Raw genomic sequence first — 283,898 nt, forward strand, 5'->3', positions numbered from 1 at the left:
TAAAAGAATAGGGATCCCTGGGTGGCGCAGCGGTTTGGCGCCTGCCTTTGGCCCAGGGCGCGATCCTGGAGACCCGGGATCGAATCCCACGTCGGGCTCCCGGTGCATGGAGCCTGCTTCTCCCTCTGCCTGTGTCTCTGGCTCTGTCTCTGCCTGTGTCTCTGCCTCTCTCTCTCTCTCTCTGACTATCATAAATAAATAAAAAAAAAATTAAAAAAAATTAAAAATTAAAAATAAATAAATAAATAAATAAATAAATAAATAAATAAAAGAATAAAAGCTGATGCCTGAGTGTCTGGCTCCCAGTCAGCCTGCATCTAGGTACTCAGATCTTCCCATCTGAGACATTGACAGGTCTTGACACACCTTCACTAACTACTGGGGTCCACTAAAAAATAACGTAGGTGGCCTGGATAATGACAGAAGTTTGAGAGATAACTGAGAGCTAGGGCAGAGTTAAATGATTAGGTTTGTCTCCTACAAGAGACCACTCCTCAATACCAGAAGAGGTGTCTGTTTATGAACAGAAACTGACATAGAGGGTCAAGGAAAATGAAGAAACAGGGATGCCTGGGTGGCTCAGCAGTTGGGTGGCTGCCTTCGACTCAGGTTACAATCCTGGGGTCTGGGATCGAGTCCCACATCGGGCTCCTGCAAAGATCCTGCTTCTCCCTCTGCCTATGTCTGTCTGTCTGTCTGTCTCTCTCTCATGAATAAATAAATAAATAAATCTTTAAAAAAAAGAAAATGAAGAAACAGAGAAATATGTTTCAAATAAAATAAAACTGAAACAGATCTTAATGAAATAGAAGATTTACCTGATAGAGAATTCAAATAAAAGTTATAAAGATGCTCACCAAGCTCAGGAGAAGAGTGAATGAAAAAAAGTAAAAATTTCAACAGAGAAGATAAAAGAAAGTACCAAATTGAAGTCATAAGGTTAAAAAAATAAACTTTAAAAAATGCAGTTGAGGGGTTAAACAATAGAGTAGATGAAGCAAAAGAAAGGATCAGTGAATTTGAAAACAGAGCAGTAGAACCAATCTAATAGGAGCAGCAAAAAGAAAATGAATGCAAAAGAGTGAAGATACCATAAGGGACATATTTAACAATATTGGACCAACAGTGGCATTATAGTGGTCCCAGGAAGAGAAGAAAGGGAGAAAAGGGCAGAAAACTTATTTGAAGAGATTACAGCTGAATATCTCCCTACTTTGCAAAAAAAAGAGCAAAGATATCCAAAGGGGTTTATATGACAATATTAAGCTAGCTATCATTTGCATTTGTCTGAGAAAGAGAAAATAGAGAGAACTCAAAAATTTATGGCAGAAACCCTTCCTTTTTTTTTTTTTTTAATTTGTAACATTTTAATTCTGGTCATTTTCTTTCTTTTTTTAATTTATTTTTAATAAATTAATTTTTTATTGGTGTTCAATTTACCAACATACAGAATAACACCCAGTGTTCATCCCGTCAAGTGCCCCCCTCAGGGCCCGTCACCCATTCACCCCCACCCCCCACTCTCCTCCCCTTCCATCACCCCTAGTTCGTTTCCCAGAGTTAGGAGTCTTTATGTTCTGTCTCCCTTCCTGATATTTCCCACACATTTCTTCTCCCTTCCCTTATATTCCCTTTCACTATTATTTATATTCCCCAAATGAATGAGAACATACACTGTTTGTCCTTCTCCGATTGACTTACTGCACTCAGCATAATACCCTCCAGTTCCATCCACGTTGAAGCAAATGGTGGGTATTTGTCGTTTCTAATGGCTGAGTCATATTCCATTGTATACATAAACCACATCTTCTTTATCCATCATCCTTCGATGGACACCGAGGCTCCTTCCACAGTTTGGCTATTGTGGACATTGCTACTAGAAACATCGGGGTGCAGGTGTCCCGGCGTTTCATTGCATCTGAATCTTTGGGGTAAATCCCCAGCAGTGCAATTGCTGGGTTGTAGGGCAGGTTTATTTTTAACTCTTTGAGGAACCTCCACACAGTTTTCCAGAGTGGCTGCACCAGTTCACATTCCCACCAACAGTGTAAGAGGGTTCCCTTTTCTCCGCATCCTCTCCAACATTTGTTGTTTCCTGCCTTGTTAATTTTCACCATTCTCACTGGTGTGAGGTGGTATCTCATTGTGGTTTTGATTTGTATTTCCCTGATGGCAAGTGATGCAGAGCATTTTCTCACGTGCATGTTGGCCATGTCCATGTCTTCCTCTGTGAGATTTCTCTTCATGTCTTTTGCCCATTTCATGATTGGATTGTTTGTTGGCAGAAACCCTTCCTATAATGAAGAAGGAAACAAACATCCAGATCAAGGAATCTTAGAAAATACCAAAGAAGATAAACCCCAATAGATCTCTACCAAGACACATTATAATTAAAAGATCAGAAGTTGGGATCCCTGGGTAGTGCAACAGTTTGGTGTCTGCCTTTGGCCCAGGGCATGATCCTGGAGACCCAGGATCGAGTCCCATATCGGGCTCCCTGCATGGAGCCTGCTTCTCCCTCTGCCTGGGTCTCTGTCTCTCTCTCTCTCTCCCTGTGTTTCTCATGAATAAATAAATAAAATCTTAAAAAAAAAAAAAGATCAGAAGTTAAAAAAGAAAAAGAGAATTAAAAAGTAGCAAGAGAAAAACTAGTTACATACAAGGGAATAACCATAAGACTATCAGGAGATTATTTGCAAAAACTCTGTAGGCCAGAAGGCAGTGGCATGATATACTCACAATGCTGAAAGAAAAAAAATATTTCAGCAAAGTTGTTCTTCAAAATTGAAAGAGGGATAAAGAGTTTTCCAGATAAGTGAAAGCTAAAGGAGTTCATCACCACTAAATGGGCTTTATAGGGTAAGGGTTTAAAGGGCTTCTTGAAGCTGACACAAAAGTGCACTAATGGGTAAAGGGAAAATATATAAAAGTATATATTTCACTCCTAAAGGTAAATACATAGCAAAATACATAATAATCTAATGCTGTAAATGTGGTAGGTTAATTACTTACAAACCAGCATGAAGGTTAAATAAAAAGTAGTAAAAATAACTAAAATGACAACAACCTGTTAAGGAATGGACAGATAGAAAGATGTGAGTTATGACATCAAAAACATAAAATGTAGAGGGGGAGAGTAAAAATTCAAAGCTTTAGAACGCATTCAAACTTGAGTTATTATCAAATAAGTTATCATTAACATATCTTGTTTTATGTAAGCTTCATGGCAACTACAAAGCAAAATCCTATAGTAGGGACAAAGATAAAGAGGAATCTAAGCAAAACATTACAGAAAATCATCAAATCAGAAAATAACAAAAGAGGGGCACCTGAGTGGCTCAGTGGTTGAGTGTTTGCCTTCAGCTCAGGGTGTGATCCTGGGGTCCTGAGATCAAGTCCCCACAGGAATCCTGCTTCTCCCTTGCCTGGGTCTCTGACTCTCTCTGTGTGTCTCTCAGGAATAAATAAATAAAATTTTTAAGAAAAAGAAAAGAACAAAAAAAGAAATCACAAAACAGCCAGAAAACAATTAACAAAATGATAAGTCCATACTTATTTATAATTCTTTTACATGCAAACGAATTAAATTCTCCAAACAAAAGACAGAGTGACTGAATGGATTTTAAAAATAAGATCCAGGGGCACCAGGGTGGCTCAGTATGTCAAGCAACCGACTCTTGATTTGGGCTCAGGTCATGACCTCAGGGTGATGAGATAGATCCCTGTATCCATTTCCATACTGGGCATGGAACCTGCTTAAGATTCTCTCTCTCCCTCTGCCCTTCTATCCCCCCACTGTCTATAAAACAAAAACACCCCAAGATTAATTTATTATTTTATTAATTCCAGTATAGTTAGCGTACAGTGCTATATTCATTTCAGATGGGCATAGAGGGATTCAACAATTCCATAACCTTCCAGCACTCTCCATAACATGTGCATGCCTTAATCCCCATCACTTACTTCACCCACCACCCTCTTTCCTCTGGTTAGTAACCATCAGTTTGTTCTCTATATTTAACACTGTATCTTGGTTCCTCTCTCTCTCTCCTTTGCTCATTTGTTTCTTAAATTCCACAGAAGACTGAAATCATATGGTATTTGTCTTCCTCTGACTGACTTATTTTACTTAGCATTGTACTCTGTATCTCCATCCATGTCATTGCAAATAATAATATTTCATTCTTTTTATGGCAGAATACTATTCCATTGCATATATATACCACTTCTTTATCCATTCATCTATTAGTGGATACCTAGGATGCTTCCATAATTTGGCTATTGTAAAAATGCTGCTATAAACATTGGGGTGCATGTACCCCTTTATATATGTATTTTTATATCCTTTGGGTAAATAGCCAGTAGTGCAATTGCTGGGTCAGAGGGTAGCTCTATTTTTAACTTTTTGAGGAACCTCCATACTGTTTTCCAGAGTGAATGCACCAGTTCACATTCCCACCAACAGTGCAAGAAGGTTCCCCGTTCTCCACATCCTCTCCAACAACTGTTGTTTCTTATGTTAATTTTAGCCATTCTGACAGGTATGAGGTGATATCTCATTATGATTTTGATTTGTATAAGCATGTTTAGATAACTGTTAATATATTGCTATATATATATATATATAGCTTTCACAGAGCAAAAACTCATCATTTTGATGAAGCCTAATTTATCAATTTTTCCTTTTACGGATTTCACTTTTGGTGTTAAGTCTAAGAATTTTTTGCCTAGACCTACATCCTGAAATATTTCTTCTATATTTCTTACCAAAAGTTTTATAGTTTTATGTTTAACATTTAAGTCAGTAATTCATTTTGAGTCTGGCATCCTGCCCAAGTGTATCCCAAACTTTTACACTGTCCCTACTGTCTCAGAACAGAAAGTCAATTCAAACTAGATGTTTTAGTGTTTGCATTTTATATTTTGATATCTCTCTTAAAAATTTTAATATTAGTATTAATAATAATCAGTATTATCAGTACTGATTATTATATTAATATTTGCATTGGTATTAATTTTTATATATTAACATTGATTTTATATATTATTTTATTTTATTTTTATTATTTTATATCAATCAGTATTATGACTACCTTGTGGGGTGAAAATTTATTATTTTGAAGTCTGGAATATGGACAAATATTTACCAATTTTGTCTTACTTGGTATCTCAATTGTCAACTGAGACAAGATTCAAGTTTTCTGAAAAGGAAATAAGCATACTAATTTGACCAAACAAGAATATTAAATGTTTAACCAAATATGAATATTGATTTAACCAAAAATCATGGTATAACTGTACTGGGAAGATAAGTAGACAGAAAGACTATGTGAATGAGTAGAAGGAGTGCAGGAGCCAAAAATTCTAATATTTTATATCAAGAAATAATAAATTAACTCAAAATTAAAAATCAATGCATAGGAATTTAAGGATGTTACTTAGAAACCTGGAGATAGTAACTGGAAGAAATAGGTGAAAGTTTTGAAAATGACTCTGTAGAACAGTGGAGAGAGATGGGGAAGAGGCTACAGTTTTCATTAAAAGCTTTGTGAAGTTATTTGACTTATATTATTATTTACCCATGTAACTTTGATAACGTACTTGAGGAAAAAAAAAAGGAACAAGTCACCAAAAGCAACTGCACCATGTCGTGCTATTTTCTGATATTGGACCATTGATGTTAAGAACAGTGGCTACTTGAGTTTTTTCTACGGGCAATGGACTAGAAAATAAAAGTGATCCGCAGACCAAAGAACGCCGCAAGCTCCCATGCTTCAGTGGGCCCACCTGCAGGCATGCATGTGTGGAAAAGATAACAGCGATCTTCTGGTGAATTCGGACGCCCCTTCCTAGTTAGAGCCTACGCGCCCAGGAATGTGTGGAAACTGATACCGGGAGCTCCCCCACAAGTGGGGGTATGTCAGTTTACGTGTGGCATAGGGTGACCCACCGGAGAATCAGCAGCGCTGGAAAAGAACGGGCCACGGGTAGATCTGGTTTACCCATAGAGAATTCTACCACAAGACCTTAAAACAACCGGCATCCATTTTTATGGGGAAAAGGACTCAGTTATCTCTGAGGTTGACATGCTAACACTTGAGGAAACAGAATGCTTGTTTCAAGGCAGAGAAGGAGGTTCTGAGAGGCTGCAGGGTTGGAGGCAGCTCTCGTTGGGTTGTTAGCTCCCATTCAGAAAGGTCAGGCACCACAGACAGGTCGCAGGGGGCAGGTGAGGGCACAGGAGGCCTCAACTCCAGGAAGGCTTCACTGGGGCCTGGGGCCTTCCCTCCTGCAAGCCCCCAGAAGAGGTCCCCTTTAAAGTGGCTCTGGGCGGACCTCGGCCAGCCGCGCTCCCCGCGGGTGGCACGTGCCACCTCGGGCCTGAGGGCTCTGACCCCAGCCCAAGGAGTTAATCCTTAGTGATGGCAAGTGATGCAGTAAGTGCTTTGAGGCCAAGAACCACATTTTAGGCATTTCTGTATCCCTGAATTCTCTCCCCATGCCAGGACAAGTGCATGCATTTCCTTTATCCAGCACTTATCCAACAAATAAACAAGTGTTGCTTTCAGCTGAACATGCAAGTGTTATCAGGACACTGGTTTGTATGTCACAGAAAATACTCGATCGCCTACCAACTTTTCCCATCCCAGGAAAATAACTGCTGGTAATGAAGTAATTGTTCAGTCAGCAGGGTCCTGTACAAAAATCCTTGTCTTTTAATCAAAACTTCAAACTTGAGTTCTATTAATTTCCCAAGTTACTAAATTTGTCAAATTCCTAACAGTAAAGAAGATGCCTATTATAATAGTTCACATTTGTTATGGGAAGATTTTTTAAGTTGCTGTTTCTAAGAATTAATCAAATCTAATGGAAAAATTAACACAAATATCAAAGATTGAGTTTTTTAAAAATTAAAATAAAAACCAACTTGTGGGACCCAATCCGGACCTAGTTTAGTGCCCTGGATAGATTGTATTCAATAACGGAGTGCTCACTATGTAAGAAGACTTAATATCTCAAAAGAAAGAAAAAGAGAGAATGCAGATAAGAAAGGGAATTCAAGGGGCACCTGGGTGGCTCAGCGGTTGAGCGTCTGCCTTTGGCTCAGAGCATGACCCCGGGGTCCTGGGATCGAGTCCCATACTGGGCTCCCCACAGGGAGCCTGCTTCTCCTTCTGCCTGTGTCTCTGCCTCTCTCTGTGTGTCTCTCATGAATAAATAAATAAAATCGTTTTTTTTTTTAAATAATTCTAAAAATGTTCATCGGGAAGGGCTTTAGAAACCCTAGCCACTCAGTAATTTCTTCACTTCATGCTATTTAAAAAAAAAAAAAAAAACAATATTTTAAATTTCACAGTTTTAGGTTCACATCAAAATTGTGAGGAAGGTACAGAGATTTCCTATACACTCTCTGTGCCCTCCAGTGTTAACATCCACCAGCAGCAGAGTACATTTGTCACAAATGATAAACCAAACGGACACAACACCATCGCTCAGAGTCCATGGTTTGCATTAGGGTTCACTCTTGGTGTTGTACATGCTGTGGGTCTGCAGAAGTATATAATGACATGTTTCCATCATTACACTATCATATAGAGTATTTTCAACTGCCCTCAAAATCCCCTCGGCTCCACCCAACTGTCCCTCTCTCCCACTCCCCAACCCCTGGCAACCACTGATCTTTTTACTGTCTCCATAATTTTGTCCTTTTAAGAACGTCATATAGTTGAAGTCATACACTATGGAGGCTTTTCAGATTGGTTTCTTTGACCTAGTAATATGCATATCAGTTTCTTCCATGTCTTTTCATGGCTTGATAGCTCCTTGCCACCTCATGCTTTGTAAAAGAAAAATCTATGTATTTAAGTCATAAGTATATATATGCATATGAACATTTGGAGCATATGAACAAGTTTATTTGCTAGACCATCCAGATGGAAATATGTGGTAAATGGATGGAAACAATGTTTGTAAACTTAGGAGAGAGGTAGGAATTTTTAGACCAGTTTAGGTTTAGATATTCACCAGACTGAACTATTTTTTAGCATTTAAAATAAAACTTGTGTTAAATTGGTTTCACAGGTAGAATTTAGCGATTCACCAAATGCATATCACACCCAGTGCTCATTACATCAAGAGCCCTCCTTAATGCCCATCACTCAATTACCCCATCTCCTCACCCACCTCCCCTCCAGTGACCCTGTTTGTTTCCTAGAGTTCATTATCTCTTATGGTTTGCCTCCCTCTCAATTTTCTTTTTTTTTTTTTTTAATTTTTTTTATTTTATTTTTATTTATGATAGACAGAGAGAGAGAGAGGCAGAGACACAGGCAGAGGGAGAAGCAGGCTCCACGCACCGGGAGCCCGACGTGGGATTCGATCCCGGGTCTCCAGGATCGCGCCCTGGGCCAAAGGCAGGCGCCAAACCGCTGCACCACCCCAGGGATCCCTCAATTTTCATCCTATTTTATTTTTCCTTCCCTTCTCCTATGTTCACCTGTTTTGTTTATTAAATTTCGCATGAGTAAAATCATATGGTATTTGTCTTTCTCTGACTTATTTCATTTAGCATAATACCCTCTAGTTCCATCCATGTCATTGCAAATGGCAAGATTTCATTCTTTCTGATGGCTGAGTAATATTCCATTATATATATATACATATATACTGGGACACTGGGATGCATGTGTCCCTTCGAATCACTATGTTTGTATCCTTTGGATAAATACCTAGTAGTACAATTGCTAGATTGCGGAGCATCTCTATTTTTGACTTCTTTTTTTTTTTTTTTTTTTTATGATAGTCACAGAGACTGAGAGAGAGAGAGAGAGAGAGGCAGAGACACAGGCAGAGGGAGAAGCAGGCTCCATGCACCAGGAGCCCGATGTGGGATTCGATCCCGGGTCTCCAGGATCGTGCCCTGGGCCAAAGGCAGGCGCTAAACCGCTGCACCACCCAGGGATCCCCTCTATTTTTGACTTCTTGAGGAACCTCCATACTGTTTCCCAGAGTGGCTGTACCAGTTTGCATTCCCCCAACAGTGTAGGAGGGTTCCCCTTTCTCCACATCCTCACCAATGTCTATTGTTTCCTGAGATGTTAATTTTAGCCATCTAACCAGTGTCAAGTGGTAAAAAATATAACTTTTTTTTTACCACAGTAAACAAAACAATGTATTAAAACTGACTTCCAGAGATGCCCAAATTATTTTTTAAACATGATTTAATTTTTCCCCTTTTCTTTAAATGTTGAGTTTTCTTTTTTTGTTTCTTTAATTTAATTTAATTTAATTTAATTTAATTTAATTTTTTTAATAAATTAATTTTTATTGGTGTTCAATTTTGTAGAGTTTTCTTTAACAAATTTATACAAAGTGTTAAATTTTCACTTTAGAATTTAGTTTATAGTTATATGACAGAGTGCCCTAAACTGTTTTTCATCAAGATATCTTTTTCTAAGTCCTAATGGTTTCTATCTTCCTTTTAAAATGTATTAAGTATCTTATAAGTTGTCATTCTCAAAAATATTCTGGAGGAAAAATTTTTGAATTAAGTACCCATAAATTCTTCATTTCTGGGATCCCTGGGTGGCGCAGCGGTTTTTGGTGCCTGCCTTTGGCCCAGGGCGCGATCCTGGAGAACCGGGATCGAGTCCCACATCGGGCTCCCGGTACATGGAGCCTGCTTCTCCCTCTGCCTATGTCTCTGCCTCTCTCTCTCTCTCTCTCTCTCTCTCTCTCTCTCTCTCTCTCTGTGACTATCCTAAATAAATAAAAATTAAAAAAATTAAAAAAAAATTCTTCATTTCTGTTATAATATAGCAATTTATCATCTAACCCACAGTGGTCTATCAACGGAGTCAGGCTGAGTTTTTCGTTCTCCTTAGACATAACCGGCTGCAATTTATAAAGCAACAGCAGGCTCCAGAATCTCCACTTTATGAACAACTGTAACTGAGACAGGTCATTCATTGAGCTATACATTTTGACCAGTTTTCATCTCTGAAGAAGGTCTTCTTTCTTCTGAATCTGCTTCACTAGTTTTGCTTTTTCTTCACTAAATCCTTGTTTGGGAAGATCCTCATTCTCAGAGTCACTTGGGAGATCATTTCGTGACCAGTATCAACAGATTTAGGTTCATATACTGATATTATTGAAGGTATTTTCCAAATATGCATTTTCTTCAAATTCACTGTCAATGTGCTTAAAATTTTCTTAAAATTCCAGTTTTCTGGAGATCCCTGGATGGCTCAGAGGTTTAGCGCCTGCCTTCGGCCCAGGGTGTGGTCCTGGAGGCCCGGGATTGAGTCCCATGCCAGGCTCCCTGTGTGGAGCCTGCTTCTCCCTCTGCCTGTGTCCCTGCCTCTCTCTCTTTCTCTCTCTGTGTCTCTCATGAATAAATAAATAAAATCTTCAAAAAAATAAAAAATAAAATAAAATTCCAGTTTTCTTCTGTCGAAAATGCTGGGGTTTTTTTTCTGAAAAAGTCTAACCAGCTTCTTCATTTTCTACTTTAAGATGTTTTACTACACTGTAACAGAAATTAAAGGAAGATCTAGTTTTCCTTAATCATCCTCTAAGTGTTGCAGTCATAGGCTAGAAATATCGAATAGTTCCACTGGAAGAACTAAGATATTTCTCCTTGTTTTCTTAAACTGCTCGGATGGAGAATGCAGAGATGGTGGGTTGGCACAGGCCTGTGGTGCACTAGTAAAATCAGAGCTGAGTCAGATAGACTTTCTACCTTGAAAATTAAATCTTGGTTGGGATGTCCCAGTGGCTCAGTGGTTGAGCATCTGCCTTCGGCCCAGGGCGTGACCCCAGGGTCCTGGGATCGAGTTCCACATGGGGGTCCTGTGAGGAGCCTGCTTCTCCCTCTGCCTGGGTCTCTGCCTCTCTCTCTCTATGTGTGTCTCTCATGAATAAATAAATAAAATCTTTAAAAAAATGAAATCTTGAGTTCTTCCTAAATAAAACTGTTGGTCCAAAGCTGACTACTAGTTTTTTCAGGACAAATTAACTAGCTAACATCTTATATAAACAAGACTTCTGTTTTTCTCTATCAAAATATCCTCAGATCTGTGGAGAATAACAATTGTGGAATTCTTCAGGAATTCTTTAATTTCACTACTCCAGGTTTATAATGAAAGGAAATATAACTGAAATCTCCACTCAAAAAAACATAATTATATTTGTCATAGTTCCCTAAACCCTAAAAACGGTGTAGCTAGAATCAATGACCATTCAGACCTGAGGATCAAGGAACACATTTATGTTTCTGCATAAATTTATGCCTGTCTGCATCGTTTAAGTAGCAAACAGACCTTGTAAAGTTTGTTTGTTTCTTCAAACAAAGGTGTCAACTTTACTGGAAAAAATAAAAAAACAGAGAAGGGGTCCTCTCTTCCCTCTCACCACTGCAGAAAATCCACACTAGCCCTTGAGAGACCCCGGGAAGGTAGCATTGAGAGATCTTCTGACTGGGGAAATGAAGCTCTACTCCACTCTACAACCCACCCCCGAAGCCAAAGAAATGTGTGTGTGTGTGTGTGTGTGTGCGTGTGTGTGTGTGTGTGTTTAAATTAATTTTTTAATAGAATTTCTACCCCCAGTGTTGGGCTCATACTCATGACAGAGAGATCAAGTCACATACTTTACTGACTAAGCTAGCCAGGTGCCCCAAAGAAATATACTTTATCTACTCACTTTGCAAATAAAATCTTATCCTCTTGATATCTTGGTTATTCATAGTCTAACTGCAACTTAGGAACAAAGTTTTCTAAATATTTACTTTAACTTAATATTCAGCAGAGTGTTGACAAGTATGAGAAATGCTGTGCATCCACCGCTACTGTTCACTAAGAGAAGGAAGAAGGAATGAAGGAAAGAAGAGAGACGTGACACCAAGGAAAACCAGGAGGACATTGTCCTGCTTTCTGCTTTCTTTTGCTATTTACAACACAAACTGAGAGAATCAAGTTCCTTTAAAGAAGTGAAATATGAAAATAGAGGGAAATTGACTGCTTTTATTCTTCTTTAACACTATTCACACCCTCCTTCTGTTTAATTCTCCACAAAACAACAAACATGATCAAACCATCTCACTCCTTCCCATATGTAAACCCATGTGGGTTTGGATCTAGTAATTTTTATTACTATCATCTTTGATGAGTAAAATTAGTATGCATGATATCCTCAAGGGCAAAGTATCGGTATGAGAAGTGTGTGGCCGATCTGCATTCAATTTCCATATTCTCAGAGCACTGAGAATAAAAACCCGAATGCCCTGCTTTCCCCAAAAGGCTTATCTCTATAGGACCAAGAGCTTATTTGGGCCTAGGTTGAAAACAAACACTACTGGTGATTTGTTTGATAATCACCGTAGTTGGTGGGCTGCTTTCTGGATGACCGGATCTCAATAATTCATATAGACTTTGTCCCTCTCATCCTGAGCCCCTGCCTCCTGGCCATCTCTCCAGTGACTCCCTTTTTCTGATTTCCCTACAGCCACTCAAATCTGTTTTCCTTTCCTCACACACGTTAGTCTCTTGTGACTTGGCGAAAAGTGTGTGCTATCTTCTCAATCTGAACTATTCTCCCTCCCATCCTTCAAGAGGCTACCTTCCCCTGAAGGATTCTGTTCCTAAACTAGCTTCCTCCCTGCATCCCCCACTTTCTCTTTCCCAACCCTTTGTTTCCTCCATAATACTTATCAAACTTTAAGTGATTTTGTCTATTTACTTTTTTTACATCTGTCTCTTGACAACAGGAACAGCATCTGGTCACCTGTTGACGTGGCCCATTATAGACCCTGGCACATCACCTGGCATTTTATAGACCCCCAATTAAGTATCTGTTGAGTGAATACATAATTTAAGAAGCCACTTAATTAAGATGGAGTCCCCCTGAGTCAGGAGAAACAACGTCAGTGACAAAGATGAAGAAAGCTCTGAATAATGTTGGGGAAAGAAGGTACAGTTTGGGGTCACTAAGCAGCCAGGGACTGTCTTTAGTGACTCAAAAAAAAATGCAGTCATTTAGAAGAATAAACTTTGATCTTTGTAAAATGATTCATCTTCCCTTAGGCTAAAGAAGCAGACATGCTTTGCCAGGATTATAATGGAAATTGAATGCAGCTCGGCCACACACTTCTCATACCGATACTTTGCCCTTGAGGATATCATGCATACTAATTTTACTCATCAAAGATGATAGTAATAAAAATTACTAGATCCAAAAGGACTGCATGCTTAGATGCTTCAGAAGATGGGCCCATGTACCTATTTCTGTAGTTTTAGGAAATGCAGAATCTAGAGGCTGAATTGACATAGTTGGATCCTCTGTATCTATAAACCATAACCATCCTAATCTAGAGCTGTCTATAATCGGATGAGGTTGAACGTTGGTTTATAAGAGAATTGCCCAGGAAATCTCATAAAACTGTTCATAGCTAAGAAAAAGTTGATGGCAAAATATAAGTATTACTATTTTTGCCCAGACATCCCTTAAATATTATTTTAAAAAAAAGAAGGCGGCTGAGGTTCAGGTCATATCCCACTGAATCTCCTCAAAAAGGACATTTCCTGGTCAACAGCAGAGAATTTATGGAGGAGCTGAGACTTCATTCTAGCATGGGGTAGTTTGTTTAAGTTGAGAGAAACCCAAGTGGGGTGGGAGGAGAGGAGCGAAAAGTTCTCAGCTGTGAAAATACTACATAGTTAGAAGATCAATGACCCACTAACACACCAGCTGTGTATGAAACACCCCCAAATACTACTGCCATTATTCTTACTGAAAAGGTGTCAGGTTCTCGGTCAGCCAACGCAAGGTGGCCGAAGGGCTGCGTGCCCATCAGCAAGAGATGGGCTACAAATGGCAAGAACAGGTAAGATGAATTGCAGATAATTCTTGGGGAAAATACCTCTGGAATGTAGCTCTTCCTCACAGGAAATATATGCTGGATCTTCCCATCAAGGAGAAAACTGAAGTCCAACCCGTGTCCTCTGTGAGTGAGCAATCCCCTCGCTCGGGCCCAGGGAGGTCTGGGTGATGGGTGGTGACTTGACAGGATGGAAGAGCACAGGTGGGAAGAACTTAGAGCACCAAGCGCAGCTGGGGGGGCGGCCAGCGGGCGGAGGCCCCCCCCCCCACGGCCCCAGGTCCCCTGGAGAAGGTCAAACCATCCCCAACGCCTGTGGGCTGCACCCGGGGTCTAAGGAGAGGCCGGCGGGGCGCTCAGAGAGAAGGGTTTTCACTGCTAGCCACGGAGAAGGCGGGACAAACTAAACAAGAACCCGGGTGGGGGGAGCCTGGGCAGGAGAGCCCCGCCCCAGCCGGGGACTTTACCTGCGCCCCGGATTCCCCGGGGAAGGGCGCTCAGCGGGGAACTGGGCACCGGGAGGGGCGGGGGGGCCTCCAGTCCCCTGGTCACTAGGAGGAGGGGCGCGGGGGCAGCGCATCCCCACGGCGGGGAGCTCGGTGCAGGGCTGGGCCGCGCCGGGGCCTGGGGAGAGGCCGGTGGGGGGAGGGGGGAAAAGGGGGAGGGGGAGGGGGCCGCTCTGCTGCCTTGGGGGCGCCCCGGGAAGGCGAGTCCAGCAGCGCAGGCCCCGGAGCCCAGGGGCGGGGGACACAGCCCCGATCCTAGGTTCCCTGGGTGGGTGGGGGCACACGACTCAGGGATGCTCCTGCCTGAGGGAGTGGGGGAGGGCCCAGGACGGCGGGGATGCTCCTGTGGGGGGGGAGGGGGGAGAGGGGAGGGCCCTCCTGCCTATGGGGGAGGAGGGGAGGGCCCAGGACGGCGGGGAACTCCTGTGGGGGAGGAGGGGAGGGCCCAGGACGGCAGCGGGGAGCTCCGGCGGGGGGAGGGGGGAGGGCCCAGGACCACCGGGATGCTCCTACGGGGGGGAGGGGGAGGGCACAGGATGCGGGGACCCTCCTGCCACGGGTGCCCCGAGCCGTGCAGGTCAGCGCGCCTACCCCCGAGCATCCAGGCCCCTGCGGACCAGGAGCTGCAGTAGTTACTGGGGGAGCTGACCCCAGGGCTGGAGAGCTGGCCGCCGCCAGTGGGGTTGTTCCTCCCGGTGTCACCCTGTGCCTAGGACGGAGCAGGCCTCACAGGGGAAACAGCTCCCACTGAGCCCGGCACCTGGGGGGGGGGGGGCAGCTCCCCAGGTGCACACACCTGAGAATCAGCGCAGCGGCCCCGGCCCCAGAGACCAGCAGGAAGGTCAGGGGAGGAGCAAGTTCTGGACCAAGCAGCGCGGAAAGCTCCAGGGGACACTGAGGGATATACAGTATATAGAACCAGAGGGGACCCCTCCTAACTTTTTTCCTTTGTCCAGTACAACTCGTTTTTATATCAGACTATAAATTTCCAATTTTTTTCTCTTTTCCCATCTTACCTACAATATTTACCGCCTCTTCATTTTTAAGTTTCTTCCTTTCTGACTTTTGTATTTCTACAATTACATGTCTTATATATATTTTCCACTTCTAGATTCCCTTCAACATCTCAACTTATTTTGGGAGATATACAAGATATGGATTTTTGTTTTGTGTTTTTTTTTTCTCTGCCTCATTTTTTTCTACAGTGGTGGAAGTTAATACCTTCTAAAACATGACCAGCATGCACCCAGAACCAAGTGGTGTATCATGCTGGTTCATTCTGTGAGATTCCTCATTCCCATTCTGCCCCCCTCTTTTATCCCGTTTATGTTTTGGTGGTCAGTGTTGGGGCCCTCTACAAGTATTGCTGGTTTATGTAAATTTGGGACTAAGCATCTTCTAACACAGAACTTAATATACTCAGAAACAAGAGGATCACCCTCCAGGACCCCTCAGGTAGATGACATTCTCCCTCCACAACAACTTTGTCACCACCATCATCTCCCAGCCCCCTTTTTTTTCTTCTCCTTTTTTCTTTTTTCTTTTTTCTTTTTTTTCTCTTTACTTTTACTTTTTTCTCTTTTCTTTTTTTTTCTTCTTTGGGATTCTTGCCCCCCCCCTTTTTTTACTACTTTGTTTTAAAATTTTTAAAAAATTGTTTTTTACTTTAGTGGTCCTTTTGTTTTATTTTGTTCTGATCTTTGTTTTCAATTTCTGGTCTCTGACTCTGTCAGAATCATCTAGGGTGAAATTTACTGAGGTCATGGTTGATATTCTTGCTCGGCCTGCTCATACAGCCCCTCTGCACTCAGCAAAATGACTAGAAGGAAGAACTCACCACAAAAGAAAGAATCAGAAACAGTACTCTATGCCACAGAGTTACAGAATTTGGATTACACTTTGATGTCGGAAAGCCAATTCAGAAGCACAATTATAAAGCTACTGGTGGCTCTAGAAAAAAGCATAAAGGATTCAAGAGACTTCATGGCTACAGAACTTAGATCTAATCAGGCCAAAATTAAAAATCAATTAAATGAGATGCAATCCAAACTGGAGGTCCTCAACGATGAGTGTTAATGAGGTGGAAGAAAGAGTGAGTGACATAGAAGACAAGTTGATGGCAAGGAAGGAAGCTGAGGAAAAAAGAGAAAAACAATTAAAAGACCATGAGGAAAGGTTAAGGGAAATAAATGACAGCCTCAGAAGGAGAAATCTATGTTTAATTGGGGTTCCAGAGAGCACTGAGAGGGCCAGAGGGCCAGAAAGCATATTTGAACAAATCATAGCTGAGATCTTCCCTAGTTTGGGGAGGGAAACAGGCACTCAGATCCAGGAGATAGAGAGGTTCCCCCAAACCGAAATCAATAAAAACCATTCAAACACCTCAACATTTAACAGTGAAACTTGCAAATTCCAAAGATAAAGAGAAAATCCTTAAAGCAGCAAGAGACAAGAGATCCCTAACTTATATGGGGAGAAATATTAAATTCACAGCAGACCTCTCCACAGAGACCTGGCAGTCCAGAAAGGGCTGACAGGGTATATTCAGGGTCCTAAATGAGAAGAACATGCAGCCAAGAATACTCTATCCAGCAAGCCTCTCATTCAGAATAGAAGGAGAGATAAAGAGCTTCCAAGATAGGCAGAAACTGAAAGAATATGTGACCACCAAACCAGCTCTGCAAAAAATATTAAGGGGGACTCTGTAAAAGAAAGAGGAAACCCAAAGAAATAATCAACAAAAACAGGGACTGAAGAGGTATTATGATGACACCAAATTCATATCTTCCCATAGTTACTCTGAATGTGAATGGACTAAATGATCCCATCAAAAGATGCAGGGTTTCGAACTGGATAAAAAAGCAAGACCCATCTATTTGCTGTCTACAAGAGACTCATTTTAGACCTAAGGACACCTCTGGCCTGAAAATGAAAGGTTGGAGAACCATTTACCATTCAAATGGTCCTCAAAAGAAAGCTGAAGTAGCAATCTTCATATCAGATAAATTAAAGATTAACCCAAAAACTGTAGTAAGAGATGAAGAGGGACACTATATCATACTTAAAGGATCTATCCAACAAAAAGACCTAACAATCATGAATCATGCCCCTAATGTGGGAGCTGCCAAGTATATCAATCAATTAAGAACCAAAGTAAAGACATACTTAGGTAATAATACACTGGTAGTAGGAGACTTCAACATGGAACTTTCTGCAAATGATAGATATTCTAAGCACAACATCACCAAAGAAACAAGAGCTTTAAATGATACGCTGGACCAGATGGATTTCACAGATATTTACAAAACTTTACATCCAAACGCAACTGAATACACATTCTCTCAAGCGCACATGGAATTATCTCCTGAATAGACCACAAACTGGGTCACAAATCGGTTCTCAACTGATACCAAAAGACTGGGATTGTCCCCTGCATGTTTTCATACCACAATGCTTTGTAACTGGAACTCAATCATAAGAAGAAATTTGGAAGAAACTGAAACACATGGAGGTTAAAGAACATCCTGCTAAAACATGAATGGGGTCAACCAGGAAATTAGAGAAGAATTAAACAGATTCATGGAAACTAATGAAAATGAAGATACAACCATTCAAAATCTTTGGGATACAGCAAAAGCATTCCTAAGAGGGAAATACAAGTCTCCCTCAAAAATTGGAAAAAACTCAAATACACAAGCTAACCTTGCACCTAAAAGAACTGGAGAAAGAACAGCAAATAAGACCCACACCAAGCAGAAGAAGAGAGATAATGAAGACTCAAGCAGAACTCAATGAAATAGAGACTAGAAAAACTGTAGAACAGATTAACAAAACCAGAAGTTGATTCTTTCAAAGAATTAATAAGATAGATAAACCATTAGCCAGCTTTATTAAAAACAAAAGAGAAAAGACTAATTAATAAAATCATGAATGAAAAAGGAGAGGTGACAACCAATACCAAGGAAATACAAATGATTTTAAAAACGTATTATGAGCAGCTAGGTGCCAATAAATTAGGCACTCTAGAAGAAATGGACACATTTCTGGAAAACCACAAACTACCAAAACTGGAACAGGAAGAAATAGAAAACCTGAACAGGCCAATAACCAGGGAGGAAATTGAAACAGTCATCAAAAACCTCCCAAGACACAAAAGTCCAGGGCCAGATGGCTTCCCAGAGGAATTCTATCAGACGTTTAAAGAAGAAACAATACCTATTCATTCTACTAAAGCTGTTCCAAAAGATAGAAAGGGATGAAGTACTTCCAAACTCGTCTATGGGGCCAGCATCACTTTAATTCCAAAACCAGAGAAAGACCCCACCAAAAAGGAGAATTATAGACCAATATCCCTGATGAACATGGATGCAAAAATTCTCAACAAGATACTAGCCAATAGGATCCAACAGTACATTAAGATTATTCACCATGACCAAGTGGGATTTATCCCCAGGATGCAAGGCTGGTTCAACACTCATAAAGCAATCAATGTATTAGATCATATCAACAGAAGAAAAAAACAAGAACTGTATGATCCTCTCAATAGATGCAGAGAAAGCATTTGACAAAATACAGCATCCATTCCTGATCAAAACTCTTCAGAGTGTAGGGATAGAGGGAACATTCATTCCTCAGCATCTTAAAAGCCATCTACAAAAAGCCCACAGCAAATATTCTCAATGGGGAAGCACTGGGAGCCTTTCCCCTAAGATCAGGAACAAGACAGGGATGTCCACTCTCACCACTGCTATTCAACATAGTACTGGAAGTCCTCGCCTCAGCAATCAGACAACAAAAAGACATTAAAGACATTCAAATTGGCAAAGAAGTCAAACTCTCCCTCTTTGCAGATGACATGATACTCTACATAGAAAACCCAAAAGCCTCCACCCCAAGATTGCTAGAACTCATACAGCAATTTGGCAGTGTGGCAGGATGCAAAATCAATTCCCCATGTCAGTGGCATTTCTATACACTAACAATGAGACTGAAGAAAGAGAAATTAAGGAGTCAATCCCATTTACAATTGCACCCAAAAGCATAAGATAACTAGGAATAAACCTAACCAAAGAGGTAAAGGATCTATACCCTAAAAAATACAGAACGCTTCTGAAAGACATTGAGGAAGACACAAAGAAATAGAAACGCATTCCATGTTCATGGATTGGAAGAATTAATATTGTGAAAATGTCAATGCTACACAGAGCAATGTACACATTCAGTGCAATCCCTATCAAAATACCATGGATTTTTTTCACAGAGTTGGAACAAATAATCTTAAGATTTTTGTGGCATCAGAAAAGGCCCCAAATATCCAGGGGAATGTTGAAAAAGAAAACCAAAACCAGGTACATCACAATACCAGATTTCAGGTTGTCCTACAAAGCTGTGGTCATCAAGACAGTGTGGTCCTGGCACAAAAACAGACACATAGATCAATGGAACAGAATAGAGAACCCAGAAATGGGCCCTCAACTCTATGGTCAAATAATATTAGACAAAGCAGGAAAGACTATTCACTGGAAAAAAGACAGTCTCTTCAATAAATGGTGCTGGGAAAATTGGACAGCCACATGTAGAAGAATGAAACTAGACCATTCTCTTACACCATACACAAAGATAAACTCAAAATGGATGAAAGATCTAAATGTGAGACAAGATTCCATCAGAATCCTAGAGGAGAACACAGGCAACACCCTTTCATCAGCAACTTCTTGCAAGATACATCCAGGAAGGCAAGAGAAACAAAAGCAAAAATGAATTATTGGGACTTCATCAAGATGAGAAGCTTCTACACAGAAACAGTCAACAAAAATAAAAGACAACCTACAGAATTGGAGAAGATATTTGTAAATGACTTATCAGATAAAGGGATAGTATCCAAGATCTATAGAGAACTTATTAAACTCAATAGCAGAGAAACAAACAATCCAATCATGAAATGGGCAAAAGACACGAACAGAAATTTCACCAAAGAAGACATACATATGGCCAACAAGCACATGAGAAAATGCTCTGCATCACTTGCCATCAGGGAAATACAAATCAAAACCACAATGAGATACCACCTCACACCAGTGAGAACGGGGAAAATTAACAAGGCAGGAAACCACAAATGTTGGAGAGGATGTGGAGAAAAGGGAACCCTCTTACACTGTTGGTGGGAATGTGAACTGGTGCAGCCACTCTGGAAAACTGTGTGGAGATTCCTCAAAGAGTTAAAAATAGACCTGCCCTACGACCCAGCAATTGCACTGTTGGGGATTTACCCCAAAGATGCAGATGCAATGAAACGCCAGGACACCTGCACCCCGATGTTTCTAGCAGCAATGTCCACAATAGCCAAACTGTGGAAGGAGCCTCGGTGTCCATCGACAGATGATGGATAAAGAAGATGTGGTCTATGTATACAATGGAATATGACTCAGCCATTAGAAACGACAAATACCCACCATTTGCTTCAACGTGGATGGAACGGGAGGGTATTATGCTGAGTGAAATAAGTCAATCGGAAAAGGACAAGCATTATGTGATCTCATTCATTTGGGGAATATAAATAATAGTGAAAGGGAATATAAGGGAAGGGAGAAGAAATGTGTGGGAAATATCAGAAAGGGAGACAGAACATAAAGACTCCTAACTCTGGGAAATGAACTAGGGGTGGTGGAAGGGGAGGAGGGCGGGGGGTAGGGGTGAGTGGGTGACGGGCCCTGAGGGGGGCACTTGACGGGATGAGCACTGGGTGTTATTCTGTATGTTGGTAAATTGAACACCAATAAAAAATAAATTTATTTTAAAAAAATAAAAATAAAATAAAAATAAAAATAGATCTGCCCTACGACCCAGCAACTGCACTGCTGGGGATTTACCCCAAAGATACAGATGCAATGAAACACCAGGAACACTTGCACCCCGATGTTTTTAGCAGCAGTGTCCACAGTAGCCACACTGTGGAAGGAGCCTCGGTGTCCATCGAAAGATGATGGATAAAGAAGCTGTGGTCTCTGTATACAGGGGGATATTCCTCAGCCATTAGAAACGACAGATACTCACCATTTGCTTCGACATGGATGCAACTGGAGGGTATTATGCTGAGTGAAGTAAGTCAATTGGAGAAGGACAAACATTATACAGTTTTGTTCATTCGGGGAATATAAAAAATAGTGAAAGGGATTAAAGGGCAAAGGAGAGAAAATGAGTGGGAAATATTAGTGAGGGAGACAGAATATGAGAGACTCCTAACTCGGAAATGAACAAGGGGGAGTGGAAGGGGAGGTGGGCGGGGGGATGGGGTGACTGGGTGACAGGGACTGGGGGGGGCACTTGACGGGACGAGCACTGGGTGTTATGCTATATGTTGGCAAATCGAACTCCAATAAAAAGTATACAAAAATAAAAAAAGAATAAAAGAATATAATATAAAAAGAAAAAAACAAGTATAGCTGGACTTTAGCTTCAATTCCAAGGATGTTGGTGAGGTCAGATAAGAGAGATAAAGTTGAATGGTCATAAGCTGGCAAGACATTGAACAGAATTTAATGAGAGCAATAGAAGGAGCAAAAGGATGGTGGCTAAGGCCATTTCCACAAATAGAACCAGACATGAAAATCATCAAGTGTCTAGTTGATGGGGCAGGGGTTAGATATTCTTCACATTCTCTTTGACTACCATAAATTCCAACAAGTCTGATAACAATTCCATAAAGTATCCAAAAGGAAAATTTCAACAAGAGAAAATGCCTCTTTTTTTAAACAATGAAAGTAACCAAGCAATCCATCTATAGTTCAGAACAATGCTGATATTGGAGAAAGAGTCGGACACAGTATTATTGGAGAATTGGCAAAACATAAAAGACTAAATAAGACTAAATTGATAGATTTCTACAAATAAGTAACTCAATTACTATATAATTACAGGATTTGGTCAAGGCTCTCTAATGTACTTTGAAAGCAGTTCTCAAAAAAAAAATTAAAGCAGTTCTCTTTGAAAATAATTTGTATTTTTTATAGAAAAAAATCTTCAAAACAAAAAAATAAGAATACAAATGCTTGGTAAATGTATTAAGATATAAGCAATGCCATATTAAATGGTCATCTGAGGTGTCAAAATAATAGTTACCGTGAAAATACAGATAAATAAAAAGCAAAACCTACTGAGAAGTCCTAATTTCTTCTTCCCTCCAGTTTTTATTTAAATTCCAGTTCGTTAATATACAGTGAAATATTAGATGCAGGTGTAGAATTTAGTGATTCAACACTTACATATAGTACCCAGCGCTCATCACAAGTATCCTCCTTAATACCCATCACCTATTTAACCCATCCCCCAATCCAACTTCCCTCTGATAACTATCATTTGTTCTCTAGAGTTAAGAATTTGTTTCCTGGGATCCCTGGGTGGCGCAGCGGTTTGGCGCCTGCCTTTGGCCCAGGGCGCGATCCTGGAGACCCGGGATCAAATCCCAGGTCGGGCTCCCGGTGCATGGAGCCTGCTTCTCCCTCTGCCTGTGTCTCTGCCTCTCTCTCTCTCTGTGTGACTATCATAAGTAAATAAAAATTTTTAAAAAAATCTGTTTCTTGGCTTGTGTCTCTTTTTCCCCTCTATATTCATTTGTTTCATGTCTTAAATTCCACATATGAGTCAAGTCATATGGTATTTGTCTTTCTCTGACTTACTTCACTTAGCATAATACTCTCTAACTCCATCCACATCGTGGCAAATGGAAAGACTTCCTTCTTTTTTATGATTAATATTCCTGTGTGTGTGTGTAGACTGCATCTTCATCTATTCATCAGTAGATGGACATGTGGGCACCTTCCATAATTTATTTGGCTATGGTTGATGCTGCAATAAACACTGAGATACATGTAATCCCTTCAAGTCAGTATTTTTGTATCCTTTGGATAACTACTAGTGCAATTGCTGGATCATAGGCTACTTCCATTTTTAACTTTTTTGGCATTTGTTCAGGAAGTAGAATTTAATGATTCACCGAGTACATATCACACCCAGTGCTCATTACATCAAGAGCCCTCCTTAATGCCCATCACCCAATTACCCCATCCCCTCATCCACCTCCCCTCTAGTGACCCTGTTTGTTTCTTAGAGTTCATTATCTCTTATGGTTTGCCTCCCTCTCATTTTCATCTTATTTTATTTTTCCTTCCCTTCTATGTTCACCTGTTTTCTTAAATTTCATGAGTAAAATCATATGGTATTTGTCTTTCTCTAACTAACTTATTTCACTTAGCATAATACCCTCTAGTTCCATCCATGTCATTGCAAACGGCAAGATTTCATTCTTTCTGATGGCTAATATTCCATTGTGTGTGTGTGTGTGTATATATATATATATATATATATATATATATATATACACACACACACATTGCTTGCTTTGGAAGGCTATCCAAGATGTATACACACTACTTTAGGAAGGGAATTGCTTAAAAACAACAAGACACTGCGAAAGGGATTGGGAAGAATTGGAATCAGGAGTGACCAGGCTGGATGACTCAAGTATAAATGACTGAGGAATTCTTTTTTTTTTTAAATTGATGTTTCCCTTTTATTTTTTTTATTTATGATAGTCACACAGAGAGAGAGAGAGGCAGAGACATAGGCAGAGGGAGAAGCAGGCTCCATGCACCGGGAGCCCGATGTGGGATTCGATCCCGGGTCTCCAGGATCGTGCCCTGGGCCAAAGGCAGGCGCCAAACCACTGCGCCACCCAGGGATCCCTGACTGAGGAATTCTTGATGAAGTATTAGTCTTTGTCATCAAGTGATGTAATATAGGAAATGCATAAAAGGGAATAACTTTCTGACACTGATCTGTTAGAGAGGTACTTCAGAGACTCCTGGACTTTTGCGTATTTAAAGTTCCTAAGATACGGCTTTTTCCTCCTTTTGGCTGTATAGCAAACTGTTTTAATCCACGGTTCTGCCTTATTGTTCCATTTAAATTGTATTCTTTGATCCATCAATAAATACTTGTGGTTAAAAGAAAAAAGAAAAAATGTATGTATGTGTGTGTGTATACACACACACACACACACACACACACACACACACACACTGCCTCTTCTCCAGTCATCTGTTGATGGACATCTGGGCTCTTCCCATAGTTGGGCTATTGTGGACACTGGGATGCATGTGTCCCTTCGAATCACTATGTTTGTATCCTTTGGATAAATACCTAGTAGTGCAATTGCTGGATTGCAGAGCATCTCTATTTTTAACTTCAGGAACCTCCACACTGTTTCCCAGAGTGGCTGCCCCAGTTTGCATCCCCCCAACAGTGTAAGAGGGTTCCCTTTCTCCACATCCTCGCCAATGTCTATTGTTTCTTGAGATGTTAATTTTAGCCATTCTGACAGGTGTGAGGTGGTTTCTCATTGTAGTTTTGATTCATATTTCCTTAATGATGAGTGATGTCAAACCATGTGTCTGTTGACTATTTGTAGGTCTTTGGAAAAAGGTTTATTCATGTCTTCTGCTCATTTTTTTAACTGGATTGTTTTTGGGTGTTGAATTTGATAAATTCTTCATAGATTTTAGATACTAACCCTTTGTCAGATATGTCATTGCAAATATTTTCTCCCATTTCATAGGCTGCCGTTTAGTTTCATTGACTGTTTCCTTTGCTGTGCAGAAGCTTTTTATCTTGATGAAGTCTCAGTAGTTTATTTTTGCTGAGGCTAGGACTTCCAATAGTATGTTAAATAAGAGTCGTGAGAATGGACCTTCCTATCTTGTTCCTGACCATAGAGGGAATAAGTTTTTCCTCATTGAAGATATTAGCTGTGGATCTTTCACAGACGGCCTTTATTATGTTATGTTCCTTCCCTCTAATCCTACCTTTGCTGAGGGTTTCTATCACAAGTGGATAGTTTATCAAATGCTTTTATGCATCTATTGAAAGAATAATATGGTTCTTATCCTTTTATTATCTGATGTATCATGTGGATTGATTTGTGACTATCAAGTCACCTTGCAAGTCCAGGAATAAATCTGACTTGATTGTGGTGAATGATTCTTTTAAGGTACTGTTGGATTCAGTTACCAGTATTTTATTGAGAAGTCCTAATTTTTTTTTTCTTTCTTTCTTTCTTTTTTTTTTTTTTTTTTGAGAAGTCCTAATTTCTAATACTGATTTATCACCTAACTGGATGCCTTTAAGTAAGTCCCTTAATTTCTTTGGGAATTTTTTCCCTAAAATTTAATTAAATTTATTTCTGTTGGTCTAACATATTTTTTTCTCCAATATGCATGAACTTTTCAGGACAATGAGGACACACAAATAAAACATAGCTGCATTTTCTGAGTCTGTCAGGTTGAAACACTACATTACACTGTGATATATATAATGGTGGAAATACATCCAAAACAAAATGTCTGTTTTGTCATTCACTATGGACTGAATATTTATGTCCATCTGAAATTCATATCTTAAAGCCCTGATCCTCACTGTGATGGTATATCTACTAGATGTCACCCCACACTCAGTTTGTGACCAAAAGCCTTTTGGAAATGGAGGCTTTGAGAGGTCATGAGAACAGTGCCTTTATAAGAAGAGACATGAGAGAGATGATCTCTGTCTTCACGATGAGGACACAGCAAGAACGTGGCTGTCTGCAACACAGGCATTGGGTCCTCACCAGACACCGAATCAGCAGCAAGTTGATCTTGGACTTTCCAGCCTCCAGAACTGTGAGAAATAAGTGTTTTTTAAACCACTCAAGCTATGGCATTAGAGCAGACCAAGGAGACTAGGTGAGTCATTCACACAAGAGCATTTTTGTGAACTACTTGGGCTCATGCATTGCTTCAGTCTGCTCTTCTGCAAACCCTGAAACAAATGCTGGTTTTGAATACAGCAAGTCTTCACCACTTTACTGATTGTAAGTTCTGGTTGTAGCTTCATATTAAGTACACTGTTCAAGAAAAGATCTAAGGGCTTATATACACAGAAAATTCTTTCCTTCATAAGTAAAGCAGGTTGGTAGAGCACCAATGAACTGGAGGAAATAGTGGAGAGTCTGTGAAAAGAGGGCAAAGAAAACAGACTTTTAACCCTGAGAGGACTGTAAATACATTCAGGAGAGATGCCAGCTGATTGGAAGTTCTAGCGGAAGTCACGGCATGCAGCACTAACGAAAAGTGTGGACAGTCTGACTCAGTGTGGGCAAACAGGCTTCAGCATGTCCAGCCCGAACCTGTCCCACAAGGGCCACATCCATTCGCACACCTGCCCATTCTGCAGTTCACATGGATGTCTCCCAGCGAGCATTTCAGCCTGTTGAAAGTTTATTCTTATCATCAAACCTGCTTTTCTACTGTTTTGTCATTTCCTCAATTTTCCCATTTCTCCAAGCATGGGAGTCATCCTCTGCTCCTTCCTCAACAACGCTCCACATCTAGTTCATGACCAAGTCTTTTTAGTTTACCTTAGTGGATGCTTGCACTTCTTCCTACTTCCACAGCCACGGTGTGGGCCTCCATCACTTCTCTCCTGTTGACCACAGCAAACTGGTTGTCCTACTTCAGTACATTCCTTCCATCTCTACTAGACAAGCTTTCTGAAAAGCAAATCTTTTAAGGTCCTCTCCATGTTAAAGTCCATCTGTGCTCTTCTTTACCACAAAATAAAATCCAGCTGCTTGGCATACAAGACACTTTATCATTTAATTTGATAATATGGGGGCAGGGAGGGAAGACACTAATCTTTTCAGGGGTGTAGATCTCTGAGGGTTTTGATCTCCACCTGAGGAATGCTCTGGAGCAACAGCGGGCTTCTGAAGGGCCTGAATTGCAGACACAGACCCCCTGGCTTGAAAATTAAAGCCCAGTCCCAAGCACCTGGCCCACCACTGCCCTGTTCACCCCATCTTCCCACTTCCTTGGCTTAAACCCTATGCCATCTCTGCCCTTGCCTAAGCAAGCTTGGTGAAGTGCAGTACAGGAAATAAAGGCCATGCCAGGGCTGCCTGGTATGGGGAAGGCTAGGTCTGCAAAGGATAGGCTAGGTCTGGCAAGCAGAGTCTCTCATCAGGTAGTCAAATTAAAATTTTTAATTTTAAAATAATTATAGATCAACAAGAAGTTGTGAACAAAATGTGTATGGAGGTCCCAGGTACTCCTTAGTCCTCCACACCCAACAGCTGTAGCTTACCAGGAAATTGATATTGGTTCAATCCACGAGGCTTATTCAGATTTCACCAGTTAGGCGCATAAGCACTTGCATGTGTCTGTATGTACAGTTCTATGCAGTTGTATCTCATCTGTGGCTTTGTCTGATTTGGGGGAACCTGATCAAAAAGATGTGACCACCGACTGACCCGAGAGCTGGACCCAGGCACTTGAGAGGCTCCCCTTTTTTTTCTTTTTTTTTTTAAACTTTTAAGATTTAACAGGCTGGTGCAGGGATCCACTTGTCTTGCTGCTGCCCAAGACAAGACTCATATGTAAGTTCCCTCTGCTTATTAAAACTGCAACCTGGGCAGCCCGGGTGGCTCAGTGGTTTAGCGCCACCTTCAGCCCACGGCGCGATCCTAGGGTCCCGGGATTGAGTTCCACGTCAGGCTCCCTGCGTTGGGCCTGCTTCTCCCTCTATCTGTGTCTCTGCCTCTCTCTCGCTCTGTCTCTCTCATGAATAATATATAAAATCTTAAAAAACAAAAAACAAAAAACCCTGCAACCTACTAACCTAGAGTGGCCTGCCTCATTCTTTGGTCTGTCCGAGCCCTATGTAAGGCTGGTTTTAGATTACACCTGGGAAACTCCCAAGAGAGCTAAAAACCAACCTGTGGCCACCACCACCACAATCACCACACAGATCTGCTCCCTCACCACAGGCCTCCCAATGCCCCCATGCTACCCTTTTATAGGCTCTTTTTCTTTCCCTCCCCCTACTTGAATCCCTGACAACCACTATCCTGTTTTTCACCTCTATAATGGCATTATTTCAAGAATGCCATATGAATGGGATCATACAGTACACAATCTTCTGGATTTGCTTTTCACTCACCAAACTTCCCTGGAGGTCCCTCCAAGTTCCTGCTTCCAGTTACCTGATTTTTGATGGCATGTGTTGCCTATTCCTACATAGGATCTGCCAGCAGCTATGATCAGTATCACATTGGTGATGATGGCTTTTGCAGTCTTTCTCTATCTGCTCAAAAAACATGGAGCTCCTACTCTATGCAAGGAATGCACCAAGAGTAAGGAGATGTATCAATGATATTTCTGATAACCTTAAAATCTGGTAGAAGAATCTTATGACCCACTAAGTCTCCACAGACTGGCTTAAAGAAAGAATAGAAACCAGGGATACTTCCAGATTTTCTGTAGAAAGGTCAGAGTAGTGTGAGCAGCTCAGGGCCCTATCTGGGTGAGGGCTGCAGAAGAGAACCAGTGAGCCATCTTGGGGTATGGATCATACATATAGCTCCTGAGGAACCTGTAATGCCCATGTTAAAGTTGGGGAGGGGGAGAACCAAACCAACACTGGGTAGAACTCACTGGAAATAGATCACAGGCTCTGCTTTTCCAGAGCGTGACAGCTCAGCATACCCTCCCTCCTCGGTTGGTGTGAAGACAGCTGGCAACCCCTCATTCTGTTCTGTGGGGTTAAGAACGCCTGACCAGAGACAGCGAGGATTCCTTTGCTTGTGGTGATAGAAGTCAGTATTTCTAGTGTTCCTGCCTGACCCAGGACATCCTGGGCTTTGAATCAAGAAACTGGGTGATGGGGACACTGGGTGGCTCAGTTGGTCTGCCTTCAGCTCAGGTCATGATCTCAGGGTCCTGGGGTTAAGCCCCACATCAGTAGGGATTCTGCTTCTCTCTCCATCATCCCCACTCGTGCTATCTCCCCCCCAAAAAATAAATAAAAATCTTAGAAAGAAAAGGAGGGAGGGAAGGAAGGAACCAACCCAGTGAAAAGACAAGTAGCTAGGAGGAAAAAGTAAAATGACACGAGCACACACTTATCATTACTCTCAGTTACAAATAACAGAGAGAGGGGATCCCTGGGTGGCTCAGCGGTTTGGTGCCTACCTTCAGCCCAGAGTGTGACCCTGGAGTCTCGGGATCGAGTCCCACGTCGGGCTTCCTGCATGAGCCTGCTTCTCCCTCTGCCTGTGTCTCTGCCTCTCTCTGTGAGTCTCTCATGAGTAAATAAATAAAGCCCTTTTTATGGATTCTTTCACTTGATTCACCAGCTATCCTACAAGGCAGGGACCCTTCTTATTCTTCTGTTTAAATATACACATAATCAGAGCAACTAGATTTTCCCCTCAACTGTAAGAATCTTATAATAGGAGATAAAGAGATTATGAAGATAATCCAATTAGAAATCCAACTGGGACTCAGATCATCATGTGAGGGTCACAAAGCTACTTGTGTCCCAGCACACTTCATGAATGTGTGAAACTGAAATTGTTTCGTAATTACTAGCCTTCCAGACCTATAAAGTCCATCCAAGTTAAGTTGTGTTTAGTTATCTGTAGGTATCTCTCACCTAAATCAGCACTTGGCAGAGATCTTCCTAAAGACATGTCTGTTCTGCTCCTTTTGGTTTCATTTATGCAGCAGCCAAATGAACAGTGAGAGAGATTAGCTTGAATTTCCCTACATTCTTGCTACAGGAGTCAAATCCCTTGCTAGGCTACTGGGAAACTGAACTCTGAATAATGAGGGTAACAGTGTGAATTGCATTTGCAATAATTAGCATTTTATCAGTCTCTTATGAGGGACACAAATAATAAGACATTAATAGAACACCTGTTTTTGCTTCAAGTCTGAACAGAAGCCTCAGAAGTTCCAGAAAGCATCCCAATTCCTAGGGAGACCTTCATATTCCATGTTCCACAGCAAACATTCTAAGCATGGATCTTCCCACATCTCCTTTCCTTTCCAAGTTCAGGCTCTAATTGTCTTATACCTTGACTACTTTCAGAACCTACTGACTGGGCATGCCTTATCTTTGTCTTTCCCCACTCATATTCATCCTGCAAAGGCATTCCAGAATATTCTTTTCAATGACTTATCATTTCTTCATTAAAAACCTCCTCTGCCTCTCCACTGCTTATGAAATAAAACCCACACTTTGGTTTTAGTAACTCTCCACCCAGATTCAACTTACATTTTCTTTCCATCCCACGCCAAGCCCAAAGCATAACAAGGCAAAGTTGCAAGAAGCTCTCACACTAATTCTGCACTTTTCCTGCTCCTTCTTCCTTCCTGTCTGAAAATGACTTTCTTGGTTCTCTTTAGATATTCTACATTTTCATAAAAGTTTAATTTGAATTTTTACTGTCTTGATGAATCCCTTCCTACTACCACTTTTGCCAAATCACTCTCTCTCTCTTCTATGGACTTATAATGATAGGTCAGAAAATATCTCAAAGTATGTATCAGGAAGGGTTATAGAAACCTGAATACCATTCCTAGACCACACGCTTCTAAAAAAGAAAACAATGAGAACTCAGAGTCCCATATAATTTCAGCCCTTGATATTTAGGAAGTATACAAGTACAGATATACCCTAAATCACACCTGGAGTAACGTTTCCCAAATACTCATTTTAACATGACTTACATTCACAGGAGTAATACAAAGGAAATGCAACCCACAGAAACCCTCTGCATCTTTAGCTGAGGTTCAGAGCACAGGAAAAAACAGGAGGACATTTTTTCTCCATTTCTCCTTTCTTATACCTTTGCTTTATCATCAGAAAAAAACCCTTAATGGAAGCATCCAGATCCCTGGAAGAGAGATTTAGTGAACCAGAAAAATGCAAACAAATCAAGATGATGTGGATCCAAGAAAGGACTTTGATTTGGTGGTGAATCTTCACTGGTCATCTTTTTGCATCAAAATACAAGGTAGTACATCTTCTTGTGACATTCCCAACTAGGGCAATTCCTCCAGTTCTGCTGAGGACTCTGTCCCGGTCCTAGAGCTGATGCTGCTCCCAACACACACCTTAGAATCCACCTGGAAGAGCTCAGCCCTTCAATCTAATCCATGACTCATATGCAACACAACGGTCCACATGAAAGCTCTCAATACTGATTCAAGTTGTACATTAACCATCATGACCGGACATTAAGTCTACGTGCTACTCCTCAAACAGGCTTCGAGAGATCAGCATCCTCATCACTTCGTTGCTGCCTGCAAGGGGAAGAAAGAATGAAAGATTTAGTTGCAGTAAAGTGCTTGGTAAAGCTTTGCCCAGGGTGCTCCAAGCCTCATTCATGGTAGTACTGGATATAAACTACAATTGTTGCTTTCACCCTGAGAGGGATGGGATTATCACAGACTTCTCTCCAAAGTACAGAATAATGTCAGGAAGTAAGGAATAAGTTTACTCTTTAAAAACATCCCTCCAGGAGAGGGGAAGATGGCTTAGTAGGAAGATGCTGAGCTCACCATAGACACACTAAGGCCACAACTACGTACACCAAAACCCACTCTGAGAACCCAAACTCTAGCAGGACAGCTCTTCTATAGCTAAAGATATAAAGAAAAAGTCACATCGAGAAGGGTAGGTGGGACACAGACTGTTGGGAACCAAACCACGACTCAGTGACCCATAAGCAAGAAGTTTCACAGGTGTGGAGGTCCCTCCTAAGGAGCAAGAGGTTCAAGTCCCACATCAGGCACCCCCTGCCCTGGAGATCTTCACTGGGAAGATGAGCCCTCATATTGTCTGGCTTTGGAAATCAGTGGACCTTAACTCCTGGAGAGCCAGGGAGCTACAGGAAACTGAGACACTACTCTTAATGGGCCCACACAGAGTGACAGTCATTCAGAGCCCACCACAGAGGCAGCAGTTTGAAAAACTCGTGCGTCATACATGAAGGAGGCCTAATGACTAATTTTCAGGTATGTGTCCGAGGGGCAGGGATCTGTAGGAACTTTCTCTGGTAATGGAAGTGTGAGCAAGTGCCATTTTTCTTGTACTCCTAAGCTTAGTCAGCCAGATGCTTTGGGAGCAAGACCTCCTCCACCTACCTGGCTAGCACTGCTTGCCCCACCCTGGCATTCTCCTGCAGACCTGCCTGGCTCAACACACTCAGCTCAGCAGATGTCCCTCCAAGCAGGTACTGCCCACCATGGCTGGCAGGCAACATCACTAGGGGCTGGTGCCTGCCCTCAACCAAAGCCCTTGCCACTCACTAGCACACCCACAAGATGCACAGGGGGGCCTGGCAGCTAGCCACCAGTGTGCCCACAGTAGTCACGGCCCAGACACAACAGCACGAGGGGAGGATCGTACTACTGAGCCCCCAGAATGCCTTCCATCTAAGGCATTAGCTTCAGGACCAGAAGACACAATTGGCTTACCTAATACAGAAAAAACAAAAATGAGGAGACAAGAATATGCTCCAAATGAAAGAACAAGACACCTCAGAAAAAGACCTGAATAAACAGAGATAAGGAGTCTACTTGATAAAGTTTCAAAATAATGGTCATAAAGATGCTCAGGGGCCTTGAGAGAAGAGTGGATGAACTTAATGAAAACTTCAGGAAAGAGATAGAAAACAGAAAAACAAAAGGTTGAAGACTAAAATGAAAAAAATACTCTAAAGGGAATCAACAGATTAGAGGATGCAGAATGGATCAGCAATCTGGAAGACAGGGTAGTATAAAGCAAAGAAGCTGAAGAGCAAAAAGAAAAAAGAATTTAAGGGACCTGTGGGACAACATCAAGAATACTAGCATTTGCACTACTGGGGTCCCACAAGGAGAAGGGAGAAAGAGGCAGAAAACTTATTTGAAAAATAATGGCTAAAAACTTCCTTACTCTGGGGAAGAAAAAAGACATTCAGTTTCTGGAAGCATAGAGAGCTCCAAACAAGTTAAACCAGGGGAGCCAGACCAAAACATAAAATATATATAATAATTAAGATGGTAAAAATAACATATAAAGAGAAATCTTAGGGCAGCCCGGTGGCTCAGCGGTTTAGCGCCACCTTCGGCCCAAGGCGTGATCCTGGAGACCCGGGATCGAGTCCCATGTTGGGCTCCCTGCATGGAGCCTGCTTCTCCCTCTGCCTGTGTCTCTGCCTCTCTTTCCCTCTGTGTCTCTCATGAATAAATAAATAAAACCTTAAAAAAAAAAAGAGAGAGAGAGAGAAATCTTTTTTTTTTTTAAAGATTTATTTATTTATGATATAGAGAGAGAGGCAGAGACACAGGCAGAGGGAGAAGCAGGCTCCATGCCGGGAGCCCGACGTGGGATTCGATCCCGGGACCCCAGGACCGCACCCTGGGCCAAAGGCAGGTGCCAAACCGCTGAGCCACCCAGGGATCCCCAGAGAGAGAGAAATCTTAAAAGCAGCTAGAGAAAAGCAAATAGTTATGTACAAGGGAAAATACCCATTAGGCTATTAGTAGATTTTTCAGTAAAAACTTTGCAGCCAGAAGAAAGTGGCATGATATATTCAAAGTGCTGAAAGGGAAAAAAACAACAACCAAGAATAGTCTATTTGGCAAGCCTATCATTTAGAATGGAAGGAGAGATAAAGAGCTTTCCAGATACGGGTGCCTGGGAAGTTAAGTGTCCAACTCTTGATTTCAGCTCAGATCATGATCTCAAGGTCGTGGGATCGAGCCCCATGCTGGGCTTTGTGCTTGGTACAGAGTCTGCGTCTCCCTCTCCCTCTGCTCCTTCCCCCTGCTCATGTGCTCTCTCTCTCTCTTTCTCTCTCAGTAAATAAAGAAATAAAATCCTAAAAAAAAAAAAGTTTCCCAAACAAAAGTTAATGGAGCTCATCATCACTAAACTGACAAGAAGTTTAAAGGGACTTGTTTAAGTTGAAAAGAAAAGGCAACAACTAGAACTAAATTATGAAAGAAAAAAATTCACTGGTAAAAGCAACATGTAATATAGGTAGTAGATCAATCACTTATAAAGCTAGTGTGAAGGTTAGAAGAAAAAGTAATAAAATCACTTATATCTAAAAAATTAGTCAAGGGGATCATAAAATATCAAATACATAAAACAGGGGGTGCTAAAAATGTACTGCTTTTATAATGTGTTTGAACTTAATCAACCATCACTTAAACCAGGCTGCTATATAATGGGATGCTGTACATGGACTTCATGGTGACTACAAACCAAAAACCTGTTAAGAGATGCACAAAAAATAAAGAGAAAGGAATCGGAGTGTAACATTAAGGTAAGTCATTAGTCACAAGGGAAGACAGCAAGAAAAGAAAAAAGAAACTGAATGAAAACAACCAGACAACAATTAACAAAATGACACTCAATACATATCTATCAATATTACTATTACTTTAAATGTAAATGGACTAAATGCTTCAATCAAAAGACAAAGAGTGTCTGCGTGGATAAAAAAAAAACAAGACCCATCTATATGCTGCCTACAAGAGATTTACTCCAGACCTAAAGACACATACAGACTGAAAGTGAGGGGATGGAAAAAGATATTCTATGCAAAGGTAAAATTTTTACAAAGCTAGGGTAACAATATCGATATCAGGTAAAATAGACCTTATTTTATTTTGTTTTTTTATTTTTTTAAAGATTTTATTTATTTATGAGAGACACAGAAAGAGAGGCAGAGACACAGGCAAAGGGAGGAGGAGCAGGCTCCATGCAGAGAGCCTGATTTGAGACTTGATCCCGGAAATCCGGGATCAGTCCCTGAGCCAAAGGCAGACGCTCAACCACTGAGCCACTCAGGTGTCCCTAAAATAAGACTTTATAAGACTATAACAAAACATAAAGACGGTAATCACATAATGATAAAAGAACCAATCCAACCAGAGGATGTAACAATTATAAATATCTGTATACCCAATGCAATTGCACCTAAATATTTAAAGTAAATACTAACAGACATAAAGGCAGAAATTAACAGTAATACAATAGTGGAAGATTTTAACGCCCCAGTTACATCAATGGACAGATCATCCAGACAGAAACTCAGTACGCAAACAGTGGCTTTGAATGACACGTTAGAACAGACAGGACTTCAGGACTTCACAGATATATGCGGAACATTCCATCCAAAAATGTCAGAATACATATTCTGTTCATGTGCACAAGGGAGTGCACATTCCCTAAGACCACATGCAAGGCCACAAAATGAGTCTCAATACATTTAAAAAGACTGAAATCATATTAAGCATTTTTTTTTCAACTACAATGATATAAAACTTGAAATCAATTACTAGAAAAAAATGGTAGAAAAACATGTGGAGACTAAACAACATGCTATTAAACAACAAATTCATCAAGAGAGAAATCAATAGGAAATTTAAAAATACCAGGAGACAAATGAAAACAGAAAGACAATGTTCCAAAATCTTTGGGACACAGCAAAAGCTGTCTAATAGGCAAGATTATAGTGAAACAACCTTTCTTCAAGAAACAAGAAACATGGGGGCACCTGAGTGGTGCAGTCAGTAGAGTCATGGTTATGAGTGCAAGCCCCACTTTGGGGTTGAGCCTACTTAAAAAAACAAAACAAAACAAGAAAAATTTCAAATATGCAATCTAAGTATGTGTCTAAAAGCATTAGGAAAAAAAAAAGAACTCAGAGTTAGTAGAAGGAAAGAAATAATAAAGGTCCAGAGTGAAATAAATGAAATAGAAACTAAAAAAACAATATAAAAGATCAGTGAAACTCAGAGCCTCTTCTTCTTTTTTTTTTTTAAAAAAGACTGTATTTATTTATTCATGAGAGACACAGGTAGAGGGAGAAGCAGGCTCCACACAGGAAGCCCAATGTGGGACTCGATCCTGAGACCCCGGGGTCACACCCTGGGCTGAAGGCGGCGCTAAACCGCTGAGCCACCAGGGCTGCCCTCAGAGCCTCTTCTTTGGAAAGATATACAACATTGATAAATCTTTAGCCAGACTTATTAAGGAAAAAAAAAAAAAAAGAAAAAGAACTCAAATGAATAAAATCAGAAATGAAAGATAAGTTACAACCCCAGAAACATAAGGATCATAAGAGGCTATCATGAAAAATGATACGTCAACAAATTGGACAACTTAGGAGAAAGAAGCAGATAAATCCCTAGAAACATATAATTTTCCAAGACTGAGTCAGAAAGAAATAGAAAATCTGAACAGATTGATTACTAGTAACAAAATTGAACTGGCAATCAAAAACCTCCCAACAAAGAAAAATCCAGGACTGGACAGCCACACAGCAGGATTCTACCAAACATGTAAAGAAGAGTTAATGTCCTTCCTTCTCTATTTCAACTGTTGAATTATTGTGTTGCCCACCTGAAACCAACATCATATAACAATAATACTTCACATAAAAAACAAAACAAACAAAAAAAGTACCTACAAAAGCCCCAGAGGGGATATTTTGGACTTCCCTATAACAGGAATCCAAAATATTAATTCTGAATGTGGAAACATGAGTGATTTTCTTTTACCTTCCCTATATTTTATAAGCTTTCAACAATAAATATACCAATTTCTTTAGTAATCAGAAAAGTGAATTTTAAAAGAACAAACAAAAACATTTCCCTGAAAGGAGGGGTCAACTTCTTGCTTCATTTATAATTTATAGTGGCTTTTAATGCAAAGAGAAATATGAATACCCACAAGGAATGAGTAATCACACATCTCAAATAAAATCAAATCTAAGATTGCAGGTTTATCCAATAACAAAGTCCACAATGAAATAAAGTGATAAAGACCAGGGCCCCAAATTTTCTGTAAGTGGATAATGGCATGGCCTCAAATAAATGTAGCTGGCTTTTCCCACTTTGTCTTACGAGGTTACAAGGTGAAGCCAGAATAAAGGAGAAGCCTCATGTTGTCAGACAAGCAGGGAAGTACCTCCTAAACCCGTCATCCATAAATGCCGGGTAAGGAGGTAACTGCAGGAGCAATCGGACGAACCTGTGCATCAGTGACTGAGCTCATCGACCTATTTCAGGGACGAGGTCTGCAGAAGAGAGCAGACTCTAACTTTTAGGATTTGCACATGGCATCAGAGCGGTGGGTCTGAGTGGGGTTCCCAGACACGCAGCGGCAGCCTCACCTGAAAACCTGTTAAGAGATGCAAAATTCTGAGGCCTCCCCAAGACCCACGGAGTTAGGACCTCTGGGTGTGAAGCCCAGCAATCCACTTTCACAAGCCCTCCGGGGCATCCTGGCATCTCCCCAGCTTCAAGAATGCTGTGAAAATGCCCACAGGCCTCTCCTGTGCCTGCGTGGGAGCCGCCCCACATTCTGGCACTGAAAGGCACTTCGGCAAGACTTTGCCCCACCTGGCTCTCCTACAAGGTAACCACAGCTGGCTACCGACACCGACACAGGAGTATGTGATTTCAAGACTTTTGCATGTGTGGGGAGTGGAAGAGGCCATGTTCTGAGCTGGATCCCAGCAGCTTACACCTTTTCCAGCCCAATCTTCTGTGATTGCCAAGAAAATGCCCATATGATTTCGTTTACTGAAAAATCCATTAGCAATACTGACAGAAAAATCATCAATTTATAGAGGCTGCTTGTGATCAAATTAGCTCACACTTGCCCTGTTAATTATGGGACAGAGCTTTTCGGATCCCTGAGGACCAAGGACTTGGTAAGGGTTACTGTTGTAGTTTTCAAAATGCTTTCTTGTACATTATCTGAGTTTAAGTGTTCTCTAAAATCTGCAAAGAGAAAGAGCAGAAATGGAGTGATCTGACGGCTTACCCATGGTGACAACGCAGAGCCTCCTGACTCCCAGGTGAGTGCTCTGTACGGCACCCACAGACACTTCCAGAGCAGTGGCAGGAGAAAGAGGGAGGAGGAAGGCAAGAGACAGGGCCTGATGGAACCCTGAGAACCAGTCAGCACGGGACAGACAGGCTGGGGAAAGTGCTAATCCACTAACCATTCTGGAGAACAGCTCTGGCAATTTTTACCTTCTAGTATTTGATGGACTCTGGAGTCCCGCACATACTGCTGAACAGCATAGTCCTTCAGGTAGCCATAGCCTCCATGCATCTGTAAAGCCTGGTTGCAGATCTTCAGGGAGACAGGGATTAGACATCTTTGATTGAGGAAGATTGTGGAAACATGGCTTCTCTTCCTACCCCAGCCCCCAATCTGGCACCTGCTATAATCTAACAGGAGGAAGAACAACCTACAGATGACCAGCCCAAAGGAGGGATCTGTATTCTGCGTGGTTAGATAACAAGGGAACTTTACCTACCAAACTTGTGGGTTCCCACCAGGCAAGCAACTCAGAGAGCTCTGCCCGTCTATTACCTGCAGGGGAGAGGCCGCCCTCAAGCACTCTGGCTGCGATTCTGTGACGCTATGATGCCAACTAGCAGCAATGCAGCCTCATGTGGAAATAGTTTTGCCCCTGATACCGTAAACATAGTGTAGTGCTACATTTGAGCAAGAGGCATTAGGCTGCTCTGAACCTTCTTCCAAGGGTAGTGTCTCATCCAGAACACAACCAAATGGCAGTGACACAGTGGAGTGTGTAAAGGCATGGAGCAGGTCCCAAGCAGGCGTCTCATGAGTGCACGGTATCCTTAAGCCCCAAGGCAATGTCTGCAGCATCCCAGGAGTAGACTAACGGCTCTCAACATCCCTGGACTAGCAGCTGCTCCTTGTCTACCCAAGACAGCCAGAGGGCATCATCACGCACAGCAAAGCATTCATCTGTAGCGAAGAGCTTGGCCATGGAGCACAGGGCCACTGCATCTTCTCGCTCCTCCTGCAGGGCCACTGCTGCATTGCGGATTATCAGCCGGGAGGCCACCAGCCTTGTTGCCATATCAGCCAGTTTGAATTGCAGGTACTGCAGCAACAGGGGAGGAGAGAACCGGACAAGACAGACAGGCTTAGACCAGCACCTGATCTGGGGCCCTCTATAAGACATCTCTCACGAGGTACCTTTTCTAAGTGACCCCAAGCTTCAAAGTCTCTGCCTCTTCTACAGAGAAAATGTACTGCCTTGTGATCTCTAAGCACACTTCCCTTGCCCTGCACTTCGGTATCACCTCCTGAAAAAGATTACTGATAAAATTAGAACACAGGTTCTAAGGTGGGGGCAGAAGTCCAGTGAGAACCCACAGCCTCACCCTCCTAGAGAATGTGGGCCACAGAGCAGGTCTCATGCAGGGGCATCTGGGAAATGACCTGGTTATTGGCCAGAGGCTCTCCAAACTGCTTCCGAACACTGAGGTAGTCTCGCGTGAGGACGACTGAAGCATGAGCAGCTCCTAACGAGCAGGAAGCTGGAAAGGAAGAGTGCCAACATTTCAACAGAGCCAGGCAGTGCTGCTAGCGCCCACCAGCTACCTTCCTGCCTCATCCTGTTGTGTTCTCACCAACATTGATCCTTCCTCCATTCAGTCCTTTCATGGCAATGATGAAACCCTGTCCCTCGTTTCCAATTCTGTTGGCCACAGGCACTGCACAGTCTTCAAAGATCACCGCGCGGGTTGGCTGTGAGTTCCACCCCACCTGGCAAAAATCAGGGACTGTATGGCTGCCCAAACAGCATGGCATTCAGGGCAGTGACTCTCCACTTCAGCCTGCAAGCCCCTGCCTGCCTGTCCAATTCCATCCCACACCATTCTCTTCTTTGCTCACTAACCTTAGGGCCATACTGAATGTTTCTTTGGCTTCCCAAACACGCGATCCACTGTTGTCTCTGCCCGGAATTGGTCTTATGGTTGTTTCTTCTAATACTCTGGATCTCATCTCAAAAGTCATGACCTCTGAGGGTCCAGCCCTATTACAGAAGCTTTCAAGCTCCCTCAGTCAGTGTCCTATCAACCTATTTTATGTCTGTCATAGCACAGAGCACTACCAGAAGGTACCCTGCTTATTCACATGTCCGTTCCCTGTCCCTGCTTGCTGAAAGGTGAATTCCAGGAGGACAGAGCTTGCCTTTGTTCACTGCTCTTCCCCTACTGTTTACAAATGCTTGGCACATACTGGGCACTCATCACCTGCAGAATGAATAGAGATGTCCTTCCAAGTTACCCTCACATTAAAAAATATGTAAGGCAAATCTAATAATTAAATCGAAAAAGGAAGATGTATACACTTAAAAGGGAGAGAAAAGCAAGATCGAAAGGAAGAAAAGATACACTGTTTCTGCAACTTATTTGCAGTTTTTCTGTAGGCGTGAAACTTGACAGCTTCAGCATTCTGTCACAGATACCACAAATACTGAGGTGGACACCACCCCCGCGCGTCACTGTCTTTACAAGCACAAACAAACTGAATCGGTGTAACTCGATCCTGTAAAATTCTATGTCAGGCTGTGTAGGTCAGCCCACGTTGCAGGACCCAATGCAGACATTCCTCGCAGCTGTATATCTTATATATCCCATATACAAGTTACATACCACCTGCACAGTTTGCACACCTTATACAGGTAAGACTGCGTGTGTCTTACCATTCCAGATAAGCTTAGGAGCAACTTTTGTATCCTCCTCCACCCCAGGAGCCAGCATCAGGCTTTGCACATGGTAGCAATTCAGTAAAAACCTACTATACTAAAAAAGAGAAGGGGCACTAAAGCCTCTAACTCTTTGGCAGTTCATAAAGTATCAGGAAAGCTCGTGAGGGAAATAAATACAGAAATCCTCTAGGAGCAATGAACGGAGAAGCATATTTAGGGCTCGTTTTGTTACCGACTTCTCCCCCAATCCTAGCTCTAACAGTACCTATTGGAGGTGGAGGGTGCTTCTGGGCCCTGGCCCTACACATCCGAAGGGGTCTCACCACACCGCCAGCTACAGCTACGCGATCCCAGTTCTATGACTCACCATCTGGCTACGGGATTTCTTAATCCTAAGAATGTGTTTTCAAAGCCCCTACAGAAATACTCTCCCTCTTACATTACTGAAACCCAAGATCATCTCCAGGGAGTTCTATCTTATTTTTACTTAAAGAAGAAAAGTGGCCTATACGCTTTCCCTTCCTGAAATTTCTAGTCACCTAGTCACCCCCGGATCTGTAAGTATTTCCTCCTGGGATAAAAGAGTGTGCCAAAATACGAAGCTGGATAAGAAACAGGTCAGCAGTGGAGTTGGGACAGATGTCAGAGAAATCCCTCGCGATAAAATGACGGGCAGCTTATGAAACCTACTGGTGAACTCTGACATTTTTCCCAGTGGTGAGGTATTCCTTCAGCCACACCCTATTCTATTCCATACGCTCCTGTCGAAATCCTAATAGAAACAATTGCCCCCAAGACAAGTTAGCAAGTACGTAACCTATTCCCCAACAGAACAGAGATTGGTCTGGCAGGTGGCAGACTCTTGAATGGTTTTAACTTGAACTGTTTCGTGTCCAACAGTCACTCACCTTTTTTTCCTTCTTGCCGAAGCTGAGGCCAGGGGTCCCCTTCTCCACAACTACACAGGAGATGCCTTTTGGGCCTGGTCCTCCTGTTCGGCACATGACCACATAGATGTCTGATTCACCCCCACCGCTGATGAAGGCCTAGGGGTTGGAGAGAGGTGCACCGGGATCAGGACACACACCCTGGAGCCTAACACCTGGGAAAACTACCAGAGTCCCCCCGATGGTAGGACATGAAGAGGCATGCTGGCACGGAGAAATGAAGGAGGGGAGAAAGAACCTGTGCTACCTGGGGAATCAGGGATCTGGCTGATGAGACTAAATGAGCAAGATTATCTGGACTCAGAGCAGAAGACAAAGTGAAGGTAAATAAAGGGAAATAGGTCTGAGGTTCTCTACCCAACATGTAAAACTCCTAGGAAATACTAATTCGCAGATAGCAAGGATCTCAGCGATGTCCGCAGGAAGATGGGAACAATCTCCAGATGGTTCTGTAGGGTGGGCATGCTGGTACCTTGGAGCCATTGAGGATATAATGATCTCCTTGTCGTTTTGCTGAGGTCAAAAGGGAGGCAGCATCACTGCCACTTCCTAAGGCAGAGAGGGTGGGACAGGAAGTCAGTGAAGATACAGGAGCCCCAGCACGGTTCCACTTCCAAGGAAATCACTTACAACCAAAAGCTCAGCATTTCATACTTTAAAACGCAGACTGGGGGATCCCTGGGTGGCTCAGTGGTTTGGCGCCTGCCTTTGGCCCAGGACGCGATCCTGGAGTCCCGGGATCGAGTCCCGCATCGGGCTCCCGGCATGGAGCCTGCTTCTCCCTCTGCCTGTGGGTCTCTGCCTCTGCCTCTGTCTCTCTCTCTCTGTGCCTAACATAAATAAATAAATCTTTAAAAAAACAAAACAAAACAAAACAAAACAAAACCACAGACTGCCAGAGGAACTCGGTGTTTGGTGAAAACTGTGGACAGCAATTGGACCACTGTCCATCTCCCAGGCCAGAGACTGCCCTCGAACCCTCATAGGCTAGCTGACTACAGGCTATGGTTGTTACTCCACAACCAGACTTTGTGGTAAACAAGGGTTCTATGTGTCAGGGGGACCAGAGAGTGCGCGGTGATTTCACCTGAGCAGCATCCCCTGCTAGGTCTCACCAGCAGGGTGGCAAACGCACCTGGTTCAGTGAGGCAGTAGGAGGCAAACTTCTCCATGGTACAGAGCGGTGGGCAAAACCTGTGCCTCTGTTCCTCATTTCCGAAGGTATCTATCATCCAGACACACATGCTGACAGGTACACCGAGAAGAAAAGACAATGACAGAGTTAATATGGAGAAAAGGACATCTGAAGGGCAAAGGGACGGGGACGGGAAACACCAGCAGCAAAGCAGAATGAAGCAGGAGAGAGAGTGGGAAGAGAGGAGTTGCCACTGAGAAGATTCGACTTTAAAGGGAAGGCCTCAGTTACATCATATTCCCGGAACAGTACTACCCAGGGCCAGGGTGTTTCTCACTTGGATGTTCACTCTACTTCTAGGTAAGATGAGTTCCCTAAAAATCAAAGACTTATATGTACTTTGACAAATTTCTGGAGGCTTCATCTGTGGGTTGAGGAAGATGGGAACAGGACCATGACTACTCTCCTGGAGAAGTCTGTTTGCTTCTAGCTCAATCTAGGATTTGGGAGAAGGTGGGCACACCTCATTTGCTATGCAACGTATGAAGGCAGATTCAAGTCCAAGAGGCAGCAGCAAACTAGAGTGAACTTTTTTCTTTTTTTGAGAGAGAGAGAGGGAGAGAGAGCACGAGCAAGTGCATGTGCGGGTGAGCGAGGTAGGGAGCAGAGGGACCCAAACAGGGTCCAAGTCCAGTGTGGAGCCCAATGCAGGGCTCAATCCCATAACCCTGAGATCATGACCTGACCTGAAATCAAGAATTGGGTGCTTAACCAACTGAGCCAAGCCACCCAGGCATCCCTCCCCTCCTTTTTTGATAGAGGCTCCTCAATGGCAATCATCTTGAAAAGATGAACTTTTCCCTATTTATTTGAAATTTCCCAGTTAACCTGTACAAGTACTTCACTGTGCTTACCAAGCTTTGGCACTCACTTGTGGATGCTAATATAGGCCGTGGTGCTGGTGCAGCCTGTCGCCAAGGCCTCAAAGATAACAGATGTATCAAGCCGTGACAGGCCAGACCCACCTACATCTGTTCGTACATAGACTCCCCCGAAGCCTAGCTGAGCAGCTTTCCGCATTGCATCCACTGGGAACAACTCCTACGTACAAAAGACAACACGGACGTTAGTTATTCACAGATGGACCTAGCTTTGAAGGGCACAACGAGGGATTAAGATGTTTGCATTTGGGAGAGTGTATATTCTCTTAACTTAATGGGCTATTTATCTACAGTAGCAGTTAGAACGCCGTCTATAAGCACTGGTTTTTCTACCATTAAAGTTTCCTTTTATTATCAAGTGAACTGCCTTGGTTTTAGGAGTGTCTACATCTTCGTATGATTTAAAAGGAAAGACAAACTCAAAACTAGTCTCTACGAGATGAGGAAAGAAATCACAGCACTACTAGAACTCTCATTTGCAGTAAGAGAGTTGCACAAGGAGAATAAATACCAAACAATTAGGACTACATGGGGGATGAAGACAAAGGGTCACGAAGGGAGGCATTTGTTGGAACATCTAGTCACAAGGAAAACGCCCACCTTCTGGTCCCACTCTGCCATATTTGGAGCCATCTCCCGGGCAGCAAAGTCAAAGGCCACTTTCTGAAATTCTTTCTGGTCTTCATTCAGTCCCACGGAAGCTGTGGGTAAAATTGCACATATTCAGTTCCCAGACAGGGTCAGGGAAGACTAGTGCCAAGATCAAGAGACATGAAATTAAAGACAGGGAACATGCCGTAACATTTCTCTTACATGGTATAATCTTTACCATCTATAGAATGGCTTTGCCTACCATTAACGAGTTCTCCTTTTCCCTTCCTCCTTTCCTCCCTAGTGGATTGGCTGACTTCATTTACCTCCTAATTGCTTATTCTTTCAGTATTCTTCTGTATCTCTTCCTCCTCATAAATCCACATTAAAGAAATAGTAAATACATATTGACCCTCAAATCATGGTAAACATTTTTTCCTTTAGGATGTCCTACATTCTGTGTATTGGTATCCTGGGAAAATCTGTCCTATGAATCTCCATAGCTGTTTCAATACATTCATTTTAAAAGATTAATTGAAAAAGAAACATATGTATACTTTGTTCTACCTTTCAAATTAAGAAAATCCTTTAATAAGGCTGTGCCTTTGGCAAATTTCAAACATTCACCAATAACCCTGATGGTAGAAAAAGGTCTTCCAGTTTTGATAACATGGTTAAGGCCTTATTCTATGTTTTTACCCGATGGACTCCAAAATCTCAGGACGTTTTCTATCATAAACTATATCAGTGATGTGACTTTGGGTAATTCCCTCGCTTTTGGGGTTTAAGATACTTAAAAGCTACGGAAGATGAATTGACTGACATCAAGAGGTAGGTAGTGCAGCCTCACTAGAAGTTTCTCTAGAACATTAAACATCTAATAAAAGACTACCCCATAGTAGTACTTAGAGATTTAACCTAAACAGCCCTAGTAAAGCTCCTGGGAAAACAACCTTTTGGGGATAGTGTAGTCAACTTACAAAAGATGGGACCACATATCCTGGGAGCTGACGCATCCCAGGATCAGTAACCTACACAGGGTGCGCCAGACTTACGTTGTTCACATTTATGTCTCTTTTGTTGTCTTTTATTACTGTCATTTTGAAAGGACCACTTGCCTCAGGTGTGTAACAGAAAATGAGTGTATGCCTATACTTTTCCAAGAGAAGCCCTGAGGTAGAGTGGTAGCTATAAAACATGAGGCGGAAAGAAGTGCAGGGCTCTGTATTACCTTCTCAGGTTTCATCCTTTAGTGGTAACTATGTGGTCATGATGGGGTGATGCTAAAGTGCATTAATGTAAGGCTATGGAGACACTTGGCAATAACTTATTTCAGTGCCTAACAGTGATGCACAGTCCTGCCAACAGAGAAGAGGAGCTGATGGTGGAGTTTCTCCAGGGCGGGCATGGGCAGCAAGCAGGAGCCACGAGAAAGCAGTCGGTCTGTATCGGGCAAACTCAGAAAGGATGACTTGTGAGGATTACAGGTAGGCAACTCTGAGAAGCCCAGAGAGGAAACTTAACGTTGGTGGTTACTCACAGTAACACGGGTTAGGGACAAACAATCCGCAGTTCCTGGCTGACAGCTCATGTATTTGCAAAGTCTTGCAGAAATAAAATACAAATAAAAATTCTCCTAAAACTCATGTTTCGCTTATTAAGATATGCAACGAAACAAAGATGTATCTGTTAACCACTCTTGTTAATCTGCTACTTTAATATGTAGAATGACATTGAAAGGGCATTGAAAGGGCAGTTTCCTTTCATTTTACTAACAAAGAGGTACTTTCTCTGAAAGGTGAAAAAAAGTACATCCTTGGCTAAAGCTACACAACCAGCTGCTAAAAATACCCCAGGGGATCCCTGGTGGCTCAGGGGGTTAGCCCCTGCCTTCAGCCCAGGGCGTGATCCTGGAGTCCCGGGATTGAGTCTTGCGTTGGGCTCGGTGCATGGAACCTGCTTCTCCCCCTGCCTGGGTCTCTGCCTCTGTGTCTCTCATGAATAGATAAAATCTTTAAAAAAAAAAAATACCCCTGCATATTTAACCTATATGTCATCTAATGTTATTAACCTATCAAATATTTAATCTATTTGTTGCCAGAACAGCTACTTATCTGCCCTGGGATCGGCAAGGGTAACTGTTTACGACTCTACTTGCTAGAACAGGGTGGCACCTTGTGAAGGAGCTTTAGGACGGCGAGAGGGAAACGGTATTGTAGACTAGTGTACGTGGCAGAGCTGGGTGTCGACCTAAGGGATTCATACCTATCCTGTTGTGAAGAAAAGTGACATATAGTAAAAAGCTGTTCTTTTCCTTTTTCTCCCCCAGAAGGAAAAAACCCGAGGCTGGGCATGCCTCGCTGGCCTCGTGGGCCCGCACCCCTGTTGCTGGCATCACAGCGTGTGCCTGGTGCCTGAAGCCGCTCAGGTCTGCTAACTCTGGGTAGCTGCCCCCGTTTTCAATGACAACTGCGTTTCAACGGGAGTTTCAAGATCACAAGTGTTTCATGACCCTGAGTCATAAATCCTACAATTTACCCCCGCGGCCTGTGTCACCTGAGGAAGCAGCCCGAGCCCTCAGCGCCCCCGCCCTCGCAATCCGTCACCCAGCACCAGGCCAGAGCGCCCCGCGGCCCCCGCGGCCCCCGCAGGGAGGGGAAGAGTCCGCCTGGGGGCTGCGGGGTCAGGAGGCTCCTCCGCGAACGTCCGCTCACGGTAAGGCCCGGGCTTGCCCGCACCGAGCAGGCCCCGCGCCCGGCTTCCCGCCCACCACGGGGGGAGGGGGGGGAGGAGAGGGGAGGGGGAGGGGAGGGGGAAAGGGGGGCAGAGGTCCCGGGACCGAGCAGCTGTCCCCGCGCCAGGCCTCCCGCCCACCACGGGGGGAGGAGAGGGAGGGGGAGGGGAGAGAGGGGAGGGGGAAAGGGGGGCAGAGGCCCCGGGACCGAGCAGCTGTCCCCGCGCCAGGCCTCCCGCCCACCACGGGGGGAGGAGGGGGAGGGGGAGGGGAGAGAGGGGAGGGGGAAAGGGGGGGCAGAGGCCCCGGGACCGAGCAGCTGTCCCCGCGCCAGGCCTCCCGCCCACCACGGGGGAGAGGGCGCGGCAGGGGCGGCAGGTGCGGCGCGGGCGGAGCAGGGCGCTCCCGCCGCGGCACCCCTTCCCCGCCCGGCCCGGCCCGGCCCGCTGCCCGGCGCGGCGAGCCTTACGGTCGATGCAGGAGGCCCAGCCCCGGCGGCCGCCCCGCGCCCGGGCCCGCGCCGCGCCATGGAGCCAGCCTCCCAGCCGCCGGCAGCCGCTCCGCAACATCGTCCCGCTCGCGCTGCGGCCCGGCGGCGCGGCGACCTCGGGCGTGCGCGGGGCGGCCCCGGGGCAGCCTGGGCGCTGTAGTGCGTCCGCGGGCCTGTGCGCCCGGCCCCTTGGGCCCGCGAGCGCCGCGGACTACAACTCCCAGGGAGCGCCGCGGCGTCGGGCCGGGAGCCGGGAGCCGGGCAGGGCCGCGCGGCGGGGCGGCGGGGCGGCGGGACCGCGGAGGGCCGGCGCGGCGCGGTCGGGAAGGTCTGGGGGCGGACGCGGCGCTGGCGGCGGCTGCACGGGGGGCTGCACCGGGGCCTGCACGGCGGGCGGGGGCCGGCCCCGGCAGGACTGCGGCCGTGCGTCTCCCGCTCTGCGCGGTGCTGGGGCCGACAGCACAGTTGCCCCCGCTCCTCTCGGCTGAGTTCAGACCCGGCTCCGAGGCAGCCCCCGCAAGGAAACCATGCCGAACCCCCGGAAGAGGCGCGCTGGGGCTGCCGGGGCTGCCGGGCCAGGTGAGCGGCACTGGGGGGGCGGCTGGACCAGGTGAGGGGCAACTGGGGGCTGCTGGGACTGCTGGGCCGGCTGAGCGGCACCTGGGGGCTGCTGGGGCTGCTGGGCCAGGTGAGTGGTACTTGGGGGTCCTAGGGCTGCTGGGCCAGGTGAGAAGCACCTGGGGGTGCCAGGCCAGTTGAGCAGCGCCTGGGGGCTGCTGGGCCACGTGAGTGGCACTTGGGGGCTGCTGGGCTACATGAGCGGCGCCTAGGGGCTGCTGCGCCAGGTGAGCAGCACCTAAGGGGCTGCTGGGGCTGCCGGCCCAGGTGATCAGCACCTGGGGGCCGCAGAGGCTGCTGGGCCAAATGAAAGGCACTTGGGGGCTCCTGAGTTAGGTGAATGGCACCTGGGGACTGCTGAGGCTGCTGGGCCAAGTGAGCGGTACTGGGGGGGGCCACTGGGGCTGCTGGGCCAGGTAAGCAGCACCTGGGGGCTGCTGGGGCTGCTGGGCCAGGTGAGAGGCACCTGGGGGCTGCTCAGGCTGCTGGGCCAGGTAAGTGGCACTTAGAGGCTGCTGGGCCAGTTGAGCGGCACCAGGCGGCTCCTAAGCCAGGTGAGCGACACCTGGGAGCTGCTGGGGCTGCTGGGCCAGGTGAGTGGTACTTGGGGGCTGCTGGGGCTGCCGGGCTAGGTGAGTTTCATTTGGGGGCTGCTGGACCAGGTGAGTGCTACTTAGGGGCTGCTGGGCCAGGTGAGAGGCACCTAGGGGCTGCTGGGCCAAGTGGCTGGCAGTTGGGAACTGCTGAGCCAGGTGAGCAGCACCTGGCTCTGCTGGGGCTGCTGGGCCAGGTAAGCGGCTCCTTGGGGCTGCTGGGGCTGCAAAAAGGCAGCCGGGTAAAGCTTTCTCTGGGATCTGTTCAGTGCTGCTCACTGCCAGGGCCCCCTGGGTGGCTCAGGGGGTGGAAATACTCAGCGTGGGACTACTCCTGTTTTGGGCTTAGGTCATGATCTTAGGTTGGGGTCAGGCCCCTTTTATCCCCACACTCCGTGGGGCCTGATGCTGCCCTCTGTCTTCCTCTGCCCATATTGAGGCTCTCAAGCTCTCACACTTTCTCTCTCAAATCAATCTGTAAAACCAAGAATTACTGTTCTCTTTCAACTCCCTGCCTAGGAGGAGAGTCCTTTTTGGACTGTTTTCTGTTAATGTTATCCCTACAGCCCCTCCATGGTCTCCTTTCCTCTTCCCGCTGTGCTTGTACCTAGAGCCTCTTCTGTGTGTTCACTGCAGCAGTAGTTTGGCGTAGATAGAGTGGCTCATACAAAGGTCAAGAATATATAGTTCTCTCATGGAGAATGCAGACAGACGCCAGTGAAAGGGTCTAGGAAACCTTGGCTAAGGGTAGGAGAGCAGGGAGGAATCACAGGGAACACCTTGAGAGGGAAGTGGAGCTGGAGTCCAGCCTTAGAGATGGGAAAGCTTTCCACAGGCAAAACGCGGTGCCATTTTTATATTGACAAGGATGAGCGGCAGATGAAGAGCAGGAGCAAAGCAATTGAAGGTAGAGAAAGCGCTTTTGGAATGGCAGAGATTCTAGATTAACTACAACACATTGTGTAATTTAGCAACACAGTGGTGTTCGCAGTCTGCTTCACTCCAAAGGGACCACCTGAAAACTAGGGCAGGGAGGGTCTAAGTACTAGGAATCTATAAATGATACTTAATCAAAGCTGATGGATGAGCTGGGACTTAAGTCAGAGGTGGTGTGTGTGGATTCAGATAGACCAGGGGACAGCTCCTGATCATACCATTTACTGAAATGTGTAATCCAGGGCATTCAGCAGATGAACATCTCACACATTAAGTAGATTAACTGACTTACTGTTAGGGTAACAAATAGAGCTTATATAGTAAGAATTTAACAACCATTAGCTATTGAGTGCCTACTATGTTCCAGGCACATTTTCTTTAATTCTCTGTGGGGGGAAAATAAAAGTCATCTTCGCCATGTGGACTTCGACAAAGTCCAGAATGAGCTGTTTTACACAACCTCTCTTGGCACCTTCAAGGAGCAGGAGGCAGGCCACAGAGCACAGTTAGCAAGTAAAAGAGAACCCTGAGATGGTGATGATAGTAACAGCTAATATTTACTGAGCTAATACTGTAATGCCAGCCATTATTTAAGCGCATTTTTTGCACTATCATATTAAATGTTCAAAACAAGTTGCGGAGGAGCTTCCTTGTTGGGGAGCTTTTGCAAAAGTATAGAAGAGAGTGAGGGAAAGAAAAGAATTTACTTACTAGAAGCCAGGGACTCTGTTGGGACTGTCAGTCTTCACCCACAACCATGTACAGTATTCTTGTCCCACTGAATGGATAACCCAGGAGATAGCTTGTAAAGTGGCCATTCCTGTCCCATTTTTATAGATAAACTGAAGTTCACCAATTCAGCTGCTACTGCCAGTAATTGGATCCAGGTCTGACTCCAGAGCATGTGCTTTCCCACAACGGAGCCTAACTCCTCCGCAGGCATGACCAGTTTCTTCTTCTGTTGCAGACAGTAAAAGGCCAGCAGGAAAACGTACGAAGACTAGGAAACCCACGGGGACATCCGCTAGAGTGGGTGACTCCAGCCCTGAGAAGACTTCAGCCTCTAAAAACTGTGGGAACAATCAAAGCAGTTACTGGCTAATGAAGTCTGAGCCACAAAGCCGAATAGAGAAAGGTGTAGATGTGAAGGTGAGACCAGGTACCTTTCTAATCCCTTCAAGCTGTTTTTTTTTGTTTTTTTGTTTTTTTGTTTTTTTTTTGTTTTTTTTTTAAGATTAGAAGGGAATGTGGGATACCACAGGGTTCCATGGTCAGCTTCTCTGAAGTGTAGGCTTGGGGAAAAGATAGGAATAAAATCAGCAGGATTTATTACCAGCAACTATGTGTTTTGTGAATCCTCTATCTTGGGCAGGAGGTGGCAAACTTTTTCTGCAAAAGGCCGGATAATATTTTAGGTTTTTGTGCCTTACGATGGCTATTTCAGCTCTGCCGTTGTTGTAGGGAAGTGGCTATGGACAACACGTAAACAGATGGTGTGGCTGTGCTCCAATAAAATTTCTAACTAAATCAGGCATGGGCAGATTTGGCCACAAAGCTCTAGTTTGCTAACCCGACCTGGGCAAAATTTCAATTTTCGGTTGCCTTACTCTTGGCCACCTAACTTGCTCCTACGTATCTCTCTGCCAAGTTAGTATGTATTCAGTGAATTAAGAGAAGCCAATTTTAATAACAGCCTGAAAAAAATTGAAATATTATAGGAGAAATATATAATACTTTAATGAGTGAGATACAAATAACCAACAGATTATTGTATCATCTGGATTATCTATTCAATGAGTCCTTTTAATTATCAAAGATAACACGGTAACAAAAGCTTACTCTACATTTGCCCAATAGAGGCAGCTCTGTGGAACTACTTCCCAGTAAACTACATACCTCACTACAGCGAGTAGGGGAAGAAACTGTCTACTTTCCATATAATACCAACTGGCCCCAAGACTGTGTAATGCATGAATTCATTTCCTGTTGCCTAGTTCAGCATTGAGGATCTTAAGGCAGAGCCCAAGCAGACAGCATGCTGGGATGGTGTTCGCAACTACCAGGTAAGAGGGTAAGAGCAGGGCCTACGACCCAGGGTCAGATCAGTAGCTCCTGTCTCCTTCCTGGGACTCATTCAGTAGCAAAATCTCTTGGCCAACATGGTTTTTTTTTTCCCCCGGATCCCACAACTTGAACGTGTGTTCAAAAGTACCTTAATTCCTCTGCATATAATTTACAAGTAGCCTGTGTTCTGGCCAGCGTCTGGATACAAGTCCAGGTGTCTCGGCAAAGGCAAGTATTGAATTGGGGAGAAGCTGCAAAAAAAGAAAAACTCATCTAATAAAAGCAGACTTGACTTCTGTTCACCAGTGTTTTCCAGAGGGTGAGGAGAACACTTGTTTTTTCTCCTGGGACAGGCCCGGAACTTCCTTCGAGCCATGAAGCTGGAGCAAAAAGCCTTCTTCTACCATAGCAACTGCAAGGAGCCAGGCATCGCAGGACTAGTGAAGGTCAGTCGTACTGGCGTTCATCTTAACCCCCTCCCTTCAGGGAGACCTACTCATGTGAACATACAGGAACACAGCTCAGATCAGTAACAAAAGACAAGTACTCTCCTCGCCATCCCTGATGTCACAAGGATATGGAAACCCCACCCTGGCCCCTCCAGCACAGCAGGGACTGTAACAGGGCAGGCCTTCATCTCAGGTCCCACCAGTACAGACTTCTCTTCATCTGTATGCCTTGGTCTTTCACTAAAACAGGCCTGATGATAGCTCTTCCAAAGGAGAAGTTACTAGGATAAAATTATTAACTGCAGGTGGAAAAACAGTGGCACTGATAATAACCCTTAATACTTGGTTGTGTCTTGTTTTTAAGATTTTATTTATGGGGCACCTGGGTGGCTCAGTGGGTTAAGCATCTGCCTTTGGCTCAGGTCATGCTCTCAGGGTGCTGGGATCCAGTCCTGTGTCGTGCTCTCTGCTCAGCAGGGAGCCTGCTTCTCCCCTGCTCTTCCTGCCACTCCTGCTTGTGCTCATGTTCTTTTATTTGACAGAGAGGGAGAGAGCATGCACATGTGCGTGCATGCACGAGTGGGGCAGAGGGAGGGGGGGAAGGAGACACCCCCCCTTAGTAGGGAGTGCAATGCGGGACTCCATCCCAGGACTCTGAGATCATGACCTGAGCCAGAGGCAGACACCTAACCCGCTGAGCCACCCAGGTGCCCCTAATACTTGGTTTTAAAACATACTTTTAAGATTTTTGTTAAAACAGGTTTGATTCCCAATGCTTGCTCTAGATACAGTGGCTATACAGCAAGGTAGGAGAGCTATGTGCAGGGTCAGAAGGGATGGTTGGACTTGAACTAAAAATTGGCCACGGAGGTGACTGTACCGACGTATGATCAGAGACTTGGTTTTGGTTACAGATTGTGAAGGAGGCTTACCCAGACCACACACAGTTTGAGAAAAACAATCCCTATTATGACCCATCCAGCAAAGAAGACAACCCCAAGTGGTCCATGGTAAAGACTTCTGAATTTTTCCTATTTTGTGAGAGGAAAAGGATGGACAGAGAGGGCGGAAGGAGGTGTGAGGTGCTTTTAGGTCAAGCTACAAAGTCCAGCTCTTACCATCACATGAGGTTACCCTGGCTTTGGGCCTCGGAACAGGACACTTGGCAGCCCTGCCCATCAGGACGTCCCACCAGAGGCTAAAACCCGCAGTCGACAGAACCCACCTGAACCTGTCTTTCTGTCACGTAGGTGGATGTACAGTTTGTTCGGCTGATGAAGCGTTACATTACCCTGACTGAGCTCAAAGCCAATCACCAAGCCCACAAAGCCACTGGAGGCCCCTTAAAGAATATGGCTCTGTTCACTCACCCCAGACTCTCCGTTCAGCCCCTGACCCCAGGTAAGAGCCGGCCCTATTCTTTATGTTATTCGCACGCCCGAATGACTCCATGAACTCACATGACTACTGATTAAACTGGGGCACACGATGTTTATAGCAGCAATGTCCACAGTAGCCACACTGTGGAAGGAGCCTCGGTGTCCATCGAAAGATGATGGATAAAGAAGCTGTGGTCTCTGTATACAGGGGGATATTCCTCAGCCATTAGAGACGACAAATACCCACCATTTGCTTCGACGTGGATGGACCTGGAGGGTATTATGTGGAGTGAAATAAGTCAGTATGAGAAGGACAAACATTATATGTTCTCATTCATTTGGGGAATATAAATAATAGTGAAAGGGAATAAAGGGGAAAGGAGAGAAAATGAGTGGGAAATATCAGAAAGGGAGACAGACCATGAGAAACTCCTAACTCTGGGAAACGAACTAGGGGTGGGGGAAGAGGAGGTGAGCGGGCGGTGGGGGTGACTGGGTGATGGGCACTGAGGGGGGGACTTGACGGGATGAGCACTGGGGGTTATGCTAGATGTTGGCAAATTGAACACCAATAAAAAATAAACTGGGGCACAGTATTTAAGTTCTCCTCACCTGTTAACACCCACGAAGGAGGAACCCATGGGTCTGGCGTTGCCCATGACTGGGTACCCACGACCCAGCAGTGCTTTGGCACATCGTAAAATGCTCCCTAACTGGTTTTGAATGAACGACTGCCCGCCTCGGTAACCATGTGGAGTGCCCGGCGCTACTTCCCTGTTGAGGAGGAGACCACACCTAATGTCTCGCTCTCTTTCTCCCCTTCTTTGTTAGAGGAGTTTGAGTTTATTTTGAGCCTGGAGGAGAAGGAGCCAAGTTAACTGGGACCCTGTGGCTGGAACGGGCAAGACAGGACTCCAAAGAAACTAGCTTTTAGAAGACAAAAGAAGGTGTGCGGCGCCTTGCTCGTCGGTTCCCCTGGGGCTGTGTCAGAGGTGGTCTTCATGTACCCTTCCCAATAAAACATGAATGTCAAAGTTGGGAAACTTTTCTCTTCAAGTAGCATTGAACAGAACACTCCAGCGCAGATCTTGTGCCCCTGGCTGAGATGCAGGAGAGGTTACGTGTCCCGTCTTGCTTTACTGCACCAGATACCAGGGGCCAGGCTCCGGCTGTTGCCACCCACTCAAACTTTCATCTTCGGACCCCAGCCTCCCATACCCACCCAAGCTGCCTGGGTCCCACAGGGTGTGAACTGTCTGCAGCTGCAGCACAGCTTGCCAGATGAGGGCACCACCGGACTCCTCTCAGCACACGCTTGTCTACAAGAGGATTCACAAAGCACTCCTGCTGAGCAGTGGCCTCCTAGAGGTGGAGAGGGCAGGCACTGTGCTGGGAGTGGGGGGGGGGGGGGGGGGGGTCTAGCCTGGTGGGTGCGAGTAGCGCAGCGCGAGACAGAAGAGACCACAGGCCCTGGGGACCATGGGCACGATGCCTCCAAGCCACAGGGGCTTCCTTTAATCACAGACACAACTGAAACAAGTGTTCTTTTTTTTTTTTTTTAAAATACAGCCATTGAAAAGACGACACATTAAGAAACATGTAAACACAGCAGCTGCTTAATTACAAGTTGCACTGCTCGGTTTAGTACCTACGCACTCCCGGGGGGACCGGCGAGGGTCGGGGCCGGGCCTCCCCTCCCCTCTGTGGTTGCAGACAAGGAGCCAGTGGGCGGAGTGAGGGAAAACAAGACCTGGCTGCACGCAGCTCCTGACACGATGAAACCAAATTCTACCTTCCAGTTCTCCCAGAAGAAAGGTTTAAGATGTTAGGTAAGTTGGAAAATGAATTTGAGTTGTCTGCTGGGAGGCAGAGGAATTGACCGGTCCCTTCTAGTTAGAAGACCAGCTACTAGGGGAGGCACGCCGGGGCCTAGTCTCATGTTCTGGAAAAGGGAAGGAACACAGAACCCGCCTCCCCAGACACTCGGGCCCGATCCTGATGATCCAGGGGCAGCTGAGTGATCCTGTTCCCGGGAGATTGTCCATCGCACCAGAACTCAGGGTCCGGCATGGGGGAGCCACCTACCTTCCCTGGTTCTGCTGTCCCCAGTCCGCCTCGAGGGTCCACGCAGGGTCTTTGCCCCAGGAGCCCTGCCCACTCAGAGGCCCACGACTGCACCGGTCTCAGGAGAACAGTCTGAATATCCCACACTGAAAGATGACACAGGAACTGAGCCCTCTGCTACCCAAATCATGGGGGACTTGGACCACCTGATCTGGTCCTTACTGGCCAGCGGGGTCGTCTCCAGGTGAGGCAGAAAAGGATGTCGACACCTCTACTCCAGCGGGCCCGCAGCGCACAGGGAAGTCCCTGCCTCCTCCAGCAGAACAATGTCCACGGAGTCTCTGTGTGTTTTTCGACAAAAACATCGACGGTCCTAAATTCGGGTCAGTCAGGTGGTGAAGATGAAGACAGTTTGGCAAGCAGAATCTTTCAGAAGTCGTGGGCAAGGTTTCTGCGGAGGCGCTCTCCCTCCCACGGCTCTGCGGGGGGGGGGGGGGGGGGGGCACGGGCGACAGCCAGAAGCCCCCAAGCCCCAGGAACCAACTGGAGGCAGAGCAGGGAGTGAGGACGATCCATCGCAGGGAAGCAAAGAGCTCAGGGCCCCTTCCTGGGAAGCCTGCGGGAGCACACGGCAGCGCCCTCGAGCCACCCAGCCCGCGGCGGGCAGCTACCAGCCCGGTCCCTGTGCTTGTCCTCGGGGCCCGGCCGGGCCTCCTGTGTCCCACGCTGCTGCCATCCATGCGTGACTGCGACCCGGGAGTCTGTGCCCAGAATCCCTTACGGGCAAGGCCCTACCACAGGCTTGTCCCAGGACGCTCCTGACAGGAGTCCGCAGAAGACAGAGAAGGGAGGTGGCTGTGTCCCAGCCATGAGGGGGGGCCACGTGTGGAAACCTCCAAGCACCACCCCCGAGACTCCCAAAGAGGCGTCTCCCCCCTGCCACTCAGGACAGGGCGTGGGGCCGCAGGGGGTAAGCTGCTCGGGACCTCCTGCAGAAGCGGGGCAGCCTCGACGGGAGGCTCCCTCTCCCTAGTCCCACGTCAGCCGCACACCTCAAGGACACTGCCTCCCAGCCCAGGCCCCTTAGGTTCTTCAGAAAAAAGAATTTAAGTCAAGACACAATTTGTTTTCAGGTTGCAAGTAATGGGTCAGCTGAGCGTCGCGCCGTCCTCCTGCCCCAGCCGCTGGTGTGTGGTAGACGGGGCTGCCGGGGTGGAAGCCCAGCCGCTCCCGGGCCCGGGGCCTACTGCCTGCTGTTGTTGTCGGACAGCTGGCTGGGGGTCCGCGCCTCAGCCAGGGAGGTGGTGCCCTCGAAGCGCTGCGAGGCGATGGCTGCCTGGTGGGACATGCTCTTCCTTACGATGTCACCTTTCCGCCACAACACCACTTCCTGCGGAATTGGGGGGGTACGTGACACACTGAGAGGGGTGCATGGGGGGCCCAGGGGCTCCAGCCCTCCCCGGGCATCTCAGCAAAACCTCCTGCAGGTCAGCAGCTGCCTGTCCGCACCTCCCCCCCCCCCCGCCCCGGGGCTCCCGATGGGGGCACGAAGGGCAGAAGGGTCGCTGGCCTGGGCAAGCCGACTCAATGTGTCACATGGGAATCCTGGTTCTCACCACGGGCTCAGCCTCCGTGGACCACCAGGGGGCGTGGAGACGAGCAAACTCTCCAGGCCCTGCCCTTCCCGTCAGGCTCCAGGGCCATGCCCAGGGCCTCACCTGCTGTTTGAAATAGCGCCGCTCCTCCTCATCTATGAGCACCAGGTTGAGGTAATAGCGCACAGAGAACTTCTTGTTGATGTCCCGCATGGTGGGGGTGAGCTCGTAGCCCGCCAGGAAGAGCCGGATCGGGATGGACTCTCCTGTGAGGGCCGGGCACACGTCAGGGAAGGGGCGACGGAGCCCACCCCTCCTGACACCAGCAGGGGAGGCGCCCCGAGCATCTCACGGCACACTCGAGGCAGCGTTCCTACCTGTCGGGGACTTGCAGTCGGCAGCTCAGTGACCTGCTGAAGCAAAACCTGACACTGTGCTGCTCCCCGTCCAGGCCCCGCTGCACCTTCTCTCACCACCCAGAAACCAAGACCCATGTGTAGGAAGAGCGCAGGACGCTACGGCCAAGCACCCTTAGGGGACGTGTCACCATCTAGTTGTCGGGTGTTCAGGGTCAAAGGGTCAAACTCACTCCTGTCACCCAGCAATTTTGGTGCCACCGTCCTCCACCCTAAATACTGCATGTCCCCCAACATACACCTCCGCTCCGAGGTGGGTTGGCAGGGCGGTAGAGGGCTCTGGAAAGGAAAAAACCCTCATTCTGGTCTCAGTTCTGCATTAACTTGTAGGACTGCTGAGTTAGTCCATTGCTTTCTCTGGACCTTAATTTTCTCTTGCGGAAAAGTGTGGAACCAGACTACGTGGTATTTTTGAGCCCTTCCAGCTCTGACACCGTGCTCTTCCTAATTTAAGTGAAAGGAAATTAGGGCAGTAATTCTACTGAGAGAGGCCAAGCCTATCATGTCGTCTAAAGCTAAATATAAATGTGCTGTTAATGATCTGTTGTCTTGCTTCTCAGGGAAAACAGCAGCGGCTCTCCCTGCAGAGCCGGTGAAAACATGGCACACCCGGGGAGTCAGGAGCGCTCAGCCTTGTCCCCCCGGGGGCCTGTCCTGGTGACACCCAAGAGCCTGCTGTCCTGGTCTCCTCCTTCCACACGGAACACATGGGAACAAGCTGAATAAAACCTTGGCATAACCGAGCACTTCTGCAGGGAAGAAAACGCTCCTCGTGTTCAGTGGCTGCAGAGCTAGCAGCATGTAAAACGACTACTACTCCCAAATATCCAGGTTCCCCAAACACCCAGGCTTTCAACTCCATTCATTCCAGATGTCACTTCAGCTCTGGGGGTGGGTGGGGCGGCCGTCTGTCCCGTTCCCTGCTCTGCGGCACCTGCTAGGGCTGCCCAGACTGTCTACACTTGGCAAATGCATGCAGGGAGTGGATCATTTGCCAGAGCCAGAAGTAAGGAACACACGTGATTATTCCACGTTACCCTCTTGGTCCCTAGCAACAGAGAATGTCAACAGGAAGCAGTGAAATGTTCCCACTGTATCTGCTACACCAGCACTTTTCAAGCTTTTGTAGTAGTTGTTTTCTAAGAGGCATCGCTCCTGAGATGCCATCTCTGCTACGAGCTCCGTAGGCAGACAAGGCCAACGCGGAGCTCTCCTGGTGAAGGTGGGGAAGGAGCTCGCACATATCAGCCCTCTTTACTGGCACCCAGTGAACTTCCGGAGATGAGAAATGACAGGTGAATAGGGAATCTTAGTCTAGCACTAAAGTCCCTCGTGCCCTCCAACACTCTGTGGGGCCTGGGGAGCGGGTAAGGCCGCTGTGGGCTGGGTGCCTGGGTGCTCACCTCTCACGGGCGCCCCGTCCATGATCTCATACTTGGCTATCGTGTCGTTCTCGTGGTACACGTTGGGGCCTGTGCCCGTCGTTTCCCGCTTGATGATATCTATCTCCATGTGCTTGATTTTGATTCTCACCAACAGGAAGTAGATCTTTCCTACAATGACATCTTTCAAGTGGTATCTGGGAAAGAGAAAGCCCAGAGAGTAAGATGTGAGTACAGCAGCTCAACTTTGCATGTTTCCAGGTTTCCCAGGCTTCAGGGGAGGGGACACCGCCACGTGGGGTAGCTGAAGATGGAGTGACAGCCACACTCGCCCACGTTCTTACAACTGCCCTTGCAGAATGACTTCCCAATATGTTCTTTACTGGGATCCCAGTGACTTCTGTAACTTCCCCGTTCTTCCACAGGCCATTCACAGGATGTTCTTTCTGCAGGTTAAACACCCATTCACGCTTGCTCTCCCGACTTATCTCCCCAGCACTCTAAACTCTTGTATACCTCCTGTGTTTGTGTATGTGTTGTTTTAGGTGTCCTGAGGTGTGGGAGGACAGCCCCACCAATCCAGGTCTTGCTCTTTCTCCCTGAGCTCCACAACAGGTCTTCTGGGAACTGGCCCTGCAGCAGAGCAATAGAGCAGTCTTGTCTGCTGTGGACACGTCAGGCCAGGGAGGAGCAGGAGAGCAAGATGCAGGCATCACTCATGCCCCGTCAGCACCTTCTCCCTGCGCCCTGCTCACATGGCTGGTGCTCGGGAGCTGCTGTGGACTTGGCCATGCCTAACAACGGTTCTGACCCTCCAAGCGTTTCTCTCTGAGTCAGCGTGGGGCGCCAGTGGTCTGCGCACACACAGCACTGTATCAGGCAGAGACAAAAATCTTCAAATCTGAAGCTCAGATTCATGGGACAGGGTGTTCCAGGGACTTCAGGATTTAACCTCCACATATTACGGGTGAAGAAAAGGAAGTTCAAAGAAGACAGACACTTGAACCAGGATCTGAGTAGGGGACAGAGATGTGAGCCCAGGTACCCAATTCCTAGGCCTGTGTCCGCCCTACTATTTCATGCTGCCTTTCTCCTTATAGTCTAACTGGGAGACCCGCACTCTCAGTAGATAACCTAAGAACGGAGGCTGCTCCAAGCATTTAAGAAGGAATGCTGAGAGATCATAGATTCTAGGGGTTTTCACACTTTGGTAAACAGAACTTTCCTTTATTCTAAATGAAATGCTATGTGGAAACATTAGCATGTGAGAAACCCCAGTGCAGGGCCCACGATCCTGCGCCCTGCTCTTCTTTCACTTCATGTTTTCCATGTTTAAACCCCACTACCCTGTCTCCACGTTTCAGAGGAGAAAGCCAAGGCACAAACGTGTTAACACCTGCTGACCTTCACGCAAGGGCAATCTTAGTGGCAGGATGGGACTGTGCTCTAGGCCCACCCAGTAGACGGAGCCCTGCCCAGCATGGCCTGCTCTGAGAGGGCACAAAGGGGCTGAGCATCCAGCCCGAGCTCATGGGATGGACTCTCTCGGCCCTTTCACACCACACTTGGTCTTGAGCACACTGCTGACCGACGGCTTTCTGAGCTCCTACAAGGTGGCACTGCCTCCCGGCCACCCCTTTACCAGGCAGCGGGAGCGCTGGCAGGCAGGCACTGCTGGTGGCTCCTTTCCAGAGCCCGGAGACTGAGGAGGAAGGCAAAGAAGGCTGTTTGCTCGTATGTCCCTGCCTGGCCCAGACCAACCTCCCTCCAGCCCGCCTCACCCCAGTCCACGTGTGGGGCCCAGCCAAGCAGGAGCCATTCTGGGTCATGAGTCCAGGCCAGGGGGGCAGGGGAACAAACAGGACCCCCCTCACCCCTGTTCTAGGAAGCACATACATTGCTAGTCTTTTGAAAAGCCCTATTTCCAACCCTTCACAGGAGAGCCAACAGGTCAGCCCCACTGCCCCGAACCCCTGGGTAACAGTGGATCTGACCTGAGTGTCTGCCCAGTGAGAGCCCTAGACTCCTAATTTCTTGTTTTAGCTCTGAATACACTTTTACTTCTGCTGATTTTCAAACATTTTCAGGAACGTTTGATGCTGAAAAGAAAGATGCTTGTGGGGACGCCTGGGGGGCTCAATGGCTCAGTGTCTGCCTTCGGCTCAGGTTGTGATCCCAGGGTCCCGGGATCGAGTCCGTCAGGCTCCCTGCAGGGATCCTGCTTCTCCCTCCACCTGTGTCTCTGCCTCTCAATCTCTCTCTCTCTCTCTCTCTCTCTCTCTCTGTGTGTCTCTCATGAATAAAAGAAAGATGCCTGTGCTAGGTCTTTGAAGTGCTGGTAGGTTTCGTGATTTACAAGCACTTAAACGTTTCCATGTTTGGACAGCAAAGACAGTTAAAACATTCCTGGCTTCCCAACTTGCCAGTTAACATTATTTAAAGACCTCTATACAGAGGCATTCTTGGCTGTCATTCACTAAAGTTCAGGAGGACGCAGCAAACTAGGCCGGTGTGCACGTGGATTTCCAAACACGCTGTACAGTGGGTACGAGCGCTAACAGGAATGGGGTTTGGAGATTATTTTGATCAGTAGAAAGGAAGAGCTGAATCTAGATCCAAACAAACAGCTGTAAAGTCAGTTTAGCTTGACTTTGTTTTTTTTTTTAAATTTTTTTAAAAATTTATTTATGATAGTCACACAGGGAGAGAGAGAGGCAGAGACATAGGCTGAGGGAGAAGCAGGCTCCATGCACTGGGAGCCCGACGTGGGATTCGATCCCGGGGCTCCAGGACCGTGCCCTGGGCCAAAGGCAGGCACTAAACCGCTGTGCCACCCAGGGATCCCGAGTTTAGCTTGACTTTGAAACACAATGTACGACGTGTAACTTCAATGTCCCTCCTTGATTTCCACTTAGTATAAGTATGAGGTTCGGCCTCCCGGTCTACATTCTGCAGCCTCAGCCACATTCCCAGTACCCACTCAGCTGCCTGCCCCCAGCATAGGCCTGGGCTCCACACCGCGGGGCCCCGGGTACTTACTTGGATTTATTGTACTCAAACTCAATGTGCAGGCAGTCCTCGATCCCCACCTCCATCTTGATGGAGGAGTTCAGCTCTGGGTACGTGCTGAGGGTGTGGACTACGATGTCCATCTCCTTGACAACATCATTGAGGCGGCGGCTGATGGTGGCTCGAAGGAAATACCTGCAGGAGGTGGACGTGTCATAAAGGAACACTCCCAGTGCCCTCACGCTGCCCTCGTCTGTGCGCCAGCAGACCCACAGAGAGGAGCCCTAACGGGTGGCTTTGTGATTCCTCCCAGAGTCCCCTCTGGGGACCCACCTCCCAGAAAGACGTGAACTTAGAAAATTCTGCAATTACAGTTCCAGGGTGTTCAAGGACCTTCTCCTCAAGGGCCTTCTCGAGCCCATCCTCCGGGATCAGAGCACTGCCCTAAATAGAAGCGATTTCTCTGTCCCCCCCACCCCAAAGTTATCCTAATGCCGTCCCGGCCCTGGCCACTGCCTGCCGCGGGTCTGTGTACGGGCTTCCCTCGGGCTGACGCCGGCTCTCGGCACGGGGTCTTACACGCTGCCCCCTGCAAGCCTGGTCATCTCACATGATCAGTGTGCATCTTCCAAGTCCCTCGAGCTAAACGGGAGGAAATGAGGAAGTCCGTGAGCCGTCCGCACTCAGCTAACGTCCCCATTCAGCTACCGCTTACCGCTACGCACCGACGAAAGGCCAGACCCCGGGGCAGCCCACAGCCCACTGGGGAGTGGCCTCCAAACAGAAATCCGACCACACACAGCAGGTGCGGCCCCAGGTGGAGGAATCAGAGCTACGCAGAGAGACCAAAGGGCCCTCGGGCAGCAGAAGTGAGGGCAAGTCTGAATGTGAGATCCTGGGGTTGCTGGAGCAGAGGGCAGCGCCTGCCAGCTCGGCGTGCCTCGCCTGCCTGTCCGGGCCCTGGCACCACCGTCCCCTCCGACTTCCCCACGCTGCCACCCAGTGACTGCAGGGACCCCCCATCATGGGTCAGGTGTCCCTGCAGAAGGCTGCGCGCCAGCTCAGTACGCGCAGGCTTCCCTCGGCGTGGCCTGGCCCACGCTCCACCGCAGGCACTTCCGCCCGTTCTCCAGGACCTCCTGTGTCCCCAGCCTTTCCTAGTCGCTTGGGGCTCCAGCCTCGCCCTCCTCCATGGAAGACACAGCTTTTCCTCTACTCAGAGCACAGCCTTCCCAGTCAAGACTTACAACACGGTCTCCCTTCTCTGCCTTGTGCTGTTTCCTACCGCCGGCCTAAGAGGGCATCTGAGGCCTCGCCCACCCTCCTCGCCTCCGACAGCGCCCGGTCTCTCGAAACCCTCTGCCCCGCCGGCCGGCAGACTGCCTGCAACCTGGATGCGCGTTACCGCCGATGCGGGAGGAAGGGGGCTTCCGTCCGGATGCCCAGCCACAGCTCACAGGTCTCCGTTCTGCGGGGACACAGGCACCAACAGCCCTCCCTGCCTCCAGGGACTCAAACATGGGAGCCTGGCATCTCCATCCTCCACGTTTTCCAACTTATCTCTCTCCAGTGACGGCTTTCTCTTGAGTTTGTACAAAAGCCCAGACTGCCCAATCCCCCAAAGGCTCCCCAGGCCTGATGGACAGTCGGGGATGGCGCCCGGGAGGGGTCCTGTTCTCACTACCCAACGCCCTTTGCTTCGATCTCCCTTGCCGACGGAAACTGCCCCCCCCGGAGGTGACACTCAGTCCCCGGTTGCCAAACCCAGTGGCCTTGTTTCTCTGCTTGAGTTTCGACAGCGGAGAATAACACATTTCCTCCTCTTCCTTGAAAGCCTTCCCATGGTTCCACAGGGGGCTGTGCCTGCTTCACCCCCTCCCAGGCCTGCTCTGGGTCCTGCCCGGGCCCTTCTCCACCTCTGCTCTCCTCCTTGGTAAACATGCCCATTTCCACCGCCGGGCAGAGGACTTGGGAGTGCGGTGCTCCCAAGTGCCGGCCTGCATTTCCAATCCTCTAGCGAACTTCCATACCTTTCTATCCTGGCAGCGCTTTAGACTCTGAATTGGATCAGTCGCCTCCACTACAGACCGTCCCTTGTCCCTGACAGCCACCTGGCTGCACCTGTGCTCACGGGCCAGCTCTGCTGTCTGTTAAATGCCTCATTTGCTGCCGCTCCCGCCTCCACGACGGTGAGATGCCCAGGACCTCATACTAGCCTTCCAAAAACGTGCTCTACACATCCACCAAGTAGGACAGGTTGGCTTTGTATTAATCATCCAAGAGAACCACTTCCCACATAAAAACAAAGGAGTCTGGAGTGATCTTTTCATGTGTTCCCTCTGCCCAAGCAGTAGGGTACAGCCCTTAATCTGGAATCAACGTGTACACAAGGCCCTTAACTAATTTTCCCTTCTTGACTCCTCACTTTCTCACCATGAACCCTAATGTCTTCATCTAACTGGACAGCAACACCTTCTTCTCTCTTTTTTTTTTAAAGATTTTATTTATTTATTCACAAGACACACAGAGAGGGAGAAGCAGGTTCCTGCAGGGAGCCTGATGTGGGACTCGATCCCAGGACCCCGGGATCATGCCCTGAGCCCCCCAGGTGCTCAACCACTGAGCCACCCAGACGTCCCACCTTCTTTTCTTTTATTCACTTATACATATTTTTTGTGGTAAAATACAGGAGTTCCGAGTATACCACCCGAAAATATGCCACTCTGGCACAATGATCGTACTGAGCTGAACACAACCGACAAGAAGCGGACACAAGAAAAACCGCCCTTCCCCACTCTCTGCCAGGAAGAGCAGGAGGGTCTTCCTCACCAGAGATCACTGTTATCCCAGACTGCACCAGAGAAATCCACGTAACAGATCTTGCTGAAAGGACTCTTTCCCTTCTTTTGTTTCTTCCACATATCTGTCCTCCCTAGAAGCTCGGTCCCTTTCCTTTGTCTTGTCACTTCTCTATAAAATCATCACTCTTCTGTTAAGACGCTTACATAAGCTCCATGTCCTAAGCGCCCCGTCGCGTTAGCCATCCTGGAGTTCCAGGCGTATGCGACACACACACACACACACACACACACACACACACACACACACGGGAATCACCCCAGCCTGCTTCTCTCTTGCTAGCCTGTCTCTGGCAATCTGACTTGCGGGGCCTCAGCTGATGACCCTAAGGCAGATAAAGGAAACATGGTTTTCTCCTCCCCTACAACATATATAACAAAACTTAACATCTTAATTATTTTTAAGTATATGGTTCCGTGGCATTAAGTACATTCACACTGCAGTGAAATAACACAGTACATGTCTTTTTAGGACTGGCTAATTTGACTTAGCATGACGCTTTTAGCATTCATCCATGTGGTAGCATTTGATAGGACTTCCTTTTTTAAGGCTGAGTAATATCCCACTAAATGTATACACCACATTTTGTTTATCCATTCACCTGCTGATGGAACTCAGGTATGTCCACCTTTTGGCTGCTGTGAACAGGCTGCTATGAGTGTGTGTATACACGTCTGTGTTTGAGTCCTGGTTCTCATTTCTTTCGGGTATGTACCCAAAAGTGGGAATCCTGGATCAAACGGTAATTCTATTTTTAATATTCTGAAGAATCACCACTCTTTTCAATACCTTTCTTTCTGACTTAAAAACATTTAAGAGCAATGCACTGCAAAAAAATGAAATTAAATAATAGTAAATCCTGTAGCAGGCTTCAGTGACTAGTAGCTTGTCTTCCTCACAGTTCTGCAGCTTTTTCTGAGTGCAATTCTGAAACGCTGCCTCTAGTTTGAGTAATGCCAGTGTTCGTACTTCTCTGCAAGGCCTACAGTCACTCCTCTGATGAAGAGGGGAGACCAGAGAGACAAGGGGATGGAGGGCCCTGCTGTAGTCCGCACCACCAGGCCTCAAGGTGATGAAGACGGCTGATCTGACAAGACAGCATCAAGACCTGGAAGCAGGTGTCTGGGGTGACAGAGGACGTCTGCTGTATCCCAGTGACATCACTTAATCTCAGGTTACATCCAAGACTCTAGAGCTTCCCTGGATTTTTTTTTTTTTTACCCCAGAGACCCTGGAATCCATCCCCATCCTCAGAAACTGGAACACTGAAAACATTAAAAACAGTCCTACGTACTTAAACTGTGTTCACTAATTTTTTAAGAACTCGTCACACTGTGTTATGTTTTATGTTCCCCATCACCCCAAAACATGGAGGGCCGATCTAGAACTAGAATCCAAATCTATCCTACTTTTCACGGGAGAAAGCTGAGCGACAGAGCTCAGGATCACACTGCTGTTGTGTGGCAGAGCTGGACTGAGGATCTGCAGCCCCGGTACGCGGGGGACAGCAGGTACCAGGGTATAAAGACTGACTACTGAATTTTTAGGAATGTAAAAAACTGATTGTTAAACATAGCAAATATTTAAAATTAAATTACATAAACTTATAATTAAGACTATATGAAAAACGAAGGTAACACTAAAGATGTGTTGCTTCCTAATATTTTTGCTACATTTTACAATTCTCTCTGCCTTGGGGGAATTTACGTCTAGCTACGTGAAGGTGGCTACTGTACATCTCTCCCTAACTCTGTCATCAGGAACATCAGGTCGGGAGCCTGCAATTGGCCGTGGTGGAAATAGTCACACTACAGAATCTGACAACTGCTGCAGACCAGGGCTTTTCCTCCCGGAGAGCCCACTGTTAGCCACGTACCAGCACACCACTCACGGCTCTCACCTCCCTCCCTTCGTGCTCCCCGTCTAAAAGGCCTCAGGAATGTGGACGGCTGCCGGGAAGGTTGGGGGACAGCAAGCACAACTTACCGTAGCTTCACATTCTGGCCTGTGTAGGACTCATACGGCTTCTCCACGTGGGTGAATTCAAAGTCGAAGGCCTGTGATTGGCTGATCTCTCCAGGCCGGGCCAAATCCTTCACCAGCGACACAAACTCATGGTGGTTCCCGCGGTCGTAATAGAGCTCTGGAGAGAAAACATCCACTACCAGACCCCGAGCTACACAGGGCCTGGCAAGGAGGCTCCAGGACGCAGGATCCCTGTTTCTGAGAGACCTCCCCCCAAGACAAACCTCCCCAGCTGCCCGTGTTTTTGACTCCCTTTCCCTTTTCCTGATCCTGCTCCTTCACTGCATGCTCCACGTATGACCTTCCTCCCTACTTTCGAATCACTTCAGTTTTACACAGAGAAATCCAGCGGCACAGTAAAAACCACCGTGACCCTGCCCGCAGCACATAAGGGAAGGATCTCAGTGAGAGATACATCGGGGAGCTGCTATCAAATATATGACATTGCTTTAAAAACATTTCTAACTTTTGAACACCTATTCATAGTTCTTTAATCATGTCATCCTTATAATGACTTTTGGAACTAGCTGGGAGAGGCCTTGTCATCCATTTAACAGAGAAAGAAACTGAGGCACAGCAAGATCAAATGACACTCGGAGTCTCCAAGGTGGCTGCGGAGCTGAGACTAGAGCGGCTTTCCTGCAAGGACGAATCTATTTCTATGATCTAGTACAGTGGGAGTAATAGCGTAACCCATTTTGCAAGGCTCTGTAAGAATTAGAGGAAGTGACTCTAAGAGTAAAGGACTCAGAACGGTACCCAGTGGACAGCAAACACCTGAAACACATTAGGTGCTCCTATCCCTTGGAGAGGAATCCACATGGCCAAGCTGACACAGAAGTTTTAGTGTTATTTCCCTTAAATCAGGGGTTTCTCGACTTCAGTAAGTGCCAAAATCAATGGGAGGCTTTGTCAAAACCCAATTGCTCAGCCCTGCCCCTAATGTCAGGGGTGAGGCCCAAGAATTCACCTCCAAGAATCTGCATGTCTAACAAGCTCCCAGGGGATGCTGGTCCTGCTCGTCCAGGGACCACACTTTGAGAAGAACTGCTCTAGATTCATCTTCCTCTGGAAATAGCTGTGGCATCTGAATGTTACAATTTACCGTATTTGTACTCCACTATTTAATTTTTTTTTAAAGATTTTTATTTTTTCATTCATGAGAGACACAAAGAGAGAGAGAGAGGCAGAGACACACAGGCAGAGGGAGAAGCAGGCTCCAGGCAGGGAGCCCGACGCCGGACTCGATCCCAGGACCCCAGGATCCCACCTTGGGCTGAAGGCGGCGCTACACCGCGGAGCCCCCAGGGATCCCCGATTCGAGTGTTAACCTTCCTATGCATGCGGTCGTTAGAGGTACGGTCTATTTCCCCCGGTTCCTGGCTCCCCCAGCACCTGGCTGTGCAGAGACCGACAGCGCGCACAGGGCCACACTGCAGTCAAGCACTGCCCCTCAGGCATTTCCGGACTGTCCTTCGCTGATGCTGCGGCCGGGAAGCCAGTGAGGGAGCGTGCGCTCGGCCCTCCCGCCGTTGGCTGCCTGGAGATGGAACCAGGCCCACAGAGGGGAGAGGCGGCCCAGGGCCAGCAGGCCGGCTCCGAGTCTGGCTCTCCGAGTCTGGCTCCGAGTCTGCAGAGCGCGGCAGGCCACCTCCCTCAGTACCAGCTGAGCAGCAGGGCGGCGGCAGGGCTGCGTGTGCTTGGGGCGCCTCCGATCAGGCCTGCAGCTCCGGGCCCAGCAGTGCGGAGCCCAGCCCTGCCCCAGGGGAGAACCGTGCCCAGAAGCGGAGCCGGTTTCAAGTGGCGCTTTCAGGCTGAGTGTGAAATCAACCCCTTGCTGCCCTGGGAGCTGCTCCTGACAAGCCTATTCCACAGGAAGCCCTCTTCCCCCGCAGGGAAGCTTCTACAGCACAGGGCAGCACAGGGGGCTCTGTCCTAAGATGCATCCGACTCAGGAAGGCAGCAATCGTGCGGTTTAATCCCAAAGTACCGCCGCCACTTCTGTATGCATTTACGTCGTATTCCGTGACTGCAGTTTGCTGCTCACTTCCTACGGTTACACTTTCATCCACTTTATATCACAAACGATCCACCTTCTCTTCCAAATACTAAATGGAATCAGTGGCAGGCAGCATTCTGAGAAGTGAGTAATAATCCACCAAGTTGCTAAACAGGAGACCGCACGTACAACCTCCGGCGGGAAGGACAGGGAAAGGTGAGCAATCCACTGCTTCTACTTTAAGATCCAACGGCTGTGTCCCCCAGTAAATGTAAGGAAGCCCTGTGATCGGGCAGAAACAGCCACTGTGACAAGGGCTCCTTCGCTTACTCTCACTGGGCCTTGTCGATGGTCCTGACGCCTCCGTGAGAAGTAGCCCCTCAGCCCCGGGTGGACCTGGTGCTTCAGCTCCCAAGCACTGGATTCTGGCCACAGTTTCAGGGGACAGAAGCGGGCAGAGTCCCAATGTCCATGAACTTTAAGTGAGAAATCCCAGAGTTGAGAAAAAGATGGAAAAATACCCAATTGTGATCACAAAGACCAAAGGCAACAGGAGAAACAAAACAGAGAAGGACCCACGAGCGCTCAGAGAGCACGAGAGCACGCAGATGTCCCGGTCTGAGAATCCTAGCAACATTCTGGCTGAGGCAGCCCCGACACCCGGCGGTGGCCCTCGGGCAGGAGAGGTCGTCCTTCCCTGCATACCTCACGTTCTCCCTCGTGCTTTTCCTCCTGGATGATGTTAGTATCGGCTCCTACGTTAAATGTCACAGGAGAGTGGCCAGTGTGTAGTCTGAGTGCAGCTGGACTGGGCTTTTTAATTTATGATTTATAAGCCATTTGTGATGCCATTTGCAATGCTCTTGCAAACACTTGGTGCAAAGGGGCAGAAATAGCAGCCATACTTTGCTATTTGCCAGAAAATCTGGTTTCCTCTCACATAAATTAAAACAGAAACTACAAGGCTGTTTTAGCAAGACGTTGGGCCCTCAAGAGGCTATAAATTGCCTGTATTCTATCCCAAGGATGCAGTGACAAGTCATCTTGGTTCCCCCCAACCTCCAAAGCCCTCAGCAATCAGGCACCTCAAGCTAGAAATAGAAACTGACCATGTTTTTTAAGGTAACTTCCCTGTCTTGAGCCTCTTTCTTGATCCAACAGGAGGAAGTGACTTTTATAGTCAGGATGTTTTCATGATGAAACTTGCCACCAACGGCTGAGGAGTGAATTTGCCACTTTGGAAGGAAATCGAGCCAGCTTTGCACCACCCGGTCATCGTTGGAAACAGCCTGAGACCTGCTACTGGGCTGGGACCATGTTTTTGGCCCAAGCTTCATGCAGGTCTTGGAAGAAACGTTAAGCCAACAAAGGCAAAGACACCTCCAAGAGTCCCATCTTCATCCCAGTTTTCCTAGCCACTATCTCCCACCAGTCAAGATTCACGCCGCCACCTCCACTCACATCTCCTGGATGCTGGCACTCCTGCTAGAGCAGAACACCTCTGGGCTGCCCGTCCCCAGCAAGGTGCAGCTCTGTTCCAGCCCTGCAACAACTCACTAATAGGCCAGAATCAATCTGTTTCATCTCAATGTGCCTTTTACTTAGCCTTTTACGGGTTAATGAATTAAAAGAAAGCCCCTGGAGTTTTTAGAAGTACAGGCTTGACTGGTACTGACAGGCTTGACTGATGGTTCAGATCCATCCAGTGCCATTACTTTTTTTAAAAGATTTTATTTATTTGACAGAGAGAGCATGAATGGCGGGGGGTGAGGGGGATAGGGGGGAGAGCAGAAGGAGAGGGAGAAGCAAACTCCCAGCTGGACAGGAAGCCCGGACGTAGGGCCAGATCCCAGGACCTCAAGATCGCGACCTGAGCCAAGAGCCCAAGGCAGCTGCTTAACTGACTGAGCCACCCAGGTGCCCCCAGTGGCATTACTTTTAAAAACCTTTTAAAGGGATCCCTGGGTGGCTCAGTGGTTTAGTGCTGCCTTCAGCCCAGGGCCTGATCCTGGGGACCTAGGATCGAGTCCCACGTCAGGCTCCCTGCAGGGAGCCTGCTTCTCCCTCTGCCTGTGTCTCTGCCCCCCACCTCTATGTCTATCATGAATAAATAAATAAAATCTTAAAAAAAAAAACTTAAAAAAAATCCAGATATAATCTATTTGGTTCTGGAGGACAGAGTTATTCGTATCTACCATCCTTTGTAAGATCGACCTTCCAATTACCTTTGGTTTATTTAACCCTGTTAGTCTCCAAGATGGCCCAGCTCTGCCTTCCATCCTGTGTTAGAGTTCCCTAAATGAGTGCAGCTAAAAAATGGTCTCTCCTTTTTCCCTCCGTGCTTTTTAGACACCACCACATTGTATTTTTCTAAAACGGTGGGCCTTCCCATGCTAGAGCGACGTGGGAGATGCCCAAGATGCCCTCCCCACCTATCTGTCAGCTTTGTTACAACAGACCACGCCACTGGAAAAAGTACACTGGGCGCAGGAAGAAAGCCAACGTGGCTCAAAATCACACTGAGGGTAAGAGAAAACATAACACAGGTGAGTAAGGCAGGTCTTCTTACACTCTCAGGGGCGACATTCAGACTGCGACATCCAAGGAGCTGATGTAGAACTGAGTGCATCACAGGTCTGACAACTCTTACTTTCTTACGTACACAGAAAAACCAGCCTCAAATTTGGCATAAGAAAATGTGATCAAAGAAATGTGCAACAGCAAGTGAACCGACAGGAGCTTTAATGTTTCTGCATCCTAGTTCCCAGTGGAGAGGCCGTGCGCCGGTGCCTGCTGGTGAGTGAGTCATCTTAGCTCTCAGAGGCCCAGGGTGAGGGCCACACCTTGCTTACCAATGCCTCTGCCCCAAGCGCCAGCAGGAAGCCCTGCCTCTTAACAGTCAGCAAGGCAAATCTACACTCCCCCTTTCCTTCATTCAAGTAACTCTGGTCTATCTAGGAGTTGAGAAAAAGGTCCAGAAAACAGCTTCTATAAATTCCGAAATCTGAGCACATATCCAGTTGGCAAGTATTTATCGAGCACCTACTTCATGTTAGCTTCTGAGATGACAGATTAGCCAGCACATTGATGATGCACTGAAGGCAGTCCCTGGTTTTCGGGGACTCAGAATTTAGTGAGGAAGGTAGACCGGGGGGGGGGGGGGGGGGATAAAAAGTCACAAGTTTGTCATATCCTGCTTGAAAAGGAGGTATCCAGGAGGCCTGTAGAAGAACAGGGGCAGGGCTAAGGTCAGCCTGGGGAGCTTAGGGAAGGCTGTCAGGGGTATGCTGGGCGCTTCAAGGACGAGGGAGAGCCTGGGTGGAAGGTCGGAGCTTGGAGAAAAATGTTCACATACAAAGGGAAGATGCCAAGATTCTAGAAGGAACATATTTTGAGGAAACTATAAGAGGTGAGGGTGAAGGGGAAGGGAGAGGTGAGGTGGGGAAGAAGGGCGGGGCTCCTTGGGATGGAGCTGGGTATACACTTCTGCTCTCGGACCAAAAGGGACTTGAAGAGCAGAATTTTAGGGAGGGAACTGACAATGTCAGAAGTGGCTCTTAGAAAGTTCACTTTTACAGAAGATGGACTGAAGGACAGTGGCCACAGAAAGAGAATCAAGGCAGCAGCACAGGCAAGGAGAGGAAGCACAGACTGGGGATGCAGGAGAGCGGCTGGAGAGTGGGCTGGGCGCGTGGGAGGAGGAGTTAGTCTAAGAAGACTTCTGGGTTCCTAAGGTTAATGGATGCAGGTGACACAGGCCACAGTGGGACACACAGGACAAGAGGCAGGGCTGGGGCTGGAGCAGAGAAAGAAAGGTTTTTGTGTTGGATGTGCTTCTGGGGGCCCCGTGAGTTATCCAGGTGGAGGTGCCTAGACCCAGGCGTGGAGCCTGGGAGGGTTCAGGTCAGCACAATGAAAGAGGCTGGGAGTCATCAGAATATAAAGAGACACAGAACTTATGGGTACAGATGAGATTGCCAGAGCAAGCTCTAAAGAAAGGACAGGAAGGTCATCCCTGTTCTTGTTCCCGTCTACCTCTAAACCAAGACCGACACAGGTGCTTTCCTGAGCAGGATCTGGGCCACTGTGAGGAGTGGGGTCCAAAGAGGTGCAATGCAAGAGAGCCAAACAGTCGTCTCTGAAAGGACACCGGGGAGAGTCCCTTACACAGGTTTCCACTTGGGCTAACACACCGTTTGGGAGAAGACAACGGAAGTCAGACAGACCAAAGGGAAGGCTAGCCTGGCCCAAACATTCCCCATGGACCGTCTGCACAGGAATTGGGGTGACCCCAAGGTGACAGGTTTTAAACGTCTAGTGCCTGGAAACTTCTTGATGGATCAGGCTTAACAGGGAAAGAGAAAATGACAATAATCACCTTAATTCCGCTTTATAAGTACCTGTTGTGTGTGCCAAGACCCGTGCATCATGTATATTAACTCTGGTCCTCCCAAGACCCTAGGAAATAGGAAAGACGGTGCTATTATAAACTGAGCTCTGCCTAATTTAGGTCACCCCATTTGCATGACTCTCCATCATGTACCAGGCTGTCCTTCTAATGAATACACAGGTGGGACAAGTACACTTTTATCAGGAGGACAAAGAAATGAATCCTAAGACAGCTAATTACATAAGGCGCTTGATTTTCAAGCTGTGGAACCAGTCCACAGGAGGGAAGGAAGGCGGGAAGGAAACAGGAATCAAATCCAAGAGACTAGGGTTTATAAGAACACTTTTGAGTGAAGATGGAATTCACCGAGGAAGGCAGGTAGAGCCCAATGGTGCGCCATACAGCAAGACCTATACCGTACAGCGCTCTAGAGCCAGATCTAGGAGCCTGACCAAAGCTCCGCCCACCTCATTCACAGTCAAAGAATGCAGCGAAGGAGAAAACCGCACTACCGCACTACCGCAACCTCAGCAAAGTTACTCACTAGCCTCGCTCTCTGGTTCCCAGACCAGTAGACTGTTGACACAAATGGACCATACAGCGCAGGAAGCATTACCCCTTGACAGCTCACCACGATTCTCACAAGGCATCATTGTTACTGCCGCTGTCAACGTGAGAAAGGGAGGCCCGGAGAGGTGCAGCCTTCCTCAAACTCATGCCCGGCTTCCTCAAAGTCACGGGTGGAGAGCTCACCGTGCTCTGAGGCTCAGGAAGAGGTATGAGTGGAAGCTAAAAGCCTGGGAGAAAAGCCAGCAGGGATGCTGTCCTGGATTCAAGGAGTGAGACAAGCCGCCAGGCAGCGCAGGTACAGCAAGCAGCTCCCTCAACTTCCTTTTGCTCAGATTAGAGGGAGGCCTTGACTCCATTCCCCGCACCCCGCCCCAAACAGCTCACTTCACAATGTTGGGGTAGGGGACACTCTGGTTATCTTCGTGTATTGAGCTATCACCACCTGGAGTGATAGTGTAAAATGTGCACTACAGGTGTTATGCTCCTGTTACAGATACAAAGAATCCATGCAAGAACTTTAAAACTACTACTTGAAAATATGGATGCTAAGTAGGCAGGCACTCCTTGATTATCTCCTACATTACGCTTAGCATAAAATACTCTGGATTCATCCTATCGGCCCTGTGGTCCTTCACTAGGGGTGATTGATTTTTACCCTCCAGGGGACAAAAGGCAACATCTCAAGAAATCTTTGGGGGTGCTTTTGGGGATGTGCTTCTGGTATCTGGTGGGTCAAGGCCAGGTTAATATGGTGCGACAACAAAGAATTATCAAGCCCTAAACATAAACAGTACTGCTGTTGAGAAATCCTATCCAGCCTAGAGGCAGAAGAGAAGAAAGTATGAAACTCACTCTTCAGTCCCTTTCTGGTACATCAGAGGCCATTTGTATTCTGGATTTAAAAGAACAAAAAAGTTTCCTATGTGATCAGCCAGTCTTTGATCTCATTTCATTTTCCCAAATGAGCAGTAGCCACAGAGGCTCCTTCTTCCAGGATTCCTCCTACGTGTGCCAGTGCCTCCCTGCCCTGGAAAATGGGAGAACAGATTCTCTTCTGACCTCTAGGGATATGAGAGAAAGTATTTCCCAGGAAGTCTGTAAGAACAGGGTTACACCTGCAGCCTGGTGCTACACGTATGAATCCTTTGCCAATCTTTTTCAGCACACATGGGTATTTACCATGAATCTACTCCTAACCCAATGAGAAAGACCATTTATTTCAGAAGTACCTAGTTTTTTTAAAACACAAGACTACAAATAGAATTAGGGACAGCCAGCCGTACTTTGGCAGCTCCCAAATCTTCTGTATGGTTACTGCTTTTTGCTGTCCGGTTTTAACTATTAATAATCACGTTTGAAGATTGTTAGAGCCCTGAGAAATCTTGATCGTTAAATTTTAGGCTTGGACCATTCCTTTGTCTGTAAGGAGAAAATCAGTCAACCGAAAACTAGCATTCTAATAAAGAAGTCTTAGAAACATCGTAAAATAGAAAGATGGAAGATTGCAGGGCTTCTTTCCCAAAACAGGTCCAAGACTGGCAGCCCAGAGCTAAGGCGAGGCCGGAGAAGGGTGGTGAGCCCTCTCCCACGTCCCAGCACCAGAAAAGGAAGGCGGACGGGAGTGAAGTCAGCGGGGCACACGGGACCCGCTGCGGATGTGCAGACAAAGGCAGGAGCGGCAGGCGGCAGGGCCTCCCCCGCAAACCCACCTGCAGGCAGGAGCATCTCCTGGGAAATCCGGGAGGCAGGGCGCAGAGCCGGGCGCGCGCTGGAGGCGCAGGGGGCACCCGAGGGCACGGCGCCCACCACCAGGCTCCGCGCTGTCACCTCGGGCCGGGGCGCCGGCGGGCCCGAGCGCGGGGAGCGCGGGGACCGGGGCTCAGGCAGGCCGCACCCGGCCGGGCCGCCACCCCTGCCCCCGCCCCCCGTCGGCGCCCGGGCCCGCGGAGGAGGAGGAGGAGGAGGAGGAAGAGGAGGAGGCCGCAGAGAAAGAGGAGGCCGCGGAGGAGGAGGAGGAGGCCGCGGAGGAGGACGAGGACGAGGACGAGGACGAGGACGAGGACGAGGCGGCGGCGGCGGCGGCGGCCCGCGGACCCCAGCGCGCGGCACTCACCGATCTGCCCGATGAACTCGATCTTGATGCCCTGGTGCTCCAGCCGCTTGTTGGGGTTCTTGAGCGCGAGGCTCACCTTCCCGGAGACCGTCTCTCCGTCGTAGAAGAGGAAATACTTCTCCTTCTTCCCGTCCTCCGTCTTGTGCTCGGCCCGCTTCCTACTCTCCGCATCGTTGAGCACGATGTCCACCTCCACGCTCTGCCCGAAGCCGAAGAAGCTCATCTCGGGGCCGGGCCGGGGGCGGCGGGCCCGCTGCTGGGCGCGGGGCGGGGGCGGGGGCGGGGGCGCCGCAGGACGCCCGGCTGCGCGGGGCGGGGGGCGCAGGGCGAGCGCGCAGGGCCGACCGCAGCGCCCCGGGGACCAGCGCCCCGCGACCCGCCAGTGCCCGGCGAGCCCGAGCGGCGGGCGGCCGGGAGACGCTGCGGCGGGCAGGGCACCGGGGGGCGGGGTACGGAGCTGGGCCGTGCGGGCCGCCCACCGGGTGCGGAGCGGCGCCGAGCAGCACAGCGAGCCAGCCCCGGCCTCCGGCGGTGCAACGCACCGAGGCGCTTCGGCGGCTCCGGGCGGGGGGGAGGGGGCGGCGCAGCCTCCAGCCGGGAGCGCCCGGGACGCCGCGCGCATGCGCTCGCCCTGCCGCTGTAGCCTTCGCAGCCCCGCCCCGGGAGCTGTGCTCACTGCGCACGCGCCCTGGTGCACAGCGCTGACCCGGGAGCGTGCTCACTGCGCGCGCGCTCTGGCAGACGGCGACAGCCCGGGAGCTGTGCTCACTGCGCACGCGCCCTGGTAGACAACGACGACCCGGGAGGGATGCTCACTGCGCACGCGCCCCGGTAGACAGCGACGACCCGGGAGCTGCGCTCACTGCGCATGTGCGCTGGTAGACCGAGTGGCCGGCGGTTCCCTTAGTTGGCATGGCAGTCACGGCCTTTTTGCACAACTGCGGGCCAGATGTGTCGTAAAATTAAATATCTGCGGATATCCTGCCCGGGCGCTCCTGTTTGGTTTCCCTCACTGCTTTGGCTCCTCGGGAAACGTCAGAACGTTCGAGCGCCAGCTGACACGCACGGGGAACGTCGGCCTCGGGCAAAGCTGACATCTAATACGGGGCGGGCCCGTCTCCCCCTCTTTACGGCGCCCTCCCAGTTAAAGAAATAAGAGGAGAAAAACGCGAAGTTCTAGCTTAATTGCGAGCCCGCGCTCCGCGCTAACCTCAGACGTCAGCCAGGGGAAGCGGCGCTCCCCGCGGCCGTCGGCCCGCCCCGTTCTCTGCGCCGGCGGCACAGGGCCCCGCCGATTGGCGGGCGGGCGGCACACGGCTGCGCGGTGATTCGCGGCGGGACGCTCCGCCCGCCGTGATTGGTCCGCGGCAGCGTCTCGGAGCGCGCGCGGGAGCGAGCTTTGAAAGTTGAGCAGCGCGGACGCTCGCCGGCTGCGGAGGGATCATGGTGGCGCTGCTGGGCCTGGGCAGCGGCCTGCAGCCCTGGTGCCCGCTGGGTCTCAGCCCCGGTGAGGAGACGCGGCTGTGAGCGTCGGGGAGGCCGGGCTGCGGCGCCCTGCGGCTGCGGCGCCTCCCGGCCGGCCCGGGCGGGGGCGGGGCGGGGGGCTCGGCGTCCGCGCCCTCGGGACGCAGGGGCCCCGTGTGGGGCGGGGCACGCGGGGGGGTGGCGGCCGGGCGTCGGCTTCCTTCCCGGGCTGCTGCGGCCTCCCCTGCCGTTCCCCCGGGCTCTCCCACAGCGGCGCCCGCTCTGTGGCTTCGCGGAGCACTGACTGCGGCGCTCGCGGTCGCTGTTGCGGGCGGACGTGTCGCGGCCGGGGCGGCGGCCGGGCGGCGGGGGTGCCGGGGCGCGCCTCTGACGCTCGTGCGCGCGACGGCCGCGGTCCCGCCCGGCTCCCCTCCGGTCCTCCCTCAGGTCCTCCCCTCTGGCCTTCCTCACTCCCCTCCCTTCAAGTCCTCCCGTCAGGTCCTCCTCCCTCCCCTCAGGTCCTCCCTCAGGTCCTCCCCGCTCCCCTCCCCTCCGGTCATCCCTTTAGGTCCTCCCCGCTCCCCTCCCCTCAGGTCCTCCCTCAGGTCCTCTCCTCTGGCCTTCCCCACTCCCCTCCCCTCAGGTGCTGCCCTAAGGTCCTCCCCTGAGGTCCTCCCGGCTCCCCTCCCCTGAGGTCCTCCCCCGTCCTCCCCCACACATCACTGTATTTGGTTTTGTTAGCGTCCTCCTAAGGTTTTCCCAAAGGGACCTGGAGGCAGCCTTATTAACCTCTTTCCTTCTGATTGAGCTTGTGGGAAGGCCGTATGCTTCAGCCTCGGAAGCGCTGCTCCCCAGAACTGCTGGGTCTAGAAAGGCTTTTGGGGGGGGGCTGGGCTCGCAACCGGGAGCCTGCCTCTCTGCCTGTGCAGCCGCTGCTCTCTGTAGGGTGCAATAGGAAGAGGCTCGCCCCCGGATGTTTAGGGCGGTCAGGCGGCCCTGCAGCGTCGGTTACAGTTTAAGGGAAGGATTTTGCCCTTTGCCGCGGCCTGAAATCCTGTGTCTCGCGGTCTGGGTGGGGTGGGCCCGGGGCTTCTCTCTGAGCGGACCCCGAGCCCAGAGGTCGTGGATGCTCTACCTGCTCTGGGAGAGCCTCGCCTTGACCGCCCTTTCCCGCAGGATGGGTGGACGCAGTGTGGGAAGCGGACTTCACGGAGGCCGAGCCCTTGGATCCTCGCGTGGAAGCAGAGATCTTAGAGACCGGGCTGAGCGCGTTCACTAAACTACATGAGGGCATCGTGCCCTTCACTACGGAAGAGCACAGCCCTGCAGGGGTGAGCCGTGGCCGGGAAGCTGGCCGTCCGCGGGTGTCAGCGGGGGACAGGAGGCAGCGCTGGCCTGAGCGCAGCCACCTGCGCGCGCGGTTCCTGATGAGCGGGGCAGGAAGAGCATAACGCATGTGGCCCGTGTGCTATCAAACCCTGGCGGCTGCTGGTTAAGTGGGGAATTACAGGTTCAGTTTTAGGCTTTTGCACGTGAGCTCCTGTTAGGGCGTTGTCGCAGAGAAGTCCCTGGCAGTGCGCATTGGAAGACCCAGAGGGAAGTGCAGTTCAGCAGCCTGGCTGGGCGAGCCCTCTGATCCCGGGTGCAGCGGCACGGAAGGGGGTGGTGAGGAAGAGGCCGGGCCAGGTCGGGTCGGGACAGGACTGCCGGTGGCCTGCAGGCCAGCACCCGAGTGAGGAGCACTGATTCGAAGACAGGGAGGAGCCAGGCACCAGTGCTGCGAGGTCGTGGGCAGGCGGAGTCCTGACACGGGCACTTGGGCCACAGGTCGTTGGATCGTCCCTGGTGACCTAGGAAGTCACAGTTCCTCATGAGGGGGGTAGAGCTGAGGTAGCACTAGGAGTGAGGAGGTGGGCAGTCTGCGGCGCTGCAGCCACGGGGCGCGTCTGGGCCGGTGCTGTGTGAGCCATCCCTCGGGGGAGCCTGACCACAAGCAGATGCCCACCTTCCCGCTGGACTCCGGTTTCCCGGGCGCAGGGAGCACGAGATGGTGGCCCCGCGGCAGCAGATGAACACCATGCAGCTGGTGCTCCAGCAGCGACACTCTGTGCCCACCACCTCATCCGGCTGCTCAAGTGCAAGCGGGACAGCCTCCCCAACTCCCCGGCCTGCAAGCATGAGCAGCGCCACTGGGACTGCCGCGAGCACCTTGACTGCCTGATGCGCATGAAGGAGTTTGAGCTGAACGGCAACTGCTCCAGTGGAAGAAGCGGCGGGAGCAGAGGGAGGCGACAGATGTGGCCAGAGGCCAGGGAGCTGGGGAGGTGGCCCCCAAGATAGTCCTGTAGTGAACCTGCCCCCACCCTGTGGACCAGTTGATCAATAATAGCCTCCAGGCCCATCAGCCAGAAAAAAGAAAAAGAGTGAGGAGATAACTGCTATAAAGGTAGGAGGGGGTCTTCTAGAAGTTTCACTGTGGAAGAGTGCACCATGGAAGAATGCGCTTCTGTAAAGTGGCACATGCTAAGCAGAGCGGCCAAGCCAAGGCATTACCTGCTACTTTACCCGTCTTCAGGGAAGCAGGAAGTACAAGATCTGATTTCTTGAACTTTTCATGGGCCTATGTTTTTTAAAGATACTCCAGGATAAACCATATGTAGTTCCTGTTGTGTTTGGTTTGTAGAAATAACCCATTTCCTCTTCATGTGTTTAATTGGCAAAACATGGAACAATGATATAATTATTAAAATTGTGGTTTATAGTTTAGGGTGTATTTCCTTTCTCACTTAGGCCTCTCCTGAAATCTGAGGGCTAAACTTTCAGGTATTTCCTTTCCTGCTCTCATTGCCCATAAAGCATTTAAATTTAAGTAAATGGCTGTGATTTCTTTAGTTAGTAACTAGTGATAAATGGTTTTGTGTACACTTAACAGATAGAGGAGTATCTTGTCTGAGTAAACACTAATATAGGGTGTCCCGAAGGTCTTAGTATAGCTTTTAGCTATGATAATTTCAGAAATACATATGTTTCAAACCTATCCACAAATTATTTTTGAAAATTTAATTATTTAGATTTATTACATACTTATTTGTCTTGGTAATTTTGAATACTGCATTTTGATTTTTCGTTTCGATCTCTTTGAAGATTTATAGTTGGGAATCAAGTTGGTCTGTTATATATATATATGTGTATATATATATATATATATATATATTTTTTTTTTTTTAAGGTACTAAATACTTGGAAAAATCAAATAACAAGAGATTTTCCCATTCTCTAATTCTTGGCTTTTATGTTTCTTCTTCCACCCAGAGCATTTGGTCCTTCTTCGTTGAGAACCGTGTTTCTCACAGGGCACTGGTGGCATTGTTCTATCACTTTGTTCAAGCCGTTCATACGAGAAGCGTCAGTGTGCAGTGTCGACAGTATGGCCTTCATGCTGCCGGGCTTTACTTTCTGTTGCTGGAAGTACCAGGTATGTGTATTCGATACGGTAGGATAAAATATATTTTTGTTTTAAATTTTTACATTGTTTTGAACCCTTATATTTTGTTTTCTCACTTCTAAAATGGAGCAGTGGTAACCCATCTCGCGGAATTTTTCTGAGTATTAAATGAGAGTAAGTCTGTAAAATACATGGCACGTTACAGGTGTTCGAGAAATATCTTTCCCTTGTTTCTTTAAATGTGTTTGTTTTCTAATGTGGTGTGTCTGTAACCTAATGCAGTTAATCTGAGAGAGGTAAGGCTCGAGGGAGATTGTTTTCAAGTTACAGAAGCTCCATTCCTACCCACCCCCACCTAGTATAAAAATCTGATACTGCCCACTCGTCTCCTGACTCCCCATCCAGGCTGAGAAAGACTGCTGGGCAGTCCCTGTGTTACATATCTCTCTCCTATGCAAATATGGAGAAACAGTTTACCGTACTTAGAAAGAAAGCGTGAGAATCACTAGTAATGCTTGATGAAGGAAAGCGTAGGAAGGTAGTCTGTTGATGAGCACTGTTCTACTTCCTTTACTGTCAGAGCACTCAGGTGGCTGTTCCTCCTGTGAGCAATAAAGGAGTCCCTTCTACCCACCCAAACCCAAGGCAAGAGAGGATGGAACATGGAGGGGGATGCAGTGGAGAACATAGTTACTGTTTGTCATTGTTTACATAAATTCATTTGTAAGAAATTTTAAGGATTTATCCCATGTGATTTGGAAATTGCTAAAAGGACATATAAAGCCTTGAACATTATTTTGTATTATTGCTTTTTTTTTTTAAGATTTTAATCATTTATTCATGAGAGACACAGAGAGAGAGGCAGAGACACAGGCAGAGGGAGAAGCAGGCTCCCTGTAGGGAGCCCGACGCGGGACTACATCCTGGGTCCCCAAGATCACACCCCAGGCTGAAGGCGGCGCCAAACCCCTGGGCTATTGGGGCTGCCCTATTTTGTATTATCGTTAAAGTTACCAATAACGACTGTTGAAATAGGTTCTTAAAGACTTTGGTCTTGCTAAGCAGAGTCTCAGGTCTAACCGAGCTGTCTCACAGAAAAATGATGGTTTTAGGAACTCAAAAGTTTTATTTTTCTCCTCCCTTGCTCAATGCAGTTCCTTCTGATTAAGGTTGAGATGTATGCCAAAGCGAAGAGTGAAGAGTGTTGCTCATCGTAGGCCACTTGCAGCTTTCCAGCAAGACGTGTTCCTGCCAATTACCTTCTGTTTTTAAATGTATCTGGATTATGTTTGGGATACTGTTGATACTTAATTTTTAATCACACTGTGCTCTTTTTCTTCTTTTTTTTTTTTTAATTTTTATTTATTTATGATAGTCACACAGAGAGAGAGAGAGAGAGAGAGAGAGGCAGAGACATAGGCAGAGGGAGAAGCAGGCTCCATGCACCGGGAGCCCGACGTGGGATTCGATCCCGGGTCTCCAGGATCGCGCCCTGGGTCAAAGGCAGGCGCCAAACCGCTGCGCCACCCAGGGATCCCACACTGTGCTCTTTTTCAAGATTGTTTGGTTATTCTAGTCCCTTGTATTTCCATGTAAATTGTAGAAGTTGCATGTCAATGTCTACCCCAAAAAAGGCTTCTGGGATTTTGACAGTGCACTGAATCTGTAGATCAATTTGGGGAGTGTTGCTGTCTAAACAACCTTAGGTCTTCCAATCCATGAGCACAACGTGCCTTTCCATTTATTCGGGTTTTCTCTAATTTGTTTGAATGATACTTTATACTTTTAAATGTTTAATTCTTGTGCTTATTTGGTTAGATTTATTCATAAGTATTTTATTTTTTCCATGCTATTGCAGATGAAATTGCTTTCTCAATTTCATTTTCAGATTGCTTACCTGTAATGTCTAGAAGTACAATTCATTATTAAGTGTAGTTGATGTATAATGTCACATTAATTTCGGGGGTACAGTATAGTGGTGGGAGAAGTCTATAGACAAGTCTGTACCTTATGCTGTGCTCAGTATAAGTGAGGTTATCATCTGTCACCATACGGTGTTGTTACGGTACCATCGAGTATATTCCCCGTGCTATGCCTTGGATCCCCATGACTTAGTCTGTAACTGGAGGCCTTCCACTTCCCTGCATCCATTTTGCCCATCTTCAACCCCTCAAGCAACTACCAGTTTGTTCTCTGTATTTATTGGTTTGTTTCAGCTTTGTTTTGTTTTATAATTTTCACATATATGTGAAATCATATGGTATTTGTCTTTCTCTGATTTCACTTAGCACACTATCCTCTAGGTCCATCTGTGTTGTTGCAAATGTCAGGATTTCATTCTTTTTTGCAGCTGAGTAACATTCTATTTTATGTATATCCCCTATCTTTATCCATTCATCTGTCAGTGGACAGTTGGGTTGGGCTGCTTCCATATCTTGACTGTTGTAAATAATGCCGCAGTAAACATAGGAGTACATATATATTTTTGAACTAGTAGTGTTCTTCTTCGGTAAGATACCCAGTAGTGGAATTACTGGATCTTATGTTATTTGTTTTTATTTTTTTTGAGGAACTTCCATGCTATTTTCTTTCCACAGTGCCTGTACCAATATTCCCACCAACAGCACATGAAAGTTCCTCTTTTCCCACATCTTTGCCAACATTTGTCATTTCTTGTCTTTTTGATTTTAGCCATTGTGACAGGTATGAGGTAATAGCTCATTGTGGTTTTGATTTGCATTTCCCTGATGACTAGTAATTTGAGCATCTTTTCAAGGGCTTGTTGACCATTTGTCTTTTTTTTTGAAAACTGTTCTATTCAGATCCTCTCCCCTTTCTTTAATTAGAGAAGTACAATTGATTTTTTTATTACTGATCTTATACCCTGAAACTTTGCTGAACTCATCTATTGTTACTGGTAGGATTTTCTATGTATAAGGTTATATCATCTGTGAGTAAACATAATTTTACTTCGTCCTTTCCAGTTTAGGTGCCTTTTATTTCTTTTTCTTGACTAATTGCCCTGATGAGGACCTCCAGTATAGTGCTGAGCAGAAGTCAGGAGGTGGGCATCTTGTCTTATTCCTGATCTCAGGAGGAAAACTTTCAGTCTTTTGCCCTTAAGTATGTTATATGCCATGGGTGTTTTGAGGTTCACCTTTATGATACTGTTATTTCTAATTTGTTGAGTATTTTATTATGAAAGGACTGTGTGTTGTCAGATTCTGTTAGTTAATATTTTATTGAAGATTTTTGCATCTGTATTTACAAGGGATATCTTTTTTGATAAGCTTTTGTCTGATTTGAGTTTCAGGATAATACCAGTCTCATGTAGAATGAGTTGAGTAGTGTTCTTGCCTTTTTTGTATCTTGGAAGTTTGTGAAGAAGGGGTCGTTTTTCTGCCTTAAATTTTTGTAGATTTCAATAACAAAAGCCATCTGGATCTGCAGGTTTTCTTTGAAAGTTTTGTTTGTATAATCTATAGTGATATGTCCGCTTTCATGTCTGATTGGTAATTTATATTTCTTTTGTTGTTGTTTTCATCATCTAGAAAAAGTTCCATTAAATTGTATTGACCATTTCAAAGAACCCGCTTGTGATGTTATTGATTATACTGTGTTCTTGTGGCACCTGGGTGGCTCAGTTGGTTAAGCATCCCACTCTTGGTTTCAGCTCAGGCCATGATCTCAGGGTTGTGGGATTGAGCCCCACATCAGGCTCTGAGCTTAGCACAGAGTCTGCTTGAGAAATTTGTTCCCTCCCTCTCCTTCCCTCTCTACCACACCCTCCACTTGTGTTTGAGCACTTGCTCGCTTGCTTGCTCTCTTTCATAAATAAAATCCTTTAAAAAGAGATGACTTCATGATAGCCTAGCCTATACATTAATGAATGAATCTTTATGGAGTTTTTATGGCATACAGTATTAACAGTCACATTCATAGTGCAGTATTGGAAACATTGTTACATGATTGTTTACCTTCAAATAGTGTTTTAATTATGTTTTGATAGGCAGTTAACTGTTAGATTAACTTTTTCCTTTTGGGGCTTGTTTTAAAGCTTTGTTGGAGCAGATATGAAATAGCCTTTACTCTGGAGCTAGTTTAGCCCAGGCTAAACTAAGGTTTCAGCATCGGCTGTCCAGAACTCAAATATTTCTCAACCCTGTGTGGGTTATGAAAATTATTCATCTTCTAGCTCCTTGGAGGTTGTTTTTTGCCTACCCTCATGGAGTTTTACCTCTTCGTGCTTATCTTCTGCCCTATGGAGATCTTTGAAGCTTTTTTTCTGTGTAGCTTCCTCTTTTCTAGCCCTTGCCTTTTTGACTCTGATTTCTGTGTTCTCAGCTTAGACCATCATAATGTACTTAGGGCCACCATTTTCTGCTGTTGTCCAGAAATTGCCTCAAAACATGAAACTGGGACAATTTTAGTGTTTACCTCATTTATTTTTGTTCTTCAGAGATTGTTTTTCTATGCTGCCTATTGCACTGTGTCTTTTTTTTTTTTTTAAGATTTTATTTATTCATAAGAGACACAGAGAGAGGCAGAGACACAGGCAGAGGGAGAAGGAGAAGCAGGCTACCTGCGGGGAACACAATGCAGGACTCGATCCCGGGACTCCAGGATCATGCCCTGAGCTGAAGACAGACACTCAACCAATGAGCTGTCCAGGCATCCCTTGCTCCGTGTCTTAAGAGGATTATTTTATACATTTTTGTCCAGTTTTATAGTTTATGGTGGCATGAAAAATATAAAGCCAGTCACTCCCTGGTCAGATACGTTTATCTTATTTATTTCTTTTTATTATTTATTTCTCATCTCCTGAGGCTGAAGTTGAATGGTACTTATTTGCTAAAGGGTCATTGTTTAGAGTTCATGATAAGCTCATTTTTACTTATTAATTTTTCATCTGTTGTTATCGACTTATTTTAAGGCATTTTAATCTAACCCACTTATTCTTTATAAATAGGCAGTATAGCAAATCAGGTGTTCCACCAAGTGATGTTTGACAAATGTATTCAGATTCTAAAGAAGAGCTGGCCTCAAGAATCTAACTTGAATCGGAAAAGAAAGAAAGAGCAGCCTAAGAACTCAGAGGCGAATCCAAGAGGGAGTAGGAAAAGAGGAAAGCCACCCAGGAAAGAAGATATTGAGGTAAGAAGTAAGTGGAATAATAAAACATATCTGTACCAACAAATGATTGTGATTTAAGAATTAACTTTATATTAAAATATGGTTTTTGGCATCATGATTTTAACCAAATGATCCTAAAGTATCATCAACTATCTAGTATGACCTTAGGTTGCTTCTCAGGCTTTATGTATTACTGAGGATACCTGTCATCTTTCCATCCTCCCCGTAATCTTTTGCCATCCTTGTTCCCAGGTGTGCTTGGCAACAACCAAACAGGTATATTTGCCACATTATCTTACTGTCATTAGAGAGGAAGATTGAAGTATTTTGAGGGCTTATGTCCATGACAGTGTATCGGAATAACATTAATTCCAAATTCTTGTGTGATGGCTGGGTAGAATGGTGGGCATTCTTTGACAGGAAAACTTCTAAGAAACATAAGAATTCCCACTGACACAAAGATACAGAGCTAGAAACTCCTGTGCAGTCATCTACTCCAATGATTCATTGTTCTGCTGTGGAGACAGAGCAGTTAGGGGACCTGATCAGAGTCACATCACTTCAGCAATTCAGCAACCACCTGAGTTTAGCTGGACTTGATCTGAGTTCATTGAAAATCATGGGACCGAGTGTTAGGCATTACTCTGCAGTTGCCTGTACGTTTCTTTATAATCTAGGTGGATGAAATAGAAGAACAGGAAGATGAAGAAAGTATTTGTTTTTCTGCCCAAGACCTTTGTCAAATCCGAAATGCCATCTTTCACCTTTTGAAGAATTTTTTAAGGCTTCTGTCCAAATTTTCCCTGAAAGAAAAGCCACAGTGTATACAGAATTGTATAGAAGTAAGTGAGAATTCCAAAAAACCTTGGGGCAACCTAAAAGGGCAGAGAGAATGGCTAATACTTAGTGAGTAAGGAAAAATCAGGTCTCTTCTTCATATCTGTTTTGCAGGTCTTTGTTGCGTTGACTAAGTTTGAACCAATTCTTCATGAATTTCATGTGACACAGGCCAGGTGAGCCACTAATTCTTCCAATAGTAAAATTTAAATATAGTGTAATAAATTATGCTCTAGCAGAAGTATAAATGCCATTTTATCCTAATTGGCACACAAGTAGAATTTATTCGTTTGTTTTTTTTATTTTTTATTTTTTTTATTTTTATTTTTATTTTTTATTTTTTTTTAGAATTTATTCATTTGGATGTGGTTTATTATAGGGTTATGGAAGATTCTGAGTAAAGTCATAACCATTGACCAATCTTTTGCCTTTTTTCTTTAGAAACCTTAACCAAGCTAAATACGTACCAGAACTGGCCTATCATGGATTATATTTGCTATGCTCCCCATTTCATGGAGAAGGAGATAAGGTAAAAGAGACAAGGATTTAATTTAGTTACTAGTTGAATTGAAAACATCTGAATCATCTGAACCATTGGCAGCATTTGGTTTAACACCATTTTATTTATTTATATATTTAAGATTTATTTATTTATTCATGAGAGACACAGGCTGAGGGAGAAGCAGGCTCCATGCAGGGACCCCGATGTGGGACTCGATCCTGAAACTCCAGGATTATGCCCTGGGTCAATGGCAGGTGCTCAACCACTGAGCCACCCAGGCACCCTGCCATTTTAATTTAGCAAGTCATTTTCATGACCTTATATCATTCGTAGCATAAAAAGCATCACCATTTCTATTTGCTACCTGTTCTTCATAACCAAACTGATAATTCAAATAATTGGAAGCCATGGCAGATTTTTGTTAGGTTTCATACAAAATATGATTCCAGTGTGAATTAGGTAGGAAGAACATTGAACAGTGTTACTTTTAGAGAAACAGTCACCAGATTGTTCTCAAAAGAGACATTTGTGGAATTTTCAAGTTTTCCTTGGCAAGTTTCATGTGCACTTCAGTATTTCTATTAGTCTTTTTAGTTGAGAATTCTACAGAAATATTACTGATATCATTCCTAGTTAGTATTCACATATGGATTTTCCTCCCAGAGTTACCTTAACATTATCACCGTCTAAACATTGGAGTTAGGGTGTTCAAGCATTATGGTGTTACTAAACTTGAATGCCATGAATAAAACAAGATTTTTACAAAAAAAAATGTGATAAAACTGCAGTGGCTGTTGACTTTTGGTGTCTGTGCTACACTTAATTTCCCGGGCAGGTCATGTGGTGATTAAGAAGCAGGTTAAAGGGGCACCTGGGTGGCTCCGTTGGTTAATTGTGCTGACTCTTGGTTTCAGGTCAGCTTGTAATCTCAGTCCTGGGATCAAGCCACTCTTTGGTTTTGGTGCTCAGCGTGGAGTCTGCTTGTCCCTCTTTCTCTGCTTTTCCTCTTTTTTTCTCTTTCATAAATAAATCATAAGAAAAAGAAAAACAAGTAGGTTCAGAGTTTTTGGGCAGGTTGTATACATCTTTGGTGAACTTCAGGTCCACCCCGTCAGCTGTACTTCCTTGTATCAGTTTTTCCAAAGCCTCAGTCTCCTCAGAGGGTTGTCAGGAGAAGGAAATGGAAGGTTGCCTGTCAGATACAGAGCACCATGCCTGTTGTTTAGAAAACATGTTTTATAATTTATTATACCATTTTATAATTTATTATGTTTTATAATTTATTATACCATTATCATTTCTGTGTTTAAAATATGAGTTAGAATTCACATGAGTGAGTGCTTTCAGTTTCCATGTTCTTTATAATATTTGTAAAGGTTAGCTAGATGGGGAAATTTATGCCTTTACATCTGCAGTGTCTTTCAAGTTGTATTTTTTAACTGTGAGAGTGTTGATTTGATTTTAGACAGTGTTGATTTTAGCCTGACCCATAATCAGTTGACTTCGGACAATTCACTTTTGGAGGCTCTTATTAGGTGTAAAGTGGAAATAATAATATGTATAAAATGGAAATGCCTCGCTTACCTTTTACAGTTGTGATGTTTAAGATTAAATACAGTAAAATCAGGCAGCCTGGGTGGCTCAGCGGTTTAGCCGCCGCCTTCAGCCCAGGGCCTGATCCTGGAGACCTGAGATCGAGTCCCACGTCGGGCTCCCTGCGTGGACCCTGCTTCTCCCTCTGCCTGGGTCTCTGCCTCTCTTTCTCTGTGTCTATCATGAATAAATAAATAAAATCTTTAAAAAAAAAAAAAAGCAGTAAAATCTAGTAATATATATGAATGTACTTAACCTGATATCTACCACATACGTGGTTTTCAGTACACGTTATTTACAGGATGAATGAATGAATTGAGTAAATTATATGAGGTGTATATTGGAAGGTGCATTGTAAACTTCAGGTAAAATACAAGTGTAAAGTACCATTCTTCCCTTGTTCTATAAGAGATTATCAGCAATTTTTTTTGCCATTTAGAAGTGACAATCCTCTATTTGCCCTAATTTCAGGGCTATAGTTTGAGAGAGTAAGGAGAAAAACTAGGTGATATTCCTATCATTATCTATAACCAGTGTTTTCACAGTTTCCATCCTATGTTTATTAAATACTTAGTAACTGTCCAAGAAACGCATTTCTAGTGTTCCCCTAAAACTGTTTTTTTTTTTTTATTTTTTTTATTTTTTTTATTTATTTATTTATGATAGTCACACAGAGAGAGAGAGAGGCAGAGACACAGGCAGAGGGAGAAGCAGGCTCCATGCACCGGGAGCCCGACGCGGGATTCGATCCCGGGTCTCCAGGATCGCGCCCTGGGCCAAAGGCAGGCGCCAAACCGCTGCGCCACCCAGGGATCCCTCCCCTAAAACTGTTTTAATCCAACGTATCTTCACACAGCTTGACGTGGCTTACTGTGGTCTGCATCACTGCCTTTGAGGTCCTTGGATTCTTTGTCATGCCTTAAATAGAATTTTCTTCTTTCTTCCAGGTTATAAGTTGTATTTTCCATCAAATGCTAAATGTGATATTAATGTTAGGAGCAGGTGAAGGAGTCCATCATGCTCCCCTTACTATTACAACATCAGTCATCAACAATAGAAACCAGGCAGTCCAGTTCATCAGGTGAGGTGCACACGGATTGGCTTTTCACTCTATCACTCTCCCTTAAGTCTCCTGGGTCCTGTACTAACTGAGATTTCTGACACCTAATGAAAACTAACAGATTTCTGGCCTGTTGTGGTTCGTGGCCCCCTCTCGTTCATGTGGCCCACATCACTGTTGGTAGCCTCTGCACTAGGACATTGTTGAGGGTTACAGAGTCTGTAATTCAGGGGCCAGCACTGACCTCCAGCTTGATTCTCATCAGCCTGTAAGGTCAGGCTCTGAGGAATGACATTTGGCTTCTCCTCTGTTTTATCGTCATCTGTCTCAGTGTTTGCCTTTCTTACAAGTCTGCCTCTTCCTTTCCTTTTTGTATTTCTGTCTTCTCTGAGTCTCTTTCTCTTTGTTCCTTGCCACTTTTTCCTTGTTTCTTCTCACTTTTCTATTCCCCTCTTCCTACAGACCATACTTCCTGAAAAGAAGATTTAAGTCAATTTTTACTTCTTTAGTAATAATTGATAGACCATTTTTTCCCTCAGAATCACATAGCTCTACCTAAAAAGTTCCATGTCTCAGCTTTATTAGGGAAGACATATTTGCTGTGTTGTTGGCTATTCTTTCCCTCCTTTATTGAATATTTGGCACGCATTGTGGAGGTGGTGGAAAGATGTGGTAAGTATATGAGAGCATGCGTGCCTGCAGGCATATGGGATATAGTGTAGTTGGAGATGTGGGGTATGAGTGGTGGAATCCAGGTATAGGCTGTCATCTGATCATTAAATATCTCTCATGAGGGATTTTTTTAAAACATTAAATAACTAAGGTGCTTTAAGTGTAGACAACCATTTTGATTCTTCCGTGATAGTTTGTGATGTCTCCAGTTGCAGTAGCATCCATATAATGATATAGATAAGCACTAAAGATGGGTCAGATCTGGGCATTACAATAATAATCTTCTGGGGTGCCTGGCTGGCTCAGTTGGAAGAGAGTGTGACTCTTGATCTCGGGGTCATGGGTTCGAGCCCACAGTGGGGGTAGAGAGTACTAAAATAAATAAGTTAACTTAAGAAAGATACAGTAATCTTGGGTTGAAGTTTGAAGTCAAAGCCTTTTAAATGGGAGCATATCACTGAGTTACCACAAGGTGGTGCTGCGTCTTATTATTATTTACCCCAAAAGGATTTTTTATATATTTTTAAAGAATTTATTTATTTGAGAGAGAGAGGATGCACCGTGCAAGCAGGACAAGGCAGGGGGAGGCAGAGAGAGAGGGAGAAGACTCCCAGCTGAGCAGGGAGCTGGACATGGAGCTCAATCCCAGGACCCTGAGATTATAACCTGAGCTAAAGGCGGATGCTTATCCCAACTGAGCCACCCAGGTGTCCCTAAAAGGATGTGTTTTAGAGTCTTAATGTGAAATTTAGTTAAGAGTCAAAAGAGTCGTATGAAGATGAAACATTTGCTCCTCTCTGACTGAAGCTGTCTGCTCGGCAGCAGCTCAAAACCATACATAGGACATAGTGAATGGTTTTCTGCTGTGAAACTTTGTGTGTTTTACTCTTTTTTCACTGAAACAATGCTTGCAGTGTGGGGCAAATAGCTTTTAATATTCAGGATTTCTAAAGCATAGAGGTCATGGTGTTTAAGAACAGAGTCAAGAAAAAGTACTATTTTATGTAGTTATAGGTATATTGTAAACAATGGGTGTGTTTTCTTTTTTAAATAGCTCAATTGTGGATGAACTAAAGGAAAACATATTCCCAGTCCTTCGTATCTTACTCCAGCACATCTGTGCCAAGGTACCATTTGCTTCAATAGTAACGATGATAATGATGATAGAAATATATAATATATGGGTAAATATATGTGTTTGTGTGTATATTTATTCTTGGGAATGAGTCTGTTATCATTACAGAAAATAGCTTTATTTAGTATTTTCACTGTATGTTTCCATTGACATAGTGTTCTTTTTGGGAGGGGAATCCTTTTTATTTTGGAAAATTTCAAACATATGGATAAATAGAATAGGGTGATGAGCACCCACCTTCAATAGTTTAGTGTCATTTATACCCTTATAAATTACAACTTCCTCAACACATGTTGAATGTTGGAATTTTTGGGGGGAAGCAAATTCTGTCATGTGTTGATCCTTAACTATTTCATATGTGTCTCTAGAGGATAAGAACTCCAAAAACACACCACAGAATACACACCAAAGAAAATATACCATAATTCCTTAATACCATGAAATATCCAATTAATGTTCAAATTTTTATGATTATCTCTTGAGCTTATAAAGCAGTTTGGACAAATGATTTTTAACTTGAAGGCAGTAGCTTCTAGGAGGTCCATAAGCTTAAGTTACATACTAAGTTCGTATGTCTAAGGAGAGGGCTTCTAGATTTCTTAGATTAGTTTTTGAAGGGTCTAAAACCTAAAACTTGCTAGTCATTTTTATAGCATTTAAGGATTCAACAAACTAGTTACATTCACTGAATTTCAACATGTGTTTCAGTTGTTCTGTGGGTAGATGTTGGCTAGACGGCCTCTCAATGTTTATGTTTCAGGTGACTGATAAATCAGAGTATCGGACCTATGCAGCCCAGTCCCTGGTCCAGCTGCTCAGCAAACTTCCCAATAAGGAATACGCTATGTTCATTGCCTGGCTTTACAGATACTCACGAAGTTCCAAGGTACAAGATACATCTGCATAAAATCTGGGTTCCTGCTCTACAGCCTTCTGACAGACATATCTGAATATACAAGGGATCCTTGGGTTTTTATTCCTGTCTAATGGAGATTCTTTTGATTTTGTTTTATCAGATCCCACACAGGATTTTTACTCTAGATGTTGTCTTAGCTCTGTTGGAACTGCCTGAAAGAGCAGTAGATAACACTCTCTCGTTGGAGCATCAGAAGCTGTTAAAGCATAAGTTCTTGGTACAGAAAATTATATTTGACCGTTGTGTAGACAAGGCACCGACTGTCCGCAGCAAGGCACTGTCCAGTTTTGCACATTGCCTGGAAGTGTCTGTTACCGCATCGGAGAGCGTACTGGAACTTAAGATTAACAGTAAGTATTTTCACCTTGTGACATGGGATCTGTCTCATGCTTTTGAAGAAATTGGACTGCAAAGGATTCGTTCATTGTTGTTGCAAAAGTAATAGAGTATGATATACTTTTTCCTTCATAAGCCTATTTCAGTGTATTTTGTTGTTGAATAGCTTTTTAAATAAAGTCACAGCTTGGAGATATTGTGGGCTTGGTTTCAGACCATCACAGTAAAGTGAATATTGGAATAAAGCAAGTCAAATGAATTTTTTTAGTTTTCTAGTGCATATAAAAAGTTAATGTTTACAATACACTGTTGTCTGTCAGGTGGCAATAGCACTATGTCTAAAAAAAAGTGCGTACAATAATTTAGAAATACTTTACTGCTAAAAACGCTAACTGTTGTGAGCTTTCAGCAAGTTGCAGTCTTTTTGCTGGTGGAGAATCTTGCCTCGATGTTGATGGCTGCTGACTGATCAGGGTGGCAGTTGCTGAAGGATGGGTGGCTGTGGCCGTTTCTTGAACTAAGACGCTGATGAAGTTTGCCATATCATGTGACTCTTTCTTTCACAAATGATTTCTCTGTAGCAGATGATATTGTTTGATACCATTTTATCCACAGCCACAGGGGAACTTCTTCTGAAACTGGAGTTCACCCTTTCAGACTGCCACTGCTTCACCAACTATGTTTATGCAATATTTTAAATCCTTTGTTGTGACTTCAGCCTCCCAGCTTGTTCACCATGAGTAGATTCGTCCTAAGAAACCACTGTCTTTGCTCACCTGTAGGAAGCTTCTCCTCACCTGTTCAAGTTTTATTATGAGCTTGCAGCAGTTTAGTCTCACCTTCAGGCCCCACTTCTAATTTTGCTTCTCTTGGTGTTTTCATATCTGGAGGCAGCACATCATTTCTTGGTTAAGTTTGCTGTTATATGGATGTGGCTCATGGTACCCCAAAGCAGTTATAATAGTAACACCAAAGATCACTGATCATAGATCAGATCCATTAATACAAAAAAGTTTGAAATATTGTGAGAATTACCAAAATGCAGCAGACGCAAAGTGAGCAAATACTGTAGGAAAATGGCACACATAGACTGGCTTGATGGAGTTACAAATCTCAGTTTGTTAAAACTGTAGTATCTCTAAAGAACAATAAAGCAAAGTGTGATAAAAGAAGGTATGCCTATAGACCAGCCTGGTAACTTTGAAATGCCTTTTAGAGTATTTTAGATACTCATGTTTTAGAGGTGAGACTTTGGCTGCCTATACTACTACTTTGCATTTTTGAGAATTGGCTGTCTTGGGCCTCATCTCCGTCCATTTCAAATGCATACCAAGGAGAATATTACTGTCAGCAGTTTAGAATCTGTCTTGTCTTTAGGCCTAATTATCTTGATTTTGGTTACTCTTGACTTGGGGCTTATGATATTATGACATTTTCCCCTCTTATCAATCTGCTTATTTTTAGGTTCTGCAATTTCAAGAGTAGAAAGCCACTCTGGTACCTTACTGAGAAGTTCATCAGGTAATGGGTGAATATATTTTCTAATATTGAATAATTGTCTTTTTTATTTAAAGGACTTGCTGGGTATTTGACATGTTTTTTTCTATTTTGTTTTGGTTTTTTTCTATTTTCATATTTACTTTTTAATACTGAACTTTTCATCATCAAGGAAACTGAAATTGATTTCAATACTGATGTAGTAATTTAAATGTAATATTTCCATGTTTATATTACTAAGGGATATAATAAATTTTTCTTTTAATGATTGAACTTCTTTTTATTTATTATTTTTAAGCATTTTCCTATCAGAGGCAAACACTTAACCCTTCTGGAGGCTCAGGGATGATCAATACAGACAGCAGTGGTGAAACAGATGGATCTGAGGGTATGTCAGATTCTATCACTATCAGATGAATAATAACTGTTGGATTTCAGACAACTGTAAGTAGACTCAAAAAACCTTGGATTTTTTTTGATTGATTCACCCTTAATTGGAATATCTTCCTTTCTTAAAAGCGGAATAATTCTATTTTATTATATCTTTAATTAATGTCCTTGCACTATACTCTGTTTCATCTTAAGGTAATGAACAAGCTACATTCTACTTATCATGTACTGAACCTCAGTATTTCTAAATATTAGCAGATGTTTTATTCTTTTTATTAAAGGCAATTGTTGTGAACTCTAGGGATTGCTGACTAAAGAGGGACCAGCTACTAGAGAAAGTGCAGCATATGTTAAATTTGTGTTTGGAGAAAAGTAATCAAAAAAAAAAAAAAAAAAAAAAAAAGAGATGAAGAATACTACTGTACCCAATCTTGTCCCTGCTTTTATTTATTTTTTTTTTTTAAGAATTATTTATTCATGAGAGACACAGGCAGAGGGAGAAGCAGGCTCCATGCAGGGAGCCCGACGTGGGACTTGATCCTGGATCTCCAGGATCAGGCCCTGGGCTGAAGGTGGCACTAAACTGCTGAGCCACCTGGGCTGCCCTTGTCCCTACTTTTAATTTCTCATTACTTTTTTCACCATGTCATTTTGACTCTGATTAAGGCACCCCAGAATTCACTTTTTTTTTTTTTTTAAGATTTTATGTATTCATGAGAGACACACAGAGAGAGGCAGAGACATAGGCAGAGGGAGCAGCAGGCTCCCTGGGGAGCTTGATGTGGGACTCGATCCTGGGACCCTGGGATCATGACCTGAGCCAAAGGCGAGATGCTCAACCACTGAGCCATCCAGGTGCCCCCCAGAATTCACTTTTAATAAATTAAAGGGAACTGTGAATTTAAGCTCACATTGAAAAAGCCAATTCAGAATTTAGATTATCTTCATCAATAGTGTGAACCATACATACTGTATAGAATGGTTGTGGGTTCCTCTCTCCTATGACCTCCAGCACAGGATTCTGAATACAAGTAATGCATGATCTCTTTCATTGACTTATGACCCCAGAGTAATACAATGATTTAAGTGCTAATGTGATTCAGGAGGGAGAAAAACAAATCTGGACTGGTAAATAGGTAGACCTGGAGCCTACTCCCAGATATGTGTCTGTTTAGCTGTGTGATCTTGAAAAAGTCACTTTACTTCTCCAGGATCCTTTTTCACCTGTAAAATGACATAGCATGAAATAGTGGGGAACATTCTATTTAGAAATGAGAGGTGGTCTGAGTTCTTATACCATTCTTATATTAAATACTTGCTCAACTAAGACAGGGAAGCCAACCAAGCACCCTAATTTGTAACTTTCTGGATCTAACACCTTTTCTTTCACAGAGGGCCATTGTCAGAGTCTGGGGATATAATATTTAGACTAAGTGATTTTTCAAGATTTTAGTGAAAATATTTGTGCAGAAATTTAATTATATAATTAGATTAATTTATTCCATTAACATTTCTCTGATCCCTTCTTATCTGTGCTAAGCATCATAGATACAGATTTAGTAAAACATAGTTCCATCTGTTGAGAAGTAGTAAATTAATAATAAGTGGGAGTAATAAATATGTGTGTTTACAAATTTTACCTATGTGTATGTTTATATATATAAAATAATAATGTGAATTAAGTGTTAAGGTATATGTTAAGTGCCATGAAGATAATTACTTCTTATTTCAGCCTGAAAGATCAGCATGGAATTAGATTTTATATGGCTAGGTATTAGTATGTGTTACTCAAATTAAATTCAGAGCAGTAACTCTATTTATGTAAACTGATACCCTAAAATATTACAAAAAAATTGTTCTGCAAAAATGTTGAATGCTTGTGTTGAATTTAGTCGTAGTAAGTGCTAAGTGCCTTCTTGGAGGAGGCAGGGTTTTTTTTTTCTCTTTGAAATGTAATTCACATGCCATAAAGTTCACCGTTTAAAGTGTTTGATTTAGTGGTTTTTAGTATATTTGTATATTTACAAATTAATCAATTTTTAGAATATTTCATTTGCCAGAGAAGAAACTTTATTCTCGTTAGCAGTTCCTTCCTCCCCATTCCCTTCCCCCAACCTCCAGCAACCACTAACTAATCTACTTTCTGTCTACAGATTTGCCTATTCTGGACATTCCACATACATGGAAGCATGTGACATGTGTTCTTTATGTGGATGTCTGTCTTCACTTAGCATAACATTTTCAAGGTTCATCCACATTGTAACATATCAGTATTTCATTTTTACAGCTACATAATAGTCTGTTGTGTGGATAATACTACAGTCCATTGTTCATTCATCAGTTTATGGACTTCTGCATTGTTTCTGTCTTTTGGCTATTAATGATGCTGCTACGAATGTCAAGTTTTATTTGTAAACATATTCATGCCTTTTGGGTATATACCTAAGAGTGGAACTGCTGGGTTATGTGGTAACTCCATGTTTAACATTTTCAGGAGCTGCCATACTTTTTGCAGAGTTGGCCATACCATTTTTTAGTCCCACTAGCATGTGTTACAATTTTTATTTCTCCACATCCTTACCAAGATTTGTCATGTCTGTTCTTTTTATTGTAACCATCCTAGTGGATGTGAAGTGGTATCTATCTCACTGTGGTTTTGATTTATATTTCCCTAATGGCTAATGATGTTAAGCAAATTTTCTTGTGTTTATTGGCCATTTATATTTCTTTTTTGAAGAAAGATCTTTTCAAGTTCTTTGCCCATTTTTTAAGATGGGTTATTTGTCTTTATTTTTGAGTTGAAAGAGCTTTTTATTCTGGATCCAAATTCCTCATCAGATACAGGATTTGTAAATATCTGTATTATCATGGGTTAATTTTTCACTTTCTTGGTGTCTTTGAGGCATAAAACATTTTAGCCTTGATAAAGTCTAGCTGTCCACTTTTTCTTTTTTTGCTTGTGCTTTTGGGGTCATAACTAAGAAACCACTGCCTAATTTTTCACAAAGATTTACTTTGATGTTTTCTTCCCAGAGTTTTGTAATTTTAGCTCTTATGATTTGGTCTTAGATCAATTTTTAGCTAATTTTTGCATAGGTGTGATGTAGGGGTCCAACTTTTGCAAGTGAATGTCCAGTTTGACACAGCACTTTATGCTTAAAAGACTTTTCTCCTTTAAATGCTCTTGGCACCCTCATCAAACCATAGACATGGGCTTATTTCTGTACTTTCAGTTCTATTACCCTGACATTCTGTCATCTCTCTTTACGACAGTAATCACACTGTGTTAATTACTGGTGCTTTACAGTAATTTTGAAATCAGGAAGTATAGCTTCTGCATCCTTGCTCTTGTTCTTCTAGATTAATTCTGTGTCGATTATTCTTCCATGAATAATCCATTAGTTTCTTAGTTTCATTTTCTAATTGTTCATTGCTAGTTTTCTTTTCTTAAAGATCTTATTTACTTATTCATGAGAGACAGAGAGACAGAGAGAGAGGCACAGAGACACAGGCAGAGAGAGAAGCAGGCCCCCTTCAGGGAGCCTGACATGGGACTCAGCACTCCATCCTGGGTCTCCAGGATCATGCCCAGGGCCGAAGGCAGACACCCAATCACAGAGCCGCCCAGGCATCCCTCATTGCTAGTTTTTATAACTGATGTTTGATGGTTTGATCTTGTATCCTGCAACCTTGCTAAATTTGTTACTAGTTCTAATAGTTTGTATATGGACTCCTTTTCTTTTTTTTTTTAAAAAATCTTTTTTTTTTTTTTAACATTTTTTTAAATCTTTATTTATTTATGATAGTCACAGAGAGAGAGAGAGGCAGAGACATAGGCAGAGGGAGAAGCAGGCTCCATGCACCGGGAGCCCGATGTGGGATTCGATCCCGGGTCTCCAGGATCACGCCCTGGGCCAAAGGCAGGCGCCAAACCGCTGCGCCACCCAGGGATCCCTGGACTCCTTTTCTATATGTAGGCTCATGCCATCTGTGAACAGAAAGAGTTTTCTTTCTTTTCCGTCCTTTTCTTACTTACTTTCCCTGGCGAGGACGTCTGGTACAGTGTTGAAAAGACGTAGGGAGAGCAGACATCCTTGTCTTTCTTCTGTACTTAGTTTTTGGCCTTTCACCATTGAGTATGATGTTACCTGTAGGTTTTTTCAGGATGACTTTTATCAGTGTGACTAAGTTTCCTTCTCTTATGAGTTTGTTGAGTGTTTTTATTAGGAAAGGGTATTGGATTTTGCAAATGCATTTTCCTTATCTGTAGAGACAATTATATGGTCTTTGTCCTTTATTATATTGCTATGCTGTATTACTTAGATTGATTGATTACATTTGACTCCTAGGATAAGTCCCAGGCATGATATATAATCCTTTTTGTGTTTTGCTAGATATGATTTGCTGATATTTTGTTGAAAATTTTATTTATGTATTCATGGGATTTTGCTCTTTTGTTTTCTTGAGATGTTTTTATCTGCTTTCGTTCTTGGGGTAATACTGGCTTAATAGAATGAGATGGGAAGTGTTTTCTTCTGTTATTTAAAAGAGTTTATGAAGACTTGGTGTCCATTTTTGTTATAACATTTCATGGAATTCTCCAGTAAAGCCCTCTGATCCTGGGCTTTTGTGCATATGTGGGAAGGTATTTTGTTCTATTTCATTGTATTTTGTTTTGAAGGTTCTTCGTTGGGGGGGGGGGGGGTTGATTATAGGTATATTCAGACTGTTTCTTCTTGAGTCAGTTTCTAGTTTTTGTCTTTGTAGAAATTTGTTTCATCCGGATTACTTAATGTAATATAAAATCGTTCATAGTATTTCTTTGCACATCCTTTTTATTTCTGTAATGGCAATAGTAATGTTTCCCTCCTGATTTTAAGAATTTGAATCTTCTTTTTTTGTAGCTAAAAGTTGGTAATTTTATCTTTTTCAAGAAGCTTATTTTTTATTTCTTTTTTTTAATTTTTTTTTTTTAATTTACTTATGATAGTCACACACAGAGAGAGAGAGAGAGAGACAGAGACATAGGCAGAGGGAGAAGCAGGCTCCATGCACCGGGAGCCCGACGTGGGACTCGATCCCAGGTCTCCAGGATCGCGCCCTGAGCCAAAGGCAGGGGCTAAACCGCTGCGCCACCCAGGGATCCTGCTTATTTTTTATTTCATTGACTTTTCTATTTTCCATCCTATTTCATTTCTTAGTGTATTTCCTTATACATCAGCAGCTCTCGGTGTAGTTTAGGATCCCTTAGCCTCCTTCAGTAGGTTCTTGAAGTTAATATTGTTTACATAATAATACCAAGACTGCACTCTAAACCATTCTGATATGAAGCAAAGATGAGAATCTGCTATTTTTTTTTTTTGAGAATCTGCTATTTTTTATCAGACATAGAGTTTGCAAAGATGTAAAGCAGTGCCATTCTTGTCACTAAATTTTAGCAGGAGGGACATAGTTCATTTTCACTTAAAATTGTACCATTTACAGTGACACATCTTCCTATTTTATTTTTAAAGATTTTTATTTATTTATTCATGAGAGACAGAGGCAGAGACACAGGCAGAGGGAGAAGCAGGCTCCCTGCAGGGAGCCCGACGTGGGACTCGATCCCGGGTCTCCAGGATCACTCCCTGGGCTGAAGGCGGTGCAGAACCGCTGAGCCATCCAGGCTGCCCAACATCTTCCTATTTTAAAATGAATTATTTAATATTTTCACTGGAGATTTTTACCAGAAAAGCTCTTTGGAGTCCTCAGTGAGTTTTAATAGTGTAAAGGGGTATGTGATCAAAAAAGTTTTAAAGCTGCTGTTACATATTTTTTAGTCTTTAAAAAAAATTATGATTTAGATACTACTTTTTTGTAGCTAAACAAAATGGAAAAACTAAATTATTTGGAATTTTAGACATAGGAGCCAGGGTTAAAAACAATTTTTAATATTCCAGAATTTATGCCCTCTTAAAATTATACTCTTCTGCCCTTTGCATTATTTTGACTAGCTAATTATTTTGACTACTTTTTCTACATTATTTCATACTCAGATTTCTCCGGATTTAAAACAAACTGATTAGCCAATATTTCTCAGTACTGTATGGTGAGATGTTAGATACTGTAAATACAGTTTTTTCTCAGACCATAATGATTCTTTGGCATTTCCTCAACAGTGAGATGTGTCATGGCAATGCTGAAAAAGAGAATCAGGGATGAGAAGACCAATGTCAGGAAGTCTGCACTGCAGGTGTGAGTTCTTCTAAATAATCCTCGAATGTGCTCTGTTTTGCACTAAAAACTTGGAAATATTTTGTAAAAACCCCAACCATAGTCATTATTGAACTTGTTTTTCACTTTACATTTGTTCACTTTGATCCTGTTGTATATATAAATTACAGAGATGAACTAAAGGTTTGTCTCATTTCTTGCTGGGTTGTTGATTTCTTAAGAGTCACACATATTTTTATCGTAATTTCTTTTTTTAGATTAGGAATTCTTAAACTGGGGAGCATGGATGGATTTTGATAGGGTGCACGTAACCCCTGAAATTGTAAATACTTGTTTATGTAAAACGTATATTAGATTTTTCTCCAGAGAGAGGCCTTAGCTTTCATCAGATTCTGAAAAGGTGAGATGTATGTTTTCAGGTGGAGGGATGGATCCATGACCTAAAAAATGTTAAGAACAATAGACTTATTAAGTCTTATTTTTGTCTACAGTGTGTCTAATTGTTTTGAAAAAGTAATCAATTCATGTTACATGCACCTTCTAGGTATTACTGAGTATTTTGAAACACTGCAACATCTCAGGGATGAAAGAAGAGCTATTACTTCTTCAGGACCAGAGCCGAGACCCTGCAGTATCTGTACGAAAGCAGGCCTTACAGTCTCTTACTGAACTTCTTATGGTGAGAGACAGTGCTTTTTTACATCAAAAATAATTAAGCATATATAATTACCTATCACTGAATATTTATTTGACTACTGGAAATTCTACCAGGTGTACTGTAGGGCAATACAGTGTAAGTCAAGAGGTATCTATCTTTCAATTACATATGAAAGATTATGTCTCATATAATTATGAACTAGTGCTAGAGAATGCTAGTGATTAGCCTTTTCTTGACTTTAGTTTAAATCTCACATAGAAATAAGAATTTTAAAATGAATTTAGTCAGGCCAGAGGCCTAGATTAAGTTTTGCATATTAAGACCTATTAAATGATAACCGCCAAAAGAACAGGTCCACTGATCCCATATGTAATTTACTCCCACCAAATAATTAGCTTTTGAAGAATTTTAAAAGCATGTTTATTTCTTCATTTCATCATAGAAAGCAATAAGCAATGCATACTTTGACTTCCTCTGTCAACATCTATTCTAATTGCTCCTTGGAATAAATACTTGATCTTGAATTACAAAAAAGTGCTGATTTACTCAATAATATGACTTCCTAAGTTTAAAATTTCAGTATGCACTAATAAACAGTAACTGGAAACTGAACTTTGTTTTAACATGTATTTCAAATGTTGCTTTTTTTTTTCACTTTGGTTTATTTGTACTTGAGTGTGTGACTGTTGTTAGCGTATCTCAAAATATTGTTCACAGCCTCACTGATTTGTGTTTAGACAGGTTTAGACTTCCTTATGACTTTTTAATGACTTCATGATGTTTAATTTCTAAGGCCCAACCCAGATGTGTCCAGATACAGAAAGCCTGGCTGACAGGGATCATCCCAGCTGTGATGGACTCTGAAAGCACGGTGCAGGAAAAAGCTCTGGAATGTCTTGACCAGCTCCTGTTACAGAACATTAAGCATTACAATAAATTCCATACTGGAGACAATAGCCAGGTGCTGGCTTGGGCACTTCTTACTCTCCTTAGTACAGAAAACCAGGAACTGAGGTATGTTAATTGTGTGATTTCTTTTCCATATAGAAAACCATAAAGGTTTTTTTTAATTAATAAAATTTCTGTATTGCTCATAGAAAATTAGCTTTCTAAAATACTTAACATATATCAGTTTTCTGTTTTTAGACTTTTTTTTTTTTTTACCCAATTCAAATCTCTCAGCATTTTTGAGGTGAGAGTTTTTTGTGAAGCTTTGATCACCTCCTTTGCTTTTCTCTGAGTGCCTAAATTAATGTCTAATGTAGTAGAAAGCACTGATGGACATGATATATTAATAGTAACTTTCCACGTATTAGTTTTTATGAAAGATGGCTTCCTAGTTCTTCCAAATTAACCTTTTCCTAATCCTTATCAGATTGGTTGAATTAATGCCAGAGCAGTATTTTTTCCCATTTGATAGCATTTACTGAGCATACACTGAACAGTGAACACTATGGTGAGGGGTTAGCACCTGTTGTATTGATAAATTTTAATCTATACTGCATAATCTTACAATTAGCTTGTAAACGTTTACAGTACCTCGGCTGATTTTTTTTTTCTCATCATGTAAGAAACACTTCCCTATTTGTTTACATGTATTATGGAGGAATTCTCATACACTAGAAACATACTAGATTTTGTATTGTAAAATACTGTTGGGGCCTGGGTAAATCACCTGTAAAATGGTACTTACCAGAGCTTGTGGAGAAGACAATGAGAAGTTACTGTTAAATGGGTATAAAGTTTCACTGTAGAGTGATGACGAAGTTCTGGAGATGGATGATTGCACAACAGTGTGCTCTCACTGAACTGTACACCTAAAAATCATTAAAATGGTGAATTTTGTTATGTAAATTTTACCACAAGAAAAAAATATGTATTTGCCCAAAGTTAGGAAATACAGAATTAGGGTTTAAGTTTAAAAATGTTTTGGAATAGCTGTTGTAGAAAATGAGCTATGGCAGCATGCTCAAGTGCGATGGATTCATGAGCTCAGACTGTTTTGATCATAATATTAAGATGCTATATATACCATTTTTCACTTTTATCCTTTCACAGAGTATAGAGTTTCCATAACCATATGATATTGAAGCAAATTGAATACAGAAGCAGTTATAATAATCTACCTGACTTTTGTTTAAGTCAGACCATAAAGAGATTTACAGAAGTAAAAAGTAATGACACTCTTTTCACCAAGTTTATTTTGTTTTGAGATTCTTTTGTAAAACAGTGCATTTATGTTAGCATAAATGGCTTATTATTTTTAGATTAATAAATATTTTTAAACTTCTCAGTTTTAATTTCTGCACAGCAGGATATATATAGTCCACATAAAACAAAGGTCTTCAAGATGTTGCATAATTTTTTTTAGTTCAAAAGTGCCCAGAGATGAAAAACTGTGAGAACCACTGAGCTTGGGAATCAGTTTTTCAAAAAGGATTATTAAGAAAAGTAAGGTCTGGTGGAATAGAATTCTATAAACATTTGTAAACAAAATCTTGTATATTCTTTAATAAAGTAACTAGAACATCAAGAAGAGAGACTTCACAGATCAGTTGACTTTTGAATTTGAATCATGAAGGTTAATAAGGACATAAAGGAGCATGTCCATGGGAAATAAAAAGCCAGTGCAAAGCCATGGAAGCATAAGCAGTATGTCTCATTCAGGACCCATAGGGATTCACTGTGGGCGGGGAAACGGTGCTCCTTGGACTGTACATAAAGTGAAACGAGATGTTAAGAAGGGCCTACATATACTGCAGAGTTGTAACATTGCATACCAAGAACTTTGACTTCAGATTGAAAACAGAGTGGGAGGGGGAGACTGCTGATGAATTTAAAGTGGATGGGTAATAAAGGATCTTATATTTTAAGAGTATTAATCTTGAAAATAAAACATCCAGTTATTTTATCAGCAAAATGGGTTTATACAGGAATGGCATAGCTGTGAAAAACCACAGGCAAGTCTGGAGATCAAAGGAGAAGAACTGTTAGTTTTTAGAGAAAAGGATGTTGTTGGGAGGGGCTAGTTTGAAGGAAAGCCCATTGAAAGAAAGAGTTCAGGGTGATGATGATTTCTCAATGTCTGAGTTGTGACAGACTCTCCATTGGCTGGGCTGTCCCCAGGCTAGGAGGAATCCTTCCTCTTGCTGGAGTGGTCAAGTCCGCTTGTTCCTCTTGGAAATAGAGTACACCTGCCCCCCTTCCTGGTGGGTCTGCAGTTGATGAGTGGTGGTAAGCGTGAGGCCTCCCCCTGCTAGCCTCTCAGCTTCACTTTCAGTTTCACAAGAAGTGTAGCAAAGGGACTTGTGCTTGGTGACCAGGAGATAACAGGAATCTAAGAAAACAGGCCACCACTGAAATGATTTAAGTTAAAGATGATGAGGGCCAGCATCAAGGAGAAGGCAGTAGACATGAAGAAAATAAAGTATGTTTAAAGATGTAATAAGTGGAAGTATAGAATTGGTGAAGGTTTGATTTGAGGGTTGAAAGGACTCGGTGTACTTCCTCTACTCAAGCTCACAGTCTAGTGGAAAGAGACAAAATAAAACTCACAATTTTAGTGGAAAGTGAGTTTTAGGAGCTAAGAGGGATGGCATAGAGCGGTTCGGTGATTTTTTTTTTTAACTTTTTTTTTAGCTTGAATTGCCTTCCTGTTGATGGTGGCAAGAGCTGAATTATTCCCAGAGGTGGGATAAGTAGAAATTAACCAGGCAACCATACTAGTGAAAGTTTCCAGACAAAATAGCAATGCAAAGGTTTAAGAGGCCTGAAGCTTCGATGATTCTATCCAAAATAACTAGTCAGTGGGATTTCCATTGACTTAGGTATGGCAAGCAAAGGCAAGGCACGTTTCTGAACAGGAAGGGCAGGAGATGGAAGCCCAATTTAAATGTCTGCACAGCAAAGGAAACAATCAACAAAACTAAAAGCCCGTCTATGGAATGGGAGAAGATATTTGTAAATGACATACCATGTAAAAGGGTTAGTATCCAAAATCTGTAAACAACTTATCAAACTCAACAGCCAAGAACAAATAACCCAGTTAAGAAATGGGAGGGAGACATAAAGACATTTTTCCAAAGAAGACATCAAAATGGCTAACAGACATATTAAAAGGTGCTCAACATCTCTTAGCATCAGGGAAATACAAATCAAAACCACAGTGAGATACCACTTCACACCTGTCAGAATAGCTAAAATTAACAACTCAGGAAACAACAGATGTTGGCGAGAATGTGGAGAAAGGAATGCAAACTGGACCACCCCCTCTGGAAAATAGTGCGGAGGTTCCTCAAAAAGTTGAAAATAAAGCTACCCTATGGAAGAGGATACAAAAATACTGATTTGAAGGGGCATATGCACTCCAATGTTTATAGCATTATCGACAATAGCCAAATTATGGAAAGAACCCAAATGTCATCAGCTGATGAATGGATAAAATAAGATGTGGTCAGGGCACCTGGGTGGCTCACTTAGGTCTTTGGCTTAGGTCATGATCCTGGGGTCCTGGGATCGAGCCCTGCATCAGGTTCTCTGCTTGGTGGGGAGCCTGCTTCTCCTTCTCCCTCTGCCTGCTGCTCCCCCTGCTTGTGCTCTCTCTCTAATACATAAAGAAAACCCTTAAAAAAAATATATGGTCTACACACACACACACACACAAATATTACTTCTTGATCAAAAAGCATGAAATCTTGCCATTTGCAATGATGTGGTTGGAACTAGAAGGTATTATGGTAGGCAAAATAAGTCAGAGAAAGACAAATACATGATTCCACTCGTGGAATTTAAGAAACAACATGAACATAGGGGAAGAGAAGGAAAAATAAGACTAAAACAGGGAGGCGAACCATAAGAGACTCTTAAAGAGAACAAATGGAAGATTGTTAAGGGTGATAGGTGGATGGTGTGATGAGCATTAGGAAGGCCACTTGTTGGGATGAGCATTGAATATTATATGTGAGTGATGAATCACTAAATTTTACTCCTGAAGGCAATACTACACTATATATTAACTAACTTGAATTTAAATTAAAAAAAAAAAAATGTGTACTTGAAGTGCTTTGTCATGTCTTAGTGGAGAACTTTTGGTAATGAACGAGATCACTCAGGGTTCAGTTTATAGACAAGAGGACTAAGAGTAGAACTTTTCAAAATCAGCCATTAGAGTGATTTGAAGAAAAGGAATTAGTGAAGGGAAAAGAAAAGATCAACAAGTAGACAGAGTATGAGGGCAGAGAGAGTGATCGGTAATGTCTGGCCAAGGTCGTGGAAAATGGGGACTGAACATAGTCCATTAGTTTTGATTCTAGGATAGAGGTCAGTGGTGCTGTACAAAAGAACCAGGTTAGTGTCTGGAAAATAATTCTGACTTACTAGGATTGGCTTGTAATTAACAGTTGGGCTAGTTGAGGGGTAAGGTAATTGAGGGAGGCTTTTTGGGAACTGTACAGCTGATCTGGAGGAGTGTAAGTTGTCAGAAGAGCCAAATTTGAGGTTTCAAAACTGGGAATTCAGAGGATTTTTCCCCCCATTCTGTTTATTTCTTACAGTAAACATTACTTAATGTTTTGTGTGATTCTTCTTAATAAATTTTAAAATATTTGCTGATTGCTTGTATGTTGGTTTTGGACCATAATCAGGTATGAATTATGAGTTACCTACATTAAAACTCCTGATATTTATAGATTTTTAATCAATAGCTAATATATTAAAATCATTAACTTATATGGATATGCTTATTGTATGTAGATGTGTTATAGTTGCTTTCTGCAAGCTTTGAGAATTCCTTTTATTTTCACTTAATGAGAAAGTCTTGGTGTGTGACTGTGTGAGTGTATGTGTGTGTTCCTAGCAGTTAAGGAAAAATTAATTGGAGGAAGAAGCTTAGATAAGTGATACTGCATTTTTCTCTTTAATCATGTGATCTCATTCCGTGCTATGGGAAGAAGTCAAAATAGTTTAAAACAGTGACATAACGCCAACACTTTATTACACCAGAAGCATTTTTTGTTTTATTTTTAAAGGGTTTGAAATATGTATCTCTGAGTGGTATTGGCGGGTTATGGCAAAGGTTAGCTTGTTTAATATCACCATATTTAAATGCTAGAATGTCATTTCTCTCCAGTTCTTCCATTGAAAAAATAGCCATGTCTACACTTTCTGTCCCTAAAACCCTGTAAACTCTTGATAGATTTGTTATTGGTAACCCATCCCTTGTGTTTGTAAGCAATTTTGGAGGGAATGAGGATAAGGAGGGTCTCGAATTATGAAATTTTAGTCTTTGCTTTAAAAATATATTTTATAAGGAGAGAAATAGGTGTATCTTATTCTGTATAATAAAAACTTTAAAGACATCTAATTTGGTATCAAATATATCACTAGCCAGGAACTTCTGCATAGATGTTTGATGTGCCAGAGGAATCCTGGAGCAGCAGTTGATAACCTTTCACTGAGGGCTGTTTTGAACAGTGTTGTGTATTTACAATTACAATTCTGCTTTCCCATCTTTTTTTCAGCCGCTATTTAAATAAGGCTTTTCATATCTGGTCCAAGAAGGAGAAATTCTCATCCAGTTTTATAAACCATGTAATATCCTTCACTGACACGGAACATTCTGCACCGGCTTGGATGCTGCTCTCCAAAATTGCTTGCTCATCACCCAAGCTGGACTACACCAAAATAATAGCGTCCTGGGACAAACTCAGCAGGTGTGTATGCTTATGATGTACCTGCTGATAGACACCAGAGGTTCTCGGAAACAAAGCTCGTGTCTTAAGGCTGTTTCATAGCTATTCAGCTATCCATATACACAGATCTTTTCTTTAAATTCTGGTATAAAAACAAACATGAAAAAATAAGAATCCATTTTAAGCTTTCAGTTTACCTTTTGTGCCAGTAAATTAAGTGCTATAGTGTTTCTACAAGTTGACTCCTAAATTTGCTACCCTACATTCTTCCAATACTAACAGTCCAGAGACAGTTTTGTTGGCATCAGTGTTTATTTTGGCTCTATATTGATATTCTTTGTGCCCTTTTCCTAGTCAACAGAATCCTAATTCAAACACCTTAGGACATATTCTGTGTGTTATTGGGCATATTGCAAAGCATCTTCCTAAGAGCACCCGGGACAAGGTGACTGGTGAGTGTCTATTGGAGAATCTTGAAAAGGCTTTTCTTATCACTTTATATATATTTTAAGCAGTTAAATTTAGAGGGTTTTGACTTTCTTTTAGATGTGATCAAGTGTAAGCTGAATGGATTCCAGTGGTCTCTAGAGTTGATCAGCGCAGCTGTTGATACTTTGCAAAGACTCTGTAGAGCATCTGCAGAGACACCTGTGGAAGAACAGGTATACTACGGACTCTGGATATGTTTGTTGTCTATTTGTACTTACACATATTACTCTGTTTTGAAGTTTGAGGCGTGTTCTTTTGTGGAGAAACTATAGGAATAGGCAGTCGCCAAAGCTGATGCTGCAAGAAAACACTTTTGTGACAAGCAGTTGACATTCCCTGAGAAAATCTTGGCTGCTAATGACACAGGGGTTCTCTCAGGAAGTCACTACCATGGTTCCTGGTACAAGTGCCTTCTAGGAAATTATTTCTGATCATTTGAGAGGTCATATTCCTGGAAAAAACCTGTTCTGTTAGTATAAGGCTATATTACGCTAATACCTCTTCCTCTACCCTGTTCCCAAAGTCTGTAGCTCATGTTTCCTGTAGAGCATACACACAGATCCAAACCAGGGTTTTCTGTGAGACAGTGTTACTTTGTCTTTCTAAAAGGTATCCATTATCGGTTTCTCTAATAAGTTATTTTGTTGCCATGTATTATGTTTTTATCATGAAATACACTCCTAGACAATGCTAATCATAAGGAAAAGTTAACTGGGGTTACTAATAATGATTCTAGAAGTCAAAAGTTAAACTAAGTAACTGCTGGAATATTTTTTAAGTTTCCCAGAATAAAAATATTTTTGCTTTATTCAGCTACATTCTTAAGGTTCCTTTTCTTACATAAGTTCCTTAAAGAAAGTTCTTCCTTGATAAGTTACATCTTCTATTTGTAGTAACAGATATAATAAGAAAGGATATTATAACTTTTTTTGCTTAGGACTTAAAACAGGTTGAAATGTACCTAACTAAAAATGCCCAGCTCTTTCCATATAAATGGTGTCTGGTGTTTTCCTGGCATGTACCTTTTGGCTCATCTGGTAAAAGGGATACTTGCTTTGTTTGATTTCTCTAGCTGTTTATCTCTTGATCCAAGAAAAACTTTTAAATAAGGAACATTACCTAAGTAGGGAGCATATTTGAAAAGCAGAAAACAGGTCAAAACAAAACAAAAAGCTGGTCATAAGGTAAGAATGAGGTAGGAAAAAGCAGGGAGAAATATTTATGGCAGATTATGAAACTATGATCCGGCATGCCTCTGTGGCACACAGCTGAGTAATGGCAGAACTATGCCTGGAACTAAAGCCTCTCACTGCTTTCCCAATCTTTTTCTTCACCAGCATTGGCTAGAGGAAGAGTGATGTATAATACTGGCGATGTTGGGGCCTTAAGCCACTGGCTACTCACTAATGCCCACACTTATTAGCACAGTAACTTATAGCATTGTTAGAGTCTGAGGAAGACTGTTATCCTCACATTTAAAAATTGAGAACTAGAAGAGAGATTACTACCACGTTAGAGAAAAGGCCACGATTGTAGCTTTGCCAACACCAGTTCCCTTAGTGGTAGACAATGGACTGAGGCCCTGAGATTTTCCAGAACCTTAGGATATTTTAAATTCATATGACCTACTGTTTTCCCCTAAGCATTCTTCTCTTTTTCTTTTCTGTGTAAGTGAATGTTCTGTATTTTACTGAGAAATAGAAATTGCCCAAAGAATAGATAATCAGAGCCTAGCTAGCTCAAAGCATTATATATGAAAAGATGTAGGTTTGAGGGCATCATTGCTATCTATAGGCTTCTTACCAGTTAATGGTGTTTTGTGGCTATCACTGGAAACAATCTGCGAGATCTTGGACTGTATTGATAGAAATAGTGTCTACAATAAGAGGGGTGATGGTCGTCCTCTTTGTACAGGTGAAATCTAAGTTAGCATGTTCTAATTTAACTTGAGTGGCAACTCCTTAGAGAAATGTTGATAAAATTGAATATATCAATGAGAGAGCAATTTGGTGAGGCAATGGCAAAGGAGGTTGTATAAGGAGCAGCTGAAGGGCCTGGGTGTTTAGCTGGTGAAGGGAAGAATTATGTGGAATAGGCTGCCTAGCTAAGTTCAAATATATGAAGGACCTTAAGATGAAAGAAGAATTAGATTTATTTGGCATCACAGAGAACTGATTTGGACCAATGAGCAGAAACTGCAAGGAGACAAATTTTGGCTAACTAAAAAAATGTGCTGAGGTCTGCCTAAAATGGAAGAACTTGCCTCAAAATACATCCTAAGTCATTGGGAGTTGTTCACAGAAGAAGATGAACAACTTATGACATGAGTCCCTGTGTGGAGAGAATCCCAGGATTAGATGGCCGTGATGGATCTCTCCCAGATTCTGTGATTCCAAAAGTTCTAGGCCAACTACCGAGCCCAGGTCTAGGGTTGAGGTCACACACAAGTTAATAACCTTTGTATTCTTGCCAGGATTGAGTGTATGGATTTCAGAAGTTCTCTTGGACACGTCACAGCCCAGGCTGTGCAGTCTATTAAAATAAGTGCAGTAATTCTTTAAAAAGTAATAAAGACCATCATTTTGAAACATTTTAGCCAAGTCATACTAAAAAACATTTGGATCATAGAGATAGTTTGCTACAGTGCAGTAAACATTGAGCATTGTTGAGCAACATTTTGTGGTAGAGCTGCTGGGCCATGAGATGGTGGTTAAAACAGAGTCCCTTCTTAAGGAACCCACAGCATAAGAGGGCAGACACACATGGAAACAGGTGATTTCAACATAGTGTAATCATTCCTGGGGTGCCCGGGTGGCCCGGTTGTTTGAATGTCCCAACTTTTGATTTCAGCTCAGGTCACAGTCTCAGGATTGAGATTGAGCCCTCTATACTAAGTATGGAGTCTGCTTGTCCCTCTCCTACTCCCCTCCCCCCACTTGCTTTCTTTCTCTATCTAAAATAAGTAAATAAAATCTTTAAAAAATAATAATAATAGAATAATCACTCTTAAAATAGAAATGTGCATAGGGTAACACGGAAGACTTGGGGTGGAGCCATTTAGCTCAATCTGGGTATTTTGGTCTGGCCTTCTAGAGAAAATGTAGTCAAAAAGTTGTAGAATGTTACAGCGCTCCCTCGGCTGGCATGGAAGTGTTGTGTGCTACAGATGGTGACCACTTGAGGTTAACTAATAAGAGACACTGAAAACTTGCTTTTAATGAATACATTTCAAAATGATAACAACTGTCCTTTTTTATTCTATATCTTTTTTTTTTTTTTTTAAGGATTTTTATTTATCCATGAGAGACAGAGAGAGAGAGAGAGAGAGAGAGAGAGAAGGGCTGAAACTCAGGCAGAGGGAGAAGCAGGCTCCATGCAGGGAGCCCGACATGGGACTCAATACTGGGACTCCAGGATCATACCTTGGGCTGAAGGCAACACTAAACCACTGAGCCACCCGGGCTGCCCTATTGTATATCTTTTTGTCTTTTTTTTTTTTTTTTTTTTAATGTCTTTTTAAAATATGCTGTTTGCTCTAGTAGTTAATTCGCCATCTACATATGCTAGAAGAATTGTGATGTTTTTCTCTATTAATGAAGGAGCAGCACTATTACAGATCTCTTATCAGGGCACTACATCTTCTCAGATACTTGCTTTTTGTTCTAAAAGGGCACAGGGGGCAGCCCCGGTGGTGCAGCGGTTTAGTGCCGCCTGCAGCCTAGGGCGTGATCCTGGGGACCCGGGATCGAGTCCCACGTCAGGCTTCCTGTATGGAGCCTGCTTCTCCCTCTGCCTATGTCTCTGCCCCTCTCTCTCTGTCTCTATGAATAAATAAAATCTTTAAAAAAATAAAAATAATAAAAATAAAAGGGCACAGGGAGAAAGAAAGATATTGTGTGTGTGTGTGTGTGTATATTGTTTGTAAATTCTGCTTAGTTTTTCTAGCCAGATTGCTGAAAGAGCAAAGATCCAAAAGCATAATGGCTAGGGCTTCTCACGGCTTGTGGTTTATGCCTTTTGGAAACCTTAGTTTCTTCTGAGAAAATTGCTTCGTGGGTAGTCTAGTAGATGTATAGATCCTTCAGAGATTACCTTTGATTTACCACAGGAATTACTAAAGCAGGTGTGCGGGGATGTCCTTTCCACCTGTGTGCAGTCCCTCTCTGACATAGTTCTGAAGCAAAGTGGACCTGGGAATATGGATGAAGACCTGTTTGTAAGTAATTACTTTTTTTCAAACATTGTTTTCCTTTACATCATTGGGGGTTTCCTAAAGATGACTTTCTCATGTACATTTTTAATACTATTAGCAAGAAAAGAATTTTCCTAGCCTAGGACTTACCTTTTTTTTTTTTTTAATTTCTGTGTTGATGACGTTTTCATTTCTCTCTCATGTACTTATTATCTGGGGGAAAAACTTGATGGGATATGCCTCATTCAGTTAGAGTCTATAAGGTACCTGATCCAATAGGGAAAACAGTATGTTTTGTGAGATAATAGGGTGAGAAACTAATCAAGGGAGTATGCTCTTTGTTCTTTTGGGTTGTTTGACGTATTTTTAAATTATAATGTGTCTGCTAAGGTGTTTGAATATCAGATTGTAAACTAGGGAATAGTGCTGAATAGTTCTGAAGTGTTGTCTGTAATACAGTGAATATTTGAAAGCTCCAGATGAGCTTGAAGCGGCAATACTGTAGGATATGGCGCCCTGCTTTAGAGACTGTCAGTGCTGTTGATTCCTGTGGGCCAGTAAATGTGGAGTCATTTTCCTAATTCGAGTGGCTGAGCCTCAACAAAACATGCTGTAGCAATTCTGACTCCAACATCTGACACTCAGTAAAGAAAATAACAAGCTACTTTTTGATGCCCTTCAGTAGAGGCCATCATTTTGCCAGAATTGGCCATTTTCCTCATCTATTTGAAAATTAGTAGAACACCTTTCCTCTGCTCTCTGCTTTGCCACCTCACACTTGTACCTAGAGGCTGAGGACCATATTTAGAGTTGTGAGAAGAGACGATTTGTGCTGAGACAGTAATATGCACACTTCAGTAATAAAAATATTACCAGTAGAGATCTAGACATTTCATTTCAAAGGGCTGTGATGTGTAGGATGGCCTTGTCCCAGGGTTTCTAGAGGGTCTCATGCCTCTAATTTGAGCAGTTACTGCTCAAAGAAAAATGCTTATTATGACCAGTGAGTTTTTCTAATATTTTTTTTTCAGCTTTAAAATATGGCACCAAAATCTTCCCTTCAGTCAAAATATATATGGAGATGTTTTGTCCTGTATAATATTGTTTACCTCACTTTTCTTTAAATATAATTTCAATATTTCTCTAATCACTAACACATTTCAGGATGTGTTCAGGATTTTTTTTTTTTTTTTTTTTGAGAGAGAGAGAGGCAGAGACACAGGCAGAGGGAGAAGCAGGCTCCATGCAGGGAGCCCAACGCAGGACTTGATCCCGGGTCTCCAGGATCAGGCCCTGGGCCAAAGGCAGGCCCACTGAGCCACCCAGGCTGCCCAATGTTCAGAATTTTTAAAATATACATATGGTTATTGCTTTCTCACTCTAAGCCTTTGTTTTATAGGGGGCCTGGGTGGGCTCAGTCGGTTAAGTTGTCCGGCTCTTGATTTTGGCTCAGGTCATGAGCTCTGCACTGGGGATGGACCTTGCCTAAAATCCTCTTTCTCCTCACCTTTTCCACTTCTCCCCACTTGCACACATGCTCATTCTCTCTCTAAAAAGCAAGTAAATCTTTAAAAAAATAAAAAATAAAATAAGCCTTTTACATTTTACTATTTAGCCTCACCCTTGCATTTTAGAGATAAAGAAAAACCAGTGTTATTAACTATCAAGTTAGTGTTCTTAATAAACACACAGTATGGCAGCTGTGAGGAAGACAGAACTTACAAGTTTTTGATAGGAGTCTAAAATCTTTTTTTTTTTTTTTAATTTTTATTTATGATAGTCACAGAGAGAGAGAGAGAGAGAGAGAGAGAGAGAGGGAGGCAGAGACACAGGCAGAGGGAGAAACAGGCTCCATGCACCGGGAGCCCGATGTGGGATTCGATCCCGGGTCTCCAGGATCGCGCCCTGGGCCAAAGGCAGGCGCCAAACCGCTGCGCCACCCAGGGATCCCTTGATAGGAGTCTAAAGAGTAAACCGGTCAGGAATCCAACTTGGAAATAGTTTTAAAATTTAAAACAGTTTTCTGAGGATCTATACCCTAAAAACTACAGAACGCTTCTGAAAGAAATTGAGGAAGACACAAAGAGATGGAAAATATTCCATGCTTATGGATTGGAAGAATTAATATTGTGAAAATGTCAATGCTACCCAGGGCCATTTACACATTTAATGCAATCCCTATCAAAATACCATGGACTTTCTTGAGAGACTTGGAACAAATCATCTTAAGATTTGTGTGTAATCAGAAAAGACCCTGAATAGCCAGGGGAATATTAAAAAAGAAAACCATAGCTGGGGGCCTCACAATGCCAGATTTCAGGTTGTTTACAAAGTTGTGGTCATCAAGACAGTGTGGTACTGGCACAAAAACAGACACATAGATCAGTGGAACAGAATAGAGAATCCAGAAGTGGACACTCAACTCTGTGGTCAATTAATATTCAACAAAGCAGGAAAGACTATCCACTGGAAAAAAGATCATCTCTTCAATAACTGGTGCTGGGAAAATTTGACATCCACATGCAGAAGAATGAAACTAGACCATTCTCTTACACCAGATACAAAGATAAACTCAAAATGGGTGAAAGATCTAAATACGAGACGAATCCCTCAGAATCCTAGAGGAGAATACAGGCAAGTTTTTGAACTTGGCCACAGCAACTTCTTGCAAGATGCATCCATAAAGGCAAGAGAAACAAAAGCAAAAATGAACTATTGGGACTTCATCAAGATAAAAAGCTTCTGCACAGCAAAAGAAACAGTCAACAAAACGAAAAGACGACCTACAGATGGGAGAAGATACTTGCAAATGACCTATCAGATAAAGGACTAGTATCCAAGATCTATAAAGAACTTATTAAACTCAACAGCAGAGAAACAATCCAATAATGAAATGGGCAAAAGACATGAACAGAAATCTCACAGAGGAACACGTAGACATGGCCAACAAGCACATGAGAAAATGCTCCGCATCACTGGCCATCAGGGAAATACAAATCAGAACCACCATGAGATCCCATCTCACACCAGTGAGAATGGGGAAAATTAACAAGGCAGGAAACAACAAATGTTGGAGAGGATGTGGAGAAAGGGGAACCCTCTTGCACTGTTGGGGGGAATGTGGACAAGTGCAGCCACTCTGGAAAACTGTGTGGAGATTCCTCAAAGAGTTAAAAATAGAGCTGCCCTGCGACCCAGCAGTTGCAGTGCTGGGGATTTACCCCAAAGATACAGATGCAGGGAAACGCCGGGACACCTGCACCCTGATGTTTATAGCAGCAATGTCCACAATAGCCAAACTGTGGAAGGAGCCTCGGTGTCCATCGACAGATGAATGGATAAAGAAGATGTGGTCTATGTATACAGTGGAATATTCCTCAGCCATTAGAAACGACAAATACCCCCCATTTGCTTTGATGTGGATGGACCTGGAGGGTATTATGCTGAGTGAAATAAGTCAGAGAAGGACAAACATTATATGGTCTCATTCATTTGGGGAATATAAAAATTAATGAAAGGGGATAAAGGGGAAAGGAGAGAAAATGAGTGAAAATATCACTGAGGGTGACAGAACATGAGAGGCACCTAACTCTGGGAAACGAACAAGGGGTAGTGGAAAGGGAGGTGGGTGGGGGTGGGGGTGACTGGGTGACAGGCACTGAGGGGGCACTTAGCAGGATGAGCACTGGGTGTTATGCTATATGTTGGCAAATTGAGTTCCCAATAAAAAATAATTAAAAATCATAAAAATAAAACAGTTTTATGCCCTTTTAACTCTGGATTACTTAAGGAAGTAAAACAGTGTTTAAAGGCACAAAGGTGTTCTTCAGGAGGAATGCAAACAATAGCAAAGAATTAGAAACTGTAAATGTTCACTAAGACTGGAGTAACATGATAACATCAGTAGTTTTTAATATACTTACATAGTCATTAAACATTTATTATAAATATTGATGGAAAAGGTTGTGTGAATTTTATCAAGTAGTGACTGAATTTCTACAGTGGCCATGTGTTTTTATGCAAAAACAAAAAACACACCCATTCTTTTAATTTGGAGCACAAAAAAAAATTGACATGTCTTTAGCTAGAGTTATTATTATTATTATTATTTTGCCTTATTTTTACTACAAAACCAATTCTTTTTCAGGTGAAGTACATTTTTACCTTAGGAGATATAGCCCAGCTTTGTCCAGCCAGAGTGGAGAAGCGAGCATTCCTTCTGATTCAGTCCATTCTAGCCTCTTCTGTTGATGCGGATCATCGTAAGGCACTTGAAATTATCCTCTGCACTTGCTGTCTTAAGATGGGGTTAGCCTGAGATACTGTAAATAAGCCGTCTTTTCCTTCCTTGTAGCAACATCATCACAAGGTAGCAGTGATACCGAGGCCTTTCAGCCGCTCTCCCAGGTCAGAGGCTGTGTCATACCTTCTGTGATTAGAGCACACACTGTCATTACCTTGGGTAAGCAAGAATAACCTGGGGAAAGTCTTGCTTATGCCATCTAGTTCCATGGGTAGTTTTTTGTCTTAGATAAGCCAGCCTTAGTAATGTGTTACATATGCTGAGCTCATATTTACTCTAGCTCTTGTGAATTTTGGATGGAATTCTGATAGGAGCACCCAGTTCAGAGGCATTCCAGAGTGCTGATAATGAGAGCCCTTGTTTGCAGCTGTCCAAGATGGTCAGACTCAAGACACTACCTGTAGGGAGCTTTTGATTTTTATGTTAATTTATTTCAGTAATACCTGTTCCCGGTTTGTTTGTTTGTTTTAATACTCAGCATGTGGCACCATGAAGTCTGTTCATCAAGAACTATATCTCAGGCACTACACTGTTTTCTGGGAATGAAAAAATAAATTTGTGGTTCACTTCATAAAAGGAAAAAATATTGTTAATTTGATACCTATCAGAACTGATAGATGAACTAATAAACCTATTTCCCCATGGACTCAAAGTGTTGTTAATCTCAAAAAGACTGACCTTTGGGCTATAATTTGAGTTCTGTTTTAGTATGATTATTTATTTTATGCTGGGTAAGAGTTTTGAATGTTTTTTGTAATAGTTATTTTTCAAAAATCTAAGAATTATGAATAAGAGCAAAACATTCTCTGTGCTGCAAAGAAATACAAATGGGGCACCTGGGTGGCTCAGTCATTTAAGCTGACTTTGACTCAGATTGTGATCTCAGGGTCCTGGGATAGAGCCTCATGTCGGGCTCCCCTGTCCAGTGATAAGTCAACTTATCCCTCTACCCCTTCCCCTGCTGTTATCTCTCTCAAATAAATAAACAAAATCTTTTAAAAAAATACAAACAAAACTCAGTAACAGCCTTCCTTCTCATAACTGTGAATAAGAAATAAAAGTGGTCACTGTTTTCTGTTTACATAGCTTAGATTTCAAATTCATTATTAAACTTTTTGGCTTCAATATAATCAAAATAAAATGTATTATCTGTTAGATTTTATTGGTCATTTTTCAGGTAAGTGGATAACTCAAATTCAAATGTTAACTTTAAAAGGAGGATAGTTTTACTCCAATAAAGGAACATCTCTTAGAACATCCCTTAGTGTCATAAAACCCTGGAGGAGTGAGGGGACATTTTCTTTTAGGTATTTTGAACTTCCTTATATTTAGTAGTATGGATTTGTCTGCCTTTGATTTTTTTTTTTTTTTTTTGGTTTATGATTGCTGACACAGTGTTTTAACTTTGATCAAGTAAAATCCATAAGAAGGTATATCTGGAGAAAATGTAGGCATAGGATTAGAGTCAAGACCTCGTAATCTCTTCTGTGACAGGCAAGCTGTGCTTACAGCATGAGGATCTTGCAAAGAAGAGCATCCCAGCCCTTGTGCGAGAGCTAGAAGTATGTGATGACGTGGCTGTTCGCAACAATGTTGTCATCGTCATGTGTGATCTTTGTATCCGGTACACTGTCATGGTGGACAAGTACATTCCCAATATCTCCATGTGTCTGAAAGATTCAAGTCCATTCATCCGAAAGCAAACACTTATCTTGCTTACCAATCTCTTGCAGGTATGTCTGAGAATGGTACCTGTCATTTTTTCCCTTCTACTATTGCTTCTGGTTTCAGGGAATATTTGAGTAGCATAGGGCTGCTCTGTAGTAGAATCCAAAAGTAATCAGTGTGGTCTCTAGTTTAAAGTATCACTCTTCTGATGTTCTGTACAGCCTTTTAAACAGATTGTTACTTCCTGATATTTATTTGGAGTGTTTGTTCAGATATCCTGTCAACCAGTGTGAAGTTTTTGTTTTTTGTTTTTAGTAAATTCCATGTAGAGAAGAGCATACTCTTTGGATGAGTATTTCTAATTCCAATTCTGGCATTCTCCTTGATTTTGAACAAGTCAGTATTTCTTAGGTGTAACTTCTTCCTTTTGTAAAATGAAGATCATATTTGCCCTGGCTGCCTCAGAGTTGCTCTGAGAGTCCAATGAGACATTTTATTCTTGCCATCAAGAACATATGTTTATCCTCAAGTGAGGGGGAAATAATATTTGATCTTTAAAAAGGCATTTAACTAAATTTATTCTAGTATGTTCTGTATACTTACTTTTTTATATGGTTAGGTACCTGAAGAAGGCACCATTGGCACTCTCCCTTTTAAAGCCACATGTTAAAAAAAAATTAGTAAATAAATAGCCACATGCTTTGAATCATTTTCCTACTAGAGTAGATATGCTGTTCTACCCATATCTCTCTCCACTGCTCTCTGTGATTAACAAATGTATGTGCTTTCAAGATGGTCGGGAAGTGAGTGCTAACAAACTGCACTAATGTGCCACAGATGCACTGAGTAGCTGACAGGTGTGATGTTAAACAAAAGAAAGTTAACAGTTGGTTCCATGACTGGATGCATTTAGGGTTTGTATATTAAAATTCATCCTTAAATATGCTTGTTTCTCTTTACACAGGAAGAATTTGTGAAATGGAAAGGCTCTCTGTTCTTTAGATTTGTCAGCACTCTAATAGATTCGCACCCGGACATCGCCAGGTAATTCTTTCTGCACATGTCAAACAACTGAATGATTTACCTAATTTCTGGTGTATATTAGATATCTTTTCTTTAAAATTGCTTTCGAGGGATCCCTGGGTGGCACAGCGGTTTAGCGCCTGCCTTTGGCCCAGGGCGCAATCCTGGAGACCCGGGATCGAATCCCACGTCAGGCTCCCGGTGCGTGGAGCCTGCTTCTCCCTTTGCCTATGTCTCTGCCCCCCCCCCCCCCCCCAATTGCTTTCGAGTTGGGCTGCCCAGGTGGCTCAGTGGTTTACCGCCGCCTTCAGCCCAGCATGTGATCCTGGAGTCTGGGATCGAGCTCCCACGTCAGGCTCCCTACATGGAGCCTGCTTCTCCCTCTGCCTGTGTCTTTGCCTCTCTCTCTGTGTGTCTCTCATGAATAAATAAATAAAATCTTTTAAAAAAATAAAATAAAATTGCTTTCGAGTTGTTTAGGATTTAGTGAGCTTTTGGCAGTTACCAAAGAATTAGCAGATTTTTAAGCTATATAACAAAGCTTTATTTTGCATGTAAGTTAAAAAAAAACTCCTCATCTGGTTTGACCATTAAATAATTTCAGCATTGTGACTATATTTGCTTCCATGGTTGACTCTCCCTAATGGAGTAATGAAGAGCTGTATATGAATTTGTCATAGTAAATTATGGAATTGTAGCCATTAACTATTGACTTAACTATGTTGATTTCTAGGCCAATGAAATGTCAATTTTGATAGAGTTCATGCTTTCTCTTAAGTGCAAAAATTGTGAGGAAGAAATTCTAGGAATTAAGATAGTCACACAGAGTGAAATGAGAATATACAAATTACAAGGCTTCTTAGAAATGGATGTTGCTTGAGAATTGGAAGGGAATTGCTTTGCCACTTGGTGATTCCTATCATTCTATAATTTTTTGAGGATTAGTTTTCAGAGGGTTGAGAAATGATCATAAAGCAATCTAGGTTAGCAAATGCTAACCTAGATTATGTTGCAGGTATAATTTTTTTTTAAGATTTTATTAATATATTAGTGAGAGCACAAGCTGGGAGAGGGACAGAGGAGCAGAGAGAAGCAGACTCCCGACTGAGCAGGGAGCCCAATGCGGGACTTGATCCGAGAACCTTGGGATTATGACTTTAGCCAGAGGCAGACGCTTAAGTGACTGAGCCACGCAGGTGGCACCCATGAATAATTCTTTTTAAAATAAGTCTGCAACTGGAAAATAGAATGTTGGATGCTATGGCAAAAGCTACCAAATTTGGGGAAGAGTCATTATAGAGTTCATTAACTATAAATAGCTTATAATAATGGATCCCTTTGGTTCAAAGTATGGTCACCAGTGATTTACTCTGAGTTCCATGGAAGAATTTGTTTGAATTTTTTTGGGTATAATTTTCCAAGGAGGAATATTTTACATAATAAAGTAGTAGAAGGTTAACATTCTAATTAATGCTATCTAGAGTCAAATAAAAAACTAAGGCTATTCCTTTTCTTTGTTTATATAATTGAGAAAGGACCAAAATAGCAATGCAGTACCCTCTTACCTGGTGCTACCATCAGATTGGCTGTCATGTCTCTCTCAGTTGTACAATGTGGAGCCCAGAAGCAGGTGTAATTAGATGTATTGGGAGGCTCTCCCATGATGGGCTGGGGAGGTAAGATTGGTTATTTAACCTGCACTTCTGGGTTTGTTCCCTTTTCTGAGCCCTTATGAATGTATATGAACAAGAGCATTGGTCAGCATGTAACATACACAGAACCTCTTGTAAAGGTGATCAGAGCATGAGTCAAAAAGGAATTAGAAGGATAGATACTTAAACTGTAGTAAGATTGTCAGTGCTTCTTGTATTTTGATACTTCCCTTATAAATCTTTCTATTTTTATCTCCTTATTCTGGGTTTGTTTAAACCACATGGTTCACATGTGGGCCTTGATTTTCAGCTTGGATAAGCTATTGATTATCGTTGTTAACTGGGACTTAAATTAGTCTGTTCCCATATTTTTAGGTCAGGCCTGTCTGCTTGCATCAAGCACATTAATTTTTCCATACGTATCTGCTAATACAGGTCTTCCAAAGAGACTATAGTGTGTTTATTTCTGGCCCCCGTGGGCCTGAAGATTCTGGCTTGAGCAAATTGGCATGACATTTGTAATTGGTCATACAGACCACAGTTTGGGTGCTGCACAATTGTATGATGTATTTTCCTCTCTGCCCACTAGGTGGTGATCTTGTAGTATAGCAGTCACGGGCGATAGGTAACAAGTCAGTAGTCCGTTCAGGTTTACCTGGGGAAATGCCACAGAAGTGTCACAACACAGGGCCTGGGAGGCTCAAGTCAGGGGAAAGGAGACATGGGAGGTGAGATCAGGAGAGAATACAGAAGAGTATAAAGCAATATAGAGATGTGATAGAGATGAGGAAGATGGGGGACCAAAGGGGTCTGGATTTGGGGAGGTAGCCGAGGATCACATGGATGTGTCATGTAGGAAGTAACTTGTCTCAAGTTTCAAACAGAATTCTGGCATAAATGGGTCTGAGACCATGGTGTAGGCCAGATCAGGACTAGGAGTCCACGAGCAGTGGCCTTGATTGATCAGATGCTTCAGAATAGCATTGCATGGGAAAACATCTGAAGAAGGTCAGATTTTTATGTTCCTACTAATACTGAAAGTGGAGGTTAATCTGAAAGCTGGATTCGGACTCTTAGTAGGAAAGTAATAACTGTTTTATATAGGATTATTATGACTTATATTTAGCTGGTTCTTCTTTTTGTTTCCCATATAATGCCGTTAGTGTTATATAAAATGTTGAAACAGTATCCCTAAATTGGTGGTGTGATTACATACTGTTCCTTTGACATACTGTTCTGGGGGGATGCAGAGAGGTGGAAAAGGAAGCTGAGTTCTTAGGAAGATGTCTTTGGAGGTGTTGAAGTTTTCTGTTCCAGGTACATGAGAAGTGCTGCCGTCTGCTGCTTTGAAGGAATGCTCCAGGAAGCACTCCTGGGAATGTTGATTTCTTTTAACTTTTGAGCTGACCAAAAAAAAAAAAAAAAAATTGTCTTCCCCAGTTTATCGAACTAGTATGATCGGTAAATTTAATCCAGTCAAGGCTGAAATGTGCCTTTAGTCCCAGTAAATGTAGTATCCAGATGAGTGCTTACCCCGATTGACTTGGTTCTTGGCTTCTTGGGATGCAGAGCTCTTTGACTCTGCCTCCAGCCCCGAGTATGTGAATCCTGTGCATAATTTATGTTCCTGTTGGATTTATCCACGCAGTTGGTTAAGCCAGTTATTCACCAGGGAGTATCTTGCCCATCAGTTACCTCTACTGGTATCTGTTCTTGACCCAAACTCTTGAGTAGATGAGCAGTGGACATCCAGAGTCGGAGCTCCCAAGCACAAGCTCAGGGCAGCCCCTCTTCTTGTGGAAGAGTCCTGCATTGTCTGATCTCAGTCTCACATGGATGACGGCAGATGTGAAGAGGAAGTGCAAGTGGTTATAAGAACTGCTGTGCCCTGGTTGGTTGCTGTAGTAAAGGAAGGTAAAGTCTCTTGTTCCAGGGGAGTGGTTTTCTCTACTCTTGGGCACAGATGGCTTACCAGAGTAACCCTTCTGAACCTCACCTGCTGCAGTGACCTTGTTTGTCCTTCTGCGGGCCTACAAAACAGCAGTTTGTGTAGAACATACTGACAGGCTCCGAGATCAGCAGGTGCTTCTAGCTGGCCGTATGTGAACTTCTACTCGGGGGACTCCCATTGCTGGTTTTGTGTTCAGAATTATGTCTGGCTCCACCCTTATCTCCTGGGGGAGTGGTCAGAGTGCCACTGTTTGCCGTGAAGCTTTTACTTGGGCTTAACTTCTCTCAAGTTTCTGGAACTACCTTCTCTGAGTTTTACTCGCTGTGTATGCTTTGAATATTTTAATATTAGCCTCAGGAGGAAAGGTGAATTAGTAGGGAAAGGTGACTCTCCCTTGAGTCTTGTGCATCCCAAAGCGGAGAATCGTTTTGGGTCATCCTTATCACTGCTTCTTCCACCCGGAAAGTCGTCTGGTGCCCCTGTAGGTAAAAATTGCATTTAGCTCTGAAATGACATATTAAAACCTAGATCTAGAGAGTATGAATGGATTGGAGCCAGCTCTGCACCACCCCATGCTGACCCCAGCAGATACCCATGCCTCAGCCTTCTCTCCCCTGGCTTTTGTCCATGTACATTTGGCTTTGGAAACCCCGAGTGTTTTGCTCCTCAGATCAGTGCAGGGCTGGTGACATCTGTGTCTCACTGGGTAGCCTGGTATGTGCACGCTGGATGCCTCTTCCAGATTTGGGGGCACAGGAGAAAGGAGAGTACTGGAGGCTTGCTGGGGAGTCCGAAGCTCAGTGAGAGTGCTTCGCTGTCTGTGCTGACCCAAACTGTGAGGCTCTTGTAGTTAATCCCAATTCTGGAAAAAGTCCCAATGACTAAAACTGCTTTTTGTTCATTATTGTGGGTAGCAAACCTCAAGTTGAGGGAGAAAGCCAGGTGCTCATTTTCAGGTGGTGGTTTGTTGCATCAGCCATGAGAACCGCAGAATTCTACTTGAAGAGCAATTTGGGGTGGGTTGGTGGTTTTCCCATATTTAAAGTGTACCTGAGTAGTGCACCTGGTTAGAATTTTGAAAGGACCACTAGTAGAAAAGGCCTTTATGCTGACCTTGGATTCAAAAAGGAGGCTGTTGAGCAAGGACAGACAGAAGAAGTGAAGTTTTCTCTTCTGATCTGAATGAAGCTGTGTATTGGGATAGATTTCCTCTCCTTGTCACTTGTTTGCAGTTTCCCCCCACACCTCCATGTTCTTGGTGTAATTTTTAGAGGCTGTGTGCAAAGAGCAAACAGGTCTCTTTTTTCTCTCTCCCCCTTCCCTGCAGTTTTGGGGAGTTTTGCCTGGCTCACCTGTTGCTGAAGAGGAACCCTGTCATGTTCTTCCAGCACTTCATTGAGTGTATCTTCCACTTCAATAACTACGAGAAGCATGAGAAGTATAACAAGTTCCCCCAGTCGGAGAGGTCAGTGGAGCTCTCGGGAAGAGCAGGGCGAGCAGTGGGAGATGGGCAGCTGCTTTGTACCAGTCCCGAGGCACAGACCCCGGCCCTGGCGCTCCTTGTGGCAGGCCTGCCTTCTCTGGACAGGGTGATGCGAGACCATTCGTCCAGTAGTGTCCCAAGGAAGTGCCTCTGAGAAGCATAGTCGTCTCAATCATGTACCTCCACCGTGGGTAGACAGTTTTTAGGATGCTGGAAACTGCTGCTGAAATGAACATCCTTGCACCCTTGCCCACATCATGTGGTAAAATTGTCCTGTTTTGTCCTAGAGAGAAGCAGCTGTTTTCACTGAAGGGAAAGACAAACAAGCAGAAACGAATGAAAATCTACAAATTTCTTCTGGAGCACTTCACAGATGAACAGCGATTCAATATCACTTCCAAAATCTGTCTTAACATTTTGGGTAGGCCTGGTGTGTTTGGGATAAAATGTATATTTAAAAATGAAATGCCCTGTGGCTGGCTAATGGCTCAGTAGATCTCTAGCAAATGAGCCCCTGATACTGTGGGAAGACCCTGGTTTTTTTCCTTCTTTGACATCAGCTGTGCCCACTTGAAGCCAAGATGAGCCCTCCTATCTCTGGGCTACCTTTCCCCACCCTGGGGCTGACTTTCTCAGAAGCTGACCTTTTGTGCTCTTTCTCAGCATCCTTTGCCGACGGCATCCTGCCCCTAGACATGGAAGCCAGTGAATTGCTCTCAGATACATTTGAGGTCCTCAGCTCTAAGGAAATCAAGCTTTTGGCCATGAGATCTAAAGCAGATAAAGACCTTCTGGAAGAAGATGACATGGCCTTGGCCAGTGCAGTCATGCAGGAAGCTCAGAAGAGGCTCATCTCACAAGTGAGTGTCCTTCTGTAAACGGGCCTGGTTACACCCCCGTGCTCCTCTGCCCCTCCCCTGAGTACTGGTGGTCTGCCTCAGATCCATATTTTATTCTTACCCGTGGCCTTAACACTCAGCCCAGTGATGATGATTCTCCCTCTGTGTGTAGCTCCACCTTCTCCTGTGGCCTGAACCCATCCCACTTGTCTGCTTGGATGTGCCACAGGCCTCTCAGACACCTCTGCCAAAACTGAGTTACTCCTCCCTTCTTCCTCTCCGTCTCTTCTCCTGAAGTCTCTATCGTGGAGAAGGAAACCATTATCTACCAAGTTGTCCCCAAGAGGACCCAGTACTACCCCAGTCTGAAGTCTGGCATGACAGGCCCCTGCTGCATTTGGCCAAAGTGGGAAAATTGGGATCAGACTCAGTCAGAGTGGTGCCTGACTGCCGTAGTCCTCACCAGGCCGGGGTCTTACACCAGCCTGGATCACTAGGCTGTATTTCCCACCTGAGTCCTGAAAGCTTCAGACCCTAAAGAAATAGACTTGGGTCACCATCCAGGATGTCACCAGATCCTGTCCATTTTATCTTGCGAATGCACCATTCTGTGCTCACCCATTCTGAGTAGCTCTGCGCTTGTTTAGCTGGTGTCATTTCTGGCGGTTTCCTCACTCCGCACCCTTTGTGTCTCTAGTTTCTTTCTTTTCCAGGCTGTGCACCACCTTGCTGCCACAGCAGTCTCTTACGGACAGATTTGATCATTTTATTCTCCCACTTAAAAGAGACTAGAGGCAGATAGGCTGCAGAGGGCAGCAGGGAACTTCCAGGGAGACTGGGGTGATTAAGCAGACTGTGGTTTGGGCTACTCTATACCGTTGTCAGACTCGTTAAACTAGTCACTTAACATGGGTACATTTTATGGCATATATGTTATGCCTCACTAATGCTACCTTTAGTCTGTAGTTTGGTAGCTTCTTATCATCTTCCAAATAAAATCCTTCTCCCAGGCACATGGAGCCCTGGGATGTCTGTCCTGCCCCTGCACCCCTCATCTCCACGCTCCCCTCCCTGACCTCTCCATTCCAGGTCACTGTGGGTTCCTTGAGTGCACTCCTACTGTTGTGTCTTTGCACACTGTCTGCCTGCCTGCAGGGCCTTTCCTACCCTGTCCTTTCCTGCTGCCAAATTCCTACATCTTTTCAAAAGATGGGCCTACCTCCGTAGGCATCCTTTTTCTGTAAGTTCCTCGCCTTCATGCCACTTATCACACCATGCCACACATCGTAGCACACAATCTGGTCTAGAAGTCGCTCGAAGGGAAGAATTTCTGGCTTCATTTTTACATCCCCAGAGGCTAGCTTTGTGTCTGGTTCAGAGAAGGCGTTTGATAGTATTGATTGAGTTGAATGCATTTAAGCCACTTTTTAAAACTACCTCTAAACTTAACATCTGTTCAAACTCATATTTATTAAAGTGTTTATTTCTCTACTGATTGACCTTTTATTTTAGGAACTCTGATAAGACTTTTTAGAAATGGTGATTTGCAAGCAAGGGACGCATACTAGTGACTTTAAACGAGAAGAAAAAATACTTTTCAGATTAAGGATAAATCTTACTACATATATGGGCTACTATAATGATTCTTTTTAATTCTAAGGGATTTATTAAAAAATATCTCTGGGTAATGATTATTTGTGATCAAGAATATGAAGGCTTGGTCAAATCAGGTACTATGTAACTACATAACGCTTTTCTAAATGTGTGTGGAGTTATACACACAAAAAGAAATACAACACCAACTCTCTGTGCTTAGCCATTCTCAACCATTTGTTACTTCCAGCAGGAATACAAAATGTCCCTTTTGGGTAGCCAGAAGTAGACTCATTTTCATTCCAAAGGGAGGATGCTGAGTGGAGGAATTGAGTGGATCCAAGATGGGTTTGTGTGGAGGTTTGGAGATTGTTAAATTATTCAGCATATTTCTAATTCCTGTTTCATGTTTAAAAAGTAAGAATAGCATCCATCCCCATCCTACTTCACGCAACCTTCTGAGTGTTATCAAGCTCCCAGGACCAAGGTGTCGGGTCCTAGGTAGTTCCGCTGTGCAGGAGGAGCCAGGTCAGGGGGAAGCCTCGGTCTCAGAACCTTGTCCATCTAAAGCACGCCTTTGTTTGTGTTATTACAGGTTCAGAAGAAGAATTTCATAGAAAATATTATTCCAATTATCATCTCCCTGAAGACTGTGGTAGAGAAAAATAAGATCCCAGCTTTGCGGGAACTCATGACCTATCTCAGGGTAAAGATGACCTTGTGCTTTGTGGTCAGTGTCTCTCGCCTCCAGCTCATTACTCAGGATCTGTCACAGTTTACGATGGAGCAGTTGGCTGGTGATCACAGGAACTCAAAATGCTATAAAAAAATTTTTAAGTTAGACCAGCCAGACAGGTCTTTGTCGGGGAGAAGAGAGCGTTTAACCGTAGGTTCCTCAGAAGTTGGTTCTTGGCTTTCCATGCCGTTGAGTTTATGCAGGGCTGACTCACTGTGCTGAGCATGTGTGTCCTTGATGCCAGTTTTGAGATTCAGTTTCGAAGCCTTTCTCAACTGGGGTAAAGTACAAAAGAATCATCTTAGTTCATTCTGGTGAGGGATAAAGTGAAATCGGGCATTATGTTCAATTTGGGGATGTTAACCTTTAACACTGCCTCCACATCAGAAAATAGCAGTGCGTCTTGGGGCGCACCGATGGGGCCTGGGCCGCCATCACTGGTGGGATCCGGGGCCATGAACAGTCCTGGCCAAAGCACCCAGGATATGTAGACTTGTCTTGCAGACATAAATGAGACTCCTGACCTTTCTTGCAAAATTTTTCAATCAGCAATAAAGAGAATGTTTTTTCCTTTCTGTTCACACTATGCTATTTTCTTTCTCAAGAAATGCTAAACACATTTTTTTCAGTAAGGGCTACAACCAGATTACATTGGATATAAATTCTTCAAATAGCTCTTTTAACTAAAGGAAGTTAAGGTAGGAAAGATAGGCTCATTGTGTGGAAAAAAATGAGAACTTCCAGTTATTCTTATGTTTTTATTGCCCAGAGTGTTTTAGAGCTCTGAGAGGAAAAAAATAATTTAGATCCTCAATAAACTAAAGGCTTACGAACGGTAAGTCCATCCCGTTTCTGAGCATCCGTCCGGAGGATGGCCAGCAGTTGCCCTGTTGGAGCAGCACAGCCCTCATTCCCTGGCAACCCTCCGTGACAGCGGCTGCGCCCGTCCTCCCCAGGCCCATGCAGCCCTCTCTTCGCAGTGGCTGGAGGGTTCATGGATTTCCTTCCCTTTGTTGGGACTCCCTTGTGGGTGGGTCTACGATAAATCTTCTCCCTCTAATGCTGTTAGGTAAGGTGCTGTCTGCCTCTTAGCAGAGAGGCCTGGTCCCTGGTGGTCCCCTGTAAGGCCTGGGGATGTTCTTACCCTCGAGTCATTAAAGCTCTTCTGTCGTAGCTTCAGAGGAAGACACAATAATGGGATTAGAGCCATAAGCGCGATCCTCTGACAAAGCTAGTATAGACGGAGGCGAAACTTAGACCGTACAGCTTCTCGTAGCTCACTTCCAGAGGCCCTGTCAGAGCCAGGACAGTGCCATGTACACCTGCCAGTCTAGCCTCTGACTTGAAGTCCTGAGGGACCTACCTCAGGGACCTACAAGGTCCTTTACCCTGGTGGTAACCCGGAACCGAGTCCCACCACCTGGGTGCCTCCCTGGCCCCATCCTCACCTTCAGGAACTGAAAGGGCCCGTCTGCACCCTGCTATAAGCTCTGCTTGAGGCTCAGATGGTGTGATTCCATGTCCCTTCTTCCTCATCAGGAACCTGGGAAACTGCCTGTTGAGTGGCGGGTAGACAGCAGCCTCCCAAGAGATCAGAGCTGCTAGTTCTCACATCATGTTCACCGGCTGGTGTGGTCCCTACAAGTGTGGTTGGCGTTTCCAGGAAAATAGCATTGTGTTACTTACGTTGGCTGATGTACTAGGAATAGTGTTGCTCTTGCAGAACAGGTCTTATTATTCCTGTTAGTATTTATCAGGTTATGTTACAGAGCTTATGTATTTATTCAAGAAAACACTAAATGACCTGTCTGGGCCTGTTTTAGGAGGTGATGCAGGATTACCGCGATGAAATCAAGGATTTCTTTGCGTTAGACAAGCAGCTAGCGTCGGAACTCGAGTACGACATCAAGAAGTACAACGAGCAGCTAGCCCAGGAGCAGGAGCTGGCGAGACAAGCAGATGTGAGTGGGGCAGCCTAGAAGGCCCAGGGCATGCCGTGCAGGTAGTGCGTGACCCTCCTCTGCAGCCTGCCCTCTGCTGCCCGCTTTCCCAATGCTTCTGGAAACCCACATACGGGCCAGGGTTGGTCAGAGCGAGACCTTTTGGGTTCTGCTTGGGGACCGCAGCGTGTTCCTTTGCCACGTGTGCCACTTGGATCGCTCGACCAGGGAGGCTTCCCTCCTTCCCTCCTGGCCAGGCCACGAGAACCTGTCTACAAAGTCGTCGTCATGATAGGTGGGGGGTGTGAATGCCCATAGAGCACGCTGGTCGTCGGGCTATTAACAATCTGAGATTGCAGTGATCATGGCTAACCAGACCGCGAGGCGTCTGTTTGTGGCCCTGCTCCCCATGTGCCTGTTTGGGATAGAATGTCACTAGGGGTGTATTTCTAGGTGAGCTGCTCCCCACTTCCAGACACAGGGTGCTCACTTCTGAGAAATCCACGCACGTCTGCCGCATTAAAAAATGAAGGCAAACTGACTTAATCCTTTTTCTCTTTAATGCCACAACGTCTGCCATAACTTTCTGAAGAGAAAGTTCTACTTGCCCAGGGATGACGTGCTTTTAAAATAAATTACTTATGGACTTGCTCAGGGCATGTAAAGGTTCTATTAACAGGAAAAAAAGTGTCAGTAGGTAATTGGTCTTTATTTCTCTCCCCTGACAGGTTGCTCCGAGTTTAGAAGTAAGGCCAGCTCTTGCTGGCCAGGAAGGCTCCCCTGCACCTGCTGTTGCGAGCCAGCCCTCCACTGAACCCAAGGCAATTGCCGGCCAAGCACCGCCTCTGTCTCCTGCCCCAGAGACAGGGCTGTTGAAGAGGTTCATCCCCAAAGGCAGGTACGGAGCTGCCCCTCACCAGTCTCCCACTGGGTGCTCTCACGGACGCCTCCTCCAGGCGCATCCGAGAGGCAGAGAGGGCGGTCACCCCAGCGTTTCTGCCCCCCTCCCCATGCATGTCTGGCACGTGTTCCTCCGCAGGCCCATGTCCCTGAGCACCATCGCCATCCTGAACTCTGTCAAGAAAGCTGTAGAGTCCAAAAGCAGGCATCACAGTCGGAGCACAGGAGTGTTGTCATTGTCATTAAGCCCTGAGAGACTGGACAAAGTGTGCCATCGTGGTAAGTCCCAAGTCCCAGTGGCCCCAGGGGGCTGATGGAAGTGCTGGGTTTGGTACCTCAGACATAGGTAGGAGACAGATTAAAGCACAGAACAAGCCTCCCTCTCACCCCTTTTAAAATGATTTGTTTTCTTATCTTTAAAACAAACAACTTTGGGGATTTGGGATTCTGGGTGGCAAAACAGTGCGTACTTATGATAAGAGATTCAGAAAAGAGCATGTGTTTGGCCTTACTTACACGATGGTGATTTTAGTGTGCATCTCTGGTTTGTGGTCGACTTCCCTACACATACTGACAAGAATAGTAAACGTAATCCCATGAACTTTTCTTTCCTAACTTTTCTCCCTGTGGCTTCATAGCATCCTATCTTGTGAAAGCACTGGGACCTGTGTACTATTACCCTATCCTCAGAAACATAGGTGTTTTTCAGTCTTTTGAAGTAATGTCACAATGAAGTAATCTTTGGGATTGAATCCCAGCACGCAGAGGCCATGAAAATTTTTAAAGCCTTTGATAATGTCAGGCTGCCCTTTGTAATTCACTGTACATTATATGCTGGTGGGAGCCCACAGTGCACCGGTGTCCGTTTTCCCACTTAGAAACATTAGTCTTATAATTTCCCATCTTCTTTGCCGAGCTTTATAGATCAAAACTGGTTCTGGTTTTAATTTCCTTTTCTTTGAATTCTAGTCAAAATGGACATCGTTTCTCGTGTTTATATTTTGGTATCTTTCTGAGTGATCTCATAAGGACACTTTATTTGGGATATTAACTTTATCACATGTCTTGCTAATTGTGTTGGGGGTTTTCTTGGACAGCTAAACTTCCCTGTTTTATCCTAGCAACTTCCTACAGCCTGGAGCAGGAGTCCAGTGGAGCTGTTGAGCACGTGACTAAACGAGCGATCAGCACTCCTGATAGTAAGTACTCCTGGGAGACGCCAGCTCCTGCCGAGTCTCTCCCGCAGTCATTTGTGGAGGTCCTGCTGTAGAAAGAGGTCCTCTACTAGGGGAAGGCGCTCCCAGTGGCCCACAGCATGGCGGTGCCTTGCCACACGGTGTCTCGTGCAGCCTAAGCACTAGCTGAATGTCAGGAGCTCTCCTGAGTGCTTTTACCTGCAGGAACTTGGGTAAGCACACAGCCACCCTTGAGGCTCCCTGTGTGACAGTGACGCTGAGCACAGCTTCCCTGGGCAGCGTCTTTCTTGCCATTCGAGAGCCAACGCGTGTGCACTCCTGCCTGCCTCGGGCAGCCCTGCTTTGCAGCTGTCACCTGTCAACACTGGCAGGCACCACGTGTGTCATAGAGGCCAGCTCCAGAGCTTCTCACACCCACTGGGTGGTTTTTCTAATCTTCTGTTACTTCCTATTATTTCAAAGTCAAGATGAGTTCGAGGTGTAGAGGATTTTTCCCCATTACCTTGTTTTATAGCTTCTTACTGTGCACAGTCTGGAGTACAGCCCTGCCCGGCCTGTCTCCCTGTGCCTCCCTCTCCTCTGCACGCCAGCCCCTGGTGGGGTTCTTGGGGCCATACCCCCTCCTGGCTGACGGGGGGCATTCACACGCCACGTCCTCACCTAGAACTTCCCCTTCCCTGGTGGCCACCGCTTCGCCTTCCCTGAAACCCTCCCTGACCCTTGAGGTGAGACGAGGTGCCTCCCTCCTGGCACTCCGACCTCCTCAGCTGTACTCGCCACACCTCCAGATATAGCAGACTGGCCTACGCATGTGCAGATTGTTTACAGTGCAGCACCGCACATCTCTCTTCCTTGTGATCATGTCAATAACGTTTCTGTTCTCTGGCTCACTTTATGGTCGGAACAGCGTGTGGTACATGTAACCTACAGAGCGGGCAGTGGCCGGCTTCCTCCTGGCCAGCTGCCGTTGGTAGCTGCTGGCTATTGGTAGTTAACTTTGAGGGGAGTTAGAAGTTACATGCGGATTTTTGACTGGTGGGGGCTGGCCCCTCCACCCCCCACGGTGTTCAGGGCCAGCTGTACTTCATCTTGCTTGCAGGTAGTGTATAAGCTGTTCTGCTCTTCACCGTAGCCCCCAGGCCTGCCACAGTGCCTGGCACGCGGGAGGAGCGAAACCGATGTTGGCCAGTTAAGTGTCAGGACAAGTGGTGGGCTGGGGCCTGAGGGCCGGTCCCCTGACGGCACAGCCTTAGTGCCCATAGTGCTGCCCTTGCACGGCTGCAGGCTGAGAGCACATGAAATATTCTTTTTGGCAAAGGTGCAACCCAGGAGCAAGCTGTTGGTCTAGTTGTATGTTCAGTCAGAACAAATTTATTGAGCACCTAGTGTGTTCTGGTTACTTGCTGGGTAGTTCTGTGACCTGCGATGCTGTGATCTGTTAGTGTTTACCGAGCTATAGGGAATTTCCTTAAGTCCTTCTTTTAAGGGAGATTAACGGATGAACAGAACTCCTACCCCACCTCTGTAGGTGACGCTGAATCGTGACTGCTTTTGTTATGAAAAGCGGTAATTTGGAGTTCCTGTGTACCGAACAGGTGTAATGTTATGTGAAAAACTCAGCCTCTTGGAAACAAATTTTCTGTATGTTCTTTGTTCCTGGTTCAGAGGAACCAAGTGCTTCTATTTTGGCGTTAGGAGCCATATGCTGCAGAAATGGGGAGAACGCATCTCATTTTAGCTTTGCTCATCCCCAGGAGACCCTGATTCCAGACTTTGGTTGGTTTCCTAGCAGCCCGGGTTCCTCTGCACTGAAGCCTGCTGTGCTGCATAACACTGCTTGGATTTGTGTGCGGTAGCTCTTTGTACTGAAGACACAACCCTCGGGTGTCCCCGGGTCGACAGAGTGCTTTTTCTTTCTCTAGGCTTTTGAATGTAAAGTCTGTGGCCATTTTTCCTTAGTGTGAACCAGGAAGGAACGCCTGAAGAAGGGCCTCCCGGTAGCTCGGCTTCCTGGGAGAACGATCAGATCGTGTAGAAACACTCAGTTCTGCTGTGTCTGGTTTGTGCACACACATGTGGACGGCTGTTGGGGAGTGACTATCAGGAAGTGGTCTGAGCTCCACAGAGGCGGGAGGAAGACTGCCAGCCAGGCCCACGGCTCTGGCACACCAGTGGTAGTCAGCTATGAACACAGTGGCTTGGCTGATGGGAGTGAGTGATGCCCAGGGCTACGTCGTCCCTGCGAACCCGTGCAGCGTTCAGCTGCTCCCTTAGTGCTGTCACTTGGGCACCAGAAACACTCCTGCCCTCGGTTCTAAGCGTTCACAGAGCACGCGGGACCTGAGAGTCGCTACATAGCTGCCTCTGCAAGGCTGGAGACTGATTACCTGGATGTGCCCAGGCTTCCAAACTGGAAAGAAAATGTGCACGTTCGTAAGGGGAGCTAGGACTGCAGCCCAGGGAGGCCCCCAGGAGCGGAGTGAGCACACTGCGGTTTGAGGGGCAGCACGGAGCAGGTACGGGTCTCCCTCAGCACAGCGCAGGTAGTTCACAGGCACACCGGTGGACATCAGAACAGACTAGAGAGAGTGCGTAGGTACTGCTACGAAGGTGCTGCTATGAAGGGTGGGGTGGAAGCGTACATCCCGGGCCCTCTGACGGGGCAGCAGGCAGCCAGCTGCTGAGCCCGTGCTCTGCACTGACATGGTGGTAGCTCCTGCAGAAAGGATGGGACACAGGGAGTCAGTCCTGGGAGACGTGTCACTGCCCAGGTCTAAGGACAGGCATGGCCGTCGGTGAGGGAGGCGCCTGCACGGGCAGGAGCCAGGAGGAGCAGCGACAGTCGGACCTGTGGTGGTGGCCTGCAGCGTGTGCTCAAGCAGGTGACTAGGGCCGCCTGGGGGCTGGGGGCGCTGGGGACCCTGAGCCGCCAGGACTCTGTGCCGAGCAGAGTGCCGAGCGCTGCGTTAAGGACCAAACAGAATGTCAGTCCCTACGAGTCCCCTGAGGCGGGCACACGTGAACCCATCTTGGAGATGAGGTTTCTGGAGTCGTTCCGCCACTCGGAAGCCCCCGAGCCAGAGTTCAAGTCTGATTCCCATCTTTGCCTCCACTCTGCTCCCCGTCTCTGCCTCCACTCTGCTCCGGGCCTCCTGGGGGCGAACCGGAAGAAGGGGAGGCCCTGGGGTGGGGGTGGGGCGACCACGGAGCTAAGGCAGGGCGAGAGGGGGACGGGCAACGGGAGGAGGAGCCAGGACGAAGGTGAACATCTGCAGTTCGGAGGTGTGAAGTGGCCTCTCGTGCCTCACGGTCTGGGCTGGGCATCCCAGCGACAGGACAGATGTTCAGAAGGAACTTGCGGGGATCCCTGGGTGGCGCAGCGGTTTGGCGCCTGCCTTTGGCCCAGGGCGTGGTCCTGGAGACCCAGGATCGAATCCCACGTCGGGCTCCAGGTGCATGGAGCCTGCTTCTCCCTCTGCCTATGTCTCTGCCTCTCTCTCTCTCTCTCTGTGTGACTATCATAAATAAATAAAAATTAAAAAAAAAATTTTTTTCAGAAGGAACTTGCGGAGGAGCGCAAGTGAGGACTCCAGACAGGTGGGAGCTGGGCGGAATAGGGGGTCACTAGCCTGCTGGAGGTACTGAGAGCCAGGAGAGACGCGGAGACACGGGGCCACAGCCGGCGAGGGTCCTGGGAGAAGGGAGCCAGGCAGCCACGCGGGGGATTGAGGTCCAGGAGGGCAGGGTCCAACCTCAAGCCCTGTACAAAGGTCAAGTTGAGGTCTGAGAGGGCCTCTGGTCGGCATCTGCCGATGCGTGGGGATCAGGGCAAGTGACTGAGTAAACCGGACCCTCCATGACTGGCCTTGCCCAGGGGACTGCTTACAGGCCTGTCCCCTGCTGGCTTTTCCTTTTCCTTGACAGTGTTTTCCCTGTATTTGCCCAGGGACCATCAATGACGTGACATTCGGAGCAGGAGTCAGCTACATAGGCACACCGCAGACGCCCTCAGTCAAAGGCAAGTTCCCTTCCTGTCAGATGCTAATTAGCCATCTTTTGAGTTCTGGGAAATCTGAATTTGTGTCTGACTCCCTTTCAGAGAAAATTGAGGCCCAGTGTCAAGGAAATGACATTTTATGTTTATCGCTTCCTGATAAACCGTAAGTTTACCAAAAGTTCCTTTTGAGGTAAATGTTTTTGTCAGGGTTTTATCTTTAGTTCCAGAAGGATTGTGTCCTTCCTTTCCTTTCCCCAGGCCTCCCCAGCCTCAGCAGTGGAACGTGAAGTCCCCCAGAAATAAAGATAACCCAGCACCCAGCAGGAGGTCACTCCGCAAGATCCCCCTGAAAACCGCCAACTGAGACTGCGTTCCAGGGCATCCGGGAGGAAAGAGTTCCGAGGATGCATATGGTCTCCCTCACCCCCAGGGAGAGGGAAGCATTGACCGCGAGGTAACAGGTTCTTCTTACGACCCCAGCACTCTAAGCGTGCACCTGTGTGGCTGGCCAAGCTTCTACATTTCTGTTCATGCAACGTGTGGGAAAAAGAAAAAAAAATGTAAAATAATAGAGAAATGCCTTAGCTATTTAATATCCTAACTTTACTGCATTTGAAGGTAGTCGGGTTCATCCTGACAAACCATAGTCGGGTCTTTAAGGAACGTAGCAGATCGGCTTGCTTTCGTATACATCAGGCCTCTGCTCTCTCGTCAGAATTCTCCCCAGTATTTAGCTTCCTGTACCTGATGATGGGGTTTTGATTGTAATTATTTTTTTATTCTTATTTATAAATCGGAAGTTTTTAAAGTGTACAGCTTTCTAAAATGGAATAATAAAGGTTAAGCATAAATACACCCTTCTGGTACTCAAAAGACTATTTCTATTTTTAGAACAGGGCTTTTACTGGTAGTCAGTTTAATTTATATTAAGTGTTTAAGAATGATAAAACGCTCCCAGCCTCAAGAACTGTTAGAAATATATGTCTGTTGCTTTAAAAAAAAAAATTTTTTTTTAAACCCAACTTTCCTTTTAGGGGGAAAAACAAAATAACTGTTGTTAAGGTTCAGCTCATCTGTCCCTCCGCCTCTGGCCCCGGACAGGAGCCGTCTGCCCCCAGCAGCAGCACACGTCCTCCTCAGGGAAATGCGGGCCTGCTCCTACCAGCCCACCTTCAGGGGCCATGCGCTGGTGCTGGACAGCCTGCTCCCACCACAGGGGATGGCTTTGGCAACCTGAACACACGTGCATGCATGTTCTGTCCAAGGGTGGCCAGGAAAAGTCCAGTCAGTTCCCTGTTGAGTCCCAGTACTACAGAGCGAAGTACAGGGTCACTGCGTGGATGTCTAGCGGAAGTACGGTGGTTGGATCTGAGGGTGGACTGGCACTGCTCTATCCCGCAGTTCTCCGTATGTGAACGGTGACGCGCGTGGACCTGCTGTTGGCAGAGCGTCACGGAGCTGCTCTTGAGCATAGACCCATATCTCCAGACAAGTGGGAGGTAACTGACGGCAGTCTCTCTCCACACCTGGGCTGGTGCCATTTTAGGCGCACTTGCCTAACAAAATGCTAGGAAAAAGGCAGACCCAACATGGAGCACATAAGGAAGAGAAGTAATGAGGCAAAGTTGATTTTTTTTTAAAAGCTTTTATAAATGAGGTTTAACAAATACCAACTTATAGGTGTGTTAGTACAAGTCTGCAACGTCTATGTACAGCCACAGCCACACCAGAGGCCACAAGAGCCTTGTGGAGGCTTCTTCAGTCACATTCACATCTTAGAAACACACAAATGTTCCTTTTCTGTCTACTTTTAGGCAACTACTTCCCAAACTCCGTACCCCCTTCTCTCCGTAGACCCTGTTCCCACGGCACTAGGATAGGAGGAATTAGGTCGTAAGGGAGGCGATAAGGCTGTCCTACCGGGATGGCAGCCAGGGTTGCTCCCCAACAACTAGAGAACAGGGACACTATCCCTTCCTACCAAGAGGGGTGAACACAGAGGGACAGTCTCAAGTGTAAGCAGTCGAGACACCACTGCAAAAGGACAGGAGTTCCATTAAGCAGTTATGAAGAGTTGCTCACTGCTGCCAAACACCGCATGGCAGAGTATTCACAGAACTTAAAGAAGAAAAGTCAACATAAGTCTCAAGTATTCAATTAAAAACAAAACAAAAACCTTGAAGTATAAAAAATAAAGACACTGGAAGTTGAATCCTAAGAGGACAACATCCTTCTACATAAAACCAATCCTTGAAGCACACAGTGGAGCCTGAGGCACGGAGAAGCTGCTGCTTCAGACCGCTGCACGTCATCAACGTATCTGAGGCGAAGAACATCTGCTCTTGAAGAGCAAAGGCTTCTGAGGGAGGCTGCTGAGTCCCCCCAGTGAGCAGCAGTGTCTTGGGGAGGTAAGGACTTTAAAAATCAGAACATGGCCTTTGATTGAGGCATTTCGCTTTCTTCGCCATCGGACGCTCTGCCCTGGCTGCACTGCCTGACACTTCCGGGGCCTGGCCTCGCCACCAGCACGGCACTGTTTATCGTGAGGTGAGAAGCAACCTGTGGTGCCTCCTGTGCTTGCTTCGTGGCAAAGAGAACCGGGGAATTCATTCTCTTAAAAAACACGGTTGTGGTTTTCAGCACTGCCTTTGGCCCCGGACAGTCTTCTGAGCTACACGAGTAAGAGGAAAACAGCTGTGGCTGCTTCGTCTAATGAGCCATCCACAACCACAGCTCTGTCCCGAGGACGCCAGGAGGACACAGGGAGGACACCGCCCTTGCTGGAGCACCCGCCTTAGCCAACACCGTAAAGCTGACGCGCGCACGGCCTCTCTCAGGCCAGTAAGGGTGCAGCGCACGGGCCGACCGGCCTTCAGAGTTAGCAGCCAGCACCGGCGGTGTGGGGTGCGGGGCTCGCAGGGGGGCCTGGTGACGGGGCTCCTCAATGCGAGCACTTCTGGGCGCCCTCGGGGCACGGGCAGTTTGAGTGTTCTAAGAAGAGGCCGGTCAAAGCCAACCTGAAGCTCCTCCTGTTTCTTTCACAGAAATCCAAACAGATCTTGACATTATTCAACTGGAATTGTTTTAAAGGTTTTCTAAGTAACACTGGTCTGGTGTATAGACTAAGTTCTCCTGTGAAAAATGCTGAAGCTTATGTGGGAAAAAGGAATGTTCCAGTAAGCCTCAAGAGGATTTGGGGGGTTAACATACTTTTTAATTACTGGTGTTTTCCAATTTAACACTAGTAGCTTGGAAATTACTACCTTACGTTGAAATTTTTTAAAAAAATAGGTTATTAAACACTGTATGGCAACATATTTACAGTTTAAATAGAAATTTCCTTTTCAATAACCAAAATACATCTTTAGCAAAAATTTAGAATGTAAAATTTTATAAAATTAACACCCATAGAAAAGCAGAACGTTATTTCAGTACCATTTCAGATTTCACAGAAGATGGTTTTCTGTAAATACTGAAACATTGCCTCACCCCACCCAGGACAAACAGGGTTCCTACAGGTGAGAAGATCCCTTCTTCCAACAAGCAATCTACCTTCCCAGTTGGGCTGCTTTTATAACATCCTGATGCAGAGAGATTTTCCAAGATGGACGCTAGAATACTGATCAACAAAACCTTCAAGGATCAGTGCAGTGCTGTGCATGGGCCGCTGTAAAACAAGATCATCGCATCAAATGCCTCTGTTCTGGATTCACTGGGTCAAACTGCCGTCGGGGGGTGGTGCTCCCAGCCCTGCCGTGCCGGCGCCCCGTGGTTGTCGTCCCACATACGGACTCCCCCTGGCTGATGGAGGTGAGTGGCAAACTGGCTTCACAGGCCCACGGTGCGCAGCCCAGCCTGTGAGCGAGAGCTTCCCAATCACCCCAACACGCAGGTAAGAGCCAGGCCAGAAACAGACGGGGAGTCAGCCTCAGGGAAATGCAGTTTTTTCCTTGTGATGACCGTGCCCATCTCGAGGAAAATTCTTTTATTCATGTGACTTGTTAAAAAAGTAAGAAAGGAGTAGCGGTCAACTTTGGCCAAAACAAAAAGCTTTTGCGCAAGTGTCTAGCTCTGTCCAGGTGCACTTGGCTCCCGGGCCACTCTTGCCAGGAGGTTCTGGTAGAGGTATTTGCATGTGCTCCCCCAGCCACACCGTCACAGTCAGATGACAAATGATGACTTGTGTCTGAAGTCGCCCTGCAATGGCAGCACAGGTTAGACACGGCCACCCGCGCTCTGGCAGCCCAGGGCCCCGAGGGGGAGGGGAGAGGGAGTGTGGACGTCGGGCCTGAGCCGTTTCCCTAAAAAAAAAACTTAAAGCAAAATAGATCAAATGAAACCATTCTTCAAGAGGGACACCTACGAGAACCTGTGCACTGAACGCCAGGAGTGTGGACAAACTGTCCAAGGACAGCCGTCACCTGCTCTGCTGGAAAGACCTTGATCTCTAGGTTTCCTAAATGACATCTGCTCTGTTGCCTCACTCCTCTCCTTACCTCCTCATCTGTCCTGATATAGTTCACGCCATCTGGCTTCCCTGGACTCTTGTAACTGAAAAAGAAGGAGAAAGGGCTTCAGTGACTATGACTTCGCGGGACGCCCGTGTACACTGGGCTTCATCACCCAGCACAGAGGACAGGCTCACCTTTCGCCATTCTGTTTATTATTGACGAAGTAACCCCGTCTGTATGCGCAGCAGATACCCACTGTTATCAGGGCTAGGACGGCAAGGACCACCAGGATCCCGCCAACAATGCCGCCAATGTTCAGGTCATCTGGGGGAAGAGGGGTTGAGAGAGGAGAGGAACATGCCATCTGGTCTTACCACAGCCACCGATCCCACCAGGCCTCCCTCCTTCCTGCTCTTCCCTCCTCCCCGCTCCGCCCTCATGCCCCACTCCCCCGGGGGGCTGGAGTGACACCACTTCAGTCTTTCCAGCCCAGAACATACAGGACCCCGGATCCCTGCCCTCACTTGTAAAAAGTACTGGGACCACCACAGTGCAAATGCTGTTACACTTTTAATCCTGTATTAAAAGGGGCTTAGCCACGTATAGAAAGCTTATGGTCCTCTGGCTAATCCCTGAAAATATTATTAATGGAGGAAATGGTTCCATTTTATGAAGACCATTAGGAGCCAGGAATCCCCAAGAAAAAAATTCCTAATTTCCAGGGATTCCCTCTGCTGTGCGTTATCTGGGGGAAAAGAACTAGTTTCGCACAGGACTGAAAAGTAAAAATCTGAGGTGGGAACGTGACCTTTCACTACCAGCTGCCTGGCCTCCTATCTACACGCCCCGTGGAGGAAACCCCTTGACGCCCTCCTCCCATTTCCACATACTTGGCAAAGGTACTCAGTCCCCATCAGTGTGGGGCACTGGGGCTGTTGCCTTCACGAGAGGATAATACGGTGGAAAACAGGCAGCAATATATCCACCTAAGCAACAAACTTCTCTTACTATGGTGGTTTCAAATGTGAGTGTGCAATTAAACACTGAAACTCTGACTTTACACTGTCCGGCCCCAAGCACTCTCACTAGAGATTTGGTGGGTATGCAGCAAAGCCCAAGAGTCTTCCTCCTGCCCTGGAGCGGTTTCCTGCATCTGACAGATGACAAGAATCCCCTGGAAACAGTTTAACACGCAAACGTTCCCAGACCGCCCTGGGGACGGAGTCCAGCGCCTGGGGTGGGGCCTTGGAATCCAACACTTCTCACAATCTGGCAAGCTTGGAAAACACTGCTCTGGGGTCAGTTATGCGCAGGAAGGAGGAAGGGGCGCCCCAGGTGGTGATGATGGTGACATGCCCCATCCGCCCCATCCTGCCTTCAAACCTCCCCTGTAGAACCAGGACCCCAGAGATGGTGTCCTCACAGAACAGGGTAACTGGCTGTCAGCTGATCACAAAATGATGGTCAACTAAATAAATTTCTGGAGACCTTACATAGGTTATGTCTTGATAAGTCTATCAATTATCAAAAAATTGGAATTTATTTAAGCAGGTGCCACATGCTGCGTGAGCCCAACATGGGGCTCACACTCCCCTGAGATCAAGGCCTGAGTCAAACTGTTAACTGACTGAGTCACTCAGGCACCCCAAAATGGAGTTTATTAAATTCAGTTAAAAGTGATATGAGTAACTATGTTCCCAACATCAGAAGACTCCAGAAAGTCTATTTTGAGGAGATAAACATATTGCAAGTACCCACTTATTAGTCATTTAGCTGTTACTCAGACTTTTCTCATCTGTCCTTTCAATGTACCCGAGTGGGTTTCGGGGACTCCAGTCATCTCCAGAAGAAAGCTGACCACTTGTCTAAACTGATGGTCTAATATTAAATTAAAAACGTTCTATCCACTTGACAGTCTGCAGATGAAATATTTTCACGAAGTAACTCACAGACTTCCATCTGCTGCTCCTCACATCTGGCCGAGCCTGCGTCATTGGAAGCAATGCAGTAATACTGCCCAGAGTCCTCCTTGTGAACAGCACTGAAAACCTGTTTCGGAAACTACAGTCATGAGTCCGAGCAACGGGGTGGACCCCCTGGGCTGAAGGGAAGAGCCCGACCAACGGGCTAAGTCCAGAACGGAGCAAGAGGTCTGCTCAGTTGTCTGGGTTCCCATTCGGCTTCCTAGTCACCGTCCCGGCTCTCCCCCGATTCCTTTCCCAAGAGTCTCGCCCAGGAGCTCCTGAAGAGTGAGATCTGCTCAGGGTTTGGAGATCTCGAGGCCTGGCAACATCCAGGATGCAGGCTGAGCTTTGCCTTGCTTCAGGGAAAGGGGCTCTGATAGAGGATTATCCCTCAGCAACGCCTGGGCGATACCAGTACAGAGGATGCCATCCAAACCGGCTTGCCACGAGTGCGGTTAGATACACCACGGATCGGGTGGCCTGGCTGCAGGAGGGCAGCCTGTCCTCCACACACGACCCATCTTACTTCACCTCTCCCCTCACCGGCTTCCCTCCACTGGGTTACTTTGAAGACCATTCTAGACATGTTTTCCCCATAAATTCTCCAGCATGCATCTCTAACACATAAGGACTTCTTCAGATGGAACCCAACTGCCCGGTCTCTTGATTTCTCCAGGTGGTTATTCACATCAGGACCCTGACGTCACCAACCCATTACATTGATTTCATACACCTCCACAATCCCCTTTATTCTACAGGTTTCCTTTCCTCTATTTATTCCCTGAGCACTTATTTGCTTATAAAAAGGAGGGGAGGTTCATTTTTCCCAGACTCTCCAACAGTATGGGGTTTTGGCTCCTGTCTTACAAAGTTCATTGTGTCTCTTAATCAGTGCTCTTTCCACACGAGGTACCCCTTCCCCAACAAAGATGTTTCTAGCCTCACCTCTGAGAAGAGATCTTACCAGAGTGCCTGTTTCAGAGTTTAAGAGAAAAGAGGAGTTTCGAAATCTGGGATTGGCTCTGGAATCTGTGGGCAGCGGCACATCATTGCGGTACCAGCTGTAGTGGGGCCGGGGGTAGCCCTCACTCTCCTGGCAGTGCAGCGTGGCCATCTTGCCCACAGGGACAGCCTTCGGGACTCTGCACACAGGAGATACTGGCTTCACTGTGGGAGGAATACGGGTTGGAGTTTCAAGTCAGCGACGTGGAAGGATTCTTCTCAAAGCCCACAATTAATCTGTTCCAAAACTAGGAGAGCCAGCCAGGCGATGCCCCACTGCCATCCCCATGTCACACCCACAGGCTCAGATCTGCCTCCGCATCTGCCCCCAGCTCACCCCCCGCAGATAACCCCACAGCACGTTTCTGACGCCTCCACCCCCCTAAGGAGTGCCTTCTACAACTGGTGAGGGGAGTGGCTGGAGCTCCCCTTCCCTCTCACCTTGCACCCCAGCTCAGGCAGTTTCAGCGCCCGCAACCGCCCACTGCCTAAGTCCCGTGATGCCCGAGGGATGTAGCTCTAGAGGGAACGAGTAAGAGCTGATCTTTTATTTTAATTCTTATTTTTCCCCTTCCAATCTTTTTTATGGACAGACTCATGAGGCCTGAGAGGGGGAGTGTGTTAACTTCATGTGAGTTCCTACCTTGTACAGTTAACTCAATGACAATCTCATCAATTTCTTTGCGGTCGTTTCGAGCAACCACCTCACAGCGATAAAGGGCTGAATCTGTCCGGGTCACGTTCCAGATCCTGAGGGAGGTCTTCCCCAATAGTTCTGCACGACCTGCCAAATCTCCTACAGAAAAGAGGATACAGACACAAAAACAGTGTTTAAAAACATCTTTGCCATCTGAAGAAGGCGGCTTCCGGGGCTAGCGCTGCTTCTTAACGCCTCAATGAGTAGACGGCACACCAGTTTCTGGGTCCGCTCCTATCCAAAAGAGGGGAGCTGAGGGCGCTGTGCCTGGCGTGTAAGAGGACTCATTACATGGGTCTCTTGTTAAAGCAGGGACCTCATTTTCTTCTCAGCATTCCCAGCCAGGATTTCCCATTAAAAGAGAAAAAAAATCAAGCTACATTAAAAAAACAACCAATATTCATAAATGGTGCTGGGATAACTGGATCTCCACATGCAAATGAGGCTGGACTCCTACTTCACACCACATACAACAAAGACCTTCCTACAAGAGCTAACATCTGGGGACGCCTGGGTGGCTCAGTCAGTTAAGCATCTGCCTTCCACTCAGGTCGTAATCCAGGGGCCCTGGGATCGAGTCCCGTGTCAGGGTCCCTGCTCAGCATGGAGTTTGCTTCTCCCTGTCACTCTGGCCCTCCCCTCTGCTTTTGCTTTCTCTTACATGCTCTCTCTCAAATAAATAAATGGAATCTTTAAAAAAAGTTAACAGTATGACTCTTTAGTTAAAAACATAGACATAAATCATCATGACCTTGGATGAGGCAATGATTTCTTAGAAATGGCACCAAAATCACAAACTTTTAAAAAAAGGCGTGTTGGCCTTCACTGGACTTTCATAAAAAATTTTAAAAGTCTCATGCTTCAAAGGACATGCAAGTTTGAAAAGACAATCCACTAAATGGGAGAAAGTATCTGCAGATCATGGACCCGACAAAGGACTAGTATCCAGAATATATAAAGAATTTGCAACTCAACAATAAATAGACAAATAACCTATTTAAAAATGACAAAGATTGAGTAGACATTTCTCCAAAGAAAATAAAACAATGCCTGGGTGACTCAGGGTTTGAGCATCTGCCTTTGGCTCAGGTTGTGACCCCGGGGTCCCGGGATCAAGTTCCACATCAGGCTCTCTGCATGGAGCCTGCTTCTCCCTCTGCCTGTCTCTCTCTCTCTCTCTCTCTCTCTCTCTCTCTGTCTCTCATGAATAAATAAAATCTTAAAAAAAAAGTGAATGAAATACCTACAATGAAATATTCTTCATCCATATAAAAAGGAATGAAGTACTGACACATGCTGTACAGTGGATGAACCTTGAAAATAACATGCTGAGTTAAAGAAGTCAGTCACAAAGGACCACCTGTTGCATGATTCCATCTATGAGGTGTCCAGAATAGGCAAATCCAGAGAGACCAAGTAGATCGGTGGTTGCCAGAAGGTGGAGATAAAGGGGAAGCGGAGTAACGGCTAAAGACTAGCAGTTTCTTTTGAGGTTGATGGAAATGTTTTGTAATTTGAAAGCAGTGATGGTTGCACATCTCTGTTGACTATACTAACAGCTACTGAAGTATACACAAAAATATGAACTTTATGAATTACATCTCATTTAAAAAATAAATTTTAATATTTTATTTATTTATTTATTCATGAGAGACAGAGAGAGAGAAGCAGGCTCCTGCAGGGAGCCCAACGTGGGACTTGATTGGTGGGACTTGATTGCGAGACCCCAGGATCACACCTGGGGCCAAATGCAGTGCTTAACGGCTGAGCCACCCAGGCTGCCCATTAAAACTTTTAAAGCATAAAAAGATGGTAACTCTTTCAAAGAAGCATGAAGAACCTAAAAAATGACAAATCAGGGAAAGAGGTAGAAAAAAAATGACACACAAAATAGAAAATAATTATTACTGAACCAGCTGACTGGTGGCAAGAACAAAAAGGATTTATTACCATAATATAATAAAAACAAAAATGCTTAAGATGAAAGATGAACATTTCCAAAGGCATTTTCTAATATGAAGGTTTGTTATCCAGTAGCCATTAGGGGAGGATTAGAATTTCTACCAGGTAACAGTAAATAAGAATCTATCAAAGATATGGTAGGTGTGTATATACATATATGTGTTATTGACAATATTACACAATCATAAAAAAAAGAATGAGATCTTGCCATCTGTGACAACATAGATGGGCCTAGAGAGTATATGCTCAGTGAATGAGATCAGACAAAGAAAGCAAGTGTCATGGGATTTCCCTTTTATGTGCAATCTAAAATACAAAACATAACAAAAAGAGATTAATAAATACAGAGAACAAACTGGTGGATGCCAGAGGGGACAGCGTGGGCAGAAGGGTGAAATAGGTGAAGAGGAATTAAGAGAAACAAACATGCAACTACAAAATAAGTCACAGATAAAAAGTACAATAGAGGAAATAAAGTCAATGATACTGTAATAATGCTGTATGGTGACTCCACATCTCACAGTGAGCACCAAGTGACGTGCAGATCTGTGTCATCACTACAGGGTGTGCCTGAACCTAATGTAACACTGCATGTGACTCCTGCTTCAATGAGAAAGTTTACAAAAACCTATCAGGAAGCTTTTGGCACAGTTGTGACTTGAGGCAAGAGAAGAGGTCCAGCAAGATTCAAATTTTCCTGCAGCCTTCATATTTTGTGTGTAAACACCTTCCCCATCCTTCCGGCTAAGAGTAAGGTATTGGATTCCCAGAAACAGGAAGTTCTTTAAGAAGATTCCCACCTAGTTTTCTCTGATGATCATAAGGGTACATACAGGCTTTATCAGTAGCAGCCTCAGTTGTCACAGAAAATGGACTTGTTTCCTGAGAAAAACATTTCCATCTCTCCAAAATTAAGAGGTGGACGAGATAAGATACTAGTGAGGAAAACACACGATTCTCAAAAGAGGCTTTTTTTTTTGAGTGAGTGAGAAGACGTACATGTGAGAGAGCTCGAGCAGGAGGAGGAGCAGAGGGAGAGGGAGAAGCAGACGCCCGCCGAGCAGGGAGCCCGACGTGAGGCTCAGTCCCAGGACCCCGGGATCATGACCTGAGCCGAAGGCAGACGCTTAACCCACTGAGCGCCCCCAGGGGCCCCCTGAAAAATGATTTTAAGAGCCTGTAACTTCTAATGATGCTGGGGACATAAAGCAGTAAGACTGCGGGATCAGGCTGTTTCCACTACTTCTGCCCTCTCCTCTGAGGCTCCAGGTATCACCCTCTCTGCGGACTCCAAGGCCACCCTAGGAGCTGTGGGGCCCCGGCGTCCTGGCAGAGGGAAGGCCAGGTCCCGCTGCCCGCCATTGATAGCGTCTCCCTCTCCCTCCGTGCCACACCTGCTCCTAGCAACCCCTCCCCATCTCTCTCGATGCTGCCTCGACCTCACCTCCCGCCATCAGCAGCTCCCTTCTGGCTTCTGCAAAAAAATTCTGAATTCGCACTCCTGCTGAACTCCTGGGTTTTCCCCATCCCCAGTCTCCTCCACAAAGTAGCCACGTCAGTCTTTCTAAAGTGTAAATGAAATTGTCTCCCTTCCCTCTAAAAAAATCTTTGCGGAAAAAAAAAAATCTTTGCAGACCCTCAAGATCCGGTCCATTCTTGCCGGGCATTCAGTGCTTCTTGCCTGCCCTGGCATGCCCGCCCGGTGTGTGGAGTCCTCCCGTCTCCCCTCCTTAGTCCCAGCTGTCATGGAGAGCGTGCAGTTTCCCTAAGCCCAGCTGCCTGTTGCTTCCACATCCCTACACACAGCCTTCTTTCTGGCCCACGACCTTCCTCCACCCCACCCCTCAGCATCTGGCCTGGTTAACTGGCTTCCTAGCTCAGCCAAGATGTCACTCCCGGGAAGCCTTTCCCACCACTTGCCCTGCCCTACTTCATGGGATCAGAGACACTCTATGCTGACCTCTGTTCTAGCAAATGCTTTCTCAATGTGGGAAGCTTGGCACACAGTAGGTGCTCAGCAAACACCTGTCTCCATGCTGTTCCTCATGATCCTTCTGATTGACTCACGCAGCTGGTATCACAAATGTCATGGAGCACACGGTAAGAGGATGGCCTAGGAAAATGTTCACCCTGATACCTCAACAGGGTGGGCTACAGACAGATTCAAACCACAGCTAAAGAGGTGATGCCTGTTGAAGCTGGACGACAGGGGCAGGGAGGGGCAGCGTACTACTCTCATTACTTGTCCATGTTGGACTTTTCCAGAAGTGAAACAAACTGAACCAGACCAAACAACAATCCTGGCTACAGATGCAGCACCACTTGGAGGACCGTCTTGAGCTACAGGTGTATGCCCAGCCCTTGTGGACAAAGGAGCGGATTAGAGGATCATACCCTGAATTCTGTTGTCAAAAAACACATATGTGGTTTGGTCATCTTGAATTTTCTTCCATTCAATCCTGGGGTCAGTCGTCTGTGAATCTGTAATGATACAGGATAGTTCCACACCTAATGAGAAAAAAAAAGAACTCTCAGAGACTGTGAAACAATTTTATGATCACTTGTGTACCTGGACCCTGCAGCTATGGCTCATTTTAGGTAGTCTTGCATGTGGGTCAAAAACTCCATCTCCTAAAAAAAAAAAAAAAAAAAAAAAAAAAAAAAAAAAAATCCACCTCCAGGCTCCAAGTGACTTTAAGAAAAGATGAATTTTAGCCAGAAAAATAACAGACAATTAAGCGAGGACTCTTACTAATCAGAGCACACGCTTGCCCCTCACACACGCTTGTGTGTAAGCAAGCTGCTCTGTGCCTACATATCCAGGCAGGCGCTGGGTGCTGGCGGGTGCAGAACCAGCACACTTCCCTGCCGGCCCGCGGAGGCACGCTGCACCACACAGGGCACATGGCACACCGCGCGCAAGGCCGAGGAGCCAGCCACCCCCGAACATCTGTGTGGCCCTGTACGGCGGCAGGCGCGGGCGGAGTTGGCTGCCAGTGCCCGTTAGGTGGTGCCCGTTCCCCTGGGAGGCTCCCCTGCACTCACTTTCAAACTCCTGGACCACTGGGGTCCGGTTGCTGGACTTGAGATTCACGGCCCCGGTCAAGCAACCTGAAGGGAAAGAATAAGGTCACGTCAGAGACAAGGCAACTCGAAAACAGCAGAGAACCCTCCCCCACTTCTACGTAGACGACAGCCACGAACCACAGAGATTTGGTGTTTTATAACAAAGCCAGGTCTCTTAGATACAGCAAGCTGACTGCTCTCTGTCGACCGGACCTCACCGGGATGAACCAACCAGAAGCCTTCTGAGAATGTAGTTCCAGAACATAACCGCCCTGGAGCTTTAAAGACTCTTCCTCTAAGAATTTCCTTCTTGCTCAGTCGTTATTAATCCTGTCAACATCTTTCATCCAGACCCTAGAGAGCCTTCTTGTCATTCCTGCCTCCTGCATCTCTGCTGCCCCGTAACCATGTGACCCAGTGAGGCCCACCCATCAGGAAGCTTTCACTAGGGGCACCCGCGTGGCTCAGGTGGTTAAGCGCTCAACTCTTGATTTCAGCTCAGGACATGATCTGGGAGTCCTGGAATCGAGTCCCCTGTGGGGCTCCCCACTCAATGGGGAGTCAGCTTGTGTCCCTCCCTCTGCTCCTCCCCACCTCATTCACACTCTCCCTCTAAAATAAATTTTAAAAAAAATTTAAGTTTTCACTAGTTTTTGGTAAAATGAGAAAAATAACAATTTTCATGAAGCTAAGTTGAAACAGGTATTGATGAAATCAGGATATGCTAATCACATGGCAAACCCTCTTAAAACTAGCATCTGACTCCCCATGTCTTTCAACAAACATTAAAACCAGTTTATCGTGGTCTCAAGTATCTTACTTTTTTTTTTTCTTGCAGAAGATCAAGTAGGTACACCGACCTCCCTCCCCCCAAAAATGTCATGCTTCAGCTACCTGGCCTCTGGGAAAATACGCATTCCCCAAAGAAGGCTTCCTACACAACCCTCGTGAGGGTCTCTGGATCTCAGCTCACTATCCCAGCTACAGCAACAGGAGGAGACGCGTACCCCACCTCCTTGTGTATTAGGTGGGGTGTGGGTCACAACTATCCGTTCCTTCCCCTTTTTAAATCTTATTCGGTTCGGTTACATGTGTGCCTTCCAAGTATACATTTTGATCCTTTCTTTCTTATTTAGTAAGACCTCATTAATTATAGCAAAAGCCATAGAAATCTACTAAAAGGGAGGAAAAATCACAAGTATAATACATACACCTGAGTTGCTACTCATTTTTATAACACTGACTTCTACAAAAGGCTGTAGAACCAGGACAAGGAAAGATCATTTTATTTTGATTAACTGTGGGCCACTCCTTTTGAGAATCAGAAACACATCCCATGTATGTGCAGCACCTTCAACTTCTTCAATCTGAAAGCTCCCAGGGACCCACCAGTAAGGAGTAATAACTGATGCTTTGAAGATCCACCAAGGCCACACAGGTTCTAAGGAAATGACCACAGACTGCTCTTTCAGTGTGATCACTAGAATTTCGATGAGACCATGAAACTCTGGTTCCCAAGGCCCATGACCAGGAACCAGCTTCCAACCCAGAGTCCACTGAAGGCGCCTTTGAGGTAACTCACGAGAGCTTCACGCAACTGGATAATAAACAACCAGAGAACGCCATCTGACCCTTTTCTTTAATAGGCATGATGTTAAGAGAAATTAAGAATGCACTGGAGAGTTCTGTCACCACAAAAACAGAGAGGAACGGCAGATGAGCTCACTTATCAAAATGGTGGGAACACTAGAGTTGGTAACGAGTGCATTGGAGGACAAAGAGGTGAAGGCTGAAGTCATTCTAGTGTCTGTGACACTGTTGAATTTTTATGAAGGCCAACTGACACACATTCTTTACAACAAACCTCTGGTGTGAACTAAGCCAGTGTGCTTCCTATAACCTCAAAGAAGATAAGGCAACACAGCTCCAGACAATGGAAATAATCCCCCTTCAATCCCTCTACTCTGCAGCAAAGAGGCGAAGGCACTATACGCCTCAACGAAGGCTCGGCCAGAACCCCTCCGACCCAACTCCCTGGGTAAGTTGCACAGGCAGCTGCCCGCGCCCATCCTGGGAGACAGGATGTCCCAACGAGATTGAACAACAGAGGACCACTCAAGCAAGTGGAGCTCTAGCCCAGGTGAGGACTCCCCACAGCAGGACCCAGGTCAGATGGGGTCCCATGCTGAGAGTCCTCCCTCAGAGTCCTCCTTCTATTCTTAAATAACTGTATTATTATTATTATTATTATGAAACAAGTCTTAAACTTACAAATTTTTGCCGCCGCCTCATTTACCTACTGCCACTAGCCCAGATCCCATTTTAAAATACAGATGACCCTTGAACAGCACGGTTTGAGCTGCACAGGTCCACTTACAGGTGGATTAAGGCTGATGGCAAAGGCCACAGGGTATTTACTTCTAGCTGCCCATCCCCCTCCACAGCATAATCAACGGCCAGTGGTGCATAATCAACGGCCAGTGGTGCAGAAGTCACACTTGCTGCCCTCTGAGAACCCAGGGAGGGGAGGCCATGGGGCCCATGGGAGGCCTAGAACAAGACAGGGCTGCAGGTTGCTCATGTGCCAACAGGGTGGTCCAGTTGAGCGCCCAGGGCTTGTGGGTAGAGGCAGACCTGTAGCAGAAGAACACATCCAGAGGGTCCCCTGTGGGCCGGGCTCCGGGCTGCCCTGGGTCCCTCCTGGCCCAGCGCTGACCTGCCCCCGAAGCTGCTGATGGTTACAGCCAGCACTATGTGGCAGGTGGGTCAGCTGTCCTCCACCTCCAGGCTGCATCGGAGACCACCAGGCCATGGAGTAGCACCACCCTGGGGCCAGGCCCGCCGCCAACACCCCCCCCCGCCCCCATCCTGGCCCCTCCTGGAGAATGTTTTAAAATAAATACCTATACAGTGCCGTAAATATACTCTCTTATTTTAACATTTTCTTTCCTCCAGCTTACTTTATAAGAATACAGCATATAGTACACGTAGCATATAGAATACGAGGTTGTCGGGCAGCCCGGGTGGCTCAGCGGTTTAGCACCTGCCTTCGGCCCAGGGAGTGATCCTGGAGACCCGGGATCGAGTCCCACATCGGGCTCCCTGCATAGAGCCTGCTTGTGTCTCTGCCTCTCTCTCTCTCTCTCTCATTAATAAATAAATTTTTAAAAATATGAGGCTATCAACTATTTGTCAGAGGTGAGGCTTCCAGTCAACAGCAGGTTAAGTTTTGGGGGAGTCAAAAGTTATGGGATTTTCAACTCTGGGAGGGGGATGGGGAGTGGGGGCAGGCACTATTAGCCCCATGTTGTCCAGCACCTTGAGTAAAAGAAAGCGCTATGAGGACTAGCACAAGCCTAACTCTTAGAGGCATCACCAGAAGCAGCTCAGCTGGAGTACCATCCCAATGGAACCAGTTGGGAAATGGGGGCCAGAAGCCAGCCCTGAAGTGGTGGCTGCTAAAGTTTAATTGTGCACACACAACCCCCGTGCTACCAAAACTCACAAAGAGATTACACTACTTAATACTGAACAAAGGGGTTTTAGGAAGGAGAAAAGGCGGGGGGGGGGGGATCTATGATAGCATCTATCACATGCTCTTGTCCCTATTTCGTATCGATCTTGGTTATCAGACTAAGCTTTTTAGGATAAGCCATTCATTCATCAATTTTTACGTAGCATCTGTTATATACCTGATACAGGCCTAAACATTACAGATGATACATGAATAAAACAAGTATAAATCCATGTTCTCATGGAGTTTACATTCTAGTATAAAAAAACAAGTATTATTCGGTTTACTCATCTTTACCTCTTCAACTCTAACACTGAATGGCTTTTAGTAGGTACCTGGAAAGTGTTTCCTGAATAAATCAAGGTACATTTTTTGAGTTCTGTACTGATTTCCTTGAGCTTTCCAAAAAATCACTTAATTGAATTCAGTTTTCTCACAGAGCTATAGTGTGGTCACTCTTTTCTTCATCCTGCCAAAGAATATATTATTACATCTTGGACTTGGAAGGGATCTAAGATATGTGCAGTTGTCTGTTTCTTTTCAAAACCTCCTAACCAAATTTAAGACTCCCCTCTAGGACAGTTGTGTACGTCCAAAGCATATTATGGTTTCAGTATGTGGTCATTAAAATTCAAAAAATCTGGGGTGCCCTCATGGCTCAGTTAAGCATCCAGCTCTTGATGTTGGCTCACGTCATGACTTCAGGGTCCTGGGATCAAGCCCCATGTTAGGCTTGTGCTCACTGTGGAGTCTGCTGGTCCCTCTCCCTCTGCTCTGCCCCATCTTTCTCTCAAAATCTTTTTAAAATTTTTCAGTAAATCTTTCACGCAATTTCCTCCACTTGTCCTATTGTACAGAATTATAGCACAATTATCAAAACTGGAAAACTGACATGTAGAAAAGACGTGTACGGTTCTATGTCGTTTTATTGCATGGGAAGATTCCTGTAATTACCACAATTAATATACAGAACTATTTAAAAAAAGGCACCTACTGTTCCATCATCACGAAGATCTCCTCACGTGACCCCTTACAGTCACATCTACCCCCTCACCATCTGTTACCCCTACCAACCACTGATCTATCTCCACAAGAGATAGATCACTTAGAGACATAAAAATAATACATATAAACGGAAATACACCATAGGTGACCTTTTGAGACTGACTTCCATTCAGCATAATGCCCTTTGGATTCACCCAACTGAGGTGTGAGGACAGTTCATTTCTTCCCATTGCTGCGTAGTAGTGCTAGGCATGGACGTACCAGTTTAACCACTCACCCTTTAAGATAGCTGGGTTGTTGCCACTGTGGAGCTGTTCTGAATACCTCAGCAGTGGGGAGTGTCTGCTCTCCCGACCCAACTGAAGGTTAGTAGGTTCAGAAAATGAGAGTCAGGGTGACGTAAAGATTTTCTCTGTACTGAATGTGGTATTTTCATCTCAACAAGACATCGAAGCTGAATGTGAGACAGGGTGCTCCTCCCCTTATACCCTTTCTTTTCTACGTATAATATACAGGAGTGGTCCAGTTTTTCCACATTCTTATCATTACTATTTTTTTATTTTATTCTGGTAAAATATACATAACACAAAATTCACCACTTTAAACACTTTCGTATAATTTGGTGGCATTAAGGATATTCCAGATGTTGTGCAACTGCCACTATCCATTTTCACAAGTTGTTCATCATCCTAACAGAAACTGTATACCAATTAAAGAGAGACTCCCCATTTCCTGCAAACCCCAGGTGCTGGCTCCATGAATTCGCTTATTCTAGGTGCCGCATGCAAGCAGAATCCTAGTGCGTATTTACCGCCTCTTGTTTACCCGTCCATCATTCATCAACAGATGGGATGTTTCTACCTTTTGGCTACTGTGAATAATGCTGCTATGAACCACGGAGTACAGGCATCAGAGTCCTGGCTTTCAACTCTTTTGTGTACATATTTAAGAGTTTAATTCCTGGACCATATGGTAATTTTATGTGTGACTGAGGAACTGCTAAACTTTACTGCTGTGGCTACACCATTTTATGACCCCATCAGCAATGCCCATAAGGGTTTTAACTTCTCCACGTCCTCACCAAAATTTCTAATTTTCCAGGTTTTGTTTTTTACTTTTAATAATAGCCATCCTGATGAGTGTGAAGTAGTATCTCACTGTTATTTTGATTTGCATTTTCCTAAACTGGAAGATGTTGCCCATCTACTCATGTTCTTATTGGTCATTTGTAGATCCTCTTTGGAGCAATGTTTATTCAAATCCTTTGCCTTTTTTTTTAAAGTAGGTTGTTTTTTCATTGTTGAGTTGTAGGGGTTCTTTATATATTCTGGATCTCAATCCTTTATTATATATATATATATGTTTTGCAAATATTTTCTCCCATTCTGTTTTACTTTTATAGTGTCCTTTGATTTACAGAAGTTTTTAAGATATTATTTATTCATGAGAGACACACAGAGGCAGAGACACAGGCAGAAAGAGAAGCAGGCTCCATGCAGGGAGCCCGACGTGGGACTCGATCCCAGGACCTGGGGTCATGCCCAGAGATAAGGGCAGACGCTCAACCGCTGAGCCATGCAGGTGCCCCAATTCACAAAAGTTTTTAATTTTGATGGAGTCCAATATATTTTTTCTTTTGCTGCCTGTGCTTTTGGTGTCCTATCCACGGCATACCAAATCCAGTGTCATGAAGATTTTCCCCAATGTTTTCTTCAGAGAATTTTAGTTTTAGATCTTATATTTAATAGCCTTTCATCTATTTTAAGTTATTTTCGTGTAAGGTAAGGGCCCAAATTCATTATTTAGAATGTGCATATTTAGTTTTCCCAGCACTATTTTTTGAAAAGACTATTCTTCCCCATTCAACAGTCTTAGCACCTTTGCTGAAGATTAGTTCACCCCGCATGCGAGAGTTTATTTCAGGGCTCTCTATTCTGCTCCACTTGGCTCACATGCCTCCGCTAGGCCAGCACCACACTGTTTTAATTACTGTAGCTTCATAGTATGTTTTGCAAACAGGAAATGTGAGTCTTCCAATTTTGTTCTTTTTCAAGATGACTTCAGCAATTTTGGGTCCCTTGAGATCCCATATAAATTTCAAGATGGTTTTTTATATTTCAGAAAAGAACAACTTTGGGATTTTGAAAGAGACTACATGGAAATGTAGATTCCTTTGGGTAGTGTTAACAATTTTGTTTTCTAATCCATAAACCCAGAATTCACTCCACTTATTTGTATCTTCTTTAATTTCAACAACGTTTTGCAGTTTTCAGGGTATGAGTCTTTCACTTCCTGGATTAAATTTATTCCTAAATATTTTCTTTTTGTTGCTATTATAAATAGGATTGTTTTCATAATTTCCTTTTCTGTATGTTCACTGTTAATGTATAGAAATGAAAATTACTTTTTATGTTGCATGGCTTTTTTGTTTTGTCTGCCTTGTTATTAGCTCTAGGCTACTCCCTTTATCTCTTTATCCTTTATCTCTTCCTTTTTTTCTCTTCTTTTGTTTTTGGAGTAATCTTTAAGGTTTCCTACAAATAAGATCACATTATGAATAGAGATAATTTTACTTCTTTCTTTCCAATATTGTTTTACTTCTTCTTTTCCAATATGGATACCTTCTACTTCTTTCTGTTGTCTAACCACTCTGGCTAGAAATTCCAAAATTATGTAGAATAGAAATGATGAATGTAGGTATCCTGGTCTTGTTCCTGATCTGAGGGGAAATCCAGTCTTTCATCATTACTTATGACATTAGCTATGGGTTTTTCATATATATGTGTGTGTGTGTGTGTGTGTGTGTGTGTGTGTGTGTGTGTGTGACTTCTATATATATATATGGTTTGCTGTTTTTTTTTTTTACCATGTTGAGGATGTTTCTTCTACTCCTAACTTATTGTGCTTTTGTTATGAAGGGTGCTAAATCTTGTCAAATGCTTTTACCGCATCAATTGAGATGATCATGTGGTTCTTTGATTTTATTCTATTAATCTGGTTACTACCTTAATTGATTTTCATATGTTGAATAATTCTTGCATTCTGGAAGCAAATTCCATTCACTCATGGTGTATAGTCCTTCAAATATGTTATGGAATTTAGTTTGCTAATACTTTTTGTAATATTTTTGAGTCACTATTAAGGAATACTGGTCTATGGTTTTCTTACAGTGTCTTTGTCAGGTGTTCATATCAGGGTAATGCTGGCTTTACAGAATGAATTAGAAGGAATCCTCTTCAATTTTTTGGAATAGTTTGACAAGATTGATGTTTTTCTTTAAATGTTTGTAGAATTCACCAGTGAAGTCATCTGGTCAGAGTTTTTCTTTGTTTTTGATTATGCATTCAATCTCCTTACTAGTCATAAATCTATTCAGATTTTCTAGTTCTTAATGATTAAGTTTTGGTATTGCTTGTTTCTGGCCACTTGTCAATTTGCTGTTGTACACCTGTTCACAGTATTCTTTCATAATCCTATTTCTGTAAAATCAGTTGTTACCCCCCCCCCACTTTCTTTTCTGATTTTAGTAATTCAAACCTTATTTCTTTCTTAGTCAATCTAGTTACACTTCATCAATTTTGTTTATCTTTTCAAAGAAGTATTTTATTTTCATTGATTTCTATTATTTTTCTATTCTCTTTTTTATTAATTTCTGCTCTAATCTTTATGATTTCCTATCTTCTGCTGGTTTGGGGTTTAGTTTATTCTTCTTTTCCCAGTTTCTTAGGGTATAACATTGCTATTGATTTTAGGCCTTTCTATATTGAAATTTTTTGTGCTTTAGGTCTTCATACTGCTTTCTCTTAATCCCATAAATTTTGGTATATTGTGTTTTCATTTGTCTCAAGGTATTTTCTAATTTACTTTGTAACATCTTTGCTCCATTGGTTACGAGTGTGTTCATTTCCATCTATCTGTAAATTTTCTAGTTTTAGTTATTTACTTCTAGTTTCATTCCATTGTGACTCGAAAAGATACTTTATATGGTTTAATTTTTTAAATTAAGACTTGTTTGGCTTAATATATAATCAATCCTAGAGAATGTTCTATGTGTACTTGTGAAAAATGTGTATTCTGCTGTTGCTGTGTATAGTGTCCTGTATTTGTTAGGTCCAAGTGGTTCATTATATTGTTCAAGTCCTGTATTTCTTTATTGATCTTTTATCTTGTTTATCCATTATCAAAAGTGGGCACTAAAATCTCCAATTATTGTTGAACTATTTCTCCCTCCAATCCTGCCAATGTTGGCTTCATATACTATGGGGCTCAAGTGTCTGATGCACACATTTGTAACTGTTATATATTATCTTACTATTACTGACATTCTTTGCCTCTTGTAACAGTTTTTGACTTAAAGTCTATTTTGTCTTTCGGTTACTATTTGCACAGAACGTATTTTCTCACCCTTCCAGCCCACTGTGTTTAGATCTAAAGGGAGTGTCTTATGGATAGCAAGCAGCTGAATCATTTATTTATCCTGTCAATCTCTGCCTTTGATGAAGAGTTTAACCCATTTATAATGTAATTAACTAATAATGAACTTGTATCTATTTTGCTACTTGCTTTCTGTGTGTATTATTTTTTGTTCCTCATTTCTTCCACTGCTGTTTTTTTTTTTTTTTTAATTTATGATAGGCAAACAGTGAGAGAGAGAGAGAGGCAGAGACATAGGCAGAGGGAGAGCAGGCTCCATGCACTGGGAGCCCGACATGGGATTCGATCCCGGGTCCCCAGGATCGCACCCTGGGCCAAAGGCAGGCGCCAAACCACTGCGCCACCCAGGGATCCCCCACTGCTGCTTTTTTTCAGTGTTTTGTTTTTGGGGAGTGACACATTTTGATTTCCTTCTCATTTTCTTCAGTGTAAACTCTATAGGTATAATCCTTGTGGTTAAGACTCCTAACTCTGGGAAATGAACTAGGGGTGGTGGAAGGGGAGGAGGGCGGGGGATGGGGGTGAATGGGTGATGGGCACTGAGGGGGGCACTTGACAGGATGAGCACTGGGTGTTATTCTGTATGTTGGCAAATTGAACACCAATAAAAAATAAATTTATTATTAAAAAATATATATATATAATCCTTGTGGCTATCATGGGTTTATTATAACATCCTAAAATGAGAAGAAATTTGAACTGATACCAACTTAACTTCAGCTGTACGCAAAAATTCTATTCTGTCCTTCCCTTTATGTTATTGTTGACACAAATTACATCTTTACAGGTTGTATGCCTTACCAATAACATAGATTTAAAATTATTTTTATGCATTGTCTTTTAGATTCTGTAGAAAATTAAAAGTGCAGTTACATACCAAAATTATAATAAGACTAGCTTTTATATTTGTGTAATTATCTCTACTGGAGATCTTTGTATCTTCATACAGATTTGAGTTAGTGTTTTTTTTTTTTCATTTCAACCTGAAGGATTCCCTCTAATGTTTTTATGTAGAACAGATAATGAACTCCCTCGGGTTTTCTGAAACTGTCTTAATTTCTCCCTCATTTCTGAAGGTCAGTTTTGGCAGATCTAAAAATTTCAGTTTACAGTGTTTCCAGTGCAGCAGTTTAGTGCCGCCTGCAGCCCAGGGTGTGGTCCTGGAAACCCTGGATCGAGTCCTACATCAGGCTCTCTGTATGATGCCTGCTTCTCCCTCTGCCTGTGTCTCTGCCTCTCTCTCTCTCTCTCTATGAATAAATAAATAAAATCTTTTAAAAAATACAGTGTTCTTCCTTCAACACCTTAAATATGCCATCTCACAGTCTTCTAGCTTCCAACATTTCTGGAAAGACATCAGCTGATAACTTTATTGATGATTCCTACTGGTAATCACTTCTGTCTTGCTGCTTTCAAGGTTTTCTTTTGTCTCTGGCTTTTGACAGTTTGACTATAATGCATCTCAGGATGACTCCCCTCGGGTTTATCCTACTTGGAGTTCTTGAAGCTTCTTAAATTTGTAGATTCATGACTTTCATCAAATGGGGGGGGGGAGTTTTCAGCCATTATTTCTCAAAAAAAAAAAATCATTCTGCCTCTTTTTCTCTCTCTTCTCCTGGGACTCCCATAAAGCACATGTTGGTCCACTTGACAGTGTCCCACAAGTCCATCAGGCTCTGTTATCAGCTGAATTGTATGTCCCACCCCCTCTCCCTGACCAAGATTTTGAAGTCCCAGCCCCCAGTACCTCAGAATATGAGTAGATGAGGAGACAGAGCCCTTAAAATGGTGATAAATTAAACCGATGCTATTAGGAGTCCTAATCCAATCTGACTCATTATGTAAGCAGGAAATTAGGACACATAGAATGACGAGCATGTAGAGGAAAGACTATGTGAAGACATGGCAAGAAGGTGGCCATGTACACACCAAGGAGAAGCCTCAAAAGGAACTAAATCTGCTGACACCTTGATCTTGGACTTCTACCTTCCAGAACTGTGAAAAAAATAGATTTTGGTTGTTTAAGCCATTCAATCTCTGGCATTTTGTTATGGCAGCCTAGCAAAATAATACCGGCTATGTTCACTTTTCATTCTCTTTTCTTTCTGCTCCTCAGACATGATTGATAATTTATATCGCCCTATCTTCTGGTTCACTGATTCTTCCTTTTGCCTGCTCAAATATGCTGTTTATCTTCTCCAGTGAATTTTTCATTTCAGTTATTACACTTTTCAACTCCAGAATTTATTTTTATTCCTTTTTACAATTTCTATCTCTCTGTTGTACTTTGATGCTCAAATAATATTTTCCTGATTCCATGTTTTCCCTTAGCTCTCTGAGCATATTAAAGATAAATTATTTAATGTCTTTTTCTACTAAATCTAATGTCTAGGTTTATTTTCGTTCACTTTGTTGAATGTTTATTTGTATGTTTTGCAGGTTTTTTTGAAAATTGGGCATTCAACTATTATAAAACTATTACTCAGGAAATCAGTTTCTCCTTCTCTAGGATTTCCTCTGTGTGTGTGTGTGTGTGTGTGTGTGTGTGTGTGTGTGTGTGTTCAATTATTGCTAAAAACTGTAGCACTCTATTTTGAGAGTTCCAATTTTTTTTTCCTCAAACACTATTCCTTTTTGAGCCTGGTCACTGAGGTTTCTTTACCTTCAATGTTCTGACAGACATTTCCTGTTCTGATAAAGACTTCCTTGAATGCCAAGAGCTCTCTCTCTCTCTCTCTCTCTCTCTCTCACACACACACACACACACACACACACACACACAAGAGAACAGCCACCTTTCCCAAATCTTTGTAGACTGGCTCCATGCAGGGGCACTCCTCCCCTTTCTTAGTTGGTTTTGCTCTGAGTACAGGGATCACCCTAAGATGGAATGCTGTTGCCCTGAAGGTCCTAATTTCCCAGTCTTATCACAGCTTCTCTTCTAAGACAGCATATTGTGTATCTTTATCCAGAATCTCTTCCAGCAATTGTGGGTTTGTAGTCCCCTTGTAGCTTTTACAAGCAGTGTCTATTTCTTTTCCCACCAGCATTCCAGGTTATGTGAGACAAAGAAAAGCACCTCATGTCAGTCCTCCAGTTATCCTCAGAGAAGTTAGAATAAATGTGCCAAAACATCTGCAAATCAGGTTTGCTTTCCTTACAATTTAAGGGATGGGGGAAGAGGGATAGGGATGGGGAGAGACTGTCATGGGGGAAAAAGTAAAAATGTGATCAAACTTTCCTACCATTTTGAAGACTTTTTTTTTTTTTTTCTTGACTGGGCATTTATTTGGTTGCTGTAAACCTTCAACTGTTTTCCAAAGCTCTTACAAAGTTGGTTTGTTTTTTTCAATGTTTCCATGGGAGAACATGAGCCTAGAGCTTCCTCTAGCCTAGGTTCTACCTCTTGTTGATGTCACTCCAAACTAGCATTATTGCTCTTTTTATTTTTTGTTATTTCAGCCATTCTTATTCATCGCTGTGCCTCCAATTCCCAACATCATACCTGAGATGCAAGAAGTTTTTGGAAATGTTATTGACTGTAAAGTGGAGGAGAGAGACACAATTTCAATACAGTATGATAATTGACTTGTCGGTAACCCAGAGAGTGTATGACACAGTTGGCTAAGGAGCCAGGACTCAAACCCCGCCTCACTGTCTTTGCTCATTTAGTATTTCTTCTGACAATGTAGCTCTCACTATAAATTAGGAAACTGGCATTTTTGGAGTCCATGATTTCCTAGGACTTCACTGCTTCACGTAGAAATGACAATGTTTTTCCAACCAAAAGAACCGGTGACTCAATCCAGTATACAGGTAACCACTCAGTGTTGTGTTTGTAATTCCATTTTCAAAGCTCTTCGATATGCCAAAGCTATAAACTACTATCAAGTAATCTGGGCCCTAAAAAAAAAAAGTAATCTGGGCCCTATTTTTAATACTCCTATTGACTTTCAGTGTGATTGTGTACCCTTCATTTTTCTCAACTGCAAAATATTAGAAACTTTTTATCCTTCTTTCACTAATAACTGAATACTAATTATAGTAAGTTGTCAATTAAGTTGTCACTTGAGTATTATCTTATCTTATTAGGAACTTTTTATCCTTCTTTCACTAATAACTGAATATTAATTATATTAAGTTGTCAATTAAGTTGTCACTTGAATATTATTATCTTATTATTATCATTACTATATTTGCTATATAGAGGATGAATGCATTTCTTGTGGCCCAAGGAACAGTAAGTTTTAAATTGAATGGCTTGAGACTTGAGGCCTGAAATATATTAACCCTAAATACCATGAGTGGAATAATATAAATGAAAATCCCAAGAAAATTCAATCTAAGTTCTAAGGCAGATGAAGGAGAGGTAGACTACAAAAGAAAAGGGAAGGAAAGAAAGAAAGAGGGAGGGTGAGGGGAACTGAAAAAGAGAACATTAAAAGGTGGCAAGAAAAAGAATGATAATATAAAAATGATAATTCATTCTATACCAAATCCAGAAATTCCAGATTTCTGAGCATCAAAATATGCTTGAATTCATAGCTGCCAAAGGCTCTTGGTCTTCTAGTCCAATGGTATTTAATCCCAGCTGGATTAATGGAGGAGTTCTGAGAATGTAGACACTGAGGTCCAGTCCGGGCGGGCTGCTTTCCAAGTGAGCAGAGATGACAGAGGAATTATAAAAATATACAATATAACATTTCTGACTATATTAAGGAGAAGACTTGACTTTAAGCTGGTTGTTCTCAAGTTGACAGTAATTATGAAACTATACCAGCTCGGTGTCAAGCCAAAGCTAAATCCAAGAGGGAAACCTCTTTTTCCTTTTTTTTTCTGTAAACAACACCCAAAGGCTCTGATTTTATTTTAATAAGCAAAAGGTACCACTGCTTGGTTCACTGTGAGAGTCAGTGCTTTCTGCCTGGAGGTACCTCATACCCTGCAGAACAGCCATGTCAACCCAGACATGAGGGCACGGAGGAGAGAATAAGGAGCTGTGAAAGGACACATGTGCTGATGGGAAGGCCACCTGAATATGGCTCAGCCTCACACTGTCTCCTGCTTTTTATCTCCTCTATGCTTTTAATGTTATTCTAGGAGCAGCAGTTGTCACTCCATCTTCCGCTGGGCTTACTTTTTTTGAAAAATATGAAATGAATTCTGTATTTCCAGAGGCATCAAGCTTTGAAGTGGCTTAGTATAATGGCATTATTCCTTATTCTTGAAACCAAGGACAGAGATATCACAGTTCCAGAGGTGAGGAGGGTAGTGAAAATGATTCCACTTTATTCCTTGGATCACCCTCTAGAATACCAATGTCAGTGGTATCATTTCCAACTGATGAATGAAGAGGCCAACTGACTTGCCTCTGGTCTACAACTAACTGATAAAGCTAGTACCCGAGTTGGGTCCTCAGACTCCAACTTGAACACTCCTTCCATTACACCATATTGTGTGCGGTTCCTTCTTATCCCCGGGGAATCCGTGAAAGAGATTAACATTTGCTTGGTTTCATCTGTATGTGTGCTTGACAAGAAATGTATCAAGAGAGAATTTAAAAAAAAAAAAAAAAGTTGGAGAATTCTTCGAACCACTTATTTCCCAAATGCTAAATGGCTCTAAGATGGTCCAAAGGTAAAGCTTTGCTACAACGCATGAGGGCCAGGTTATCCCCAGCGTAGTGATACTGACCACACATTATCAGAGGCACAGGGATAACCTTAAAGCCCAACAGTTACATAGAATCGGCAGGACTTGAGGAGGAGGAGACACGACCAAAATTAAGAAAGGTCACACATGGGACAGGTCTACTTCCAGACACATGTCCCACGCCATAAATAGTAGTTATCTGGTGAAAGTTTTCTACGTAGGAAGACCTGACCAAGAAATTGTGACTGCTGTCCTAGATCTGCCACAGATTATCTGACCCATTTCCATCTACACGGTTCCCAGACCAACCCAGCTAAGGTCCCCCTTCCCCTCTATCTGTGTCCCCTGCCTAAACTACGTGAAGAAAGAGCCAGAGGAACGAGGCACTGCCTGGAGAGAAGCAAGCAAGCTGGGAATCCTGCCTTGATAAAGAAGAAACACGGGCCCTTCCAGTCAGGAGGCTCCCTCAGCTCTCAGGAACAGATGCCAGAGACACGCATATCAATGAACCTGCAGGGCACTGCAGCACGGGCTCAGCAGAGAAACAAAGAGATGATGGCAGGGATGGAGCACACAGTGGCCATTCATCTACACATGAGTCACCACGTCTGACGTAAGCCTTAGCCTCACTTGGGTAGGGAGCCAGAGCACAGCAGAGTAGGGAGCCAGAGGGCCTCGGTGTCAACTTCTAAGTTCCCGTATAATCTGGTTAAGCAAGTGGGCTCCAGAACCACAAGTACCCCACCCTCTGGCCACAGGTCTACAGGGAAGATATACGCTTTTCCTGAGAAGTCAAAGGTGGGCTGGGAAGGGATCCGGAGTATGAAATTCTCCCAAGGGGCCGACCAGCAGGGCGCAGAGGAGACCGCCAGCGGCGGCACGGCTCTGTCGGCCCGCACAGACCCGAGGGTAGGCTGCGGCTTGCGCTTCGGGTCACTAGTCGGCTAGAGGGGAACTGGACCTGTTGGGGTACTAATCTGAGCAGCACGGCGGCCTGGCCTGCAGGATGGAGGCCTCAGGCAGAGCCTAGAAGAACAAAGCAGACGCTGTACTTCTTCCCACCAACATTCTGATCACTAACAAAGCTGAAGGGAACCAGGAACTAAAGGGTAAGAACAGGGTGCTGCTGGGAATTCAACGAACTGTCCGTTCTTGTGGAAACCGTGGGCTGTCTGCCAGCACCCTCGGAGCACTCCGTGGGCCCCCGGCACTCCATCTGGGCAGGCGAGGGGGACTGCGCTCACCTCCCGGTTAGGGCACCCGTCCGCTAGCGTCTACAGGCACACGGTAACAACCAGGGGCCAGGACTTCCGATTCCGAGTCCCACGTCCTGCTTTATTTCATAATCCTTCTTATATAAGAAGAAACATATTATTAAAATCTATCCGGGACTAAAAGAGCCTGCAACAAATACATGTAAAGAGGATCTGGAGCTAAAAGGGAAACATGACTCAGACCCTGAAGCCTAAACTTACATCCCATTGTTCTATTGAAACCCTTTCTCAGATGAGTTTGCAAGGGAAGTGGCCTGTTAAAAAAAGCCTGTGGAGTGATGTGCAGACGGCAGCGGCCTCTTCCACACAGCCCTGTCTTCCTCCTAGGGAAGATGTGACACTGAACGCAGGGGCAGTGAGGGGAGCCGCCAGATGGGGACGATAAGGCAGGGGAGGAAACGCTGGCGGGGGTTCACAATGGCCTTCCCAGGGCACGCAGGCTCCGCAGATTAGTCTCTGGAACTACCGTGTTCTTTGTTTGCCCTTCCCTTTCCTAATCCGAAACAGTTTTAGCAGCTGTGGACCAAAACTGCAGTTTCTTATTTCAGTTTTGAGAGACTTTCTGGAAAAACTGCCAGAGTCTGGGGATCTGATGCCAGACAAGTTGCATGAGGATCTGCTCAGGATCCTGTTTGAAATGCTATTTCCTAACATACCTCCTCAGTCCCTACGGCACCCCCCCCCCCCCCCCAGATTCTTACTCCGTGGGCGGGGAAAACCCTGGATCTGTATTTTTTCCCATGCCTCCCCGGTGACTCTCATGTGCGCCCCACTTAGGAACCCTGCAACCAAGTCATTCATTATGAATTTACCCAACTAGAAATCTAGACTTGTGTTCAAAGAAGCACAGCCCTTTGTTGGGCGTAAGGATGACGACTGCTTTCCTTTACTATTCTAAAGAATTGCTGCCTATAAAATGTTTCTAGATCCGCAAGCAAAAGAAACTAACAACAACATAGAGTATCATGATAAAAAATACATTTAGACCACAACAGCTGTTGAGGTAACGTTAGTCTCTGCCCACAAACTCCCTGATTCCGTAGAGGCTGGCTTATTTTGATTGATTCTTCAAACTGCCTGAGCACACTGGTGCAAGCATCCTGAGGAAGAGGAAGAGTCCAGGAAAAACGAATTCTAGAAGTGACCAGCCGATCCACAGCCAGGGTCTCAAACTACTTGTCTTTTCCTCTTATGGAAACAAAACCTATTTGAGCAGCAAAACAGGCTCACAGCTCATCATCGGGATACTGGGAGAGGAAAGAGTTCTTTCTAGCTTTCACAACGGCTATTATCATTTAACTGCAGAGAGAGCTAAAAGAGAAAAATCAATGGCTGTCTCGCTCTCCACAAAAAATTAAATTAATTTGGGTTTATACTCATTATTATAAACCAAGAAGGAAAAGAAGTTCTTTTAGAAAATGCTTTCACTTTAAGTCAGATGTGTTGCTCACTAAAAACTTAGTTTATGTACGTCTGGCTCTCCAGAGAGTTATAATTAGACTTCTGGCATTCCGTCCAGTTTTTCCCCTGCCTAAAAGAAACTTTTCCTTGACTGAGACTAGAGCAGCGAGGGTGCACGTCAGCATGCATCACTGTGGGACCTCACTGGCCTACTGGGGTCAAGGCTAAATATAAAATGGCAACGCAGGCTTTCAGTGGAGAACATTTACATGTTTATTCTTTAAGATGGTTTCTGTGTGCTTGCTTTTAGCCGATCCAACTTAGAGAAGAAAACATTCCACAAAATAGCATCTTTTTAACAATGTCTCAGTTCCTTAACCAATTTTTAAAGGAATTTAAGACCAAGAGCAGAAGGAAGTACACATCAATCAATAATATTTTCCAGATCCACTCACCCCTACACACAGCTAAGAATATATAGTAAAACCAAGCAAAAAAGGGTTGTGACAAGAACATAGGCAGCCAGCTGAAGCACCGGTTAAAGCTGGCTAATTGTTACTTTGGAAACTAAATGTTTATACAAAGAGACCCTTAAAAAATAAAAGACTGACCCAAATATCATGGAATTCCAAATACATCTGGTTGTCATGATTCATTTTATAAAACAACTTGGAAGGTGTTTTTGGATGAGATTAACATTTAAGTTTGTGTAATTTGAGTAAGCACCCTGCCCTCCATAATGTGGGTGGGCTGCATCCAATCAGTTGAAAGGCATTCACAGACCAAGAAGACCAGCTTCCCCAGGCAGAAGGGACTTTCTCCAGCAGACTGCCTTAGGAGTTCATCTGCGCCTCCAGCTCTCCTGCGTCTCTAGCCTGCTGGTGCACTGTTAATCTTGAGCCTGCCAAACTCCTTAATCACATGAGCCAATTCCTCATAATAAAGCTCTTTATACATACAAAACATATATACATAAAATAAATAAATGCTATTCTATTCTATACACAAACACCCACCCTCAATGGTTCTGTTTGCTGGAGAACCTTGACTAACACACTGGGCTACGTTGCTTCTTGGTTTGAATCTCAAATTTAAAAGAAAGATCTATGTGATTTCACTACACATATGCTCCATGAGGAACTCTTTCAGGGCAACCCTAAACGCAGAGTCAGAGCAGTATCATGTCGCATTCCCATGTTAAGGTAGCAGGACATGAGAGGAGATGCTACTGATCTGAGTATACTATTGGTTGTTTCTATTTTCTCTCCAAACCAAAGCATCAAAGATTTCCCGACCACGAGCCTGACTGACCAAGTCAGATAATACCAGAGTGAATATCCATCTAGTAGTCACCGTAGATAAAGTGTTTGAAGAAATCATTACCTGGAAGGACTTTTCACCACGCCCCTTCTACATCTAATAGACAGGTTCATGATGCTTCAGTAGAAGGTTCAGGATTACCATGGGTAAGAAATTACGGTCATGTGAAGGAAGCTCTAGGGAAAGACCAAAAGGAAGGGGAGAGGGCTAGGTCTTATACGCCCTTTCAGCAATCCACCAGTAAAAACACGGATAAAATATCCTAACCCAGTGGTTGAGAAAAAAATGGAAAGGGAGGGAAAAAGAGGGTAAAGGTAGGAAGGGGAGCCACAGAGAAGGGAATAGGCGGAGGGAAGACGGAGGAAAAAGAGAGGAAGACAGGAAAGAATTACCAAGAATAATGGCACTGGCTCTATTAAAATAGTGCAATGATTTCTCGATGTTTTCAGTGGTTTAAGAAGAGTCTATGCAATGGAAACAAAACTTTACAGCATCCCCCTTTACTCACCAGGAGCTTTGCTCTGCACAGAAATAAGGAAACGAAGTTATACAACTTCTTGGTGAAGAGGCAGTCACCATCTCTACATGAACGCCGCACACGGTCCCTTTTTCTAACTGTGGACCAGCCAGACCAACTGCAAAATATTCTTGGCTTTAAAGCTTAGATAAACACATAAAATTCTCTGTCTGTTGCAGTGAGACCCATCTTAGAGGTGCTGAGGCATGACAAATACGTGTAACTAAATAGGGAACATGTGTCAAGGCACATTCTTGTTCTGTAAAACACCTCATCTGGAAACAAATTATCCCCAACACTTGCCCTGGGCACAAGACCTTGGCATGATGCTACTCTCTGGGCGAGCCAGGTCCACAGCACAGTTTCCGATGGGTTACAGATTACGGATTCAGGCATCAGAGCACCGTGGAAAGTGCATTCTCTCACGGGCCACAGAGAAATAATGCAAAGTTACATCTGCATTCCAGCCGCAGACACTACGGGCGCCCCATCCTACGGGCAGGGCACCCTCTACGGCTCACTCCATCCTCGTATCCTCAGAGGTGCACGGAAATAGCCTCTGCAGTGAAGGTGAAAGGCGGTACAGGGTCTAGAATGTGAATGCGCGAGCTACCTCGGGGGCTCCAGGCCTGAACACCCAAGGTAATTTCACCTACTGAGAACCACTGCACAAAAACAAGGACTAGTTGTTCATTTTTGTTTTTGTTTTATTCCACTAACATATTAACAAGAAGAAACATATTCAAGACAACACATGGGCTTTAGGTTTAACATGTTTTTAAAATAGTGTGAAATATTCCAATGAGGCTGAGCTGCTGGGGGAGTGGGAGAAGGGGTCTTCACAAAAAAAGTTAAATCCTCCTATGTTCACATTAGTTTTAGTGCAATTCCACTTGAGGCAGAATAACAGATTATAAACTACCAAGTAAGGAAATACAAGAGTAGGAAAAGCTTTTTCTCTTGATGACCACCGATTCACATGCATACTAAACAAATCATATAAAAAGCAACTTAATTTGTTTTTTTCATCTCAGTGAAGAACAAAATATTCAGTCCATATACATTTTAAATGAACACCAGAATATATTCAATAAATACAACTAACACTAAAAAATATTTTAATTTTATGTTAAGGCTAGTTGTAAAAAGGCTAAAATAGAGTAAAATCTAGAGTTCAGTGACACATGCATAGGCAGGACTAAATATATAAAGCTCAATGAATAAACGAACATACAATGAACATAACGGGAAAAGAAAAAAAGTGCAAAAGTGTTAAAAGAGGAAAGAAAATGGGATAACAGCTAAGCTATGTCATTACAGTGCAGGAGAATTTTGAAATATTAATAGTGGCAGGCTTCGGACAGTCATCACTAACCAGTGACCTTCAATTTTCTTTTTTAAATTGGTTAACTATCATTCAATCATCTTCAACTGCTCTACAATGGATAGGAAAATTAGAGATGCCTATTTTGAGAGACAAAAATATTCTCTAGAAAGACATCAAAGACCTTTTAACATTTTAAAACAAAAAGAAAACAAAGCAATGGTCTTAACTTAATTTCCCTCCTGCTGATTTCAGCCTAACAAAACTTAATGACTCCAGCCCTGGCTAACCTATTTTTTTCATGCCAAAAGTGACTCTGAAAAATTGATTTTAATAGTCTGTGGTTTATTTTAGTAACAAAATACTCTAGAAAGATCCATGAAATAATTAATAAGTAACTTTATTTTTAAAAAGAGGTAAGGGGCTGGAGTTGACTGTAAAGGAACAGCATGACAGAGTTTTTAGGGTATGGTACTGTGATACAGAGAACATGACTAAGCATTCATCAGACCGTTTAGAACTGTACAGCACAAAGAACAAACTTAAATGAAAATTTTAAAAAATATATTATCTAGAATGTGTGGGCAACCAGGATGGAATGCAGACTGACAAAAGAAACTAAGAGTATTACCAATAACATGACCATGCTTAAGAGGGTGAGGAAGAAAAGAGCTGACATAGGTAACTGCAAAATAGTGTTTTGACTGCATATCATAAGGCCACCAATAGAAAAATTTTACACAAACGCTGTACTCTAGCTGAAAAATGTTTCTCACAGTAGTATGGGAACCTCTGGAAATATTTTATGTGTATAACAAGGTTGAACAAATATGAACTACAAATATGCCACAGACAATGAGAGCCAAGTTTCTCACTATCAAAGAAAGCAGTTATGAATATGCGAGAGAGAAATGCTGGAATTAATCCTGTAGTGCTCAATTAGACATGCCAATATAAACTAATGCTTATTTTAATATATACAGAAAAAGAGAAATAGGCAGAGATAGGTGTATTTACAGGTTAGTATGAATACATATATCTCCTGGCCCTGTCTACACCAAGAGAACCTAATACTGACGGTTCAGTTAAAAAAAAAAAAAAAAAAAAAAAAAGCTTACCAGTACCCAGATCTTCGTTCCTAAATACCATCCTCCAGAAAAAAGAACTAGGGTTCCTTGGAAAAACGGCTGATGGTAGTACTAGGTCAGGGGAAATCCAAGAGAAGGCAGGAACACCTCATAGTACCAAAAGTGAGTAAGTACTCGAACAAACAACAACAAAATATCAAATAATCAGAAGCTAAACTAAAAGAACATCCAGTAGCTAAAAGTAGAAGATTTGAGTAAAAATCTAGCACTAGATTATAATACAAAAAATAAATATCCATGAGTCCAAGATGACATAAATAAATAAGCAAATGAGATAATAAATTTTCTTTGTAAAAGAATGCCAATTAATTAATGTAGAAAGAATTAGGTAAATTTTAAAAATTGCCTTTAGACCAGAGTAATAATTGCTGCAGGCAAGATTCACTGATGATTGCCAAAATTAGGGAAAAACTTTAAGAGAGAACCAGAGTATTTGAAAAGTTTCATAGCATCTGACCCCCCCAAAATATTTATTTGTTATTGTACTGGTTTTATTATATATCCGCGTGCGGAGGAGTATTTGATACTCTTCCATCTAAGACGTGAAACCTAATTTCCTTCCCCTTGAGTGTAGGCTGCTCTTATAAATAGTAGAGCTCAAAAAGATAAAAAATAGTAATTTTAGGGTGAAGAAACCTTGAAGATAGCACCTAAACCTAGAGATTTAGGTAACATCCGTAAGATGTCATGATGATATCATGTACCCTTTGATACATATGATGAGAAGGGTATTACACTTCTGTGGTATTCTCCTCCCCTCACTCACAAAATCTACAACCCAAATCTAATCATGAGAAAACACTGAACAAAGTCAAATAACATTCTACAAAATAACCGACTACTACTGTTTAACTATGTCCAGATCACGAATTATATCTAACAGCAAATAAGAGATAGAATAAGAATTAATAAATTTGAAAGAAGGCAAAAAAGAGGAAAAGACAAAGAAATGAGATAAATAGAAAACAAACAGCAAGAGAATACATTTAAGCCTAACAATATAAATAATTACATTAAATTAAGTGGTCTAAATATCCCAATTAGAAAGCAGAGGCTATCAGATTTAATTTTTTTTAAAAAAGCAAGACATCTTTAAATTGACACAAGTTACGTTAGAAATAAAAGGATATGCTATGCTAACACTAGTCAAAAGACAAGTGGGGTGGTTATGTTAATACAAGACAAAGTGGACTTCAGAGCAAAGACTATTACCAGAGATAAAAAAAAAGGTCATGCATAATGATAAAGAGGTCAATTCATCAAGAGGACGTAACAATCCTAAACAATCATGTACCTAATAACAAAGGTGCAAAATAGTGCACAAATCCAGTTGTTAAATTTCAACCCTTTTCTCTCAATAATTAATAGAATAAGCAGATAGGAAATCAGTAAGAATACAGACTTTAAAAAGCACTATCAACTTGACTAAGTTATTTATAGAACATTTCACTCAAAGACAACAAAATACACATTCTTCTCAAATGCACATGGAACGCTTACCAAAGTAAACCATATTCTGAGCAACAAAATAAATCACAGGAAAACTTAGAAGAATCAAGTAATATAAAGTCTGTTCTCTAACCACAATGAAATTACATTAGAAATCAGTAACAGAAAGGTATCTGGAAAATGCCTAATATCTCGAAATTAAACACGAAATACTTTTCAATAACTCATAGATCAAAGAAGAAATCAAGAGGGAAATTAGAAAGTTTTTTGAACTGAACAAAAATGAAAACATGACACGTCAGAATTTGCGGCAGGCCACTAAGGCAGTAAGTAGAGTGCAGCTGACACTACTAGTGGCCCACTTGGAAAAGAAGGTCTCAAATCAGTAACCTGGTCTTCTGCATCATGAAAGCAGGAAGAAAGGAGCAAATTGTATCCATTGTAAGCAGAAAAAGGAAATGATAAAGATCAAAACAGAGGTCATGAGATAGAAAATAGAAAAATGGAGAAAAACCAGTAAAACCAAAAGGTGGTTTGTGCAAATATGAATAAAATTAATAAACTTCTACTTAGACTGCAGAAAAAACAGAGAGGTCACTATCAGGCATGAGAGGGGACATCATTACAGCTGTACAGATATTTTTTAAATGAGGCAGGATTACAAGCAAGTTTATACTTACAAATTTAACAATTTAAAGAAAAATTCCTTGGAAGACACAAACTACCAAAGCTTACTCAAGAACAAATGTGTAATCTGAGTATCTTTACGCCTATTCAAAAAAAAAAAAAAAGACACACACTCACAAACAAAAAAACTCCTCCAAGCCCAGACAGGTTCACTGGTGAATTCTATGAAACATTTAAAGAAAAACTAATACCAAATCTGAGCTCTTCCAGAAAAGTAGAGAAGGAAATATTTCCCAACTTATTTATTTTATGAGGCCAGCATTACCCTAACACCAAAACCATTACAAGAGAACTACAGACCAATATAGCTCTTGAAAACAGATGCAAAAATTCCAAGCAAAAGGGCGCCTGTGGCTCAGTCAGTTAAGCATCTGCCTGCAGCTCACATCATACGTGATCCCAGGGTCCTGGGACTGAGCCGGAGTCAGGCTCCCTGCACAGAAAGGAGTCTGCTTTGCCCTCTCCCTCTGCACCCCCTCCCTGCTTGTGCTCTCTCAAATAAATAAATAAATCTTCAAAAACAAATTTCTAGGTAAAATCTTAGTAAATCAAATCCAAGAATATAAAAAAGGCCAACTAAGAAGAATGCAAGATTGGCTTCACATCTGAAAACCAATCAATGTAATTCATCGTAAAAAGCTAAAAAGTATATATTTTCAATTAATATAGAAAAATCATTAACAAAATCCAACATCCGTTTGTGTTAAAAATATTTAGAATAGAAAGGAATTTCCAGAGAGAACAGAAAAAAATAGAAGAAAATTAACTAACCAAAAGCTAGTTCAATTAAACCAAAATTAATAGAGAGAATTTCCTAATCTTGATCAATAGCTAAAATTATAATTAATTATAATTAAATAGAAAGATTGAACGTATTTCCCCTAAGAACTGGAGCCAGACAAGGATATCTGCTGTCACGTTTCTAGACAATACTGTACTGGAAGTTTTAAAGAGTACAGTCAGGTATGAAAAGAAATATTCCAATACAGCCAGACTGGAAAAAGAAGAAATAAATCTGTCTTTATTTGCAGATGACATGATCATATGTCAGGAATCAGCAAACCACAATCCAAGTCTATATACAACCAGCTCCTTTTATCCCCCTGCTCCATTTTTTTTGTTGCTGTTGTTTGTTTGGGTAAACAAGATCTCACTGGAACACAGCCATGCCCATTCACTAACATACTGTCTATGCGTGTTTTCATTCTAAAATGGCAGAGTTGGGTAACTGTGACAGAGATCTTATGGAAGGAAAAGAATCATAAGAAAAGATGCTCAACATCATCAGCCACTAGTGAAATGCAAATTAAAACAATAAGATACTTGGGGCACTTGACTGGCTTAGTCAAGCATGTGACTCTTGATCTCAGGTCCTGAGTTTCAGCCCCACACTGGGCGTAGAGATTACTTTTAAATGAATTAATTTTTTTAAAAAAACTAGTAAGATACCACTGCACACCTACTAAAATATCTAAAATTATAAAGACTGATCATAACAAGTGTTGACAAGAATTTCAAAACCTGGATTTCCCATCTACTGCAGGTGGGAATGTAAAATGGTACCTCCACTTTGGAAACTGATTTAGCAGTTTCTTTCTTTTTTTTTTTTTTTAAAGGGAGACAGAGAATCTCTCTCTCTTTTTTTTAAAGATTTTATTTATTTATTCATGAGAGACACACAGAGAGAGAGAGGCAGAGACACAGGCAGAGGGAGAAGCAGGCTCCATGCAGGGAGCCCGATGTGGGATTCGATCCCGGGTCTCTAGGATCACGCCCTGGGCTGAAGGCGGCGCTAAACCGCTGAGCCACCGGGGCTGCCCGATTTAGCAGTTTCTTAAAGATTGAAGCATACACCTGTCACTTGGTTTAGCCATTCTATTCCCAGATACCTACCAAAGAAAGTGAAATCATATGATCATACAAATACTTGCACACAAATGTTTACAGCAATTTTATTTATAATAACTAAAAACTGGAAGCAACTCTTGCCCAAGAACAGTGACTAGATAAACCAACTGTGGTATTTCCATATAACGGAATACTAGTATTCACCAATAAAAGAGAATTAACTATTGATGCATATTTCTACATGGATGAATCTCAAAATAATTATGCTGAGTGAAAGAAGCCAGGCAAAAAGGGAATACATATGGTATGGTCCTAGGAAATCCGAAGTGGCATGCAGTGATAGAGGCCAGATAAATGGGCTGCCTGGACAAGGGGCAGATGGAGTGGGATGGGGATGGAGGTGCAGAAGAGGATTACAAGGGGGCACTAGAAAACTTGTGGTAGTGCTGATTATGTTCAGATCTTGAGTGTGGCATCCTAACCTCCTCCTCCTGTGAAAAGGATAGTGTGTAAGAATATAAACCAATATGGTTCCTTGAAGGTGATTCTTCACGCCTACTACATGTTTTCTATACCTGTGCTATATGCCCGCACTCCATCCCAACACATCTCATCATTTCACTCAACTACAGAAAGACACCAGTGAAAACTGAAGCAATTTCATTTCTCACTTTGTGTGATCCTAAGGAGAAAAGATGGAGGTTCAGCAAAATCATAGTATTAAAAAGGATGGAACTCTTAATTTTTCTTTTTTTAATTTTTCCTCCCCAAACAACCCAGAATTAAGCTATTGGCCCTGGTTTTGAACCTTAAAATGAGACCATACGATGTATAAGAAAGAGAATGGGAAAGGGGAAATGGTGAAAATCACACATTAAAAAGAAAACTGAAGCTTAGAAAAACAGTGTTCTCATTCCAGATAAATAATAAAACAGAAATATCCACATTCTTTTTAGGTAATTCCTATAAATGTAGGATTTTATTTTTAGCTTCTTTAGATCCATAAATTAAGAGAATACCCACATACCAAATTTCAGAGTTATTATAGAAGTCCAACACGCTCACTGCACCCAAACAACCTAGTGAACTGGAGTCTAGCCTCTCCCTCCTACTACAACCTTCATAATCACATGAATTACATTTTTAGAACCAAGAAGGACAGTGGGTCTCTAAAAATAGAAAAAATAGCTTGCGTATGAAAACTACCCTTTCATACTGTAACGTTTTTATTACAAGCGAGCAAACTAGAATGAGCCATAAATTCAGAGTCAGAAAGAAAAGTGCAGATTTCAGGTCACGCTATAATCATAATCTAAACAAGAATACTCTATGTGTGTGTGTGTGCATTATGTGAATTACACACGCTCACACAGATATGCCTGTGTACTATTACACACACGTGCACGTGCACACGAGCACCCACACACACGCACACCCCTCTGCACACATTTTCAGGAGTATTTCCTACATGCCGTGTGCCAAGTTCCTTAAAACACTGGCCTCTCATTCTCCCAGAGATCTTGTGAGGAAGAGCCAGTGATTATCCGACCACAGGTGAGACGACTTGCAGGGAGGTCATGCAGCAACTAAGGTACACAGGGATTTTGTTAGTGAATAAACCTTTCCTACCATCTAACTTCCCAAAGCCCTCGACACAAAAGTTCTCCTTTATTTTCTCCATATACTCCCTACTTGGGAATATCAAGATCTCTATTATGCCCATCTTATTCCTTTCAAAATGTCCTGAAGACTTCTCACAGCCACTGGACACCTACTTTTCAGGGGAATGTCTTAGGATTGTCCGTACATAGAAAACAGCAAAAGTATTGTTATTCAAATGAGTAATGTGAGTGAATGGCTGCTCTTTCACATCAGTGGGGTTTGGTTTTGTTTTTGTTTTTTGTTGCTTGTTTTTCCTTAAAGGGAGCTGATCTTGGAAGAGAAACAGAAATTTTTGTTTGGATTTTTTTGAAATCAGACCTGCTCTGATGCCTTTGTCAACACTCTATATCCTTGACTATTCGGAGCCGTTAGGAATACTAAGGCCCTAACAGTCAACTGAAGAGACTTTTGGCTCTTGTGTCTACTATTATTTGTCTTCTTGAGTTCTTAAAACCTGTGATCAGCTATTATAAAAAGTTGCCTGTTTCTAATTGCATCAATTTGCACACGGTTAACGAGATGTGGTGTTCAGAATGCCTTCCTGATTCCTTCTGAGGAGCCACTGCCTCTATTTTCTCAGCTTCTCCCTGGCCTCCTTGCATGAGCTCATCTGACCAGGAAATGCAGCTACTTTGTCTCCTCTCCACATTGGACCATCTAGGTCATGTGTCCTCACTCATCCCTGATGGTCTCTCAGATATAGAGACTATTCCAGAAGACTCCATCGTTACTCTTACGGAATTTTTAGGTAGAACTGGTCCCTGTTAGTAGATTCTTGGTATCACTTTTGTTATCTTGAAAGCTGGTCCCTTCTCTGAAGCTCTTAATTTTTTGAAAATTTGATGCTACTTCAACTGAAAAAAACTGGTAGGACTATTAAAAAACCAGTTGAGGGGCACCTAAGTGGCTCAGCTGGTTGAGCATCCAATCTGCTGAACTGAACTGTCTGGGTCTGAGACTACTAGCTCCATCAACTACTAGGCTGCTGCTCTTGGTACCATTATGCCTCAGTTTTTTCATCTGTGAAATGTGGGTATCAGTGCCCACTTCATAAGGTAACTGAGATCATTAAATGAGTTACTGCATATAAATGACCTGTAATAATTTCTGGCACAGAGCAAGCACTCAATAAAAGTTGGAGTGAATAAGGGAATGTGATCAGATTTGTTTTTAAGAAGATAAAAGGCAATACTGGTGTTGGACGAAATATTCTACCGAAAGAACACTGTATCATTATAAAGGCACAAAGAAGGTTACCGTACTTTCTAGAGTAGTTAGGCCGCTTTCTGATATTAAAGCAAGGTATTAATGGCAGAAATGGTTTAGCGAAACCCAAGAGAACTTTAAAATGGAGACAGGATTAAAATCTAGGTATCCTGATCCAGCCCAGGGTTCTCTCCACTAGGAAGTAGTATCCTTACCCAAGTCACGTCCTTGCTGCCTCTCTTTTAACAAATATTCTGGTTCTGCTTAGAGTTAAATGTTGTCCCCCTTGAAAATACTCTGTAGTTCCCAGAACACAGTTCTTAATATATATTAGAACTGGGATGAAAATCCACATTTTAATTTGTACTTACATGACAAGCACCACCTCACTGATGCCACATTAACGTGTATTGTGCAATGATAATGACAAGTTCATAAGCCAAGTGTCACTGTTAAACTGTTCCTGATGGTTTTGTTTGAAGGTGATAAAAAGAGAAGAAATTTCAGGGTTAACACCCTCATCCCATGTTAGGCATTTATAACAAGGGTGATGTCTCCTGAACTCTGAGTAGCACCAAGCATAGCACCATGCATCTGGCTGAGCAGTATACTCTGAGAGGTAAAATATCTCTGTGTGACTTCAGAAAATTAATTTGAGGTCTGGTTCAACTCCTTCTTTTGCTTAACAAATATTTAAAACGAAGTATTTGATAAGGAAGTAGTACAACACAGCGGTTAAGAGTTCATACCGGAGAATGCCTGGGTTTGACTTCTGTCTCCAGCAGCTTGCCAGGTACTTGCAACTGGAGTCTTGTTCAACTCCTCTGACTGAACCAGGGTAAATACATGCTCCCCTCATAAGGTCGTACAAATTAAATAAGGCTGCGTATGTAAAGTACTCAGTACAGTACTTAACACAAAGAAGGCATTCAATTCATGTTAGCCGTTATTATGATTATATTCAAGAACCACTTTCTGAGGTGTTGGGGTTCCAAGGGCGTACAAACCAAGATTGCCCTCAAGGGGGTCACTATCAACTGAGAAACACAACTCAGATGCATAAATAAGTCGGGAACGCTAAAATGGTCCTAAAAGAACGGGAGTCTAATTATGATTTTTTAATTCTTCTATCACCCATTCAATTTTTAGCTCCCCAAGGGATTTTCCTCACCATCTGGGCCATCAATTCAAATGGGTTTGAAAAGCACATACTCTTCCTACATCACACCTCCTCCTCAGCAAGAAAGCCATGTGGGGGGGAAGCACCAAAGAACACTGGGTGTTATGCAAAAAGCAATCACTCCTGAGAGGACACGAGGGCCCCACAGAATGAAGACTCACAGAAACTTGCCCAGATCAGAAAAAAAAGTGATCAATTCACTGAAGATTCGGAGAGAAGTACTAGAAAAAGACAGAAAAGGGGATTCACCTCAAAGTTACATTTCGTTACAAATGAGAGATTCGTCTCATCCTCCACCTCATTCTCCACACAGAGAACAAGAGCCTGAGAGGGAAAAGGATTCAAAGGCACTCACTCTGCGTGCAGCCTCAAATCCCCTTCAGCAGCAGGGAGCGGGTACGAAAAAGAAAAATCTAGGAAATGGAAACAGTACTCAACAAAAAATGCTGGTAAACCCTGAAACCTGTTCCTGGGATGGCCCTTTCCAGCCAGGTGCCCCTTTCATCTCCCGCCTAACGCCTCATCTCGCTGCCCCGTGCGGCACAGGTGCGCCGACATGGAGACTTCGTGCAGACCCTGAATCCAAAGGCCCGTCTCCCCCATACGGTGCAACCACCGGCGGGGCAGAGGCCGCGGGCGGAGCACACCCCCGCCGGCCCTCACAGCAGCAGGTGCCCGGAATTCAGCTAGGAAGGGCAGCGGGCCATAAAATCCGGCTGAGCGGGGCGCCTGGGTGGCCCCATATGCCCTGGGCTCAGGTCGCGATCTCCAGGGCCTGGGATTGAGCCCCATTTCGGGCTCCCTGCGTGGCAGGGACTCTGCTTCCTTCTCACTCTCCCTATCAAATAAATAAAATCTTTAAAAAATAAAAATAAAAAAATCAGGCTGAGAAAACTGGAAAAGTGTTGCTTTTTGTCTAATTCACAGTTTAGTGTATTTTGACCATGCCCTTAGGATTAGCCAACAAAGGACTGCTCTCTGCCGCCTTAGCTACCTTGTTAGAGGCAACCCTACCACGTGGGAAAAGAGGCTGACCTAACTGAATACAGAATGCACATCCGTCTACCTGGCCTACCTGCGCAGAGACGTTTCAGCCTCAGGGACGACTGGTTCTGACTTTAGATACACAAGAAAAAGCAGAATCTTGCCCAGGTAGAAATAGTTCACTGCTTCTCCTAACCCAATAAAGCTAATTTTGCAAATCTCACGTATCTCACGCAAACCTTCCAGTGGTTTCATCTGGTTTTGGTTATTGTGCTTTTTGAAAGAACTAGCTCCAGTTCATAAACAGATCTCTTTTAAAACAGATTTGAGTTAGCTTGGAATTGCTACAGTTTTCCTCTCTGAAGTCGGACTTCTGTGTCCACGCTCTCCTTAAAAAGCAGCCCGTTTGCAGCTGAAGCTTGTGCATGTGCACCATGTTCTACGCGTGCACCGTGGGGGTGCGTGCGGTAGAAGGAATGGCCAACTTGGCCTCCCCCACAACTACAGCATTCCTCCTGGAGGACAGGGCCTTAGGACAGTAAGTACAGCGGGCACTCAACAAATACTACCTAGACCCAGGGGACGGATCTGATCAAGACTTCAGAGAATGAAGTAGAAGACATTGAGGGAGAAGTTTCCTGTGTGTCCCAGGAGGTGTATGGCTTTGTCACAGACTGGAAATGATTAGGAAAAACTAACACAGTCATCACAACTGGGCAAGCACTAAATTCTCATAACTTAAAGCCTAGAGCCCTTAACAATGGTGTGAACTCAGCATCTTTCTTCCCCCTAAAATGCCCTGAATTCTAGAAGAGAGTGAAGGGGCCTATACATAGACGTAGGACAAGGGGATGAAGGGGAAGTGTCTAGGGATATGACTTGACAGTATTATGTTTCTATATTTTATATATTTTTTAATTTATTTTATTTTATTTATTCACGAGAGACACAAACACAGAGAGAGAGAGAGAGAGAGAGAGAGAGAGAGAGGCAGAGACACAGGCAGAGGGAGAAGCAGGCTCCATGCAAGGGAGCCTGACGTGGGACTTGATCTTGGGTCTCCAGGATCATGCCCTGGGCTGCAGGCGGTGCTAAACTGCTGAGCCACTGGGGCTGCCCTATATTTTATATTTTATTTTAAAATCAAGCGAATTTTATAGTATTTGCCAAAATATGTCTATGTGTCTCAAATGATATATGTCCCCCCAGATCATGAAGTAACACTGATGCTCCAGGAAGCTGTGGCATATCTAGCTCCGGTCTCCCAGACGGAACTCCAAGGTGGAGCTTACCAAGTGTGGGACACACAGCACAGAGAGACCTCAAGGCAGAACTTGGTTTATCTGGTTAGTTCACCCAACCAGCTCGTAAAGTACAGAGAGACCAGTAAGTGGTAGTTCACGTAGGCGAGGTGTGGGGTGCGAGGTCAGACAACTCCTGAGCCCTGCGGGGCCCTCCAGGGGAGCAGCCAACGAGAGAACGCAGCAAGGCCCCTGTGCGCCCAGGGAATAGACACAGTGAGGGAGGAAAGGGCAGGGTCTTATGCGTCCTGCCTAACTGGCTGCCGAAGAGTTTGCAGGCTGCGACTCAATGGACCACTGTCTCAGGTGGCTTATGAGTCTGGTGCCTCCGGCCCTTTTGAAAACGGTTACTCTGCCTTTGCTTCTTCTTTTTATTTATTTATTTTTTATAAATTTATTTTTTATTGGTGTTCAATTTGCCTTTGCTTCTTAGTGCATTTGAGGGCAGTGGCAAGGAGCTGAGCCTTGGTGCAGGAGCCTGGGCCTCACTTACTAAGAAGCCGAGGTTAGAGCGTCCACCACGTGAGAATCATTATCAGGTGTCACTGCTTAGTTTTCATTTTAAGCGGGTCCAGATTCTCTTGGTCTTCTCCCATAAAATATAGGGTTCATATTTTATTTTTTTAATTTTTAGTTTTTATAACTGAGGTATACTTTACAGTATTACATTTATTCCTGGTGTACAATACAACGGGTTCAAGAACTCTATACACTACTGAGTGCTCATCATGCTAAGTGTACTCTTACTCCGCTTTATCTATTCTTTTTTTTTTTTTTTAAAGACTCTACCTGTTTATTCACGAGAGACACAGAGTGAGGCAGAGACACAGGCAGAGGGAGAAGCAGGCTCCACGCAGGAAGCTCAACGTGGGACTCGATCCCAGGCCCCCGGATCATGCCCTGGGCCAAAGGCAGGTGCTCAACCACTAAGCCACCCAGGCGTCCCTCCTTTATCTATTCTATCTCACTTATCACCACACACACTTTCCCCATGGTAACCACCAGTTTACTCTTCATATTTAAGAGTCTGGTTTTTTTCTCTTTCTTCTCTCTGTTCATTTGTTTCTAAAATACCACGTGAGCGAAACCATGCTGCATTTGTCTGTCTCTGTCTGAAGTATCTCATTTAACATATCCCCTCTGTGTCCATCCACGTTGCTGCAAATAGTAAGATCTCATTCCTTCCTGTGACCTGGTAATAGTCCACTGAAGATATATACCACATCTTCTTTATTAATTCATCTATCCACGGACACTTGGGCTCCTTCGGTATCTTGGCTATTGTAATACTCCTACAATAAACACAGGGTGCATATGCAGTTTTGACCCGGTGTTTTCATTTCCTCTGGGTAAATACCCAGTAGTGGAACTACTGGATCATAGGCTAATTCTACTTCTAATTTTTCAAGGAAACTACGTACTGTTTTCCACAGTGGCTGCACTAATACACATTCCCGCCAACAGTACACAAGGGTTTCTATTTCTCCAAGCCTTAGCCAACACTTGTTACATTTTCTCTTTGACGTTCACCATTCTGACTGGTGTGGAGTGATAGATCATCACGATTGTGAACTGCATTTCCCTGATGATGAGTGATGTTAAACATCTATCTTCATGAGTCTGTTGACCTTCTATATGTCTTCATTTGAAAAGTGTCTATTTAGGTCCTATTCCCATTTTTTAACTGGATTATTTGGTTTTTTGGTGTTCAGTTATATAAATTCTTTATTTTAGATATTGACCCCTTATTGTAAATACTATTTGCAAATATCTTCTCCTATTCAGTAGGCTGCCTTGTTTTGTTGATGGCTTCCTTCCCCATTCAAAAGTTTATTTTGTTTAGTCCCAATACTTTAATTTTGCTTTTGTTTCCTTTGCCTGAGGAGACATATATCTAGAAAGATGTTTCTACAGCTGATGTCAAAGAAATTACTGCCTATGTTATTTTCTAGGAGTTTCGTGGTTTAAGGTCTCATTTAGATCTTTAACCCATTTTGAGTTTATTGTTGTGTACGCTTCAAGCAAGTACTCCAGTTTCATTCTTTTGCATGTTGCTGTCCAGTTTTCCAGTGCCATTTGTGGAAGAGACTGTCTTTTCCCAAATGTATATTACGGCCTCTACTTTCAGATTAATTGACCATATATGCATGGGCTAATTTTTGGACTCTCGATTCTGTTCCATTGATTTATATGTCTATTTTTGTGTAATACCTTACTATTTGGATTACTACAGCTCTGTGGCAGGTCTTGAAGTCTGGGATTCTGATACTTCCAGCTTAATTCTTCTTTTTCAAGATTACATTGGCTATTCAAGGTCTCTTGTGGTTTTATACAAATTTTAGGATTATTGTTTTACTTCTGTGAAAAAATGCTGTTGCTATTTGTTAGGGACTATATTCAATCCGTAGATTGGTTAATACATGTTAATACTGGTTCTTCCAGTCCATGAGCCTGGGCTATCTTTCCACTTGTTTGTGTCATCTTCTATTTCTTTCATTGATGTTTTATAGTTTTCAAAGTACAGATCTTTCATCTTCTTAGGTTTATTCCTAATAATTTCATTATTTTTAGTGCAACTGTAAATGGGATTATCTTCACTTCTCTGTTACTTCACTATTAGTGTAAGGAAACAACAGATTTCTATATGCTAAGTAGTATCCTGTGACTTTACTAAATTCACCTATCAGTTCCAATAGTTTTGGTATAGATTTTAGGGTTTTCTATACATAGCATCCTGTCACGTGCAAACAGTGAAAGTAATGTTTCTTCCTTAATCTGGATGCCTGTTCTCTCTCGTTTAAGTTTTTATATAAATTCTAGTTAGTTATGTTAGTGTCATGTTAGCCTTAGGTGTACAGTTTAGTGATTCAACACTTACCTATAACATACAGCTCATCACAAGTGCACTCCTTAATACCCATCATGAATTTATCCTAGCCCCCCACCCGTCTCCCCTCTGATAACCATTAGTTTGTTCACTATAGTAAAGAGTCTGTTTCTTGATTTGCCTCCCCCCCTCCATGATTGTTTTGTTTCTTAAATTCAATATATGAGTCAAATCATCTGGTATTTATCTCTCTCTGGCTGACTTATTTAACATATTCTCTAGCTCCATCCATGTCATTACAAATAGCATTCTTTTTATGTCTGAGTAATACTCCACTGTATAGATACCACCAATTCATTATCCATTCATCAGTCTTTCCATAATTTAGCTATTATAGATAATTCTGTGAAAAACATCAAGGTGCACGTACCCCTTCAAGATAGTATTTTGTATTCTTTGGGTAAATACGTAATAGTGCAATTGCTGAATTGGAAGGGAGCTCTATTTTGAACTTTTGAGGAACTTTCATACCGTTTTCCAAAGTGGCCGCACCAATTTGTATTCCTATCAACAGTGTAACAGAGTCCTCCACATCCTCAACAACATCTATTATTTCTTGTGTTGTTACTTTTAGCTATTCTGCAGTGTAAAGTGACACTGCATTGTAGTTTTGATTTGCATTTCCCTGATGATGAGTGATACTGAGCATCTTTTCATGTGTCTGTTGGCATCTGTATGCCTGTTCATGTCTTCTGCCCACTTTTAAATTGGATTATTTGGTTTTTGGGTGTTTACTTTTAGAACTGTTTATAGATTTTAGATACTAAACCTTTACAGATATATCATTTGCAAGTATCTTCTCCCATTCCATTGGTTGTCTTTTAGTTTTGTTGTTTCCTTCATTGTACAGAAGCTTTTTATTTTGATGTAATCCTAATACTTTATTTTTGCATTTATGTCCCTTGCCTCAGGAGACATATCTAGTAAGTTGCTAAAGCTGATGTCAAAGAAGTTACTGTTATCCTCTAGAATTTTTATGGTTTCAGGTCTCACATTTAGGTCTTTCATCCATTTTGAAATTATCTTTGTGTATGGTATAAGCAAGTGGTCTAGTTTCATGCTTCTGCATGTTGCTGTCCAGTTTTCCCAACACCATTTGTTGAAGACACTTTTTTCCAACAGATACTCTTTCCTGCTTTGTCGAAGATCAATTGCCCATATACTTGTGGGTTCATGTCTGGGTTTTCTACTCTGTTCCATTGATGGGGAGGTCTATTTTTGTGCCAATACCATAGTCTTGATCACTGCTAATGTGTAATGTAACTTAAAGTCAGGAATTCTGATTCTTTGCTTTTCCTTTTCAAGATTGCTTTGGCTATTTGGGATCTCTCACATTTTCATACAAATTTTAGCACTGTTCATTCTAACTCTGTGAAAAATGCTGATAGTATGTCAATAGGGATTAAATGTATAGATTACATTGGGTAACATAGACATTTAAACAATATTTATTCTTCCAAACCATGAGCATGGAATGTTTTCCCATTTCTTTGTGTCATCTTCGATTTATCAGTATTTTATAGCTTTCAGAGTTCAGATCTTTTACCTTTTTAGTTAGGTTTATTCCTAGTTATCTTACGGTTTTTGGTACAATTGTAAATGGGAAAGTTCCCTTTCTTTTTCTGTTGCTTCATTATTGGTATATAGAAATGCAACAAATTTCTGTACACTGATGTTGCATCCTGCAAATTTATTGAATTCATGTATGAATTCTAGCAATTTTTTGGTGGAGTCGTTCTGGTTTTCTACATAGAGTATCATATCATCTGCAAATAGTTTGAATTCTTCAATGAGGATGCCCTTATTTCTTTTTGTTGTCCGATTGCTGGGGCTAGGACTTCCGGTACTATGTTAAATAACAATGGTGAGAGTGGACATTTCTGTCTTTTTCTTGACTGTAGGGGAAAAGCTCTCAATTAATTTACCCTATTGATGATGATGCTAGTTGTGGGATTTTTGTACATATGTTGAGGTATGTTCCCTTAAAACCTACTTTGTTGAGGGCTTTTTAATCATGAATGGATGTTGTACTTTGCCAAATGTTTTTTCTGCATCAACTGAAAGGATCATATGGTTCTTAGTCTTTCATTTATTTTTTTTATTCTTTCATTTATTAATGTGGTGTATCATGCTGATGGATTTGTGAATATTGAACTGTCCCTGAAGCCCCAAAATAAATCCCATTTGATCATAGTGAATGATTCTTTTAAGGTACTACTGGATTCAATTTGCTAGTATATTATTGAAGATTTTGCATCCATGTTCATCAGGGATACTGGCTTATAGTTTTCCTTTTTAGTGGACTCTTTATCTGGTTTTGGTATTCAGCCTCAGAGAATAAATTTGCAAGTTTTCCTTCCTTTTCTATTTTTTGGAATCGTATGAGAATAAGAGTTATCACTTCTTTCAATGAATTTGTCTGTGAAGCTGTACTTGGACTTTTGTTTGTTGGAAGATTTTTTTATTATGATTCAATTTCTTTGATGGTTTCCATTTGTTCAAGTTTTCTATTTCTTACTGTTTCAGTTTTGGTAGTTTATATGTTTCTAGGAATTTGTCCATTTCTTCCAGGTTGTCCAATTTACTGGCATATAGTTTTTCATAATCTCATAAATGTTTGTATATTTGTGGTGTTGGATTGTTATTTCTCTCTCTTTTTTAGATTTTTATTTATTTATTTGACAGAGAAAGAGAAAACACAAGCAGGAGGAGTGGCCAGCAGAGGGAGAGGGAGCAGCAGGCATCTACTGAGCAAGGAGCTGAAGCAGGGCTCGAACCCAGGACCTTGGGATCATGACCTGAGCTGAAGGCAGATACTTAACTGACTGAGCCACCCAGGCGCCCCTCTTCTCTCTTGTGATTTTAATTATTTGGTTCCTTTCTCTTTTCTTTCTGAAAAGTCTGGCAAGGGTTTTATCAATTAGTTTCTTCAAAGAACAAGCTCCTGGTTTTGTTGATCTGCTCTACTGGGTTTTTGTTGTTTATCATTTCTTTCTGCTCTAATCTTTATTTTCTCTTCTTCTGCTGGTTTTTGGCTTCATTTGTTCTTTTTCTAGATCCTTTAGGTATAAGGTTAGGTTGAGACTTTTCTTGCCTCCTAAGCTAGGCCTGTATTGCTATATACTTCTCCCTTAGGACTGTTTTTGCTTCATGGCAAAGGTTTTGGACTACTTTGTTTTCATTTTTATTTATTGCAACGTATATTTTATTTATTTTTGACTCATTCATTCTTTAGTATATTCTTTAACCTCCATGTATTTGTGGTCTTTCCAAATTTTTTCTTGTGGTTGCCTTCAAGTTTCGTAGCATTGTGGTCAGAAAATATTCATGGTATGATCACAATCTTTTCCTACTTATTGAGGCCTAATTTGTGACCCAGTATGTGATCTATTCTGGAGAATGTCCCATGTGCACTTGAAGAGAATGTGTATTCTGCTTCTTTAGGATGGAATGTTCTGAATGTGTGTTAATTCCATCTGGTCCAGTGTGTCATTCAAAGCCATTGTTTCCTAGTTGATTTTCTGCTTAGATGATCTGTACATTAACATAAGTGCAGTGTTAAAATCCCCTACTATTATTATCAGTGAGTTCCTTTATGTCTATTTTTTATTTTTTAAAGATTTTATTTATTTGACAGAGAGAGAAAGAGCAAAAGAAAGAGCACACAAGCCGGGGAAGGGCAGAAGGAGAGGGAGAAGTAGGCTCCTAGCTGAGCAGGGAGCTAGACGTGAGGCTCGATCCCAGGATCATGACCTGAGCCAAAAGAAGATGCTTAACTGAGCCCCCCAGACACCCTGCCTTTATGTTTGTTGTTTTATATATTTGGGTGCTCACAGGTTTGGCACATAAATATTTACAACTTAGATCTTCTTGGTGGATTTGTCCCTTTTATTATGATAAAGTGCCCTTCTTCATCTCAATAGTCTTTGTTTTAAAGTCTAGTTTGTCCAGGGCACCTGGGTGGTTCAGTCAGTTGAGCAACGGTCTTTGGCTCAGGTCATGATTGCAGGGTCCTGATCAAGATCAAGGGGTCAACATCAAGCCCCTTGTTGGGCTCCCTGATCAGTGGGAAGTCTGCTTCTCCCACTACCCCACCCTCCACTTGTACACAAACTCTAATAAACACTAAAAAAAAAAAAGTCTAGTTTGTCTGATATTATTGCTACTCTGGCATTCTTTTGACATTCATTTGCATGAAAAATGTTTCTCTGTCTCTTCATGTTCAATCTATTGGTGTCTTTAGATCTAAAATGAATATTTTGTAGGTAGCATTTAGATGGGTCTTGTTTTTTATACATCCTGATACCATATATATTTTGACTGGAGCAGTCAGTCCATTTATATCCAGAGTAATTATTGATAAATATGTGTTTACTGCCATTTTACTACTTGTTTGTTGTTCCTGTTGACTTTCTCTGTTCCTTTATTTTTGTCACCTTTGGTCTTTCCTTTCCACTCAAAGAGTCCCCTTTAATATTTCTTGCAGGGCTGGTTTAGTGGTCATGAATTTCAGTTTTTGTTTGTCTGGAAAACTTTACCACTGAATGACAGCCTTGCTGGATACAGTACTCTTGCATACAGATTTTTCACATTCAGCACATTGAATATATCCTCCACTCCTCTCTGGCTTGTCAAGTTTCTGAGAAAAATCCATTAGGTAGCCTAATGGATCTTTCTTGTAAGTTAACTTTTGTCTTGCTGCTTTTAAGATTTTTTTCTTTATCATTATACTTTGCAAATCTCTCTGTTTCTTAAGATTTTATTTATTTATTCATGAGAGAGGCAGAGACACAGGCAGAGGGAGAAACAGGAGCCCAATGCAGGACTTGATTCCCAGACCCCAGGATCACGACCTAAGCCAAAGGCAGACGCTCAACTGCTGAGCCATCCACACATCCTGCAAATTTCAATCACAGTATGTCTTGGTGCTGGCCTGCTTCTGTTGATTTTGACAGGAGTTCTCTGTACCTACTAGACCTGAATACTGTTTTCTTCCCCAGATTAGGCAAGTCTTCAGCTATTATTTCCTTAAATAAACTTTCTGCCTCCTTTCCCTCCCTTCTTCTTCTGAGAGTCCTATAATAGAAATGTAATTACATTTGACGGAGTCATTGACTTCTCTCGGTTTATTCTTGTTTTCCATAATTCTTTGCTCTTTCATTCACCTTCGTTATTTTCCATTACTTTGTCTTCGGTAACACTTATTTAATCCTCTGCTGCTACTTCTGGCTTTGTGCTCATTGCAGCAATCCTGTTTGCAATCTCAGTTACGGCATTTTTCATTTCTGATTTTTTAAAATTTCTTTTATATCTCTGTTTTAAGGGTCTCCCTGAAGTCTTCATTTTTTTCCCTCAAGCCTAGAGGGTATCCTTGTGATTGTTACTTTAAATTCTCCACTGACCATGTTACTTATACCTGTTTCACTTAGATCTCTATGACCTTACCTTGTTCTTTCATTTGGGATGAATTCCTCCAGGTTGATATTTTGTCTAAGCCCTTATCGTCTTCTCTGTTAGAAAAGCCTGTTCACTGCTCCTGAAAGTAATGGCTTTATGAAGAAGGGGTCATAGAACGTCCAGGCCTGGCTCTTCAGGGAAGGTCTCGGGTATGTGCTGCACGAGCTCTGCTGTTGTGCTGTGGCTGCTCTATCCTTCAGGACGGTCCTCTCCAGAGGCTCCCCTTGCCTGCACTGGGCATTGTTTGGTCCTAGGCCAGAATGTGGCCAGTTTGAACTAGGTGTGCTCTGGTCAGCTTGTTAAATGCGATCTGAGCCCTGCAGAACTCTGTGGCTGGGGGACACGGTGTGGGCGGGGGCTTCTGCTGGTCCTCTGGGGAAGGGGCCTGCTGTAGGGACGCAGGTCATCTTGACCAAGGCGGGCAGTCCTGCCAGAGTGCAAGGGAGTAGCACTTGGTTTAAGCACGTTCGGTAGCCAGGGTCGGCACTGCACAGCTTACTGTAGGTGGCTCTGTATTTACGCTGGGGGGTGGGAGAGGGAAATGGTGCAGCTGGCTCCTTGTCCCTGGAGTGGCCTCTCCCTGAATGCTGCCTCTCAGGGGAGTGCTCCAAGAAGAGCGAATCATCTCCCCTGTGTGTGACCGAGGCATTTGAGATCTTTGAGATCGCCATTCCCGACCGTGCGCCTCCAGGCTGTTTGCCTGCCTTCTCTTCAGGAGCAGTGCAGTGCCCTCTGGGCTGCAACACAGCCAGGCCTGCTGACTTTTAAAATTCCAGTGTCTATACCCCAAAGGTTACAAGAACTCACGAAAATCAGCCCGTCTCGTTTTCCCAGCCAATGGCTTTGGGAAAATGTTCTCCTTGTGCGTGTTCTCTTGTGTGCTCCCCACCCATTTTCTGTCTCTCACTTTTCAACCACGGCTCCCTCCCCTCATCTGTTTCTCCCCTAGACCGCATCTCTGCACTTCCTACCATTTTGTTGTGGCTTCTCTCCCTTTAGTTGTGGAGTTTGTTCTGTTTTCAGGTTGATTTCTGGAGTATTTAGAATGTGTGATAGTTACCGGTGTTCAAGGGAAGAGACAAGCTTCGGGTTCTCCTGCTCTGCCACCATCTAAGCTCCTCCCTGGATGCCTTTTATTTATTTTTCTTGTCTGACTGCTGTGACTAAGACTTCTACCATGTTGCTGAATAGAAGTGGTGCGAGTGAACATGATTGCCTTGTTCCTGACATTAGAGGAAAAGCTCTGTTTTTCACCAATGAATGTGATGTTTACTGTGCGTTTTTCAGGGTGCCGGCGTGGCTCAGTTGGTTAAGCAGCTGTCTTTGGCTTAAGTTATGATCCTGGAGTCCTGGGATTGAGCCCCATGTCAGAATCCCTGCTCAGCGGGGAGTCTGCTTCTCCCTCTCTGCTCCTCCACTCACTCATGTTCACCCTCTCTGTATCTCTCTCAAATAAATAAAATCTTTTTTAAAAAACTGTGGGTTTTTCATATATAGTTTTTATTGTGCTGAGGTTTGTTCCCTCTAAGAAGAATTTGCTGAGGTGGCAATATCAATCTTACCACTACCAAGAAATCATATACATAGAATAAGAAAATTAAGAATGGCTTTTTAAACTTAAAAAACCTGCAGATTGGGGCACCTAGGTGGCTCAGGCAGTTAAACATCTGCCTTTGACTCAGGTCAGGATCCCAATTAAGCCCCATATCTGAACCCCATACCTGGCTCCCTGCTCAGAGGGGAACCTGCTTCTCCCTCTCCTTCTGCAACTCCCTCTGCTTGTGTGCTCTCTCTCTCAAATATGTAATAGTATTTAAAAATAAAAAACAAAAAACCTAAAGATCACTCCTTAAAGCAACTTTTCATAATTTGGGGGGATAAGGTGACACCTTATAAAAAGAAATCAAGAAAATATTATGCTGAAGTAAACACTATTAGGTCAGATATATAGCAAATGTTTTTTTTTTTTTTTTAAAGATTTTATTAATCCATGCAAGACACACAGAGAGGCAGAGACACAGGCAGAGGGAGAAGCAGGCTCCCTGTAGGGAGCCCCATGCAGGACTCGATCCCGGGGACCCCAGGGTCATGCCCTGAGCCAAAGGCAGATGTTCAGCCACTGAGCTACCCAAATACCCATAGCAAATGTTATTTACAGTAAAATATTGTTTTAAATTGCTTCTAATACTTTATGATTTGGATTTCCCATTACTGATAATGCCTTTCTTCTCCACTAGAAAAAAATCTAGGTAACTCTACAACCAGAAGTCAGCCTGCTTCTGAAAACCAGCACAGGTTACTACCCATGAGATTGAAGGAGAGAGGTCTCTGCACAAGACATGCTGTCATTAAACGTTCAAAAGAGGTTTGTCAAAAGAAACACTGAGTTGTGACTGGTATTAACTTACTACATGGCCATACACTTAAAGAGTGGTTCTTCTTTCTCTTTCTCTTAGGAAGAAACGCAGTATATCAAATAATTTGAATATCAGGGTCTAAGATTAAAACCCAGGTTTCTGGTGTACCTAGATGGCTCAGTCTTGAAGTCAGTCCTTCTGTGTTCTGGGAACCCTGGGGCCATTTGTAATCTCACCCCACTAATCTTCTCCCTCCCCTATTAGGAATTTAGTTGCAGGGAAAGCCAGGTGAAAAGATCCACCTGGATGATGATCATGATTTTTGTGAGTGGGAGTAGGGGCTGCAAATGGCTGAAGCTCCACTGGGATCTTGCTGCTGTGGCAAGAAAAATTAACACTCACTCCTCTTTCTCCTCTTTCTCCTACCAAGAGCATCCTTCTGCTTCAGGATGGTCTTGGTAGCATCCTAAAGCAGAAGTTCCCATATTGTAGGTTGCCTAATCTCAGAACACAGACTAAAAAGGATCAGGGGAGGGGTTTGTGAGCCTGTGGAAGAAGAGGTTCTTGACTCACTTCATTCCAAATCAGTAGGGCACACCCTTGGCAGTCACTTCCCACCCCTAATGCCTAATAAGGTTGGCTCTGAACCCATCTGCCTAGGTCAAAAACAGTGCTTCCAGGAAGCATATTTAGGGATCTTAATATATTAGCTCTAGAATAAAAGAATCCAGTGTTAGACTTTCAGACACTCACTACCAACTATATATTTTAACAAAGGTATTATGTATGAAGGGAGCAGACTGCTGCCTATCACCTTTGTTCATTCATTCATTTATTCAATAGATACTAAATGTTACTGAGCACTTACCACATTCTATATTGGGTAATAGAGTGAACAATTCCTACTCTTAGAACCTTGCACTCTAACAATACACACATAACCAATACACAACATTCCAATTCTACATATATCATTAATGTAATTGCAATAAAGGCTTTAAAGAAAAGTACAGGGGACTGGGAAAGCCTCTAACAGGGGGTACTAATCCCAAGAATTAGAGAAAGCTTCCCTAAGGAAGTGACATTTAGCACTGAATCTGATGCGTAAGTAAATTCAACCCTGCAAAAAAGTGGCCAAAGAATATATTACATGCACTGGGAAACATATGCAGTGTCTCTGAGCAGCTGTGAGAAAGTAAGAGCCAAGGGAACTAACTATAGTGAGCAAAGGGGCATAATACAAAAAGATATTTAAAGTATGAACTCAATTTCTAAAACGTAGAGAAAAATGTTAAATTGTTGCAACACTACCCTGATAAGACTGTGAATAATTATTTTTATGTATAGTTTTTAAACTTACCAAGTTTGACCATAAATTCGTACAGAAAAAAAAAGTCAAAATCCCCAAATACAACATGGTAGTGGCTCTCCCCTCCCCTTGCCTCATGCGACCTTTCCATCACTACATACACTTACTTACAGGATGCATCCTCCACCCCAGATCTAGTCTTTGACCCTCAATTCTACTACCAAAGCTTAACTCTAAGTACCACTTTTAAGTGCCCTCAGTTCTAGGTCAATAGCAGACCTGCTACTAACCATAGCAGCTAGTGTTAGTTCTTCTTCTACTGGAAAAAACATACCACTAAGAATACTGATACCCAGTGAGAAGAATGGTATCTGTAAGACTCTTATTAGCTAACCAAGCTAAACTATCAGCTTAAGATAGTTTATAATATACTCAGAGAAATGGAAAAACAGCAAGTAAATAAAACCAGGGCAGGTAATTACACTTAATATCTAACGGCTCTTATTCTATAGCTTGTCTTAGTCTGCAAACGCTAAATTTGGACTTCAAGCACTTTCATATTGTGAACTTATGCATGTTCAGAATATTATGTAACAACCCAATTGTATCTAAGTTCAAAGATTTCAATGGATTAAAAAAGCATCTTCAAAGCTCAGTGTCAGGTTTTTAACATTGCAGGGGTCTAGAATTTTCAAAAGATATACAGCTGTGCTGCACAGCTATCAGAGGAAAGATTCTGTTAATGAGACCATAAGAAACCCAAAGATGTCCTCAGCACAGGGCTTGAGAGCATTCCAGGATCCAGGGGTCCAGATGACTTACTTTAAGGGAAAGTATTTATTTACAAGTTCTCCTACCTGACAGTAAGTTTCTTTTCTGACAACTAAATTTACCCAATTTGTTCTTTCTTATCTGGTATTCCTTTTTTTATATCTTCCCCTCATGTCCCCAAGCCAAATCTCAATTTCTATATACTGAAAACCCAGGATATGATGATAAAGTGAAATATCAGATATGGAATTAAACAACTAAACAAAATTTACTAAGTGCTACTATGTTTCCAAACGTATTGTTTATGAAAAACAATTTAACTTGGAAAGAATGTAAGATACAAAACGGTTCAGTATAAACAGAAGGTATCACAATGGTTTCACTGTGACAAGGGGCACTAGATTCCAGGGATACATCTTCTAGAGACACTCCACTAAAACAAAATTCACTACTTTTCAATATCCAACACATCATATCCAACTTAAACTTACCTGAGTGACTTACAATGCAAATTGAAACCAGTCATTTCAAATACTCTGAAGTGTTGCTCAAGTAGTTTTTACTGCATTTGACATACGATATTTTACTAGTTTCAGGTGTACAAAATGGCAATTTGAAGACTATATACATTGCCAAACGCTCACCATGGTAACCATCTGTCACCATACAGAGTTGTTACAATACTACTGACCATATTCCCTACCCCGTACCTTTCATACCTGTGACTTATTTTATAACTGGACATGTGTACCTCTCAATCGCCTTCATGTATCTGACCCATCCCCTGACCCCCTTCACTCTGGCAATCAGCAGTTTGTTCTCTGTATTTCTGAGTCTGTTTCTCTTTTTGCTTGTTTATTTGTTTTAGAATCTACTCATAAGTGAAATCATATGGTATTTGTCTTTTTCTGACTCCATTTATTTAGTGGAATACCCCCTACATCTATCCAGGTTGTCACAAATGGAAGATCTCGCTCTTTTTTATGGCTGAGTAATATACATACATGACATCTTCTTTATCCATTCATCTATGGATGGACATTTAAGCTATTTCCATATCTTGGCTACTCTAAATAATGCTGCAATAAACACAGGGGTGCATATATCTTTTCAAATTCATTTTTTTCATACTCATCAGTGAAATATCCAGAGGGTAACTAATAGGTCATGTGCCATTTCTTTTCCTTTTTTAAAAAATAGGTTCCAGACCCAGTATGGAGCCCAGCGTGGGGCCTGAATTCATGACTCTCAGGTCAAGACCTGAGCTGAGAGGCACCTGATTGGCTCAGTGGTTGAGCATCTGCCTTTGGCTAAGGTTGTGATCCCAGGGCCCCAGGATCAAGTCCCATGTCGGGCTCCCTGCATGGAGCCTGCTTCTCCCTCAGCCTGTGTCTCTGCCTCTCTGTGTCTCTCATGAATGAATAAATAAAATCTTTAAAAAACAATAACTTAAAAAAAAATGACCTGAGCTGAGACAGAGTTGGACGCTTAACCGACTGAGCCACTGTTTTCCACAGTGGCTGTACCAGTTTACTTTCCCAGGGTTCCCCTTTCTCCACATCTTTGTCGACACTTTTATTTCCTGTATTTATTTTAGCCATTCTGACAGATATGAGGTAATATCTCACTGTAGGGTTTTGGTTTTTTTTTTTAAGATTTCATTTATTTTGAGAGCGAACATGCATACACACAGTGGGGGAGGGGCAGAGGGACAGGGAGAAAGAGAATCTCAAGCCGACTTGCACTGAGCATGGAGCCCAATGTAGGGGCTCGATCCCATGACCCTGATATTACGACCTGAGCTGAAATCAAGAGTCAGGTGCTTAACCAATTGAACCGCCCAGCACCACTCACTGTAGTTCTTATTTGATTTTTTTAAAAAGATTTTATTTATTTATTTAAGATAGGGTAACAAAGAGTACAAGCCACAGGGGCAGAGGGAGAGGGAGAAGCGGGTTCCCCACTGAGCAGGGAGGCCAATATGGGGCTTGATCCCAGAACTTTGGGATCATGACCTGAGCCGGAAGCAGATATTTAACCAATGGAGTCTCCCAGATGCCCCATGTAGTTTTTATTTGCATTTCCCTGATGATGAGTGATGCTAAGATCTTCGTGTGTCTGTTGGTCATCTGTGTCTTCCTTGGAGAAATGTCTATTCATTTCTTCTGCCTATTTTTAAATTGAATTATTTTTTCTTTGGATGTTGAGTTGTGTAAGTTCTTTATGTATTTTAGATACTAACCCTTTATCTTCTCCCATTCAGTAGGTTGCTTTTTTAATTTTGTTGTTTCTTTCACCATGCACATACTTTTTATTTCGATGTAGCCCCAAAAGTCTATTTTTGTTTTTATTTCCCTTGCCCCAGGAGACAGGCAGGAAACTACTGTTATAGTCAATGCCAGAGAAATCACTGCCTGTGCTCTCTTCTAGGAGTTTTATAGCTTCAGGTCTCACATTAGGTCTTTAATCCATTTTGAATTTATTTTTGTGTACGGTGTAAGAAAATAGTCCAGTTTTATTCTTCTGCATATAGTTAACCAGTTTTCTCAACACCATCTGTTGGAAAGATTCTTTTTCCTAATGCATGTTCTTTGCTCCTTGGTCAAAGATTAACTGACCATACATTTATGGGTTTATTTCTGGATTTTCTATTTTGTTCTCCTGATCTATTTTTGTGCTAGTACCATACTATTTTGATTACTAGTCTATAACTTGATGTCTGGAATTGTGACACCTCCGGTTTTTGTTTTTCCAGATTGCTTTGGCTATCTGGGGTGTTTTGTGGTTCCACGCTAATTTTTGGGTCGTTTTAGTTCTGCGAAAAAATGCTGTTGGTATTTTGATAAAGACTGCATTAAATGTATGGATTCCTTTGGGTAACATTGGCATTTTAACAGTATTTGTTCTTCCAACCCATGAGCATGCAATGTCATTTCATTTATTTGTGTAATCTTTCTTTCACCAATGTTTTATACTTTTCAGAGTATAGGTCTTTCAACTCTTTGGTTAAGTTTATTCCTAGGTATCTTAAGATTTTTGGTGCAATTGTAAATGTGATTCTCTTTCTGATGCTTCATTATTACTGTATAGAAATGCAACAGATTTCTGCATATTGATTTTGTATCCTGTGACTTTACTGAGTTCACTTAATTCTAGTACTTCTTTGGTGGAGTCTTTCATGTTTTCTACATACATTATACATGTCATCTGCAAACAGTAAAAGTTCTACTTTTTCCTTACCAATTTGAATGCCTTTTATTTCTTTTTGTGTCTGATTGCTGTGGCGAGGACTTCCAGTACTGTGTTGAATGAAAGTAGGAAGAGTGGACGTCCTTGTCTCGTTGCAGGCTCTTTAGGGCTTTTTATATTTAGTGTCATGCCATTTGCAAATAGGGACAGTTTTACTTCTTCCTTACCAATTTGAATGCCTTTTATTTCTTTTTCTTGTCTAACTGCTGCTACTAGGACTTTTAGCACTATGCTGAATAAAAATAGTGCGGGTGGACATCCTTGTTTGCTCTTATCTTAGAGGAAAAGCTTCTAGTTTTTCACCACAGTGATGTTAGCTGTGGGTCATATATGGCCTTCATTATGTTGAGATATGTTCCCTCTAAACCCACTCTTGAGAGTTTAGCATGAATGGATGTTGAACTGTGTCAAATGCTTTTTCAATGTATATTGAGATGATACAGTTTTTATCCTTCATTTGTTAATGTGTTATATCACAGTGATGGAGATGCAGTTATTGAATCATGTTTGCATCCCTGGAATAAATCCAACTGATCATGGTAAATTATCCTTTAAAAAAAAAGATTTTATTTATTTATTCATGAGAGAGAGAGAGAGAGAGACAGGCAGAGGGAGAAGCAGGCTCCATTCAGGGAGCCCAATGCAGGACTTGATCCCAGGACCCCAGGAACACACCCTGGGCTGAAGGCAGGCACTAAACCGCTGAGTCACCCAGGGATCCCCGGTAGATGATCCTTTTAATGTACTGTTGAATTTGGTTTGCAAGTGTTTTGCTGAAAACTTTTGCATTTATGTTCATCGAGGATATTGGCCTGCAATTTCCCTTTTTTGTATTGTCTTTGTCTGGTTTTGGTTTCAGGGTAATGCTGGCCTCATACAATGAATTTGGAAAGCCTTCTTCCCTTTTCTATTTTCTGTCATGTTTTTTAAAGGATAAGCATTAACTTTTATTTAAATGTTTAGAATTCACCTGTAAAGCCATCTGGTCCTGGACTTTTTTTTTTTTTTGTCAAGAGTTTTTAAATTACCAATTAAATTTCAGTACTATTAATTGGTCTATTCAGATTTTTGGTTTCTTCCTGATTCAATCTTGGAAGATTGTTATGTTTCTATGAATTTATTTATTTCTTCTAGGTTGTCCAATTTGTTAGCATATCATTTTTTATAGTGTTCTATTATCCTGGTTCTGTGGTGTTGGTTTTATATTTTTTTTAAGATTTATTTATTTATTTATTTATTTATTTATTTATTTATTTATGAGAGAGAGAGAGAGAGAGAGAGAGAGAGAGGCAGAGACACAGGAGGAGGGAGAAGCAGGCTCCATACCAGGAGCCCAACGCAGGACTCGATCCCAGGACTGCAGAATCGCGCCCTGGGCCAAAGGCAGGCGCTAAACCACTGAGCCACCCAAGGATCCCCTGTGGTGTTGGTTTTAATTCTCCTCTTTCGTTTCTAATTTTTAGTCTTTTTTTTTTTTTTGGTAAGTCTGGCTAAAGGTTTATCAATTTTATCTTTCCAAAGAACAAACTCTTACTTGCATTGATCTTTTTTTGTTTCTGTAGTCTCCATTTTTATCTATTTCCATTCTATTTCCTTCCTTCTGCTAACTTTGGGCTATAAAGAAATAGTCTCTAGTTTCTTTAGGTATAAGGTTAGATTGAGATATTTCTTGTTTCTTGAGGTAGACTTCGATTATAAACTTCACTCTTAAAACTTCTTTTGCTATACCCCGATGATTTTAGAACACTGTCTTTCCATTTTCATGTCTCCAAGTATTTTTTGAGTTCCTCTTTGATGTTTCTGTTGACCCAATGGTTGTTTTAGGAGCATGCTGTTTGGCCTCCATGTGTTTGTGGGCTTTGGAAAAAGAAAGCTCTTTTCTTGTACTGATTACTGGTTTCATAGTGTTGTGGATGTAAATGATGCTTAATACGATTTCTTCTTAAACTTACTGAGACTCATTTTGTGGCCTAACATGTGATGTATCCTAAAGAATGTTCAATGCATACTTGAAAAGAATGTGCATTCTGCTGTTTGGGAATAGAACGTTCTGTATGTATCTGCTAAGTCCATCTGGTCTAATGTGTCATTCAAAGCCACGGTTTCCTCATTTTCTATCTTGACTATCTATCCATTGATATAAGTGGGGTGTTAAAGTCCTCTGCTATTACTATTGTATTACCATCAATTTCTCCCTTTATGTCTGTTAATATTTGCTTCTTATATTTAGGTGTTCCTATGCTGGATGCACAGGTACTTGAAACTATTATATCCTCTTGTCCCTTTATCATTATGCAAGGACATTTTTAGTCTCTTGTTACAGCATTTGTTTTAATGTCTATTTTGTCTGATAAAGTATCGCCACTCCAGTCTCTACACACTTCCATGTGGATGAAGTATCTTTTTCCATTCCTTCACTTTCAGTCTGGTGTCTTTAGGTCTGAAATGAGCCTCCTGTAGGCAGCATATAGATGGGTCTCTTTTTTTTTTTTAAATGTTCAGTCACCCTATGTCTTTTGATTGGTTCATTTATAACATTTACATTTAAAGTAATTATTGAGCAGCACCTGGGTGGCTCAGTCGATTAAGCGTCTGTCTTCAGCTTAGTCATATCTCAGGGTCCTGGGATCAAGCCCCAAATCCAGCTCCCTGCTCAGAGGAGAGTCTGCCTCTACCACTTCCTCCACTCTCATGCTTGCTCTCTCACTCACACTCTCTCTCGAATAAATAAAATCTTAAAAAAAAAATAAAGTCATTGGGTGCCTGGGTGGCTCTGGTGGTCGAGCACCTACCTTCAGCTCAGGTTATGATCCCAGGGTCCTGGGATCAAGTCCCTCATCAGGGTCCCCAGAGGGAGCCTGCTTCTCCCTCCCTCTGCCTATGTCTCTGACCCTCTGTCTCTCATGGATAAATAAATTAAGTCTTTTAAAAAAAATAAAGTCATTACTAATAAGCACACAGTTACTGTCATCTAGTTAACTGTTTTCTGGTTGTCGTATAGTTTTTCTCTGTTCTTTTTCTGTCTCATGATTGATGACTATTTTGGTGTTATATTTGGATTCCTTCCTCATTTTTTTAATTATGTATTTTGTTACACGTTATATCTATTATACATATTTTTAGTTTGTGGTTATCATGAGGCTCTTACATCATACCCTAAGTATATAGTGGTCTATATTAAGTTGATCACTTAAGTTTGAAAACACTGTATTTTTACTCCTTTTCCGTGTTTTAGAGATTATGAGGCACATTTTACATCATCATGAGAATCTCTTAACTAATATTTTAGATATAAGTGTTTTTATTACTCTTGTCTCTTAACCTTCATACTAGCTTTATAAAGGATTAAACTACTACCTTTTTTGTGTTTACTTTGACCAGTGAAACTTTTCCTTTCATAATTTTCTCATTTCTAGTTATGGCCTTTTCTTTCACACTAAATGATTATCCCTTCAATATTACCTGTAAGGCTTGTGATGAACTCCTTTAACTTTTGTCTGGGGAAACTTTCTCTCTCCTTCAATTTTGAGCAATAATCTTGCCAAGCAGAATATTCTGGGTTGTAAGGTTTTTTTATTTCATTTTGTTCCCCTTTCAACACTTTGAATATATCATGCTACTCACTCTAGCCTACGAAGTTTTTGCTGAAAAATCAGCTGAAAGCATCATTGGGTTTCCCTTGTACATAAATAACAGCTTTTCACTTGTTGATTTTAAGATCCTTTATCTTTTTTTTTTTTTTAAGATTTCATTTATTTATTCAACAGAAAGGGAGAGATAGCACAAGCAGGTGGAGCAGCAGGCAGAGGGAGCAGAAACAGGTTCCCCACTGAGCAAAGGGCCTAATGCAGGGCTTGATCCCAGGTTCCTGAGCCAAAGGCAGACACTCAACCAACTGAGCCATCCAGGAGCCCCTAAGATTCTTTATCTTTAATTTTTGACATTTTAATTATTATGTGTCTTGGCATGGGCCTCTCTGATTCATCTTGTTCAGAGCTCTCTGTGCTTTGTGGACATAGATGTCTGTTTCCCCCAGATTAGGTAAGTTTTCAGCTATTATTGCTTCAAATAAGTTTTCTGCCTCTTTCTCCTTCTTCTTTCTCAGAACCCTACAAGGTGGACGTCAGTGTGCTTGATGCTGTCCCAGAGGTCCCTTATCCTATCCTATTTTTTCCTTTTTTTCCTGTTCGGCTTGAGTGCTTTCCATTACCCTGTCTTCCAAATCACTGATCCATTCTTCTGTACCCTCTAATCTGCTGTTGATTCCCTCTAATGTGTTTTTCACTTCAGTTACTGTACTCTAAAACTCTTATTGGTTCTTCTATTTTACTCTCTCTTTGTTGAAGTTCTCACTGAGTTCATCCACTGGTCTCTCAAGTCTGGTGAGTATCCTTATGATCATTACTTTGAAATCTTTATCAGATAGGTTGCTTATCTCTATTTCATTTAATTCTTAAGTTTTTGCCTTGTTCTTTTGTTTGAAGCAAATTTTTCTGTTTCCCCATTTTGTTTGATTTTCTGTGTTTGTTTCTATGAATTAAAGTTTTTTTTTTTTTTTTTTTTTTTTTTATTCATGATAGGCACACAGTGAGAGAGAGAGAGGCAGAGACACAGGCAGAGGGAGAAGCAGGCTCCATGCACCGGGAGCCTGACGTGGGATTCGATCCCGGGTCTCCAGGATCGTGCCCTGGGCCAAAGGCAGGCGCCAAACCGCTGCGCCACCCAGGGATCCCTGTTTCTATGAATTAAAGAAAACAGCCATATCTCCCAGTTGTGAAGGAATAGCCTCAGGAAGGAACACCCCTGGTGTAGACTGTGAGTGCCTAGAAGCTTTGGCTGGCTAGCTGGAGCTGAAGCAGGATAGGCCAGTGGTCCTAGAGCACTCTGCATCAGGGCCACCCCAGCAGGATGGCTAGTGTTGGAGTGGGTACAGGCTAGGGTACTCCATGCAGAGGGTCCTGGTGCAAGAGCTGGAGCTGGGGCAGGCATAGGCCAGGGCTCTCTGCAGGGTGCCCTGTTGGGATAGCTGGACCTGAATGGTGCTCAAGCACTTATCAAGTATTTAAGAGCTCAGGAATTCTTTAGGATGTATGGTAAGAGCTTTGGAAGTGAAGTGGTGGGGTGGAAGTGAGTGGGTAATACCTACTTGGTAAATGTAGATTTATCAATATTTCTTTTAGCATCAAAACTTTAAAGGTCACTGCTTTTGATATGGAATGAAACTCTAAATTAATTTAAGGGGGAAACCAAGGAATTGGGTTGGGAGTATATTAATAAAGTTGGGTTCTAGTCCCACCATAATCACTTAATATTTATATGATCTAAAGCTGTGACTGAACTTCACTAGGCCTCAGCTGTCTTATCTTGAATAAGCTCTTACAGCAGTGGTTCTCAACTGGGAGAGATACTGCCACTCATAAAACATTTGGAAATTTCTGTAATCATTTTTGGCTGTCATAACTAGTGGCACTACTACTGGCATCAGAGGCCAGGGATGCTGCTAAACATCGTACAATACACAGGATGGCCACCATAACAGGATTATCCAGGTCAAAATGTCAACAGTGCCAAGCTTGAGAAACCATGTCTTACAATACCTTTCAGCTCTAAAATTCTATAAGCCATATGTCTGTATGAGTTGAGAGGGGTAAATATTACCGTGGTGGGTAGAAAATTTAATACAAAATGATTAAACGAGTTGCTGATATCATCAGGTACATCAGTGACAAAAATCTGGATCTCCTGATAACCATCCAATTATTGAGCAGTTTTATTTGGAGTTTTATTTGGTCTATAAGACTGTTCCCTCTTCCAGAGAATTCCAACATGAACAATCTTTAAAAGAAGAGGACATTTTAACTACCTTACCTATCTATGTCTGTAACAAGACAGATTTTAAACTTTGACTCTCCAATGAATGAATGCCTCTGATTTTGAGAAGTAATTAACACTTTCAGACTCTCCAGATTTCAACTAATGCTTTGAAATGAGTAGAAATATCATCTATGAGAGAGAGCTGTGGGTCCAGAATTTAATGCCCATAAGGCCTTGGTTTAATACCCAACACACGGTTTGTTTTAGTGTTTTCTTGAAAACTATATACTCCTTGGGTTTTGTTTTTTCTTTTAAGATTTTCTTTATTTACATGACAGAGAGAGAGTGCTCATGCACAAGCAGGGGGAGCAGGAGTGGAGGGAGAGGGAGAAGCAGACTTCCCACTAAGCAGGGAGCCCGATGTGGGGCTCCATCTCAGGACTCTGGGATCACACTGAGCCAAAGGCAGATGCTTCACTGACTGGAGCCACCCAGGTGCCCTACTCCTTGGGTCTTAAAACAGAGGTATTTTATTGAGTTACAGAATGTTTTTCCCTCATACACCCCTACTTTTTCCTCATATACCCCTCCAAAAAATGCCCTTCATGTGAAGAGCAGGTAACATTACATGGCACACTGATCTCAGGACATGAAATTCCATCACTTCAGTTCATTAGGCATTTGGGAAAAAAAGCAACACTAAAACAATTGTGTGGAACAGCCTATGAAACATGGAGATCTATTTATTCACATGGCATTTTCTAATCCTGAACGCATCCATTCTCACTAGCTATTTATTTAATAAGATGTTTATTTTTAATATAAACTCACTGATTTATATTGGCAGCCCATTTACTTAAAGATATGCTGAAATTCCCACTAGTGCTTCTTATTATTCAAAGTCTGCTAGTTCAGACATGAAAATTTCCCCAAATATGAGAGCTCTAACCTTTTCTACAAATATCACTGAACCACTTTTTAAATCCCACAATGTCAAAGAGAAATTTTTCTTCTTTACTCCTGAAACTTAAAACTAGTTTTTGTTTTTTGCATGTTTTTTTTTTTTTTTAGAAGAATTCAGGACACCATCTGTACCTTAGTTGAAATGTCTTCCCTACATAGAAAAAAATAAATTTAAAAACTGGCTGTGTTATCAAAATACACTATGGGGGAAGCTTTAATATAAAGAAAGTTCCTCCAATTAGGATTGTAACCTAATGTTTTGGAGAATTGGAGGTCTACTGAAACTCTGGAACCCAAAGGGAAAAAAGCAGAGTAAAGAATTATAATAGTTTACATCTGTATAGTATTTTGTAATTTATAGTATTACTTATACCCACAAGTTCATTTGATCCATGTAACAATCCTATAGAATGAGTAGTATAATTGCCTCTCAACAGATTAAGAGATAACTTCAAAACTTGAAAGTATCAGAGATCAAAGTGGAAACCTGGTCTTCTGTCTCCAAAGTACTTTAAAATAAAGATTAAGAAACATACAAATTAGACCATGGCTTCTCATCTGTCAAGGCTATTAATATATGTGAACAGAAATACTTGTCAGCCCCATCTAAAATAGTTACTGAAGCTCCCAAAACCCATAACTAAAGAACAGATGCCTCCTTATGCCACACTGTTCCCTCATCAATCAATATCTGTATACCTGTATCAATATAGCTATTTCAAGAATTACGCTAGGCATAAAAGAAGTTTTCTACCCTCCAACTGCAAACTACGTAATGAGTCACACAAGTAGGAAAAATATACTGCCATTGATAATTTAAATTAGTAGGTCAATCTAACATCCAAAGATATAATTCAAGTTAGACTGTAATTAGGGTAAACCAAATTTTGTGTAGCCTAAAGCATACAATTTTGAATCCCTCATTAGGAAAACAAATATAAAATTATGAATACAAAATTAGGTAATAGGTGAATCTTTATTAAAAATAAGAACAAAAATCACAAAAAGTTGCAAATTTTAAAAGTTGGCAACACAAATACCACAAAATCTAGACATAATATTTTCATTAACTCCTTGGTACTCTACAATCTTTCCTACATCTTAGGATTTTAGATCACCTCATCATATGCCAATGATTTTGTAGTACTGTCTACGAAAATAACAATGATAATTAAGCCTTTACTTCAGGGGCACCTGGGCAGCTCAGTCAGTTAAGCATCCAACTCCTGATCTTAGAGTTGTAGGACTGAGCCCCATGGTGGGCTCCACATTCATTGGGGAGTCAGCTGGAGATGCTCTTCCTCTGCCTCTCCCTCAGCCCCTCCCCCGCTTGCACTCTCCAAAAATAATATTTTTTTAAAAAAGACTTTCCTTCAGAATTATTAATGAAAAATTTAATATTAATACTTTAGGAAAGTTTATTTCCACCTCATAATTCTTTACTCATTATTGATAAAAATCATAGGAAAATCAAATATTCATTATTGGCAAATTATGCAGTGTTAATGTACTGTTGTCAAATTTAGAAAAATCTCTGAAGTTTCCTTCAGGGCATCTAGGTGGCTCAGCTGGTTGAGTGTCCAACTCTTGATTCCAGCTCAGGTCATGATCTCAGGGTTTTGAGATCGAGTGCCATGTAAGAGTTCACATTGAGTGTGGAGCCTGCCTGGGATTCTCTCTCCCTCCCCCCCTGCACCTCCCATTCATGCACACGCTCTCTGTTTAAAATAAACAAATACAATAAAGTTTCTTTCACATTTAAGCTGTAAGACTTCAGGATATTTCAAGTTTTCTTTTATAGTGACAAGTCTTCCTACTCTTTGACATGAGAAAACTAATTACCTGCTTTTCAACCACATACTCACTACAGTGGCATTAGAAAGGTTTAGAATTGGCATTCACAGTGGGCTTTACAACTTCGTATCACAATCCTAATAAGTCAAACAATGTGTTAGAATATTCCTAGAAACCATGCCTACACTGTGGTGGTTAGTAATAACAACTCTACATAACAGTAACTGTGGACACATACACAATCCCACTAAAGCCAGAACTGAACATGTCCTAACTCAACTTCCCATAGCTGGGAAAAATGCCTACAACCGTTATGATGCTACTCAACTTAAGAAGTATGACAGAGGGGAAGGCAGAGTAGAAGAAAACAGTCTTAAGTGATTATTGGCTAAGGCATCTAACTTATGCAAATTTGAGGACATACTGCTATTATGAAATTCAGTGCCTTGAAAGAGATCCCTAAGGGAGGAGTCCAAAAGCCTAAGCTTGATAAACTTCACTTTACTGCCTCTCAGGGACACGTGGGTGGGTCAGTCAAGTGTCTGCCTGCAGCTCAGGTCATGATCCCAAGGTCTGGGGACTGAGCCCCACCTCAGGCTCCCTGCACAGTGGGGTCTGCTTCTCTCCCCCGCTCCTATCCTCACGCACTATCTCTCTCTCAAGTAAATAAATAAAAAATAAAAATAATAAAAATAAATTTGCCTCTCAACAATTAAAGATCAGATGAATTGCAGTAAAGTAGTAACAGAAGTAATAGTAGCAACAGTTAATAATAAAGTAAATCTCTACCAGTTATTGACCAACCCCCACCAAAACAAAAAATAAACCTAACACTAAAAGCTTATTATTATGCCAGGCCCTCTGCAGAGTACTTACATGAATTACATTATTAACTTTAGTTTTACTATATTAATTACTGTTACATTTGTTATCATTTAAATACTCTGATAGGACCTTTATATATAGTCACTGGTTTGCAAAACAATCCTACAAAGTTACACATTACCACTAATCTTTTATAGAACAAGAAATTAACTTTGGTAAGTCATACAGTAGGGTTGGGATCCAACTCTTAGTCTAGTTTATGCTCTTCCTAATAAATAGGAATTCAGAAGAGAAGATCACTCCAGGTTAAAGATCTAAAAAAAAAAAAGACTTTACAGAGAAGTACACTAAGCTAGATACCAGGGAATGAGTAAGAAGAGTATGCTCTTTAGAGAAGAGTATGCTCTGTATTTGAAGGAAGATGGGCCATGATAATAAAATAGAAATGGAAAAAACAAGGGTTACTCAGAAGACAATTCTGATGAAACAATGATGATGAAACAATTCTACAGAGCCAAAGACCATGCCCCAAATCATGATTCCCAATAAAAAGAGAATTGAGTCTTATGATCAATTTTTCCTCCATTATATAGCCATAATCTTGCAATAGGAAAAAAGAAAGCAACATTTTTCTAGAATCCAGCTCTTCAATGGAAAGGGTGGATGTGGAAATGAAAGAACTGCCTCATCTCTGCCATTAGGAAACCAGAGTCTAGTGACTTCTCTCTTGAAGGGAAAGCCACGATTTGCGCTGAAAACTAAGGCTTTACAACCAAACACATCACATTATCATTGGGCTATAGGTAAGTCATGAGGCTTAAAACCAGAGTCTCTAAATTCTAATTAAATTTTCTTCCCCAAGGTTTCATTAAAAGTAGCTTTAAAAAAATATGAGCTTAAAGGTACTGCTCACATATAAGAATAGAAGCAACCGAAGTTTTAACAGATTTTATTTACCCTACACGTAGAAAATGTACTTTACAAGAACACAGAAAGTAAAATCTGTGAGTTGAAAAGAGAACAAAACACAAAAACATACTCCTTCTCAAAAAAGTTACCTGACCCTGAACTCACTCTGAGGAATGGTTTGTTGTAATTTGCCAGCAGCATATGGGTTATTGGCCACAGGGTAATAGAAGGAGAAAATATTTGTTCTGGCTTCAATGAAGTCCAAATCCCTCATTCAATGCTATTAAATGTCTTTAGGACTCTTCTCTTATCACTAATGCCTAAGTAAGAGAAAGAAAGAGTGAGCCAGAGAGGAAAAGAGAGAGAGAGAGAGAGAGAGACCTGATATACACAGACACCAGAGGTAGATGGAAGAGGAATTCCAGCAATAATTTCATCTCGACATTTCATTCTGTTTTTCATATGGCTTAACCCTGCACACCTCCTGGAGCTGTACTAACATGATGAAACACTGTGGAATAGAATTAAGCATTTCTAAAGTTACATGAATACTTTATTTTCCATTTAAATCAAAGTCTTCATTCTCTGACTTACCTACAGAGTAATTTAAATTGGAACTGTATAGAAAATATGACCAGCTATTTGACACTAACAGTCATTATCCACAAATAGTCTAACAGAAAAGTTAGGCTATAACAGAATTAATGGAAAGAAGAAACAGCATAATAATAATATTTTTGTAACCCTCCTGAACTCTGCTGCAGTCAGCATCTATTTCAAAAAACATTCAAAGGGGATCCCTGGGTGGCGCAGCGGTTTGGCGCCTGCCTTTGGCCCAGGGCACGATCCTGGAGACCCGGGATCGAATCCCACATCAGGCTCCCGGTGCATGGAGCCTGCTTCTCCCTCTGCCTGTGTCTCTGCCTCTCTCTCTCTCTCTTTTTCTGTGACTATCATAAATAAATAAAAAAAAAATTAAAAAAAACCATTCAAAGGATGTGTCCCCCATTAGGATCCTGAGACCTAGAGCTGGCTTCTCAACCCAAGGTGCATTAATAATCCTCTGGGAGCTGTGAACCCCCAAAAATAGTATATAAAAAAAATTTTTTTATAGGGCAGTCCAGGTGGCTCAGTGGTTTAGAGCCGCCTTCAGCCCAAGGCGTGATCCTGGAGGCTCGGGATCGAGTCCCACGTCGGGCTCCCTGCATGGAGCCTGCTTCTCCCTCTGCCTGTCTTTCTGCCTTTCTCTCTGTGTCCTTTCTCTCTGTGTTTCTCGTGAATAAATAAATAAAATCTTTAAAAAAATTATATATGCAGATAGGAATACTGTTTGGAGGAAAGGGTCCATAGCTTTCATTAGTTCCTATAAAGTGTTCATAACATAAGCTACTTTACCAATGTACCCTAATGGCATGAAACAATTGCCTGGCAAATTAGAGACACTTAAAATATTTGTTTCTATTGAACCAGTGTTCTAGAGATTCACAACTAGGTTCTAACCCGTTCTTTATTACCAGTGGACTTATGGTCAGAATGAAACTTCATATCTGATACAAAGAAATCAAACTGAATTTAGAACACCAACCCAACAAAATAGCCCTCAATTTTTTTCTTTGGGGTAAACAAACTTAGAAACTCTTAAAACATTAGATGTAGTACGGCTATAGCAGAAAAAAAAAAAAAACACAAAAAAAAAAACCTGAGGCTCTGAAAGATTAATGTTCCCAACCTCTTAGAGTTCAAACCAAGCTTACCTGGCTCTAATACACTTCTACACTTTCAGAAGAGAAAGAAATTTCTATAAACTAGGTTTTCAAAGCTTTCTAATGCACTTTTAATTAACAAATTAATTCAACTAATCAGTTAAAAATTCTCTTAAATTCCCATAAAATCACTTTGGATGTGAAACTTATATAGCTAAAGTGAGTCATCTAATATGGGGAATGAAATGTGGATGTTCTGCTGGTGGTGTGAAAGGGATGGTGTTTAAATTACTTTCAAATGATTTGGACTAAAACCAATATTATCTCCCCAAGGTCCAAAAACGAATCACATGCAATGCTGGGAAATGAATCCAGAATGCCTAACACCCACGATGCTGTGCTCCTTCCTTCACCCAGAAAAGTATCTGAAAGGCTACAAACAATGGAGCCTTCCCAAGATGCAGTGGGTGGTTTTCTTCCTCACAGTACATGGTTTGAGCTTTTCAGAGAACCAGCATTTTATTCTGTAGGAATCTGAATCTCAGATTCAGAATCTAGCTATAAAACTTAAGGTTACTTCTACATTTTGCCCCTGAATGTCTTTACCTTCACCTTCACCAGTTGCCTGTTTAGTGCAGAACAGCTGTAACTCTCCAAATTTTACGTTTCTGTATCTTGAATGATAGGTGGTTGCTTCTCAGAGAATCCAACCCAAGACAGAGATAATAGTTGTACAATTCAGTATATCTTTAAAATAACATACCCCTCAGGATGCTTGGGTGGCTCAATCAGTTAAGCATCCCACTTTGGTTAGGCTCAGGTCATGATCTCATGAGTAGTGGGATCAAGCCCTGTACCAGGCTCCACACTCAGCAGAGAGTCTGCTTGAAGATTCTCTCCCTCTGCACCTCCCCTCAACTTGCTCATGGACTCTCTCACTCTCTAAAATAAAGGTCAAAAATAATAATAATAATAATACAATCCGGGATCCCTGGGTGGCGCAGCAGTTTGGCGCCTGCCTTTGGCCCAGGCGTGATCCTGGAGACCCGGGATCGAATCCCACATCGGGCTCCCGGTGCATGGAGCCTGCTTCTCCCTCTGCCTGTGTCTCTGCCTGTCTCTCTCTATATATATGACTATCATAAATAAGTAAAAATTAAAAAAAATAATAATAATACAACCCCATCTTCAAAGGAGTGATGCTTAGCAAGAATCATGCAATCTCTTCCTTCAAATATATCACAACCTGTATGGGGGTATATGTGCTCTGAAAAAAACATAGTCAATACTTTTATATTTGAAACTGAAAACAAAAGAAATTACCTTCACCATATGGGTATTAAAGAAAGGTATGTGAGGGGCGCCTGGGTGGTGTCTAACTCTTGGTTTGGCTCAGGTCATGATCTCAGGGTCGTGAGATCAAGCCTGCATCAGGCTTCATGCTCAATGCAGAGACTGCTTGAGATTGAGTCTCCCTCCACCCCTCCTGCTTGTGCACATGCTCTTTTACTCTCTAAAAAATAAGTAAATAGTTTAAGAAAATTAAAAAATAAAGAAATATATGTGGCTCTTACAGTAATTAGGGGAAATGGGTTAAATAAAAGCTGAGATTCCAGTTTCCAACAGTATAGTGGATTAGATACTCCAAAAGGCCTTTTCACTCCAACAAGGTCCTATGTAAACCATAGTTTTTAATACATCTCTGGGCTCCCAGAAAGTGAGGGAATCTTTAAAAGGGCAAATAAAATAGCTATGGGCTGAAACCAGAAAGATGGGTGGGGATGTGACTCTGAAAGCAAATGTTCACTTTTAACACTTCAGTAGAGAGACTGTGCCCTTGGGTCAGCAGGAAGGCAGAGAAGTTGAGCCTGAGATTTTCAAATAATCCCAGGGACCCTCCAAGTGGTTAAGCCATCCCAGGTGGTCACTGCCTGGTGGAAGCATGCTCTCTCACAAAAAGCATCTTCAAGTCAGATACTGCACCAATTACGATCAATCAAGTATCAGCTTATGAGTAAAGAACAACAAACCATCATAAGAATCATAAGAAACAATATTAAATTTAGATCTCCAAGAACTTCAGACATTTGAAGTATCAGATAAAAAATATAAAACAGCTATGCATGAAATGTTTTTTAAAAAGGACTTTTAGGGGCAGCCCCGGTGGTGTAGCGGTTTAGCGCTGCCTGCAGCCCAGGGCCTGATCCTGGAGACCCTAGGATCGAGTCCCACGTCAGGCTCTCTGCATGGAGCCCGCTTCTCCCTCTGCCTGTGTCTCTGCCTCTCTCTCTCTCTCTGTGTCTCTATGAATAAATAAATAGAATCTTTAAAAAAAATTAAAAAGGACTTTTAGGGGATGCCTGGGTGGCTCAGTGGTTGAACGTTTGCCTTCGGCCCAAGGAGTGATCCTAGAGACCCAGGATAGAGTCCCACAGCAGGCTCCCTACATGGAGCCTGCTTCTTCCTCTGCCTATGTCTCTGCCTCTCTCTCTGTGTCTCTCATGAATAAATAAATAAAATCTTAAAAAATAAATAAATAAAAAGGACTCTTAAAAAAATGAACAAGCAAAAGGGATCAGATTATAAAAAGAACCCATTTCAGAAATGAGCAAATCAATTGGTTTAAAAAAATCTATGTACTGGTTAAATAACAGATTACACAGTTGAAAAAAGAGAAAGCTATAAAGCATAGCATGGAGGGAAAAATATGAAATTATGACAGAAAGGTTAACAGTCTTAGAAGAGAGAATGACTGAATACATATTGAATCAGAGTCCCAGAAGGAAAGAATTAAGGAAACAGAAGGAAGACAGTATTTTAACAGATAATACATGAGAATTCTCAGGAAAAGACCTAAAATAAAAAAAAATAAAAAATAATAAAAAAATAAAAGACCTAAAGTCAGAGATACACAAAGTATAGCAAATTAATAAGGAAAATAGCTAAAAAGAAATCCATCCTAGACACAGTGTAGTAACATTTCAGATTACCAAAGACAAAGAAAAAAATATTTAAAGTAGCTGGAGAGAAAAGAGGCAACCTAGAAAAGGCTAAGGATATGACTAAGTGCAGACCTCACAACAGTAATAATGGAAACCAGAAAGCATCTGTGTTACATATTCCAGGCTCTAAGATAAAGTAACGGATGCCTGGGTGGCTCAGGGTTGAGCTTCTGCCTTTGGCTCAGGTCGTGACCCCAGGGTCCCAGATGGAATCCCACATTGTTCTCCCCACATGGAGCCTGCTTCTCCTTCTGCGTATATCTCTGCCTCTCTCTGTGTCTCTCATGAATAAATAAATTTTTAAAAATCTTAAAAAAAAATAAGTCATAGAAAGTGTCAACCAAAAATGATACCTCCAGCAAATCTATATTTCAAGGACAAAATAAACTGTTAGATATGCGTAAAAATGAATTGAAGATCAAGATCCACCTGAAGGAAGTGACCTTGAACTTCCTAACCAACCCTCCCTTTCCAATCTTCTTGAATATCAGACTAATACTTCTAAAATCATTTTATCACCTCCCTGCTTCAAACTGCCACATGAATTTCTAGAACCTACATGATAAAGTCCAAATTTCTTTGCCTAGCATTGAAAGCACTTTACAATCTAGTTACCCTCCAATGTTCTTTCAAATGGATGATCCGGGGCCTCAATTTACTAACTGTAAACTTAGGCTGGTAACTAACCTGCCTGAGCCTCAGATTCATCATCAGCAAAATGAAACCTATAAAAACTGATTTCTGAGATCAATTAAAATAGCCCAGGTAAAGCTATCAGCACAGTGCCTGGCACAGCTTTCAATAAATGGTAGGTGGTATTTATTTCTCATTATAACTCATAGGTCCTAAAATACAACATATGCATTCCCAAAGTCAATTATGACTTTGCTCATATTTCCTTCACTTACTGGCCCTCAACGTGTCCATTCCCCCAAATCTGCACTAGCTAAATCAAAATTATCCTTAAAAGTCCAGCTCCTGTTTGAAATTCTCCCCTACCAGGGCAAGTAAGTGCTCTCACTTCTAAACACATTAAAATATTTTACCCAGGGCAGCCCTGGTGGCCCAGCAGTTTAGCGCCGCCTGCAGCCCAGGGCGTGATCCTGGAAACCTGGGATCGAGTCCCACGTCAGGCTCCCTGCATGGAGCAGCTTCTCCCTCTGCCTGCCTCTCTCTCTCTCTCTCTCTCTCATGAATAAATAAGTAAAATCTTTAAAAAATAAAATAAAATAAAATATTTTACCCAAATGCTACTATGTTCACTATCAAAACTGTATGTTTCTTGGTCTGGAGAAGTATCCATCTTAGACTCCCCTGTTTTGCTCATGGAAAGCTTCACAGCCGTGAAAACAGAGACTGCCAAATAAATATGGATTGGCTGGTTAAGTTCCAGCACCTTGACAGAGATACTTTAGAGTAAAACCATGGCAAGGGGGAAAAAAAACAAACCACGCAGCTGTCTTATGATTTGCTGCATTCTTTGTAACCCTCCAGACAGCTGCACCTCATTCTAAAGACATTATATATTTTCCTTAGAGAAAGACATCAAATAAGGAAGTCCATGGGCAGGAAGAAGTGATAAGGGTGCATATGCTGACAGCTCACTTCAGGAAACATCTTTCAGAGTCTATTTTCCAAGGAAGTCAATTTGACCTGGTGTTCCTCTCACCCAAGACAAAGAAAACAGTCCTCCAGAAGTTGCCCAGCTGGCACAAAGGAGGTGTTCAATAAATGCCGGCTGACTCTGAACAGGCGGACCAGAGCAAGTACTCGGATCATTTTGTTTGTTCAAAAAAAGGGGGAGAGAGGCAAATTTTCTCATCAGCTCTCTTTCAGTTTCCCAGTTAACCATTTGCTGAGGATGCCACAGCTGGCTCCCCAACCCAAAAGCCAGTGACAGCCATCTCCCAAATGCGTCACAAAGAATGCATGATCAAACAACTGAATCCAGTTGGCCCCTCTTTCATCCACTGTGGCTGACTTTAACCAAGGAGCACAAGCAACATGCTATCACATTGAACTAAACAAAGTTTTTCCATTTTAAAAGAAAATATTGGGGTGCCTGGGTGGCTCAGTCCATTAAGCGTCTGCCTTCAGCTGGGGTCATGATCCCAGGGTCCTGGGATTGAGCCCTATGCCAGGCTCCCCGCTCAGCAGGCAGTCTGCTTCTCCCTCTCACTCTGCCCATCCCATGCCATGCTCTCGCTCTCTCCTCTCTCTCTCAAATAAATAAAATTAAAAAAAAAAAACCTTGACTAGTGCCAAATTTAAAATTCTACTATTTTATCTATTAGAGGCCAACACAAAATGCAATTTTTTTCATTATATAAAAAAAAATCTTCATTAAAGAAAACTTGGAAAAAGGACAGAAGAATCAGCCAGAAAAAGAGAAGAGTAGAAAACAATCAGCCATGAGAATCACCACTCAAAAACAGCACTTATCAACATTTTGGTTCATTATATTCCAGAGGTTTTTTTTTTTCCCCCTAAGCACAGGATTCGTTTTGCAAGTTTTGCAAGATTGTGATCATATGTATATGCTAGCCCTATCTGCAGCTTGCAACATTTAAGTTTACGATAAGCATTTCCCCACTTTTTTTCCTTTAACCTTGTATAAGTGCATAGATGGTAAAGATTTTTAATTAAACCAAGAAATACCATTTGTTTTCTTTCATAGAAACCACTGTAGTAAAAACAGAATTTCCAAAAGTTCCTGCAGCCACTAGAGCTAAGATACATTAAAAAATGCCTAGACACAGAGGAAGTTTTTAAGATAACTTGCAAGTGACAAAAAGAATATTTACCATCGTCGTATCTGGAAAGATACAAAAGAAATTAAATTCAGCCTCTGTTCCCAGTGAATTTTTAATATCATTGAGAGGATAACACGTATTTACACCCAGTCACTGAAACCCAATATAATTCAGCATACAACTGCCCTGGCTCTTCTGGAGCTGGGGATACCTTATTCCCTTCTGTACCCGTGGCACAAACAATAGTGCCTGGCATATTATAGGTACTCAAACGACTGCTGTACTAAACTGAACTACAAACTAAGAGCTGTGCTTATATGGAAATAGGAGGGGTCACTGCGAGCTAGGTCAGGTTAGGCGATAGCAGCATGAATACAGCAGAATGTTGGCAATAATTTACAGAGAGAAAGCTGAACCACAGAAGTTTTGGGATTCTGTGAAAGTGAAAGATAACATAAGAAAAACTGTTTATGGGCAGCCTTAATTTATTAAACAGTTTGAGGTTTCTACGCAATCAGCACTGAAACCCCTGCTGGACACACACTAACTACTCACGGGGAAAACTAATGCATAGCATATAATAGACACCACCTAAGAACAAAGAAAACACACCAACACAAAATACTACAGCATTCCCTTATGTCAGAAACAAAGGCTAATTCTCGAGAAGCTTTCTGTTTGTCATGACAAGTGGCAAAGAGGCAGTAAATGAAGGCCTTAGATCTCCATATACAGTCCCACAGCGGATACTGTCCTTGCTAAACTAGGTGTAAAAGAATGTGCTTACCAAAACTTTCTCTCAGGATCTCTTTATACCCCAGTGAAGCTATTTGCATATATGGTTAGCATTCAGAGGGCAGAGAAAGAAGAAATCTGTGAAATCTGTATTCAACCCTAACAGCGTCACACTCACACCACCTGATTCCAAACATAACTTAAAAAGGAGAATCCAACTTCATGACTAGAGTCTCATTCAACAGACTCTATACATCTAACTTTATTCACATAGTTTCTTTTCTTTTACCGCACTTGTGCTTTGAAAAAAATCCAAAGAATTTGTGGAGAAGGAATCTGCTAATACCACATCTCTAACAGCTGCTAGTATATCCAGATATACTAAATCCATAGCTCCTTCCATTACATTATATGTGCTTAATTACAAATCTGGTTTCTTTCAAAGAAACTGTTCTGAGCCTCACCTACTGGGCTTCCTTAAGACCAAGCTACAGAGAACTTAGGGGCTGGGGGTAGAATAATTTTGTCTGGATGTAATACTGCAATTACTTATGATTAAGGATCTCTAATAGCTATCCATTCAATCTCCGCAGCCTGAAGCACTCAGGAAGAAATGTCTATCAACAAGTCATTGGGGAATGAACAGCTGATTTGAGGCACTGCAGGCTGCAGGGCAGGTGTTCTTTGTTTTTCTGAACACGAACACACGAACACGAACACGAACACGAACACACACACACACACACACACACACACACACACGCCAGATAGTAATTATATCTGCCACATAACTTAAAAGGAATTAAAACAATATAAAATAAGTCATTCTAAAAAATGTTTTAGGATCGTTTTCAAAACTCTTCCGGGAAATTTCAATTTCCAGATTTTGCTAAACTTCAGCACACAAGTTGTCTTATCCCAAGAATATACACTGTTACAGTTTTAATTCTAAATGAAGCCCTTCTCTCTAGGACATCAAAAGATTTGGAAACCAAAAAGTAATTACTACATAATCATTCAAAAAAAGACACGTTGTGTAACATCTGTAAGACTGAACTGCACCTGTCACCAACATAACAAAAGAATATTTTATATGCAAACCACACAGCTCTGAACATTTAATAATTTGTTAAACTGGCGCCTAACAAGAAATCCACTGTCAAATGCACTAATACAAGCAACCAGAAATTAGATTAACACAAATAGTTCAAGATTTCTAAATTTAAAATGCATGGGCTTATCACCCTGAGCAAGTTACAGAATCTCTCCGTTCTTCTGTTTCTTCATCCACAAAGTGCGCAAAATAATAGTAGCAACCCCTGAGTTGTTATCAACATGAAATGAATATATATTAAATTGTTATAACAGAGCCCGGTAAAGGCTAACAAAGAATGTAATAAATCAGGAAGAAATGTATTTAAATGACAATGCTGAAGAAGAGCAGTAATTGTAGTAATTGAAAAGAATTACAAAAACAAGAGAGACACAACTGTCCTGACCCATGGAAGAAAAAAGTTTTCAAGGTATTACAGTATGTTTAAAGTACACACAAAATAACAGAAAAAGTGCTCCCTACTAAAAAAAAAAAAAGATAGCTGCATCCCCTCAGAATGATTGTCATCAGTCCTACTTTGCAAAATTTTATTCTTCCTCCTGTGCTCTGCGGGTAAATCCCAGCCGTTAATATCAAGAAAGCCACAAAACCTGCACTTCCAGGAAAGCAAACTAGAGTTAAGGGTATGTGAGGTCCTTAGCATCTTCTAATTTTATTAACAAGCCACCAAGCTGAAATTCATTCCTAAATAGAATTGCCAAATGCGTCTGCAATAAAAACTGCAAACTTTCCTGTGAACAGAACTTTTCAACAATAGGGAGTTGTTCCAGTCTGTGAATAGGACAGTGTCAGTGTGACCAACAAAGCCGGGAGCTGGACATTCCTGACACCCTTGTCCCCTGGCTAGCCTTTGATCATTTCTCTCCCTCAACCACATGTTTCTGGAAATCACTTTCAGGCAAAGTAGATGGACAACATCTATACCCTGAAACCTACCCCTCATCATAAAGCCTGTTTCCATGGCTCCTCAGACTCTCACTTTTTATCTATCACGGATAGGAACATTCCACAGAATGAACATCAAACACAGGAGTGCTTTGTTTTCCTAGTCTGTCCACCCCCACTCCCAAACATTTAATTTGTATATTCTGGAAAACATCATGGGATGACAAGGGCAACTGAGCCAAACACTAACATGACCTCGGAGCTGAAAAGAGCTCGTGTGGCCACCTGTGGATGTCCACTCAGGGGGCAAGGGGTGCTTTAGGCAAAGGTGAGTCTTTATCACTTGCAGTCTTGGAAAGGGGACCTGACTTAGGTCTCAGTTCTCTTACCTGGAAGTGGGTTAATAACCCCGCACACAGTTGGGTCAGCACCAAGGGAGCTCAGGACTTCCAAGCACCTAGAGGACAGTCCTGTTCACTAAACACCATCTCCAGTCCTCTGCCCAACGGTCCTGGACAACAAACCCCAAGGCCTTACCGACGGGTGGGGGGACGCAAACCGCCCAACGTTACCGTTGTGACCTGATCCAACCGGCCCAGATGCTCTTTCCCGGTGCGGGTCTGCCAGGTCTCCTAGGCCTGGCTGTTGACACATAGGACACCTGCCTGACACCCGGGCCGTTTTATTTCCCCCAAAGTAAAGCTGGGTTTGCCCGATTCAGTTCCTTTGTTTACAGCAGGAGAGAAATTAACAAGCACATCTCCTAAGGCTGCCACCCGGTGAGCCCCCGGCACCTCAGGAGGCCGCTCACCCACCGGGAGGGACACCCAGGCCTCCGGGTCGTGCCCCCCGCACCTCGGGAGGCCGCTCACCCATGGGGAGGACACCCGGGCTTGGAGGTCCTGCTCCCCGCACCTCGGGAGGCTCCTCACCCACCCGGAGGACGCCGGGCCTGGGGGTCGTGCCCCGCCCCCCGCACCTCAGGAGGCCCCTCACCTATGGGGAGGATGCCCAGGCCTCGGGGTCGTGCCCCTGCACCTCGGGAGGCCCCTCACCCATGGGGAGGGCACCCAGGCCTCGGGGTCGTGCCCCCACACCTCAGGGGGCCCCTCACTGACCACTGCGGACCCAGGCGCCCCTCTGCAGAGTCTTCTAGCAAGTTCGGACCTCAGCCTCCGCTGCCGAAGTCTGTCGGTGCAGAGAGCGGTGCCCTCCGCTCGGCGGGCCCCCGGTGCCCCGGCCGCCGACGCCCCAGCACCGACCCGCTGCCCCCCCTGCACCGACCCAGTCCCCCTACAGCACCCACCCGCTCACCCGCCCCCCGCACCGACCCGCTGAACCCCGCCCTGCACCGACCCGGTGCCCCCCTCTGCACCGACCCGCTGACCCCCGCCCTGCACCGACCCGGTTCCCCCTCCCCGCACCGACCGGTCCCCCCCTGCACCGACCCGCTGACCACCCCCCCTGCACCGACCCACTGACCCCGCAGCACCGACCCGCTGACCCCCCTGCACCGACCCGCTGACCGCCCCCGCACCGACCCGCTGACCCCCCTGCACCGACCCGCTGACCCCCCCCTGCACCGACCCGCTGGCCCCCCCCTGCACCGACCCGCTGACCCCCCCTGCACCGACCCGCTGGCCCCCCCCTGCACCGACCCGCTGACCCCCCCCCCGCACCGACCCGCTGACCCCCCCCCGCACCGACCCGCTGACCCCCCTGCACCGACCCGCTGACCCCCCTGCACCGACCCGCTGCCCCACCCCCTGCACCGACCCGCTGATCCCCCTGCACCGACCCGCTGGCCCCCCTGCACCGACCCGCTGCCCCCCCCCTGCACCGACCCGCTGGCCCCCCCCCCTGCACCGACCCGCTGACCCCCCCCCCCCGCACCGACCCGCTGCTCCGGCCGCTGCCCCCCCCGCCCCCCGCCGCCCCTCCTGCCGAGCCCCCGCCCCGCCCGCGCCGGGACCGCTGTCCCGCCTGGCCCCCGGGGCCGAACCCGCGCACTCACCCCTGAGCAGCAGCAGGAGGACGAGGCCGGGCAGCCGCGCGCAGAGCCAACCCGCCGGCCGCCGCCTGAGCGCCATGTCGGGGGAGCTGAGGGGCCGCGGGCTCGCCGCGCAGCTGGGCTCCCCGCGCGCATGCGCCCTGCCCGCCCGGGCCCCGGCGACCCGCCCCCGGTCTCCATAGCGACCACGGCCCGGCGCAGCCGTCGCCAAGGTGACAAAGGAAGCTGAACTCTGGTTGCTATGGATGCGGGGATGCTCTGGACCGGCGCCAAGCGGTCCCGTTCAAAGAGCTGGACGCGAGGAGGTAAAGGAGCTCCTTCAAGACTGCGGCGGGCGCATTTCCAGAGCTGGGAGACGAAGCCGGCACCACAGCTCACGGAGGGAGCCCGGGTAAAACCTGGAAATGAAGAGTCTCCTCACAAACCGGGACACCATCTAACCCCTTGCCTTTGAAGCGGTATTGCCTGCACGTCGTTTGAGGCCCTGATTCCAAACGGGATGGGAGGAAAAAGCGCTATTTAAGACCATAAGCTACAAACTGAACTCCAATAAAAAATTAAAAAAAAATAAGACATAAGCTATTTAAATCTGTTTAAAACATAAGCCAGACATATAATATGTAGTATATAAAAGTGATGTCTTTCTAAAATAAACATAATCCATAGTTTCTATGGTAGATCAAAAACAGGATGATATGTGTCCATAGTTCATTCTGAAGAAAAACAGGATATCTTTGCTCTGATTTCTGAATATTGGAAAATGGTAAGGCTACGGTAGAAAATGGAGCAGAATCTTATGAAGACAAGCAGACATGATGAAGGATAAAATATACTGAAAATTGGACCTAAGGATGTAAGAAGTTCTGTGTGCCCCTTAATACTGTGAAAGATTCTTGAAATAGCTTGTATTATACCTAACGTAGAAAATACACCCCTAATGCTCCAGGAAACAACAAGGTAAAAACAGAATTTTGAGTATAGTTATCAGTAAAATATACCAGAGTTTCCAACAACTAATATTTTTTTAAACTTTAAGGACTTCATTTTTCATCCATCACTCTACATTTTTTAGTATTTAGTATTTTTAGGTTTCACAAAGTAAAACAGTGCATCTGTGTGTATAATTTACATATCTACCAAATTATGAATGCCAAGAAATGTGAAATAGATTGAGGTTGTTGCCAGGGATATGCTTCAACTGCCATCACGTTATGATCTACTTTATAAATCTTTATAATTGCTCAAAACTTTGCAAGTGTGAATTAATTACATTCTCAAAATCTCATAAAGACAATAAAAATTTTAAAACAACTTATTATGATTTTATTTGCCTTTCCTTTCTTAACCCTTCTTTCTGTTCCAGTTCACCATATTCCAGTCACAAGTAAAAGTATGTGAAAATTATATTATGGCAGGAGTCTTTCTCCCTTCATCAAACACAATAAACAGGAATTAAAAAGAGGAAAATTCTTCTTAGGCCCACTGACTTTTTTCCTTTTGCTTTCTCTTTTCTCTGTCATTCTCTTTAGTTCCTGGATATACAGCCAGGTTTATTCGCCTAAATGAAAGAATGATTTTGGTTACCCGAGAAATATGAGGTGTCCAACTGTGGACAGTTTTCAGGAACTAGTGCCTCTTTTCTCCTACTGGGTTTCTTGTGTTTGCGTTGTGACGTGGTTCTATCTGTTAAATTGTCTTCTCTGTTAGGGAATCTTTTTTTTTAAGATTATTTATTTATTTACTTATTTACTTACTTATTCATGAGAGACACAGAGAGGCAGAGACACAGGCAGAGGGAGAAGCAGGCTCCATGCAGAAGCCGGACGCGGGACTCGATCCCAGGTCCCCAGCATCACACAATGGGCTGAAGGTGGCACTAAACCGCTGAGCCACCCCGGCTGCCCTAGGGAATCTTTTCAAACTCAGAAAAAGGCCACAGAGAATGGCTCTGTGAATATTCTATATGGAACAGAGGTTCCTGTGAGAGCGGATACAGGTGCTTCATTGTAAAACATTGATTTTCCTCCACAGATGGAGTCTACATGTCATGGCCAGTGGTTGAGACACAATCCTGGAATGGAGCCTCACTAGTGATGCACCAGGATGTGGTAGGATGCATTTGGTTGTCAAATGATCTGCTTCTCCATATGATTTAATTGTTCCCAGGGGAGCTCTGGCCCTGTTCGGAAGGGAATTAGAGTTGTGGAAGCATCCAATGAGTGGAGCTGTGGAGTCTATGCTTCTATCACCACATTTTCTTTCTTTTTTTTTTTTATCACCACATTTTCGAACCAAATGTGCTTATTTCTAATATGTGACTTACTAAGGAGAGATACATTTCTTAAAAGACCTCAGGGAACCAAATGTGTGTGTGCTAAACTTGAGCAAAAGCATTTACAAGACGGTTCAATACTAATGTAAAGTGTAAATCAAGTAGCAAAGAGTAGGGTTTTCCTGTGAGCATCACCCCTGAACAGACTGGAGAGGTCCCGGAAGCAGCAATTACAGGATGGGAAATATAAGCTCTGGAGACTGATGGACAGTGATTCAAATTCTAGGTTTTTGTAACCTTGGGAAAGTTATTTAATTTCTCTGAGCTTTGGCTTCCTTGTCTGTAAAATAGGGACAATACCCACCTCAAGTGGTCATTGTGAAAATTATGTGAAATTAAGGTCTAGAACATGCTAAGTGCTCAATAGATGTACCCCCTTTGTCATCTGTACCCCTTTCCTTTCCTGCTAGTTTGGCTCAGATTGGGCCAAATGACTACGATATTCCCGAAGAGTCTTCATAAAGAAAAGGACGGTCAGCCTGTAGGTGGGTCACAGAGAATGAGAAGCAGAGAGGAAGTTTTACATCAATGTGTGTTTGTTCTCTCGGTGGATTATATTCTTAAAAAGCGACATGACTCTGGCTTCTCTTCCTTCAGTGTGCCATTATACACCTGAATTACCACCCGAAGTCAACCTTCACAGCAAGAGAGAAGTGAGATCCATTGACTGTGGGGAATCTCTGACCCTAGAGTTCTTCCGTGAAAGCATGCCTCTTCAGGGCTTATCAAAGATTCTGCTGCTCCATCTCACCTCCATTCAAGTTTCCTCTTCCTTGAAATATTTCCAACTCTGTTCACTCACATTTTCTCCCAACTATCAAACCCTGCTCCTTCTCTTCTAAGTATTTCTTCAATTTCATTTAAATAGGAGGATGTCCACCCCTCTCCCTATCTAAGGGAAGTAGGGAACAAAACCGCCATCCCCTCTAAGTAGATGTGCTGCTCATGCTGTATAAGGAAGGGAAGTTGTACGGTTCAATTTATTTGCATGGTCGTCTCCTTTGTAGTGGTTCAGTTAAGGAAGGTCATATTAATGCCAAAGTTTGGGCTTAAAGTGTTTTCTTAGAAAGAGACTTTTATAAGAAGTTGCTTAGCAGCCCTTTCGAATTTACCCAAAGGAGGCTGGGTGTGCTAGAGTGCGTTAGTGTGTGGTTTGTGTTAGTTTGTGTGTGGTGTGTATTTAAGTAAGCGGATCATGCATGCCATGGGTGGAAGAAGGAGTCACTCACCTGTGCTAGGGGAGGAGTTAGAGCGTCCCACCAGCAGCAGCCAGGGTCTTTTTACTCACCAGGACACCAGAAAGCACAACACAACAACCAGCACTGAAAGGACGATGTCGTGGCCGCAGTGGAAGCCTGACCCAGGGCTTGCTGTTCCTAGGCTGAGGGCCCTGAGACCCAAGTTCCCCTGTTAGGGTGCCTGCCGCATTTCCATCTTGGAGGAAGCAGAGAAGCAGGGCTTGCCTGGATGCTCCCGCCACACACCAGGGAAAAGGGGTTAGGGACAGCTCACGAGCAACACTCCCCAGACCACCTTCAGGAAGGACACCTGTGATGAGATAGAATAAACCAGCTCTTTCCTCCACTTGACCCGACGAATATTTCCAGTGGCCTGGGGCAAAGATGGGAAACCTTCCTCATTCGCGCTTCAGGACCGGGGACACAGATGAGCACGAGCACAGAGGGCACACGTGCTATCAGAAGGACCCAGAACCAGGCTGAGGAGCAGACTCAGGAGCAGGGGTGGGGCGGCTGCTAGTAGTGGGCAGACTGCATGTCTGCAGCTCTGCAGCCCAAGCTGTGTGCCTCCAGGATGCTCCAACTACTTTGTTTACAGATTGGGGATATTTTTATCCCAACCTCTAATTAGAGGTAATTTTCTCTTCATACAAATTGTGCCATCGAGTGTTTGCTTCCTGGCAGCACCAAAGAGGAGCCAGGGCCTCTGCTATCTCCCTCTTATGGGCAGGGAATCTACTTCCATCGGAGTCCCTTCCAGGGTCAATTACCTACTGCAGTTTGGGGAAGAGGCAAGTTCTTCCTGATGGCCTTGGGCCCAGGGGCTTGGCCTCGTAACTTGTACTGTTCGGGGGGTGCCTGAGGGGCTCAGCGGTTGAGCACCTGCCTTTGGCTCTGGACATGATCCGGGGCTGGGGATCGAGTCCCGCATCGGGCTCCCTGCACGGAGCCTGCTTCTCCCCCTGCCTGTGTCTCTGCCTCTCTCTCTCTCTCTCTCTCTCTCTCTCTCTCTCTGTGTGTGTCTCTCATGAATAAATAAATGAAATTTTTTAAAAAAAAAATTTGTACTGCTTGTTTCAGGGATGGAAGGATATTTTTGTGGCTGTCATTGTAGACTTTCTGGGACATTGTAGATATCCTGTTCTAGGACTGGAAATAGTGGGCATTTGATTCTATTTCCCAGATCTCTAATGTGATGAGGATTCTATCACAAGGTTCCCCCGCCACCAGAGATTATTCAATACCATGCCTCTTAAGCAAGTGGATAAGGGCTCTAGAGAAGACTCTCTGAAGTTTCTCTTTAATCCTATGGAATTGTATTCCTACAAAATTTAGGATTGGGAGGAGTAGATGTGTTTGGTCCCCTGTGATGATACCAGGTCTTCAAAAAACTCAATAGCACAGCAGAGATTTATTGCAGGTGGGAGGCTACTCTAGCCCTACAAAGGACAGAGTGTCATCTCCTGAGAATATCTACACTCTGAGCCTTTAACACTCTGAGGTCTGGTCTATTCCTGTCATTCTTTCCAGGCAGGATTTTGTTTTCTGGCCAAGCTTTGTTCCCCAGAATTGCACTGCCTATTGTAGCCCAGGCCCAGCGCTAGCAGCTGCCCATGACAGACCCCGGAAGGAGTGGGAAGCTCTGCTAAGCATTAATACCCTCCTTGTGTACCTCCTACAGCAGTGACCACCCTTCTGCCACTGGCTTAGAGTAAGCTGCATCTGTTTTTATTCAGAATTTGAAAATGATCTGTAGGCACCTGCCTAGGTCTTCTGACTCTAGATCTTTCCTTCCAGAACTGTGAGTAGTACAGGACCTAGAACATTGGTAAGTGCTCAAAAATATATGAAGGTTGATGAGACTCCTGCATCCTACCAAACAAACACCAGCTCACGTTGCTCTGCTTAAAATTATTAAATGGCTCCATATTATCTTCAGAAATCAAAGTCCCTTCTATAATTAAAAAAGTCATGACTGAAATAAGTCCTTTGGTCATGAGCAACATGACAACATCTCATATTACACCCTCATGTATGTCCTTGAATCCAGTGACACTGAGTCATTTGAACTTCTTATGACTTGCCATGCTCTCTTGAGCCCCTGGAGTCACCCATGTGGTCCCTTTGGCCTGCATCGCCTCCCCCCAGCCCACTCAGTCTTCTAGCTGTATCATGTCTGAGGAACCAGTCCAAGTATCCTATCTTCATGGGAGAACTTCTTAACCTCATTGCTTCCTCCAAGATAATTGAGGTGGCCCTGCTCTGTCCTTCCACAGTACACTAGGCATGCAGATATTTTACACTTCATCATACAGTGTTCTAGCGCCATAATTTCACTCTAGTTGTGTTCAGACTTCTAGAGTTTAACAGTTTTCAACCTTCCTTCTTTTCTAACATACAACTTGGAGACTATAATTTCACCTTAAAAAATAAAATTAATAATAATAACAATTTCACTCTAAATACTGCATTAGCCGCATCTCACAAAGTATGCTATATATTATCCTCATTGTCACTGGGTTCCAAGTGTTTTCTAACTTCCTATATGATTTCTACTTCACCATTCACCATTTAGAAATCTACTTTTATGGGGCACCCGGGTGTCTTAGTCGGTTAAGTGCCTGCTTTCAGCTCAGGTCATGATCCCAGGATCAAGCCCCACATCAGGCTCCCTGCTCAATGGAGGGACTGCTTCTCCCTCTCCCTCTGCTTCTCTCACTGCTTCTGCTCTCTCTCTCTCTCTCTCTCTCTCTCTCTGTCTCTCTCTCTGTCTCTGTCAAATAAATAAATAAAATCTTAAAAAAAGAAGTCTCCTTTTTAAATTTCCCAATATCTGGGGACTGGGGGCCATTACTGACTTCTAGTTTTATTGCACTGTGGCCAGAGAACAAGGTCTATGTGAAATTAGTGCTTCATATTCTTTGAGACTGATTTTATAGATTAGTGAGGGCTAGTTGTTTTATTTTTTTAATTTTTTAACAATTTATTTTTTATTTATGATAGAGAGAGAGAGAGAGGCAGAGACACAGGCAGAGGGAGAAGCAGGCCCCATGCAAGGAGCCCGACGCGGGACTCGATCCTGGGACTCCAGGATCACGCCCTGGGCCAAAGGCAGGCGCGAAACCGCTGAGCCACCCAGGGATCCCGGGCTAGTTGTTTTGAATGTTTCCCACATGCTGAAAAAAAATGTATTCTCTAATGATTAGGTATAGAATTTTAAGGATACATCCAATTAAAATTTATTGTGCCATTCAAAAGAGTATCTTTGCCTTTTAGCATTTTTTAACTTAAATTTTTATTTATTTATGATACACAGAGAGAGAGAGAGAGAGAGAGAGAGAGAGGCAGAGGGAGAAGCAGGCCCCATGCAAGGAGCCCGACGCCGGACTCGATCCTGGGCCTCCAGGATCACGCCCTGGGCCAAAGGCAGGCGCCAAACCGCTGCACCACCCAGGGATCACTATCTTTGCCTTTTAAAAAAAAATTAGCTAACAATTTCTGGGAAAGAAATTGGGATAGAAAAAAATTAAAAAATAAAGAAATTGGGATAGAAATTTTTCTGGGATAGAAAATTTCTATCACACTATGATTACGGATTTCTCATCATTTCATTATAATTCTGTCAAAAAGCTTTTTATTCTTAACTACATGGTCTATAGGCTCAGGAGTATTGTATCATTCTCATGACACCATGAAGCACACATATGGCTTTTGCCCTCTCTGTGCCTCTTCTCCTCTCCCTCTCCTTCTAGCTCAATCAAAAAATGCTACCCTTGTCAGTCCCTCAGATCAGCTCCTCCATTCTCAAGCTCCCTAGAGCCTTAGCTACTTCCCCAAATAGGCCTAGTAAACATTCTCTTCCAAACAAACACAGCCTTTTCCATGAATAAAATCATGACAAACACAACATTCTCCATTGCATCATGGGATACTTATGCTTTCCGCATCATATTCTTCAATGGGAGGACCAGGAGCTCAATGCAGAATATTTGTTCTCAGGGCTCACTACATAGTGGTTGCTTAATAAACATGTTAGAATGTTAAGAAAACAACACTTATATAGGTGTCACAATGGCATATGTTACAGAATCTCTTATAAATATTTTCAGAATAAAAAATATCCTTGTGCTTGGGCACCTGGCTGGCTCAGTCAGGGAGCACATGACTCTTGATCTCAGGACCCTGAGTTCAAGTCCCAAGTTGAGTGTAGAGATGAAAGAAAAAAAGAAAAAGAAATAAATAGAAAGAAAGAAAAGAAAAAGAAGGAATGAAAGGAAGGCAGGCAGGCAAGCAAAGAAAGGAGAGGAAAAGGAAAGAAAAGAAAAGAATGTTCTTGTGCTTGAAATGATTGAAGAAATCTTCCTGGAGATGTAGAAATAACTGTACAACTTTGATAATCACCTTCCATCATTTAATTATTCATCTAGAACACATTATATTGTGTTTGTGCCTGCTATGAGTTAGGGACCAGAGAAAATGTAGGCATAGTTTCTTTCTCTATTGAGCCCACACTTTCATGGGAGAGACAGGAGCAAAAATAATTACGCCTCAAGGGTCTAGTAACTCACAGAAATGAGCTAATGTGGATATCTACTGCTTTACTGCATCATGCAGGGAAATTCTGAATAAAGTGTAACAGAAAAATTAAAATGCATATTGAGCTTCAAGTAAAGACAGAATTCTCAAGTGATAGAAACAAGGAAGGAATTTAAAGCCAAAAAAGTAAATTTGCAAACCAGAGCCATGGTAATGTGAACAGGAGCAGGAGGTTGCCTCAGAACTGGGGTAGCAGTTCAACACCCATGTGCGTGAGGGGACACATCCTAGGACTCATTGGAAGTAGGGCTTCAGAACTGACATCTTGCTCCCTCAAAGGAAGATGGCTAGGGAGAAAATTATCCATTAGTTTCTGCCCTAAATTCTGGGGAAGAAAGAAAACAGTTTTGTGTGAGAAACTCAAATTTCCAAGCCAGTGTCACATTCTGGTGTGGGATGTGAACTAAATTTTATCCCATTAGGTCCCCAAGCCCAAAAATTAATACAAAATCTTTTCCTCTTTCTTTCTTTCTTTCTTTCTTTCTTTCTTTCTTTCTTTCTTTCTTTCTTTCTTCTTTCTTTCTTTTTTTTTTTTTTTTTTTACCTTAGTCATGGAAGAAACCTTTGGGCCAACCAATAGAAGCTAATGTACAACTCTTCTTAGCATGTCCTGAGAACATAAAGCATGTCCCCCACAGAATAAAACAATCCCCAATGAAAACTTTAATGGTAAGTTTACAAGCCCCAGGAGGAAATAACATGTCGTTGGTAGAGTTGACACATATAACAAGTTGGAGAATCAGCACCTCCAAATCTTGAGACAATGAAATAATCCAAAAGAGATAATAAAGTAAGTAGGCTTACAAAATTTAGAGAGATAAAAGGACTAGGAAACACAGAGAAATAAAAGGATACTGGAAAAGAATAAGCAGATGAGAAAAAGAACCACATAGAATTTCTAAAAAAATGAAACATTTAAGGAAGAAAAACAACTTAAGTGGATGAATTAATAGTTGAAAAAAAATCAGTGAAACAAAAGATTCATCTTAGGAAATTACCCAGAATGAGGCACACAGAGGTAAAGACATGAAAACATGAAAAAAAAATGTTAAGAGATGTGCAAAGCAGAATGAAAGTTGTGTAGGAATGAAGGGATAACAAGGAAAAGGTAGTCATTGAAGAGGTAATGTCTCAGAATGTTTTCGAATTGATGAAGGTCATAAATCCCTAGTTTGAAGAATCAATCCCAAACACAACATCGCAGGATAAAGAAAGATCTCATTTTGCTTTGTCGCCCTTAGCAGCATATGACAGAGTGAAATATCAGAACCCCAAACTAAAAGCAAAATCTCACCGCTAGTTATGTTGAAAAGGTAGGCTATTTACAAGGAAACAATAAGAGGGATGGTAAAGGCTGGAACAAAATGGAATCATTGCTTCAATGTGCAAAAGGAAATGAGAAGTCAGTCCAGGATTCTATACCCAGCTCAATTAAAAAGCTGAGCAAATCCTCAATCACAAAGCACTCATTTAGGGCTCACAGTATACAGTGCTCTGTCCTGGCCACTGTCAGAAATTCATCTTTTTCCTATCCTTTCTTTCCTTTCCCTCCGCAATCCCATTCCTCCTCTTCTCTTTTCCCTCTTTTTCTCTTTTCCTTATTTATTTATTTATTTATTTATTTATTTATTTATTTATTTGTCACCCACAGAACAAATCAGCCACCATCTTCCAAACAGGATGGACTGGGAGGAAGGACACCCAGACTTGGCTATTGACGAGTCCTTGGTTAATTCCTTTCTGTTCATAGGGTTTATTTTCCCAATTTTTTTCCACAAGAATTATGTATCTTCTGTCCCTCACAGGTTTTCTGTGATTATTTAAATGAAACAGCAGATACAAAAGCATTTTGGAAGCGGGAAAAGCAAATGGCACACACGCAGAGGATTAGTATTGTCTTCAAGAAGGTAGAGGAAGTTTTCCAGCTACTTTGTTCTCCTCTTCTCCTCTTGGCTGGCTGGATAATACATGTCAGAGCCTCTCCTGCAGCCAGTGTAGGTGGCCGGCCCCACCAGTGCCTGAGATGCCAGGCTGAGTGAAGCTTCATCCCTGAAATAAGAAAGCCTGCCCGGTTCCTTATGCAGGGGCTGGAAAGTATTAACTGTGGCAAGGAGGATTAGCCATATGTCACTTAATTCCTCTTAATCAGGATTGAGGGGAGCTTGTGGTTGTAAATTACAGATGAGCCAGCCACCCTCCGCCATCCAGAGGCCCTGCTGGGCTGGTGCTGGACGGGCACAGTGGGCACAGTGCAGCAGTGCTCTCAGGCCCCAGCTGAGCCATTCCCGCCATCCCTCACTTCCTTTGCCTTCAGAGTCTCTCCCTCTTGTCCTCTTTCTCCTCAATTCTTAGATTTGATTCTCTTTCCTCTCATTTATTGTTATTCCTACTCTTCCACTTAGAAGTTAATGTTCCTTGTTTATATTTCCTTTGCTCCTGTTTTCTGTTTCTCTTTTGTCTTCTTTTTTAAAAATTCAGCATTGAGTGGGGGGGCAGCCCGGATGGCTCAGCACTTTAGCACCGCCTTCGGCCCAGGGCCTGATCCTGGAGACCCGGGATCAGTCCTGCGTCGGGCTCCCTGCCTGGAGCCTGCTTCTCTCTCTGCCCGTGTCTCTGCCTCTCTGTCTCTCTGTGTCTCTCATGAATAAATAAATAAAATCTTTTTAAAAAAATTCAGCTGAGTAAATTTGGATATTTAAATTGTTTTATTACATGATTCACAAACCAGGAAGCATCCCGTCTAGCAAGTAGAGAGATGCTCCAAGGAGTTGTACAAAATGGAAGTTTTCATAGGAAGGAGGATAGGGCAAGAGGTTTTTAGCAAAAGAAAAGAAAGGTTTGTTCCAGGCTGGGACATCTTTTTTGTGAAGAAGGGAATGGCAGGGTTTTTTATTATGCAGATTATCTCACGAGTGCTGATCAGGAAATTTCAGACAGACTGTCAAAAGGTCACATTCTTGGGAGACTTTGAAACTGTAATTAAGTTTTGGTTTGCTGTTGTGAGGGCAAATGGCTCTATTTTGGGTCTGTTACTTTCTTAATAATTGCCCTCTTTTGATCAGATTCTCAGCCTAAGAGGTGTGATAAAAAATTAAGGTAATAGCACCATTCTCAGCTACTGTTATCATGGCTTTTCACTGATCCTCTGTGATATTCACAGGTCATGATGTTTTTGCTTAATCCCTGTGATACTCTCAGATCAGAACTCCAGGCTCACAATCCTTAAGTTAGTCATGATTTTCACTTCTCCTCCAACGTTCCAGTCTTGGGAAGATCATCTGCTTGGTAGTTAGCAGCTGTGAGCATGCATTTAAAGCTTTTTGAGAAGATGCAGCACACCAGGGAGATTATAGGCAGGATAATTCCCAATGTTTGGAGTGTACTTTGAAGCCATTGTCCCAAAACCCAAAGCAATCAAAATCAAATAAGTTAAAGCAACCAAACAAAAACAAACCCTCCCAAAAAATAAATAATTAATTAATTTAAAAAAAAAACAATGAACACGCACAAAAAAATCAAGTAAGTCAAAGAAACATCTTGTTAAAAGAGTTACCCCTTCAAGCCAAATGGTTTGCTCCATGATCAGAATTATGTAACTGAGTTTCAACCTCCTTGGAAGTGTTGATGGAGGTGCAGCAGGTGCCACAGCACAGGTTCCAACCTGCTCAGCTGAAAGATAAATCATGTAGTTTTGGAATATAGATGAGGTTGGGTAGAGTGAAGACCAGAGCCGACAACCAAAAAATAATTCTTGAGATGTCTTTGGTGCAAAATGGTGGTTTTATTAAAGCACAGGGACAGGACCCAAGGGCAGAAAGAGCTGCTGCACCAGGGTTGTGAGAGATGGCTGAGTATATACTTGGGAGTTGGGGGAGGGGGTAAGGAAAAGAGAAGTTTCAAAAGGATTTTCATATGTTAGAGAAGACTCACAGGACACTGGAGTCCTTGTTACTGTCAAGTTAAGGTTGTTTTCCCTTTTGGCAGGGTTTCAACATCAGACAGTTGGAAACTTCCTGGAGGAATGTCAAACATATCCCACCCAGGAGTGGGAAGGGGGGGGTGTTGCAGGGTGTCAGCTTGTGCTTTGTCCTCAGCTGGCCTTCTGCTCTCTCATCATAATCAGAGGCTATCCTATTATCCAGAACAACTTTGGCCAGATAATCTAAGGAATTTTGTTGGGCCACTATTGTGTCAGCAGCAGATTCTCCAATTATTTTAAGAATTAAGGAGAAGTTCCTGATCAAAGCCACATTTACATTTATCCCTAGCCAGGGGAGGAGGGACCTTCCCAAAGGAGTGAATTCTGAATCATGAAAGCCTCTTGGCAGGTCTTCTCTAATTTGACAATGTAAATTAAGAGTACTTTATCAATGTGATGTCTTTTATTTTGTGATAAGTTAGGAACATGTTTAGATTTTTCTCCTAGCCTGAAACAAAAGGTTGTTCTAAATTCTGGACTTTATATCTCCTAGAAAAGGCCTGGGAGATAGAGATGAGGGTGTTATATTTCCACACCAATGTCAGAGTAAAGGAAAGGAAAAGAAGAAGAAAGGGTTTCAGACTTAAAGTATGAAGTCTTGATTTATTATCTTGAGTGAAAGCAGTTTACTTCAATGTCAACTATTTCTCTTCCCCGTCAATGTGATTGGAAATCTCCAGTGTCTGCACAGAATCAGCTCTTAGGTAGAGCCTTCTTTAGCTCTGAGATGTGTACCCAAGGTTTAATACTTTCTAGTTCTGTAGCAATGACAGCAGTCAGGGGCACTTGGTAAGGTTCCTTCCTATGGGGTTTGTGGGGGCTATCTTCCTTGATAACATTTCCAGAAAACATAGTCACAAAGTTCTAGATCAATAAGATCCTTTGACTTGGGATCTGGGAAGCCTTCTTTACCCTGCTGATGACAGACTTGAACATCAGACTTTAGAGTCACACAGTAGCTGGTGTGAGACAAGTGATTAGCAGAAGATTGTGTGCCAACACATGTTAGTTTGCCAGTGACTATCTCATGCGGAGAGAGTTTATGATTCACAGAGCGGGTACCGCATGTAGTTAGTAAGACCAAAGTCAATACCTTGGGCCAAGGAAGTCTAGTAGTTTCCACAGGTTTAAAAACTTCAAGTGTGAGGATCCTATTATTTCTCTCTACTTTCCATGATGGTTGAGTGTGATAGGTGATGAGGGAGCAGAAGGCCAGCTGAGAACAAAGCACAAGCTGACACCCTGCAACACCCCCACCCCCACCCTGGCCCCACCCCTCCCACTCCAGGGTGGGATATGTGTGACATTCCTCCAGGAAGTTTCCAACTGTCTGATGTTGAAGCCCTGCCAGAAGGAAAAACAACCTTAAAACAAAAAACAAAAAACAAAAAACAACAAAAAAAAAAGAAAAACAACCTTAACTTGACAGTAACAAGGACTCCAGTGTCCTGTGAGTCTTCTCTAACATATAAAAATCCTTTTGAAACCTCTCTTTTCCTTACTGCCCCCCCCAACTCCCAAGTATATACTCAGCCATCTCTCACAACCCTGGTGCAGCAGCTCTTTCTGCCCTTGGGTCCTGTCCCTGTGCTTTAATAAAACCACCATTTTGCACCAGACGTCTTAATAATTCTTTCTTGGTTGTCAGCTCTGGACCTCACCCAACCAAACCTCACTTATCCCAAAACTATATCAATAGAGACAGTGATAATTACAAAAAGTTCACAAGGCTTTCATTAAGGCTTGTATGATTTACCCAGTGAAGTGGGTGCATTGATCCCTGGAGACCAGGGAAGGTATACTCCAAGTGGGAAACAACATTTTCTGACGGATTCTTTGTCATTGTGGGAGCATCAGCCTTGTGGCAGGGAAGGCTTCAACCCACAAGGAAAACACACACACACACACACACACACACACACACACACACACAAAATAACAAGAACATATCGATAGCCTATACTACGTGGCAGTTGAATGAAATCTCATTGAACATTGTAGGTGTTCAAAGGATCCAGAGGGAGGTCTGAGGCCTCTGGGGACAAAAAATATTTTTTCCAGGATGTGGACCTGACAGGTCAGACTGCAGGTGGACTGTTTTTGCAATTTTATGGAAGTATCTTCATCAATGTCAATTCATAATTTCAGTCATCTTAAAAGCAAAGGTGAATGAACCAGTGCAAAAACCGAACAGCTGGGGATGGGACCCCTGGATGGCTCAGTAGTTGAGCATCTGCCTTCAGCTCAGGGAGTGATCCCGGATCCCGGGATCCGGCATTGGGCTCCCTGCAGGAAGCCTGCTTCTCCCTCTGCCTGTGTCTCTGCCTCTCTCTCTGTGTCTCTCATAAATAAATAAATAAATAAAAATTTTAAAACAACAATAAAAGAACAATTAGATTTGACAGGGAGCCAAGAAGAACCAAGCAGTCATCTTGGGTTTACCATTGCTCCAACTATTTGTTTAACTTACACCTATTATTTTTTAATATTTTATTTCTTTGTTTATTTATTTGGGAGAGAGTGAGAGACTGAGTGGAGGGAGGAACAGAGGGAGAAGGACAAGCAGACTCTACACTGAGTGGGGAGCCTGACATGGGGCTCCATCTCATGACCTTGAGATCATGACCTGAGCTGAAACCAAGAGTTGGATGCTTAACTGATTGAGCCACTCAGGTGCCCCAAACAGCTATTTTTTTTAAGATTTTATTTTATTTTTATTTTATTGTTTAAGATTTTATTTTTAAGTAATCTCTCTCAATGCAGGGCACTAACCCAAAACCCCAAGAGTTGTAAGCTCCCTGCCCCCAGCCAGTGAGGCACCCCAATTTACAACTATTGCTTACTCACTAATTTCTCTGATTCAGGAATGCTAAAAGGCCATGCTAAAAGGCTTCAAGGTGGCAAAAGTCTGGCAATGAGGGGCCATTTTTTGGAGAAGCAGAATGGACTTCATCCACATATGCCACGATCTTTTTTCCCCCCACTCCCTTTGTGCAACATTAAAAAAAAAAGACTTTATTTATTTATTTGAGAGACAGTGAGGTAGAGAGGGAGAGAAACAGCAAGGGGAGGGATAGGGAGAAACAGACTCCCCACTGGGCAGAGAACCCCAATGTAGGGCTGAAACCATGACCTCAGCTAAAGACAGATGCTTAACTGACTGAGCCATACAGGTCCCCCTACTTTGTGCAACATTTTATTTGGAGAGATCTGTATGTTCTGAACCTGTCTTGGATCAAAGGATGACAGGATAGTGAAAGGAGCCCTGGGACACTGAGATGGGTCAGATGGAAACCGTAAGAACCATAGAACTGTTCACTGTGCCTTGGTTTCCCCTTTATAGATTCTGTTACACTGTCTTCATATGAAAGGTAGCTGAAGCATATCCCTAACACTCAAGCTTTGTCCTTTTAGTGTGAGCCTCAGTTTTGACGAAAGCAATTTCAGTAGGTAAGAGAATAGCAGTGAGACAATTTACTAGTTGCTCATTTTTGATTGGGGTCCCAGAGGACATAAAACAACATTTTAAGATAGTAACTAGAATTATAAGTGATAACATTGTAGCAGAACATATCAGATTTCTAGGAGTTTAATATAATTTGTAGAACACTTATATACCTATACAAAAATAACATAAAGTAGGCTTAGTATGGGGCACCTGGGTGGCTCAGCCAGTTAAGTGTCTGTGTTTAGGGCAACCTGGGTGGCTCAGTGGTTTAGCACCAGCTTCAGCCCAGAGTGTGATCCTGGAGTCCCAGGATCGAGTCCCATATCAGGCTCCCAGCATGGAGCCTGCTTCTCCCTCTACCTGCGTCTCTGCCTCTGTGTGTGTGTGTGTGTGTGTGTGTGTGTCTCATGAAGAAATAAATAAAATCTTAAAAAAAAAAGTGTCTGTGTTTAGGCTCAGGTCATGATCTCAGGGTTCTGGGATGGAGCCCACATTGGGCTCCCTGCTTTGTGGGGAGCCTTCTTCTCCCTTTACCTCTCTCTCTCTCTGTCTGCTGTTCCCCCAGCTTGTGTTCTGTCTGTAAAATAAATAATAAAATAAAATAAAATAAAATAAAATAAAATAAAATAAAATAAAATAAAATAATAAAATAGAAGGCTTAGTATTACTTCTTCTGCAACAAAGCTTCCCATGTAATTTAACGTGTCAAGTGAATATAATTACTTTAACAAATCCTTTGGAATACTCCAGGGACCCTCTAAAAACTCCCAAAGTTTCTTCTGTTTTAAAAAACTTCATTTAGAATTTGACTTTGAAAAGTTGGTAGAAAAAAAAAACGAGAGAGAGAGAGAGAGAGAACCATATACATGGTTTTAAAGCACTTGGTTACAGAGAATCACAGATTTTTATGAAATTTAACATATCATCTATAAACAAAACTTCTTTTAATAGTAAAATGATTGTTTTCCTAAGTAATGCTCTAAGACTTGATAAAGACACCAAACACAGGAAGTTATTTTGATAAAACAAAGAATCTTTGTTTTCCAGGCAGATCATTTAAATAAGGTAAAGAAACTTTCACAATCTTTTATCAAAAGCAGACCAATGGGGAGGCTGGGTGGCTCAGTCTGTTACACTTGTCTGCCTTCTGCTCAGATCATGATCCCAGCGTCCTGGGATCAAGCCCCACCTAGAGCTCCCTGCTCAGCCAGGAGCCTGCTTCTCCCTCTGCCCCCTGCTTATGTGTTCTCTCTCTCTTTCTTTCTCTCTCTCAAATAAATAGATAAAATCTTTAAAAAGAAAAAAAAAAGCAGACCAAAGCCCCAAAGAGAAAATCAAATTCTAATTTTGCATGAGCTTACCTTTTTTTCAATTAAATTACATTTGAGGGCAACCCGGGTGGCTCAGTGGTTTAGCGCCGCCTTCAGCCTGGGGCATGATCCTGGAGACCCAGGATCGAGTCCCACATCGGACTCCCTGCATGGAGCCTGCTTCTCCCTCTGCCTGTGTCTCTGCTTTTCTTTCTCTCTGTGTCTCTCATGAATAAATAAATAAAATCTTTTTTAAAAATTACATTTGATGTGGAGAACAAAGGCAAAAGAAAAAATTAAACTTCTTTATACTTACAGCCCATTGCCACATACCCAAGATAGGCACAGTGACCTTCCTCCAGGAACTCAACGACTTCAATGTTAATACTTTGCTAAAGGCAAATGACAACCTCAGTTTGGCATAATCCCAAATTATCTCCAGGATCCAGTAAAAACCCCTTTGGAAACTTCCTTTATCTCTACCCCCCAAGATACATGTTGGCAATCATCCTCTAAGCATATGGCCGACCCATATACATCTGAAGGGTCTCACAATTAAGGTTTTATTAGACAGTAGTAAATGACCTTTTCCTAAAAACAGGAGCCCCTCAAGGTCCAAGAAACCTTGCTTCCAAATTCCTTAGAGACTTAATGCTATCCCTAACCCCCTCCCCACTTGAAAGTGTATAATCAGCCACTCCTCATAACCCCAGTGCAGCTCTTTCTGCCTACAGGTCCTATCCCTATGCTTTAATAAAATCACCATTTTTTAGACTATAGACAGCTCAAGAATTCTTTCTTGATCATTTGCTCCTGGACCCCAATATTTCACATCACATTAATTTTTTTTTCTAATTCTAGTATAAGTAACATACAGTGCTCTATTAGTTTTAGGTGTACAATATAGATTCAACCATCTATACATGACTCTGTGTTCCTCATTGTGTCCTTAATCCCCTTCACCTGCCTCCACTATGACACCAGCTTACTTTTGATACTAAAACTCATTCATTCCCATCTTAGTTCAGAGTACCCATTAGATTCCTTTCACAAATTTTCTACAACTTTCTCTTTCCTTAAAAAAATGTACCTCCATTCCTCAAACCTTCTCTCTCTCTCTCTCTTTTTTAGATTTTATTTATTTTTTGAGAGAGAGAGTGAGAGGACGAGCAGTGGGCAGGAAGTCCACTGCTGGGCTCCATCCCAGGACCCTGGGATCATGACCTGAGCTGAAGGCAGGTGCTTAACCCTCTGAGCCACCCAGGGGACCCTCCTACTTTCTTATACCAAAACACATTTTACCTCTTTTGCATGCAGAGATGTTTCCCTTATCATTTCTAGGAGGATTAATTATATATGTTAATTAGAACTCTCCACCCTTAGAAACCTTAATTTCTAGTAAAACCTCAGAAGTAAACAATTGTAAACTGTGTTAGCACTGGCTGAATAGACTTATAAATACTTTTCATAATTTCTAGGAGCATATGTTTTCTCATAGTAAATTTCTCAGCATGGCACAAAATATGTTTATTAATAGGCCCAAATTTTCTTCAGTTCCTCTGTAATAGGAAGGCAAAGTAAATTAACTTATGTTCAGTAATTAATGTTTCAATATTTTATCTTATTTGGAGATTATCTAAATGTTCAACAAATTTCCGTCATGTAATAAAACTTAGCAAAACTCTAGTTTCAAGTTACTAGAGATTTAGGAAGCTAATTTTAAGCACACAAACCAGAAAATATAATTGTTACTGGAAATTTATCTATAAATTCCTATTCCACTTACATCTAAGTCATTTGCTTCCAACAGTTACGTTCAGATTACCCATGAAAATTTCACGAGACATTAGATAAAATGAACCATCATTCTCAGTTATTTTTTGCTGACAACTTTGCAACAGAGATAACATGAATTCAAGTAGTAAACTTAGGAAGAATAAAGGCTGTTTATCTACATTACATCCAATGTTGAGAACTCTAAAGACACGTCTGTTTTAATTAAATCAAAAGCTTAAACTAGCTTTTAGTTGCCAAAGATTATCTCAGGTCATCTGAATTTGGAAAATATTTGTGTTATTTTTTTAAAAATATTTTATTTATTTATTTGGGGGAGAGAGAGAGAGAGAGAGAGAGAGCCGGAGAAGGAGCAGAAGGAGGGGGACAAGCAGATTCTATGTAGAGCCTGATCCAGGGCTGATCTCACATCCCTGAAATCCTGACCACAGCTGAAACCAAGGGTTGGATGCTTAACCAACGGAGCCACTCAGACATTCCAACACTTGGCTTATTTTATATCTTTCAGAGAGTTTTAGAATGGTCCGTCCTTAGAAGTAGTTGCCTTCAAATCAGCTAAATAGAGCTCTTTTACAAATTAATTTTAGCAATACCATCTGGAGATCGAAAAATATCTCATATTTACTATGTGCACGTGCGCGCGTGCACACACACACAAAGATACAAAGATCTTATAGTTTTGTTTTGTTTAGTTTTTTTACTAATTTTTGTGGAGAGGATATTTTAGGCCCAATTTCCAAATACTTCCTTTTCTCTCCTTTTATCCTTTTGATAAGAAACTCCTCCCTAAAGTTTGCAGTTCAAAAAATGGCTCTTTGGTCCTAGAGAAGATGGGGATAAACATTCATATCACAAAAACACAGATTAAATGCAGAACAATTCTGTCTCCAATGTCTTGATCTTTTCAAGTATTTTGGGAGGAATATGTGAGGTTTAGGGGATTGGCAAAATGGGCAGGGCAGGTGAACTTTGAACTACTAGAGCAACACCTTTGGCCTGGCAGAGATTTATAAGACAAAAGCAGCTATTTCCCATTCCTCAAAGAATTGGGTTGTAGCTTTTGTTTTGGGTGCCTTTTATCCCTCTAATTTTTCATTAGCCTTTTGCAATGAATTATTCAATGAAGCTATGTTGGAATTTTGAAAGCTTTTGAAGGTGTCTGCATACTAATTAAAATAGGTATCCCATTCTGTTTGTTTGATTTGAAAGCCCTTGCTTTTAAGTGCACTTTTTAAATGATCTTAACTATTTGGAATGTCCCCCATAATGGCCATTGGAATTCCAGGTTCTTTTTAGTAAAATTTTGCCATCTTGCTAGATAATCTTCAACTTACGGAAATACAGTTCTTAATACATAAAGTAAGTACGTGTGCCAGAAGAGGGCATACTCAACTCTCTGGAAATAAAAGATCCCTCTCTTTTAGCTAGGCCCTTCATTCTCCCCCCCGCCCCCCGGAGTCACACGAATCATCTGAGGAATGGGGAGGGGACTGACCCTGCAGGCCCCAAAGAATGGGGACTGCGGGATGGTTCTAAACAAATGCAGAGCTGCAGCTGTTGCCAGCAATCCCTAAAGTGGAATCTGGGGAAGATGCCAAACACATGGGAATTGCAAACCAAAGCATCAGAATTCCCATTGTGGAATCCAGGACAGAGCTAAGGTCCGGGGTTTCCCTCCCCAGTTTGCAAGGCTCGGGGCTTGGCTCCAGGCGGAACTGTCTGCCCCCGCAAGCTGACCTTCCCTGTAAGGGAAAGACCATCAGATTGGGAGTTCCCTGCAAAGAAAACAGAGCTTAGAACGAACAGAGATTTACCCGTGGCCCTTGGAAAGGACGAGAAAAACCATGAAGGGTTTCTGGGCTGCTTGCCTATTTATCTTGTTTCCGAATAGCATCAGAAGTTTACTGCACATCCCACCACCACCATCAGATCTGTCTTAGAAATTCAACTAAGTTTGGGGATCTCATTGGCTTTATTAAGCAATTGATGAGTGGGGCGGCTGCCCTGTACAAACAGTCTTTTTGAATATTTGTGGAAAGGACGGTGGGGCCCGGGGGTCCCCAGCGAAGGGGGCAGGGGGGACGGATTGTTTCGGGCCTGGACGTCTTTCTGGAGAAGGAAGGTCTTTATGGAGCAGACGTCCTCGGCCGTGCTGATGGGGGCTTTGCGGAGGGATGTTAGGGTCACATTCCTGGGAGAGGTGGCCACGGGGTCTCGGGGTGCCGTTGGGGCGCACAGGACAACATTTTGGGTTTGAGCTTTCGTTTTTAGCAGCCTGTACCTTTCCCAGTCCTTACTTAGGCCTCCCCCCCTTTACACACCCACCCTTGCGCACACAGGTGCGCACACACCTAGTTTCTGTCTCCTGCACCCGCAAACGCCCCCGGGCGCTGGGGGCCTGCGCGCGGGGCCCTCCGAGGGCCGAGGCAACCCTCCTCCTGAGCCCGGGGCGCCCGCCCGACGCTCCGCTGACCTCAAAGACCCCAAATCACAGGCTCCTGGTCCGCATGTAATTTTTGTTCCCAAGGCCGAGGAGACTTGCAGCCGTGCAGCCGGCCTCCTGCCCCGCTCCCCCGCCGCCGAGGGACGCTGGGCCCCGCCGCCGCTCCGCGACCGCTGCCCGCGCCTCACCCCGGGGCGCCCCCCCCGGGGGCGCCCCCCCCCCCCGCCAGCCCGCACGGCCCTGCGCGGGGAGGCGGGGCGCGGGGTGCCAGCGGGGCTCGGGGTGCGAGCGGGGCGGCGGGAGGGGCGCCTGGGGAGCGCGGGGGGGGGGCTGCAGGGGTGCGCCCGGGGGCTGCAGGGGAGCGCGGGGGAGCTGCAGGGGAGCGCGGGGGGGGGGGTGCAGGTGAGGGCTGGGGGGGTGCAGGGGAGCGCGGGGGGCTGCAGGGGAGCGCGGGGGGGCTGCAGGTGAGGGCGGGGGGCTGCAGGGGAGCGCGGGGGGAGCTGCAGGGGAGCGCAGGGGGGGCAGGTGAGGGCGGGGGGGTGCAGGGGAGCGCGGGGGGCTGCAGGGGAGCGCGGGGGGTGGTGCAGGGGGGCGCGGGGGTGGGCTGCCCCGCCGCTCACACGGAGGCCTGCCCAACCGCGGCTGCGAGCTCCGCGGGGTCGGCGTCGGATCCGTGCGGTTCACGTGCGCGCTGCGTCCAAGCCCAGAGCAGAGAAGACCTCGCCCCCGCAGCAGGTGCCGGGGCTGCCCGCGGCCCCGCCCCCCCAAGAGGCCCGAGGCTGCGAAGAAAGCCCCTTCGACTCGGCCAAACATCCGGGGCGCGGACACCCCCACTCCCACCCCCTCCACCCCCCCAGCTGCCTCCCGCCGCGCTCCCCCACCCGCCTCCAGCTTCGCGCGGACTCGGCAGCTGCAGGTTCCCCGGGCTGCTCGCGGGCACAGACGCGTGGGGAGGACAGACGGCCACCGGGGTGGGGAGGACAGACGGACGCTGCGGTGGGGAGGACTGACGGCCGCTGCGGTGGGGAGGACTGACGGCCACTGCGGTGGGGAGGACAGATGGCCGCCGGGGTGGGGAGGACAGACGGCCGCTGTGGTGGGGAGGACAGACGGCCGCTGCGGTGGGGAGGACTGACGGCCACTGCGGTGGGGAGGACAGACGGCCGTCGGGGTGGGGGGGACTGACGGCCGCGGGGGGGCGGGGGAGGACAGACGGCCGCGGGGCGGGGAGGACAGACGGCCTCCGGGGGGACGACAGACGGCCGCGGGGGGACAGCGCCGAGCACACCCCGCCCGCCCGCGTTCCCGCCCGAGGGGCCGCGCCGCCCTGCCCTGGCCCGGGCTCCGGGTGCCCCGCCGCCGCCCGCCCGCGCGACCCTCCGGCTCCCCCTGGTGGCCGCCTGGTGCTACGGCGACTCGCCGCCCGCGAGGCCGGGCCCGCTGCGGTCGCTCCGCCTCCGGGCGCTCGGGCTTTGCCGTCGAAGCACCTGCGGACTCGCAGAGGGGCGAACCCAACACACCGGAGCGTTCACCCTGAAAACCCCAGGGGAGGGGCGCCTGGGGGGCTCAGGGCGGGACCCCGGGGTCCCGGGATCGAGTCCCGCCTCGGGCCCCTGCAGGAGCCTGCTTCCCCCTCTGCCTGTGTCCCCGCCTCTCTCTGTGTCCCTCATGGATAAATAAATAAAATCTTAAAAAAAAAATAATAAAAAAGACCACAGGTCAGTGTATTGGCGGCAGGGGAGCAAAGGACCCGAGTTACAGGAATTCCAGGTCCTTCAAATGGGGCTGGGCGGGGGCCAGAATGAGAAGGGACCCAGCTGCTTAGGGGATCCTCCTCCCTTCCTTCAAAAAATCTACATGTTCCTCTAAGAAATGCCAGAGAGGGACTGGAGGAGCGGGGATCCCCAGCCCGGGCTTGCTTGCCTGCAGCCAGAGCCCCTCGGAGGCGGGGACAGAGGAGTCAGGGAGAGGACGGAATCATGGCCAAGGGACAGACCTGCAGAAGGAGCCTGGAGGCTCAACCCAGAAGTCTCTCTCTCTACCACCCCTGACCTTGATCGAGCTGTTTAGCCTCCGAGTCCTCCTTCCGCTGTGGCCCGGTCCCAGGTCCCAGGCTCGCTGGGCCTGCTCCTCCCTCTCCGAGGCCTGCCGCTCCCCCTGCTTGTGTGCACGCTCTCTGTCAAATAAATAAATAAAATCTTAAAAAAAGAATTGCCTAGTTTCTCTGGGCTTTGCTTTAAACTTAGAATTATCCCTCATTAGAAGCCCTTGACCTATGTTTAAGCCGCATCTACCATAGCTTCATCTTACAAGCTTTAGTCAAATTGATAAATTCTCCTTCACCCAGACAGATACCACCGGCTCTTAAGCTTTGCTAATACCAATAGTTTTGCTTGGAATGCCTTCCCCACCCCATCTGTGCTCCTAAATCCTATCCATTCCCAAGATACGCCCAAATTCCACTCCTTCCGTGGAGCTTTCCGGATGTTCTCAACAGGAAATTTCCCCTCACCCTTTAAATTCTCCCTGGGGCTCCGTGGGTCCTTCTCTTGGGGGCTTCATAGTATATACTGGAAATTTGTAGCTTTATTCATATCCCTTATCTGTTGGGGATGCTACAATGAATTCATCGTCACGTAGCATGCTCAACTCTGTGCGTTGGCCATATTGGGTGTTGAACAGACTCCTCGCTGAATGAAATGGAATTTCCTTCTTTTTTTGTATCTCGACCTAGGTATGATTTCTCCCACTGTCCATGAATACCCGCCCCCACCCCGTTGGAATGCCCGGCCCCCACAGTGCTTCTGGACACCTCCTGGTGTCCTTCCTGTCATGGTACCTAACACACTGGAGCAACTTCCCTTTCACCTGCCTCTCTCACCCTCTAGACCCTAAGCTCCCTGAGGAGAGGCTGCATCTATTGGGTCCCCCTTGCCTGTACCTTATGTGCAAATAGTAGGAAGTCAATAACTGCTTGACGAGTGGGTAGATAGACGAATGTATGTATGAGTAGATGCATGGAAGAAGGGAGGAGAGAAGGAGTTAAGCATGACCTTTAGGTTTCCTTTAAGCTCTAATATCTTATAATTTCAGAGCTTTGGGCTCTTTTTTGAGGGCAGGTAGTCCAAGCTATTTGAGAAACAATGCAGCGGCCACAGTAGGGTCAGTGGTGAGCTTCCTTTGAATGGACTGTTTTTGTGGGAGAGCTGGCCTCCCCATTCTATGGAGAATTTTATGTTCCCTGGGCTCAGCCTGGCCCAGAACTTGGCAAGATCTCTGGGGCGTTCATTTTTGTCACCCAGCCCGGGTAGGAGGGTGGACGGGTAGGAGGGGAACCATTTTGGGAAAAAGTGTTGGGGAGTGTTTGTGTGTGTGATGAGTCAGGGCCATGGAGCTAGGAGCCCTAATCTCTGCTCTGCTCTCTGTGGGGGTAGTTCTCACCAGTTGCAGGGGGGTGGAGGACCACCAACTGTCTTTGGAAAGTTTTCTTAGTCATAGTTTATACCAAGTCAGCTGGAGCTTTATGTAACTGGGCCTTCATTCCACAGACAACAGGGTATGATGGGGTCAGAATGGCTGCTACCCCTCCCACGGTGGCACTCAGCCCCTACAGCCCCTCCTAACGGCCAGCCAGGTGACATGTCTACCCCGAGGAAGCAGCACTTGGAGAGATGAAGGCCACAGCATACATTCCCACTGGAAAAAAGTTTGGGTTATCTTCATTAATTCCATGGGAATGCCTCGATGCCTTCTGGGGGTGCCTTCCATTCTCTCCTGTTGGCCCCATGGCAGATCCGGGCGGTGAGAATGAAGTACCGCAGGACTCCAGTGTGTGCGTGAGCCGAGCAACGGGCACCGGCTTCCGTTCCAGGCTGTGCCCCCTGGAGAGCGGCTCTACCTCCACTCTCCTGGGGCATCATTCTCCAGACAGACAGAGACCCAGACTTGCACCCGCTGCCCCGGACGCTGGAGCCAACATGAGTTCTGCAGGGGACAGCTCCAGAGAAGGCCTGAAATGACTGGGTGGGTGCACCCCTGTAATGGAGAGAGATCCACGAGGAGAGCAGGAACCAGGACAGGGGAGAGGTTGGCCGCTGGGGATTTGCCTCGCCCATGACGCCGGGCCATTGCGTCTCCTGGGAAGAAAGAGCAAAGCCCAGGGGGCCGGGGAGAGCTGTGGGGCCTTCCGCTCAGCTTCTTCGAGGTAGACCGAGGAAATGCCCAGGCTTGCTCTTCTTTGCCATTTACTGGCTGGAAGGAAAGGGGTTTTTCTGTGCCTTGGGTCCAAGTTGCTGGGACTGTAAGCTTCGACGGGGTAAGACGGGAATTGTTTTTGTTGGGGGTCGGGTGCTAAGGAACAGTGTCACTCGGGGGTCAGACCCTGCTAATCCCCAGAACAAGAAGGGATGAGGCATTTGAGAAGTCAAGCTGGGGAATGAGGATGGGTTTCCTGACAGAAGGGAGGGCCGCCGTGGCCCAGGGCTCTGGAAAGGAAGAAAGTTCTAGAAAGACTTATAAAATCAGGTTCTTAGTCAATGAGCCTATTCTGGACAACAAGCGTGAGACTTTAGCAGGTGGTTTGTGGGAGCCTCCAGTCCATCCGTACGGCTCTGGCTCTTCCTCAGTACAGCGGGGGCCAGGGGCCTGCCTGAGGCCAGATGGAGAAGCCAGAAGGAAAGGCCTCCAGCGGGGATGCAGAGGGAGAGAGCTGGGGTTGGAGTGCAAGAGGGAGACGGTGAGAAAGCTGGGGGTCCCCAGGCTGGTTTCACACTGATCCCCGGATTTCGGAGCCATGCCTGCACTGTGCAGGGCTGTGGGGCGGCTGGGCACGAGAGGTGTTAGTGGCGAAGAAGGAATGAGAAGGCCCGAGTGTCCCCCTGTGCTCAGGTGCTTAGAGGCAGGGAGGGGCCCCGCAGCCGCTCCCTGGGCCCTACTGAACTAAGAGTCCAGGTGGGAGGGAGGCTGGGCTTGGGCCTGCGCCGGGAAAGGAGGGCAGGGGCAGGAGAGGGCGAGGAGAAGGGGGCAAGGGCAGGAGCCCCCACACGCCACTGGGCCCCGGCCTGCCCCGCACGCCACAGGGTCCTGGGTGGGCCCCAGGGGCCCTGCACACCACCCGGCCCCAAGGGCCCTGCAGGCATTTCACGCAAAGTGCAAGGGCTTTTTGCCTGCTGGCATAGCTGCAGTGATGGCTTCATGAATTCCCTTTTCTTTTTTTACAATGGTCCTTAGGCGGGATTCATTATCTTGAAATGGTTGGAAACCACAGGACATATCAATCAACTCACCTTTTTCTTGTGATGTCATTACTGGGTGCCAGGAGGGCCCCCACATACCACCGGGCCCCAAGAGCCCCGCACACCACCGGGCGCCAGGTGGGCCCCACACACCACCGGGTACCAAGGGTCCTGCACACCACCGGGCACCAGGCAGGCCCCGCAGACCACCAGGCCCCAAGGGCCCTGCACACCACCAGGCCCTAAGTGCCCTGCACACCACCGGGCACCAGGCAGCCCCCACACATCACCGGGCCCTCAGGGCCCTGCACACTACCGGGCACCAGGCAGGCCCCACAGACCACCAGGTCCCAAGGGCCCTGCACACCACCAGGCCCTAAGTGCCCTGCACACCACCGGGCACCAGGCAGCCCCCACACATCACCGGGCCCTCAGGGCCCTGCACACTACCGGGCACCAGGCAGGCCCCACAGACCACCAGGTCCCAAGGGCCCTGCACACCACTGGGCACCAGGCAGCCCCCGCACACCACTGGGCCCCAAGGGCCCCGCACACCACCGGGCACCGGGCAGGCTGGGGCTGAGGCGACTCCGACCCATCCTCACTCCAGCCGCCGCCTCCTGTTTCCGAGCCTGTGGTCTGAGCAGGGTGGGATCTACTCTTCGCTTCAGGTGCCGAGCCCCAAATGCCCCGAGGTCGCGGCCCCGTGGGCAGTGCTGGGACGTCACCCAGTAGTAGATCACTTAGGGCCTGGGCAAGCGTCCGGGAGCCCGGAGCAGGGGCCTCGCACTTCCTGTGGCCGCGTCCTTGGCTTGAGCTTGGCCATGCGATTGACGTCGGATGGAGATTGACGTCGGAGGCCGTCCCTCCTCCAACTGCAGCGGTCCCCGCCCTACCCCGGGCCTCAGAGAGTCAGCGCAAGGCTCCAACGGCGTTGCTGGGTCCCTCTCTGCGCCCCTTGAAGAGGAGGGGAGAAGCCAGAGCGGAGAGGATGCACCGCGCCCGTCAGAACCACGTTACCAGCCTTTGGACTCTACCAAAGGTACCTGGACTCTACCTCCGAGGAGCCGCGTGACCCCGAGTGAGTCGCTTTCTGTCCCCGTGTTTCCTTTTCTATAAGTGGAGGCTGGTGGTGGGACCTACCTTGTGGGTGTGTTATGAGGATTGAATGAAATATTTTGTGGAAAGTCGCCTTTGTTCTGTGGCTGACCCCACAGTAAGCTCTCAGCAAGTGTCCGCTCCCGCGTTTCCGGATGAGCAAGCCTCGCCTGTCCAGTCCTACCTGCCCCGGACAGGGCACTCGGGCGAAGCCGGGCCTCCTCCTTCCGGTACCAGGCACAGCCCGTGCTCAGCCCCGTTTTCATGCATATAAATGTCCTCCCACCTCCCGTACAGCTACTCACACTCCCCCACGTCAAGGCCCAGCTAAGGTGCCGCCTCCTTCCCAAAGCCTTCCTTGCGGATTCTAACCCACACAGAGCTCTTCCTCCCCTGACTTCTTGTGCTTCCAGCCAGTGCCTTGAAATGCACCGTTTAAGTCTCGGAATTCTAGAACGGGAAGGCTGCCGGAGACCTTGCAAGTGACCCGGGCCAGGGCTCCTCCTCGGGAGCAGTTACGACACGTGGCCTTCCCTCGGCCGCTCTGTCGGGTGGTCCCCACCACGGGCAGCACCGGTTACCCACCTCCGCCAGGCCTGAGCACGGCCTCGGGGTCCTGCTCTACCCAGCGCTTCGGGCGAACCCCGCAGAAGTGCCACAGCCATCGGGGCCAGAATAATCTATGTGGCTCAGGTCGCCCGAGCTTCTCGAGGCGCAGGGATCTGCTTCGGGCCCAAGGCACTGGGACTCCTCTGCTCTAGCCTTCCAAGCTTTCGAATCGTCCGTGCTGGTCTCTGCCTCTTTGTGGGGCTCCCAATTAGATTTGTGACGTTCCTGAGGGTAGGGATGACATCCTCAGCGGCGCCACTACCTTTCTCAGCGCTGAGCACGGGGTAGGACTCAGCGCACGCTTCGGAGCCTTGGTGGCGCCTTATGGCAGGCTGATGGCACGGGGGTCCGGCTTCCCTGCCAGACTGTGACTGATCTGGGGGCTCGGGGCTGTCCTCCTTTGTAACGATGACCTGCATGAGCCCACGCTCCCCAAACGCTTGCGGACCGGGACGAAGAGGCTGGGCGGGCAGGGACAGCCGGCTCCTCCAGCAGCTGGACCCGGGCCCGACACCGGGAGCTACAGTGCCTTTGGGGGGACAAGCTAGACGAAGCACCCCTGCTCTGGGCTGCCGTGGTCCCTCGGAAGAGCACGCGGCTCCCCATGGAGCCCACAAGTGGCCGGGGGGCCTTTCAGCTGCGCAGTCTCAGGAGGAAGGGGTAGGCCTCAGGCCGCCCATCAGGATGGGGTCCTAGTAGGGGTGACAGCACCCACGTGTCTGCCGCGAGCGAGGGTCAGGATGCATGGCCGTGCGGGCAGGTAAGCAGTGGGGCCCGTGCCTGTGCGGAGTGACACTTGGAGCACATGTGCAATCCTGCACTGCGATGCTAGCCCGCGGCTGCGTGGATGCGATCACATCAATATAGACGCGACGTCAAGGGACCCATGGGCCTCGAGAACCCCGGAGACTGCAGTCGGCTGGCTGCCCCGCTCCCTTCGTGGAGCCGAGGGGGAGACGGCCGCTGTGGGATGCCTTCCCAGGGAGCTGATGGCCCCTCCGGGCAGGCACGGTTTGGGCACTTGGAGAGCTCCCTCGCCTCTTCCTCTTCGGGGCTGGAGGAGCGAGCTCCCACAAGGAGTGCACCTCGCACGCAGCCCTGTCCCACCATCGCAGGCACAAGCCGGCCCTGGCAGCTGGAGGACTGTGCGCTGGGGCCACAGTGTCTCGGGCCAGAGGTGGCGGTGGGCGCCCTGGGCTGCAATGAGTCCTCCCGGAAGCCCAGTGAGGAGCTTGCCCCTTACTCCCCGTTGACGGGGCCGCCGAAGGCCTTCCTGGTACCGTGTCAACGCTTTGGAGGGGAGGGTGGCAGGGCAAAGAGAGGAACGCAGGGGTCAGGGCCACTCCCAGGACAGGGGCCCAGGACCGTGCCGTGACCACACGTTCATGTGAGCGTGACCCCCTGGGTCAGTGTGAGGCCGGTGCGGGGCCAGGTATCTTCCTGCTCGGCCGTGTGTCTGTGATCACGGGTTTGTGTATGGCCGGGGCTGGGGTAGCGACACGTCCACCCCATCAGAGTTCAGGCCGGAAGTGTGGAGCGTCCAGGGACCTGTGTGGCCTCACTCGCACCTGCTTGTATGCGGCACACGGGCCAGAACGGGATCCTCTGTGCACCTGTGCACCTGCGCGCTCCCGTGCACATCAATCCCTGCACTTCCAGGGGGTCCCCACCCCTTGGCTCAAGCCGAACCTCACGTAGGCACCCACGGCATCACGGCCCCCAAAGTCCTCTATATTTGAAAAAGACAAGGGGAAAAAAAGGGCCAAGAGACAAGAGGTGATAAAAATAGCTGAAAATAAGCTCTTCAGATCAGAAAGCTCCCGTTTTTAGTGACTCACCAGTCCTCCAGACTGAGTGCACACACCCCCCCACAAAACACAAACACCCCATCATGCTGCCAAGTCATGCACAGGCCCTCACGCAGATGCCCTGGGTCTCCTACTCGCCTGCTCTGTCCCCCCCCCACCCCCGAGATTCTGTGGGCCTCTGAGGCACGATCCACTCCCCAGGCCCCTGCAAACTCGCATTTACATCCTGCCTCCGAATTCTCAGGATTTCCTGGGCCCCAGCCTCGCAGTGGGGCTCCCGAGGGGCGGGGGGTGGGGGGGGTGGGGTATGGGTCTTGCTGCTTTCTTCAGCAGGCTGTGACCCCGGGGGGCGACGGCTCCGCACGGGGACCTGGGGGAGAGAGGACATGGCTCCGGACGCCACACAAGATTTATGACCGTGTTTTGCTAATCGTGTTAGTGGCTCTGCGGGAAGATGGAGTGTGCTTGGGCCCCAAACAGGCCTGGCCAGCCAGGCATCTGGAGAGGAGAGACCCCAGGGGGCCCTGGTGGTCCCTGTTCCCCGCTCTGGCCGCCCAGGGCTGTCTGTCCCCTGCCACAGTCCGCATGCCCTGTGGGACCAGCCCTTCCCCTCTAGGCTCCTCTAGGCGGAAGACGGAGGCCAGGTGGGCAGCTGGTCTTGAGAACCCACATTTTGCTCACTTTCTTCCTCTTCCTCCTTCCTTTCCTCTTCCTTTGACTCTCTTCTTCCCTTTCCGTCCTTCCCTCCATCCTCTGTCCGCCTTCAGCCCTGTGTGTGAAGCCCAAATCTGCTTGATTCTAAGGATCTACATCCCTCAGGCTGCCCGCCCCGTGCCCCAGGGGCATGGCCCACTGACGAGTCTTTGGGGTGCCCTCTTCCCAGGGCGACCATGTCCCTGAGCCTTTTCAGAAACTGGCAGCCTGCGAGGTGAACGGGGCAGCCAGAGAAGATCTACCTGCAAATTCAAAGCCAGCCGGACGGGGGGCTGCTGGGCGGGCTTCCTGCTCGGCCGTGTGTCTGTGATCATTGTGAACCCTTCGGAAGGTGGGTGTTAGGCCGCCAAGCCTGTTTTGCTTGGGGTGCCCTCCTCTGGGACAACTCCAGGAGCCCTTTCCCTCCTCCACAGCCTTCTGGGCCCTGGCTGGGCTGGGTCCTGGACCTCGGCCGCGGCTGGGGGCGTGGGGGGCCGCCTGACGGGGAATCCTGTCCCCACTGCCTGACTCTGAGTTTGGGGGGTTCATGTCTCTGGGCCTTCATTTCTTTGATTGTCAAAGGGAATAATACGAACAATACCCGTGTCACAGGGTCCTTTGTGTCAATGGTGCTTAGAGCGGTGGAAGCAGACACGTGGCCAGGTCTCCCTAAATGAGTGTTAGTACGTGCCCCAGGTCAGCTGGCTTAGCCTTTGTATGCTCACGGTCCCCCCAGAAGCACTGGGATGAGAAAGCCTGTCCCTTCCCTAGGGGACTTTCTGGGGCAACAGAGAAGACGGGAGTGGAGGCAGGTCCCGAGGCGGTACCCTCCCTCCTCCTGTCTCCCCAACGTCGGGGATGCGTGTCCACCCCACGTCCAGTTCCCTCCCGCCTGTGAGGCCTCCCTGCAGCTCTGGCCGAGCCCTGAGCTGGGCATGGGCAGAGAGGAGGCTATTTTTAGGACCAGACAGAGGCAGCAGCTGTACAACCCCCTCTCAGAGCGCGGCTCTCCAAAGGAGGGTCCAGCCGGGTGGGGGTTGGTGGGGAGCCCAAGGAAGGGGAGGAGAGCTGGCCTGGGGGGCTGAGAAGCCCGTCCCCTCCTCCCTCCTCCCCCCTCAGAAAGCCACGCTCTCCTCTGGGGTGGGGAGCTCTCTCCCCACCCCTCCCCTCCCCTCTTAATCCCCAGTGGGCTTAGCAGCTGAGCTGTAGAAGGTGCAAAGCGGGACAAGAAGGACATTCAGACCAAAGATCAAGCCGCTGAGGCCTGTGCCCTGAGGCCGGGTCTATGCGGATCCTTGCAGATTTAGAATTATTCTCCTTTTACAATGGAGAGCTCACACTCCTGAGGGCCAGGGTCTGAGACAAGGCCCTGCTTGCCGGAGCTCTCCCCTTCTGACTGGAGAACTAAGCTTTCCGGAAGGTTCTGGGCCGTCGTGGAACACAGCGCAGTCTGCGTCAGGACATCTAAGTTTGGAAAGACTGCCTTGACTTCCCCAAGGTGATCAGCCCTTAACAGGAGACGACTAAGGTCCTGAACCTCAGCCTTGAATTGAAGAACAATTGTTGCTCCTCCTCCATCAGGGCTTCTCGTTGTCACTGGAGATGGAGCAGCACTGGATATGGGGAGAGAAGCACTGGGCAGACTCATAAACGAATCAGATTTGTGTCAGTGGCAGGCCCCGGCCCAGGCTGGCATCTCAGACGGGGACAGCTAGACCAGAGCCTTACCCTCAAGGACGCGTCCTCGTCCACAAGGGGAGTGCGGCCCAGCCCTCGGGTCCGGATGCTGCTGAGGCGCCCGGCCCCCCAGGCCCAGTGTCTGATTCCCGGGGAGCCGGGTTCCTGATGCTTCCAGGCACTGAGCTCAGCCTCTCCCGTGTTGTGCGTCTCTTTATAAATCGATTGAAACTGTGAACTTCTCTCCAGAAAAATATCCAGTGCACAGACACTCAAAATGTTGCCTATAGTTTGAGGGACTTACGAGCCCAGGAAGCCGATGCCCTGAGCTTGGGCGGCCGTGCAGCCCCATTCTAGCAGGGTGGGTGGCGGCAGGCTGCTGCTTGGCCCGGCCGGCTAACTTCCTCAAGAATTTCTAAATTCTACCAAACCGCAGAAATATCCATTTGAAAATCCTAAATGATCACCTTGGCGTGGCTGCCAGTGAGCTCTGTGGCCCTGGCCAGGTCCCTTCCTTTCTTTGGGGTGTCTTTTGTCTTGTTTGTGAAGTGACAAAGGGCTGGGGGACACTGAGGTAGGGCTGAGGTTCCTTCAGGCCCTGACGTGCCCCGAATCTTTGTCATCGTGTCACACAGGTGCGTCCTTCACGGAGGGGAAAAGGCAGCAAGTGTTCAGGACCTGGGCCCTGGCGGGGACTGCGGGGTGCGGCTCTGGGCAGCGCTCCACCCCTCCTGGGGCTCAGGCCCTCTTCCACCTGCATTCCTCGCCTCTCCCTGCAGCTCCCGTAGGATGGAGGCAATGGGTGACGAAGCCCAGGCTCCTCCTCTGCAAGGTCACAGCCTTGTGGAACACAGCTCGGTGCGGAGGGGAAGTGGGGGCTCCCTGGGCGGCTGGGCCCCTGCCCCGTGCGACCCTGCCAGGGCTCTCTGCTCCTCAGACCTCGCTGCTCAGAGGCGGCCCCCCCATTCTCCAGCTGGGGCACCTGCCTGGAGGGGGAGGGCAGAGCCAAGCAGAGGAGAGCATGTCCGCTGGGTCGCCACGGGCTGAGGGTCCGCGCCCTTCCCTGGGCGGGCGGGGGGAGGGGGGGGTGGCGTCCTAACGCCGCCCTGGCCTCTAAGCTTCGGCCCAGCCGCGGCTTCCCCGCAGACCCGGGCTCCAGGCGCCAAGTGACCAGGTCTGCTGGCTCCAAGTCCTTGCCTGGGATCCGTGCCACCTTTTCCTTCTTCTCCGGGGCCTGCTGCGCACCTTCGGGCTGGAATTTAAATGCTATTAGTATTAGCTATGACTGATCGCTGGTCCGGGTGGGAGGGAGATGGAGGCCGGAGCAGCTGCAAGGTCGGTCGCCCAGCCTCAGGAGCCAGCACCAGGAATGCTCCGCGTCCTGTGTCCTGGCCTCCTGTGTCCTGTGTCCTGTCGCAGGGAGCGAGACCCTCTAGGATCCCCCCGGAAGGGAGCGCAGGGAGGCACCTGACGCAGCTCCAGGGATGCTCCTCCCCAGGTGGTGCTGGTTTCTGCTCGCTCACTCACCCATGCTTCACACCGGCACGTGTGCACGCCCAGTACACCAGGCCTGTGCTCACAGACACTGTGAACCTGTTTGTCCGGCCTTCCTCTAACCACAAAAGTATATGCAGACCCTGCTCACATCTCCATGCAAACGCATCCTTCTCTTCCTGCACAAGCGTTTGCCGTCAGTACACGTGCTGACGTGTGAAGCCGTGCGTTATCTTGAGCCGGTGCATATGCCCTTTCTTAACTCAGCCTTTTAAACAGGCAGTGTGTGCACACCGCCAGCGACGGGACTGTGCACGCACCCGGCTCCTCCGCCCCAGGCCCACCTGGCAGGTGGCAGTTTGCTCCAACATACAGTTGCTGCACTCTCCTTCCTTCACCCTGGGTCATGGGCTGAAACTCCTTCCCCTAACCGTGCGTGTGTCTTCCTTTGGAGCTGAGCGTGTGAAGGAGAGTCACGGAGGGGAAGGATTATGACGGTCGGACTCAGGAGCCTGGGCTCTTAATCAGCTATTTTGCTCACTCATCTTTCTTTTTTTTTTTTTTTTTTTTTAATTTTTTATTTATTTATGATAGTCACAGAGAGAGAGAGAGAGGCAGAGACACAGGCGGAGGGAGAAGCAGGCTCCATGCGCCGGGAGCCCGACGTGGGATTCGATCCCGGGTCTCCAGGATCGCGCCCTGGGTCAAAGGCAGGCGCCAAACCGCTGCGCCACCCAGGGATCCCTCACTCATCTTTCTATAACCTCCCACGCCTTGGGAGGCTTTCAACAGGTACATACTCAAATCCAGCCTCAGTTTCCTCATCCATAAAACGGATTAAAATCCCATCTGCTTTATCTCCACGATGGCCACGTGATGGGCTTCCAACCTGATGCAGAAGAAAGCGGCCTGAAAGCCCAACGTGCATGATCCGTGGGCTATTAGGGCAACAGCTTGGTGAGGGGAGCCCGAGAGCTGGCAAGGGTCGGGGCAGCGCGTTCCTGGCGTGAGCTGGTCCCGATGGCCCCTAGCCCAGGGCTCAAGGAATCCGAGCAGAAATTCCACTGCTGCTCCTGCCCTTCTTCCTTCTTCAGCCCGGCTCTCACTCCCGTCTGTCCCGGGACACGCGCGCAGGCCGGTTGGAGGCTCCCTGGCACTGGGTGGGGCATCGCCCTGGGTGTGGGGGCACAGGGGGCCCTGGCTGCCCGCTTCCCCCTGGGGCTTCCCTCTGCTCCTGGCCCGAAGCCCCCAGGTGCGGGGACCAGGCCAGGGCTGAGGGTGGGGTGGGTGCCCTAGGTGTGCCGCAGCCCCCCACCGCACCTTGACGTCTGACGCGGGCGCAGAGGCCGGTGCCTGGCCCAGGGGGAGCCCGGGCGCTCCAGGGCTGTGCCTGGCCCGGGCTGGGGCAGCTCCGGAGGAGGGGGGCCGGGGCAGCCCGGGGAGGAGGCCAGGGCCCGGGAGCGGCCGCCCGGGGGGAGCGCGGAGGTGAAGGGCCCCCCTGCAGGCCCGGTCCCTTAGCTCGGAGCGCCTGACCCCGGGGACACCTGGCTCTCAGGGTGGGGGTGAAGGGGCAGGGCCCGGCGCCAGGAACCTGGGCTCCTCCCCGCTGGCCTAACGGCTGGGAAGTGAACGTGGATGGGGGGAGGTGGGGGCGGCGCCTGGGGGAGGCGCATCCCGCGCAGGGGTGACGCTGAGGGACCCTCTCCCCCTCCCCCCAGCTCTGCAGCAGCCCCGGCTTCCAGCGGCCCGGGGCCCTCCCGGAGGGGCGGGGCGGGCGGCACGCTGGAGCTCGGAGCCGCCCCCCTGCACCCGCCGCACTCCTTCCCTCCTGGAGCGCCAAGGGGTGACGTCACCCGGCCTGCGGGCTCTGGCCAACCGCACCTGCGGGAGGGGGGGGCTTCCCGGCTTCCGGAGCCCTGCAGGTGGTCCCTGGCTCCGCAGACTTCCACGTGTGCCATTCGTTGTCACGGGCCGGCAGCCCTCCTCCATCCCGCCCCGCACCCAGCCCCGCACCTGCCCTGCACCCGCCCAGTCCCCCGCCAGGCACCCTGCCCCTGCCCCATGCCCTGCCCCCCACCCCCGCCCCCTGCTCCGCACCCCTGCCCCACGTCCTGCCCTGTACCCTACCCCGCACCTCCCCGGCACCCCAGGCCCCCGCCCCGCCTGGCACCTGCCCCCATTTAGCTCCTGCCCCGCCCCCCGCCCCCGCGTCCCGCCCCGCACCCCGCCCTGCACCCTGCACCCTGCACCCCCCGCCCCGCCCCCGCCCCTGCCCTCCCGGCCCCCTCCCCTCGCCAGCGCGGCTGCGCCCCCTTCTTCTGGGCTCCGCGGAGGGAGGTCGGCCGTGGTCCCCCAGCCCGTGGGGAGCCCCCGCCCCCGCCCCCGCCCCCGTCCCGTCCCGCCGGCCGTGTCCCCTCCCCCACCCAAACCCTACTGGGTGCTTGTGTCGCCTGCTTGCGAAGCATATGCTTGGCTGGTGGCTGCGTGTCTGCTGTTTACCGTCTCTTCCTACTTAACTTCTGTCTCTGCTCGGCCCATCTGGCTCCCGTACCTGTCTTTCACTGGAGCAAGGGAGCGGTGCCTCCCGCCCCCCCCCCCCCCCCCCCCCGCCCCTCCGGGCTGCACCCCGCTCCCCTCCCCCCCCTCCCCGTCCTGTCTGGGCCCCGGGTTGGGGGTGGGGGGTGGGGGGGAGCCCCTGACTCGGCCTGCGGAGAAGTGCGGGCCTCCAGGCTGCGGTGTGACCCGGGTCCCGGGGTGTCCTGGGGGTGCCTGCGGCGGGTGGCAGCGAGGAGCACAGCGTGGGGGGCCCTTTGCCTGGGAAAGTGGCGGTTGTGGAAACCCCCCTCTCCCTGGGCCCTCCTGAGCTTCCTTCCCACCAGCCCATACTCTTGGGGTGGAGACCCCCATTCCCAAGTCAGAGTCTTGGAGATACTGCCCTCTGCACACAGCAGCCGTGGAAGGTGACCCCTGAGCAGTAGCCGGGAGACTGAGGCCAGGGGAGCCCCCAAGGTTCCTCCAACCCAGAACCCCAGAGCTCTTGGGGCTCCTTCCTGCAGAGAAGGGCTGAGGCAGGCTGGTGCTTGGGCAAAAGTGGAACATGGCGGGAGCAGGAAGCTGCAAGATGCTCACAGTGGGGACCCCCCCTCCCCTGGGAGTACCCTGCTGGGGATCATGCCGCCCCAGCAGAGGCAGACTCCTGGCACTGGGCTCCAGGCGCTCCGCCTCCCCCCTCCCACAGCTTGCACACCCATGCTCAGCCTTGCACACTGTGCTGTGGCTCACACTTACCCCTCCAATGCAGCCCGCTTCCTTCCGGGCGTGATAGGGCAGCCCATGGCTTCCTGGGACTCACAGGGGTGGAGGAGCCCAAGGAGGACAGAGGGAAGGCCACAGGGCCCCCACCGGGGCAGGGCGGCCGTGCATCTGCCTCCCTGGACCTGCACTGCTGCTCCAGGCTCAGGCTGGCTGCCGAGGAGGCTGCCCTGGGCCTGGAGTCAACAAGGACCCACGTGCTTGGGGACCATCGGTTGCTGCTCCCTGGAAGCATCTGCTTCCCACGGAAACCCACAGGGCTTGGCTGTCAGGCCTCGCTGCGTGCCCACTCCTCTGGCTCTGCTCTCGGTCTCGGTTGTTCCATCTGCCTGCGCCACCGGCTCCTGGCTCCGCTCTCTCGGCCTCCTTATTCCTCTCCCAGAGCCTCCTCCTGCGCCTCGTTTCTCCCTAACCTTTCCCTCCCTAACCTGTCCGACCACATGGGTGCCACGGTCCCTGAGGTCTTCTCCCCCTTTGTCCTTATCCACCATTCCTCTGGCTTCTCTGCCGTTTCCCTCATATTCATATCCTCTCTCTCTCTCTCTCTCATGCATATTCAGTGACTCCTTGCGAATCCACCTAGATGATTCTATGGGCTGGAAGCCTAGATCTGCTACAGGAACAAGACTTCTGAGGCTGTAACTCTAGGTCCCCGAGTCTGACCCCAGTGGGGATTAATTGCCTAGAAAATGTTGGTAAACCAGCTTCTCTCCCCACAAGCAGGGCTCCCCCTTGGCTCCTCTGATTGGGGACGGGGCAGTGGCAAGATGTGGGGACGCCAGGCAGACAGACCAGAGCGACCCAGTCGGGACATGTGGAGGGGGCACTGAGCGTCGGGGACAGGAGTCTCCCCTTCAAAGGACTGGCCGGGTTCAGTCCTGGAAATAAACTTAGGATCTAAGGCGTCTGATCCTTTGGTGAATTGACAATCCTTTTACATCCGCCCTGTGATCCCCTTACAACTCTCTTGGGAGGCTTGTAAGCGCAGAAGCTGCAGTGCCCAGACTCGCCCCAGCACACGGGGCGCAGAGCGAGAGCGAGAAGCAGAATCAGCACGTGGAGAGCAGTGGGGGGCAGGACCCCAGCCCCCCCCCCCCCCGGAGAGGACAGGGAGGACGGCCGAGCCCGGCGGGTGGCAGGTGAGCCAGTGCCCGTGGCCTAGCCTCTGCGGGTGCCCGTTAGATCTCCGAGGACCCACGGCCGCCAGCGGTAGGCGGGGGTCGCAGCACTGTGCCCTCCTGCCCTCCCCTGGGGCCCGTTGTTTTCCCTTGTCCCTTCTCTGCTACTAATCATCTGGCCTCAGGGGTCCTCCCCCGCCTGTTCGTCAAGCTCCGACCCGTCCCGCCCTCAGTCGCCAGTCGTTCCCCTGTACCTCTGGGGTCCAGCCCATCGCTCTGCCCCACGTCCCCTCGGTATTTCCCACTTTACTTCTCTTGGCTTCCCGAGGGCCTCCTCTTAGCCCGCCTCCCTGGTCTCCGTATCTCGCTGGCACAACAGCCAAGTGCATCCTCAAGGTGGCTGGAAAGTGGCTGGGAGGCAGGTCCATGCAGGACGGGCCTGGAGCTGGCCTGTTGCGTCCTCGCAGCCCCGAACTCTGGTCTGAACTCTGGTCTGTGCTCCCGGAGTGTGGGCCGGGCAGCCGTCCCCCGCCCCCAAGCACCCTCAGCCACACCCACCCCCGCCCAGGCCGACCTGAGGCAGCTTGTCCCCCACTGTGGGAGCCTCAGCGGCTCTGGAGCCCGCAGACCTCCTGTCCTGCAGGAAACGCTGCGGGCACCCTCTCTGCCGCCTACGCACACCGTCACCCGTTGGCCCGAGAGAACCGTCCAGCCAGAGACGCCTGCCTTCTGTCTCCCCGGCTTGGCTGCCTCTCCTTCCTTACCCAGGTGCTTTCCTGTCTTCAGAGAAGACTCCTGCGCCAATGGCTTACTTTTTTCTTAGTGTTTCTTTTTTAATTCTGTGCAGGAAAAAAAAAAAAACCCAAACCAGAAACATCACCAAACCCAAACTAACAAGCCCTCCAAAGCCCGCCGTGTGTTTCCAGCCATCCCCTGAGGACATAGCATGGGTCGGGCCGTGAGACCAGCGGGGCCTGGTGGGCACCAGCGGAGCCCTCGCCTCTCGTCCATCTGTTCCCTCGCCGCCGCTGTGTCCTGTGTCTTGTGTCTGAGCCCTGGGCTCTCAGGCAGCGCGGGAGACCCAGTGAGAACTGGGTGCTGGGACTCGCAGGAGGCTGGGGATCCAGGCAGGAAGCGGGGTCTCCGCCTGACGTCATGGAGAAGACCACGAGGAAGGATCTTGGGCCAAAAGCACTCAGTCCTGTCCGAGTGGGATCTCCTGGGTCCAGCTGTGGGGTCCTGGGCCCCTCGCGACGTCTCTCTGAGCCTCAGGTCCTTATCTGGAAGGAAGGAGCAACGATAATCCCATCTCACGGCGTTGTTGAGAAGATTAAATGAGAAAATACGGGTGAAGCACCTTGTAAATTATGAAGAGCCCTAGAGAAGCTATTATTCATGGAGCAGATGTTGAGGCCTCCGGGACGAAAGGAGAGTGAGGCAGCAAGTAGCACTTGCCCTCTAAGAGGCTTAGCGAGGGCGTTCAGGGAAAGCTCCGCGAGCAGGGACACCCGCAGCCAAGGGACCCCACGGGGAGGAGCCGCCTCCATCCGGCGTCCCCCCCGAGTCCGCATGGGGCCTCCTCGTTGGCTCCAACGCACAAGGGCCGCATCCCAGCCTCTGGACCTCGCCTTTGCGGGGCCGATTCGTGGAAACCTGGTGAGCGCACGCAGGTACGAAGGTGGGGCCCGGCAGGAGAGGGGATGGACACCTGGAGCACCGTGATTTCCCCCCTGGGTCAGAAGCACGAGGCAGATCGTGGCTCCCGGGGCGGGGGGTAACAGTGACCGTGGGCAGAGGAGGCGGTAAGGGGCGTTGAGAAATCCTCTGTCGTCCAGCTGTGCGGGCAGCAGGCTCCCTTCGTGCTCCTGCCTGGGTTGCAGCCTCGGAGTCGCAGGTTCCTCCTAGACGAGAGCCTCGCCGCTCGGGAGGCATTTTGACGCTGCGCGCTGTGGACACGGCCACCTCATACGCGTTACTTGACCGAGTGGTTGTTAAAGAGCAGGAGCAAAGAGAGCGGAGAAGAGAGGTGGGCTGTTCTTACGTGAGCCACGCGTGGGGGCCTGGGCATCCCAGCGTTTGTCCCCATCTGTCCGACTTGCTGCCTGAAAAGGCCTCGTAACAGCAGCACACCGACTGCCTCGTGCTCCTCGCCGGCTGGCGGCGGGCGGGTGAGGACCTGCGAGGGCGCGGGTGGACGGGCTTGGGGTTGGGGAGGGCCACGCGGAGGACTTCCCACAGCTGCACAAGCCGTGCAGAATATTCCAGGGGGCCAGTTGGGCCCGTGCTTGCCAGCGGGAAGTCAGCCCAGAAAGGCCCGTGCGGTGCTCAGGATCGTCCAGCCCGTTGGGGCAGAGCTGAGAGCAGAGCGGAGGCCTCTGGCCACCCCCTTGCTCCTCCCAGGGCTGCAAGCTACCCCCTACGGATTGATTCCAAGCTCCCCAGGCAGAGCGAGCTTAGGGTGTCCTGCTGGCAGCGAAGGGGAGGCCCCGTGCAGGCAAGAGCTCATCCTGAGGGCGCTCGGTCCCCCCCTTCTTCCATGGTCCCAGCAGGGCCTGCAGACGGGAGAGCTTCCCCGGGAAGCCGGGAAGCCGCACTGAGGGAGGAAGGTCTGGAGGGGGCGCCGCCTTTGCCGAGGTGGGCTTGAGGACAGGACTCGAGTCCCCTGTCCTCCCTGGTGACTCCCCCTTTGCACTCAGACCCCGTCTGCTCCTCTGGCTGCGGCTGGAGGACGCTGGGGTGAGAGCTACGCTCTGGCTTCTGGCCTTTGCCTCTGGCTCCTGGTCTTCTCTGTGGTTGGGTTCGGGAGGGTCGGGAGAATGGGAAAAGAGGAATAAAAACGGCTGGAGGGTGAAAGGTGCTCATCTCCCGTGGGGGTGAGGGAGCCCCGAGGAGGAAGTGGCTGCGTGGACTCCCCGCTTTGAGGCTGACCTGGGCGCAGGGAGCATGAGCTAGAGCAGCAGCTAGCGCCCTCGAGGTCACAGGATGCAACACGAAGCAGATTTTGGGGCCAGTTACATGGGGGTTGAAGTCCTGCTTGCCCTGGGGTCAAATGACCTGATCTTCATAGATCAACTTCTCCCTCCATATATGGGGTGATACCAATGTCCCCCCATAAAGAGTTGTCGTGGAGATTAAACGCACACACGCACCAGAGTTCCTGCGACACAGCAGGCACTTTTAAATGCCAATTCCCTTCCTTTCCATAATCCCAGTGGGGCCCAGCCAACTCCCAGTGCACTCTGGGAACACAGAGGGCCACCCAGCCTCCTCGGGATGCCCATCTCCCTGCAGTGGGAGGCCCAGCGAGCCCCATCGAGTGTCCTCTTCCAAGGGGAGCAGCAGTCGAGGTCCACCCTGCACACCCAGCAGTTGAGGCCGGGTCACAGATGTGATCCCTCTGCTTTTGTGTACACGCTTCAAAAACAATGGTGCAAGATGATCACCAGAGTGGATCCGGGGACCCAGGAGAAATCCAGCTGCTCTAGAAGCAGGTGCTGCAGAATGTAGAGTGGCAGGGGCACGTTGGGCCTTGAGCGTGCTGAACCCCAAAGCCCCGCTCTGAGCACGGCAGAGCTGCCCGCAGAGGCCGTGGGAGCTGTAGGCGGACAGACGCAAGCTAGGGTCTCAGCTTTCCTGCTTTCTGGCTGCATGACGTGGTCAAGTGGTTTGATCAAGCCTCAGTTTTCCCATCTGTAAAAAAGAGAACGTCTAACTCAGAAAGTTGTTTCACAGATCACGTCCAGGTGGCATACCATGTAATCCTCTCCCCAAAGATGGTAACGGGGACAGACTTTTAGATGATGATAAGTCACAACCACCCACCCCCAGACTAGTGGATTGGCAAGGCCTTGCACTGCTCCATGAACTCTCACCTCGTCAGTCCCTTGGCCTCATTTAAAGGAGACCCCATCTGCCCGCCTCTGCCCGTCGGTCTGACCCTCCACAGTCATGGCATCTCCTCAACGGCTCTGGCAGAGGTGACCAGGCCCCCTGGCCGCAGGCCTACCTGACCGCCGTGGGCCTGCTTCCCAGGATGAGTGCTTGGGCAAGCAGCCAGAGCTTCCACGCAGGAGGTGCGCAGCTTCCTGCGAGGGGAACCAGCACTTTTGTGTACTGGGGCCTGATCCCCCCGCAGTGGGGGTGACTGCTGGGTGCCAGCCGGACTCTCCCCGGCCTCGGCCTCCCGCGGAGCCCGCTCCATTCGGGACATGTGTCCAGCCCTTTGCCCTTTGTGCCCCTTGCCCACTCACAGCGGACCCTTTCAAACCTCAATTAGCCACTTAGGGAGAAGAAAGAGCAAGTGCAAGCTGGAGAAATCTGTCCAGACCATGATGAATACTTTCCCAAGCCTGCTGTTGCCATGACAGCCAGCTGGGAACACCGTTTCCAGGGCCTGAGGCGCTCAGACTTGTAGGGGGGTTGCTGCCCTGCTGGGCTGCTGCCCACTCACCCCCGGCCCCCCCTCCTGGCTCCCTTAGCAACAGCCATCATCATTGCTGGAGCAACCACCACTGCAGCTTTGGCACCACCGGCCAGGACCAGGGTCCAAGGGAGTGTGTGGGGGGATGGGTGGGGTGGGGTGGGGGGGGTGGGAGGTGTGAGGAGGGAAGGTGGGGAGGGTGTGTGTGAGAGTGAGAGAGAGAGAGAGGGAGAAGGAGGGAAAGGGAGGGAGAGAGGAGGGAGGGAGAGAGGGAGAGAGAGATGGAGGGGGGAGAGGGAGGGAGAGGGAGGGAGAGGGAGAGAGAGGGAGGGGAAGAGGGGGAGGGAGGGAGGGAGGGGGAGGGAAGGGAAGGCCAGCTTGGCCGCCCCAGCTCCAAGGACGCTGAACTTGGGGTCAAAGGGACCTTCACAAGCTGCTGACCCCCCTGAACTCCTGAGAACAGGTTCATGTGTTGGGCGCATGTGGATTCTTTTGAAAAGGGCTTTATAGTTTTTATCAGATTCTCAAAGACCAGTAGGGTCCCCAGTAGGTAAGGACCTTAATTTCAGAGCCTTAGCTTCTGAGCCTCCGGGTTATTGCCAATGGAGGCTGTCAGGTGGGGCGGGGGGGAGACCTGCCTGAAAGGGGACTGGCAATGGCTGGGTGGGGGCCGCCTGGGGACTTGCTTGCTGCTGGGACTTGCCCTTTGCCCCACCCGACCTCTGGGATTGGGGACCCCAGCATGTCCCTGTAAGGCGTGCTGAGTGTCCTGTGCTGCTCACTGGGCTCTGTCCCTGTCCCGCGGCGCTGCTCTGGGGACCAGCGTGCCGAGCCGAGTGTCGCCGTGTGTCACACCCAGAGCTCAGCCTCCCACCTAAGCCCACGCGTGCCGGGACGACGGCTGTCTCACCGCCACCGCCTACGAGATGAGGATAGTGACGCGATGAGAAAACTGCAGGGACGCCCTGGGGTTCACAGCCACAGGTCGCAGGAGCGCAGGGCGGCGTCACGGAGGGGGAGCCGGGCCCGACCCACGCGCCTCCTTGGCTCTGCCCCCACGGCCGTCGGGTGACCGAGCTGATGGCCCCGTGTGCGGAGGAAGAGTGGGGGCTGAGAGCTGGATGCTGTGTTTGGAGGCTCGGCACAGTGTCCGTCCCCAAGTACAATGGGGTGAGGGTGGGACCCAGCCGTGCCCCCCCTGAACCGGGGCCCCCGGCGCTTCCCCCAAGGCCAGGGCTGCGGCAGGTCACAGACAAGCACAAGCTCTCCACGCGGTTGCCAGTCCCCAGGGGAGGGTGGCTCGTATCACCGGTGGGCCTCAGTTTCCCCACCTCTGAAGAACAGGGATAATAATGCAGCAAATTTTCTCAGAGGGTGGCGGGTGACAACCACGGTCGGGGACACGAAGATCAGGGGACACAAGATCTGGGAAGGTTCTCGTCCTAGTAGCCGGTCTACGGACATGCCCTCAGGCCTCGCTCGGGCCAGGCGCGCCCTGGGGGGACCGATGGCGCCGTGTCCCCGGGCGCCATGTGCCTGGCTCCGCAGCCCCAGTGGGGACGCTCAGGGATCACAGAGGGCTGGAGAGGGAGCCGCGGCCAGGGCGTGCTGCGAGCCCCGGGACACCCTCCAGGGCCGTGTGACACTGTGGGGTGAGGAGGGGTCATTAGTGGGAGGGGGACGAAGCCGTGAGTCGCCGGCGAGGAGAGCAGCCAGGTGTCCTCCGACCCCTAGTGGGGCTTCAAGTCCTCTGGGGCCCACGGGAGCAGTTCACGTCCCTCTCTCTGCCCCAAGGCTCCCGGTGCTAACAGCAGATGTGGGGGGACAGTGCGGGGTCCTCATCCTCCAGTCACTCGGCTGCTGGGGTCCCTTGGCGGGGGGGGGTGAGGGTCACCCTGGTGGCCCAGTCAGCAGCCGGAGATGGAGGTGACTCACGTGTGGAGGAAAGGTGGGGCGTCATCGCTGACTCAGGGCCGGCTCCTGCCCCCATTGTCTCACCTGCCACCGCAGCTGGAGGCGGACACCCCAATAGGTGAGTGACTCACAGGCCGCTGGCAAGTGCAGGCTCCGTGGGCTGGGCTCTCGCCCTGAGCCCAAGATGGTTTGATTTTCCAGGGGGCCTGTGACCAGGTAGGGGGCTTCGCGGATGAGTGGGGGCAGGAGGCAGACAGGGGGCTCCCACGGGCTCGGCAGGGGTGTGCCCCAGGGGGGCGAGCAGGGACCCGGGGGCGCTGGTGGGGTTGCGGGGTCATGGCTTGGATCTGGGGGCACCGAATAGGGCGGCGGGGTCATGGCCGGGATCTGGGGACGCTGAGCGGGGCTGCGGAGTCACGGCCGGGATCCAGGGGCACCAAGCAGGGCTGTGGGGTCACAGCCAGGATCCGGGGCACCGAGTGGGGCTGCGAGGTCATGGCCAGGACCTGGGGGCAATGGTGGGGGCTGTGGGGTCAAGGCCAGGATCCGGGGGCGCTGGTGGGGGCTGCGGGGTCATGGCTGGGATCCGGGGGCATGGGGTCAAGGCTGTGGGGTCACGGCTGGGATCTGGTGGCCCTGAGCAGGGCTGTGGGGTCACAGCCGGGATCCAGGGGCACCGAGCAGGGCTGCGGGGTCACAGCTGGGATCCAGGGGCGCTGGTGGAGGCTGCGGGGTCAGGGCTGCAGGGTCAGGGCCAGGATCCAGGGGCGCCAAGTGGGGCTGCAGGGTCACAGCCGGGATCCAGGGGCGCTGGTGGGGGCTGTGGGGTAATGGCTGGACTCGTGGCTGCGTGGAGCAGGAGCTCGGGGCAACTACTTCAGCCTCACGGGTGCCAGGCCCCCCAACCCTACAAAGAGGGTAGAAGCGCCAATCCCCAGGTCTGAGGACCTGGGGCCTTCCTGGAAAGCAGGCGGGAGCCAGGCACCCCCCACCCCCGGAGCCAGTGCAGAGCCCCCACCTTGGACCCAGAAGCGCTGCCTTCTTGGTCTCCCTCCCCTATCCCAAAGGAAGGGCGGCCCGACCGACATGTGGCTGTCACGGTGCAACAGTAAGAGCGGTGACACGAAGATGCAAGTCGCCAAAAAATACAGTGAATATCTAATAAACGAGACTGTCTGGCTGCTGGCGATCGCCGTCGGGTAGGCACCGGGACAGCCACCTGCAGGTGCCCGTGGGCTTCGGAAGCCACCTGGCTGCCACGGCTCCGTTGGCGTCCGAGTGTCAGGAAGGAGCATCCAGGGAGCACCGCCCCAGGAGAGCTGCTTCGGGGCCAAGAAGAGGCTTCCTTGGTCTCCGCTGTCTCCACGCGTCCTTGTGCCCGGCGTGGGCGACCGTGCGGCCTGGCAGCTTCATCCCACGCCCCGTCTCTGGCCGCGGCAACGTCAGCCTTGGCAGAAGGCCTAACTCTTTTTTGACGTCTCTTTATCCCAAAGGACAAGACTAGTAAGGAGGATTAGGGGCGCCTGGCGGCTCTGGGGCGGAGCACCTGCCTTTGGCCCAGGGCGTGACCCCGGGGTCCCGGGATCGAGTCCCACGTCGGGCTCCCTGCGTGGAGCCTGCTGCTCCCTCTGCCTGTGTCTCTGCCTCTCTCTCTCTCTCTGTGTCTCATGAATAAATAAATAAAATCTTAAAAAAAAAAAAAAGGGTTAGATTTTGCGTAACCGCCGGAATGCAGAGAGGGGAGGTTGACAGAAGATGTAACTGGACGAGATGAGGGATGTCATTTCTCAAACCCCATGACACCCTAGCTGGGGACTCCGGTGTGCTCCAGGCAGGTCCCCAGTGCCCCAGAGCCTCGCGAGGGTCCGTGGCTGACGGTGGCCGACCGCGGGCGTCAGGATTCCGGCAGGGCTCACTCTGAGCTGTTCTCTGTCCGTTCGGTGTGTTTTCGTTTCTTGGGTTCCCTCCTGCCCGGATGCCGCCCCTGACTGCCTGGCCGTTCTGGGGACTCTTGCCGTGAGCCCGCCTGTTCGGCAGGTGCAGATGATTTACACAGAGCTTTCCTTTCATTGCTCAGTGTTTATTGTGAAATGCGAAGGTTATTTTTCAGCGGGGCCCCTTGGCAGCTGGGGCTTCGGGCCTGTCTGAACTCGGGATGCGGACTGCAGAGCCCTGTTGGCCAGGAGAAGTCCACGGTGGAGAAGACTTAACCATCCTAAGTAACCAATAGCATCACCAATGGAGACCATTAGAAATAAAATCCCAGGGGCACCTTGGTGGCTCGTTGGTTCAGCATCCGACTCTTGATATCGGCTCCGAGTCGTGAGTTTGAGTCCCGTGTTGGGCTCCACGCTGGGTGTGGAGCCTGCTGCGAAGAAGGAAAGACAAGAAAGATGGAAAGAGGGAGGCATGCCGTTCGTTCTGCGGCGGGAGGGGCCTCGTGGCCCGTGACGCAGCCTTCCCCACAACACGGAGTCGGGCTCCTTTCCCCTAAGTCCCGCTCCTCACACGTGCTTCAGCCTCCAGCAGCTGCGGAGCAAGAAACCACTGTCTCTGTCTCCTGTGAAGCTCCCTCCCCACTTCACAGTCGTGGGCCGCGGACTCCTGCCACCTCATGCACGGACAAGGGCATCAGCAGATGGACTGAGCCGCTAATGTGACGGGAGCGGCCGAGGAGGGAGAGAATGTTAGAGCCAGGTTGGCCTCTTCTGGGGAGGAGGCGAGTTCCTAGAGGAGGGGAAACCAGCTGCTCCTGCCGCGTTGCAAGGAGGTGGGGGGTGTGTTAGGCTTTAAGGGCAGTGCCTACCCCCCCCCCCCAACACACAGGAGCAGAAGGACGGGGAGGGAGGACCCGAGCTGGGCCCAGGCTGCTGGCTCGTGTTCGGTTCCTCCCTTCTCCGCTGAGGCTCACGCACACTCGGAGGCCTGGCCTGGCCTGAAAACACCGGGGAGAAACTTGCGGGGAGGCCGGGATGCTTTGGGCATCAACCTCGAGTCAGGAATGCCAGGTCAGGGCTCCAAACAAGTCACTGCAGCCCCTTGAGTCTCCTGGTTTCGTTCCCTGGGCTCTTCTGCTTTGTCGCCTTCGTTTCTCCGACTCCGGAGGTGGCTCGTGATTTTCCCAGTGACTGCTGTCATTTCTACATGCGTGGACTTGTCATCGTCACTACTCCCACATCGGATCTCGAGGGTGCTCCCTCCCCGCCCTCCACCCCCACGGTGCCTCCTCCTCTGCAGGTGTTGCTCCTCCCTCCTCCCAGTGCTCGGTGTAGCTACTCTGTCCCCATCGGGCACACGTTCTTCTCCCCAAGCTGGAGCCCAGCGCAGGGACGCCCACTGGTGCCCAGAGCAGGGCACGCATCTTGCAGTGACCAGACACCTGCTGGACGTGTGAGCAGTTCTGTACTCATCCAACAAACTCCTACCGCATACCTGCTACGTGTCAGGCACTGTGCCAGACGCCGGGGTGCACGGTCACCCAAAGGAGGATCTCTGACCTCAGAGCAGCGTCTGGATGAACGAGGAAGGAGTCAGATAGACCGATGGCTTTCCTACGGCACAGTGGACCTACACTGGCCCATGACGGACGTCTGCAGAAGGAGTTTTAAAGACAAAGTGGAGGGACAGCCAAGCAAACTTGGGGGGCAGGAAGCTCTCAGACAGGGTGGTGCCTGCCTGGAGCCCTGGAGGATGAATAGGGGTGAACTGGGCAAATAGAGCCGAGGGCAAGGGCAGGAGGGACAGCTACTCCTGCTCCCGCCCGGGAAGATGCAAAATAGATCACTGGGCAAGTGTCCAGTTGCCTTGAATTTGCTGAAAACCTCTTCAGCCAGTAGATGGCTGGGCTGTAGTCAGCAGTCTTCTCACCAGGGCCAGGGTGTTACGATGGAGCGAGCCTTCCAACAAGCAACGTAAAAGGATACGGGTGTGACCTCGGGGTCGCTGTGAGCTAGCTACTGCTTGGCAAATCACGGAGCCTTACTTGTGAAAGGTGAGAGAATTGGACAAGATAACCTCTAGCCTCCTCCAGCTCTGGAACTATCCTCTCCCTCTAAAACACGCGGGAAACCAGCCAAACAAACCAAGGCTCCTAACACTAAGACCCCATCCTAGGGAGTCAGACTGGAGTCATTGGAGATGGTGGTGAGAGAAACGGTGCCTTCCCGGTGGGTAGATTGGACCCGAAAGGAGAAGAGGGGTTCAGCCCCCTTTGTTGGGTCAGGATCCTCGTTGCTTATGAGCAAAAGGACGTCGGGGCCAAAACCCGCAATTGATTGAGATGCCAGTGGGAGCTCTTCCTGTCACGATGTTTCACTCCAGCGCCTTCATTGCTATTATTATACCAAGTGATTTATTCCAAAAACATAAACCAAGCAGCAAAAGAGTAACTGGCTCCCTAGGGAGTGCTCCGTCCTCTTCCTCTCCTCCTGCAAGCCATCCTGACGCTCGAAGGGGCTGCTTCATTCATCGTAAGCCGGCTCCGGGTGGGAAGGGCTGCAGAGGTGGCCAGGGCCGGGACTTGGCGTCCCCTTGGGGTCTACCCAGAATGCTCGGCCTTCGCAGCCCTGGCCTAGCCCTGCTCTCCACAAATTCCTACTTCTATGTATTTGACGCCTGGGCAATGGTTCTCTCTCACTTTGCGCTGTAGTTTCTGCCTCTGAAATGAGGAGGGAAGTCCTTGGCTGCTTTCCTTTCCGAGCCCTGGGCAGTGCGAAGGCCTGGGTTCTGGCCTTGTGGTTGGGTAGATCAAAGCACGCCTCTCTCCTCTGTCCTCGTTCCTATCTGAAAACAGTAAACACAGCAGAAGTCACTGCCTTCCTCTCCCACGGGGCCATCATGGGGAACTCCTGCTAACACCACTCCCCAGACCCTGGGCTAGCAAGGGAAGTGCTTTCATGGAAGGCCTAAGGACCACGTGCTGTATCTTTGCAAACTAAAATCCTGGAATTTTTTAAAGTCCTCCCAATAACTCATTTCTCTTGACTTCTCATGACTGAAATGGAAATTGGCTAAGGTCAGGTGGAGCCCCGAGTCATGTGCGGGGTGGTGTGGGAAGAGCATGTTACCATGGCTTCTCTGGGAGATCGCATCCTCTTCGGAAACCAGGAGGACATTTTGCTTGTACAATTGCATCATTTGTCACTCAGCATATGATGTCTTATATTTTAGTGGTCAAAAATATATATATACCGCCCATCTGTACTTTAAGCCTTTCGAGGGAAAGAGTAGAGTAATACATAGTAGGTTTTCAATAAATAATTGATTTTGTGATTGTTGATGATTATAACCCTAGCTTCAGGATGGATTTATAAGTCTATTCAAGAATCAGAACTACTGGAACATCAGAGGTCTTAAAGTCCCAGGCCAGCTTCCTTACAGACTTGCATGGCATAAATTATATTATTTTGTCTTTAGAATCCTTAAAGGGGGCAGCCCTGGTGGCTCAGTGGTTTGGCGCCGCCTTCAGCCCAGGGCGTGATCCTGGAGACCCGGGATCGAGTCCCACGTCTGGCTCCCTGCAGGGAGCCTGCCTCTCCCTCTGCCTGTGTGTGTGTGTGTGTCTCTCTCTCTGTGTGTCTCTCATGAATAAATAGATAAAATCTTAAAAAAAAAATCCGTAAAGATGTGGATAGGAATGGAAGATTTACATCTTTCATCATTTGATTCTCATTTTACATCCTGCCCATGGTCACGTGGTTAGTAGGGGCAGAGCCTGGATTAGAGCACCACCTGATTCAAGGCTCATTTTCTTTCTACTACGTAGTGGTTCTTCTTGGTGACAGGACGAAGGCGGCCATGGCCTGACAGTTCTGTGAGTTCTGTTCTGGAAGCAGAGACTGAGGCTATGGAGGAAACGGGAACTAAGTGTTCATGGTGACCCAGCAAGTGAGAGGCTGAGTCTGGCACGGAACTGTCGTCCGCTGATGGCCAGCAGGCGTGGTCACACGTGCCAGGCAGCCTACCAGCCTTACCCCCAGCGTTACCAAGCTCAAACGTGCTGAGAGGAAAATGTACAAACAAGGAAACACTCTGCAGATGTTCTAACAGCAAGGGGCAGACAGGTTCTCGGGGTTCTAGGACAGGGACTGGCATACCCAGGCTCCTATTGCTGCTGTGTCTCCTTCCATCAGGGGAGGAACGACAGCCACGCTGTGACCTTGTTAGCCATTAAGGCCTACTGGATGTCCTCTTTGGGGAACATGTGATGGATGTATGCATAGGGGTGGGAAGAAGTGGGATTAGAGGGTGTTTTCTCTTCTTCTCCAAAGGGAACAACTCCTTGAAGGCCAATGAGCTTTTTTTAAAATTTTTTTTTAAGATTCTATTTATTTATTCATGAGAGGCACAGAGAGAGAGAGAGAGAGAGAGAGGCAGAGGGAGAAGCAGGCTCCATGCAGGGAGCCCTACGTGGGACTTGATCCCGGGACTCCAGGATCACGACCTGAGCCAAAGGCAGATGCTCAACCGCTGAGCCACCCAGGTGTCCCCGCAGTGAGCTTTGGAGAGGGCTTCCTTACCACCAAGAAGCCAGTCCTGGATTTTGATGCTATGTCATTTAGCACAGTTCCTTTCCCACCAACTGTCTGATATGACACCATGGAGCTAAATAGCAGAGCTGCTGAAATAACAGTCAAGGGAGAGGGAAATTAAGACACATCAGCAAAGGAGAGATTTTTTACGCAAGGAAGCGAATAAGACACTAACCAATGAAACAGAGACGAGGTGTCTGAGCCAGGTGGCAGGGGGCAGAGAAATCCTTTGTGCGGCAACTAAGACTAAGATGACAGGGATGGCAGAGAAGCCGGGGACAACAGCCGGCCTTGACATGCGGCTTCTCACAAACATTCACTTACTTGATCACCTAGGCGAAGAGGCCAATGGTAACCTTTATTTGACTTTAGTGGGCTAAGCATATGGCTTGTGAGCTTGGAAATTCTGATTCTTAACTTCGACAAGAGAAGGCTAGACCAGAGGAGGAGAGAAAAGGCCAGAGGGAGGGCAGATTTGCCAATCTGATGCCTATCATTTTGCGGGGGGAAGAGTGGTGAGTTCTCAAAGTAAGGGCAGACAGAGATGCTTCTCGTACCCAGACACAGCACTTTCAGGCCAGACTGTACTGCTTACGCCAATGCTGATGTATTTGATCCAAGGACGTAGCAGTGGGTTTTCTAGATGGTGGAGGACAATACTGAGCAGAGACCCGGCATGCGGGTTTAAATGGAGAGCAGTTAGTTTAGGATCCTGCCATGCTTTCAGCCCTACTGAATGCTGTCCCTTTGCGACAGGAGCATCTATCGCTGGCGGGGAGCAGTGAGTCTGCCCTCCCTGTCACCTGCCTCATGTCTAAAAGGGACATGGAGGATCTGGGCACAACTATTACGATAAGGCAGTGTCTCCCAGCTCAGCTTGTGATTTGTCCAGGAGCATGAATAAATATGCACAAGTTTTCCTCTGACACGATTTTCTCTCTTCTTTGGACAGATACCTGTGCAGGTCCCCTCTCACCCCCTCCAAGTCCCCAACCAGTGGAGCCTTTTCAAAAGAAAGTCTTTGTTCTCTGCCTATTTTCTTCTGTCTCCCCCAGCCCCCATTCTTTCCACCCACCTCTGCCAAGTGGAAAAATCTTCATTAATTCCAAGATGGTTGATCCCATTGCCACCGTTAATGGGGGTTTTCTGGGAGCCTGCATTCTGCTGGACATGATCTATTCTTTTTTTTTTTTTTAAAGAGAAAAGTATCTTTTTTCTTTTTTAAAGATTTTATTCATTTATTCATGAGACACAGAGAGAATGAGAGACAGACAGAGAGAGAGAGAGAGAGAGAAAGAGAGAGAGGCAGAGAGAGGGGCAGAGAGAGAAGCAGGCTCCACACAGGGAGCCCGACGTGGGACTCGATCCCGGGTCTCCAGGAGCAGGCCCTGGGCTGAAGGTGGCGCTAAACTGCTGCACCACCCAGGCTGCCTAGGCCATGATCTATTCTTTATTTTTGGGGGGGCATCAGAGAAGTCCAAAACTCTACTACAGGTAATTGAGAAAGTTGACTTGCCAGTTACCAGTGATGTAACCTTACGAACTCCCAAGACTCACCATTTTAGAATCAAATTCTTCTCAAGCTGGACGAGACCTCCAGAATTATAAAATGTTAGAGAACAATGAGATCTTAAAGATTTTTACCAAACTCCTTCTTTGATAGAAGAGGAACCTGCAGGGATCCCTGGGTGGCTCAGCAGTTTGGCGCCTGCCTTTGGCCCAGGACGCGATCCTGGAGACCCGGGATCGAGTCCCGCGTCGGGCTCCCTGCATGGAGCCTGCTTCTCCCTCTGCCTGTGTCTCTGCCTCTCTCTCTCTCTCTCTCTCTCTGTGACTATCATAAATAAATAAATAGTAAAAATAATAAAAAAAAAGAAGAGGAACCTGCAGTCCAGAGATGTTAAAGGACTTGTTCTTTAAGTCACCCCGTCCTCAGTGTTCTTCCCTCTATTCCAACTCAACTTTAGTTCATCCTGCCCTCACATTGAGGTACAGTTGCTTTTAAGCCATCCTCTTCCTAAACATCCTATAAGGGAAAATGTCTTTAAGCTTGATATCTAGAAGATGATCCAAACATCTCTCAATCTTTTAAGACAGGACGTGCTACCTAACTAATATCAGCGAACTCCTACCTAATTTTCACTTGTCTTGCTGCCATATTTCCTAAACTCTTTCAGTGAATAGAGGAAAGGGATCCTACTCTTACGTACCTTCTTGTAGGTGTAAAATAGGTGAGTTTGCCCTTCCTATGGCCTCATCTTCCCTTCTCTGGTCTAGCCTTCTCTCGTTGAAGTTAATGTAACAGAACTTCTGTGATCGTAAGCCACATGCTTAGCCCCCTAAAGTCAAATAAAGGTTAGTCCATTGGAGAACTGACTCTTTGCCTAATGACACAAAAGTAATATCTTTAAAAGCTTTCTCTTTTATTTCATGCCAAAGTTAAAGTTGATTTATAGGTTGGATCCAGCCTGGGCTTCTGGCACCCAAGCATGTCAGAGAGGAAAACTGGGACAGAGAGAGCAAGATAAGGGACCCTCATAGGTGGGGGCTGTGGAATAAAAATGCAGTGGGCAGGTTTCCCCAGTTTTGTACAGTGTAGTTCTCAATATGTGCCCATAAGTATCTTGCAAAGCTTTTGAGAAACTGCCAAGAAGCCAAGCTAAAAATACCCGTGGAACAGCGCGATCAAGGAGAAGTGCAGGGATGGGTGTGAGCTCTCCATGGAAGGCGTGAGACTTAGAGCACTGGGCGACTGTAGCACACGTCTCAGGCTCTTGCTCCGGGACTGAACCATGAGTCAGTTTGATAAGGTTGGGGAGGATGATACATCTGGTTTTAGATTGTGCTATATTTTTGAATCAGTCCAGTATGATAGTGAAGACTGTGTGTTCAATGAGCTCTAGAATTAAATGTGTAAGAACACAACCACTTTGGGAGAAGTTTGCAAGAATTTCTGAAACCTTCTGATGGCTCTCCACTGCCCTCTGTTACAATTATAACTTGACTTTAGTGGCTTCCCCATTCTTTGTCCACCCCAGTTTCAGGATCCTGCTTCCTCTAACAGTTAATCATGTGTCCCTGACAAATATTTTCTCTAGTCTGCTTTTTCCAGTTATGAACCTTCTGTTCTTAAGGATTGGGAATATTTTACCGTCGGCACATTCCCTCCCTCTCCTCAGGACTTCCAGAGCAATTTAGGAATACTCAGGCTCTCTCTCTCTCTCCCGGCACAATGGCCCCACTTCTGTTAATCTCTCTGCCCAAGATGTTTCCAAATTTCATAAGCCTCCCTTCAAGTGCCTCTTAACTTAAGGGACAAAGGATGAGATAGAAGAGGAATGGTGGGTAGGGGGACAGATTTACTTTTTTTCTGAGGTTACACCCAGAATCCTATTCTCCGTGTTGTTGAAAACCATGCAGAATCACGTGCTTGTTCACATTGTAAAATAACAATTATTATTTGAGACAAAGAATAGTCTTGGAGAAATCAGTAGTCTAAAGACAGATGACCTAACATGGGCAACCATCCACAGGGCACAAAGAACAAGGTTTTATTTATTTTTATTTTTATTTTTTTTTATTTATGATAGTCACAGAGAGAGAGAGAGAGAGAGGCAGAGACACAGGCAGAGGGAAAAGCAGGCTCCATGCACCGGGAGCCCGACGTGGGATTCGAACCCGGGTCTCCAGGATCACGCCCTGGGCCAAAGGCAGGCGCCAAACCGCTGAGCCACCCAGGGATCCCAAGAACAAGGTTTTAAAAAGTAACACAAAACATTAAACATTTATATCATGCGCAGATCAAGGTAAGTGTGTTTGTCACCTGAGACAATTTGGTTAATCTGTCCCTGGCTGTTCCCCCATGAGAGAAACTTTCCCTCCCTTGTACCCTAAATGAGTTTCTAAGTCTATTCTTTTTATTTTTTGTTTTTTATTTTTTCTAAGTCTATTCTTTTTAGAGGACAGAGAATAGATCCGTGTGACCTTCTGATTATAGAATCTTCCTGCTGATTTGTGAGAGACGTTGATTTGATGCTGATTTGTAATTTGTGAGAGATGGATTGAGCTAGAGGTCACGAAGTGACTCAAGAGCACTGAGTAAGTACTATTGATGAACTTTTGGGCAGTTTTTCAAAAATGTAAAACACCTGTTTTCATTTGTTCCGCTTTGACCCATTTCTACAACTTTTACTTTTTGTGTATATAGTTCATATAATCGTCACTTAATAAGTTAACACTCAAGTTTACTTTGGGGGTAGGTAGGCTTTGCTTTATCTAGGAGTTCTGAAGCGCTTCACATCTTATGGACAAACGGTAAGTTCGTTGTTGGCTGGACTCCAGGGAAGGTGAAGCGACTCTACTTTTCTTGGAGCCAAGGACCCCTTGTGCCCCAGTATCCCATTCCCATCAGAGGTGAGAACAGGAGAGCCCCTGAATCAGGGGCCCTGGGTTTAATGGCATCTGTTGCCTTCAATAGCAGAACTGCCCGTAGTTTGCAGTCCATAATACCCCAGTGGGAGAGCAGCCTTCAGCCGTCACCTTCAGTGTCATTGACATTAGTCATGGGTCCTAATCTCTGAGAGAAAAAAGAATTGCCTCTGGATCCCGTATTCTCTTGGCCCTTTTCTCTGTGTTGATCAGACCTGGTGAAGCTCCCCTCTGACCACTGCGCCTCATTCAATTCTGGCTTTGATATTTTCTACAAGTTCAGGAGACGTCTGTGCCTGTAGCTATCTGAATTCCTTCCACTGATCCCTTAACCCCATTTCCCCCTCAGCCAAGTTACCCCTGTGCTCTGCCCATGGCTGGAACTACAAACTCCAGGGTCCTTTGTTCTCTGCAGCACCCATCTGGGTCAATTGGGTGGGTTGTCTCTTCCTCTGGAATTCTTGTCTGAAGCAGCAGAAGACCCTTTTGGAGGTAGCGAAGACCCACTTACTAAGAAAATGAAGGCCAGGAGAGAGAGGTTTTTATTTGTTTTATGCATAGTAGGTGTTTAATAATTATCTGTTGCATGAATGAGCATGACTGACAATGAATATGGTGGAGAGGACAAAAGGCGGAGAATAAGAGCTCTTCGACACAAAGCAGATACAGAGAAGGCAGTGAGCAGATGAAGGAGGACATGGCCTGCTCCCACCAAGGAACCCAAGCCTTTTCCTGATTTTTTTTTTTAAAGATTTTATTTGTTTATTCATGAGAGACATGCACAGAGAGAGAGAGGCAGAGACACAGGCAGAGGGAGAAGCAGGCTCCACGCAGGGAGCCCGATGTGGGACTCGATCTGGGTCTCCAGGATCAGGCCCTGGGCTGAAGGCGGCGCTAAACTGCTGAGCCACCGGGGCTACCCCTTTCCTGATGTTTTGTTCTTTGGAAAATTCCTATAAGTACCAGAGTGACTTGTCCATGAGCTGGATTGAGGGCAGAGCCCAACAAAGTCCCAGCTTGAAGTCACTGTGCAAAAGCAACCACAGTGGGAAAACGAGATACTAAGAAGAGCACCAGAATCGGAGGCACTGAAAGCCACGTGAACCTGCCTGTCTAACCTGTGCGTTTGCAGAGCACGGCTGGCAAGCTGCGGGGTCCGGGGCTCAGGGAAGGTAGTGAACTAGGCAGGGAGCTGGGATCCCTGGGTGGCGCAGCGGTTTGGCGCCTGCCTTTGGCCCAGGGCGCGATCCTGGAGACCCGGGATCGAATCCCACGTCGGGCTCCCGGTGCATGGAGCCTGCTTCTCCCTCTGCCTGTATCTCTGCCTCTCTCTCTCTCTCTCTCTGTGACTATCATAAATAAATAAAAATTAAAAAAAAAAAAAAAAGAACTAGGCAGGGAGGTGCCGAGGACGGGGAGAGGGAAGAGGGAATGTGATGCGTGGGAGTGTAATCACCATACCATCCTTGACCAGGAGGTTATACTTCATGGCTTCTTCTTGGCTGAAGAGGATAGTTTAATTAGGGTGTTCATTTCGGCCACTGAGAAACGCTTCTTTGACTACCTTCTCTGAGACTCATGTTTTGTTTCTCCTGAAAACTAAAAAAATGACAACATCGAAAGACCCCCCAAGCCCCAAGATACCAAATACCCAGAGCTGGACTGTGGGCTGGGTGCTTCTATAAACTTTCTCATTTAATCTTTTCAGCCTTTTGTCAAAGAGGTCTTATTTTTTTCCTTTTTTGGGGGGGGCGGCGGGGAGGAACATCTCAGAGAGTGTACAACTTATCCTATATTCATTTTTAAAAAGATTTTATTTATTTATTCATGAGAGACACACAGAGAGGCAGAGGCACAGGCAGAGGGAGAAGCAGGCTCCATGCAGGGAGCCCAATACAGGACTTGATCTGGAGCCCCAGGGTCACGCCCTGAGCTGAAGGCAGACAGTCAACTGCTGAGCCACCCAGGTGTCCCCTATATGTATATGTATATATATATATATATATATATATTTTTTTTTTTTTTTAGAAAAAAGCAGAAATAGGATTTGGATTAGGACCAGTTGACTCCAACCCAAGTGCTTATCCTACTATAACATAGGTGCCTGGTTCTGCCCTCTCCAGAAGCAGACAAATAGCACACGTCCCAGGAGGGAGGTGATATCCATAGGAAACACGTAGAGGTCCACGTATGTTGGGACTGACATGATTAGAGTCCAAGGTCATGGAATTGGTTACAATTGCGGGTAGAAACAATATTAAAAGTTAATATTCATTGAGCATGTTTACCATGGACCACACGTTCCTTCCAATAGGACCAAGGAAGATGGTACTATTCTTTATCTCCAGTTTACAAATAAAGAATCTAAGAGACAGGGACGTTAAGTAACTCTTTTTTTTTTAAATAATAAATTTATTTTTTATTGGTGTTCAATTTGCCAACATACAGAATAACACCCAGTGGACGTTAAGTAACTCTTAAAGCATATGCAGCGATAAGTGATGGAACTGGAGTTTGAACCCAGACAGCGCTCTTAACCTTTATGCAAGGTCGCGTTTAACGTTAAAGGGAAGATTTCCCGAATTCACCTGCAGTCTTAGTGTACCTCTGACAGTTTTAAAAGATGGCTGCAAATTCTGTGTCCCTCCTATTTGAATAAGAGCAGGTGTGTGACTGCTTTGATCAACAGATTCTGGGGGAGGTGACGCTGGCTGACTTCCAAGGGCAGGTCATCAAGAGCAATGTGGCTCCTACCTTGTGCACCAGCCCGTTCCCCTGTGGAGCCTCGGGGCTACCATGTTTTGAGAAAATCCGAACCAAATGGGGAGGTCATGTGGAGGTGCTCAGTCAGAGTCCGCAGCTCCAGCTAAGCTGTCTGCCAAGAGCAAGTATTGCCTGCCAGAAAGCAAGTAACCTCTTGGATGTCCAGCCAAGTTGAGCCATCAAGTGACTGCAGCTTCTGTTGACATCTGAATGCAACAGCATGAGAGACCTCAAGTGAAAACCACCCAGCTGACCCCTGCCTTCCCTCCTTCCCTGACCCACGGAGCTATAAAAGAAATTTATAAAAGAAAATTGTTTTCAGCTGCTGAGCTGTGAGTACTATGAACGTCATGGAGCAATAGAAACCAGAGCAGCAGCTCTGTCTTCCTGGCGGGTCTTTCTTCACGCGGTCTGTCCTACAGTGTGTCACTCGTGGATGGTCCCAAGTTAAAAACACCCCCCCCCAAAAAAAAAAAAAACTGCTAGGGGTTTCGCTGTGTGCCAGACACGTTCACGTGTTAGTTCCCTTCATCTCTATGGGCTCTCCAAGGAAGGTATTACTCATCCTGTTTTAAGGAAATGGTAACTGAATCCTAAAGAAGACAAATCGCTCTCCACCTAATATCAAACTCAGAGCACCTTCCACTCTGTCAGAGTTTCGGCTGAACTGTGAACTCACGGCACAGCCAGAAGCAATAGCAGCGGCCACGCTCCCCTACACCATTGGTTGAACACCTGCTGTGTCCTAGCCCCGTACTGGGCTCTCAATACGTTCTTGGACATTTAATCCTTTCATCAGCCCTATTTACTAATCATTATCATCCCATTATACGGGAAAGGGAACAGAGGCTTATAGAAGTTAAGTAACTTGCCCCAGTCATGTAGGTGGTAAGATGTGGGCCATGACTTAATCTTAGGTGGACCTGGGCCCACCTGTGTCCTTAACCCACATCCTATGGGGGGGCATGTAGGGCTGGAAGGGTTTTTGACCTTTTTATTTTGGCCTATTGTTTTTATTGCTGAATATAAACACAAACAGAGCAACGTACAGAAAAAACATACAGCCCAATAAATTATCAAAAACTGAAAAGCTCAAACCAAATATTGACCACCCAAAGTCAAGAGAACAGAACACTGCCAGTACTCCAGCAGCAAATCCCAATCACCGCCCCTCCCACTGCCCTAAAGGTAATCATGAGTGTTTCTCTTACAAAAACAACCTAAGTCAGGCAGTTTAGCCCATTTGTAAATTTTATGGAAGTGGAATCATACAGCATGTTTTTTTGTGTGTGTTTGCTTTCTTTTATTAATCACTGTCTCTGGGATTCATCTATGTTGTTTTGTGTAACTGCAGTTTGTTAATTTTCATCAGTAAATAATATTCCATTATATGAATATAACACAATTTGTTCATTCCATTGGTGATGGACCTTCGGCTTGTTTTTAGTCTCTGTTAAAAATTAGGCTGCTGCTGTGACATTCCAATACGTGTGTTTTGGAGGACACGGGTGCACATTTCTGTTGGGTGTATGTCTAGCAGGAAGGCTGCTAAGTCATAGGGGATGCATATGTTCAGTTTTAGCAGGTACCGCCAAGCAAATTTCCATAGTGGCTGCACCAATTTGAACAACTGCCAGCAGCATACGAGAATTCCTCTTGCTCTATATCCTGGTGAAAATTTCATATTATCACTCCTTTTAATGTTAGTCTTGGGACGCCCGGGGGGCTAGCGGTTGAGTGTCTGCCTTCGGCCCAGGATGTGACCCCGGGGTCCTGGGATTGAGTACTGCATCGGGCTCCCTGCATGGAGCCTGCTTCTCCCTCTGCCTGTCTCTCTGCCTCTCTCTCTCTGTCTCTCATGAATAAATAAATAAATCTTAAAAAAAAAATTTTTTTTTAGCTAGTCTGATGGGTGTGTTAGTGGTATCTCTTTGTGGTTTTAATCTGCCCTTCTTTGATCACTACTTAAGCTGAGATATGTTCATTGTACAATGACCATTTGGATATTCTCTTCTGTGAATTGCCTGTTCAGGTTTCTTGTCCACTTTACTTTCGGGGTGTCTGCATTTTAAAATATTCTTTAAGTGTTCTCTAAAATAAGATTTTCTTAGAATATATATATATGTGTGTATATATGAATATAAATATGGATACATAAGGGATTAGGGACTCAGATTAGTGATTCAGATTAGGGATTTCTCTCCTTGGAGGGGAAAACATGCAGATTCTCCTCTTTTGGGCACTGTGCTAGGAGAAGCAAATAATGCATGTTGGAGACAAGATGGCTCTAATCCAAGTTAAGATTTGAACCCGTGTATGATATAGTCCATGCAAAGCAACCAGAGCGAAAGCATAGCCCTGTGCTACAGATCTCTGGAAGGGGTTACGTAAAGGGAAGGACCTGGAGGCCAGGACGCCAGGAGGGAGCCTGCTGTAGCTGTGGGGCAGTGGGGTTGAGGGAGCGGAGTTGGCTTTGGTAGCTTCTCCCGGCAACGAAGGAGCTGCCAGCCAGAGGGGTGGAAGGTGAACATCTTCCTGCTGGAGCTCGGGTTTAGGGAAATGCTGTGATCTCTGCTCTCGGGATTTGCATCTCAATTCACCCTTTGGCAAGTCTTCTGTTTGCATAATGTGATCAGCCAGCCAGACTTGCCACGTCCTGGCAGAGATCCTGGCACCTACTTGGGGCCCTGAAGGCTGTGGAGGCAGGTAGAGAAGCTCTCCCCCAGGAGATCTGAGGCCAGAGATCTCTGCATGATTCTCTTGTCAGATAATGCCATTTTCATGGGTGACAAGGCCCCAGCTGTCCTTCTGTCACACGGTCAGCGTTCCCTACACCACGCTGTCCCTTGAGGGATGAAGCCAGGTGGTTCTGAGCAGCTCGACCTTGATTTTATTATTCACCAGAGTAAAGAGCATCAGCACAACCCACCAATCTCAAATCAGATTCACCTCCCCCCCCCCCCCCAGGGTCCCAGGAGGATAACACCAGTCCTCTCCTGTCAGTCCCCTGACGGAGAATAATGCCTGGTGGGCAGTTTTTCCTCTCCTCCCTCATCTTCCTTACATGTGGGATCATCAGGGCCAGGCCTGGAAGGGAGAGAAGAGGCCAGCTTCGTTATTCATCGGTGTCTCCCAAGGTGGCAGGGATGCGATCATCTCTGCTCTTGGCACTTCACTCTGGGCCAGAGGCTTGGGTAGGGTGGTGAGTTGTCGTCCAGACCTGGGCCCAGAGGCCAGGAGGCAGTCACTCAAGGGTATGCCTGGGCAAGGAGAGAGAGCCTGGTGGGGAGCAGGGAGCCTTGGGATGGTGCCTTATACGGTAACGCTGTGAAACACGACCGACCCTTACTTCTCAATGACAGCACTGACCCCGTAGCATTACCAAAGGGGAACCAGTAAGTCCAAGCCAGACCCTGCTTCACGGTCTCAGTTGATGGGCCACGTGGCAGTTGATGTCAGGTAAAACTTCCTGATGAAGAATCTTTATAAATGCCCCTCTCGGGACTGCCCTGGGCTTACAGGAGGAAAGGGAGTGTGGCTTGGAATGTGGAACAAGGGAAGGGAAACTAGAATTCCAGCCCGTGGGTGGGCTGAATGCAAGCGCTGATCTGTTTCCTTTGATGAAAAGAAAACCCCAGGCTGAGTCCAGGGTGATGGCACATGGCCACCTGCGGACCTCCCGCCTCCCCTTCATGTCCCAGACGTCGCCCCCACCCCACCCTGCGGCCTCCTCTCTCTGCTCACTGGACCCCGGATGGGCAGCACCAGCCCTCCCAGGACCCACTGCCTCTGCCTCCTGCTACACTCCCTGTGGTGAGTGCTTGGCCTTCCATGGTCAGGCCCACCCCCTACCTTCCCAGCAGGGGTGAAGTATACCGAGCCCTTTCTTCTTCTCTGATCTTTATCCCAGTGGATGGCTTTGTTCCTTCCTCTCTAACTCTTTGGTTAGAATTGCTGCCCCGGTGTCCTCTCCACGGCCTAAAGTCAGAATCCTCTTTCTGTCCCATCTGAGCGGTGGCCAGCCCCTAATGAGGACTTCCCTTGAAGTCTCCTCCCACGCTGAAGAGTGGCTTGACCTGTGACTGACAGGAAACCTCAGAAGTGACAGCATGACTTCCAAGATGAAGTCACAAAAGATACTGGCGTGCACCTTGCTCTCTCTTGGACTGCTCTCACCTGGGGAAGTCAGCTAACAGGTCATGAGGACACCTGAGCAGCCCCATGGAGTCGTGCACTAGGGATGAGCACCTGCCAGAAACCAGACTAAACTTCTAGCCATGCAAGTGGGCCACCCTGGAGGCAGATGACCTGGCCCCAGGCGAGCCTTCAGATGACTGCAGCCTGGGCTGACACCTGACTCCCTGAGCCCGCGCCACCTACACAAGCGGCCATTCTACAAACTTTTACTGTTTGAAACTTTTACTGTTTTAAGCCACTAAGTTTCACTTAGTGAAACTTGCTACACAGTAGTAGACAGCTAATACAATGTGTTTCTCTAGGAATGGGTTTCTTTTATTGTGTCCCTGCCAGCCATGTCTTTTTTTTTTTTTTTTTTTTTTTTTTTTTTATAGAGCAAGGGAATATATGTGTGCAAGTCGGGGGGTGGGGGGGAGCAGGGGCAGAGGGGGCGGGAGAGAGAGAGACGTTTAAGCAGGCTCTGCACCCAGTGTGGAGCTCAATGTGGGGCTTGATCTCATGACCCTGAGATCGTGACATAAGCCGAAATCAAGAGTCACTTACTTAACCGACTGAGCCACCCAAGTGTCCCCCGATGATGTCTTTCAACATATCCATGCCTACTGATGTATCAGAGTCGCTTTATCTTACCAAACTAAAGAAATGTTCCTCTCACTTATTTTGAATACTTAGCATAGGGCCTAGTACATAGTATGTCTCAGTATTAAAACATACGGAGCAAATGTCCGTGGAATCAGCAGAATTAGTTAAATCAATGGATTTCAAGTTTCTATGTCAAATAAGAGCAGTGTTAAAGTTAAAGTGGGGTGGCTGCGTGGCTCAGCTTAAGCGTCTGACTCTTGATCCCAGCTCAGGTCATGGTCTCAGGCTCGTGGGATGGTGCCCCGTGTCAGGGCGTCTGCTTCTCTCCTTCTCCCTCCACCCCATACTCCACTCATACTCTCTCTCTGTCTCACTCTAGAATAATAAGTACATTTTAATCTAAAAAAAGTTGAAGCAAAATAAAACTCATTTCGGTACATCTTTTTGTGATTTATAAGGGAGGGGAAGTCAGGTAGGAAAGCTCTCACTTTATTGCTAGATCGGTATTAAAGATAACCGCCGTCACGGAATTCTCAGTACTTGATGGTGGTAGGGGGTCAGGCGTGTAAGTGACGTTGGAGGATGGCCAAATAGTGCCATGGGGGGGGGGGGCTTTCGTTTAAGTGACTCATCCTGTGTGACTGCACCTGAATCAGACCGTCGAGGGTTATCGTAGTATTTACGGAGTTG

The 283,898-nt window shown here is 45.5% G+C and overlaps 5 protein-coding genes, 2 long non-coding RNA genes and 2 pseudogenes across 15 annotated transcripts; 3 read left to right on the plus strand and 6 right to left on the minus strand.

The window, feature by feature from the left end:
- Positions 1-9,500: 9,500 nt before the first annotated feature.
- Positions 9,501-13,849, minus strand: LOC112920382 (swi5-dependent recombination DNA repair protein 1 homolog; annotated as a pseudogene).
- A 17,034-nt stretch (positions 13,850-30,883) lies between these two features.
- On the minus strand, positions 30,884-47,816 carry ACAD8 (acyl-CoA dehydrogenase family member 8). 2 transcript variants are annotated; one of them, XM_072729292.1, is made up of 11 exons: positions 47,622-47,816; positions 44,428-44,528; positions 43,818-43,987; positions 42,887-42,996; positions 42,224-42,300; positions 41,713-41,850; positions 39,720-39,855; positions 39,529-39,626; positions 39,035-39,187; positions 38,298-38,400; positions 30,884-31,559 (listed from the first exon to the last, which is right to left on the minus strand). In XM_072729292.1, the coding sequence occupies exons 1-11, from the start codon at positions 47,719-47,721 to the stop codon at positions 31,507-31,509; spliced, it is 1,239 nt and encodes a 412-aa protein (XP_072585393.1). In that variant the 5' UTR covers positions 47,722-47,816; the 3' UTR covers positions 30,884-31,506. The 2 variants fall into 2 exon arrangements, with proteins under 2 accessions (XP_072585393.1, XP_025854667.1); XM_025998882.2 differs by lacking the exon at positions 47,622-47,816 and adding an exon at positions 46,593-46,675.
- Positions 46,634-54,724, plus strand: THYN1 (thymocyte nuclear protein 1). Of its 7 annotated transcripts, none has more exons than XM_025998885.2 (7): positions 46,634-47,133; positions 50,757-50,938; positions 51,784-51,852; positions 52,207-52,299; positions 53,217-53,312; positions 53,553-53,703; positions 54,513-54,724. In XM_025998885.2, exons 1-7 carry the CDS (start codon positions 46,881-46,883, stop codon positions 54,557-54,559), a joined length of 891 nt encoding a protein of 296 aa, XP_025854670.1. In that variant the 5' UTR covers positions 46,634-46,880; the 3' UTR covers positions 54,560-54,724. The 7 variants fall into 7 exon arrangements, with proteins under 7 accessions (XP_025854670.1, XP_025854672.1, XP_025854671.1 ...); XM_025998890.2 differs by lacking the exon at positions 46,634-47,133 and adding an exon at positions 47,899-48,221; XM_025998887.2 differs by lacking the exon at positions 53,217-53,312 and having other exon boundaries at positions 46,650-47,133.
- Positions 54,725-55,156: 432 nt separating this feature from the next.
- VPS26B (VPS26 retromer complex component B) lies at positions 55,157-76,678 on the minus strand. Its single transcript, XM_025998884.2, has 6 exons — positions 76,104-76,678; positions 66,993-67,149; positions 62,178-62,342; positions 59,160-59,335; positions 57,464-57,606; positions 55,157-57,135 (listed from the first exon to the last, which is right to left on the minus strand). Exons 1-6 carry the CDS (start codon positions 76,324-76,326, stop codon positions 56,989-56,991), a joined length of 1,011 nt encoding a protein of 336 aa, XP_025854669.1. The 5' UTR covers positions 76,327-76,678; the 3' UTR covers positions 55,157-56,988.
- A 246-nt stretch (positions 76,679-76,924) lies between these two features.
- NCAPD3 (non-SMC condensin II complex subunit D3) lies at positions 76,925-137,460 on the plus strand. Of its 2 annotated transcripts, none has more exons than XM_025998893.2 (35): positions 76,925-77,610; positions 78,744-78,898; positions 80,880-81,042; positions 85,982-86,166; positions 86,823-86,987; positions 87,097-87,158; positions 87,424-87,511; positions 90,025-90,158; positions 91,864-91,936; positions 92,705-92,830; positions 92,961-93,210; positions 94,661-94,717; positions 94,992-95,081; positions 101,242-101,315; positions 101,841-101,975; positions 102,748-102,968; positions 108,473-108,664; positions 108,998-109,095; positions 109,190-109,305; positions 113,241-113,348; positions 117,472-117,586; positions 117,679-117,786; positions 119,122-119,360; positions 120,260-120,339; positions 125,249-125,386; positions 125,692-125,825; positions 126,068-126,264; positions 128,432-128,542; positions 130,396-130,533; positions 131,241-131,410; positions 131,552-131,691; positions 132,534-132,611; positions 136,555-136,626; positions 136,708-136,768; positions 136,864-137,460. In XM_025998893.2, the coding sequence occupies exons 1-35, from the start codon at positions 77,547-77,549 to the stop codon at positions 136,967-136,969; spliced, it is 4,443 nt and encodes a 1,480-aa protein (XP_025854678.1). In that variant the 5' UTR covers positions 76,925-77,546; the 3' UTR covers positions 136,970-137,460. The 2 variants fall into 2 exon arrangements, with proteins under 2 accessions (XP_025854678.1, XP_072585392.1); XM_072729291.1 differs by having other exon boundaries at positions 77,457-77,610; positions 86,035-86,166.
- Positions 79,022-79,992, plus strand: LOC112920232 (NADH dehydrogenase [ubiquinone] 1 beta subcomplex subunit 7 pseudogene; annotated as a pseudogene).
- A 1,322-nt stretch (positions 137,461-138,782) lies between the features above and the next one.
- On the minus strand, positions 138,783-220,345 carry JAM3 (junctional adhesion molecule 3). The gene is made up of 9 exons (XM_072729294.1): positions 220,195-220,345; positions 149,727-149,792; positions 149,076-149,189; positions 144,666-144,818; positions 143,985-144,187; positions 143,006-143,105; positions 141,251-141,380; positions 141,102-141,156; positions 138,783-140,802 (listed from the first exon to the last, which is right to left on the minus strand). Exons 1-9 carry the CDS (start codon positions 220,268-220,270, stop codon positions 140,767-140,769), a joined length of 933 nt encoding a protein of 310 aa, XP_072585395.1. The 5' UTR covers positions 220,271-220,345; the 3' UTR covers positions 138,783-140,766.
- A 22,684-nt stretch (positions 220,346-243,029) lies between these two features.
- Positions 243,030-258,895, minus strand: LOC140594666 (uncharacterized). The gene is made up of 2 exons (XR_011995744.1): positions 257,233-258,895; positions 243,030-250,001 (listed from the first exon to the last, which is right to left on the minus strand). It is a non-coding gene; the product is annotated as an uncharacterized lncRNA (long non-coding RNA).
- Positions 258,896-259,182: 287 nt separating this feature from the next.
- On the minus strand, positions 259,183-262,739 carry LOC140594667 (uncharacterized). The gene is made up of 2 exons (XR_011995745.1): positions 262,247-262,739; positions 259,183-262,064 (listed from the first exon to the last, which is right to left on the minus strand). It is a non-coding gene; the product is annotated as an uncharacterized lncRNA (long non-coding RNA).
- Positions 262,740-283,898: the final 21,159 nt, after the last annotated feature.

Source organism: Vulpes vulpes, chromosome 12 (assembly GCF_048418805.1).
Source record: "Vulpes vulpes isolate BD-2025 chromosome 12, VulVul3, whole genome shotgun sequence".
NCBI classification, from domain to species: domain Eukaryota; kingdom Metazoa; phylum Chordata; class Mammalia; order Carnivora; family Canidae; genus Vulpes; species Vulpes vulpes.

Coding starts and splice junctions, on each gene's coding strand:
- THYN1 (XM_025998885.2), top strand. CDS start 46,881: ATGACAACTGCGTTTCAACGGGAGTTTCAAGATCACAAGTGTTTCATG. Junction 52,300..53,216: donor GCATCGCAGGACTAGTGAAG/GTCAGTCGTACT, acceptor TTTTGGTTACAG/ATTGTGAAGGAGGCTTACCC. Junction 53,313..53,552: donor ACAACCCCAAGTGGTCCATG/GTAAAGACTTCT, acceptor TCTGTCACGTAG/GTGGATGTACAGTTTGTTCG.
- ACAD8 (XM_072729292.1), bottom strand. CDS start 47,721: ATGTTGCGGAGCGGCTGCCGGCGGCTGGGAGGCTGGCTCCATGGCGCG. Junction 39,627..39,719: donor TGGAGGAAGGATCAATGTTG/GTGAGAACACAA, acceptor CTTCCTTTCCAG/CTTCCTGCTCGTTAGGAGCT. Junction 38,401..39,034: donor CTACAGATGAATGCTTTGCT/GTGCGTGATGAT, acceptor GTCTCCCTGAAG/ATCTGCAACCAGGCTTTACA.
- VPS26B (XM_025998884.2), bottom strand. CDS start 76,326: ATGAGCTTCTTCGGCTTCGGGCAGAGCGTGGAGGTGGACATCGTGCTC. Junction 67,150..76,103: donor CGAGTTCATCGGGCAGATCG/GTGAGTGCCGCG, acceptor TTTTCTCTCCAG/AGCTCTATTACGACCGCGGG. Junction 57,607..59,159: donor GGACGGGGCGCCCGTGAGAG/GTGAGCACCCAG, acceptor CGGCCCTCACAG/GAGAGTCCATCCCGATCCGG.
- NCAPD3 (XM_025998893.2), top strand. CDS start 77,547: ATGGTGGCGCTGCTGGGCCTGGGCAGCGGCCTGCAGCCCTGGTGCCCG. Junction 86,167..86,822: donor CCAGGAAAGAAGATATTGAG/GTAAGAAGTAAG, acceptor TTTATAATCTAG/GTGGATGAAATAGAAGAACA. Junction 131,692..132,533: donor GGACAAAGTGTGCCATCGTG/GTAAGTCCCAAG, acceptor GTTTTATCCTAG/CAACTTCCTACAGCCTGGAG.
- JAM3 (XM_072729294.1), bottom strand. CDS start 220,270: ATGGCGCTCAGGCGGCGGCCGGCGGGTTGGCTCTGCGCGCGGCTGCCC. Junction 149,793..220,194: donor CCTCCTGCTGCTGCTCAGGG/GTGAGTGCGCGG, acceptor CTTTCCCTTCAG/GTTGCTTGACCGGGGCCGTG. Junction 140,803..141,101: donor ATATCAGGACAGATGAGGAG/GTAAGGAGAGGA, acceptor CTGCCATTGCAG/GGCGACTTCAGACACAAGTC.